This window comes from Podarcis raffonei, chromosome 7, assembly GCF_027172205.1.
Source record: "Podarcis raffonei isolate rPodRaf1 chromosome 7, rPodRaf1.pri, whole genome shotgun sequence".
NCBI lineage: Eukaryota > Metazoa > Chordata > Lepidosauria > Squamata > Lacertidae > Podarcis > Podarcis raffonei.
Window position 1 is genome coordinate 77212501 of NC_070608.1, and position 232594 is coordinate 77445094.

General features: G+C 43.7%; 3 protein-coding genes and 1 long non-coding RNA gene across 5 annotated transcripts in view; 2 read left to right on the plus strand and 2 right to left on the minus strand.

Annotated features, from left to right (window-relative positions):
- Nucleotides 1–42811, minus strand: part of FBXL7 (F-box and leucine rich repeat protein 7) — a 210583-nt gene extending 167772 nt beyond the window's left edge. The window contains exons 1-2 of the mRNA XM_053397133.1: nucleotides 42776–42811; nucleotides 22720–22775 (exon numbers count right to left, since the gene is read on the minus strand). The gene's annotated coding sequence lies outside the window, so the exon portion shown is untranslated. The remainder of the gene's footprint in view (nucleotides 1–22719; nucleotides 22776–42775) is intronic.
- Nucleotides 42812–61308: 18497 nt separating this feature from the next.
- OTULIN (OTU deubiquitinase with linear linkage specificity) lies at nucleotides 61309–84531 on the plus strand. Of its 2 annotated transcripts, XM_053397134.1 has the most exons (9): nucleotides 61309–61406; nucleotides 65016–65260; nucleotides 67557–67886; nucleotides 74703–74779; nucleotides 76884–76987; nucleotides 79942–80085; nucleotides 80556–80681; nucleotides 82883–83152; nucleotides 84284–84531. In XM_053397134.1, the coding sequence occupies exons 2-9, from the start codon at nucleotides 65058–65060 to the stop codon at nucleotides 84476–84478; spliced, it is 1449 nt and encodes a 482-aa protein (XP_053253109.1). In that variant the 5' UTR covers nucleotides 61309–61406; nucleotides 65016–65057; the 3' UTR covers nucleotides 84479–84531. The 2 variants fall into 2 exon arrangements, with proteins under 2 accessions (XP_053253109.1, XP_053253110.1); XM_053397135.1 differs by lacking the exon at nucleotides 67557–67886.
- A 12597-nt stretch (nucleotides 84532–97128) lies between these two features.
- ANKH (ANKH inorganic pyrophosphate transport regulator) lies at nucleotides 97129–223281 on the minus strand. The gene is made up of 12 exons (XM_053397131.1): nucleotides 222273–223281; nucleotides 140280–140496; nucleotides 135558–135676; nucleotides 131654–131737; nucleotides 129723–129893; nucleotides 128981–129115; nucleotides 124325–124417; nucleotides 120631–120726; nucleotides 105483–105612; nucleotides 102814–102937; nucleotides 98961–99060; nucleotides 97129–97985 (listed from the first exon to the last, which is right to left on the minus strand). The coding sequence occupies exons 1-12, from the start codon at nucleotides 222366–222368 to the stop codon at nucleotides 97872–97874; spliced, it is 1479 nt and encodes a 492-aa protein (XP_053253106.1). The 5' UTR covers nucleotides 222369–223281; the 3' UTR covers nucleotides 97129–97871.
- On the plus strand, nucleotides 180667–186551 carry LOC128417910 (uncharacterized). The gene is made up of 3 exons (XR_008331604.1): nucleotides 180667–180716; nucleotides 181972–182161; nucleotides 186345–186551. It is a non-coding gene; the product is annotated as an uncharacterized LOC128417910 (long non-coding RNA).
- Nucleotides 223282–232594: the final 9313 nt, after the last annotated feature.

Here is a 232594-nt window from a genome sequence, read left to right on the forward strand (position 1 = left end):
ATATGGCGCTGTGGTCTAAACCACTGAGCCTAGGGCTTGCTGATTGGAAGGTCGGTGGTTCGAATCCCTGCGATGGGGTGAGCTCCTGTTGCTCAGTCCCAGCTCCTGCCCACCTAGCAGTTTGAAAGCACGTCAAAGTGCAAGTAGATAAATAGGTACCGCTCCGGCGGGAAGGTAACGGCATTTCCGCGCACTGTTCTGGTTCACCAGAAGCAGCTTAGTCATGCTGGCCACATGACCTGGAAACTGTCTGCGGACAAACGCTGGCTCCCTTGGCCTATAGAGCGAGATGAGCGCCGCAACCCCAGAGTCATCCACGACTGGACCTAACGGTCAGGGGTACCTTTACCTTTATATATAGGGTGCTTACATTCTGCATGGACTAGTTGCATGGCAACATGTTCAAATGGCTTTAGATACCTATCAGGTCCATAAATTACCATCTAGCATATATTCAGCACAAAAAACAGTGACAATTTGTTGTTGACAAAGGACAGCTGGACATATAAAGGGCCCCAGTACCTTCAGTAGCTTAGGGCCTCAACAAAACTAAATCCAGCCCTGCCTGGGCATGCTAACTCATGAGAGAAACAGAGAAAGAGAAAGTTACCCCTATTCTTGGGCTGCCATTGCAGTTTTGTTGTGGTTGTTTTTATGTTTTCTTCAAAAAAAAGATCAACAATTTTTGGTCTCTCCTTAAAAAAGCTCAGCAATCTTGGTGATTTCCTTAAAAACAGCTGAATAATTTTGGGGTGTTTGGGGTGTCCTGGTTTTTACTTTTTGGAATATGGCAACCCTATGTGAGAGGGGAAATCACAAAGCAACAAAAAGACAACATATGCCAGTTTGTGCCTCTCGGAAATTCCTACACAAGCACACACACATGGAATGGTGTACGTACAAGGTAGGGATACATATTCTCAGACAGCTGGTTACGTCTGACGTACATAAAGGGGAGGAACTCTGTCCACACTGTGCATTTTACAAGCCTTTGTTTGGAAACGGTACATCTGTCCAAAGAATAATTCTGGGAAATTATGAGAATTCCACAACAGGCAAATCAGTTACAGATTCTCCTCCTTTTTCAGCCTCACTCTAGGTGGGGGTTTCTTCTCCCTCCACTCCTTCTGAACAACAACAACGACAAAAATCCAAAACCCATAAAAAGCAACGGTGGTCACATTTGTCTGTAAACCCTCCAAAATTCACAATATCTTTATTAGGCCAAACCAAAGTGTCAGAAATAGTGGCAAGTGTTAAGTTCTCCGCAACTCTTAAATAGGCAAGATTCGTGAACGTTACAGAACATTAACTTCAGGGTTAGATGCAGTTTTCCCCAAGTGATTTTATTGGACTGAACCTTATTGGAATCTTGTATGCATGCCAATAGGATGTCCCCACTTTTGTCGGAGAAGTGTTGGAGGGTATGCAATAAAGTTTTGAGAAATGAAATTGATAAGTAGTAAAGCCAGGGCTTCTTTTCAGCCAGAACCCACCAGAACTCAATCCTGGCACCTCTCTGGTGAGAGTCATTGCCATGATAAGAGAACAAGTGAGGCGTTCAGGGTGAGTTCTGGCACCTCTTTTTCTAGAAAAACAGCACTGAGTATACCTGATGGGGAAACATCACAGCATAATTCAACAAAAGCTCACCAGATTGTGACAGGTTGTAATAAAGGGCCCAATCTCTTAATGGCAGGATTTGTGCCAAAACATTGGTTGCTGCAGCATATTAATGCACTCCTGTAAAGGAGAAAATTGCTGCTTCTGTCAAACTGACTCCTACAGGCAAACTAGTAGTTGCCATTTTCTCCTTTAAAGAAAGAGGGGTGAATAAAACACAACTGAGGTTTAGCCCCAAACCTGGGCTTCCTTTCCCATGGTCACTCCCCTCTCTCCCCCCCCCCAACTTGCAAAGCCCCCGTTTGACGAAATGTGCTCAGATATTCTAAAATCTCCCAAGTATGCAACTGGGAGTATAAGAATAGCACATCAACCTTTCCGTTGCTCTGTATACAAGATGGAGCAGATCACAGCCATCATTTTGGGCTGTGAAGAAAGCAGCTGATACAATCAATGCACATTGTAAGCGCAGCAGATCTGCACAGAGCGGAAAGCGACCTTTTGTTTTCTCCTCCACAACAAGCCTGAGACATCTTCTATGCCCCGTGATTCATTGTGGGACTCACCAGAAGGGCATTCTACACATGGGGCGTGATGTAACGCCAGCCCAATTAGTATGTGTTTAACAATTTCCCATAGTTTACAAGTGCTGTAATAGAAGACTAATTTCTGGCTTAATTAAAATCAGGCTGTTGCTTCTGGACAGTATAGCAGCATTGCTTCATTCCTGGCATCCGGACGAACTTTCTCCAGTATATGCATTAAAATCACTTGCATATGTCCCCCTCCCTCCCTTATTTTGCAAATCCGTTCTAGGGTTTTTGTGACTTAAATTGACAGGGGAATTAATAAATTACGTGGGGGAGAGATGGGAGTTCACCAGTTTGCTGTTTTGCAACAATTAAGCTTCCCTAATGGAAAGCTGGCTTTCCAGTTGTATTTAATAAAACGTAAGCAGGAGGCTGAAATGAAGCAGGAAGAATGATATCTGAAAAGATACAAGGCACAGAGGGAAAGGTTGAGCTGATTTCAAGTGGCGGAAAAGCGGCCTCTTGCCCTAAGTGCCAAAAGGAAGTAATAAGGATCAGGAAGTTTAAGGTCAAAACGACACATTGCATAAAATGCATGGTTGCTGTGGAGAACAGCAGCCACCAATTTCGTTCCTTTCCCCACCCCATAACGTTCAAGACAACTAACCTATGTCTTGACATCACACCATGTGAATTGGCAGTCAAGTAAAGTATCCTGGATATCACAGTGGGGGAAGATAGAATAAAACGCATGGTTGTCCTTTTCACTGGCTCGGTGTGTAGTTCCCGCAGACTGCAATCTTACTCTTATATGCTTGGAAGAGTCTCAGTAGAATTTATCGCCAAGGAGACTGCAAGGCTGCGATCTCATTCTCACCTACCTGCGAGTAGGAAGTAAGCTCCCATTGAATCCAAGGGGCTAACTTCTGAGGAGAAGAAGTGTGCATGCACACGAAAGCTCATACCGATAACAAACTTAGTTGGTCTCTAACGTGCTACTGGAAGGAATTTTTTTATTTTGTTTCTGAGGAGAAGACATGCATAGGTTGGCACTGCTGATCTCAATTCCCTCACAAATGTTACCAGGTTTGCCAGATTCCTTAAATGTTTCCAAATATCGCTATGCCCCGGCACTGACATAGACAAAATGTAATAACTGTTGTGTAACAACTTCTTACACTGTTTAGGATGGAAGCGCAAGTGGTTGTATACTCAACCAAAACACACACACACAGAAGCCCTTTCTAACAGGAATCTACACGTACGGATGCAGGGCTGACATCCTGGAGAAAATGTCCAATTTGGAAAGCTTAATGAAAGCAATTTGTTAACAATTTCACACACCATTTGACCACAATTCTTGAATGTCACATTTTCCTGTGCGGTTCCACCCTCCCTTCCCCCCAGTAAATAGGGTGTTGCATGCTGTTTTAGCGATTCATTAATCATCTTTTCATCGCGGCAAAGTTCAATGTGGCTCTCTCAGTAGGAGAGCAAAAGAAGCACTCTGCTCTAAAGTGAGCTACGCCATGGGAAAATGAGAAGGTACACATTCAGCAGAGCAACTAATATGTTCTTCCTGAGAAATCGAGGATACTCCCTTGCGCTACGGGATGCTCCACCTATTGTGAGGCAGAGGTGAAAAGGAAGGGGCATGGAAAAATATAAGCTTTACTTATATTACAGATGAAATTAATTATGCTGAAGAAAGTCAGAGCTGCTAACAGGGATTCCATTCGGTTTCCTCTAGTAGTGCCTTAGTCTCGTCACCTTCCCAGCTGTATCTCCATATCTCAGAAGCCTCTCTTTTACTCATCACAGCAGATGGGCTCTATATCACAACCCATAGGCATTTCATCCTTTTGTAGCATTGAAAGAAGTGTCACAGACTGCTGGGATGCAAAGGAATGGTGGGAGGAACCAGCTGGGGAACCCCCCAAGGGAAGAAGGCTCAGAGCCAGAGGATTGGCAGAGTCGTGAAAATGAGTGGTCGAAGGAAGAAGGCTGGGGGGAGAAGGTGTCAGAAGCTGAAGAGGTAACAAGGTATAGTGAGCTGGGGGAGTCTGTGGCAGAGAGCAGTCCAGACTCAAAGGCAGAAGCTAAAGCAGGAGAGAAGGCAGGCCAAGAGGCAGAGATGAGGTGAAGAGGCACAGGGGTCTCCCACTCCTATTGCAACGAGCTCCCTTCCCCCTTGTTCTCCCAGAACCAGGAGAGGCATGAAGAAGGTGGAGGAGAAGTTGGCTTCATGCAGGCGCAGTCTCAAATTGCTTGGGGGAAATTTAAGCAGCTGTGGGAGGTGGGGACTTTCAGTCTCAGCAACTGCTTCATGGGAGCAAGTTCTGTCAGAAAAGAGTGTTGTTGTTGTTTAGTCATTCAGTCGTGTCCGACTCTTCATGGCTCCATGGACCAGAGCACGCCAGGCACTCCTGTCTTCCACTGCCTCCCACAGTTTGGTCAAACTCATGCTGGTAGCTTCAAGAACACTGTCCAACCATCTCGTCCTCTGTCGTCCCCTTCTCCTTGTGCCCTCAGTCTTTCCCAACATCAGGGTCTTTTCCAGGGAGTCTTCTCTTCTCATAAGGTGGCCAAAGTATTGGAGCCTCAGCTTCAGGATCTGTCCTTCCAGTGAGCACTCAGGGCTGATTTCCTTCAGAATGGATACGTTTGATCTTCTTCGGAGAAGAGTTGCTATGCTCATTAGGCCTGATACTATTGTGAAGATCCTGTTTTGGCTAATAAAGCGTTAACTCCAACTTACTTAAGTGTGATTTCCTGCTGGCTTGCTCCTGACAAAAATCGGTGAATGCTACTTTAATCCAAGCAGGAAATAATAATAGTTGAGCTGATAATCATAACAAAACATTTTCTATGACCTGGTCCTTGGTAATCCCCACTCAGAGACTGGAGTGCACTTAAGAGAATATCTCAAAGGAGAAGATTTCTCTTCTAAAACAGTAAACTGATAGATTTTATACTAAAAATGGGGGACTGATGATGTGGAAATCTGGATGCCACATACCTTGGGTGTCCACTCAGAGTCAGATGTGGTCATGTGGTTTTTGGCTGCCAAAGCCCAAACAAAGCCTTTAAGCTTTTCGATGACAAAATGATGAGTCAACAACAATAGCAGTCACTTTGTAAGCTCCCCACAGCAGTGGCTAAATGCTCTTAGCCCAGAGACGGAAAGAAGAAAAAGTACCCTATTTTTTGCTCTGTAAGACTCACTTTTTCCCTCCTAAAAAGTAAGGGGAAATGTGTGTGCGTCTTATGGAGTGAATGCAGGCTGTGCAGCTATCCCAGAAGCCAGAACAGCAAGAGGGATTGCTGCTTTCACTGTGCAGCGATCCCTCTTGCTGTTCTGGCTTCTGAGATTCAGAATATTTTTTTTCTTATTTTCCTCCTCCAAAAACTAGGTGTGTCTTGTGGTCTGGTGCGCCTTATAAAGTGAAAAATACGGTGCCGACCAGAAAGAGTGGCAGACCAAGTTGATGGAACATGCCAAAAGGGCAAGATTGATGGCAAAGATCAGAAACCAGGAAGGCCAAGTATTTGTGAAAGACTGAAATAACTTTTTGACATATCTGAGAGACCACTGTAAACAGCTAAAATCTTTGCCAGAAATACAATGACACTTGTAAAGTAACACGAACTTTGGATCTAAAGTAACATGAACTTTGGATCTGATAGATATATAATAGATAGATTACAGTAAATAATGCAGGAATAAAATTTAGAAATGGAACCCAGGGAGGGAGGGAGGTCTGAAGGTTTGAGAGAACCTTTACTCTGTTTCTGTTTTGGTTTTTTTTGGTTGGAATTTTTATGTATAATCTTTACGTAAAATTGATAAGAAAATATTTTTAAAAAAATAAAAATAAATGTTGGGTGTGAAAAGATGAGTACAAGATTGGGATTCAAAACAGCATCAGAATAAGCCTAGCCATCATGTCTATCATGGTAGGGCAAGAAAAACAGCTACTACAGATTAGACAGGCAGGCAGGCAGACTGCTAGCTAGGGATAATTGTAGTCCAAAACAGGTGGAAAATTGTTGGGATTGTAGTGTAACAACAGCTGGAGACCCAAGTTTGGGAAACCCTGCTCTAGAACGTGCCAGAGAATCTTCTGGAACAATGGCAGGTTCTGCACATTGGTGTTTTGAGGTCCACACAAAACTGCGGAAAGGGTCCCAGAGAAGCAAGTTGAATAAAAACACTAGTTTAGGATATTGCTTGATGTTACTCTGGCACAGGGCACATGAACTACCATGGACAGAGACAAGCTATGAGGGCACAAATAAATGGGAATGAACTTGTCAAAGGCTAAACTTAATAGTAGTAGTAGTAGTAGTAGTAGTAGTAATAATAATAATAATAATAATAATAATAATAATAATAATAATAATAATTATTATTATTATTATTATTATTATTATTATTTATTATTGAAAGACCTACATTGGCTCCTAGTAAGTTTCCAAGCACAATTCAAAGTGTTGGTGTTGACCTTTAAAGCCCTAAACGGCCTCAGCCCAGTATACCTGAAGAAGCGTCTCCACCCCCTTCGTTCAACCTTGACACTGAGGTCTAGCTCTGAGGGCCTTCTGGCAGCTCCCTCACTGCGAGAAGTGAGGTTACAGGGAACCAGGCAGAGGGCCTTCTCGGTAGTGGCACCCGCCCTGTGGAACGCCCGCCCATCAGATGTCAAGGAAAGAAACAACTATCCAACTTCTAGAAGACATCAAGGATGTTTTTATGACTAATGTTTCAATGTATTTTTAACCTTCTGTTGGAAGCTGCCCAGAGTGGCTGGGGTAAAAATAATGAATTATCATCATCATCATCATTTATTATTTATACCCCGCCCATCCGGCCAGGCCTCCTCAGCCACTCTGGGTGGCTCCCAACAGATTAAAAACAGAATAAAACATCAAACATTAAAAACTTCCCTAAACAGGGATGCCTTCACATGTCTTCTAAAAGTCAGGTAGTTGTTTATTTCCTTGACATCTGATGGGCGGGCGTTCTACAGGGCGGGTGCCACTACCAAGAAGGCCCTCTGCCTGGTTCCCTGTGACTTCACTTTTTGCAGCGAGGGAACCACCAGAAGGCCTTTGGAGCTGGACCTCAGTGTCTGGTCTGAACGATGGGGGTGGAGATGCTCCTTCAAGTATACAGAGCTGAGGCCGTTTAGGGCTTTAAAGGTCAGCATCAACACTTTGAATTGTGCTCGGAAATGTACTGGGAGCCAGTGTAGGTCTTTCAGGACCGGTGTTATAGGGTCTCGGCGGCCACTCCCACTTGCATTCTACAGTCTCATCGCCATGGTCCCCACTCAGACCATGACCACAGTTTTTACCCTTTCTGATTCTGGTTCTTCCTCCACCAGCTGTGAGTAATGCCCCCCACAGATTCAGGAGGGAGGAGCAGAGATGGGAGTCCTGCTTCCCCAGCCAGGGCAGCTGCATCCTGGGAGGTGAAAATAATAATAATAATAATAATAATAATAATAATAATAATAATAAAAATAAAATTTTATTTATATCCCGCCCTCCCCAGCCGAAGCCGGGCTCAGGGCGGCTAACAACAATAAAATAGTACAAAATTCTAAAATCATTCATTATAAAATTAATTCAAATCAAATTGATGGCAACCATTGGGCTAGAGATTCTGTGAAGATTGCCAAAGGAGGGAGTCAGGCTGCGCCCTGACCAAAGGCCTGGTGGGACAGCTCTGTCTTGCAGGCCCTGCGGAAAGATGTCAAGTCCCGCAGGGCCCTAGTCTCTTGTGACAGAGCGTTCCACCAGATCGGAGCCACAGCCGAAAAAGCCCTGGCTCTAGTTGAGGCTCTAACCTCTCTGTGGCCTGGCACCATCAAGATGTTTTTATTTGAAGACCGTAAGTTCCTCTGTGAGACATACCAGGAGAGGCGGTCCCATAGGTACGAGGGTCCTAGGCCGTATAGGGCTTTAAAGGTTAAAACCAGCACCTTAAGCCTGATCCTGTACTGCACCGGGTGCCAGTGCAGCTGGTATAGCACTGGATGAATGTGATCTTGCAGCGAGGACCCCGTAAGGAGTCTCGCCGCGGCATTCTGCACCCACTGGAGTTTCTGGGTCAGTCTCAACGTAGAGCGAGTTACAATAATCCAGTACACTTCCTTCTGCCTCTTCCCCCAAATTTCAGTACCCCATCACCATATCCTCCTCCTCCAACTCAACCTGCCACTTCAGTCCTGAGCCTGGTGACACCTTGGGACTCATGACACTCATCCCATCAAATATCCTGACAGTATTTCCCTTGTATTTCTTATTAACATGCGCTTCCTCCTCCCCCCCGGAACTGCAGGATCGGAGGATTCCCACCCCAGCCTAAAACAATGCTACAAATAAGCACTTATGCACTCAGACGTAACACACCCCACCCAGTGTTCCCAACAAGGGGACCACCTTGAGAGTGGATCATAACGCAGCCAGCTGAACTTATTAGGAGGGACTTTGTGTTCTCAGGAAAACACAAGGCTTTGCTCTTTTTTTGTTTCTCACGCTCCAATCGTTAAAATTTAGCACAACATTTTGCTTTTCGCAGAGGAAAAATTAAACGTTACTTCTCATTAACGTCTCAGCGTTCCTCCTCAGCTGAATCTCTCTGGATAAAGTTTGGTGGAGTTCAAAGAAAACAACATAGCTCTGCTTAAAATGTATGCAAAGAATGTGAGTGGGGGGAAAGCTACAATTTTTTTTTTTGTTTGCTTTTAATTAGAGATGGATTTCTCATCTACATTACCCCAAGCAGGGTGGGAGAAATGAAGGACAGGCCCTGAAACTGAGCAGAGTCTGCCCTTTCTGGGCCTCCTCTAGGTTTACGTAAGACTTAAAACAATGCAAAAACAGAACCCTGTTCAGAGTCTTTTCACGTCAGCTGATCTTACGAGGCATGCAAATTGTGGAAAAGATTTCAGGTCTTCCCGGTATATATTCTGCAAGCTTTCATTGCAGATGCACAAAACAGGAGAGAGACCAAGCAAGGTGTCTCGATGTTTTCAAAGCGTGTTGTTAAGCAATTTAATTTCCTTTTCCATTACTGACCAACCTAGCACACAGGTCCCAGATCTCGACATTCTTTGTTGGTTTTGGATGCTGCTCCTTCATTTCCACCCCAGTTGTGGGCCCCTGTTGCTCTGTATTGTATGTCACGAATGGCCTTGGCTAGAAAACAAAAATTGCCACTCTCAGGTGTAATTAACTTGAGCCGTCTACAGTAGCTCATAGTGGTCTAACCAGGACTGGTGTGGGTGGGAACAGCTTGCCATTGGAATTCTAGGACACAGAGTAGCTCTGCTATTTCGCTGCTGGGTTTTCCATGTGAGAATCCAGTGTGGTACAGTGGTTAGGGAATCGTGATGATAGATTGGGCAAGAGATTTTGGACATAATATAATGATGGATTATAGTTTGGTGACAGCAGTCACGAAATTAAAAGATGCCTGCTCCTTGGGAGAAAGGCGATGGCAAACCTAGACAGCATCTTAAAAAGCAGAGACATCACCTTGCCAACAAAGGTCCGTATAGTTAAAGCCATGGTTTTCCCAGTAGTGATGTATGGAAGTGAGAGCTGGACCATAAAGAAGGCTGATCGCCGAAGAATTGATGCTTTTGAATTATGGTGCTGGAGGAGACTCTTGAGAGTCCCATGGACTGCAAGAAGATCAAACCTATCCATTCTGAAGGAAATCAGCCCTGAGTGCTCACTGGAAGGACAGATCATGAAGCTGAGGCTTCAATACTTTGGCCATCTCATGAGAAGAGAAGACTCCCTGGAAAAGACCCTGATGTTGGGAAAGATGGAGGGCACAAGAAGAAGGGGACGACAGAGGACGAGATGGTTGGACAGTGTTCTTGAAGCTACAAACATGAGTCTGAACAAACTGCGGGAGGCAGTGGAATACAGGAGTGCCTGGCGTGCTCTGGTCCATGGGGTCATGAAGAGTCGGACACGACTAAACGACTAAACAACAACAACAACAACAACATAATGATGGATGATTGAGAAAGGTTGTGGAAGAAAGGGGTTACCTGCACTGTGTTAAAGAAAAACATTATGAAAATGATGTATAGATGGTAAAATTAGCAAAGATTTATCATACGAGCGATAATTTATGTTGGAAGTGTAAAGAAAAAGAAGGTACCTTTTATCATATGTGATGGACATGTCCTAAGGTAAAAGACTTCTGGGAAAAGATTTATAATGAATTGAATTTTTTTTTAAAAATATACATTTATTAAGAAACCTTTCTACTTGGAATAATAGGATTGGAATTGCCCAAAAAGGATGTTAGATTGTTTTTGTATGCCACCACTGCAGCAAGAATCTTACTGGCTAAAAATTGGAAATCACAAGAAATACCAAGAAGAATGGCAGATGAAGATGTTGGACTTTTTGGAGCTGGCTGACCTGACTGGAAGAATCTGCAATCAGACAGAAGAGGAACACCAAGAAGATTGGAAGAAATTTAAAGATTATTTAGCTAGATATTGTAATATAAGATAAGTAGAACTACTTGTAAGTACCAAACTGGCCTCATCCCATCTCTCATCCCAACCTTGTGAGTATAATATGGGAAAGGGGAGAGCCATGTAGATCACCTTAAGCTCCTTGGATGATAGACGAGATACAAAAGCAAAAAACAAAAAAAGTAGCTGCATTGAACAGAAGCTGAGAATACAGAGAATTACTTTACTTTTCTGGTTAATCACCACAACAGTTATTAACACTGGGCTTCAGTAAAGCAAATAATTTAATTGGACAGTGCTTATATGATATCGAGCGACAGAATAATTTGGCCACAATAAGGAAATTTTGTCCATAGTATGATGATTTTCCACCTAGTCGTTTTGACACTTGGGCACCCTCTTTGCAAAATTTAACAATTCCAAAATATAGGCACACTTTCACTTTCGCAGGATTGAATATACTGCCTTCGGCTGTACTTGACGGTCAATTTCCAAAAATTCCACTGGAAAAACGGTTATGTCCTTGTAGAGATGGCAGTATTGAGTCAGTGGCTCATGTACTTCTGGCTTGCACTCTTTATAAGGATTTGAGGAGTGAGGTTCTTACCCCTCTAGAGCCAGTGTGGTGTAGTGGTTAAGAGCGGTAGTCTCGTAATCTGGGGAACCGGGTTCGTGTCTCTGCTCCTCCACATGCAGCTGCTGGGTGACCTTGGGCCAGTCACACTTCTTTGAAGTCTCTCAGCCCCACTCACCTCACAGAGTGTTTGTTGTGGGGGAGGAAGGGAAAGGAGAATGTTAGCCGCTTTGAGACTCCTTAAAGGGAGTGAAAGGCGGGATATCAAATCCAAACTCTTCTTCTTCTACTTGGTTCATACTTGGTCGCTCAACCATTGCTACTGTGTCCTATCTTTTAGCTGATCATGATGATCAGGTGACAGCAAAAACTGCAAGGTTTTTAGTGGGGGCAATTAGAATAAGATCTACTATTTGATTCTTGATGTAAAACCCCCAAATGTATTTTCTATAGTTACGTTTTTACCTCCATCTTCAGGACATTTTATTTTATTGCTATGGTTAGTGGCTGATGCAAATAAAAATTCTTCTAATTCTGATTCAGATCAATGAACGTTCAACTAGAGCAAGGAATTGTTTTGGAGTCCATCGCTTATGTCAAAGATGGGGAACCTATTGCCACCCAAATGTTAATGGGTTAATTTCCATCGTGGAGGTCAGCTGATAGTTGTGGGAGCAGGAATCCATTATCTGAAAGAGCCACAGTTTCTCCCCTTCCTAACTTAAGGTGAATGGAGCTATCCACTGGTACGAGATTTCCCAACAGTCCTAGAACATCAGATTTCTGTTGCAAGTATTGCCACTTCACTGGATCATACACATACCGTATTTTTCGCTCTATAAGATGCACCAGACCATAAGACGCACCCAGTTTTTGGAGGAGGGAAACAAGAAAAAAATATTCTGAATCCCAGAAGCCAGAATAGCAAGAGGGATCACTGCGCAGCGAATGCAGCAATCCCTCTCACTGTTCTGGCTTCTGGGATAGCTGCACAACCTGCATTCGCTCCATAAGACGCATACACATTTCCCCTTACTTTTTAGGAGGGGAAAAGTGAGTCTTATAGAGCAAAAAATACGGTACTTTATATTTAATGTAGCTACAACAGGAGGAATGTAGTCTGCTTGCTTTGGATCATTTAGCTAACATTGTAGTTATGTTGTTCCTGTAGTTCATGTAGCACATGTACAAGCATATTTGGCAAAAGCTAATAACCTGAACTTTTCTGTTCATTCTTGACTCTGAGGTTGACTAAACGGAATGTTCCTCTGACAGACTAATAGCTTACCATTTGTATCTGAAACACCAGTGCCAGAAAAAAATTCAAAACACCAAGGTACTAACTATGCTCTTGTAACTGAAATCAGAACTCTACTTTTGCAAAGAAACCTGGAAAAGGGCAACTGATAGTCAACATTCAAACACAGATGTCCACATACCGCCAACAGCTACTGTAATTATAATTCAGAATTAAATAAAATATAAAGTGAAGCAGTATTATTTTGAATACAGTATAATTCTTGAAATGTTTTGGGATTCTCAAGAAAGGCAAAGCATTTCAGTGCTGCAGACAAGAGTTGCTCAAAAACTAACCAGCCAAGTTCACCCTAGGGCCAGTTTAGTGGGATTACAAAGGGCAATATAAATAATGGTTTAAGGGAACAGACCCAAAGTCTTTTTGGCTTAGCTCCTCTCCAGAAAAACCTTCTACTTCTCTTAGGCTTTTTAATGGTTGGGTTTAGTAGCTGGTTGCATATATTATTCTTGGACTTTTATAACCTTTTTATTGTACTAAGAACATAAGATGAGCCTACTGGATCTGGCCAAAGGCCCGCTGAGTCCTGCACTCTGTTCTCACGGTTGCCAACCAGATGCCCTCCGTCAGGACTTAAGGGACACCGTGACGGAAGCCAGAGCGCACGGAAACGCCGTTTACCTTCCCGCCGCAGCAGTAGCTATTTATCTACTTGCACTGGTGTGCTTTCAAACTGCTAGGTTGGCAGGAGCTGGGACAGAGCAACAGGAGCTCACCCCATTGTGGGGATTCGAACCGCCGACCTTTCGATCGGCAAGTCCAAGAGGCTCAGTATGAGAGAGGGAGAGAAACATTGTCCGCACCGTGCATTTTTTTAAAGGGCTGCTTAATCCTGTAGCGCCTGGTTGTTCTGTAGCTCGTTACCTTATTGCCAAGCTGAGTTTGATAAACTATCTGAGGATCCTTTAACTTTCCCCTGTGGGCCAAAAAACATCTTTGGCAGGGTAATCTTGAGTTGAAAGCACCTTGGAGGAAAAGGATTTTGCCTTTCTCTAGCCACCATTCTTCTAACCATTTTGTAACTAATCCAGGCTGATTGAAGCTTTAAAGATGAATGGGAACCCTTTACAAAGTATTTGAAGACGCAACAAAGCAAACTGGACTCCTTGGCTGGTTTTGAATAAACATTCACAAACTTTTTATTGATATTTATCAGCTAAATAGTTTTGAGGATCTATACAACTGTGTAACATGCAGAAAACAGCATTTTTAGAGAAATCAAAGACTGGAACTGAGGGAAGTCGGGGGTGGGGGTGGGTGGGTTCTGTGGGGGGAGGGAGGAAAAATGGGGGGAAATAAGGATGATATGTTTTTGGATAATATGTTTTGTTTTAAATTTGAATAAAAAAGTAATTAAAAAAAGCTTTTTTAAAAAAGTGCAGTGGGAAAACCACAGAGATTACTTGGTATAAGATGTAACTTGAGCCTAATGGTCTGTCTAGTCCAGCATCCAGTTATTAGAAGCCTTCCATGCTGACAAGCAGCACATGAAAGTGGTGGCCATGGAAATCAATGGAGGCCTATATATTTTATCTTCATATTGGAGGAGATGAGGTTAGGGCCAGCTTAACCATAGGCACTAGGGGTGCGGGGCACCTGGGCACTGGGCTCTCAGGGGTGCCAGGACGAGAGTCCAGGGCCAAGATTTGGAGTCTGGGGATTGAAGACCCAGGCCAGCCAACAGCTGCTGCCGAGTGGAGCAGAGCCCGTTGGAGTGCTGCAGGCTTTTCTGCTGTGGGCGCTGAGGCAGCCGGCCATCTCCGCCCTTCTGCGTGACTGAGTTGGCGGGCCATTAAGAGGCTCGCCCAGCGCATGCATGCTGCTCACATGAGGCGCACAGCTTCCCTCCCAAGCCTCTGTGGGGATTGCTCTCTTCCCTCCACCCACAGAGGCATGGGAGAGAATTGTGTGGCCTGTTGGGAAACTGTGTACATGCAGCTACTCACACAGAGTCAATTAAGGTTTGGCAGACAGCCAGAAGGCAATTTGAAGGAGTAAGTCTGCCTGGTGATAACAGAGACATGGACACAACTCCCTGATTGGTCAAGCTCTCTCAAGGGAGTGATACTTAATGGCCTACTAACTGGAATGTGTTAGTTCAGTGTTCAGAGTTCAGTAGTTCAGTTGTTCTGTGTCAGTGTAGGAGTTGTGAGTTGTGTCAGAGCTAGCAAAAGATCCGTGTTCTGTTCCTGTAAATAGTCCACTGTATATAATAAACACCTAACTACAAGTTCCTGGTTCCTGCTTCGTCTATCCTGTCAGCAGCCAAGTCGCCAATTGCTTCCGTGGATTCTGCATGTACTCTGCTAGGTCTGGCTAAGGTCCTGCAATTAGTCAGAAAGTTGCGAAACACCAAATAGGTGCTCAACAACTCTGAGCTGCCCCCCTAAAAAAAGTTCAACAACTTTGGCCTCCCCCCCCCCAAAAAAGGGGGGCTCTGGGCAGTTTTTTCCACCTCAGCGCCGCATATGCTAAAGACGGCCCTGGATGAGGTCAGCCTCTCCTCTTCCTTCCTGGTTCTGGGTCAAACCTTCTTTAAAAATCTGCAGCCTCCTCTATGGCCAGAAGATGGTGCTGGAGTACCAGAGGCTCCCATTTCAGCGGGCAGGTACTTTTATTTCTCTATGAAGCATTGCACCAAGTGTTCCCCAACATGGAAAGTGGGCTGTGGGAGGAACCAAACTATTATTTCACCTACCTATTCTGGGGGGGGGGGGGAGCTTTTTATCTTTCTTTACCTGCTGGTTGCCACTTCTCCGGGAAGTTGCTTTGATACTATTTTTTGTTGCCTAGTGGAGTATCTTCCTTATCACAATGGGATCCCAGCCAATCAGGGATCACACTGTGAATGGAATGACATCACAACTCCAAAAAGCCAATGAGATGTGATTTTCTGGCTTGCCTGTCTTTAAGGGCAAATGTAGCCAACTCAGAGTGAGGGAAACACTTCCTATATTGCATTATTCTAGATTGGGGAAAGGAAAACAGGATTGTCTTTACCTGAATGTTTGTCACATCCAGGTGGAAGGGGAGTGTAGCTGCCATGATAGCGGCTATCATGACTATCTGTAAAGCTGATATGTTTGGGGACCCTGTTTAGTAACCTTAGTAAGGCAAGTTAGAAGTAGCTCTTTGGGTTACTGCATAGAATACTTTAACAGACAAAAGTGGTTTTCTGTGAGGGATTTAGCGTTCGCTCAGGAAAATTGAATGTAACAACTCTGAACTTCTGGAAAAGAGAGGTTGAGGAAAACCCTCCCCTGTGACAATAATACAATTTGAGGTTGAAATTGTGGTACAACTCATGCTTTTCATGCTGAAGGTCCCAGGTTAAAACTCTCTTGGGAAAATGCTCAGCAGATAATGTGAAAGACTAAATCTGGGTCTAATCAAAATGGAGACCAATTATTTAGAAAGCAGAAGTACTCAGGTTTGACTAATACAACCAGTTCTTTCAGAATAGCTTCCTGAGGTTTGCAGGCAACCATTGTATGAATAACTTTGTTGAAACCTCTCGGTAACCCATATTTCCACATGTTGGGTCCCGTTCTAAAATTTAGGGGAAACAAACCAATGGTGCTTGCTCACGAGTAAGTGTGCATGAGTTTGCAGTCATAATCAGTTTCATTCTTGGTTCATTTTCTCATAAAACGCAAACAGTTGTGGTACTCAGACTACACTAATTGGCAATAATATTGCATTTCGGCAAGCCTTTGGCATCAGGTATACCTTCCCTTGCCAAACCACTGTCTTCTTTCCAAAAAGTAATCTTTCCTGATTTTCAGAGAAGATATTAGCCCAAAATAAGTAGTTGTTAGAAAATTCTTAATAAAAACCAGAGAGCAACAATATATCCAAAACATTGCAGTCCACATGCAACTCTATGCCGTTATGTTCGCATTAGCCATCAGCAGATATAAAAGAACATCTCCCTGAGGCTAAATGGTTGCAGGATGTCTTTCCTGCTATTGACAAATAATTCTAGAATACACCCAACTATATAAATCAGTGCCTGACTCTGAAGCTTTGAAGCTTTCCCAAATGAAGTGCGTGAGGCAAAAAATCAACTACTCCAAACTCGAACAAAGCAGCTTTGGAACAGGAGCCAGCAAATTTACAAGCTGAGAAACCCACTCTGGAAAATAACATTTTCTGTGCTCCTGCCCAAACCCCATTCATTTCAATGGATTGCAGCTGGAAGGAGCACCCTACAACTGGAAGCACCCAGAGTTTGGGGCATTTTATATACAGTGGTACCTCGGTTTAAGAACAGCCCTGTTTACGAACTATTTGGTATAAGAACTCTGCAAAACCGGAAGTAGCGTCCTGGTTAGCGAACTTTACCTCGGTCTAAGAACAGAAGCCGAACGGTGGAAGGGCACCGGCAGCGGGAGGCCTCATTAGGAAAAGCGCGCCTCAGTTTAAGAACAGCTTTGGTTTAAGAACAGACTTCCGGAACGGATTAAGTTTGTAAACTGAGGTACCACTGTACAGGATTTCATTGTTAGAAGAAAAATGCAACTTTTGCAAGAGTTCCCTTTTCCAGTGTGTGTGTGTGTGTGTGTGTGTGTGTGTGTACTGTGATAGGAATTTTATGGTCTTAGATATATGGTAATATTCATAACTGCACATACATAGATCAACACAGGAAGACCAACCTGGAACCATTTTGATTCCTAAACTGACCAAATGTTTTCTCTGCAAGGTCAAACTGGAAAAGTCTCCCCATTGTCTCTTTCCTCACAAATCCTGTCTTAAGGACACATTTAAGATATGAATAAGGTGTGAGCCTGTGACCTGGCCCAGGAAATAAGTATTTTACCACTACAAAAGAATGGCCAGGCTCCCCGGGAAATCCAATCAAGTAACTTGCCAGACAGGAGATAAACTGTGACAGGAGAAAAACAACATTTAAATTTCTGTGATGTAGGTGGGATGTATCTGAGGGGTGGTCTTAGGTTACACCCCTTCTGTGATGTATGTGTAATGTTTCTGGGGGTGGTCTTGATCTAGAGGATGGGAATTTCAAAACTCTTTATAAGCCCTTGCACAGCATTTTTGTGGGTGCTCCTCCTTTCCTGCGAGTGAGGGGAGCACCATGTTGCAACAGATCAATAAAGATCAAGCTTACTAGCTGCTTTGCTTCTCAATATTCTCTGGTTGGCCTCTGTTATTTTCTCCTACCAATAGGGAACCTATGTAAGGACTCTATATGGGCTCTTGGATACCCCATAAGGGAAAAGGGCATATTTTATTTACAACAGTACACACACACTTTTCATTAATTTATTTAAATAACTGATATTCCTCTTTTAAAAATTGGGATTTTTCAAATGCTGATGGCCGTGACTGTTTAGCAGAGTGAAGAGTCCAGCTTTCTGGTAGCTTCATCATAAACATGCTGGGCACATCAATATTCCTTCTGTGTTTTTGAAGAACAAATTTCTATCTCTTGAAGCTGTAGGGGAGAAACTCCTGACAACATACTTGACATTTCTCTTACCTCTCTGCACATGGGCAGAGAGTTGGTCCTCCAATGCAATTACATCGGTACCTTGGTTTTCAAACTGTTCCGGAAGTCCGTTCCAAAACCCAAGCGTTCCAAGACCAAGGCGCGCTTTCCCATAGAAAGTAATGCAAAATGGATTAATCCGTTCCAGACTTTTAAAAACAAACCCTAAAACAGCAATTTAACATGAATTTTACTACCTAACGTGACCATTGATCCATAAAGAAAGCAATAAACAATGTACTGCAGTCACACAATCAATCAACCAGTAACTGAACTGGGTTCCACACAGTCACAAAAACGATACAAAAAGAGCCGCAAAAACAAAAACGCAAAATAAATAGCAAAAGCAGACAGACCTCAGCGTAACACTCAAATCGGAAGTGTGGCACTCAAGTCAGAAGCGTAACACTCAAAGCATGTTCAGCTTTTGAAAAAAGTTAGCAAACCGGATTTGCAGTGTTTGTGTCCCAAGTTGTTTGAGTACCAAAGCGTTTGAGAACCAAGGTACCACTACGACGATTTGCTCCCTGCTGTTCTCACTACCCTCTCCACAAAATATACTGTTCCTCGTGATCATCTACTGTATCTCCCATCCCCAACCCTTCTTTCCATCACTTTGGTTGCAGCAGAACAAAACTTCCCCAAAAAAAGCCTGGAACCAGAATATGTTTTACTCATTTCTTTAAAATGTGGCTCGCTCCCTGTCACTACTCTTCTGGTTCATTCTCCAAATTCTCCACATCAGATTAACTTACTTTTAGGATGTCTTCTCAAGGAGGGCACCAAGGAGAAAGTAACTTTAGATGAAGTATACCTTGAAGATTTACCACTCTGGCAATGGAATGTTCCACCATGTGAGTTATATCTAGGTTCTTGTTTAAGTAGGACAACATTTACTCCCTACCCCTATCCTGGTGTAACTGAGAAGACAAGCAGAAAATCCTTCTTAAAATGATAGCAGATGTGCCGTCTATAGCACAAATACACTATCATGCTAGTTTCATTACGGCAGTCTCCATCGCTACCAACGAACTTTGCTGGGGCAGAATGGGAGTCAGGACAGGGTTCCCGTTTCCAATGTAAAGGAACAACTGTTTATAGAATATTTATGGTAAAAGGAGGTCAATGGAACCAAAGACATCTGTAATCTTCAGATCTAGAGTGAGATGTATACAACGGAATTATCCACGAGCAATGCAAGATCCATGAGACCAATTTGGGTTATCATTCATCCTTGATCAATTCTACTACAGCTCTCTCGGTTGATGGTTATTTTAAATGCAAAGATCAGGCAGTTTAACACACTTTTTTTTAAAAAAAAAAAAAAACTCCACTGCTGTTCCGTTAACGTGACCCTTCAAAATGTAAAGCTATAGCCAAAAATTGGAAATCGCAAGAAATACCAGCAATAGAAGATTGGCAGATGAAGATGTTGGACTTTTGGGAGCTGACCAACCTGACTGGAAGAATCCGGGACCAGAAGGAAGAGGAGACACAAGAGGATTGGAAGAAATTTAAAGAATATTTAGCTAAATGTTGTGATATAAGATAATTAGAAAATTCTTGGAAGTAACAAATAGGCTTAGGGGTAGAATAAGAATAGGTGGTAGTAAATATTAAGGATTTGAATATTAATAAAAGAGATGAGGATAGTAAACGAAAGGAGTGAATATTATTAGAAATATGAATTTGGAGGACTGCTATACAGGGTTATAATGAAATTCAGTTAGAGGGGATTTGAGGAAGTCAGTTATCAATGTAACGAGAATTAGAGATTTGAAGTAAGAATTCTGTTTTGTGTGTTTCTTTTTTTTCTCCTTGTGTGTTTTGTAATATTTTTTCTTTTCTTTTTTTCTTTCTATGTGATAAATGTGGAAACCAATAAAAAATGTAAAGCTAACTACAAGTGGCCATTGTCTCAAGTATTGGGAAATACCAACTATTGTATAGGATCAGTTATTTCTTTAGCCGCTCATCATGCTGGATGCTCAAACAGCCAGAGACTGATGGCTGTCCCAATTTTGGTTCTCAGCATCTCCAGTTAAATGGGTCTCAAGCAACAGCCTGCGAAGGAGACTTCTGCTTGAGACCTTGAAGTTTGTCAATCAGCATAGACTATACTGTACTAAATAGACCAATGAAATAGATATTTCAGAATTTTGCAGGAAGGAAAATAGATACCATGCTGCAGATTGTTTGTGCAGGAAACAGAGGGTTTATTAATGATGACAAGTGCGCATCAAATAGTAAAAAAAGAGAGGAAAGTGTAAATGAAAAAATAAAGCATATAATACTACCAACTGGGAAACTGGTGTTCTTTGTTGATTGTGTGTCCATTTTACGCAGAAACTATTAGACGCGTCTCCAAATCAGTAAAAGGAAAAAACTAATTTTAATCGTTTAACTACGTTTAATTATGTTTTTAATATTTTGTTGGGAGCCACCCAGAGTGGCTGGGGCAACACAGTCATATGAATAATAAAATTATGGTGATTATTTACACCTGATTTCATGATGTTAGGTGTGGGGTCTATGCCACCCGTCAAATCTATACATGTTAGATCAGAGGTAATCCCCACTGAGTTCGATGGGATTTGCTTCAGTTTCAAGTAAACATGCTGATAACTTGGTGAAATGATTCAGCAGAACATTTTATCTGTGCGTGGAGTGGGAAGAGATAATGATGTCTTATATACAGGATAATGTATGTACAGTGGTACCTCGGGTTAAGTACTTAATTCATTCCGGAGGTCTGTTCTTAACCTGAAACTGTTCTTAACCTGAAGCACCACTTTAGCTAATGGGGTCTCCTGCTGCTGCCGCGCCGCCGGAGCATGATTTCTGTTCTCATCCTGAAGCAAAATTCTTAACCTGAAGCACTATTTCTGGGTTAGCGGAGTCTGTAACCTGAAGCATATGTAATCTGAAGTGTATGTAACCCGAGGTACCACTGTATTATTTTTCATGGGGTAAATCAGTTAATGTACTATATACATAATGGGATTTAGATCATCATTCTATACTCATACAAGGAGGAGGCAAATGATTGAACCCATTTCTCCTCACATTACTGGGTTAATTTCATGACTTTTGGGTCAAACCGCTCTTTCTCTACACCTCTGATTAGGCTTACTCTTGAGTAGCTGCGTCTAGAATTGTGGGCACGCTGAACTAGTTTGTTGGGTGCACAGAGGCAAGAGCAAGGAAGATCTGGGACACGACAAATTAGCTCCGCATGAGACAATTACGAGAAAATTGCTCACATTAGTGCCTTCCTAGTTGGGCACTTTGATGGCAGAAAGTGAGGAGGAATTAAAGAACCTTTTAATGAGGGTGAAAGAGGAGAGCACAAAATATTCTCTGAAGCTCAACATCAAAAAAACTAAGATCATGGCCACTGGTCCCATCATCTCCTGGCAAATAGAAGGGGAAGAAATGGAGGCAGTGAGAGATTTTACTTTTTTGGGCTCCATGATCACTGCAGATGCTGACAGCAGTCACAATATTAAAAGACGCCTGCTTCTTGGGAGAAAAGCAATGACAAACCTAGACAGCATCTTAAAAAGCAGAGACATCACCTTGCTGACAAAGGTCCATATAGTTAAAGCTATGGTTTTCCCAGTAGTGATGTATGGAAGTGAGAGCTGGACCATAAAGAAGGCTGATTGCCGAAGAATTAATGCTTTTGAATTATGGTGCTGGAGGATACTCTTGAGAGTCCCATGGACTGAAACCTATCCATTCTGAAGGAAATCAGCCCTGAGTGCTCACTGGAAGGACAGATCCTGAAGCTGAGGCTCCAATACTTTGGCCACCTCATGAGAAGAGAAGACTCCCTGGAAAAGACCCTGATGTTGGGAGAGATGGAGGGCACACGGAGAAGGGGACGGCAGAGGACGAGATGGTTGGACAGTGTTCTCGAAGCTACCAGCATGAGTTTGACCAAACTGCGGGAGGCAGTGGAAGACAGAAGTGCCTGGCGTGCGCTGGTCCATGGGGTCCCGAAGAGTCGGACTAAACGATTAAACAACTAAACAACAACAAGAAGAAGTTGGGCACTTGCAGTTCACCCTCTGCGATCGCACAAACCAAAAGCCTGAAATATTGAACCAAAACATCTGTTCTTATGGGGCGGGGGCAAACTGTATAGAGGAAAAAAGGGATGTCACATTTTGCACAGCACCCGGTGCAACTTCAAAATCCCTTGTCTTCCTTTCTGAGAAACTTTACAACTGTCAGAACATATTGAAAGCAAAATGCTCCAGATTGCATCCCTCTCATTGTGTCTCCCTTTCTCACGGTACAACCGCTGGTCTACGAAATTCTACACCTTCACCCACCCACCCCCTTTTCTCCACAGTCTCCCTTCATCTGCAGTCTTTGACGTTCTCCTCAGTTCTTAAGACAATCTGTTTTGGATAGGTTTCAGTCTTCCCTACTGCTGATTCAGGCCTTCTCTCCCCACGTTCCTGTCTGCATGGATTGCAGCCCCAACATATGGGGCGGATTATGTTTTCCTTTGATTGTGTGATTTAAATCACCTTTGCTGCCCAGCAGCTTGCCACAGCTCAGCCTACAAAGGGAACTGCCTGCTGGGCTCTAAGGAGATTAGATTCTGAAAATGTTAGGCTGGGTCGATGCTGTAATAATTGTACCTTGCAAGGATGGCAGGTTGTCATCATTCAGCAGGTATACCGGGTGCGCAGCAAACCTGGGCAAGAGAAAGAATAAGATGTGAGAAGAAAAAATGCATTTTCTAAGAGATCTTCCCAGTCAGATTTACAGTTACTGGCCTATGTGTATTCATGTGTTTCTAATGGAACAGATAAAGGGCACAGAATTGCATTTCAATTCAGTAATGCAAAAGCCTGTTTTGAAGTCTGCTTTAGCTGACATTTTTCAGTAGATTCCGAGATGTTGAACGAGTGTTGCAACACGCTGTGTCTTGAAAACAGCTTGGGGAAAATGGGTTGAACCAGAACATGACAAGTCATGACTAGGTGTGGGGAGAATTTAAAGCCAATTCTTTCACACTTGGTTAAAAAAATATGACAAATGGAACATAACCAGCCTTCAAAATTCGCACTTATCTGAATTTTGTGATGCAGTCCTTCAACCAGTGTTTACCAAAAAACATGTTAGGGGCAAGTGTGCTTCAGAATAACTATATTAGTGAAAATAACATCCAAAACTGAATTATATTAGGAGAAATTACTAGCAACCATGTGTACATAGCCAGAACTGCATTAAAAATGTGTTTATTAGGAGAAATTCACACAAAAATGCTGGAGAATTTTCATGAGGATTTAAAAATAATTATAAAAACTCAAGTTGATGCAGAAATGTGGAGAGCAGAATTTAAGACTGGAAAAATGAGAAATCGAGAAATTCCATCCCTAGTTGTGACTTGGGTATACAATAGAGCATTTTCACATGAGCACTTTCAAAGCCACGGAAAAGTCAACTTTGATATGACATCAATATAGCAAACATATCTACCACACGCTCGTTTTACCTCCAACTATCCTGTGAGAAGAGAAATGGATACAGACAAAGACCACCTCAGAGCCTGCTCCAATTTGACTACCCGCCTCCCTGCAACAGCAGTCCTCTGGGAAGTATTGTAGAGGAGAGAGAAATATAGGCAAAAAACACAAAGTCTGCTCCAGTTGGATTCCCCATCCTGGACGACAACTGCCCTGTTTTTGACACATTTTTATATGTTAATATTGTTTGCTGTGGTTTCTTACAAAATGCAGTTTAATGTTTCTTTTAAGTCAGCTTGAAAGGATGTATAAAATCTTAATAAGTACATAAAAACATACATACTGTACAATAATTTTAATAAATGCATAAATAAATGATTGTCAATATATTGAATAATATTCCCATTAATTTTGTTTTGTGTTATGGGGAGCTCCCAGAAGATCTAAATCTAGAACCAGGCAGCTGGATTAAGGCTTTAATAGAATACTATTCCAGGCAACACCATCTCAACATGGCTGACCTGGTGGGTCAAACAACCTTTACCACTTTAGTCAACAATTGAGCACTCACATAGGTGGAATCTACACACATATAAAAAACGCTGGGGAAACGTTTTGAAAAATACATTGAATTTGGCATAGCTCACTGTCGCCATCTAGTGCAACATTTGTATATTGCACTTTACAGCACAGCTTTTATTTGCAGCTGTATAGCTGAGTCCATAGTGAAATGCTCTTCTATTGAAATAAAAATATTAAAAATTGCGCCCCTAGTAAGCTAGGCTAGAACCTTTCTATGTGAAGGGAATTATTTTGTATGGAGGATTATTCAATTATATGAGTAAGAAATGGTATAGCCCTGGCATATGTTAACTGCCTTGGTTTGTTGGTTTGTTGGTTTGTTTGTTTGTATTTGCTGCTGCTGTCTTCTTAATTGACCTTTGGAAAGGATGCTTCCATTTTGATTTTTTGTTCTCATAAACCAACCTGGGTGAGCAAACACTGACCTAAATTCAGTAAAAGTTAGTGAATTCAGTAAAAATTTGCACTGAAGTCTTGTTGAGATTAATGAACCTATTGGTTGTTTAGTCGTTTAGTCGTGTCCGACTCTTCGTGACCCCATGGACCAGAGCACACCAGGCACTCCTGTCTTTCACTGCCTCCCGCAGTTTGGTCAAACTCATGCTGGTAGCTTCGAGAACACTGTCCAACCATCTTGTCCTCTGTCGTCCCCTTCTCCCTGTGCCCTCCATCTTTCCCAACATCAGGGTCTTTTCCAGGGAGTCTTCTCTTCTCACGAGGTGGCCAAAGTATTGGAGCCTCAGCTTCAGGATCTGTCCTTCCAGTGAGCACTCAGGGCTGATTTCTTTAAGAATGGATAGGTTTGATCTTCTTGCAGTCCATGGGACTCTCAAGAGTCTCCTCCAGCACCATAATTCAAAAGCATCAATTCTTCAGCGATCAGCCGAATGAACCTATTTAAGCCACGCTAAACCTGTCCCATTTATTTCAATGGATTTAAGTACAACAGATGATTTTTGGATTGGGCTTCTATTTATGTCTAATAAAAGCTTCGTATACACAGAATCTGCTTCCGAAACTAGCATCTTGTCGTTCCTGAGCTAGGCCAGTCAAGCACACAGGGCTTGCCTACCTTACTTTCTCAAGCTGCCATAGTTTGTTCCAAAGGATTTTGGGATGTGAGAATACATGCTCTCCCAGTGCTTGTCTATTTCCATCTCTTCCTATCTTTAGCAAGAACGGTGTAGATGCAGGCTCAATGCCTATTGAAAAGTAGATATTATTAAGCACATCTGGTGATCGTTTACAAAACAATGTGCCTATTTGTTCAGCATGTTAATGCATTGCAACAATGCAAAGAATGTTCTAATGCATGAAAAGGAATCTACCATTTTAAACCACTGAATTGCTTCGGTCAGTAGAGAAGGAGACTCTTAATTTCAGGCTTGTGGGTTTGAGCCTCATGCTGGGCAAAAATACTCCTGCATTACAGAGGGCTGGACTAGGTGACCCTCACAGTCCCTTCCAACTGTACAATTCTATGATTCTATCATTTTGAACATAAAACACACAGAGCAGAAATACCCACTTTTTAGTTTAGCTTAAGGGTCTGAACTACAAACCAAGAAGTCCCTGATTCAAATCTTGCTTTTGCCATGAACTCAGCAGCTGGCAACTTTCTTTCCGCCTGAGGTCCCCGCCATCCATTTGCAAAATGCTGAATAAGACTCATTTTGGGGGGTTATTGTAAGCATTCCAACTAAATAATGCATATGAAGTGGTTTGTTTGATAAATAATAATAATAATAATAATATATTATTGTATCCACGTACCTACGGGACCGCCTCTCCTGGTATGCCCCACAGAGGACCTTAAGGTCCACAAATGACAACATTTTGGAGGTCCCAGGTCGCAGGGTGGTTAGATTGGTCTCAACTAGGGCCAGGGCCTTTTCAGTACTGGCCCCGACCTGGTGGAACGCTCTGTCACAAGAGACTAGGGCCCTGCGGGACTTGACATCTTTCCACAGGGCCTGCAAGACAGAACTGTTTGGTTTGGACTCAGTCTGACCCTTTTGTTTCCTTCCCCTTATGGTTTTGATCTATGGGCTACTTTTAAAATGAGGCTGCATTTTAAATTGCATTTTAACCTGTTTTTTAAATTGGGTTTTTTTCCTTTTCCTATTATGTTTTTACTGTAATTTTACTGGTGTTAGCCACCCTGAGCCTGGCTCTGGCCAGGGAGGGCGGGGTATAAATAAAAATTATTATTATTATTATTATTATTATTATTATTACCCCACCCATCTGGCTGAGCCTCCCCAGCCACTCTGGGCGGCTCCCAATCGGATATCAAAAACACAATACAGCATTAAACATAAAAAACTTCCCTGAACACTTGAAAGGGGTCTAAAAATGTTAATTAGCCATGATGACGATGATGGGATGTGGCATAGTGTAATGTCTGAATATTATTGTATTCTACACAGTTGTGAATGCTTTAACACACCTCTCAGGGATTTTTTTTAGGGTGCAGTTGGACACAAATTGCGCTGCTGATGGGGAAAGCTGATGATGTGCAGCTGAAAAAGCGGGAGGGAACTAGACATGCTAGGCATATTAAGCACTGAAATAACAGGCAATATCAGGAACAGTATGCACACCAATTATATTATGGTAGACTGTATGCAGTTCCCATAATTACACTGCCCGGTCATATTAAAATACCTCCTAATTTTGGGTCAGAATCTCTCCTATTTCGCCTTCAGGCAGCTAACGCTTCATCACCTCCTTGGAAATACCCTCAAAGTACCCCTGCTCCTGAGCCCTTGTCCTATCCTGCACTCTATGTTTCTCCTTCTACAGCCAATGCAAAACAGCTGGGCTGGAGTCCCACTCAGACAAAGGCAGGCATATTATAATGGATGTAACGACAGAGGTTTTCCGTTTCTACAGAGAGTCGGGCTCTGCTTCTACTTTTGAGCACAACGCTTGCATTTATGAGCCTCTCAACACTATGAGGTTTGGCCGAGAGCATGCATCATCATCATCATGGTCTTGGAATTTGGGGACCCTGCAATTGTTATTTTAAAAATGCTTATTGTAAGAAGTAAGGGACGCGGGTGGCGCTGTGTTCTAAACCACAGAGCCTAGGGCTTGCTGATCGGAAGGTCGGCGGTTCGAATCCCCGCGACGGGGTGAGCTCCCGTTGCTCGGTCCCTGCTCCTGCCAACCTAGCAGTTCGAAAGCACATCCAGTGCAAGTAGATAAATAGGTACCGCTCCGGCAGGAAGGTAAACGGTGTTTCTGTGCGCTGCTCTGGTTCGCCAGAAGCGGCTTAGTCATGCTGGCCACATGACCTGGAAGCTGTCTGCGGACAAACGCCGGCTCCCTTGGCCTACAGAGCGAGATGAGCGCACAACCCCAGAGTCGTCCGTGACTGGACCTAATGGTCAGGGGTCCCTTTACCTTTATTGTAAGAAACAAAGTATTATTCCACAATTATTCTACGGATGTCTTTTTATGGATTCTATATCAGCAGGTCTCTCTCTTAGGGATAACTTTACACACCTTTAAGCAGAGCCTTGTGAATGTTCGCCTGACATTTTTACTCTTTAAATCCACACTAAAAAGCATGTTTGAACCTCGCTTGTACGCCACTTGTGAATGTGAGTAACACAGGAATGACCACTCCCCGCATAAAACGGGGGGCGACCTTTGTGTGGATGCGCACAGCCCCTGGATCTGGAGCGGCTCCATCAGCATAGGCTTGGCTTTGCCTTCCCTCAGGTGGGATACCTGGAGGTCTCCGCCTACCCCAGTCAGCTGTCCAATCCCACCTGGGGGAAGCGTTGCCAAGGAGATCAGGCCAGGTAGGGGAGGGATTACCTGCCCACACAATAGAGAGAGGATCTTACCTGGGAATCCTCACTTGGCTCCAGAGCTTCTCCCACCCTACCCACCCTCAGTTAATGTCTTATTTTGCAGGTTAACTTTTCTTCACAGGTATGCGGGCGCTGCTACGTTAAGGTCGCTGTTAAAGGGCCAGAAAGGAATTTCCCTGCATTGGCAGGTTTCGCCTTTCCCGTAGCAAAACGTCACAACTTTGGCGGTATCAGGCCTTGGGCGGAATCCTTTTGTACATCTTCCTCTTTGCAACGGCGATACCAGGGTTCCCCGTTAAAGGTTTTTCTGAAGGGAGGCTTTGACCGTACGCCGAAAGATCGTCATTGCTCTCCCCTGCGGCGGCGGCGTAATGGGGGCGGCTATCTCTGCTTGAACATATGTTCTCCAGAGCCGGCCCATCCCCCCCCCACACTGGATAACCCTGAAGCTCCCTAGGTCCCCGGCTGGGGACTGGGGAGGGAGAACGCCCAATGCCTGAGCCAAGGTCTACCCACATTTGAAATTTAATAAAGTTGTGGCCAATTTAATCCCATAGCACGTTGTCTTGAGTCGTTATTCCACATGACGGGGGGGGGCTCAGGATCTGGGGACTTTGCCTGTCCACGCAAAGAGGCAAAAGGAATATCTGAGTGAAGAATCTCACAATCCCTCAGGTTTGGAATTTCATTTCCATACAGAAATTTTAAAATTTCCATCCTAGTAGAATTGCCTGTGGAAATCATGAAGCCTAAAATTATGTCTGCCTATTGAGGAGTGCTAGCGAAGATGAAAATGGGCAATTTAACACTAATACCAAATAATAAGAATGCTTCTTAAAGTGCAGCAAACCCAGTAGGCTGCTTTCCACGAAGAGCTGTCTCAAACCATAAATTAACAACAAAACCCTCTGCCAGGGATCCTTTTAGTGTTTAGACGCAATAGCTTTAGACTAAAACATGCAGGCCTTAACAATATTGGCTGACATCTACACAAAGACGTGTGTTTACTGGGCTGGTTTAAGTTGTGGGGAAAAACAGGTCTAAACTGAGTCGCATTAACGTTTTAAACTGGCATTTTGCCTTTTTAAGGATCCTGGGAAGTAGGAGAATAGTGCATTTGAGTTCTTGATCTGGCGAAGGACTCCACAGATCATTTTTAAAAATGTTTTTAGAACCCCACCAAAATGAATATTCAATGACTGTAAACCTTTTAATGGCAAGAAAATTAATGGGGAAAGGAAGGGGCAGTAATATGGTATGTGCCTTTTATCTAGCAGGCAGAGTTACCATCCTACACCACGCAGTGAGTCCCAGGAATCTTTCTTTTACTCGGAAAAGAATGCGTAGGAATTAGAAACAATGTACAACTCTTAGATTAATACTTTCAATATGAGCTAACTGTGGCTATCTGGCGTGCTTGAAGAAACGGTATTGCCCAAAACATGAGAATGTGTATATTCTCAAAATCTGAGCTACACATTCCTACGATTATACGGCTGTGTACAAACCATTATTTAAAGTGCATGGGAAACACACACAGTCCTAAAAGAATCTTGGAAACTGTTAAGTGTCATGACTTCAGGGAGGAGGAAGAGGATCCCGGCGGAGGGGGGGGGGAGCTGAGAGTGTGTCACGCAGGAACAATCTGGGGAGGGGGAAGGAGAGGTTGGTGGAGATAGTACTCACGGGGTGAAAGAGGATGATGAGGGGACAGGGGCTAGGGCACAGGAAGACAAGGAGTGGGACCCCTCGCCAGAGCCAGAGAGGCTCCCTTGACCATGAACATGGCAGGTCCTAAGACGCAGTGGCGTAGCGTGGGTTGTCAGCACCCGGGGCAAGGCAAGTAATTTGCGCACCCTAACCCGTGGATTTGCCCTAACCCCCAGATGTTGCGCCCGGTGCGGCCGGCCCCCCCTGCACCCCCCACACTACGCCACTGCTAAGACGTAGGGAACAGTGGATGGGGCATTCGAGGAAGCAGAGGGCCTGCAGCCTAGATCACTAGCTGGCCAGGTGAGCAAGGAGGCATGTGATTCATCAGCTGGGTGAAGCTGAGAGCAGGTGAGGGTTCCAGGCCACATCAAGCCCAGATGCTGCAATCAGCAGACACAGTATAGGGTTGCCATATTCCCAAAAGTGAAAATCCGGATGAGGTTGTTGACCTTTTTAACCTTTTTTTTTAACAATTTATTTGGTTTTTCAACTTGCCTCAAGTTGCTATATCAAACATAAATCATAAAAACAAGATTCCAAGGAATCTCCTGGACTTCCACCCTCCCCTTTGTGGGTCCTGTTATTAAACATTTCCTCCCGCATCTTTTATGATGCTCCAAATCCTTTGCCTCTTCCATTATGTCCAGAATTCAACCTTAAACTGCAAGTGATATTCCAATCCTACTAACGAGTTTAGCTGTTTACAATGGTCTGAAGATAAGTTATATATTTTCCCCATTCCTTATTAAAATTTGGTCTTCCTGATTTCTGACTCTTCCGGTCATTTTAGCCATTTCAGCATAGTCCATTAACTTCATCTGCCATTTTTCTCTGGTTGACCTTTGTGGGGGTCAAAGTTGTTGAACATCTCCCCCCAAAAACATAAGTCTTTGGGCTTCTTTTGGATTTTTATAGCATTTTTCTTAAAAAATAATAATGGCCAAGTTGCCACAAGTCCGGGTTTCCCCAGACATTTTGCTGATTCGGCAAAAATCTGCCCAGACACCATTTTGACAGCCCGACTCCCAGATGGGAAAACCCAGATGTATGGCAGTCCTAGTGTAAGGCATCAGAGCTGAGCTCTGGCCAACTGCCCATGTTGAGGGACCTCACCTGGGATTCTCCTTGGACCTTCATGGGTTTCTGCTTTGAGACTGACTCTGGACCGTACCCTGACTGCTGAACTCCTATCTTGGCTTACCTGGACTGACCCCGGACTGCGTTTCCTTATTTTTGGACTTGGCTTGTGTGGATTGGCTTCTGGACTTGGAACTTTTGTCTCGGCACACTGTCTGTCTGCTAGGTAGGCCAGGGGATCAGGACATTAAGGTAGGGTTGCCAGACGTCCCCAGTTCCCGGAGACAGTCCTTGGATTTGCAAATCTGTCCCCGGACAAATTCCGTCCCCGGAATGTCCCCAGATTTGCAAATCTGTCCCCGGGAAACATGGCAGCGGCAGCCTCAGCAGCCCGGAGCCAGCCTGGTAGCGCAGTTGGCTCTGGCTGGCTTCAGGAGCTGCTTGCTGCCGTCGCCACTGCCAAAGGTGAACCCAGGATGTCCGGCGGGACAGATCTCCTGCCCCCTTTGTTTAGAAAGATTGGGGGAGGCCTAGGAGTCGCGGGCAGGTGTCCATTGCCCAGGAGGGGTGCAAGGCACATGGTTTCTCTGCCAGGCAAGGTGCAAAGCCCTTCTTTCGCACCCTGCGAAACATAAATGCTCAGAGTTTTTAAAAAACTGGGCAACAGCCGCCTGCCTGTGACTCCCAAGCCTCCCCTGATCTGTCAAAACAAAGGGGGAAAGGGGTAGGAGATCAGGAAAGCCTTGGGAGTCATAGGCCAGCGGCAATCCCTTGCCCAGTTTTTTAAAAACTGCACATTTATGTTTCACAGTGTGCCAAAGAAGGGCGTTGCACCTTTATACAATATGCATGTGTGCTTGAGCCCAGGGTCTTTTGGCTCACCATCCCCACTACTGACTCCCTGTTGCTACTCAGCTTCCCCCCAAAAAAGTGTCCCCAGATTCATTGAAAAAAATCTGGTAACCATACATTAAGGGTGCTAAGAATTGTAGCTTTGTTAGGGGTAGACTACAGTTCCCAGAATTCTTTGTGGGAGCGTATGCTTTAAATGTGTGGTGTGTACATAGTGTCTGAATAACAAATCCATGCTTCAAATGCTAATTGATTCAACTCGGGGGCAAGGGGAAGGCGGTAGGAAGCATCTCCTAGATATCAATGTTCATAGCAGAAGCATGTTTAGCTATTAGCTACACCACAGCCTAGAGGGTATGTCAGGTGTTCATCTTGGTGGCTGCCAAATGATTCACCTCCATTTATATATCATTCGCTTAACAGCTTTCTCCTCACTTAAAGATAATCTGGTTTATCTTGCAAGAACAATTTTGTGCTCGTTCAGTTCGAAGAGACATACAGCTGTGTCTACATAAATCTGACAGCTGTTGCCCGCAATCAGGTTGCTTCAGTAGTTTCCTAATGACTTCATATAAATTGAGCCCTGTTAAAATGTGCGTGTGGATTATCTTCTATGGATTATCCTCTTCCGTTGCTGTTGAGCCCATGCACAGCACCTTGATCCTCAACTATAGGCACAGCCAACACCACCTTGCCTGCAATCAGAGGAGCAGGGCTTCTGGGGTTTGAGATTGTCCTCTTGGCTCTTTTGGGGAAAGAGGGGTGAACCTGAAGCTCTGGCCTCTACTGAGAAGGCAGGCATCCAAACAGATTTAGGGGAAAAAATGGAGTGGATTCTAGCTGTTATTCTGTACCCCAGGGAGAAAGACATCCCTGACCAGTGGCCATGCTGGCTAGATCTCATGGTAACCTCAGTCCAATAACATCTGGAGTGCTATGGGTTCCCAACCCCTTCTATACCCACAAGTCAGATTTACTTTTCAGTAGACATGTATGGGGTGTTAGGGGAGAGATAGTCTTCTTCTTCTTCTTTGGTGATTACTCATAGCCAAGTAAGATTGTCTTCCATAAACACGGTTCTAACATTGAGTCCATAAGTGACTGTGGAGGCCAATTCTGGATCCACACGTCCTTCCACAGTGGGGACATAGGTTTCTGGGTGGGAGTTGATTGTGGTGAGGGTTTGCCAAATGTGCCTTCCTCTTGGTGCGTTTCTCCCTTTTGTCCTGAGTTCAGGCGTCTTAGAAGCCCATGACACCTTTGGTAAAGACTGTTCTCCAACTGGAGCGCTCGCAGGCCAGTGTTTCCCAGTTGTTGGTGTTTATACTACATTTTTTTAGATTTGCCTTGAGAGAGTCTTTAAACCTCTTTTGTTGACTGCCAGCATTATGCTTTCCATTTTTAAGTTCAGAATAGAGTTGTTGCTTTGGAAGACGATTATCAGGCATCCACACAACATGACCAATCCAACGAAGTTGATGTTGAAGAAGAAGAAGAAGAGGAGGAGGAGGAGGAGGAGGAGGAGTTTGGATTTGATATCCCGCTTTATCACTACCCTAAGGAGACTCAAAGTAGCTAACAATCTCCTTTCCCTTCCTCCCCCACAACAAACACTCTGTGAGGTGAGTGAAGCTGAGAGACTTCAGAGAAGTGTGACTAGCCCAAGGTCACCCAGCAGCTGCATGTGGAGGAGTGGGGAAGCAAACCCGGTTCACCAGTTTACGAGTCCACTACACCACACTGGCTCTCACCTTTCTTTTTGGTTGTTGTTGTTTAGTCGTTTAGTCGTGTCCGACTCTTCGTGACCCCATGGACCAGAGCACACCAGGCACCTCTGTCCTCCACTACCTCCCGCAGTTTGGTCAGACTCATGCTGGTAACCTCGAAAACACTATCCAACCATCTCGTCCTCTGTCGCCCCCTTCTCCTTGAGCCCTCCATCTTTCCCAGCATCAGTGTCTTCTCCAGGGAGTCTTCTCTTCTCATGAGGTGGCCAAAGTACTGGAGCCTCAGCTTCATGATCTGTCCTTCCAGTGAGCACTCAGGGCTGATTTCCTTCAGAATGGATGCGTTTGATCTTCTTGCAGTCCATGGGACTCTCAAGAGTCTCCTCCAGCACCAAAATTCAAAAGCATCAATTCTTCGGCGATCAGCCTTCTTTATGGTCCTTCTTTTTGGTAATCAACACTTAATTTCATAAGATTTTATATGAAGAATCATCGCTTTGACACTGGTGAACTTTCCATTAGTTTGCCTGTTTTCCCAAGTGATGTGTACAATTTTTCGGAGACACCGTTGATGGAATCTTTTGAGGAGAGATAGTTCCTCTGGTGGGGGAGATGTCATGCTCCTTCTGGGGTTGTTTGTCCACCTTTGGTCCCCCACGCTGCACTCAGCTCTCACCTGTGGCTCCCAGATAAGCTGCCAGCATGTGACAGCAGCCACACCCTGGGGATGGATTCAACCTGCCAGTTAAACCAGGTGAATGTAGCCGATGGGTCTCAAGCAAACCTGTAGTGAGTTAGGGACTTCCCTTGCTGCAAAAACGGGCTCTGACAGATTGCGTGGATGAGACTAATAGTGGGTCCAACGGTGAAGAAGGTGGTTTCTGCATGTGCCGTAGAGAGAAGTGAGAGGCAGATGAGGCTCACCAAGCTGCGAAGGTCTTCCATCAAGGAGAAGGAAAACTCTGACCCTAAACCTCCACTGCCTTGCAAGAATATCTTCAGGAGAAGGAAAGGCTAAGGAGTAAATCCACACAAATCAAGAGTCCCGAAGACAGTTGGATAGCACCTTGTACGCCTCCTTCCAGCAACTCCTGCACAAACAGGTGCCAAATGTATTGCATGGCTTTCCTTTGGAGAACATCAGTGAGGCCAAGAGGGGGTCTTGTCAGTATACCTGAAGGAGTGTCTCCACCCCCATCGTTCAGCCCAGACACTGAGGTCCAGCTTCAAGGGCCTTCTGGCGGTTCCCTCACTGCAAGAAGTGAGGTTACAGGGAACCAGGCAGAGGGCCTTCTCGGTAGTGGGGCCCACCCTGTGGAACACCCTCCCACCAGGTGTCAAAGAAGAAGAAGAAGAAGAAGAAGAAGAAGAAGAAGAAGAAGAAGAAGAGGAGTTTGGATTTGATATCCCGCCTTTCACTCCCTTTAAGGAGTCTCAAAGCGGCTAACATTCTCCTTTCCCTTCCTCCCCCACAACAAACACTCTGTGAGGTGAGTGGGGCTGAGAGACTTCACAGAAGTGTGACTAGCCCAAGGTCACCCAGCAGCTGCATGTGGAGGAGCGGAGACGCGAACCCGGTTCACCAGATTACGAGACTACTGCTCTTAACCACTACACCACACCACACAAATTAACATCTGACTTTTAGAAGACATCTGAAAGCAGCCCTGTTTAGGGAAGTTTTTAATGTTTGATGTTTTATCATGTTTTTAATATTCTTTTGGGAGCCGGGCAGGGTGGCTGGGGAAACCCAGCCAGATGGGCAGGGTATAAATATGGTGGTGGTGGTGGTGGTGATGATGTCTATGTTCCTGGTGGCTGGACCACCAGGAACAGTGCAGGCAGCTGATCCATCTTAGCCAGGAACACAGCAATGCAGGTTGCAGTAAACAATGGCTTGTTTGGGTCCCTTTCCTGCTTCTCAATTTCTATACCTGCAAACCATTTTTTAGAGAGCACACCTGAGGCTGTAGTTGAACTGTGGCGTGCATCATCCCCAGCCAAGATGGGGATGGTCTGTCCAAAGCTAGTCTGACTGGCAACAACATCACAGGAGCTCGTCGGTACTAGAATGAATCACCATTGCATATGAGCAGAGTATTCTCTGACTGTTCATACTCAGTTCCCAGCGCAAACATGCATTAGGAAGAGACCATGTGTCAAATGTTATGCTTCCTCCCATTTCATGCCTTTAAGTTACAGTCACATTGAATTTTATAGCCTTATCTAGATTTATCATGATTAACTCTGCCTTTATAACGTACCATAAAAGCGAGCAGATATTGCCACTGTAAAATGTAACACTGCATTTTAAGCCAACACAAACACATAGCTAAGAGCTTTTCAAAATGTGACACTCTTGTCTCCTATAAACCTTCCCACCACATTTTGAAATACCTCAAAGCCCAACTGAGTTCCATGTTTGAAAAGCAAAGGGTGTGTTGAAATATAGTCATGGGGCTGTTGTACAATTATGGAACTTCCCTAACTAGGAATCCCTATAGGATTGCTAGAAAACTCCCTCTCTCCATTATTTTTAAAATATATATATTATATATATTTCTTCATAACACTTTTGAATTGTATAATTCACAAAGCATAAGGAATGTACTATGAGTTCCCATAACAGCGCTCACAGCGATCAGACAGGAGCCCTGGAGTGTTTTGGAATAAAACTGTTTTTGATCTCAAACTCCAGAACTGCACATGAAGCTTTCTTTTCAGTCAAATCTATTTAACCTAGTACTCTCTGGCTGGCAGGGAAGATCTTGAAGCCTCTCTCACAGACAAAGGTCCTTCACAGCCCTGCTAATAGGAATGGAAGAATCTCTCCACTACTGTTCTTTTGGCCTCTAATTTTCTCAATGTTGAATTCTATCCACATCTTGCAGCAGTCTGCAATTGCATTCTTTCTTAATCATCATGAAAATTCATCAGCATGATGAATTTTAATAAACATGTAAGTGTATGTATGTGGCTTGGGATGGATGTTTAATCTGTTAGTGAAAAATCACAATAATAAAATTAACTCCACCTGCAGAAAGAAGCTGTGCTCTTTCCATCCTGATATGGTGGTGGTTTTGCCAGCATTTCCCTTCTATTAGGACTAATGCTTCAGCACCAACTTCACTAGCTGAAAATATAAGTATTGCATTACACCAGAAAATCACTGCAACTGTTTGCCTTTTGCCATTTCTGATATTATTTTAAAAGTTTATCCTTCAGCACCAACCAGCCTCTCTCTTGTTTCATCTACAACTGCAGAGGATAAGGTTTGAACTTTGGAAAGTGAAAGACATTTGCAGTTTGGGGTGCTTCTCTGGAAATCTGATGTGAGGCAATGGATTTTGTTGGTATTACAAGTATGCTCACAGCTGCCCATGGAGGCGCAGGTCAGTTCTGTGTCCAGGGCAGCTGTGTACCAGCTCCATCTGGTACGCAGGCTGAGACCCTACCTGCCTGCAGCCTGTCTTGCCAGAGTGGTGCATGCTCTGGTTATGTCCCGCTTGGACTACTGCAATGCACTCTACGAAGGGCTACCTTCAGTGGTGACCCGGAAACTACAACTAATCCAGAATATGGCAGCTAGACTGGTGACTGGGGGCGGCCGCCGAGACCATATAACACCAGTCCTGAAAAACCTACATTGGCTTCCAGTACATTTCCGAGCACAATTCAAAGTGTTGGCGCTGACCTTTAAAGCCCTAAACGGCCTCAGTCCTGTATACCTGAAGGAGCATCTCCACCCCCATCACTCAGCCTGGACAATGAGGTCCAGCACCGAGGGTCTTCTGGTGGTTCCCTCACTGCGAGAAGTGAAGTTACAGGGATCCAGGCAGAGGGCCTTCTTGGTAGTGGCGCCGCCCTGCAATGCTATTCACAGCTAGCTGAGAGTAAACCACATTGAACTCAAGATAGAGGGCCTTCTCGGTAGTGGCGCCACCCTGTGGAACACCCTCCCATCAGATACCAAGGAAATAAACAACTATCCGATTTTTAGAAGACATCTGAAGGCAGCCCTGTTTAGGGAAGTTTTTATTGTTTGATGTTTTATCATGTTTTTAATATTCTGCTTGGAGCCACCCTGAGTGGCTGAGGAGGCCCAGCCAGTTAGGCAGGGTATAAATAAATAAATGATGATGAAACTGCTTGCATCCATCTATTCTCTATTTGTATACAGTATTTGCAAATAAACCCAAATAATACACAATGCTACCGTTTTCCAGTAGCCTACTTTCTTTTTGAACCCAACCAGAAGAAAGGCCAGAGTCTAGCAGCTGGCCACTCCATTTTAAATTGCCCCCTTCCCTGGCTTTACAGTGGTGCAACCCACATTTTAAGACACAGGTCATGCTATTGCCATGTCTAGCTAAGCCCTGAAATACCCGTTTAGCCTTTAATTCAATAACATGCTGATTAGATTAACTTTGAACTGGCTTGCTGCTTTTTGATCAACTTTGATAAACACAGAGCTCTCTTTCCTTTCACTCCTTGAGCTGCTCATCTGCCTCCAGGCTTGTTGGACCTCATTCTGCATTCCAGGAAGCAGAATTTGAAGTACAGATTCATATGTGTAATAAGCCGAGGAAAGGTTATCAGTGAATTGGAGACCTTGCAGAAATGAATGTGCATATAAATAACGATGATTTGGTAAGAAAAGGAAAAGAGACGGTTTTAGTACTGCATAACACATACAGAGCAAAGCTGATGTTTCATAGAATCATAGAATTGGAAGAGACCACAAGGGCCATCGAGTCCAACCCCCTGCCAACCCCCTGCCAAGCATGAAGGAGTGCATAAAATCTCACTACCACCAACCACTCATTCTAAAAAATTTTAAAGTCCTTTTGTTCCATGCACATGTTTTGTTTAAATTAGCACCATCTGGAAGACATCTGCAATTAAAATCTCCCCTTTCTTGATTCATGTAAGAAGCCAGACATATTGTCTATGGTTCCTAACAAAATAGTTTGTTACCTCTTTAAGCGTAGAGTCTTCCCCAAGGGAGATGTCCACACTACAGCAAGATTGAGAAATAAAAGTCCAATGGTAATTCTGGACTAAATCCACTGCTGCCTAATTTTCGCAATGAGAATAACAGAAGGCTGGAATTCAAATTGCAAGCCGAAGAATGAACAAGCTTTAAGGTGGCTAAACAGATGCAGTTTGAAAAATGAAAAGACTTTAGTGCCTTCCATCACACCAAGTAATAACAAATTAGGGCTATCTGTGTTTTGTCCTCTTGTGGCAGAACAGGATATATGTTTCCATTTCCACCCGCTGAGGGAAATTCCAGGCTGAGGTCTCAAGTTACTAGAACTCAGTGAGGAGACATCTCATGACACTTCTCGCCTTATAAATCAACTACCTACACTTCCTTCTAGCACCACTAGGAGGCAGGAACAAGCCTCTGATTAAGCTCTCTTAATAATTTAGCCACCCCTCTTTTTCAAGCTCATCTGCACCGCACCTGAAAATCCACATTTTCTGTTTTGGATCTGGCTTGTGGGTTCACAGGTCCCACTTTGTACATAAACAGCAAAAGTTTCGAAACCTGGAGTTAAGACTACAATAACCTTATGTGTTGCAGTCTTTGGTGGATCTAAACACGGGGGGGGGGGAACCACGCTATAAATAAATCAGAAATTAGATCATTGTAGGGAAATTTTTAATGTTTGATGGATTACTGTATTTTAATATTTTGTTGGAAGCTGCCCAGAGTGTTGGAAGCCCAGCTAGATGGACAGGGTATTATTATTATTATTATTATCATTATTATTATTATTATTATCATTATTATTATTATTATTATTATTAACAAAAGAAAAAAATCTCTATGGAAAACTGCATTTTAAAATTTCCTGCTCTCTGGTGCCATCTGGTGTTACATGTTTATAGCGCATTCAAATTGCTGTTTCTTTACTAATGTAGCTGAGTCCTTTATCTTGGTATTTCTATGCTCCTTTCACCCTTGGACCTTTGTCTCCTTCCACCCAGAAATAAACAGACTGGTTTCATGCACTGGTTTCCCAAACCTCATGGGGCTTCACACAGTGGCAACAGGTGCTTGTGAACCCTGTTGGCTTCCTTCTCTCCCTTGTGTAGATTTCTCTCCATCCATTCTCTCATTCCTGTGGGGAAGTGTTTCATTCCACAGAATATATTTCTGTAAAGCGTGTTCTCCTTCATGGAGAGCACGTGTTGCGGTGGGGGCCGCCAGGACACTCCAAAGTTGTGGGGCGGGCTAATTGATTGTTGGCCACTGATGTGATTGGGCTTCCCTTGTCACTGGGAAGAAGTTAATGTTGCCATTTGTTGATTGACAGCCAGAAATGCTAAAACTCCTTGCACGAGGCTAGGGCTTCCTCTTTTCGCCAATGCATCGGATTGCCCCTCCCCCCCTCCCTAGAATTAGGGTTGTTCACTTTGACCTTGCTATGCCTGTCATGGGGTCGTCTGCTCTTGGGGCAGGGGCCCGGTAGGAATTTTGTCCATCTGGCAGATTGGCTGGGCCAGTTGGTTTTTTGCCTACTGCATAGCAAATTGTCACAACTTGTAAGGTTGCGGTTAGGCATTGGTTTATGGTTTGGTTGGTTGAGGGGCATGGATTGGCTGTGCCTGCCCCTCTAATGCTGCTGCTGCAAGGGATTCCGTTTAAGGAATCGGGGGCTAACTATTGCTTGTCCACCCTCTCAAGGGGGCTTGGGTCACTGCAAGAGCTCCTGGCTGCATTTGGGGAGGGCTGAGGGCAGGTTCCCTGCTCCGTCGCTAGCCCCAAGTGTATTCCCCTTTTCTGACTTTCGCAGGCGTGCGGAATGTCAGACTGTCCCCCATGGTGGGAGCAGATAGTCACAACCAATGCCTAAGCAACCACTCACATATTTGTATTTTAATAAAGTTGTGGCCAAAATTACGCCGAAAACCTTAAACAAAAATATTGGTGTGATTGTGAGTTATTGGGGTGGCCCTGGGGACCTCGACACGCAAAGTGTTTCATTCCACAGAATATATTTCTGTAAATATATAAAAGGCTGTGCTATGGATAATGGTGGCAAAAGTTAAGGGGGGGAACCTCTCTTGTTAAATTTAATTCTAACCACTGATTACCCATTAAGCCTAAAAGATTAGCCAATGTCGGCTGCCAGCATAATGATCTCTGTGACCTCGCTATGACTTCAGGAGGTAGAGGCATTAGTTCAGATTTACGTCAAGTTGTAAAGTGGACAGGATTACGGCCTTCTATTAACATTGTGAAGAAATTAACTTTTAATTGAGGCAAGTTAGGAGTCTAGACTGACTGAGCAGCGCACCCTTGGCCCTTGGAAATGGACTTTTAATCAGCAATTTCCTCCAGCGCCAAATCAGTGCTGGTGTTTACGATGCAGGGGAACCCCAGCTCATGATAGAGCGGAGCAGGCAGGCAAGGGGTTGGGAAAGTAAAATGTACCACTTAGAAACAGCGTTTACTTCCACGGATGGAAATCGTTCCAACTGAAAAGCCATTAAAAACTTTTGTAAGGCAAGCAGGGCTGTGCCAGCAGCTTGTTATGTTATGGGTGGCAAAAGAAACCCCCCAACAACCTGCCAATCAAGGTTCACGAGCAAAAAAGGAGTTGCTTTGCACAAAACAGCCTGGCGTCACAACATGCAGGCGAAAACGTTCCTCATCGACCAGGCCTTTGGCCGATTAATATTCTACAGCCTTTTAAATGTGTCTGTAGGAAGGAGGGAGTTATTGTTTTGCTGTTTTGTTTTTAACTATTTACTTGCTTTTATCCTGTATTGAATTCTGTGAACCGCCCTGAGATCTTATGACAAAGGGTGGTGTTATGTACTGAGTTGAATAGGATCCAAAATGCAGCAGTCTGATTGGTCCCAGAACAATAGGATCCAAAATGCAGCAGTCTGATTGGTCCTAGAACAATGCAGCCGTATGATTGCTCTGCAGGAGCCACCCAGTCCAGCTCCAGATGGAAGTGAATCCACAACCTGATTGGCCTACAGGAGAATTCCGGAATTAGCCAATCACGTGCAGCCCATTGTGTAAATAATGTATATAAAGCAGATACTTTGAGGGGACTTTCATTCCTCCTCACCACTATGAGCTGAATAAAGAGCATGAAATCCACTCTCGACTGAGTATATTTCAGGTGGTATAGAAATCAAACAAATAAATAAAATAAACAAATCTGGAAGATTTGAGGTGCCCTCAGTCCTTCCTAAAGCTGCCTTAGACTTCTTATTTCCCATTTCTTGCCTCAGGAATCAGATGAAGAGCCTTCATGGGGCAGAGTGAGGGAGAAATTTCTGGTGCAACAGTGGGATATCAGCTCCACCCAAGGCATAACAGCAACAACCAGGGGAAAGATAGACATAATAGTTTACAAGGACAGGAGAAACGCCACAGACAGAATATTTGCCACACACAGAAAGAACAAGGTTACAGTCTGAGTACCTCACTTGTAGTTTTATAAATCATTCAATGTGTCAACACGAATAGAAGTTATTAATACAGTGGTACCTCAGGTTAAGTACTTAATTCATTCCGGAGGTCCGTTCTTAAACTGAAACTGTTCTTAACCTGAAGCACCACTTTAGCTAATGGGGCCTCCTGCTGCCGCCGCGCCACCGGAGCACAATTTCTGTTCTCATCCTGAAGCAAAGTTCTTAACCTGAAGCACTTTTTCTGGGTTAGCGGAGTCTTTAACTTGAAGCGTATGTAACCTGAAGCATATGTAATCTGAGGTACCACTGTATTGCAGTTGTTGTATAATGGCATTATTGTTAAGTTGTGGGCGAACATATCAGACGACACAGCGATTCTTCAAACAGCTCTTCTTTATTCTGAGGCCAGAACTGAACTGAGCTGAAGGGCTCAGTCAGCCTGCTTATATAGATCTCCAGTACCTTGTTACTGTAACAGTTTTCTAAACTATCCAATCACTGAACGTCACTTTCGATCCTTCATTTGCATACAAACTATCCAATCACTGAACGTCACTTTCGATCCTTCATTTGCATAACTATCTACAGTATCCCCCTGCTGGCCCAGGGTGAGAACTTCAGTACATAACAATTATGATGATGACCGGAATGTAATTGAAATGAATAAGATTTTGGAACGCAGAAACAAAGCAAATCATCAACCATCAATTCTAGCCCACTTTATCTAAATTATATAACTCAGTATTTGAACAATTGGTATTAGTAATTGTATTGTAAATTGGTATTGCTATAATGAAGCATTTATTGGATTGTAATTGAAAACTAATATTAAATTATTATCAAAAATAAAAATGGAAGGCCCTTTATATGCCAATACTTGTCTGCATCATCAGATCCAAGAAGCCCTCCTACATTTCTGTTTCTCCCCAAGCTCCGTGTTATGTTAAAGGTCATAAAACAATTCCATCCCTATCCCTTCGGCTCTGACCAATGGTCATCTCTTACCTGGTGGTGGACGTTATGACTAGCAGTTTCCTCCATGGCTGCGGTTACAGATTATGGCGGCAGACCTCTGTGAATTCAGCCACAACTCAGCAAGTCCTGTTTTCAAAGTGAGCCTAAAGGGCTCTGCAGCCTCCTTTCTGTTTTCTGCTCGTCCTCATGGAGACCAGAACTCTCGCATTGTGATGTAAGAGGCAGGGCAAGCAATGCTAGACCGAAAAGGCCTTTTTTAAGGGAAAGAATATTCTGCTACCTGCCTAAGGTTTCAGATCTACAATGAACAATAAGCAAATATTATGAGTCCCCAATGGTTGTTGGGGTTTTTTTTGCGCTGGTGATTTTTGGTGTACCATATTTTCCGCTCCATAAAACAACTTGACCATAAGATGCACCTAGTTTTTAGAGGAGGAAAACAAGAAAAAAATTATTCTGAATGAAACAGTGGATGTATGATTTTTTTTTATTTTTTTTAATTAAATATTTATTAGCATTTTCAAGAAACAAACAAGAACAAAAAATAAACAGAACAAAAGAAAAATACAAAAATACATAACAAAATTAAACAACAAAAGAAAAATAGAAAAAAACACATAAAGTTACTAATACTTATTGTTCTTAACCTTATTTCTCAGACCTCCTCACACCTCCCCTTCTTGTATTCCAATTTAAATTGTCAGTTCAGCAAGTCCTTAACTTATTTCTTTACCTTAACTTATACATTTATTCTAACATACCATTTTTTACTTTGCTTCTTTTTTCCATTTCCTCCATTTATTTTTAACAATCTTATTTTCAATTAATTTAAAGAAGAAGAAACCAATTTTACCTTGTTAAAAACACACATCAATACTTATACCTCATTAGTTGTTCTTAAGCCTTTTTCCTAAAGTCGACCAAAATTTCCCTTCCACGATTTACCCAATTTCCTTACCACTAATTAAAAATAAAAAAAAGAAAACAAATTATCCTTATGTGCCCTTTGGATTCCCAACCTCCACCCACCCTTTTCCCGGTTCCAGTCCCCGACCAATGTCCATCAGTCTTTATGTTATTTATTTAGCCTGGAGACCTCACATCTGAGGCCCTTTTATCTCTCTCAGTTCCTTTCTGCCGGTCTCTTTGATGGTCCTTAATGTTAAACCCCAAGTCTCGGAGGGGCTCCGGCCCAGCAGAATCCTTGTTGCTTCCAGCCAGTCTTCCATACTTAAAAGCAAAGCCTGTGGGGGGCTCCAACTCTTGTTTCAAATTTCTTACAGATCCAGATGTCCCCAAGGCTCCAGCTTTCACCTTCCGCAGATTTGTAATCCTCAGGTCTTCAGATCTCCTCCAAGGGAGATCTCTCCATTTTCCAGGCTCCCATTCAGACCAGGCTTTCCACATCCAATTTTTATTGTCCTTTTTTATCATCATGTCAGGCCTCATATTGTAACTCTCCTTCAACTCCTGCACATCTCCTGCTTCTCCTTCATTTTCTTCAAAAACAGCACCTTGCTCCATCATTTCTGCACTTTCAGTTTCATTTATTTGTTCAGTTAAGTAGGCTTCCTGTTTCAAGTCCTTATCAGGCTCAAAACTGTTGTTTACTGTCCAGTGTAGTAGTGATACCTTTGTAGACATAACATTGTATTCATCTTTCAAGTTTCCCAAGAGAGCGAGTGTTCTGTCCAGTTCTGCTTGGAATTTACGTACTCCAGTCATTTTTGTAATGTAGTATCCCTATTACCCCTCTAGGGGGATTTTAGTTCCTTAATGTTCCTTTCAGCTCAAAATCAAAAGTCCAGTTATTTTGTATCAGCCCTCATTGTTTTCAACAAAGTTGTACCAAGTGAACCAGCAAAAACAGCAGAAACAATGTTCTCTTTTTCCAGTTGGCAACTAGCTGACTAGCAGCTCTCTTGACAGCTGTCAAAGTCTTCCATACAACAGACTTTCTCTTGGGGCGTTCCCGGGTCTCGGGGGTGTGTGAAATTCCAGTCCCCAAATTCTTTTTATCCTCCAGTAAATCCTTATAGTGTCAAAACCGTGAAATCAAGATCTTTTCACTAAAAAACAGGTTCTCTCGACCTTAGTTGCCCAGTCCTTTGCTTTAAATTGTTTACAAAGAGGGGGGGTGACTTCCTTTTTAGCCCCTTCCCGCTTGTTCCAGATCCAAAATTAAAATTTTTTAACGTTCCAATCTCCGTATTACTCACAGGTTTATATTTTAGAGTCCAGTCGGTCTTGAAAGAAGTTGGCGCTCTCTGTCAATGGCTTGCGGCTTCACTCCGTAGGCGAGGGAGTACTCTCAGCACCACGCCTCACCCTGCCTCCGTTCCGAAGCCTTTAAAAAGGCTCCGTCGCGGATTGGGGGGGCGCAAATGGTGCCCGCCGAGTCTCTGTGTTCACAGGCATCCGCGCCTGTGATTTTAAGGGTCCCCGCTTCGCCGCAGCGGCCAGACCCAGACGCTACGGAGCCGATTCCCTCCGGAGCTCGGAGGGAATCCGCCATTAAACAATGGCGCCAACCCGGAAGTCCGAAACAGTGGATGTATGATTTTTGTGGTTCATGCTATGGCCACAGACATGTGATCTGATGGTGAATTTGGGGTGATCCAGTGCAAAAATCCTGAGGATCCATGTGGATCCGTGCTTTATAACCACATTTTTGCGGCATTGCAGCCCCACGCAACAGCGGGTGTGTGATATTTTTGGTGCAGGCTGTAGCCATGGACATGCTATGTGATCTGATGGTGAATTTGGGGGTGACCCAATGTAAAAATCCTGAGGAACCATGGGCTTTTACCTCCCCCCTCCCAGGCAGCCTCCGCTAGCGTCCCGATCCCACCGACCAGCTATTTCCTTTCAACACTCCCTTCCCTCTTGTTTGCCTTAGTGTCTTAGCTGGAGCAGTTTTTTGCTCCTCCTTTTCTTCTAATTTCTCTCCTTATTGCTTTAGTCTTCCTGTTTCCCCCCTTTGCAAGTTTGCTGTCTTTACCTCCCCCCTCCCAGGCAGCCTCCTTTATCTCTAGCGTCCCTTATCTCTCTCCCCGATCGGCAAACGATCAGCGGCTTTGTTTCAACACCCACTTCCCTCTTTCAAAAAAAAAGAGAAAAAGCATGATCTGCTTTTTGCCCCTGGGAAATTTGGCTCCAGGAACCACTCATTCGCTCCATAAGATGCACAGACATTTCCCCTTACTTTTTAGGAAGAAAAAAGTGTGTCTTATAGAGCGAAAAATACGGTATATTTTGAACCGCACTAACTTAGTGGCAATTGCTGTTACAGTAAGCCGTTGTTAATGTCAGTTTGTCTTACACAACTCGGAGTAAAAAGTTAAGAGCAACAATATTTTGTTTCTGATCTCCCTTAGTAAGCAAGTTGGCTTCTTCCTCGGACAGATGTTATCATCCCTGGTGTGACTTAAATGGTAAATCTATCCATAAAATCAATTTGACGTATTTTGCCAAGTGGATCGCTCCCTGCCCGACCCCAACTGTCTGGGTTTTACTGAAAAAGAAAGAGGGAAAGAGACTACTTTTATGGCAATAGCTGAATGGTGAGTGGTTCCTAGACTCAACAACTAACAGGATTTCTATAAATGGAAAAGTTACATTCACTAACATGGCAGGAACATCCAGGGGGGAAAAAGGGCAAAAGGAAAGCATGTGAAGCAAACAAAAGAGGGATAGCTCAGAGAGCTGGAATTACGGTACCAAAGCAGACAAAAGTGAAGCAAATGGTAAAAAAGAAAAAGCAGTTGACCAAGGTAGAAAATATATGAATATATCCAAGCTATGAGGTATAGATCAACCATAAATATTGCCTCGAACTATCTGCTATGGAACTCTTAGAAACAATGTTAATGGCACCTATCAAACAAAGATTTTCCATAGCATAGTGGTTAAGAGTTGATCATGCGCTGGGAAGTCTTGGGTTCAAATCTTTTGCTGCCTTAGGCAAGTAAGCCACACTACCTCAGAGCCTGTGCACATCAGCGCCTGCACACACGAGTCACACCAATGTTTCCCTCTTGCATTAGTGCTTTATGGGTCTCTGTGCTGTTCTCCCATTCCTTCAATAAATACTTACTTGAATTGTGCCAGGTAAAACCACAGGGAATCGGCACAGATACCAAGAAATGGCACAATGTGCTTCGGCTAGCTTGCCATAATCTACACCCGTCGAAGCTTCCAAAGGGTTTCCACAGGCAGGGCTCCCCAAAGTATTAATCGTGGCCTACATTGCTGGGTTTTTATGAGCATTACTAATATAATTTTGGCCACTTTGAGCATAGGGAAAGTGCTATCTGGCACAACGGGGCACGGTGATGGAAGCTAGAGTGCATGGAAATCCTCTTTACCTTCCCACCGCAGCGGTACCTATTTATCTACTTGTGCTGGTGTGCTTCCAAACTGCTAGGTTGGCAGGAGCTGGAACAGAGCAATGGGAGCTCGTCCCGTCGCAGGGATTCGAACCGCCATCCTTCTGATCGGCAAGCCCAAGAGGCTCAGCAGTTTAGACCACAGCACCACCCACGTCAGCTTCCTAGTAACTAATATTCAGAAGCTTTACCGCCTCTGGCTGTGAAGTAAGAGCATAGTCATGATGGCTAGAAGACCCAGACAGCTGTAGCCTCCATGAATTTGTCTAATCCTCTTTTGGGACCATCTATGTTGGTGATCATCACTACCTCCCACTGAAGCAAGTTCCAAAGTTCAGCTATGCAGTGTGTGGAGAATTACTTTCTTTGATATGTCCTTTGATATGTTCAGGTCCAGTATACCTGGAGGAGCGTCTCCACCCCCATTGTTCTGCCCGGACACTGAGGTCCAGCGCCGAGGGCCTTCTGGCGGTTCCCTCGCTGTGAGAAGCCAAGTCACAGTGAACCAGGCAGAGGGCCTTCTCGGTAGTGGCACCCGCCCTGTGGAACACCCTCCCACCAGATGTCAAAGAGAAAAACAACTACCAAACTTCGAAGACATCTGAAGGCAGCCCTGTTAAGGAAAGCTTTTAATGTTTAATAGGTTATTGTATTTTAGTGTCCTGTTGGAAGCCGCTCAGAGTGACTGGGAAAACCCAGCCAGATGGACGGGGTATAAATAATAAATTTTATTATTATTATTATTACCTGAATCTTTCAACATTCAGCTTCAAAAGACGTCCACAGGTATTAGCGCTTGAGAGAGGTAAGAAAACGTTTCTCAATCCAATTTATTCACACCGTGACATTTTAAAAAAATAAACTTCCATTATGCTGCCTCCTTGGGCTCTGTGCTGGTCCCAGGGGATTACCGTGTGGCATGGTCCAAGTCCAGTCTGAGGTCAAGGGTGTGGTATGGAGGCTGTCCATCACGGCTGAAGCTGGGTCCAAGGCAGGGAGTCGGGTGAGGTCAGGAACTCTGGCAGAAGAGCAGGACAGGGTGCCAGCTGGACCAGGTTACCAACAATGTTGCTCCCACAACCTGGGACTGGGCTGGCTGGCTTTTATCTGCCCTGAGGCATAGGGCAGTCCTGGTCCACAGGTGACTCGCCTCTCCTGGCCTGGAGGTGAGCACTACTCCTGCGAGAACTTAGTTCCCTCCGCCTCACTGCCCTGAGCCTCTGCAGCTCAGGAGAGGCTGGAGGGTTACCAGACCCAGAGGCAACCTCACCTTCCCCTGACGGGGCTGAGAGTGGAGCACCTGCAGGCAATGGGTCCTCCACCACGTCCGGAGCCAGAGCAGATTCAGCTGATGTCTGCTCCTGAGGATCCAGCACAGGTGAGGACCCTTCAGGCTCAAGACCCAGCCCTGGCTCAGCTGGTCCTGGAGGCAGGGACTCCTGTGCAGGCTGGGATTCCTCAGGTTCAGCCTCTGATTCCGATTCCCAGGCCATCACAGGCTCATCCACACTGACCTTCCCTCTGCTCTTTCCAGGAACGGTTCACACACTTTAAAGCTCTGTATTCAAGTACCCTTTTTTGCTCCTGAGCTTTCCCCACAAAACCCGCTCTTTAAACCTCAATCAGAGCCAATGGAAACTCACTTAAAATCCAAATTGACGTTTGCTCCGGTTGAGTGCTAAAGAGTGGGTTTTTGAGGGGAAAGTTCTAAGGCAAAACATAGAAATAAATGCTTGGACACAGAGCTTTTAAGCACAGACCTGTGCCTGGAAAGAGTGTGGCAAAAAATATGTGTGGATAAGCCCTTTAAATTAAATGTAAATCTTTTACATCTCCAAAATTCATCATTAAACTACAGCGGAACCTCGGTTGTCAAATGTAATCTGTTCTGGAAGACCATTTGAACTCCAAAACGTTCGACAACCAAGGTGCAATTGCCAGTGGGCAAAATCCATTGAAAAAATGGAGAAATGCACTCTGGAAGCTTTCACTTCCGGGTTGTCAGCATTCAAAAGCCGAAACGTTCGAGTTCTGAAGCATTCGACAACCGAGGTTCCGCTGTACAAGTGTTATTCCAATTCTACTAACAATTTTAGCTGTTTACAATGGTTTTTAAGACAAATAATAATTTTTCCCCATTCCTTATTAAAATTTTGGCCTTCCTGATTTCTGATTCTTCCGGTCACTTTAGCCATCTCGGCATAATCCATCAACTTAACCTGCCATTCTTCTCTGGTAGGGACTTTATCTTCTAGGAAGAAGAAGAAGAAGAAGAAGAAGAAGAAGAAGAAGAGGAGGAGGAGGAGGAGTTTGGATTTGATATCCCGCTTTATCACTACCCAAAGGCGTCTCAAAGCGGCTAACATTCTCCTTTCCCTTCCTCCCCCACAACAAACACTCTGTGAGGTGAGTGGGGCTGAGAGACTTCAGAGAAGTGTGACTAGCCCAAGGTCACCCAGCAGCTGCATGTGGAGGAGCGGAGACGCGAACCCGGTTCACCAGATTACGAGTCTACCGCTCTTAACCACTACACCACACTGGCTCTCCAAGAGGATAAACAGAACTGCCTCACCAGCCCAGTGCTCACCACATGGAGCCTGGACAGGTGACACATCCCTTGGTTGGCGAATCCCACCCCCCACCCCGTTGGCAAGGCAGCCTTTCAATGAGAGGGCTGGGGACATGGCGGTGAGGCCAGGCTTGGCTCTGCTGCCCAATGACCCTCAGCGGGGTTCCCTGCATTCACGGCACCCTCAAAATTGTGTGCCCAGGGCTATGGCCACCCTGCTACACCCCTGCGTGTCTAATTTCATGTAACCCCCCAAGATGGAGTGTCAAAGAGAGAGATGCAGTAGCAATCCCACAGTGTGACTGACTCCACCACCATTGCTTGCAGACCCCAATTGTCCCTTCATAGAAAAAAGGCTTCCCCTCTCTTTTTTAGGGGATTCATCCCTTCAAAGGCAGTAATTGTGAGATGTTAAGGAAACAAAATAATGTGTGAACAAGGTGCAGAAGTATGTATTTATTTGAGGGGAGGGCAGCACTTAGGAGGAAACGCAAGACCGTGGCCAGAATTTCTTGGCAATGAAACTGAGGAGACTGTTAATTATAACTTGCTTTTGCTGGAGGAAATTGCTAAAAAATTAAGATCGATGTGCACTTTGAAAGCTCCAGGACCATGCGGAATAGGCTTCTGGCAAGTCTAAAAATAGGCTTCAGAGGAGTAAAAAGGAAAACCATTTTCCATCTAAGTGAGGCAAGTTTGCTGAGCGTCCAGCAAATATTGGACAATGAAAAAGGGACAGAGTTAAATAGTTTTAACTCTAGATACATCTTAAAATAACAAGGATAAGCATTGGCTTACAGCAGAGCACATTAGGTCATGGTAAGGTGACCAAAGGGCTTAGATGACCTTTGGGCTTATTTCCCCAGTGGTAGCCAATGGAGTTTCCTCCAGATGGACTACAAATCTCATCATCCATTGACCATGCTAACTGAGGCTGATGTGAGTTGTAGTCCCTTATACCAGAGATAGTCAATGAAAAGCTTCTTTTGCTTTTTAAAGAAAACAAGTGTTTTATCACTCACAATCTGCGGTCTGAGCAAAATACTAATAGCAAATATCTCACACCACTAGCAGTTGAAAGCTACCTCGATAATGAACAAAAATTGGGTTATTAACAACTCAAAATGCTTCCTAACTGGCGGTGATAGCGTTTCACTATGGTTAGTAGGAGAACTAACATCTCCATAGATGTGATCATTTTTTTGTACAAATGCTAAAGTAAGAGATAGATCTGATTAACGCTTTCTGTAGATAGCCAGATTCATAGAGATAATATATAGGCTCTGATTCATTAAGATTGGCTCAAAGAGAGATATGGGAACAAAGGCATTTCTCATGGTTAGTCTTCAATCGAGTTCTTTAAAGGAAACTTACTTAGTGGAATGATATGTGTTTGCTATGAGACATGCTTCATGCACAATGCAAGACAAATCAGGCTTGCAAATAAGTAGCCCCACTGCAAGAAACAGCCGCCAGTCCTGTCTTGCTGGTGTTTCGCTTTACAGGTAGGTAGGCGTGTTGCTCTGCTGTAGTCGAAACAAAATAAAAAAATTCCTTCCAGTAGCACCTTTGTTGTTGTTGTTGTTGTTTAGTTGTTTAGTCGTGTCCGACTCTTCGTGACTCCATGGACCAGAGCACGCCAGGCACTCCTGTCTTCCACTGCCTCCCACAGTTTGGTCAAACTCATGCTGGTAGCTTCGACAATGCTATCCAACCATCTAGTCCTCTGTCATCCCCTTCTCCTTGTGCCCTCCATCTTTCCCAACATCAGGGTCTTTTCCAGGGAGTCTTCTCTTCTCATGAGGTGGCCAAAGTATTGGAGCCTCAGCTTCACGATCTGTCCTTCCAGTGAGCACTCAGGGCTGATTTCCTTCAGAATGAAAGTAGCACCTTAGAGACCAACTAAGTTTGTTATTGGTATGAGCTTTCGTGTGCATGCCCACTTCTTCAGGGCAAAAAGTGGGAAGGGTTGGGACGTGGCTCCAAAGCATTCTGCTGCCTGAAGTGAAGGACAAAATGGCGCCTCCTTCATTCCATGTATACAAGTCAACCAGGCTGGCTGAATCTTACTTCAACATTAGTGAATGGACAGCATCTTCCATTGCCCTCGAGAGCAAGTAGACTAGCTTAGGGAGCGTACAACGGGGTGTGTGGCCAACACTGCTCTGTCCACTTCCTGCCACTCAGAATCTTTCACCTGAGGCAGCTGCCTCACTTTGCCTAATGGTAGGGCCCCAACATCCTTGCTCCACTTCAGGACCTCCCAAGTTGAGCGAGAAGTTCTCAATGTATGTTCTAAGCACATTCAGCTTAGTGCATTTAGAATCTTTGTGCAGTATATGAAGAGAACCTAAGAACAGATCAGGAAGTTGTCAATTTCCCTAGATAGTATTCTGGAGAAATGTATACACAGACTTCACAATTGGATTCTGCTGCCTTCAAAAGGTCCCATGAAGAATCCCATGAAGCCGAACTTGTCAAAATAAGGATTTAGGCAGCAGCAAGACAACCTTCCCAAAGCCATTCAAAGGTATGGGACAATATTTTGCCCCCCTCCTTCCCCACAGATACTGCGGGTAGGCTCCAGAATAATCCATGCAACGGCTTTCAGACAGATCTGCAACAGCTTCCACTGAGCAAAAGAAGAAGAAGAAAAAGAACTTTAGCTTGGAACTTTCCCAAAAGAAACAGCACAGCCTACTAAAATTTTATTTCCAATATTCCCTGGTGGAATTCACCGAGCCTGCACAAGCTTTTGGCAAAACGACACTGCAGTGAAGTTTTTTTTGTTGTTTTACTTTAAAGCAATCAGCATCCTGGAGTTAGCTCTTTTAAAAACATAATGGGAGCAGGTAATAAGTTTTGGATGTTTTCTGAATGCTTCTTCAAATGGCAACCACGCTTAATAGGACAGAACGTTTTTAAAATGCAACGCCAGTGTCGAAATGCACAGGATCTGGGGTGGTGATAAGTATTTCTTTATTTCATTGATATCCCACCTTTTCACCCCAAGATGGCGTAGATGGTTCTCCCCACAACAACCCTGTGAGGTAGGTTAGGCTGAGAAGCAGTGACTGGCCCAAGGCCACCCAGTGACCTTGGGCCAGTGTGGTGTAGAGAGCCACTGGAGAGCCAGTGTGGTGTAGTAGTTAAAAGCGGTAGACTGGTAATCTGGTGAACCGGGTTCGCTTCCCCGCTCCTCCACATGCAGCTGCTGGGGGACCTTGGGCTAGTCACACTTCTTTGAAGTCTCTCAGCCTCTCTCACCTCACAGAGTGTTTGTTGTGGGGGAGGAAGGGAAAGGAGAATGTTAGCCGCTTTGAGACTCCTTCGCGTAGTGATAAAGCGGGATATCAAATCCAAAACTCTTCGCTTCATGGCTGAGTAGGGATTTGAACCCTGGTCTCTCAGATCCTACTCTTAACCTTTTAACCACTGTGCCACAGAAAGAAGCATGTGGATGTAAAGGGGTGGGAAAACTTTTTCAGCCCGATGGCTCTTCCCCCCCCCCCCATGGCCAGAAGTCAAAGTAAATACAGCAACAGTTGTGACTCTTGCTAGTTAGACTTTCCCTGTGAGCTTTGCTTTTTAAAAGTCCCTGAGAGACACCATTCCCTTTTCCCCACTATAACCATTGTGGGTATAGTGGGGATCTATTATTTTTTTAAAATTTTAATAGTTTTCACAAAATTATAAATGAAACAAACAAATAAACAAACTTAAATCATAACCTTATTAAAATTACACTTATTAACATTGTTAAGTGACTTCCTCGCTTCCCCTTGGTTGAATTTCAATGCATATCCTTTTAACGGTTTTCCAAATCAAAGTTCTTTTAAAATTTAACTTAAACATTAACATCCTTAAATCTTTTCATTTTAAGATTAAACATATTAATTCATCACTTACCGTATTTTTTGCTCTATAAGACTCACTTTTTCCCTCCTAAAAAGTAAGGGGAAATGTGTGTGCATCTTATGGAGTGAATGCAGGCTGCGCAGCTATCCCAGAAGCCAGAACAGCAAGAGGGATTGCTGCTTTCACTGCGCAGCGATCCCTCTTGCTGTTCTGGCTTCTGAGATTCAGAATATTTTTTTTCTTGTTTTCCTCCTCGAAAAACTAGGTGCGTCTTGTGGTCTGGTGCGTCTTATTAAGCGAATAATACGGTAACTTATATAAAATCCTAAGCCAATTAAGTATCTGCAAGCTGTTTCCAGTTAATTTAACTTTACATATTTAACTAAATAGTCATTAAATTTTGTCCATTCTTCCTGATATTTCTCCTCTTTCTGGTCGCAAACTCTTCCGGTTAGGTTGGCTAGCTCCGAAAACTCCATCATCTTCATCTGCCATTCTTCCACCATAGGTAATTCTTGCGTTTTCCACTTTTTAGCTAGTAAAATTCAAGCAGCAGTTGTGGCATACAAAAATAATTTAACATTTTTCTTGGGCAATTCCAAACCTACTATTCCAAGAAGAATGGCCTCTGGTTTCTTTATAAATGTATATTTTAACATTTTTTTCAATTCATTATAAATCTTTTCCCAGAAGTCTTTCACCTTGGGGCAAGTCCACCACATGTGATAAAAAGTACCTTCCTTTTCTTTACATTTCCAACATAAATTATCGGTTATGCTATATCTTTGCTAATTTAACAGGAGTCAAATACCATCAATACATCATTTTCATTATATTTTCCTTTAGCAGTGTACATGCAGTGAACTTAACCCCCTTTTTCCACAATCTTTCCCAATCCTCAAACATTATGTTATGTCCTACATCCCTTGCCCAGTCTATCATTACTGATTTAACTTGTTCGTCTTTTGTATGCCACTCCAACAATAATTTGTACATTTTAGACAAGTTTTTACCTTTAGTATCCAACAACTCCGTCTCCAACTTAGATTTTTCAGGGGTATAGTGGGAAATTTTAAATGATGGCTTATTTGTTTGATTTTGCCTTAGGTCTCACAATGCAGAATGAATCAGGTGTGACCTTGTTGGATAATTCAGCATGCTCTTCCTAAAGTCTTGCCTGTTTCTCATCCATCTCTCAGTCTCAAAATATCCTACCTACATTTTATAAACCCATACAACACATTGACAGCTACAACCATATAACAAACAAACAAACCCAGTATTTAGTGACATCTTGTGGCAAAACCAGGCAATAAAACACATCCCGCTTTCACTCATCTCTCTTGGAACAGCAGAACAGTGGCTTGTAGCTCATCTTTAAAGCTTAAGGTAAAAGTTACACACAAACGATGAGAAAATGTGAGAAAATGTAGTATAAACACTGACAACTGGGAAACACTGGCCTACGAGCGCTCCAATTGGAGAACAGCCTTTACCAAAGGTGCCATGGGCTTTGAAGATGCTCAAACTCAGGATGAAAGGGAGAAACGTGCTAAGAGGAAGGCACATTTGGCAAACCTTCACTGTGATCAACTCCCGCCCGGAAACCTATGTCCCCACTGTGGAAGGACGTGTGGATCCAGAATTGGCCTCCACAGTCACTTATGAACTCACTGTTCAAACTGTGTTTACAGAAGACAATCTTACTTGGCTACGAGTGATCGCCAAAGAAGAAATTGTCCCAGAATACTCATTTGGTTCCATGTATCTGATACGACGTTCCATGCGCAAGGATACAGCACCACTGTGGAAAAACCTATTGAGGTGTGGTATATTGATTCATGAAGCAGATAGATAAAATTACACAAAGGTTTCAGCAAGAGGTATTGCAGTGTTACATGTTTCCAAATACACTACAGTGGTACCTCGGGTTAAGTACTTAATTCGTTCCGGAGGTCCGTTCTTAACCTGAAACTGTTCTTAACCTGAAGCACCACTTTAGCTAATGGGGCCTCCTACTGCCGCTGCGCCGCCGGAGCACGATTTCTGTTCTCATCCTGAAGCAAAGAGGTATCACTGTATATGAAAGCAAGCACATTGAGAACATTCTTTGGAACCCGAACATCTGCAGGAGCTTCCTGCAGCCAATCGGAAGCAGTGCCTTCGTTTCATAACGTTTTGGAAGTCAAACGGACTTCCAGAACAGATTCCGTTCCACTTCTGAGGTACCACTGTATTTTCTCACTAAGCCTTGAAAACAACACCTAAAGCAGGTATTATAATCCCCATATGGAAGCTAAGACTGAAAGACAGTGGTTTGCCTAAGGCCTACAGTGCAATCCTATGCATAGCTACCCAGAAGTAATACCAATAATAATAAAACAACAATAATAATTTCATTTATACCCCACCCATCTGGCTAGGTTTCCCCAACCACTCTGGGTGGCTTACAGCACATTAAAAATGGCAAAACATTAGACATTAAAAATCTCCTGATACAGGGTTGCCTTCAGATGTCTTCTAAAAGTCAGATAGTTGTTTATTTCCTTGACATCTGAAGGGAGGGCGTTCCGCAGGGTGGGCGCCACTACCGAGAAGGCCCTCTGCCTTGAGTTCAATGTGGTTTACTCTCAGCTAGCTGTGAATAACATTGCAGATGCTGTGAGGCTGAGTTTTACCTTGCCAATCACTCTTACACATGAAGTGATGGAGAAACACTTGCCATATTTCTCTCCACCACAAGCCTGTAGACGTAGAAACCCAACGCTGGCCAGGAATAGTCTTTGTAGTGATAAATGGAATAAAATCTTAGATGCAAATTGGAAGAGTGGACTCAGAAAGTTCTTACGAGGTCACCTTGTGGTGACATTTATGAAGGAGGACACCAGGCAATTCGATGAGTTCAGATTATGAATGAATACTGCAGTACTAAACTCCCTCCAGGGAAAAGCTTATTTTAAAACACATAATAAGACAATCATGTTTGCTCAGTCTTGCTTTCCCCATGATATTATGTGAAAGTAATTTAGAAAGAATCACAGCGGTTGTCTAGACATATACCGGTGGGTTCTCTCAAGATGGAATTTAATTAAATTGAATTTCTTGGAAGAGGAAATCTCTGTTTGACTCTGGGTTGTTATTAAAGATGTGGCTTGGAGAAGAGCATGGGCTTTGTGTGAGGATCTCCATTTTTGAAATCTGATAGTCAAAAAAAGAGGACAAAGACCACCTGGAGAATACAACTCTTGTGTTACCATTTCCAGTGTTTATACTTTAATTGCAAAAGGGGGGCTTAAACAGTATTGTTTCCCGTGTTTGATAGCAGAGGACAATGAAATTTAGGGTGTGCATCTGGAATTTCCATATTGATGGTCTGAATCCCAACAACTTTCCATTTCAATAGTACATTCATAGAATCACAGAATTGGAAGGGACCCAAGGGTCATCTAGTCCAACCCCCCCAATGCAGGCATCTCGGCTAAAGCATCCATGACAGATGGCCATCCATCCTCTGCTTAAAAACCTCCAAGGAAAGGCGAAAGATTTATACGATCTGAGGAGAAGTCAGAGTTATGATACACTGGGCCAAGGTTTTTGGGTACAACATACAGTTAAAAGATTGGGGAAAACTTTGGAAAGAAGGGATAAAATTTACAGCATGCAATGCCTTAAAAGAGAATGTGATGAAAATGATGTATAGATGGTATATTACACCAGTGAAATTAGCTAAAATGTATGAAACAAGTAATAAATGTTGGAAATGTAAAGAAAAGGAAGGATCATTTTATCACATGTGGTGGGAATGTAAGAAAGTGAAAAGCTTCTGGGAAATGATATATAATGAGATGAAAAAGATGTTGAAGTATACATTTATTTAAAAATACCAGAAGCATTTTTACTTGGCACTGTAAGTGAGGACATTAACAGACAGGACAATAAACTGTTTTTATATGCAACAATGGCAGCAAGAGTATTGTTGGAACAGAAATGGAAACAAGAAGAACTACCGACAAAAGAAGAATGGCTGACGAAATTAATGGACTATGCAGAATTTGATAAGATGACAGGAAGGATTCGAAACCTGCTGGATCAGAGATTCTCAGAGGACTGGAGTAAATATATGAATTATTTGAAAAGCAATTGTAATCAACAGATTACGATAGTAGGACTGCAAGAAGTTTTGTAAGGAGGATTATGCAAAATATTGCAGAGAAAACTATGATAAGGATTATTAGTGAAGGAGTATTAAATGTAATACTGAAAATAACGAAATGCAGATTAAGTGATAAAGACTGAAAAATCTTCAGATGCAGTTGATGGAAGTCCAAAATATTGTATAAGATAAGAAAGTATGTTATATGATTTTTGGAAATTATTGGTAAAAATCAATTTTAAAAGTTTTTTATAAAAAAAACCTCCAAGGAAAGAGCGTCCACAACCTCCCAGGGGAGACCTTTCCACTGTTGAACTGCTGTTATTGTCAGAAACCTCTTCCTGATGTTTAGTCAGAATCTCCTTTCTTGTAACTTGAAACCATTGGTTCGAGTCCTACCCTTCGGAGCAGTACAAAACAAGCTCGCTCCATCTTCCATGTGACAGCCCTTGAAATATTTGAGGATGGCTATCATATCTCTTCTGTGTCTCCTCTTTCCCAGTCTAAACAAACCCAGCTCCTTCAACCTTTCCTCCTAAGGCCTGGTTTCCATTCAGCTGTTTTATACCTGAATCATTGGGTTTTTGACATGCAAGATAAACATAAATAGACTTCCTAAATACAGTGGTACCTTGGGTTAAGAACTTAATTTGTTCCGGAGGTCTGTTCTTAACCTGAAACTGTTCTTAACCTGAGGTACTACTTTAGCTAATGGGGCCTCCCGCTGCCACCGCCGCACGATTTCTGTTCTCATCCTGAAGCAAAGTTCTTATACAATATACAATATTAATGAATGGTGAATAATAATAATAATAATAATAATAATAATAATAATAATAATAATAATTATTATTATTATTACCTCACTGTGTTACCCACCCTTCACCATAAGCGTTCCCATCCAGGTTACAGCAATTTGAAAATAGGTAAAGGTCAAGGGACCCCTGACCATTAGGTCCAGTTGTGACCGACTCTGGGGTTGTGGCGCTCATCTTGCTTTATTGGCCAAGGGAGCCGGCATACAGCTTCCGGGTCATGTGGCCAGCATGACTAAGCCACTTCTGGCGAACCAGAGCAGCGCATGGAAACGCCGTTTACCTTCCTGCCGGAGCGGTACCTATTTATCTACTTGCACTTTGACGTGCTTTTGAACTGCTAGGTTGGCAGGAGCAGGGACCGAGCAACGGGAGCTCACCCCATCGCGGGGATTCGAACCGCCGACCTTCTGATCGGCAAGTCCTAGGCTCTGTGTTTTAACCCACAGTGCCACCTGCGTCCCTAAATTTAGCCTTATCCTCCGTCAATTTGTCTAATCCTCTTCTAAAGCCATCCAAGTTGGTGGCCCTCACTTGTGGAAGTGAATTCCATTGTTTAACTGCGCACTATCTTCTGTCTGTCCTGAATCTTCCAACATTCAGCTTCAGTGTCATGAGCGAGGGGGAAAAATTATCTCTAGCCACTTTCTCCATACCACGCATAGAGAGAAGCAGCTTGAGTCCTGTGTGATCTGGCTGTTTGGCAGGGGAAGGGGAACACAGAGCAGGACTGGATCAACGCTTATTGCGGAGTTTTCTCCTGCACAGCTGATGGGCAGAAATGCAAGCTTTTTCTTCCTCCACTTTCAATTTGGCGACATATGGGGGGGGGTTATTGGGTTGTTGTTTTTATTATGTATTTTGTGGTTCTATAAAAGGTGACGGTAAAGGGACCCCTGACCATTAGGTCCAGTCGTGACCAACTCTGGGGTTGCGGCGCTCATCTCGCTTTATTGGCCGAGGGAGCCGGCGTACAGCTTCCAGGTCATGTGGCCAGCATGACTAAGCCGCTTCTGGCGAACTAGAGCAGGGCACGGAAACGCCATTTACCTTCCCACTGGAGCGGTACCTATTCATCTACTTGCACTTTGTGATTTCGAACTGCTAGGTTGGCAGGAGCAGGGACCGAGCAACGGGAGCTCACCCCGTCGCGGGGATTCAAACCGCCAACCTTCTGATTGGGAAGTCCTAGGCTCTGTGGTTTAACCCATCTTGTGGTTCTATATCTTGATTTTATTCTGTGAACCGCCCCGAGACCTGAGTATAGGACGGTATATAAAGTCTAACAACAGCAACAACATGCCTGTCTTCTGTACTAGACTGGGAGTTGTGTACTTCACATCTATCTGCTTTCACAGTTTCCCGTTGAGGTTGAGGTGTGTGTGTTTGGCTGCCATTTTCCGAACCTTTCCTAACTACAATATCCATTGCGTCAACGCTCTTAACAGCCCTACTGTGGGTAGAGAGGGCTGAGAAAACACTTCTCCCCTGCAAGTCGCAAGCCTTCCTCTCAAGATCTGTGCCCTGCCCCAGATATTATGGGGTTTTTCCCCCTGCCACGAGCGACCAGCCTGACTGCATACCAGGCGCCACAGGTTTTATTGGGCCTTTTGCGCAAGCCGGGTGGCGGCTCAGGGTGCACCCGCTTCCTACAGAAGTCCTGGTGCTTGCAAAGAGGACCCTCCAGGGACAAGGTAGCTTGCAACATGCTGAAATGTCAGGTTATTTAAGGGACACCTTTGCGCTTGTTTGTTTCTTGTCCCAACTGAAGCGTGCGTAAGACTGCAGCCTCGCTGCAATATCCCTGCTATGGAAGGGGTCCTGCCCGCTCGGAAAGAAAATAACTATTTGCCAAAACACGCCGTTGCAAGCAGGCGCGGCGCCCCTGATGCAGCCGTCTCTCTCCCTCTGCAGGTATAAAATAAAATAAAAATAGATAATAATAAAATAAAACAACGCGGCTAACTAAGGACCTCCATCGCTTCTGCAAAAGTAGCGAGGAGAGCAAACCCCAAAGACACAGGGAGCGGCCATCTTAGGAAAGGGCAGAGGCCACCCCCTTCCCTTCCTCTCGCAAAGCATTGTGGGAGGGCTATTAATTGTGGCTCTGGCGCTTAAGGCCAAGGGGCGGGTGCGGGGAGAAGTAGTGGGAAGAAGCACCAAAGAGGTACGAAAAGTAGAGAACAGCAACCGGTGCTGCCTGAGATGGAACTTCTTGGTTCGTTTAAATTTAATTATTATTATTACTATTACTACTATTATTATTACTACTACTACTATTATTATCACTATTATTATTACTATTATTACTATTATTATTTTATTGTTACACATTTGTTCATTTATTCATACCCCGCATTTTCCCCTGGCGTAATACACACACACATATTATATACATTATATATACAGTAATGTAATATTAAGACCTTATTCATGGAAGGCAATCTTACTCGGCTACGAGCGACCGCCGAAGAAGCAGATATAAAATATATCATATATACAATTCTATATAATAGAACACAGCATGTTGATCTATAGTAATACAACTTTTTAAAAAATAAGCAATATGGTATAAAATAATACATTCATTCTACACGATATAATAATACATATGCCATTGTTATCTGCATCCGACTGTCTCAGGAGACCATGAAGGGGGTGAAGTCAATCCGTTCGAGATTTATAGTTTTTATCAATGCAATGCAATGCAACCCGGAACTTGGCTTCGTAGGTGTACCCGGAAGTTAGCTCGGCACGTGTGAGTCTGTAGGTTGTAAGTTTATAGAGGAAACGCGGAAGCAAAGGGAAGTAGATAGATATAGATATATATTTAAAGTAGAGCCGGACATTGAATGATGAAACCACTGCTGCTACCGAGGTAATTTCAAATCTTATGATTATGGTTATTCTTATTATTTCCGCTGCGCCCTGCAAAAGGCGAGAGATCCGATTGCCCCGCCCCGCGCCTTGCGCCCGATCCTGTCCGCGCGCATCTGCCCGGAAATTTCCAAAGGGCTGCTGGGCGGAAAGCGCAGCGCCGCCGCCGCCGCCCCAGTAGAACCCCGGCCAGGCTCTCTTGCCTCTTCCAGGGGCTCCCTCTCCCGACACGCGGCTGCTGGGCTGGGCTTGATTCCGCCGAGGCTTACTCCCGAGTAAAACCACAAAGGAGAAGCGTGCCTGATCAGGATTGCAGACCGCCCCAGCCCCGAACTCGCTTTCCTGGAAGCAACCCCCGCTGGGTTCGCTTAGGATTGCAGACCTTTCCCAAGTGTCCCTAATTTTCCAGGGACGTCCCTAATTTAGAGAAGCCGTCCCGGTTTCTGATTTGATCCCAGTTAAGATCAGAGCTTTTTCCACCCCCTAGAAAAAGGGGGTGCAGGAACTCCCACCGCCGCTTTTGGGGACGGACAACCCTAAGTCGCTGAGCTTCTTTCAAAAGGATGTCAAAGTGGTTGGGCTATTTTTAGAGAGCCATCAAAGTGGTTGGACTGTTTTTTAGGGAGCCATCAAAGGGGTTGGGCTATTTTTTAGGGAGCCATCAAAGTGGTTGGGCTATTTTTTTAGGGAGCCATCAAAGGGGTTGGGCTATTTTTTAGGGAGCCATCAAAGGGATTGAGCTATTTTTTAGGGAGCCATCAAAGGGGTTGGGCTATTTTTAGGGAGCCATCAAAGGGGTTGGGCTATTTTTAGGGAGCCATCAAAGTGGTTGGGCTATTTTTTAGGGAGCCATCAAAGTGGTTGGGCTATTTTTTAGGGAGCCATCAAAGGGGTTGGGCTATTTTTTAGGGAGCCATCAAAGGGATTGAGCTATTTTTTAGGGAGCCATCAAAGGGGTTGGGCTATTTTTAGGGAGCCATCAAAGGGGTTGGGCTATTTTTAGGGAGCCATCAAAGGGGTTGGGCTATGTTTTAGGGAGCCATCAAAGGGGTTGGGCTATTTTTTAGGGAGCCATCAAAGGGGTTGGGCTATTTTTTAGGGAGCCATCAAAGGGGTTGGGCTATTTTTTAGGGAGCCATCAAAGGGGTTGGGCTATTTTTTACGGAGCCACCAAAATGGTTGGGCTTTTTTTAGGGATCCGCCAAAAACACACGTCTCGTCACACCTCCCTTATAGAGCTTCCTTCGGAAGAGAAAAGAATCACTGAAAAAAGCGTACGACATGCGAACTCCCGATCCATCCAAATCTCCCCACCCAGAAAACGCGCCGCTTGCCCGCAGCACCGGTATGATTATGGGCACAGAGAGGACAGGTGATGGAACCCTCAGGGCAGGTTCCGGAACAAAGTCCCGGAGTGTTCCGGCTGAAAAAAAGCCCTGCTTAGGATGTCCTTATTTTCATTGGAGAAATGTTGGAGGGTATGGAGTTATCCATGGGACACGGGTGGCGCTGTGGGTTAAACCACTGAGCCTAGGACTTGCCGATCAGAAGGTTGGCGGTTCGAATCCCCGCGGCGGGGTGAGCTCCCTTTGCTCCTGCCAACCTAGCAGTTCAAAAGCACATCAAAGTGTAAGTAGATAAATAGGTACCACTCTGGTGGGAAGGTAAACGGCGTTTCCGTGCGCTGCTCTGGTTCGCCAGAAAGCGGCTTAGTCATGCTGGCCACATGACCTGGAAGCTGTACGCCGGCTCCCTCGGCCAATAAAGCGAGATGAGCACCGCAACCCCAGAGTCGGCCACGACTGGACCTAATGGTCAGGGGTCCCTTTACCTTTATGGAGTTATCTGACCCCCTCCAAGCCTTCTGAAGGCAATCTTGCATAGGGAAGTGTTTTTTTAAAAATGTTTAATTATGTTTTTACATACGTTGGAAGCTGCCCAGAGTGGCTGGGGCAACCCAGTAAGATGTGCGGGGTATGCAGTGGTGCTTGGCAAGACGAAATTAATTCGTTACGCGAGTTTTGTCATCTTGCGATTTTTTTCGTCTTGCGAAGCACGGTGTCGGGAAAGTTTTGGAAAAGCTTCAAAAATCACCAAAGTCTTTAAAAACCTCAAAAAAGGCTACCACACCGCGTGCCATGAGTTGCTCCTCGAAGTCAAGTCGCAACTGTATTAACGGTGTTAAGAAAAAGGAAACAAACTTGCAAGACGTTTCTGTCTTGCGAAGCAAGCCCATAGGGAAAATCGTCTTGCGAAGCAGCTCAAAAAACAAAAAACCCTTTCGTCTATCGAGTTTTTTGACTTGTGAGACATTCGTCTTGCGAGGTACCACTGTAAATCCAGTGGTACCTCTGGTTACGTACTTAATTCGTTCCAGAGGTCCGTTCCTAACCTGAAATTGTTCTTAACCTGAGGTACCACTTTAGCTAATGGGGCCTCCCGCTGCTGCCGCACGATTTCTGTTCTCATCCTGAAGCAAAGTTCTTAACCTGAGGTACTATTTCTGGGTTACCGGAGTCTGTAACCTGAAGCGTATGTAACCCGAGGTACCACTGTAGTCAAATTATTATAGAATGGGAAGCGTCCCTATTTTCATCGGAGAAATGTTGGAGTGTATGGGGTTGTGTTGCCCCCTCCAAGTCTATCCTTTGAGACAGTGGCAAATGCTGTGGCTTGTAACGCAAGGCGTGATCATAGAATTGTAGAGTTGGAAGGGATCCCCTGAGTCATCTAGTCCAACCCCCAGCTGTGCAGGAATCTTTTTGCCCAAATTGGGGCTCGAACCCATTACCCTGAGAGTATCATGCTCTACCGGCTGAGCTACCTGGGAAACTGATCCTTGCTTGCTCCCAGCATTGCAATGATGATGATGATGATGATGATGATGATTACTACTACTACTACTACAAACTCCCCTAGCCCTTGTTTACACTCATTTTTTAAAAAGCAAACTGTTAAAGGGACTACCTTTTACAATAATTTATTATTATTATTTTAATGGTTGCCATCAATTGGATTTTAATTAATTTTTATAATGAAATGTTTTTAGAATGTTGCACTATTTTATTGTTATTATTATTATTATTATTATTATTACCTAGGATTTCTCAAAATTCCTTCCTCCTGATGGATCTCTCTTTTTTCCAATTTTTTTAATTGGTTTTCCAAATTTATAACAAACATAAACAACAAAAAAGAAAAACATTACAGTATAAAAAAAGAAGCAAACAGACAGACAGACAAACATTTATCCTAACTGTTATAATCCCACTTTTGTTACCATTGTTATATGACTTCCTCAGATCCCCCTAGCTGAGTTTCCATATAACTCATTGCAGCAGTTTTCCAATACTGTTTTCAAATAAAATTAACTTGGTCAATTAACATCTTTCTTTCTTTTCATATTTACTTCTATCCATAGTGTTATGCAATTTAACATACTTAACTCCTAGGCCAATCTGGTACTCACAAGTAATTCTACTTATATTATCTTAGCATATTTAACTAAATAATCCTTAAATTTCTTCCATTCATCTTGGTACTCCTCCACTTTCTGGTTGCGGATTTTGATGGATCTCTCTCTCTTTTCCTGATTCCCCTTCCTCTAAAGCGGTGGTTTGCAACTTCAAAGAGGCTTTTCTGCCCTGCAGAGATGAGCGCAGATAAGGACGGACAGCTTTGCAGGCCTCCGGATGGGAGAAAGACTGTCCTCGCTGCTGCTGAGGGACATGAAAACAAACCGACTGGGCCAAAACCAGTTCCGGAAAGGCAGGTTAGCACCAGCCCCGGCATTGCAACTCTTACAGACAATACTAAGCGATTTAAGCTAAGTAGCAGCCAGGCCACCCAAGAAAGGTAAGCGCTTTCGTTAACCACGGATTAATAGGGTTTAAAAATAAAGCCGAGGATTTGCTTATGTTTCTGTTTCATCAATTCGATTTGTGTGTTACCTCTTTGGGTAACATCTAAGCTGCATTATTTGTCATAGTAAAAGGTGGTAAGATTCAGAGATGAGAAATACACATATCCGTTCCCTTTGCCAGCTGCCCCTACACACACACACACACACAGAGGAACATTTTGAATAGTTCACATACAAGCTTCGTAGTTGAATTCCTTCCCCTCCTCTCTGTAAAATGCCGGTGCAGAGAGAATAAAGTCCTGTTTGTCTGACTGGCTCCCGCAAACACACATGCACTTCATAAATAGCGAAACTGCAAATAATCTTGATTATTTGATTTCTGGTTGTGTTGCACTCAGGAAGAGTAAATTATTCTGCTTTGTGTATGATCAATTTCCTATTAAAAAAATCACTTGTGCGCATGCCGTCTGTTTTGCTGTGCATAGGCAAGATGTGAGACATTGTTCTGATGGTCTTTTGTAATTAAATTAGCACATAGATCAGCCTCATTACATACAATTACATGCATGTTCGGAGAAACACCAATTCCTACACAGGAGTGCTTATTTCACCATATATAAAATATTGGGAAGGAGCTACAGTTGTCAGCATTCCCTAGGAATAATAATTTATAATAATAATAATGTATTATTTATACCCTGCCCATCTGGCTGAGTTTCCCCAGCCACTCTGGGCGGCTTCCAATCAAGTGTTAAGAACAATACAGCACTAAATATTAAAAACTTCCCTAAACAGGGCTGCCTTCAGATGTCTTTTAAAGATAAGATAGCTGCTTATTTCCTTCACATCTGAAGGGAGGGCGTTCCACAGGGCAGGCGCCACTACCAAAAAGGCCCTCTGTCTGGTTCCCTGTAACCTCACTTCTCGCAATGAGGGAACTGCCAGAAGGCCCTCGGCGATGGATCTCAGTGTCCGGGCTGAATGATGGGGGTGGAGACGCTCCTTCAGGTATACAGGACCGAGGTCGTTTAGGGCTTTAAAGGTCAGCACCAACACTTTGAATTGTGCTCAGAAATGTACTGGGAGCCAATGCAGATCTCTCAGGACCGGTGTTATGTGGTCCCGGCGGCCACTCCCAGTCACAAGTCTAGCTGCCGCATTCTGGATTAATTGCAGTTTCCGGGTCACCTTCAAAGGTAGCCCCACGTAGAGCGCATTGCAGTAGTCCAAGCAGGAGATAACTAGAGCATGCACCACTCTGGCAAGACAGTCCGTAGGCAGGTAGGGTCTCAGTCTGCGTACCAGGTGGAGCTGGTAGACAGCCGCCCTGGACACAGAAGTAACCAACGCCTCCATGGACAACTGTGAGTCCAAAGAGAGATTTACTGCTAAACCACTGTGCCAATTGTAGCTCTGTTAGGTAAATAGGGGTCTCCTAACGACTTTCAGGACATTGTTAAAACTACAGCTCCCAGGAGAGCAGGGCAATTAAAAGTGGTATGATAATGGCTTTAAATGTACCATGCAGATGCAGCCATTGTTCCCTTGACTGTTGATTAACTTTCAAGGAGAGATGTTGCAAAGTTGTTTTGTAGGCACAGAGAGAATGTGAACATTTGAGGAGGCTGGTAAAATTGCTAGGATCAATTAATTAAAAAATATGGGGTGAGTGGAGGTTTGGTTTCTAAAATACTGAGATTATTGGCTGGGCGCTTTCTGTAAAAATGTGATCAGCACGCTTATTGTGCAAGGACAATTCTCATGCAGCCAAGACTGGTTGCAAATCCCTCTTGGGTTTATGCTCAATGGCAAGCTTGGGTTTTCTGCTCTGTAACTTGCGAAGAAACAGCTCTTCCTGGAATATTGAAGATGCCCATTTTCTTTGCTTCAGGAAGCAAACTTCTACCACTTGCAGTTAGTGAGTTAATTTTGAATATGCCGAAAGATAAGAGAAAGGGGAATATATGTGAAAAACAAGCCCACATTAATTACGGTTTACATTGTCTGGTTTTTTTACTTTAAGGGGCTGATACAAATGTGTATTGATTTCATCATAAGAATATTGCAGACTAAATGCAATGTCTACATCTGGTCAGAAACCTGGGAATTAAGACCACATGCAAGTTCAGTTAATCATGTGAAATGATGCTATGCAAATTAGGCTTGCTCGATCCATTATTCAGACACCCCACCCCATGTTGCTTCGTGTCTCATTTGGACTATTTGAACTGTGTAAGAGTGAATAAGCTTTTAAGCCTCACAGAGGCTTTTCATATATTTCTCTCATAGCCCTGGGATGTCACAGCCAATGGCGAGGAAGGCAACTGGTCCTTCCGTTACCGCAGAAGAGAAGCGGAAAAAAAGTATTTTTGGTATACAGTTTTCTAAAAACAAAAAGGAAAAATGCACTCCTCATGACAAAATGTCTTCCATAAGTTCAAGCATGAGCTACAAAGGGAGCCCTGCGTTGACCGTCAAAGAAGATGGCGACAATTGCACAAAGAGGACCCAGACAGAGGTCTCAAAACTATCTCGACCCCACCAAGATAATTCTCACAGAAGTAAAGAAAACCTACCTGCCTCGCTCATCACTTCCCCAATGGAATCGTCTGTAGACTAGTGAGTTTTTGTCATTAAAGTTTTGCTGAAGAAGCCTTTTCAGACCTGTGACTTTACCATATTTTTCCAGATGCTAAATAGGTCATAGAAGTTATTTTATTGGAAGAATGAGCAAGTTTCCATGTGCGATGGGTTCATTCTTCAGACAAATGCAAAACGTGGTCCTTGCAAACTGTGTTTTGCGAATAGAAAGTTTGCTTGGAAAAACATGGGCTTTTCCCTTCCTTCTGTAGCACAGATCTTCTCTTTTGCATGGTCTGCCTTAACTACCCTTTGATATTTACTTCTGCGCCCGCACTAACCGTGGTTAAGGCTAACCCGGTTGCTGCTTTAATCTAGAATTGCTAGGCCATTTCAAGCTTTGCTTTCAAATCCTGATCACAATTTAAACCTCAGTTCATCGGTTCTTTCAAAGTGTTTCTTTGTATTGGGGGACCAATGGGTAAAACCATTTATTTTCAGCAAATCTTCCTGTTTGGTGTGTTGATACTGATTTCACCTTGCAATCACCATGGTAAGTGTTCTGGTGCCTGTAGAAAATAAGTAACTGCAGGATGAAGAAGCCAGCCTGAAATTCTGTTTTGATCCTTTGTTTGGGAGATAAGGCGTTCTGATTACCCAGCCTCTATTTCTAGGCCAAACCTTACAAGCCTATGTACAAAACCTCTCAAATGTTCCTAGTAAAAGATGAAAGTGCTATATTAAAATGTAAAACAACTAAAAGGGGGCTTAAGTATTTTCCATTGTTTGGTGGCCAATATTACCGCAGATGTTAGAAATCTGATGTAACGAAAACTTCTGCCCATGTAGAATCCAGTCAGGCATTTGAGATGCTAAATAGGTATTGCTCCGGTGAGGAAAGTTAAAGGCGTTTCCATGCGCTGCTCTGGTTTCAACAGAAGCGGCTTAGTCATGCTGGCCACATGACCCGGAAAAACTGCCTGCGGACAAACGTCAGCTTCCTCAGCCAGTAAAGCAAGATGAATGCCGCAACCCCAGAGCCGTTCGTGACTGGACTGAACTGTCAGGGGTCCTTTATGTGAATAGCAAACAGAGTAACCATTTGAGCAGAAGCAGTTCAAGTGTAGACTTGCCAAGCTAAATATTGTCCAGTCACAAAAACAATAGCAAGTTTCCTCATACCCCCAAATGGATTGTTAATACCCCTCACTGAAGAAATGTACAAAAATTAAGCTTCGCACCCCTAAAATGGCACAACCTCATACCCCAGGCAGAACAATTGGCAGCTTTTTAGAGCAATGTTGTACCCATTTCGCTTCCAGGGTGTGGAAAGACGAAGGGGTCGAGCCCTATGTGCAGGAAGCTGGCGAAAAGCAAGCTGGTGTAAGTTAAAGCCAGCATAAAGTTACACAACTCTAGTTCCATTCAGCAGTGGAGCAGAGGAGCTGCTACTTGTCTGCCTACGCCTGGCAGAGAGGGAAACAAGCCTTTAAAATAAGGTGGTGCCTTGGTTCTCAAACTTAATCCGTTCCGGAAGTCCGTTCCAAAACCAAAGCGCTCCAAAACCAAGGCACGCTTTCCCATAGAAAGTAATGCAAAATGGATTACAGTGGTACCTTGGCTTACATATGCTTCAGGTTACATACGCTTCAGGTTACACACTCCGCTAACCCAAAAATAGTGCTTCAGGTTAAAAACTTTGCTTCAGGATGAGAACAGAAATCGTGCTCCAGCGGCGCGACAACAGCAGGAGGCCCCATTAGCTAAAGTGGTGCTTCAGGTTAAGAACAGTTTCAGGTTAAGAATGGACCTCCGGAACGAATTAAGTACTTAACCTGAGGTAGCACTGTAATCCATTCCAAACTTTTAAAAATAACCCTTAAAACAGCAATTTAACATGAATTTTACTATTTTAACGAGACCATTGATCCATAAAATGAAAGCAATAAACAATGTACTGCAGTCACACAATCAGTAGCTGAACTGGGTACCACACAGTCACAAAAACAAAACAAAAAAGCCACAAAAACGCAAAATAAGTAGCAAAAGCAGACAGTCCTCAGTGTAACACTCAAATCGGAAGCGTAACATTCAAAACAGAGTATGTTCAGCTTCCGAAAAATGTTCGCGAACCAAAACATTTACTTCTGGGTTTGCAGTGTTTGGGTTCCAAGTTGTTTCAGTACCAATCATTTGAGAAACAAGATACCACTGTACTGCGTTGCTGGCTTAATTTATGCTAGGTTGCCAGGACATATGACTGAGTTTGAACGGGTTTGGGATCCAGCCTAAGTCCCTTCTCTCTTTAAGATCCACTGAACCTGGCTCAGGAAGGATGGGGGAGATGCTCTGTAGTTACAGCTGAGCCGAGGATGGGAAATGGAGATCCGCTGGATCCATTCATCCCAATGGATCTAGTTCCCATGGAAATTGCCCCCGTACTTGGCAGCTTGTCCAGAGCTTTGAAACAAACCAGATGAGGCATCCAAACTTCTGACAAAAGCAAAACTTCTGGCAGCAAAAGCCTTCTTTCGTTGAAAGGAGAGGTGTTGTTTTAGAGGCCAAGGCTGTTGGACAAATAAGCCACATACCAGGACCTAAAAGCTACCTTTGTTTTTCAAGTCTCTGTCCGTCACGGATTGCTGTCTTCTCCTGCCCAGTAGGATGATTTAGCATGCATTTTGATGGCGATGATGTACCTGCTCCTCCAGCTCCCTCGCTGCTTGCTCGCCCGGCCACAGTAAGTACTTCTGAGATTAATTTTGGGGTTAGATTCATTTGATAGCAACCTCTTTCTGGTGTTGAGACACTCTCCTTCAGAACAGCCACCACCTGAATTAGCCAAACTGTCGGGTTGGATCCAGAGTCGCAGAAGCAAAAGAAAATCCCGCGGTGGCATGATTCTCTGGAGTGTTGCACAAGCCCCAGGAGCTACAAATTCCAGATGGGCTTAGCACAAGTATAGACCAGAGATTGCAGAAGCTAGTGGATGCACATTGTTGTTGTTGTTGTTTAGTCGTGTCCGACTCTTCGTGACCCCATGGACCAGAGCACGCCAGGCACTCCTGTCTTCCACTGCCTCCCGCAGTTTGGTCAGACTCATGTTTGTGGCTTCGAGAACACTGTCCAACCATCTCGTCCTCTGTCGTCCCCTTCTCCTTGTGCCCTCCATCTTTCCCAACATCAGGGTCTTTTCCAGGCAGTCTTCTCTTCTCATGAGGTGGCCAAAGTATTGGAGCCTCAGCTTCACGATCTTTCCTTCCAGTGAGCACTCAGGGCTGATTTTCTTCAGAATGGAGAGGTTTGATCTTCTTGCAGTCCATGGGACTCTCAAGAGTCTCCTCCAGCACCATAATTCAAAAGCATCAATTCTTCGGCGATCAGCCTTCTTTATGGTCCAGCTCTCGCTTCCATACATTACTACTGGGAAAACCATAGCTTTAACTATACGGATGCACATTGCTAGTTCTCTTTTCTTGTGTTAAGTTGGAAAAACTCTTTCTGCTCAAAGAAAATGGCTCCTGGAAGATCTGCTCTAGATCTAACCCAGGCTTCCTCAAACTTGGTCCTCCAGATGTTTTTGAGACTACAATTCCCATCATCCCTGACCACTGGTCCCGCTAGCTAGGGATCATGGGAGTTGTAGGCCAAAAACATCTGGAGAGCCAAGATTGAGGAAGCCAGATCTATTGTATTACTTCTTAATTTATATCCCACTTTTATTTATTTTATTCCATTCCATCGCAACTATTCAACCTCCCAAATTTTCAACACCTCTTGCTATGGTTTGACCCCTTTCCATTTTAACAGTACATATTCTACAAACACACCTTCTCCTCAAAATTATTTCTCCGGCATAATTCCCCGTCTTACCTTAATGGCTCATGTTAATTTATCATTAATAGCTACAGTGAGGGGGGGAAAGTATTTGTTCCTCTGCTAAATTTGCCCGTTTGCCCCCTGACGAAGATAGGGGATCAAATACTTATTTCACTCATTATAATGCACATCAATCTCTGACTTTTGTCTTCTGGGTTTCCGGGGGTTTTCCTGTTGTTATTCTGTCTCTCACAGCTACAATAAACCTACCATTAAAATTATGGACTGGCCATTTCTTCGTCAGAGGACAAACAGGCAAATTTAGCAGGGGATCAAATTCAACAACCTTACCTAAAATAGCTCAACAACTTATGTGTCCGAATTTTTACTTTTTGAAATATGGCGACTCTAACTATTGTCTCCAATTTCAATTTCAATTCAGCCACCTAAAAGCCTGAATAAACATGAGTGTTTTTGAATTCCTCCTGAAAGTTAATAATGGTGGAGACAGATGTGTCTCACTTGGGGGACATTCCACAACTTTAGGCGGGTACCTGAGTCTCTTGGGATGCGGGCCATAATGTGTCCTAGATGTGATGCCCTTGATGTGATGTAACCTTATGCTGATTGCCTTCAAATTAAGCCCCATATGAATTCAGAAGGATGTTACTCCCAAGTATCTGAACACAAGATTGCTGTTTTACATGTGTGGATTTGTTTTTTTGTTTTAATGTAGCAGAAGCTTTGTTAGACTGCTTTTTGAATATAATGTGATTTTTTTTATTTCCCTTCTTTTATGATTCCAAAGGTTTTGCCATCACCAACAAAATGCATTCTAAATCTGGGAGGCAACAATCTGATACTGTTAGAGATCTTAAGATCTTAAGAAAAGGTGTGTCTTCATTATTACTTGCTTTTGACTTTTTTTGGAGTATTTGCAACTTGTAAAGTTTTTTCTTTTCTTTTTTACTGTTACTCAAATGAATGTACAGTCGACGCCCATTTGGTTGACTCCAACCAAGTCATTGTGTGAGCAGGTAGAATCGCATGAGCACTGAGGTCCAGCTCCGAGGGCCTTCTGGCAGTTCCCTCACTGCGAGAAGCGAGGGAACAGGGAACACTTTCCACCCTGTGGAACGCCCTCCCATCAGTTGTCAAGGAAATAAGTAATTATGTAAACTTTAGAAGACATCTGAGGGCAGCCCTGTACAGTCATATCTTGGTTCTCGAATGGCTTAGTTGACGAACAAATCAGCTCCCAAACATCGCAAACCCAGAAGTAAGTTTGCGAATGTTTTTCAGAAGCCGGAGGTCCGACGCAGCTTCCGTTTGACTGCAGGAAGCTCCTGCACCAACTGGAAGCTGCGCCTTGGTTTTCAAACAGTTTTGGGAGTTGAGCAGACTCCCAGAATGGATTCAGTTCGAGAACCAAGGTACGACTGTACAGTGGTGCCTCGCAAGACGAAATTAATTCGTTCCGCAAGTTTTTTCTTCTTGCGAGTTTTTCGTCTTGCGAAGCACGGTTTCCCATAGGAATGCATTAAAAATCAATTAATGCGTTCCTATGGAGACCGCTTGCCAGGCTGGCGGTGCGGAGAAGGGCTTTTCTCCCCACCGCAAGCCTTCAGGACAGGTACGGGAACAGAGGGGAAGGCGCACAGCGCTTCTCCTCTGTTCCCGGGGCTTGCGGTGGGAGGAGGGTTTTTCCTCCCCACCGCCAACATTCAGAACAGCATTCTGAATGTTGGCAGTGGGAAGGAAAACCCTCCTCCCACCGCAAGTCTTCAGGACAGCCTTCCGAAGGCTGGCGGCGGGAGGAGGTCTCTCCGCCCTACCGCCTGCCTTCGGAGGAGGTCCGAGGACAGTGGGGAAGACGCACTGCGCTTCCCCGCTGTCCCGGAGATTTCCCTATGGGCTTTCGTCTTGCGAAGGAAGCCCATAGGGAAATTCGTTTTGCGAAGCGCCTCCAAAACGGAAAACCCTTTCGTCTAGCGGGTTTTCCGTCTTGCGAGGCGTTCGTCTTGCGGGGCACCACTGTATAGGGAAGCTGCGCAGGGTGGCTGGGGCTAACAAAATTATTAAGGAAACTCCTGACCCTCCACACCCAAATCTCCTCCAGAGGCTTGAAGGAACAGAGTTTGTCTTCTTCTTTTTTGCGGGAAGACACTCAGGGGGAGGATGAGAGGGGAGGCAAGAGTTCTGTTGTGCTTGCAGATATTGTCCTTCTCATACGACGACTTCGTTGGATACAACCCACAATCGCTGAAAACAACCTTGTTTCTTATTAATAGCTATTTACTCCAGGATTGGGAAATCTTTTTCAGCCCAAGGTCGACACTGGCTTTTAGGGAGTCTCCTGGGGGCAGTATGATGGCGGTGGGCGGGGCCAGAACCAAAAGTGGGCGGAGCAACAGAGGCAACTCCGCACTTTACCCGAAATTCTGCATTCCACCCACACAAAATCCAGGGTTTTCTATACTGTACTTCCGGTCAAGATGGCGGCAGGCTAGGCAGTCAGCTCCAGAGCTCCACAAATTTTAACTGAGTTTTAAATGATTTTATCTCGTTTTAACTCGCTTTAGACCAAGTATTTTATTTTTCTTAATCACAACTGTTTCTTTTAACTTGGAGCTTGAGAGCAGAAGAATGTTGAGCTGTGAGCAGAGAAAGTGCCGGATGAGTCAGCGCTTTGCAGATAAGGAACAATAGACGACACCATTAATCTTGAAAGCCTGTGACTCCCACAGCAAAGGAGCTCAACAAATTGGTTTTAATTACTCCGTACTTTACCCAAAATTCTGCATTCCACCCACACAAAATCCAGGGTTTTCTATACTGTACTTGCCTCTCCTCATTTATGCAACCGAGAGCCATGATCATAATTCTAGAATGGTGGTGCCAAGGGCCAATTAGTGAGGTCTTAAAGGCCGCATCCTGTCCCTGGGCCAAAGGTTCCCCACTCCGGAGTTAACTCAAAGAAATGTCTACGGATTAGCCCTTTGCCATTATGTGAAGTGTGTATTGATGTTGTTGCAGCGAGGAGGACATGTACCGTGATGCGGAAGAAATAGAGAGAGAAAAAGTATTGCTTGTGTGTGGGACAGGCTCCTCAGGTACATTTCAGCGCTACGCATATAGAGCATGATGTATTAGTTGAATTCTGTGTAAAGTAGAGGTGAGCAGACTCTCTGTGAGCGTTGCCCTCAGGGGAGCTTCCTGCCACCTGCCAACCCCAGAGGAAATAACAGAACCTATAGCATCAGGACTTGGGGGGCAGTGGGACCGGAGCCTTGACTGCCCCCACCTTAACGCCCTGCAGCAAAATGAGTTGTAAAGTTTCACCCCAAACACACCCTCATTCCCAGCGATAGTCTATTGCTGCCTTCTAGAGTAGGATTGGGTGATATATCAATATATCACCCAGTAACGGTTTGAACATGCATATCGTGATACAGTGGAACCTCGGTTTTCGAGCGTCTCGGAAGCCGAACACCGAAAACCCAGAAGTGAATGGTTCCGTTTTTGAATGCGCCTCAGAAGTCAAACGGCTTCTGAGGCAAGTTTCTCCATTTTCTCCATCGAAATTGCCACCCCCCTGTTGCGCCTCGGTTGTCGAATGTTTCAGAAGTCGAACCGTCTTCCGGAACGGATTACATTCGACCACGGAGGTTCCACTGTATCGGTTTCATAGCTTTTGATCTGGCAATATATCGCAAATCATGTTGTGTGTTAGGGCTGGGCGATATTTCATCTAAAACCAGTTTGAAGTCCATATCATGATATTGGTTTCATAATTTTTGACCTGCCAATCTATTACAAATCGTGATGTGTGCGTGTGTGCACGCGCTATGCAAAACATCACAATGTGGGGAAAACTGTGAATCCAGCCTCTGCATAGCTCCATCCTTTTTTCAGACATTGTGATATATCACTATATATTGCAATGTTTAGCTGCTGATTCAGGCGGATAGCCGTGTTGACCTGTCATAGTCATAATAAATAACAAGATGAAAGATGAAAAAGATCATTTTTAATAATTCCAGTGGCACCTTGAAGATCAACAATGGGATGGTTAAACAAGATATGTTCAAAAATACAATAATAGTTTTGACTCCGTGCTAGCATTCGAGTGATAAAGGAACTAAAAGGAGGTGGACAACAATTAAGGATTTATTATGTTTTCAGAATGTATTGAAAAAATTATAGAGAGAGGTTTATTGTTTTGTGTACATTCAAATGTACGATAAAATATATGCAAAGGGACTTGACAGGAAGTCAAAGTTGAAGAAAAGATTTTGGAAGATAAAAGGGAAAAAAATATTTACTTTCATTATTATTTTGTGTTCGGGTGTGGGTGTCTGCACATATGTTTGTTTTTGTATGCAATGTTTGGGAGGAAAAAGACGGTAAATAACAAATAACAAACTAAATATTGATGTATGTAATTTTTATTTCTTCATTATATTTAGTGGTAGTATGAAAATTTTTTTTAAAAAGTAAAAGCTTTCAAGGTATGAGGTTTCATATGTAATACACACTTCCTCTCCTCTGATTAAGTCTGTATTACACACGAAAGCTCATACCTTGAAAGCTTATATTTAGTTGATCTTTAAGGTGCCTCTGGAATTACTAAAAATGATTTTTTTCATATTTCATCTTTTTATTTATTATGATAATGTTTAGCTGGTGATACATCACGATGTTGAAAACCAGATATCGCAGAAAGACTGCAATTAGCCTTTCCACGCAATCCCAACAAAGCTAGGCATGTAAAGCCAGGCTTTATGTTGGAGGAAGCAAATATTAGACCAGAATATCCTAAAAGGGACAAGAGCAGTGTGGGTGGGCAGTCCTTCATCTCAACTTATTTATTTTCAAGGAAGATTTCCCTGCAAGTCTTGCCCCACACCCCACTATTCCTGCACCCACCTGTGAGACACTCCTTTTGCTCGTCAGAAATAAGTGTGAGCTCTTTAGAGAAGACTTGATTAAATGTCAAAATGGAATAGATTGAAGAAATTTAAGTAGTTTGTACCGAAGCTGATAATCTTCCTGAGTGCCCTTCACCCAGGCTCAGGGGTCTTGCAGCCAAAGAGGCCTGCAATTTCCATAAATGTATATACAGATTGGCTTTTTTTTCTGTAATGCAGAAGAGAACTGTGCTTCTTTTGACTTTCCCCCACTAAAATGGATTCTCTTTTCCTAATTGCAATTCAGATTTTCCAGAAAATAAGCTAAGTGTTGAACCAGAAGTCGGCATCATGGATTATTGTCAAAAAGAATGGAGAGGAACCACCTCGCAGGCCAAATGTATAAGGAAGGTCTGATCTCATTTTCTTGCAATAGTGCATAGGCTTGTGTACAACAAAATCCCACCTGGTAGCAGGGTGGATTTGATTTAAAATCACTAAGTCAGTAAGACTTGATTTAAATCATCTTTTTACAGAAAGACTCATTCTTACTGGTGTAACCTTAATATTTACAATCAGATGAGGGTTTCATTTTTGGAATCATAAATTTTCAGAGTAGTTTTTACAGTTATATCAGAAATTACTGATTTGGTTATACAGTGGTACCTCAGGTTACAGACGCTTCAGGTTACAGACGCTTCATGTTACAGACTCCGCTAACCCAGAAATAGTACCTCGGGTTAAGAACTTGCTTCAGGATGAGAACAGAAATTGTGCGGTGGCGGTGCAGTGGCAGTGGGAGGCCCCATTAGCTAAAGTGGTACCTCAGGTTAGGAACAGTTTCAGGTTAAGAACAGACCTCCAGAACGAATTAAGTTCTTAACCCGAGGTACCACTGTACCGTTAGAAATACATAGACAAGTAATTATGAAATTATTGTGAGGTTTAATAAGTTAACTGTTTATATTTGGACGACTTTTCTGCTGTACTTTATTGGAAGGAGAAAAACAATCATTTCCTTAATAACAATTTAAACAACTTATTTAACTAAAACAATAACATTATAGCACGTGTATCCATGTTTGTTAACTGATGCAGCTAATTTTTTTTAAAAAACTTACACTGAGTTTTAGCACACATGAAAAACTTAAAACAAATCCTTATTTCCTGATGAATAGCCTTTTGACTATAATGTAACTTAAACAGAAAACTATCTTTAGAAAGATTTTTCCTCCAAAAGCATTTTATCTTAAAAATCTGATTTTAATTAAAAATAAATAAATCTGTTTTTTGTTTTGTTTGTTTTTTAAATCATTGATTTTTTTATCCACCCTGCCTGGAAGTAGACTCACTGACTACAGCAGATGTAAATTAGTTATAACTAAAGCCTATTGATTTTGATGGCCTACTCAAAGTATGGTTTGGTTGGCTACAACTCATAACTTTTTAAAATAAGTAAAGAAATGGATATATCCTTTAGGTGTTGTATTTCGCTTAAATATCCAATACCTAGACATTGATGTTTAGAATAGTTTCATTCTATATATTTTTATTTACTTAAAATATTTATAGGTTGCCTTTCTGAGCAGAATTCTCAAGGCTGTTTATTCAAATAATAGCTACTACCACTTGAACAGTAAAAAATTCCAATTTAATCACGTTATTAATGAATAGAACAATAGTACATATTGAGCCTGGAAATGAAGCCACCAGCCAAAAGCAGCACTGTAGTGAGACAGAATATAATCTGGGAGTAAGCTGCTGGAAACTAATAATAATAATAATAAATAAATAATTATACTCCACCCATCTGACTGGGTTGCCCCAACTGCTCTGGGCGGCTTCCAACATATATAAAAGCATAATAAAACATCTAACATCCCTAAACAGGGTTGCCTTCAGATGTCTTCTAAAAGTTGTATAGTTATTTATCTCCTTGGCATCTGATGTGAGGGTGTTCCACAGGGTGGGCACCACTACTGAGAAGGCCCTCTGTCTGGTTCCCCGTAGCTTCACTTCTTGTAGTGAGGAAACTGCCATTCTTCAAGGCTTTCTGAAAATCTTAAGCATGTTAACTTCATGGAAGTCAACTAGAAGTGAGTTCCACAGTCCTGTGGCGACAAATGCCATCTCCCTCTTGCCCACAAAATTCACTGATACTGGTGCTTTGCCAAACAAGAAGGGCCTCCATTAAGAAGCAGGCCAGTTGTTTGCGGATGCAGGTGGTCCTTCAAATAAATCTGACCCATGCTGTTTTGGGCTTTCCCATTTGGACAATAGGGCCATGATCTCAAACGCTGGACAAGTTAAGCTTCGGCGCCAAATTCAAAAGGAAGAACTGGGAACGCACTTCTTGAATTTGGCATCTTTTTCCTCTCCCCCTCTCTGCTTGAAAGATTAAAGCCAGCATGTTTCAGTGACCTCATTCTGAACCATTGTGTGTTTCTGGGCCATCTTTAAAGGCAGCCCCATGTAGATCACATTGTAGTAGACCGTCTCGCCAGAGTGGTACATGCTCTGGTTATCTCTCGCTTGGACTACTGCAATGCTCTCTACGTGGGGCTACCTTTGAAGGTGACCCGGAAACTACACCTAATCCAGAATGCGGCAGCTAGACTGGTGACTGGGAGCGGCAGCCGAGACCATATAACACCGGTCTTGAAAGACCTACACTGGCTCCCAGTATGTTTCCGAGCACAATTCAAAGTGTTGCTGCTGACCTTTAAAGCCCTAAATGGCCTCGGTCCAGTATACCTGAAGGAGCATCTCCACCTCCATCGTTCTGCCCGGACACTGAGGTCCAGCACCGAGGGCCTTCTGGCGGTTCCCTCGCTACGAGAAGCCAAGTTACAGGGAACCAGGCAGAGGGCCTTCTTGGTAGTGGCACCCGCTCTATGGAACGCCCTCCCACCAGATGTCAAAGAGAAAAACAACTACCAAACTTTTAGAAGACATCTAAAGGCAGCCCTGTTTAGGGAAGCTTTTAATGTTTAATAGGTTATTGTATTTTAGTGTTCTGTTGGAAGCCGCCCAGAGTGGCTGGGGAAACCCAGCCAGATGGGCGGGGTATAAATAATAAATTATTATTGTTGTTGTTGTTGTTGTTGTTGTTGTTGTTGCTGTAGTAGTAGTAGTCATGCCTAAATGCAATGAGGGCATGGGTTACTGTGGCCTGATCTCTCCAGATAGAGTCACAGTATGTGCTTTGTCATCTGAGGGACTGCTACCCCATTGAGATTTCAAATTCTTGAGTGATGCTTCTATAAACCAGGCCTCATTTTGGGCTCCTGCACGTGAAGTTTTTGATTTATTTTTTGTTTGTTTGGGTGTGTGCATCTAATAGTAGTTTTTTGTTCTTTGTACAGGGCTACGAAGCAGTTTCACAGAAATTTATTTCGATAAGGAGAGTGCGAGGGGATAACTATTGTGCCGTCAGAGCGACGCTGTTTCAAGCCCTTAGCCAGGCTGTTCAGCTTCCTGCCTGGCTGAAGAGAGAGGACATGATGTTGGTAGGTCGCCAACTTCCAGCACATCTCTTGATAGAACAAAACAATGGTAGCTTTTGCTTAGCAGGTATTTGTATAGGCTTGTTCGCCTGCCACAAATTATTTTTTAACTAATACCTGTGTATTCAGAGGAGAAAACACAAAAGCAAAAGGCACACGATACAAGTTTTCTTTCTCATTGTGCAGTATTCTAAAGCAGTGTTTCCCAACCTTGGGCCTCCAGCTGTTTTTGGACTACAACTCCCATCATCCCTAGCTAGCAAGACCAGTGGTCAGGGATGATGGGAATTGTAGTTCAAAAACAGCTGGAGGCCCAAGGTTGGGAAACACTGTTCTAAAGTACCCATTCTGGTCAAAGAACCTTTGGCCAGCAGAAATTAGATGCTCTGATTAAATAAAAACATATCACTAGATAATGAGTTGCCTTGTCGAATTTCTGGTAAAGACTAACTTTTATCTTCTGAAAATTGTAGCTCCCAGAGAAACTGATGGAGAAATACGGCTGGATCGCGCAATGGCAGCTCAGGCAAAAATGGACCAGCAAAGTTGAAAACTTGGTGGATGAAATTAAAGACTGTTTAATGCTACTAAAAAGCAAGGTTTGACAAATTCTGCATTCTTAGCTCACCTTACTGTCAGTTCCACATTTCTAACTATTTTAAAACAAGCAATTGGGAGATTGGAATTAGCTGGGGACTAGATGGCAGTCCAATGATCAAGGCGGCAATTTCTGCATGTGCTGCAGAGGGAAGGACAGTCATGGCCAAACATGGCCATCCAGATGTTTTGGGACTACAACTCCCATCATCACTAGCTAACAGGACCAGTGGTCAGGGACGATGGGAATTGTAGTCCCAAAACAGCTGGAGGGCCAAGTTTGGCCATGCCTGATCCTAGGAGAAGGGAAACTCTGATCCTAAACCTCCTCTGCCTTGTGAGATATCTTCCGGAGAAGAGAAGGCTAAGGAGTAAACCTTACACCAGCCTTTCTCAACCTGTGGGTCCCCAGATGTTGTTGAACTACAACTCCCATCACCCCTAGGTAGCAGGGCCAGAGCTCAGGGATGATGGGAGTTGTAGTCCAACAGCATCTGGGGACCCACAGGTTGAAAAAGGCTGCCTTACACAAAGCCAGAGTGGAGTCCCTAAGATGGCTGGATAGCGCCTTGTTTTTGTGGTTTTTTTATTATTATTACTCCAGCATCTCATGCAGCCAAGCTGGTGCCAAACGTATTGTTCTGCTTTCCTTTGGACCACATCAGCAGGGCCGAGAGGGGTGGGGCGGTCTTGTTGCCTGGGCAGCCCAGGACCTCCCTACACACTGCCCAGGTTTGAGCCCTGGGGAGATCACGCAGCAGTTTGGCTTCACCGGCGGAGACACACTCCGTTGTCTCTTTGATTAAAACAACAGACGGCAGTTTTAATCACACCACTTCAGCAAGAATCAGTCCACACACTGAAACAGATTTCTCTGGGCAAATTACCCTTCCAGATCCTTTCCGGTGTTCACATGTTTGATGGGGGGAAAGATCGTTCTGGTGCCATGTTGGTACAATACTTATTGTAATTCTTGTTACTGGTTGCTGTTTAATAGATATTTTGCTCAGTAGTCATTAATGCTATGTTGGTGCAATGTTACTTATTATCTAATAGTGGCACTTTCTTTATGAATTTGATTTGCTCAGTCTAGTGCTTTAGTTTATTTCAGCTGAAATTTAATTTCATGTAGCTATTACTGTACCTGGTTTCGCACTCGGACTTGTTTGTGGAAGCGTGATGTGCAATTATGAAATCAAGGTTTTGAAATTAAGCCCTTGTCTTTTAACTCACCAATCAATCAAATAATCTAAGTCTTAAATGTTTATAGATTACCAACACCACAGTATAGATACTCTTATGAGATGCTAGCAGCACTTTGCTACTTGGCGTTGCTTGTGAATTCTAAGAAGCCCCAAAATCATGGCAGTTTTGGAAGGTTCAGCCTTCCCTCTTGATTCAAAATGGTGTTCAGTCGTTTCCAAGTATCTATAGCTCCTTGATCTTCAGAACTGTCATGCAAAATTTGGGAACGCTATCTTAAGAGGTGTCCAAATGCATAGTGAAAAAACAACTTTCCAAAATATTGAGTAGAAGAATGAAGGAAGTTTGAGAACCTACAGTTGATTGGAGCCACTCTAATTCTTCCCCCGCCCCCAGTAATCATTTATATTTTCTCTTTCATTCCCTGCTACACTAATACATCACAACCAAATGAAACCCCCTGGCCTGCAACCTCACCAATTTAATGTCGCCCTTTATGGATAAAAGGGACGCGGGTGGCGCTGTGGGTTAAACTTGCCGATCGGAAGGTCGGTGGTTCGAATCCCCTTGACGGGGCGAGCTCCCGTTGCTTGGTCCCTGCTCCTGCCAACCTAGCGGTTCGAAAGTACGTCAAAGTGCAAGTAGATAAATAGGTACTGCTCCGGCAGGAAGGTAAACGGTGATTCCGTGCGCTGCTCTGGTTCGCCAGAAGCGGCTTAGCCATGCTGGCCACATGACCCGGAAGCTATACACCGGCTCCCTTGGCCAATAAAGCGAGATGAGCGCTGCAACCCCAGAGTCGGCCACGACTGGACCTAATGGTCAGGGGTCCCTTTACCTTTACCTTTATGGATAAAAGCTTTCACGGATGGTTTTAGAGATCTGAATCCATGCTGGCCAGAAGGGATACTGTTTGCATTCTTTAGCGTTGTTCACACTGGACTTTTATTTCTTGCTGTTATTCTTGCAATTCCATTCATTCGTGTGTTTGCCTTTACAGTGGAAACATATGAGTGAAATGAAAGCCCTCGCCGAGAGGCAAGTGGCTTGCGATGAGCTTTTCAGAAGTGAGGAGGATGAATACAAACTCTACGAAGCTGTGAAATTTCTCATGCTCAATACGGCGATCCATTTGTACGAAGACAACGAGAAGGGGAAGGAGGTCCCCGTTTTCGCCTGGCTTCTCTTTGCCCGGGATACATCCAGCAATCCTTCCCAGCTGATGGAAAACCACTTGAATCAACTCGGTCACACGGGAGGCCTTGAACAAGTAAGTTCCTCACGTTCAACTGAAACGGAATCTAACATTTGTTCCCTGCTGTTCATTAGGAGCAGGGGAAGCAGATGTTGGTTTGGTGCAGTCCAGAACTCAACCTTTATAGGCCGAAGCAGGACCTGCCAAGCAAAGTAGCAGGGAATCTCAAGAGAATCTCAAGTCTACAATTCTGACTTTGATGTTTCTCCTAATGCATAACCGAAATCTGTGGTCTTGCAATTTCCAGTCTCCTTTGGGCGTTCTCCTTAAGCAGAGGTTGGCCGGCTATCGGTCAGGGATGCTGAAGGTTGCATCCTGCACTGAGAAGTGGGAATTGGACCAGAAGACCTCCAAGGTCCTTGCCAACTGCATTGATCACTGAAAAAACAAATCCAGTGCTTACACTGGCATTTCCCTCTGAGTATATAACTACAGGTGAAACTCGAAAAATTAGAATATCATAATATTCATCAGCTACAATTATAACAAATTACGCCATAATCATCACAATTGTAACAAATAAAGGCTTGACATATCTCGCTTTGCATGTCATGAGTCTATCTCATATATTAAAGGTAAAGGGGCCCCTGACCATTAGGTCCAGTAGTGGCCGACTCTGGGGTTGCGGCGCTCATCTTGCTTTATTGGCCGAGGGAGCCGGCGTACAGCTTCCGGGTCATGTGGCCAGCATGACTAAGCCGCTTCTGGCAAACCAGAGCAGCACATGGAAATGACATTTACCTTCCCGCCAGAGCGGTACCTATTTATCTACTTGCACTTTGACGTGCTTTTGAACTGCTAGGTTGGCAGGAGCAGGGACTGAACAACAGGAGCTCATCTCGTCGTGGGGATTCGAACCGCCGACCTTCTGATCGGCAAGTCCTAGCCTCTGTGGTTTAACCCACAGCGCCACCTGCGTCCCAGAATACATGTCCAGAATACATTTGGCCAAATCGGTTGTTTGTCTTTTTAAATAATGCACACAATTTTTTTTCACTTTCTCCCCTCGATACCTAGGTGGAGATGTTTCTCCTGGCTTACGCCCGTCCCAGAATACATGTCCAGAATACATTTGGCCAAATCGGTTGTTTGTCTTTTTAAATAATGCACGCAATTTTTTTTTCACTTTCTCCCCTCGATACCTAGGTGGAGATGTTTCTCCTGGCTTACGCCCTGCAACACACCATCCAGGTCTATCGACTCTATAAGTACAACACAGATGAATTCATCACCCTTTACCCCAACGACCCAGAAGAGGCCTGGCCAATTGTAACCCTTATAACTGAAGATGACAGACATTATAATATTCCTGCTCGAGTGTGCGAAGAGACTAGTTTGTAAAAAAACAAAAAAGAAAACAGGTGCGTAAATGGAATAAACAACTTAAAAGCAAATCTTCTTAGTTTCCGGTTTATTTTTTTCCCCAGCAAAGGCAGTTAAATTTTCAACACTTTGGTGCAAACTTCTGAAATTAAAATCCTAATACAATGTACAGTGGTACTTCAGGTTAAGTACTTAATTCGTTCCGGAGGTCCGTTCTTAACCTGAAACTGTTCTTAACCTGAAGCACCACTTTAGCTAATGGGGCCTCCTGCTGCTGCCGCGCCGCCGGAGCACAATTTCTGTTCTCATCCTGAAGCAAAGTTCTTAACCTGAAGCACTATTTCTGGGTTAGCGGAGTCTGTAACCTGAAGCGTCTGTAACTTGAAGCGTATGTAACCCGAGGTACCACTGTAGTTCCAAGTATTTTTGTTTCACTAATAGGCAAAAATAGTTTGTCCTGTCTATTGGATAAATTTCTTTAAAAGGTTAATTTTTAACCAAGATGCAGCCATTCTCTTCCATGGGAAGCGATGATGCCCACTTCAAATGCAAGACGTGTTGATTTCCGAAACAGTATTTGCCATACGAATCAAGACACCGAAAGAATCAACTCTGAACTCATGTTTGCAATATTTGTGACCAAGCCCAGGAGATCCAAGTACAGAAGCAGTTTCTGCCCAGAGATGCTCCTACTGGATCTGCAGGCACATTGTGTGTATCAATCTGCACACGTCTCAAGACAGCATCCCTATTTGCACTAATAATAATAATAATCATGATTTTATTATTTAATACCTCGCCCATCTGGCTGGGTTGCCCCAGCCACTGTAGGTGTGGCTTATGAATTGGCATTTGCAATGCAGATGAGAATACACATCTCCAAGCCACTTTTCCCAAGCAATGGACGCGTTGCTGCGTGTAACCATGTATGTGGAGTGGAGCCATTATGTGCAGCTTAAGAGGTTGGTTGAAACATTGGTATGTTTTTCGTCCACAGGACACAGCTGCTGCGGTGACCTTAAGAGCTTCTAGGAGAAATGCAACAGGAAGCTTATCGCTGATTACTCTTAATCCTCTTCAGGGTTATTTTAACCCCCACGTTTGCAGGCACGGAAAGGCTAAGAGAGAGAGACCAGAGCTGCCCTGTTTTTACTGAACAATAATTATACATACTATATCAACCTTCTGAGAAAAATACAAAACATTAAACAAAGCCACAAAGACTTGCAAACTACCCAGCCTAAAATGAACTTATAATGTCCGGTTTCAATAGATTTTCCAAATGCTTAACTCAGTCTAAGCAAATCAGTCTCTTAAGCTTAAGCCAAGAAAGAGTATTCTCTATAAGATTGAATATCAATACAGTGGTGCCCCGCAAGACGAATGCCTCGCAAGACGAAAAACCCGCTAGACGAAAGGGTTTTCCGTTTTTGAGTTGCTTCGCAAGACGATTTTCCCTATGGGCTTGCTTCGGAAGACGGAAACGTATTGCGAGCCTTGCGATTTTTTTCGCTCCCCCCCCCTTTTTCTAAGCCGCTAATAGCCTTTTAGCCGCTAATCCGCTAAGCCTTTAATAGCCGCTAAACCGCTAATAGCGCTAATCCGCTAATAGGGTTGCTTCACGAAACAAAAAAAACGCTAGACGAAGAGACTCGCGGAACGGATTATTTTCGTCTTGCGAGGCACCACTGTATACGACTTTGAGATTAGACCACTGAAGAAGCCCGGAAAACTACCTTGGAAGTGTGCTACCTGCAAGCCCCAGTAAAAGGCGAACAGCGGCCTCTTGATTACTTGGACTGCCAGGGTGAAACAGGTGCAAAATGCCGGCACCCTGTCGTCTACAACTTCATTGCCTACAATTTTATTAACATCTATCTCCAACTCTACTAGCATCTCTTGGTATTGCGAATATCACCGATCTTAACCTTTTGTTGGTATCTTCATGAACTTATCTAAAAGACCGAGTTAAGCATTTGAAAAATCTATTGAAACCAGACATTATAAGTTCATTTTAGGCTGGGTAGTTCGCAAGTCTTGGTGGCTTTGTTTAATGTTTTGTATTTTTCTCAGAAGACCCTCGGCACTGGACCTCAGTGTCCGGGCAGAACCATGGGGGCTTGGTAATCTGCCTGGACTTGGGGGGACTCAGTCCCTTGGGATGCTGGGCAGCAAAAGCCACCCCCCCCCATTTTTTATATCATAATCCAAAAAGTTAAATATCTGAATTTTGATGTAGACTTTAATCATTTCATTAAGCTGAAGGAGAGGGAGAGAAGATTACAAGGAGTCTCCACAGAATCTGATGACTCTTCAAGGTTTTTAAACAAAAGTTGGGTGGTCATCTGTCATGTATGATTTAGTTTAGTTTCCTGCACCGCCGAGGGTTGGACTAGATGACCCTCGGTGTCCCTTCCAACTCTACAATCCTATCTCATAAATGGTGGCATAGTTTTCACTTTATAATGCAATAGACTCATCGGACAGATGTGTACGTAACTCAGTTATCAGCTACTGGAGTTTTGGTATGTTCATCGTGACTGTGTTAATGGAAACGCTTTCTCTCTGAAAGTGTCTCCTTCCATAACAGTAAATTTTACTGAATTTGGGGGCTGGTTGATGTAAAGCCAAAGCCTTTCTTCATGTCACCCTTGCTATTTAATGTGACAAAGTAGTAATCCTGATTCATATCCCACTGATTTAAGATGGTGCAGCTGTTGCTAGGGTTGCTCCATATATCACAAGCCAAGAGAACATAAGTCTGTGGCTGGTCGTGGACCTTAGTTGTTGAATAGCGTGGCGAGATTGAAAGCAGATCTCTTTTTCCCCCTGAAAAGGCCATTATCAAAGCAATCTTACTTCTACCATTAGTGCTGGCTTGTTCATGATAGATGGGCAGCGAATGCGTTTCTGGTTTAATTGCTGTAGTACAGAAGCGTGAATTTATTGTACTCTGTCGTTCCCCTTCTTTATAGGGAAAAATTATACGCAGAGAAGTGTTGGTTGCTGAAAGAGGAACAAGAATTGTAATTCCAGTTAACCATGAGATGGAACAATTGCATTTGATGCTCGGTTCTACCAATATTTCCCTCATGCGTGCATGTTAAAAACAAATACTTTAACTCCACCATTGTCTAAATAAATAAAAATGAAAAAATTGTCCAGCTAAGATAGTTTTCTCCCACTATATAGAAGGGTCTGGTGACTTCTGTTTCAGTATATCTGAAGAAGTGTGCATGCACATGAAAGCTTATACCCAGAACTAACTTACCTGGTCTCTAAGGTGCTACTGGACAATTTTTAATTTTTATTTCTTTATTTCGTCTGCGTCAGACCAACACGGTAACCTACCTGAATCCACCATTGTCTGTATGCTTGCAGAATGAAGGCTGTCAACCACAATTCCCTCAAGGGGAGGCAAACTCAGCCCTCCAGATGTTTTGAGACTACAGTTCCCATCATCCCTGACCACTGGTCCTGTTAGCTAGGGATGATGGGAGTTGTAGGCCAAAAACATCTGGAGGGCCAGGCTCATGGGTATTGTATTTTCTAAGCCTAGCAAGTACTGGCTTTAGCAAAGCTATGTGTTTGTGACTGTATATGTGTGGACTTTGCTAGCAACTTGGGAGGAGAGACCACTTGGAGCAGGATACGAATCTCTAGATTTTAAACGGAGCACTTTACAATAAGGCAGAATGTGGGTTAAATTTACTTCCCCTTGAGACTTGAAGCTTAATTTAAAATTACTTAATATGTATTATCTCCAACATTTCTCTTCCAAGGCTTGAGATAGCTAAGCCACCAAAGTGTTTAAAAGCTGACTAAACCGACCCCAACTAAATGGTCCAGTCGTTAAAAGGTGGCTAAGGCGTGATCTCTGCATTTGCCAATATAAAATAGGCCTTTATAAATCCGCATTACAGTGGTACCTCGGGTTACATACACTTCAGGTTGCAGACTCCGCTAACCCAGAAATAGTGCTTCAGGTTAAGAACTTTGCTTCAGGATGAGAACAAAAATCATGCTCCGGCGGCACGGCAGCAGCAGGAGGCCCCATTAGCTAAAGTGGTGCTTCAGGTTAAGAACAGTTTCAGGTTAAGTACAGACCTCCGGAACGAATTAAGTACTTAACCTGAGGTACCACTGTACTCTGCAACTTCTAGCACGGCTTGGTTGGAGCAACAGCTAAGGTAAATGGCACCTTTGAACTGGGGCACAGCGACTCTACTGAGAACCCCCTGCTTTGCCTGAATTTATGCAAGAGGACGTCTTAGTATATCGGCATAGCTTTCAAGCAGAGTGCGGCCTGGTCTTCAAAGCAACGAACCACTGACAATTTGACATTCAGGCCCCTTTTTTGGCTAGGTGGGCGAAATGTTAAAGCAGTGTGTGCTTTCATCTAGTCATCTGAATAACAAGTCATCCCGAAGCAGCGCCTCTGCCTTAAGGCCCGATGAAATCTTGACAGATTGCGCCTTCGTTTCTCTGCGTAGGTCTTGAAATATTTATTGTGACAGTCACCACTGAACTAAAATGTCACGTTGAACGTATACTGACCCCTATGTAGAGGCCTATTTATTATTTAGAGGCTTTTAGCCATTTCTGCCCTGGATAATAGATTCTTTTTATATATATAAAAAAACATAACTTTAAGGACAGCAAAAATATTTCACAAAAGTCACACACTGACACTCTGAAAATAACCTTCGCTCCCTCACAGGGCTTTGAGAGCACAACCAAATTAGACCATGTCTTCCAACTGAGTCTCATCGGTTGAATTAATATAAAATGAGTTGTAACTCGGCTATGACCCTTTATTAGTGACTGGCCTTTTAAAAGATATTAAAATGCAAACACTGGACAATGGGCTGCATACTTGAGGCACTATTAACTTGAAACTTAATAAATCAGATCTGAAGCAACCTTTTCCTCCCAATTTGAATAAGAGCGCCCCTCACCGAATGGTGATACATCCATACATCTTGCAACGAAATGAAAAATTCATTGCTTTACAGCTTCAAAGGTGTTTTTGAGTTATTTTGCCTTTCCGAAGCCATCTTTCATGCTATCCATTACTAGCTGTCTTATCACCAACCATTGCAATTTTCCCTTCCAGAAATCTTAATTGCTTCTTATTTCTAATTCTTAAAGAAAGGCTTTGATCGGTGGGTGGAAAAATGCGTCCAATTGTCAAGATCCTCAGGGGACAGTCGCCTTTTAAAAACATGCACCTTCTGTCCTCAACTATTGAACTAAACGGTTGTGCTGATGGCATACTCGGATCACATAGATGCAGATTTATTGTTTAGAAGCTTTTAGTGTTTTCTGTCCCGAGTCAATAAGAATTTGGGGGTTTCTTTCCCCCTCACTGCTTGTGGCCTATTTCTGACAGGTTGCAAGTAAGGTTCGATTCAAGTGCAGGCAGGAAAAACTCATTGAGGCGGCAAATATAGAATCAGGATTTGAAAACTAAAAACACCTACCCAGAGAAAAGATCCTTAAAAGTTCTTAAATCACTGCATGGATCGACGTTTATTCAAGAACTACATTTTTATTTTTGTCATGAGGAAAGCCATCGAATGCCAAAAAAAGGACCTTTCAGGTAAATTCCTGCACGGCAAGTGAAGTAACAGAAGACAGAACATAAACCTATCTGTGACATGAAACAAACCACCCTTTAAATATTATGATGGAGGTGGAGAAATCATTCTGAAGCAATCTTTTATATCTATTTATTTGAGAGTTAGAATATCTGTAGAAGTAGCTGCATGTGACTTTCCCCTCCAATGTCTTGTGCGTTTATTTCTTCACTTCTGAAAATGGTGGATGCTGGTAAGTTTCTGAGAATGAATATGTTGTAAGCCATGTGTCGGGGGTCGTTCATTTATTCTCCCTCTTAATTTTCAGGTCAATTCCTCAGGTGATGGTGCAGTAAACTTTCTGCTTGCCCGTAATAAGCCTCATGGGAACTGCACTTCAGGTCTAAGGGCAGATACATAGCACGAAGCAAACATGGGGTACCCAACTAAAATGGGGGCCATTTGCAGGGGTATTTAGAAGACCAGAGGTGAGGGAACAATCCTGCCCTGCTCCTTTCCATTCTACTTGCAAATGCCATTCTCAGCCATGAATTTATTGTGGTTTTCCCCTTCAAAGCTGGGCTCCATAACTGGAAGCGAAACACCAGCAGATGTTTGGGTGGGTGTCAAAAGGGGAGCCTTGGCCAACACACAAAATCCTTCTCAAAATACCTTCCTTGCCTTTGTATTCACATACATACATGATGGGCAGAACAATGTCCCTGCACATCAATGGATGTCCATCTTGGGAGTTCAGAAGACTCAAGGTACTCAAGCACATCTCTGCAGGGACGGAGACCAACAAAAGAGATGACTTTGACAAATGCATTGCGACTTTTCAGGATTCACCATGTGAGAGCAGGTTCCTATGCTTCTCCAAAACATTTCATGATGGCCAAAAGGAGATAGATAGATAGATAGATAGATAGATTCTTTATTGTCATTACACACGTGCAACATTGCACAAGTGCAACGAAATTGGATGCCATCCCTTAAAAACAACAAAAGCAAAACAACAACAACAACCAACAAACCACATTCCAGCCACACCCACACCCATCAATCTCCCAGGTCACACTATCGAGTTACAGCATTCAAAAGGGCCACAGCTCTCGGGTAAAAACTGTTTTTCAGTCTATTTGTCCTTGACTTGATGTTTCTATATCTCCTGCCAGAAGGCAGTAGTGCAAACAGACTGTATCCCGGGTGAGATGAATCCTGCAGGATGTTGTTTGCTTTCCTAAGACAACGGGAACCGTACAATTCTTCCAAAGATGGGAGAGGTTGACCAATAATCCTTTGTGCTGTGGTTATGACCCTCTGGAGCACCTTCCTCTCCCTAGCTGTACAACTGGAGAACCAAGCACAAATACAGTATGTAAGAATGCTCTCTATGGAGCCTCGGTAGAAGGACACCAGCAGTCTCTCACTCAGATTGTTCTTCTTTAAAAGTCTGAGGAAATAAATTCTCTGCTGGGCCTTCTTCACCAGAGCAGTGGTATTTGCGCTCCAAGTCATGCCCTGATCGATAGTTACTCCCAAAAACCTGAATTCCGCCACCCTCTCCACCCGTTCCCCATTGATATACAAGGGCTGAATGTCCGCCTTTTTTTTCCTGTAATCCACCACTAATTCCTTGGTCTTAGCCGTATTAAGAGCCAGATTGTTCTCTCCACACCAAACACAGAGCCGCTCCACCTCGTCCCGATAGGCGGACTCATCCCCTCCTGAAATGAGCCCTACCACCGTAGTGTCATCAGCAAACTTGATGATTTTGTTGCTGGAATAGGTGGCTGTACAGTCATACGTATAGAGAGCATAGAGCAGGGGACTCAACACACAACCCTGTGGTGAGCCGGTGTTAAGGCTAAGGGCTGTGGACATATGTGACCCTACTCTAACCCTCTGAGAACGTTCTGACAAAAAATCCAAAACCCAGAGACAGGTGGAGTTGGAGAGTCCAATCGCCTCTAGCTTGGACACCAGTCTATGGGGGAGGATAGTGTTAAAAGCTGAGCTAAAGTCCACAAACAGCAGCCTCACATAACTCCCCGGCTGCTCCAGATGGGACAGAGCAGCATGGAGAGTAGTGGTGATAGCGTCCTCTGTGGATCTATTTGCCCTGTATGCAAACTGGTAGTTGTCAAAAGTTGATGGAAGACAGGAAATAATATGACGGCGCATCAGTTTCTCAAAACACTTCATGATGATTGGAGTCAGTGCAACTGGTCTGTAGTCGTTCAAACTACTGATTGTGGATTTTTTAGGCAGAGGGACAATAGTTGACGACTTCAGGCAGGGTGGGACAATAGACTGGTGTAAGGACTTGTTGAAGATCTTAGTAAAGACCCTCGCCAGCTGATCCGCACAGCCCTTCAACACCTTTCCAGTGATGCCATCAGGTCCAGCCGCCTTCCTCGGATTCACCATCCTCAATACCTTTCTCACCTCATGCTCCTCTACCGTGAATGAGGGGCCCCTATGGGCTGGTGGCTGTAATACCGGCGTCTCAGGTGGCTCCTTCTCGAAGCGAGCAAAGAAGAGGTTAAGCTCCTCCGCCAGCAAAGGGTCACCGTCGACAGCACCAAGGTTAGGTTTGTAGTTGGTAATGTGCTGAATCCCCTGCCACATCTGTCTTGTGTTGTTGCTCCTTAAATTGTCCTCAATCCTCAGCCTATAATCCCGTTTTGCCTGTCGAATACCCCTCTTCAAGTTTGCTCTTGCCACACTGTAAAGCTGCACCTCGCCTGACCTGAAAGCCCTGTTCCTTTCCCGCAACAGGCCCTGGACCTCTCTATTCATCCAGGGTTTCTGATTGGGATAAAACCGGATGGATTTGTTTACTGTGACAGTGTCTGTGCAGTGATTGATATAGCACAGAACTGCCGCCGTGTGCTCCTCCAGGTCTGAACGATCGAAAATATCCCAATTAGTTCTCTCAAAACAGTCCTGCAGCTGGTGAATAGCACCTTCAGGCCAGATTTTAACAGATTTTAATATTGTGGGAGCCCGTTTCCTGAGTGGGATATATGCTGGTACCAGGAACAAAGACATATGGTCGGACTGGCCCAAGTGTGGCAGCTGTAAAGCCCTATAGCCGTGATTTACATTCGAATAAACTTTATCTAGTGTCTTGTCCCCTCTTGTGGGACATTTCACATGCTGATAGAGCGTTGGGAGCACTGTTTTAAGTTCTACATGGTTGAAGTCTCCCGCAATGATGTGCACAGCTTCAGGATACTTGTCTTGCTGGCTGCTGATAAGGCTCTGCAGGCATCCCAAAGCCAAGTTGGCATTGGCATCTGGTGGCACGTACACACCAGTTAACATAACAGCTGTAAACTCCCTAGGGAGATAGGCTGGTCTACATTTAACAGCCACATATTCCAAATCCGGTGAACAGTGACTGCCCACAGTCTTAGAATTATTGGACCAGCATTTGTTCACATATACGCACAGCCCCCCTCCTCTGGTTTTTCCGAAGTCCATGCCTCGGTCATGACGATGTACCACCCAGCCTTCCAACTGAATAGCTGTGTCTGGTATGGACGGTTGAAGCCATGTCTCAATGACAAATAAAACGCAGCAATCTTTTACAAGGCTGTTCTTTGCTGCCTGCAACCTCAATTCATCCATCTTGTTGGCAAGAGATCTCACATTGGCAAGAAATATGCTGGGGAGTGGTGGTTTAGATGGACTCCTCTGTAATCTTACCAGGACGCCAGCCCGACAACCCCGCCTTTGCCTCCTGTCTCTACGCCGCCTTCGCCTCCTCCCTGGAGGCATAGTAATCCATGGAGAGCCCGGCGGCCTGGCTACTCCCACCGGAACGTTATCTGGGCGAAAATAATCAGCTCTTACAGCTCGTTCACACTGTAACCCGACCTTCAGAAGTTCCTGCCTGCTGTAAATCTTTCTTGCCCGGTCAGACATACTCGGACCAAGCAAAAATAATAAAAGTAATAAAAACAAAACAAAACGCTAAGGGAGAGCACTAAGCCGCAGCGTCTATGCGCGCCGCCATCTTGAGCAAGGAGCAACAGCCGGAAAACGGCGGAAGCATGACCAATCTGTTTGAGATCTGACTTCCCAGCTTCACCTGCTCATTAACTTACAAAGCCACAAACTGTAATTTATCCTTAAGTTCCTTCCTCTGTATTCTGCTACTGAGATATACTAAGTCTCTGAGCAATCTGCAAACCAGCTTTCGTTGAGTTGGGCTCTTGTCCCATCAAACTGCTACACATTTTCAAAAATAAAACAATTGTGTACAGTTGTACCTTGGACGGAATCCATTCCGGAAGTCTCTTCGACTTCCAAAATGTTTGGAAACCAAAGTGTGGCTTCTGATTGGCTGCAGGAAACTCCTGCAGCCAATTGGAAGCCCCATCGGATGTTCAAGTTCCAAATAACATTTGAAAACCGGAACACTCACTTCCGGGTTTGCGGTGTTCAGGAGCCAATATGTTTGAGTACCAAGGCGTTCGGAATCCAAGGTACAACTTTACAGTACTACCTATGTCTGCTAGTAATGTTTGAAGGATACTTCTATTACAGATTGACTGGAATTAAATTTTGAACCAATGAAGTTCAGCCATGAACGGGAGATGTGAGGCCCAACTAGAATAGTAGAAACAAACAATGGCCTTTTCAAAAAGGATCAAGGGCAATTTTAAAAGCAATGTGTGTCTTTGGCATGGCCACATCATATGTATTGTTCTCTGTTTTACAACAATGTGTAGAAATAAAATACTAATAAGGGCCTTGAGCTAGAAAATGCTTATATGTCAATCAATAGCACAGACATAATGGTTTGCAGAGTAGAAGTTGAAGGGTTGAACTGCAGGGATTTCATAACTTCACAAACATTTGGCTTTTGAGTTCAGAGAAAGGTACACATCCCCTAGTTGAACCTACACCAGGCCAGAACACGAATAACCTACTGAAAAATAGAAGCAACACATGATTTGCAAGCCACATGTTGCTCAATATAAGTTGTCAAACTGGTGTACTTTGAGCTGTACTTGTTATAGTCAATGGTATTTTCTTTCTTTCTTGGAATTAAGGACCTTTTCCTTAAATATGACTGCATTTGAAGTTACAGTCTCAGGTAAAAAAAAAAATCTTAAATATTCCAGCCACACAGATAATTAAAAAGTTGCCATTTAGCCAAACATCTAGCTAAATAAGTATTTCAGCACTGAAATATTAGATCTTTAATATTTATCCGGCTCTAGACCCAAATAAATAATATTACAGCATACATTTGTTAACGATATCAGAGGGACTGCCACAAGAAATATACTCTTCTCGTTTTATTTCCAAAGAGATGCAAATTTTGAGTCTGATCATGCTAGAGAAATCAGTATTGTCCTGGCCGAGAAAAATCGGTAACATTTGCCAACATTTGTGTGAGTGCTTACAGACACGCACACAGACATATGATACATACATGAGCCTCATGTATGTGAAGACAGAATATAAACTACGAAGTATTGATTTTTATCCAGTATATTTTCATGGCAAGCAAAAATAACCTGTTGTTGAACAGCACTGTCATCATTCATCAGCAAACTATTTCAGTTGAGACACTCTGAAGAGTGGCAGGCTAGGATTATTTTCCATTTCACACAGGAAGGTGCTGAGGAATCCCATTAATTCTGCACACACCTCTCTTGCCATTGGTTCAGCAACTGAAGGCTGGCTGGTGATCTCTTCAGGCTGGCTGGCTCAATCTCTGGGGTCTCCAAGTTGTTGATCCATATTCCCAAACAGGTTTGTAGAATTCTTGCTGGTTGTGAAAGTGACCCTGACATCTTTATTGCGTTTGCACATGTGTGTTTGTGTGCACGTGCCAAACCGAATTATCCATTTTGCAGAAAAGCAACATTTACCAAAAAAAGTACACTTCTTAATGGTTAAGTTTCAGCACACAATCAAACTTCGCTTTGCATTAGAATTTTTTTCTCTTTTTTTTACTGAGCTTTGGAAAAATAAGAAACATGTTGCAGCCTAAAATAAATTACACAATAATGTACAATATATATATTTATACACATTCATATGTATATATACACATATATTGATAAAGGATCGCAATTGTAAGATTTCATCTGTTCTAAGCTACCTGCCCCCATCCTAAATCTAGAAAATGGCTTTGAGCACAATTAAATAAAGTCATTTTACTGCTCTACACCTTATAGAAAAATATAATTTGGCTAAAGAAACCTTGAAATGGGACATTTCAAGACATTTCCTCTCGGATTATGATTACATCATGTCATGTGGTCAAAAGTAAGTTCCTAGACGGGCACCTGGGAGACCCACTTTGCCCTGTCTACGCATGCACACACCTGCTAGGAAAGTGTTGGCGTTTCCGATTCAACACCCAGAAACGCAGGAAGGTCCCAAGGAGAACAGGTACATTCCCCACCACATTTCCGCACCAACAGCAGGAAGCTGGTTGCATAAATCTGATATCCTTTGCTGGTTCTACAGTCAGCCCTGCCACACGAAGGCTGAAATTCTGGGCTTTTGTGACCTGTATTTGTGACGGATCAAGCATAAGCTCATTCAGTCACCAGAGCGCGGCCCATGTAGACATTCCCAGCCCAACCAGATTAATGGGTGACAGATGAAATACTAATTCCTTTGGCCAGAGACACCGAACACAGCATTTCAAAATGCCTGCCTTCTTTCAATGCAGTAGGCTTTTTTCCACGCAGTGCTGGTAAAACGTTGGAAGCGACAACCCTATACAGAGTTACCTCCGTTAAAGGGATATGCCATGATATTCTCTGTATATGTTAGCATGTGTATATTGTTTTGAATAGACAGTACAAACAGCCATATTTTCAAAACACTGGATTACAACTTTGGTTTCTAAGTATTGGCTGTGGGTTATTTCCCCCCCTTTGCCATTTTTCGTCACCTTCCTTTTGGGAAACAATTGCTTGCCTCAAACCTTAAACAACAGTATCCTGCACACCAAATGGAAGCCAAAGTCTTGTGAAGAAAGGATTTTAGACTGGACACTAATATTCTATATAAAGCGTCTGATTTAAATGTCCATAGTTGATTTTTTTAAAAAAAAAAACACAGTTATAAGGTTAGTGTAGCACAGATAACAACTGAGAAACCAGAGAACAGAAAGATTATTTTGCATCTTATCATAAACTCTAAACAAAAGTCTTGTCCTGTGTTTATCATGGTCTATTTAATGTATGCCACCTATCATTTTCTTGAACCCCCGGCCTCAGAATTCTGCTTTGCAGCGGTATACAACAGATTACACGGAACAGTGAGAAAACCATAGTGAAGAACCCACCGTGGTACAGGTCAATAGATCAAAGTCATTTTCAAGCAAATAAAATAAAGCTAACGATGTGTGTCTCCCCCGTCCCAAAGGCTGCATTTCAAACCTTCCATTATTATTATTATTATTATTATTTTAAAAAGGAAGTGTGTGGGAAGCACTGGCAGAGGCAGAAAGGACGGCAGCAGAATCCACGAATAAGCCGACTTTGGTTGACAAATGGAGACCGTCAAAAGAAGGGAGATCCCAGCTACCGTGTAGCGGCCACGTTCTCTTGAGTTTGCATGTGGTGAGAGAAGAATTTCAGTCAAAGGGAGAGGGAAGGGAAGCAGAGACTGTTCCTTTCAGTCCCTCATCCATGCCTGCATACTCGGTATGCTAGGGAATTCGTTATCAGAAACCTTTGGAATCAAGGCCTCTTTATTACAAAGAAACAATGAAGTATGCGAGAGAGAGAGAAACAGAGAGAGAAATACGCTTCCAGTTGTCCCTGCAGAGAACAGTCACCTGTCATTTGCTATTTGTTCTCTCTCATTTCGACAATGTCCGTCATTTCCTCTGTGTGAGGCATGTCAGTCATGGCAGAGTCCTCGCCTTCTGTTGCCGTCTCATTGTCGTTCCTCTTCTTTTTCTAGTGGGGAGAGACAAGAGCGTTGTGGGAAGGTGGCCTTGCCAGTCTGCTTGGCTTTTAAAATCAAGGGAACCAAATAATCCCCAAGTGCTCAGGCCTAATTCTCACTGGAAACTACTCATGATGTTAATCAAGCGGGAGTCCCCCCAATCGTGCCCTTTTCCTATCCTCCACAAAACAGGATCCTAGGCTGCAGTCACCAATAAGAGGCTGACTTTGGGCTCAGTGGGGAAATGTAGACTGAAAACAAGATTCCCCCCCCCCCCCGCTAAGGCATCATAGCTTACTGTTGGGAAGTTGCTTCAGTTAACAAAAGAAAATGTGGTGGAAGTGTGCCATTAACATCACATATAGTTTGAGCTGCAGTCTATACCTGGAAAGGCTTATATTGTTCAGTGCTGCGTCATCCCCTCACTTTTTTAAAAAGAAGAATTGTAAAGGACAAAACCATGTGTGCACTCATAGCAGCACAAAGATCTCTGTATGTCAGTTTACAGTTTCTCAAATTTGGGTTCCCAGTTGTTGTTGGACTACAACTCCCATCATCCGTAGTGAGCAGGACCAGTGGTCAGGGAAGATGGTATTTGTAGTCCAACAAGAGCTGGAGACCCAAGTTTGAGGAACACTGGCTGACAGTGTGGCAGCACTTCTTGGGATGCCCACATGGCTATGCGAAATCAAGTAGTCACATGGGCTTTCCAGGAAGTTCTGATGAACTCGAATCTGCTTTGTTTATACAATGTTGAAAGAGGAAAACAAGGTTCCACGGCTACCTAATGCAGTACAATAAGTTAAGTGGTCCACCCCAATCTGTTGAAAATAGGGAAACAGAACATCCAAACTGTGTTTCAAGGGCATGTTCAGTTCCCTCCATCTCAAGCTAATTTCAAATACGGTCATCTCAGCAAGAGCTAGGACACAAGTTTCCTATTCCTGCTCTGCGGAAGCAATCACTCTGCGACAGTAATTTCTTACCTGTTTCTGATAGACGTAACAAGCTGCTATTGCAACCATGGTAGATTCTCCTACAAAGCCCGCCAGAAGTGATCCTACTCCCAAGGTGGCTCCATGAACCCTAATCGCACGAGAAGAAGAAAAAATACACCAACTTTCATTATCATCTCTCTCACATATATACTTAATCCATGGTCACTGTGCTACTATAAGGAAGGGTAGAATTAAAATGATAAAGGATAGGCATTACAGACATTTTAAACACAGTTGTCTCTTGCAGTGTAAGAGGCTAACAATAGCTGCCTTGTCGCCTGTAACAATTCCTTCCTCTTAGTCATTGGCTCCAGTGGCACAGAATGTTGACTGGTAGCTGTCAACCTGCAACTATAACCATCGCTAGCTACTGCACAAAGCTGAAACAAGGGCATGGCAGGGAGAAAAGACTTACACTAGACATAAAGACAGGAGAGGCTATGTGCCAATGATGTCCGTGTGGCTTCAGAGTTAAGCAGGAAAGGGCTTCAGCTAGGAAGGGAGCTTGAATTGCAACAAGCAGCACAGGTAAGTTCGGGAACCTGAGTGGCTGAAGGGGCAGAATAGGCAGCAAAAGAGGAGCGGGGACTTGAAGAAACGAGGGACATGGAGAAGAGGAACCAAGGCAGGGGTAATACACATCTCACACAGTGATCAGAAGATTTGCATGGTACTGGAGGAAAAGAGATGGGGGAGAAGGGGCTCAGCCTTTGGGCTAAAGCCAAGGAACATCAAGAAAAAAGACGCAGAGGGGACGAGGCTGAATTTCACGACTGCATTGCTTTGAAATGATCGTACAATACCTTGGCAGCTGCAGCTAGGCGAATGATGATTTTTATTATTTAGTAACCAAAAAAGAGAATCAATTTTGCAGCAAAAGCATGCCTTCAAACAGGCCAGTGTTCCAGCTAAAGTGCAAGGTAGGTGTTAATAATCTTTTTCTGACATTTAAAGTAATCCTGTCAAGAGTTTCCTAGAAAGCCCAAATCATCGTACTACAGCTACGGAACACACTTTAAATTCTGTTGTGGATCACCCTGGGATCTTCGGATGAAGGGTGGTATACAAATTTAATGAAGAATAATAATAAATTGTTAGAAAATGGAAATGAAGCTGTTTTCTCTTATGCAAAACACGGATGTTAGCTTCGTTTTCTCTAATATGAAAAGCAGATCCTTTCAGCAAACATATCACAGACAGCAGAGCAAAGCGCTGGTATTAAAATCAACTCATTAACAATGCCGTCCTCTGTAGTGGTGATCTCCTCATCCTGCAAAAATAGGTTGGTTTTTTTTAAAAAAAAGGTAAAGGACCCCTGGACAGTTAAGTCCAGTCAAAGGTGACTATGGGGTTGCGGTACTCATCTCGCTTTCAGACCGAGGGAGCCAGCGTTTGTTCACAGACAGCTTTCCAGGTCATGTGGCCAGCATGACTCAACTGCTTCTGGCACAACGGAACATCGTGACGGTAACAAGAGCACACGGAAACACTGTTTACCTTCCCGCCACAGCTGTACCCATTTATCTACTTGCACTGGCATGCTTTCGGACTGCTAGGTTGGCAGGAGCTGGGACAGAGCAACGGGAGTTCACCCCGTCATGGGGATTCAAACTGCCAATCTTCTGATCAACAAGGCCAAGTGGCTCAGTGGTTTAGACCACAGTGCCACCCACGTCCCGTTGCCCGCACAAATAGCATGCAGGTGAATAGAAGAAGGAAATTATGGACACAGGGCAAGATATGCATATTCTCTGAAGAACCATCAGGGCACTGTCATGTTGTCAGCTGAAGAATCTTGCAGGCCCATGTTCCAGATTCATTCTCCCTGCTGTCAAGAGAGTACAAGCAAAAACAACTAATGGTGCCCCCTCCATAGAGCAAAATGGTTGGGGCTGATATTTCTGTGCATGGATACATTCACCATGATACACCAAGTCCGGGCCATGAAATGAAATCTTTGAATGAGAGGGAAAGTCTCTTTGAAGAAGAAGAAAATAAATTCCAGGTGAACTTGAGGACAGGCTATATAGCTCAATAGAAGAGAACATATTTTCCACGCATCTCCCGTTCAAAGGATCAGTTGCAGGTGATGAGAAACCCCACTCTCTGCCAAGAGAGACCTTGGAAAAATCACCATCGGCCAGAACAGATAATGGCAGGCGAGGTGGACAAAGAGAGCTGCCTGACCTGGTATGAGGCAGTTTTCTGTTGATAGCCTTTGAATGAGAGCTGAGAAGGAAAGGCTAAAAGAAGAAGGGGCAAGGCAAGAGAGGCAGAGCTGACCCTGGAAACCAGACTCAGGTGAACTGATCAGCCGATAGCTTTGTGGAAACAACTGGGAATAGTGCCAACTGCAAAGGACTGGATTGGATGGAAGGCTGCAGCTACCAGTTTTTAGGCCCGTAGCTGAACAGTGGTTCATTTCAGTGGTGTAGCAAACAAATGGTTTTCCACAATTTTTTTAAATTTTCTATATAAATATTACATACATGTCAAAAAAGAGTACAGTTATACAAATAATACGTTACCAAATAATAAAAAGCTACTTATAAGAAGAAAAAATACAGAAAATAAGAAAATGATACATACTGAAAAGAAAAAGGGGGAAGGGGAATAAAGAGAAATAAAATAAAAAAGTCAAAAGGAAAATAGAAAAATAGAAAAAGTTGACTTCCTTTGACCACTATACCATTTATATGATCTCATATCTTTAGTTGTCTGTAAATGTTTTGCATTAATGGAGAGACTATTTGTTTACCTGTGGAATTTTTAGTCAGGCTGAGCCAATTATAATTTTGGGAACCGACTGGTTGGTTTCTTGCTATTTCTGTTAATTTTGCCAGTTCGATGTATTCACTTAATTTTAATAACCATTCTTCTTTTGTTGGGTTTATGTTGCTTTTGCAATATTTCGCAATCACTATCCTGGCGGGCATTATTGCATACAGAGAAAATCTTTTATTATCTTTTGGAATGTCTGTTGTGAATAAACCTAATAAGAATAGTTCTGGGGTTATTTTTGTAAAGGTGTATCTTAATGGTGCCAACTGCAAAGGACTGGATTGGGTGGAAGGCTGCAGCTACCAGTTTTTAGGCCCGTGGCTGAACAGTGGTTCATTTCGGTGGTGTAGCAAAATTTATGTAGAGCAGAAGTTTAGGTTTAGTTATAGTATAATAGAATAATATAGAATGCTGCACCACACAGACGAGGATGCGTAGAAAGATAAAGGGCCAACTGCCATGTTAGATATCTCATTAATGAATAAATTCAGAGATGATGGCACTGGTAGCTCTTCTGGACAAATTGGCATCTGTGTGCATTGCAACAGAACTGCAGCAATCTCTTTTTTTAAAAAAATATTCAGTTTTTCAGTTTAAAGTTTTACAGTCAATTATCCAACAACCAACAAAAAAACCAGATTCCAAAGAATCTCCTGGACTTCCCTCCTCCCTTTTGTTAACCATTTCCTCCTGTATCTTTTATAATAACCCAAATCTTTTACATCTCCATTATATCCAAAATTCAACATTAAACTACAAGCGTTATTCCAATCCTACTAATGATTTTATCAGTTTACAATGGTTTTTAAGATAAATTATAAATTTTCCCCATCCCAGATTAAAATTTTGGTCTTCCTGATTTATGATTCCCCTGGTTATTTTCGCCATTTCAGCATAATCCATCAATTTCACCTGCCATTCTTCTACCTACCAGTGCAGCAATTTCATGTGGGTGGATAATACTGTGGTTTTATTTTATGCATGGGACATTTCGTGGGCCTCTTATGTTTTGGGTGATGTGCTATCCAGATGCTGAAAAAAAAGAACCAGATGAACTTACCCCAAGTAAGGCAACACAATCAGACTGGTGATGAGGACAATGATCCGCAGTACCGAGCTGGGGGCCAGCACAAAAGTCTTTTTTAACGTCATCAGCCATCCTGTCAAATGTGCTCTTACTGTGACTGTAAAAAGAACGTGGGAAGAACAATCAGATACTGGCAGGGAGAGCTTGGCTGCGCATCCTGCCTGTAGCAGAGTGCATTCTGACTCTCTCTGGAAAAACCATTTGGTCTCCAGTGGCCAGTAGCAGCTGGTGAGGTGGCAGAGGTACAGCACCATCGCTCCCCTGGCTTTCTAACACAGTTAGAAGGGGTAAGGCACAGGAACCACAGTCCAGTGGGGTCCATGGTTGCGGAGCCAATCCAATGCATTGCACTGGCCTAAGCTCTCAATGCTACCACCTGCAGCCCTCAGAGTTCATTTGCTGACAAGTTCATGACAATATCCGTAGTTTGCATGATAGAAATTCAAGCTCCCCATGGGCTGCTATTAAAAGCTGCAGATATTCCATGCAATTAAACCACCAACATTTCAGATATGAGGACAGCAGGTACGCAATTAAAAGATGCCACTTAATAATCACAGTCCTGCCTGTGAGAAGTATAATGGGTGGGGAAAGCCCTGCTGGACAAAACAATTAGAATGCAGTGGTACCTCGGGTTACAAATGCTTCAGGTTACAGACTCCGGTAACCCAGAAATAGTACCTTAGGTTAAGAACTTTACTTTAGGATGAGAACAGAAATTGTGTGACGGCTGTGCAGCGGCAGCAGGAGGCCCCATTAGCTAAAGTGGTATCTCAGGTTAAGAATGGTTTCAGGTTAAGAACAGACCTCCGGAACGAATTAAGTTCTTAACCCGAGGTACCACTGCACTCTCACTTGCTGATAAAAAACTGAACATTTTGTTTTTACTTCTATTCATTTTATATCTGTACATAGAAAACAAAAACATGAGAAAGGTTCTAGCCAAAAATCTCTAGATTTTGACGTGCGTGAAACCCAATAATAATAATAATAATAATAATAATAATAATAATAATCCACTCTGGGCGGCTCCCAATCAAATGTTAAAAACAATACAGCATTAAATATTAAAAACTTCCCTAAACAGGGCTGCCTTAAGATGTTTTTTTAAAGACAGGATAGCTGCTTATTTCCTTCACATCTGAAGGGAGGGTGTTCCACAGGGCGGGTGCCACTACCGAGAAGGCCCTCTGTCTGGTTCCCTGTAACTTGCCTTCTCGCAGTGAGGGAACTGCCAGAAGGCCCTCGGCGCTGGATCTCAGTGTCCGGGCAGAACAATGGGGGTGGAGACGCTCCTTCAGGTATACAGGACCAGAATGCATTCAACGATGCAATTGCCCACCTGTGGCCAGAACAACGGCGGAGCATATGCCCATGCAGTCTGGGGAGGGGGCGCCCCCCCCAAAGGGGTGTGGGGTGCAGAAGGCACCCATCTACGCGCCACAGTTCAGTGTAGGGGGGGGAAGGTGCCACCCACTCTAAGCTACCAGGTCAGACCAGACCCGATGACAGAGATGCTGCGGCCGAGAAGAGCTGCCCTCTGCCGCCGGATCAGAAGAGCTGCTGCCACCATATCAGGCTCTTCTCAAAATTGCACCCAAGGCCACGGCCCCCACAGCACTCCCCACGCTACGCCTCTGGGCCAGAACAATGCAGAGAGGATTGCCACTTTCTCTGCTGTTTCCATTAACCAGGCCCTGGTGCTGCCTCTTGGTGACATTGCACTAAAGGTGAAGGTAAAGGTACACCAGACTGTTAGGTCCAGTCGCAAACGACTCTGGGGTTGCAGCGCTCCACTCGCTTTACAAGCCAAGGGAGCCAACATTTGTCAGCAGACAGTTTTCCGGGTCATGTGGCCAGCATGACTAAGCTGCTTCTGGCGAACCAGAGCAGCGCATGGAAACGCCGTTTACCTTCCCGCCTGAGCGCTACCTATTTATCATTGGCTCCCAGTACGTTTCCGAGCACAATTCAAAGTGTTGGTGCTGACCTTTAAAGCCCTAAACGGCCTTGGTCCAGTATATCTGAAGGAACGTCTCCACCCCCATCATTCTACCCGGACACTGAGGTCCAGCACCGAGGGCCTTCTGGCAGTTCCCTCACTGCAAGAAGCCAAGTTACAGGGAACCAGGCAGAGGGCCTTCTCGGTAGTGGCGCCCTCCCTGTGGAACGCCCTCCCACCAGATGTCAAAGAGAACAACTACCAGACTTTTAGAAGACATCTGAAGGCAGCCCTATTTAGGGAAGCTTTTAATGTTTGATGTATTAATGTACTGTAAAATACAGTATTTTAATATTTTTTTGGAAGCCGCCCAGAGTGGCTGGGGAAGCCCAGCCAGATGGGCGGGGTATAAATATTATTATTATTATTATCTACTTGCACTTTGACATGCTTTCAAACTGCTAGGTTGGCAGGAGCTGGGACCAAACAATCCCCGTTGCGGGGATTCGAACCGCCAACATTCTGATCGGTTTAGACCACAGCGCCACCAGCACTACGTATATATATAAAAAGCACCCAGCCTCCACTGATATAAATTATGGTGCTAGAATCAATTTAGTTGAACCAAGGAAATGAAAATGCACGGGATTAATGTATAATCTGATGGATGGTTCCCTCCCTCCCTTCCCTTCTTCCGTACCTGGAACTGGGAAGAAGGAGAAGATACGAAGTGGAATGACACAGAGCTCCGCAAAGGCAAAATCCACTCCAATGATATCAACCAGAATCCTCTCAGACACGTTTGGAGTCCAGAACATCACAAAACAGAGCTGGGGGAAGAGAACCAGAAAAAAAAGGTTAAACATTTGACATCGTCCCATACTCTCAATTCTAAACGCATTTGGAAATGGTCCCTCATTTCCCCCTTGGTTTTTATTATATGTTCACTGCACTTTGGGGTGGGCTATTAGGAATGATTTTAGTGCCTTCTCATCGAAGAGTACACACTCAAAGAAAAAACATTTTCAGATTTCTTAAGGTACCGTATTTTTCGATCTATAAGACGCACCAGACCACAAGACGCACCTAGTTTTTGGAGGAGGAAAACAAGAAAAAAAATATTCTGAACCTCAGAAGTCAGTACAGCAAGAGGGATCGCTGCACAGTGAAAGCAGCAATCCCTCTTGCTGTTCTGGCTTCTGGAATAACTGCACAGCCTGCATTCACTCCATAAGACGCACACACATTTTCCCTTACTTTTTAGGAGGAAAAAAGTGAGTCTTATAGAGCAAAAAATATGGTACTTTACTCTCTCTGCAGAATTCAGTCATGTGTGTGTGTGTCTGTGTCTGTGTCTGTGTCTGTGTCTCTGTGTGTGTAATTTTGGGGCTGTTTTGCACAATAAGTGAAATTTGGCCAGCAACAATTAGTTGTGCACTAAACTGCCTTGGCCAATCCCACTAGAAAGAGCCCAATGCCTGGCGATTATAAATGAAGCAACAGTGGGAAAGCACCAGTGCAATTAATAAGTCTTGTGAAAACACAGAAGGAAAAAAAATATATGGAGATAAGGAGATATCTAGCTATCTATCTCAAACTGTACTCGGCAGATGAAAGGATACGTGGCTGTTTAACACGATGAGAATCAATCAACTAGGGACTGAGGACTTTGAGAGTTTAAGATCAGAATGTTGAAAATATGAGAACAAGAAGAAGAAAGCAGAAAATATAACTGTGTGAGATGATTGCTTCAGAGGTCCAGAACATGGGAAGTCCATCTGAAATTTAATAATTAATAATTTGGAATGTAATTTGGTGTTGTTTTTTCTTGATTTGGATTATGATTGGATTGGATTTGTTATTAATTGGATGTTTTTAATGGAAAACTAATAAAAACTATTTTTTTAAAAAAGTGTTGTGAAAATACAGGGTCGGGTCCAGCATTGCTGTTCTGCTAGTGCAGCAGATTTCCATGTGTACAACAGAACTTTCCCCTCCTCTCTGCACATTTGCTCCAGAGAGCTGGAGGACCGTTCAAGGGAGAGGAGGAGAAGGGGAAATCCAGATGCACGATTTGAACTCTGCACCTGCAGCACAAGGTACAACCCGTGGAGTTTGCTTATTACATTTGGATCTCCCTCTTCCTCCAAGGAAGTCAGGGAAGTCCTGGGTGGATTGGATTTAAATCAAATCAGTTCAAACCACGATTTAAATCATGATTTAAATCACCAGTAAGATTTGATTTAAATCTTTTTTAAAAACAGAAAGACTCATTCCTGCTGGTATAACCTTAATATTTACAACCGGGTGAAGGTTTCATTTCTGGAAGAATAAATTTTCAGTGTGGTTTTTACAGTTATATCAAAAATTACTGATTTGGTTATACTATTAGAAATACATTTTGACAAACAATTATGGAATTATTGTGAGGTTTAATAAGTTAACTGTTTATATTTGGGCAACTTTTCTGCTTTATTGGAAGGAGAAAAACAATCATTTCCTTAATAACAATTTAAACAATTTATTTAACTAAAACAATAACATTATAGCATATGTATCCATGTTTGTTAACTGATGGGGATAAACAATTAAAAAAAAACCCTGAATTTTAGCACACATGAAAAACTTAAATCCTTATTTCCTGATGAATAGCCTTTGGACTATAGCATAACTTAAATAGAAAACTAGAAAGATTTTTCCTCCAAAAGCATTTTATTTTAAAAATCCAATTTAAATTTTAAAAAATCCGATTTAAATTTAAAAAACCGATTTTTTTAAAATCATTGATTTTTATCCACTCTTAGAAGACTACACCACCCCTCTAAAGTAAATTGAAGTCTGAGAGATGCCAGTTCAAGGTCACTCAGTGAGCCTGAAGACTAAGAGGGGATTTCAGTCCAAATTTCTATTCACCAGGACCATAGGAAGTGCTAAGTTGTGGGTGAACATATCAGATGACACAGCGATTCTTCAAACAGCTCTTGTTTATTCACAGGCCAGAACAGAACTGAGCTGAAGGGTTCAGTCAGCCTGCTTATATAGAGGTCCACTACAACGCAACAGTAACCACTTTCTGTAACTATCCAATCACTGAACGTCACTTTCAATCCCTTATTTGCATATGTGGACCTGAGTGAAAACTATCTACAGTATTCCCCTGCTGGCCCAGGGTGAGAACTTTAGTACATAACAGGAAGCTGCCTTACTGAGTCAGACCATTGTTATATCTAGTTCAGTAGTGCCTGCTACACTGACTGGCAGCTGCTCTCCAGGGTTTCAAGCAGAGGGGCTCAGGGATCTTCTCCTCTTACTGTTGGTCACAGCTCTTCCCAACCACAGAAGTCAGTTCTGCCTATATACTGTATTGGCCTGAACATAAGCATCACTCTCCCTCCCCCCAATTCCGACCGTGAAAAGTTGAAGTGTGGCTTATATTCACAACCTTATGGTATGCAGCCAGAAGCGTGGGGCAAACAGCACCAGGAGCGCAGCAAAGAGGCGCCCACCCCACCCATGTAGCCAGGAGTAGCAAGGAATGGAGCAGCTTATATAGTCATACCTCGGGTTACAGACACTTCAGGTTGCATTTTTTCGGGTTACGGACCGCCGAAACCCAGAAGTACCAGAACGGGTTACTTCCAGGTTTCGGCGGTCGCACATGCGCAGAAGCGCCAAATTGCAACCCACACGTGCGCAGATGCAAGTTGCGAACGTGCATCCCGCATGGATCACGTTCGCAACCCAAGCGTCCACTGTATTCAGATATTTTTCTCTCTTCCCCCTACCAATTTTAAACGTGCGGCTTATATTCAGGTGCAGTTTATATTCAGGCCAATACGGTAGATTTGCCTGTTCTTAGCCACTTTACACAATGAAGGTGTTATGTACTGAAGTTCTCACCCTGGGCCAGCAGGGGGATACTGTAGATAGTTATGCAAATGAAGGGTCGAAAGTGACGTTCAGTGATTGGATAGTTTTAGAAAGTTGCTACAGTAACGTTGTACTGGAGCTCTATATAAGCAGGCTGACTAAGCCCTTCAGCTCAGTTCTGTTCTGGCCTGTGAATAAACAAGAGCTGTTTGAAGAATCGCTGTGTCGTCTGATATGTTCACCCACAACTTAACAGAAGGAATATCCATAAATCATCATAATTTATTATTTATAACCCGCCCATCCAGCTGGCTTTCCCTTCTCTGCCACGGCCATCATTATCTCGCAATTCCAGTGAAGTTAGCGTACTTTTTTTCTTCTTACTGGGACGGGCAACTCGAGACCTTAAAGGTGACCTTGCTTTTGAAAATGGAGATGTGCGAGTCGAGCACATCGTTTTCTAATTAAAACCTTCTTTTGAAATGGCAACTATTTTATTACGGTGAAAATGTACACAGCTATGAAGGATTAAAGTGAGTTCAAGGCTTTGTAAAAGCTCTCCTTTTTTCTTTTTCTGTTTTACTGCTCTTGATTCTTGGAAGTGATTTATCTGCTTTCATGGCTGAAGAGAAGACATTTACAAGATTGGATTTGGGTGCCGGGGAAGCAATGTCACACTTGAATTTAAAGATTAGTATATTATTGTGAGAATTAAGAAAGGCTTGCTTGCCCTGACAAGACAAGTTTTCTTATGAAGGCACTATTCCCTGCATGAATAAAGAGATCCATTTGCATCCCTAAAGGGAACATTCCCCCCTCTTTTTGTAAAGTATTGTATTCTTCTCATTTACCATCTGAATGTGTTTGGGAATGACAAACCATCAGTGAATTTAAACTTGTTTCAAGGGCTCACACGCCCAGCAAAGATTTATATCTAAATTATTTCAACATGATTTGGTAAATTAGATTTAAATAGCTGCCAACTTCTTGCATGGGATAAAAATGTCAGCTACTCTCTTCGGTACAAACACAGCTCTCAAAGTGGTCCCTTGTTCCTTCCTCATATAAGCACAATGGATAACTTTCCTCATTGCATTATGCATGCAATATGAAGGAAAATATATACTCTCTCCTGTATTTGCAAAGTTTATTCTAAACACAGGCAATAATTTAAAAAAATGCTGTTAGAATACCTAAAAAGAAATATTTCGCACAGTTTAACTGCGGCTCCTTTTATACCAAGCAAACTCGGGAGAATTGGCCATAAAACTCTAAAGCAGAGAGTTTAGGAACATTAGCAGACATAAATGGGATTGTGGACATCTTCTAGATATGTCAATTGCCTGGCAGAAGAGGACTTAAAAGGTAGTTTGCCTCAAACACGTCCTCCAATTTCTGGTTCAGAGATTGAGGGCCAAACATGTTATCCGTGCTGTCTTAAAAGCCACATTCAGAAATATAATAGCCACGCAGGTCCTCAAATTGAATCCGGTACAAAGAGAGGGATTAAACTTTTCCCTCCGTGCCTTTTTCAATAAAGCACTCATTAATTCGTTCAGCTTCAAAAAGGCAGGGGACAGGACAAGATAGGGCTGATCAACTTGCTTCCATCTCCAAAGAGTGAACCTGATCAGATATAAAAACGCACCCGGCACTTTCATGAACAAAGAACAGAATATGCAGAACTGGGAAAACCTGGAGATGCTAAGAGGTGCAGAAGCTCAGGGGCAAACGGTCCGGCACACAAACCTGCCGTGCCAATGTGTACACCTAGATCAAACGGAGTGTCACAAAGATCTCCAGCAGATATTGTTCTGCCTGGTCCTGTTTCTTTCTAATAATAGCTCTTCAGGATCAGAATGAGGAAGGAACATAGGAAGCCACCTGTTACAGGGGCAGCCCTCTGACTCATCTAGCTCAGTATTATGTGCAGTGACAATTCAGGATTTTAGGTAGAATGTCTACCTAGCCCTACCCAGAGATGCTGCTCCCGTATGCATGCAGATCAAGACATCTGCCACTGACCTACAGACCTTTCCCCCTAAGTCAGTGGTGGCAAACCTATGGGGCTTAAGAGAGAAAGGAACTGAATGTAGAGAAAAAGCACTGAGTTCTACCATAAAATTATAGATCAACAGCAAGATAACTTAATGAAGAATGTAATGCAATAACTTTCATGAAGGATTATTTATTACAACAGCAGTCATAAAGAAGAAATGTGAAACACACAGAAAAAATGAGATTTGCAGGTGAAATTGCCGTGTTGGCACTTTGCGATAAAGAAGTGGGTTTTGGGTTGGAGTTTGGGTATTCGGATCTCTAAAAAGTTCGCCATCGTTGCCCTAAGTTATCTTTTTTTTAAACCCACCAGCTTCCTAGAGCACTGTGTGGGGCTCTCAGTAGCCATGATCCAAAGCCATGATCCATGCGGATGAAGGAGCTGAAGGAAAACCACAGCTTGCCTCCTCATCTTTGACAGATGCAGTAGTAGAAATCCCAGGGGGGGATCCAACTATTTATTTGCAAAGGGCCTTTGCACATATCCCCTTCTAGTGCCTCCCTTCTCCATCCCAATACTAATCTGTGCTTTTCCTCTTTATCCCACATCCAGGAGGGAGGGAAAACCCCCTTACTACCCAACTGCTTTCCTCCCCCCTTTGTTTAGATGTCAGGAGGAATGAGAAGCAAGAGGAAATGGATCTGTGTGTCTTTTATAGAACATCAGCTTTCTAATAATGATGCAGAACTTCATTTGCCCCTTAATGGGCCACTCTTTGTATTTGGTTTACTGAGCAACAAAACGGGCAACTTGGCTCCAGGCTGCATCTGCAGAAAATGCAGGGCAGGAGAAATGCAAATGAAGACCAAATTAACCTGCGTACACAAAGCCACTTTCCCCCTGCAGCTTTAAGCAAATTCTATGAGAACAGTAGTTAAAACTGGCAAAGGGTGCACAACTCCATGGCCAGTCAGATGAACCCAGTGAAATAAATACAGTGGTACCTCAGGTTAAGTACTTAATTTGTTCTGGAGGTTCGTTCTTAACCTGAAACTGTTCTTAACCTGAAGCACCACTTTAGCTAATAGGGCCTCCTGCTGCCGCCGTGCCGCCGGAGCACGATTTCTGTTCTCATCCTGAAGCAAAGTTCTTAACACGAGGTATTATTTCTGCGTTAGCGGAGTCTGTAACCTGAAGCGTCTGTAACCTGAAGCGTATGTAACCCAAGGTACCACTGTACTGGTTAACCCTCTGCAATACAGTGGTACCTCAGGTTACATACACTTCAGGTTACAGACTCCGCTAACCCAGAAATAGTACCTCGGGTTAAGAACTCTACCTCAGGATGAGAACAGGAATCATGCGCGGGCAACAGCAGGAGGCCCCATTAGCTAAAGTGGTGCTTCAGGTTAAGAACAGTTTCAGGTTAAGAACGGACCTCCAGAATGAGTTAAGTACTTAACCCGAGGTACCACTGTATTTGTTAAGAAGCATGCCACTAATAGGACTGAACTGATAATGTGTGGCAATGCAAATCAGCTGGGCTCCAAGACACATTCGGTACAAAAGCAAAGCAATGCCAAGCAACTACTCTGCAAGCTTTCCTGTGGACATACGGCAGGGACCTGCCACTGCAGATGGAAAATGGAGGTTGCCTGAACCCTCTTTTCTTCATTTAGCAGGTGTCTGGAAATTATCCAAAAAGCTTTTACGTAGCAATGTGCTAAATTGAGAGGTGGGCTCACAGAAAGCACCAAGCGTTGACACCAAAAAGCAATGTGCATCTATTAGCCAAGCAGCAGAAGGAAGCAGAAAAGAAGATCATAGAATCATAGAATCATAGAATCATAGAATCATAGAGTTGGAAGAGACCACAAGGGCCATCGAGTCCAACCCCCTGCCAAGCAGGAAACACCATCAGAGCACTCCTGACATATGGTTGTCAAGCCTCTGCTTAAAGACCTCCAAAGAAGGAGACTCCACCACACTCCTTGGCAGCAAATTCCACTGTCGAACAGCTCTTACTGTCAGGAAGTTCTTCCTAATGTTTAGGTGGAATCTTCTTTCTTGTAGTTTGGATCCATTGCTCCGTGTCCGCTTCTCTGGAGCAGCAGAAAACAACCTTTCTCCCTCCTCTATGTGACATCCTTTTATATATTTGAACATGGCTATCATATCACCCCTTAACCTCCTCTTCTCCAGGCTAAACATGCCCAGCTCCCTTAGCCGTTCCTCATAAGGCATCGTTTCCAGGCCTTTGACCATTTTGGTTGCCCTCCTCTGGACACGTTCCAGTTTGTCAATGTCCTTCTTGAACTGTGGTGCCCAGAACTGGACACAGTACTCCAGGTGAGGTCTGACCAGAGCAGAATACAGTGGCACTATTACTTCCCTTGATCTAGATGCTATACTCCTATTGATGCAGCCCAGAATTGCATTGGCTTTTTTAGCTGCCGCATCACACTGTTGGCTCATGTCAAGTTTGTGGTCAACCAAGACTCCTAGATCCTTTTCACATGTAGTGCTCTCAAGCCAGGTGTCACCCATCTTGTATTTGTGCCTCTCATTTTTTTTGCCCAAGTGCAATACTTTACATTTCTCCCTGTTAAAATTCATCTTGTTTGTTTTGGCCCAGTTCTCTAATCTGTCAAGGTCGTTTTGAAGTGTGATCCTGTCCTCTGGGGTGTTAGCCACCCCTCCCAGTTTGGTGTCATCTGCAAATTTGATCAGGATGCCCTTGAGTCCATCATCCAAGTCGTTGATAAAGATGTTGAATAAGACCGGGCCCAAGACAGAACCCTGTGGCACCCCACTAGTCACTCTTCTCCAGGATGAAGAGGAACCATTGATGAGCACCCTTTGGGTTCGGTCAGTCAGCCAGTTACAAATCCACTGAGTGGTAGCATAGTCAAGACCGCATTTTACAGTGAAGATGTCACAGTGAAGGAGATATCCATATCTGCCGCTATTTACTAGGGGCAGTCCCTATTTCCCTGTCCTTGTTCTGGGGTACCTTTAACAAAAGGGAAAAGATAAAGGAGCCCTGGACAGTTCAGTCAAAGGCGACTTTAGGGTTACGGTGCCCGTCTCGCGTTCAGGCCAAGGGAGTCGGCGTTTGTCTGCAGACAGCTTTCTGAAGGAGCGTCTCCAAACCCATTGTTCTGCCCGGACACTGAGGTCCAGCGCCGAGGGCCTTCTGGCGGTTCCCTCATTGCGAGAAGCTAAGCTACAGGGAACCAGGCAGAGGGTCTTCCCGGTAGTGGCGCCCGCCCTATGGAACGCCCTCCCATCAGATGTCAAAGAGATAAACAACTACCTAACATTTAGAAGACATCTGAAGGCATCCCTGTTCAGGGAAGTTTTTAATGTGTGACATTTTAATGTATTTTTAATTTTTGTTGGAAGCCACCCAGAATGGCTGGGGAAATCCAACCAGATGGGCGGGGTACAAATAATAAATTATTATTATTAGTAGTAGTATTAGTATTAGTATTAGTATTTCTGGGTCATGAGGTCAGCATGACTAAACCGCTCTGGTGTAACGGGACACCGCGATGGAAACGAGAGCGCACAGAAACGCCATTTACCTTCCCGCCACAGCAGTACCTATTGATCTACTTGCGCTGGTGTGCTTTCGAACTGCTTGGTTGGGACAGAGCAACAGGAGCTCACCCCGTGGCAGGGATTCCAACCGCCGACCTTCTGATCAGCAAGCCCAAGAGGCTCAGTAGTTTAGACCACAGCGCCACCCACGTTCCTCTTTAACAAAAATGCTGGTTTGCACTCAAGTGCAGTCAAGGGAGCTGCCCTCCCTCCCATCTCCTAAAAGGGGTTGAATGTGCTTGAATTGCGCCTGTTGGACATGTCTGCATGTCGCACTAAGCCAAGGGTCCCATGGAGGTACAGCTGCTTTGCTTCTTAGGTTTAGCACAGCATGGTAAGCTAAGGCAAGAGATACCATTTGAACCTGGGATGGTGGTCAAAGTCTCTCCTCCTTAACCATGTTCTATAGCCAAGGTTTGTCCTGTGGTTACAGGGTTCCTGGGTTTGGATACTGCTAAGTCAAACCTTTTGAATTTGAATTATGGTGCTGGAGGAGACTCTTGAGAGTCCCATGGACTGCAAGAAGATCAAACCTCTCTATTCTTAAGGAAATCAGCCATGAGTGCTCACTAGAAGGACAGATTGTGAAGCTGAGGCTCCAATACTTTGGCCACCTCATGAGAAGAGAAGACTCCCTGGAAAAGACCCTGATGTTGGGAAAGATGGAGGGCACAAGGAGAAGGGGACGAAAGAGGACGAGATGGTTGGATAGTGTTCTCGAAGCTACCAACATGAGTTTGAACAAACTGCGGGAGGCAGTGGAAGACAGAAGTGCCTGGCGTGTTCTGGTCCATGGGGTCACGAAGAGTCAGACACGACTAAATGACTAAACAACAACAACAAGTCAAACCTTGGCTTAGCTGCCATGCTAACAAACAAAAAAAGCCCATAGAGAAGGAGAGCTCTTCTCCAGGAGCCATCAGGTTTGCACAGCCACAATAAACCATACTCTGGCTTACCACGCCCTGCAAATGGGTGGCCCACACTACAATAAAACGATCAAAGGTTGTTTTCTGCTGCTCCAGAGAAGCAGACATGGAGCAATGGATCCAAACTACAAGAAAGAAGATTCCACCTAAACATTAGGAAGAACTTCCTGACAGTAAGAGCTGTTCGACAGTGGAATTTGCTGCCAAGGAGTGTGGTGGAGTCTCCTTCTTTGGAGGTCTTTAAGCAGAGGCTTGACAACCATATGTCAGGAGTGCTCTGATTGTGTTTCCTGCTTGGCAGGGGGTTGGACTCGATGGCCCTTGTGGTCTCTTCCAACTCTATGATTCGATGATTCTATGATCAGAACAGACATATGAACTCCAATGTTTTTGAAAACGCTGGCAGCGTTAAGATAAATTCAATGGTGTAAATAAGTCCTGGTGGATGTAATAATGGAAAACTGATTGGTATAGTTTTTGTAAAATAGGAAGAGATATGTAAAATGAGCCATGGAAAGAGAAGGAGGGAGGTCATTGGTATCTTAAATATGTTTATCTGAAATTGTAAAACAGAAAATTTAATTACAAATCATATTTAAAAATCATCATCATATTAAAAAAGAACTATAATGTTTAAAAAGTTTGGTGGGAGATAAATTATTATGTATACCAGAATTTCACTGTCTTCATCCCTTAAATATTAGAAGATATTGATTTCTTATTAAATATATGAATTATGTGACTAACCATGTCTGGAAGCTAGATTGCTCTGTGTGGGAGAAATTTGCTCCTCCGGTGGTTAGAAGCAACAGAAGCAGGATGTTTATGTGTGTTTGAGTGTGCCGACACTTAGGTGGCAAAGGCAGCATTTATTCTGAGAGTCCCAGCATTTAGAACAATGAATCAAGGTTAGCTATCCTTATTTACAGACAAGAAGATTCTCTCTCTTCCTGCTTCCTCCCTGCAAGCAATCAGCATTCAAATTCCCAAGGGCTCTGAATAGATCAATTCCTGTGTTTTCACATCTTAGCAAGTGCTGTAGAGTCACCCCATTTTATCCATTGAGCTTTGTATAGCCTGAAGATGCTGGAAATTAAACCCAAGAAATGGAGGAAGTGAGAGATTTTACTTTCTTGGGCTCCATGATCACTGCAGATGGTGACAGCAGCCACGAAATTAAAAGACGCCTGATCCTTGGGAGAAAGGCGATGGCAAACCTAGACAGCATCTTAGAAAGTAGAGACATCACCTTGCCAACAAAGGTCTGTATAGTTAAAGCTATGGTTTTCCCAGTAGTGATGTATGGGAGTGAGAGCTGGACCATAAAGAAGGCTGATCGCTGAAGAATTGATGCTTTTGAATTATGGTGCTGGAGGAGACTCTTGAGAGTCCCATGGACTGCAAGAAGAACAAACCTCTCCATTCTTAAGGAAATCAGCCCTGAGTGCTCACTGGAAGGACAGATCCTGAAGCTGAGGCTCCAATATTTTGGCCACCTCATGAGAAGAGAAGACTCCCTGGAAAAGACCCTGATGTTGGGAAAGATGGAGGGTACAAGGAGAAGGGGACAACAGAGGACTAGATGGTTGGACAGTGTTCTCGAAGCTACCAGCATGAGTCTGACCAAACTGCGGGAGGCAGCGGAAGACAGAAGTGTCTGGCGTGCTCTGGTCCATGGGGTCACGAAGTGTCGGACACGACTAAACAACTAAACAACAACAACACCACTGAAAAACAAATCTCAGGATACGACCCTGAGTTAAGAAGTTTAAACTTCCAGCAATTTCAGCTTGAGAGTTTAGCATGTCTTTAAATCTATCCCTACTGATTTTTATTTTTATTTTGCAACAGTTGATAAATATGAAAAAAGGGGCCCTCGGAGTGATTTAAGTAGTGAATCCTCGCTATAAATACTTGCTTGTTTAGACAATGTAATTGTTCTAAGAGTGTGGCAGTATAACTCAAATCTCTTATTTAAAGACATCGTCTGAACCCTTTTCAGGGCCATTAATCTTCTTCCTTGATTTGAACAACTATGGTTCAGCTTGGCTTCTGAAAAAAACAGTTTGCTCAGGATAAGTTGGTGCTTGTTCTTAATCAAGAGTCTCATTAATCTGATTAATTAGACGGGCCCTTCACTCATCCTTAAGTCTCGACAGCTGTTCCTTATCTGCTTGAGGTCTTTACAGCCCTGAAATGAAACTCCTTGCGTAAGAAACCCTTCTCATAAGACATATGTGAATGCCTTGACTTCTTAGCGCGAAGCAATATCGCTAATTATGGCTTCAGTACTGCAGAAGTGCTAAGAACCCCATCTTTACCTCTCCTGGGAAACTTGATGAATTGATGGAGCTGAACAGAGTGCTTATATTTCCCAAGCTCTGCTTTTCACAGCACTGTTTGTTTCAGTCCAAGCCAGGGCAGCACACTATAGTCCTGGTCCCCAGTCAAACTACCCTCCCACAATCTCAATTTTGGAGTAATCGGCAAGGATTTTCTTCAGTATTTTGAAGTAATCAGCTGATAGTTTGGAAAGTTACATGCTTCTTCCCTGTGCTGTTTTGGGGAATGAAGTCCATGTTTCGAGATGGACCCCTCTTTGAAAGGGACTTCAAATTCTTTTTTCTTTTCACTTTTATAAATCATTCAGCCTTTGCAGTGACAGCGAAAGGTGTCAAACGCTCATGACTTATACTCAAAGTTCCAGTTAGCCAGTCAATTATGCCCCCCGCTAACAGGATATTTTGTAAGCTATACGAAACGCAACAAGGGCATTCTAGTGTTCTCTCTCCCCATAGAGACTAAGCATGCCAAGTCCTCATTTGACTGTTTCTGCTTAGGGGGTTGTTGTTTTTAATGTGCTTTTTGCAAACCTTGGAGTCCTCCTGAGCACGTCATTGCTTGCCCCCTCCCCAAACTTCTTTCTTACTGGTTACAATCCTGTCAGAACACTCCAACAGAGTTCACTATTAGGAGTGCTATGGCAAGTTTCTTCACATGATTGCTAAATGCTCCACCTCCCAGTCAAGATTTGTGGTGGCATGCAGGGCCGTATTTAGGTTTTATGAGGCCCTAAGCTACTGAAGGGACGCAGGTGGCACTGTGGGTTAAACCACAGAGCCTAGGACTTGCTGATCAGAAGGTCGGCGGTTTGAATCCCCGCGACGGGGTGAGCTCCCGTTGCTCGGTCCCTGCTCCTGCCAACCTAGCAGTTCGAAAGCACGTCAAAGTGCAAGTAGATAAATAGGTATCGCTCCGGCAGGAAGGTAAACGGCGTTTCCGTGCGCTGCTGTGGTTCGCCAGAAGTGGCTTAGTCATGCTGGCCACATGACCCGGAAGCTGTACGCCGGCTCCCTCGGTCAATAAAGCGAGATGAGCATCGCAATCCCAGAGTCGGTCACGACTGGACCTAATGGTCAGGGGTCCCTTTACCTTTACCTAAGCTACTGAAGGTAATGGGGCCCTGTATATGTCCAGCTGTCCAAATTGTTGCTGTTTTTTTGTGTTGAATATATGCTATATGGTAATTTATGGACCTAATAGGTATCTAAAGCCATTTGCATCTAACAAAATATGTATTTTATCAAAGTAATTGTTGAACTGAAATACAATTAAGAAGTATCTTAATAGTGAAATAATTATTAAGCTCTAACTGTATGTAGGTTTTATTTTATTTGTTTTTTTATCTTATATTTTGGAAATGTTCATCCAGTTGTTGTTTTTCCCTTTAAACTTTTTTGGGGCCCCCAAGAGAGCGGGGCCCTTAGCTATAGCTTGTTTAGCTTATACGTAAATCCGGCACTGGTGGCATGAGAGAGCGGGGGGAAATGCAGACATAGCCACTGCCCAGGAATTTATTCCTTATTTTTAAAATCTGTATACTGCCCTTCATCCAAAGATCTCAGGGCGCGTCACAGCATGAAAATACAAGATAAAAACACAAAAGACATAATAAAAACAAGAAGAAAAGGCAAAAATGGAACAATAACACCCCCAAGCACATTTAAATGGATATAGGATGTTGATCAGCCAAAGGCCTGGTTGAGAAGGAATGTTTTCTCCTGGCGCCTAAAGCTGTATAATGAAAGTGCTAGGCGAGAGCATTCCACAAATGGGGAGCCACTGCAGAAAAGGCCCTTCTTGTGTTGACACCCTCCAGACCTCTTGTGGAGGAGGCACACGAAGAAGGGCCTCAGATGATGATTGTGGGGTCTAGGTAGATTCATATGGGGAGAGGCGGTGCTCCACCCAACTCTTGTTTTGTGTGCCACACATTATGGACCACAGGCCTACGAAGGACAGCCTAGAGGGGCCAACCAGAGGACTATGGGAAGCCTGCAGCAGGACATAAGCAGTCAACAGCCAGCAGGCATGGCCTCTGCATCTTGTTGCAGGAAATTCCTCTCTCTGGGGCAGGAAAATTGCCGCCACAACCAAAACCGGGCTTTCAAAGAGGAGCTGTTTCTATCTGTACTGGTTTCTTCCAGGCATGTCCAGCTCCCTCGTTGACACCCAGAAAATATGCTCTCCCCTCTGCAAACGCCGTCAGGTGACTCCACAGTGAGCAAGAACAAACACAGAGGTGAGTAATGATCCAGACCAAGTCAGCAGATAATCGTCAAGTGATTCAGCTCCGTCGCTGAAAGTCCTTACGCAACCACCTTTTCTAGCGCCGGGAGAGCAAAGAATGTGCGGCGGCTGCCAGCGCGAAACCCGAACTATAGTACCGCTCCTGTCCACATGTTAACACCCTTTGCTTTTAAGGAGTTGACTTACTCCAGACCCAGGACAAAGCAATCCCTATTGTTTGCGAGCGCTCACAATAATATTGAGGAGTTTGTAAGTGTTTTTCAGTGCTCTAAGTGCTTTGCACAGATGATCTCCATAATCTTTACGACCGCTCTTTAAAGGAGGGTCAGCATTACTGTTTCCACAAATGCAGAGTAGGCTGTGGCAAGGAGATGATGGCATGCCAAAGGCTACTCAGTGAGTGCAGGCTTGAGGTGAAATGTGATCTTTGTTGCTCATAGTTCGCACTTAGCCTCTACGTTATACTTAACGCCAGATGCACACACAATTTCTCTCTCACACACATTGGTGGAAATGAATATTTTGCTATTTTCCCCAGTGAAAGGCCCGTTTCAGCACCACAAAGTGATGAACCCAAAGCTCGGTGCCCGTGCTTCAAAGCCCAATATTTCATTTCACTTCAGCCAGGGTGATACAATGGTTAGGATGCTGGATCAGGAGGGACCTGGGTTCAAATCCTGCTAAGGCTATGAACCAGCCTTGCCAACCTCACAGGTTTGTTGTGAGGGCAAAACTGGGGGGTGGAGGGAAAGAGGATAATGTGTGCCGATCTGAGCTCTTGGGAGGGAGAGTGGGATAAAAAAAAAGCATTAATACATAAATCAAAAGGAACAGTCATGCGATGATTGATGCCTTACCGTTAAAGACAGGGCCATGCAGACAAAGGTGAACTTCTTGATATGAGTTGCTGTGACGGTGCTGCTGGTATTCACCAATTTATTGCTGGGGTTATTCTAGGGTGAAAAGGGAGAGAAAAACAGGCATTAGCCTTCTAGACAAGCGGCAAAAAGCAGCAATGAGGCTGCAATCTGAAACCCACTTTCATGCGGCTAAGCTCTATTGATTTCAGTGGGGTTTACTTCTGTACAAGCATGCAGAGGGTTGTGGTGTGAATCGTAGAAAACAGCTGGTTTCCTGGAGCATCAGCTTTTCCTAGGCAATAAACTAGGAACATCTCATTAGCTGGCTTTTGCTTACAGAATGAATAACGTGGTCCCCAAATGCTATTGTGTTCGTAGCATGAAGGAGCGGAGGAAAAACCTGGCTGAAATTCTGATTATTGCAGATACCAGCCATAATCCAGTGATGTTGCTCTGTAGGTACTGGCAGAGCTCTACAATTACTGGGAATTGAAATGAAAGGCATCTTATATGCTTGCATTTGCCATTGTCCACACTGAGGAACCTACACACATGCAGGTCTCTGGATTTCAGCTGTGGGCTGCATCACAGGCATTTGGCAAGCGACAAGCAAATGAGATTTGCATTTTAGATATTAAAGTGCAAGCTTGGGTTTTTGCAGTGCCATAAACAATAATACAGACCCAGTAGACTTGTGGTTTGGTTGGTCGTAGTCAAATGGGCGCAGCTTCAAAACAGGATTTTTACAAGGGACGGCAGGATATATTTCCATGTCAACAACCACAGTGCAGATTGGCTCAGAGTTCATTAACCTGCCCTGTTTGTCCAAAATTTGAACTTCCTAGCTCTTAAAGGGAGTTTACACAAGCAATCCTTGTGGTCTGAAGCAGGAAGATGCTACTGCAGATGCTGATCACACTGCAAGCTAGTTTTTTTTCCTTTTCTGTTTAAATAAATATATTGCTCCAGGAATACAGCTTGGTACAAGCTGATCCAAATCACTCTGGCAGCTCCTGAGTCATTACACCCCCAATTAGCAAAGGAAGCAACCTACAGAAACAGCCCCGAACACCTGGTTCCTTTTCACTCTAATGATCTGTACACAAGTTAAGGGATTCAATGTTCTCTCCTGCCCAGAGATTCCACGTATCGCTATGCAAACATCAAACCCCGTCTCCCTCCCCAGAGCCCACCCTCAATCCACATGTGCAGATGTAGTTTCCGTAAACAGCAAAAAGCAGAATGTAGCTGAAGTCGTGGAATCTTCAACAGGATCTGTCAATGAAGAACTACAGCTAAAAGGCACAGAAGGAGTAAGAAATTTCAAGTGTGCTACTGAAATCTTCCTTACTCACCGCTTCCTCGTTCTTTTCATCCAAACAATGAGTCTCATAGATTAGGAAAAAAGAGGGACCAATGGGTATATAAAGGCTGCATACACAGCATACGTTGAAAAGCACATTGTTTTCCCCAAATAATCTTCTCAGCGCCCTTATCTAACTATAGCTCCCAGGGTCCTTTGCAGGAATATGCGAACCCTTTGCTTTAAATGTATGCTCTGGGCCCTGTGAGAAACTTCCTTATTGTTTTTTTTTTTAAAGATATTTATTAAATTTTCCAATTTTTTATACAAACAAAAAAAGAACAAAGAGATTTTAAAAAAAACATATAGTTCATAAAACATACTTTTCAATAACAAATTTCTCTCACCTCCTCATACCTCCCCTTCTTGTATTCCATTTAAAATTATTTGTTCAGCAAATCCTTAACTTAAAGCATTACAGCTTATAATATCACCTTATTTTCCAAACCCTTTTTCCCCCATCCATGTTCCTTTATATCATTACAGCTAGAAACCACTCAATTTCAATCCAACACCATTCAACTTTCCTTAATTTTACAATATTTCTGTAAATAGTCCTTAATTTTTTTCCAATCTTCTTCTGCCGACTCTTCTCCCTGGTCACGGATTCTGCTCGTCATTTCTGCCAATCCCATACAGTCGATCAGTTTCATCTGCCATTCTTCCAGAGTGGGTAGATCTTGCGTCTTCCAGTACTTTGCAATGAGTATTCTTGCTGCTGTTGTAGCATACATGAAAAAAGTTCTGTCCTTCTTTGGCACCACTTGGCCGGCCATGCCCAAGAGAAAGGCCTCTGGTTTCTTCAAGAAGGTATATTTAAATACCTTTTTCAATTCATTATATATCATTTCCCAGAAAGCCTTGAGAAACTTCCTTCTTGAAAGTTGGCTTTCTGACCCTTAAGCAACCATGGGCATGTTCCTTGCCGATGCCCAAGGAACACAACAGGGGAATCTCAATCGCTCATGGCTGGCTTATGTAAGTAGAGGTGTTAGCATTCAGGGACATACTGGGGGTAGGGAGGCAGGGAGTGATGCATGCCAATCAGGCCATTAAGGACGAAGGAAACAATTTGGAGCTGGAGAGCAAGGAGTTGAAGGACCACCTTCCAACCTGTTCTTCATCCAAACTTCTGCCAGGTTGAGACTAACTCAATGTTTTTGGGGCTTCCCATGCACAATGGGACACTGGTGCTCCTGATGACATCAAAGAAGATCCTGGGGCATATTCTTAATTAGCACAGGGAACCGGCAGTGCTAAAATTCGATTCTGGAGGGGTTGGCTCCTAGCATAAACTGGGTGTGTGTCCTGAAATGCCCCACAATTATCAGAAGCTTCTGGAGTTGTACTTTCAGAGAAAGGTAAAGGTAAAAGTAAAGGAACCCGGGATAGTTAAGTCCCGTCAAAGGCGGCTATGGGGTTGCGGCACTCATCTCGCTTTCAGGCCGAGGGAGCCGGCATTTGTCCACAGACAGCTTTCCAGGTCATGTGGCCAGCATGACTAAACCGCTTCTGACGCAACGGGACACTGTGACAGAAATCAGAGCGCACAGAAATGCCGTTTACCTTCCCACCGCAGCGGTACCTATTGATCTACTTGCACTGGCGTGCTTTTGAACTGCTGGTTTAGCAGGAGCTGGACAAAGCAACGGGAGCTCACCCCATTGCGGGGATTTGAACCACCAACCTTCTGATCGGCAAGCCCAAGAGCCTCAGTGATTTAGACCACAGCGCCACCCGCGTCCCCACCTTCAGAGCACACATCCAGGGGCTTTCACATCCAGGTAATCTTTTGGTGCCTCGTGCAAGGCCAAAATTTGGTGCCCCCAAATGGATCTTCTCAATTATGGATCTTCTGAATTTTGTACCCCCTCAACTCTGCCTGCACTGCCCTACATCCTGCGCTGACACATGCAAGTAGCATTAGTTTGGAGTTGCACGCTGCTCCCAGCATGGGGCTGTCCCCGGAATTGTGCTTTCCAACTCCCAATGGCCAACAATTCCCTGTGATAATTCTCCCTGCAGAAAGAAACCAGCTGGAGGACTTCATCTCCTGGCCATTACAGAAATCCAATAGGCCTAAGAGATGGAGATGCCGAACTTACAGATAGACAGATGGGTAAAACTCATCAACAGTATTTTATAGAATCGAAGAAGTGTAGCGTTGCACAGCGTAACAGCAACAACAAAACTACCTTGAAGTTTCCTAGAATCTAGGAATCTGACTCATTTTCTATATGCTTCACACGCTTATAAAACTGACACTTGGCAAGGATGCATCTGAAAGAGAGGCAAAGGGTTTGCTCTCATCAAAGAAAACAAGCTCACCTTGTCAAAAGCAGGATAAACAGCTCGAATTTCTGTCAACCAGCCATATGGCATGTGCCCTACTGGATATGTAGCTGTCAGAATTGCCACCGCCTATAGCAGAGGAGAGGGGAGAGAGAACATTACAGGTCAAATCTTTGGAAAAACTCGTAAGGGTTGCCTCTCGCTCAAGATTCACATAATCCTATGAGTTACACCAGTAACATTTTAGATGGTCAAGCAAGAAAATGGTTCCTGCACAGTAGAGATTAAAAAAAAAGTAGCTTATGAACACACATACACTCGTGTTTCTTCTTTATTTTATTGTTCCCTTTCCATGATAAAATAATAATGGTCTTGTTGTGCCATCTTAAGACTGAATGAAATATAAAGCATTTCCTTTGTATGTTAATAAATGCTAATAGAGACGGTTGGTTGTTTTTTTAAAAAAAGGAATAGGGTGAGCTCTCCTCAGTATTATATTTAGATATTAATCCTAAAACCAGAAAAGGAGGGAAACAATTTAAGACCATTTTTAGCTCAGCTCTCTGCCTTCACCAAGATTACTTGGTTAACCATGGTTAGCTTCAAACCAAAATTTGCAGCCAGCATCATTAAACGGCTTGCAAAGCCCGGTTAAAGCTATTTGTTTGTTTAAAACACTTCTTTACCGCCCTTCATTGAAGCTGGTTCCAGGTGGTTTACACAACTGTGGCCACAGAAATGAAAATGTGCAATTAAAAACAAAAGCAAGTAGAGCCCTGTTCAGATGTGAGGGGTGGGTGTGGCTGAGGGTGAGTTAAATATGCGAGAAAGGGCGGGGAGAGGGGGCTGTTAGCTCCGCCTCCTCTGGCACATCACTATCCCTGACTTTAAAGTCCTCCACGAATTTGAGGATGGAGTTCTGAAGCAGGAAGAAGCAATCTCATCCAATATGGGGTGCTACGCAGTTAGGTCTGTAAAGTGCAGAGGAACCATTCCCAAATATGGAGCCCCTGCTTCAAACCTGTCCTCAAACTCTAAAACATAGCTGTCAACTTTTCCCTTTTCTTGCAAGGAATCCTATTCAGCATAAGGGAATTTCCCTTAAAAAAGGGAAAAGTTGACAGCTATGCTCTAAAAGTGATAATGGTCTTGAATATGAGGGGGCACAGCCTAGCGGTATGGCCACACTGCCCCATACCTGCTTGCTTAAAGGGACCCCTGAAAGTTAAGTCCAGTTATGAACGACTCTGGGGTTGCGGCGCTCATCTCACTTTACAGGCCGAGGGAGCCGGTGTTTGTCCGCACTGCAGTTTTTCCGGGTCATGTGGCCCGCATGACTAAGCCGCTTCTGGTGCAACTGAACACTGACACCAGAGCAGCGCAGGGAAATGCCATTTACCTTCCCGCCAGAGTGGTACTTATTCATCTACTTGCACTTTTTTATGTGCTTTCGAACTGCTAGGTTGGCAGGAGCAGGGACCGAGCAACGGGAGCTCACCCCGTTGTGGGGATTTGAACCGCCGACCTTTCGATCGGCAAGCCCAAGGCTCAGTGGTTTAGACCACAGCGCTACCCGCTTCCCACCTGGTTGCTTACACACAAGCAAAAAGAGCGCTTGCATTGTGCTTAGCAGAGATAATCAACAAAATCTAATTGTTTTACAATTGCGTTTGCGGTATAATCATGTCTGGCATCTGGCGGCATCTGAGAAAGCAACACACAATTTAGAAGTCTCAAAAGGATCTGAAGACCCAGACCATTACTACCCCGTTAGGTGGGAGTTTATTGCTTATGCTACTGCAAATGATCTGCAAAGATCTTTGCCTATAAGCAGAGCATGAAACTGGGACCTCATCACTAGGATTTATTTAAAAAACACACTCCTCTATTGATGCTGTTGCACTGTTAATACCAGATGAGTGGCTTTGTAATGTGACACTGAAAACAATTATTCTTTGATGAATTCTCCCCAATTGGATGTGTTGCTATGCTCCTGTTTGTTTTATAATTCAATAAATAAAGAATTATTTTTAAATGCCCAGAACTTAAAAGCTTGAGAAAATAGGAAAGAGTTTTGCCTGCTGCTCAAGAGATAGCCGTGTTGGCACTAGGAGACAAACCATATTTATGAATTATGGTTCATAGCACAAATACTGTTGCAGAGCGAACACTGAACAGTGGCTAGCATCAAAAAATGAGGGGGATTTGCACAGAATTATGCTCAGGGAAACAGGGACGCGGGTGGCGCTGTGGGTAAAAGCCTCAGCGCCTAGGGCTTGCCGATCGAAAGGTCGGCGGTTCGAATCCCCGCGGCGGGGTGCGCTCCCGCTGCTCGGTCCCAGCGCCTGCCAACCTAGCAGTTCGAAAGCACCCCCGGGTGCAAGTAGATAAATAGGGACCGCTTACCGGCGGGAAGGTAAATGGCATTCCGTGTGCTGCGCTGGCTCGCCAGATGCAGCTTGTCACGCTGGCCACGTGACCCGGAAGTGTCTTCGGACAGCGCTGGCCCCCGGCCTATAGAGTGAGATGGCCGCTCAACCCTAGAGTCTGGCAAGACTGGCCCGTATGGGCAGGGGTACCTTTACCTTCACCTTTATGCTCAGGGAGAATGAGCTCATGGCATATTTCCAATTTTCTAACCATGGTTAGAAGATTACATCTGTACTTGGCCAAATCTAAGCCAAATACAGCACCTGACCAAAAAATCCAGGAACAAAGTAAAACATGCACACTCATTATTTTTCATAGAGTTCCTTCTTTTCTCATCCAGCCAAAATCAAGGGCTACTGGCAGCGCCATGTACAGAAATTTGCAGTACACTCAGCTTGTGTGCTGGCAGGCTTATCCGATTGCTGGCTCTGCCAGCGCTTTCTCTTTCAGTAGTGATGCTTTCAGAAACGGAAGCGAAAAGAACAAATGGACAATAGGCACCAATGAAGTCAGCTATCAGCTGATAGATAATATGAGAAGTATTTGCTTTCGAGTGAATGCATTCTTTGCACTTAGCAACTGAAACCACGTTAAAGTGGTATGCTTAAAATATTAATCGCACAAACATTTCGGGCAGTAACCGGGAAATGTGCAATTAAGTATTTCCAGGTGCTTGAACTCCGAAGTTCAACTACATGATACAATTCTATATACTTCCTCTTATTCTACTTTAAATCACAAGCAGAAATATACACAAAAAGATCGTCACCTTAATGTTTATTAAGTTGTCAGGAATATAATCTTATAATAAGGGTGGTGCATATTCGGTGATTCTGCAAGTGTGTGGAATTTAGCAGTGAGGGGAAATATACTAAGAATCTGAGCTTTTTTTAAAAAAAAAAAATCTTTCCAGCTCACACGGGCTGCAATGATAGGTTTCCAAACATCTGGGCAATATCTGGTAAAATCTTACCCCCTCCCCTGCATGTACACTCTGCAATATGTGAGCCACTGAAGTATGGTACGGTTATATTCATTCATTCGTTTGTTTGTAAAGTGCCTAAAATTACTATATGCAGTATAAAAGAGTCAACATGATACAGGCACCTTGCTCACAGCTTGGCCACATGGGAGGGACCAATAATATTGACTTGCCTGCAGAATTAACACCTTCAGGGATTTTCGTTTTTCATAAAAGAGTCCTGTGCAATTAACCCAGCCCATGTAGTCGTGCTATTCCCATTTATGCCCATGGGATTGTGCCATATTGAAGAAGCGCCAGTGGTTTAGGGTATGCATACAGAGAGGTCTCAGAATTTGGGGAGGAGGGTTTTTGTAACATTTTTGGCCAGGTATTACATCTAAATGTTCCTTGCACAAGCTGAAAGGCACTTGCACTAGAGGAGAGTATGCTTTTTCCCTCCACTAACAGTCCGCCATATTTTGAAATATGTCATTCCTGAACGTCACTATACCCTTAGAACCAGCAACACAGATGGCATTGGGTGATGCGGCAGGAAGCAGAAGACGACAGTTCCGTAAGTGCAACACCACTCACAGTTCTCTGAATCTCGCCCAATAACGTTGCTCACACAAGAGATGAGTCGGTGAGGAATCAGACTCTAAATGAGTGTCTTTGTTTTGCTTTCTGAGTTACCAAATACTCTGTTGAAGATCTGAGAAACCGGGGGAAAACAGTAATGGTCGGCTAATGGCCAAAACAAATATGGACAGAACTCTGTTTCTCTCTTCCTTCATGTTTTAAAATAATAATAAAAAAATCAGACTCAAATGGCAGTAGTGGGCAGGACAGAAGAATGAGGTTTCCTTTTTTCTATCCATGGGGAAAGAGATATGGGGTCCGTGTATTTTGTGAGGTGAAAAATGTCTGGAGGGGGAAGGGCTGAGCAGCCGCGATCCACTTTCACTTCCTCCACTCAGGACGGCAGTTGGCTGAGGCTGCTTACGTTTCTAAAAGTAAAAATGCTGAGGAAAAATAATATAGAAGTCCATGTAGCAGCTAGTTTGGCCCTTAAGTCGTGACAGCAGTGAAAGAAAATGCTATAGTTTCAGAAGCAGTTGGGAAAGATGCTCAGACTTAGGGGAAAAAACTTCACGTAAATGCCTGCAGGTTTCTTGAATACCCTGGGGAAGTTGACATTTAACAACAGCAGAATGAATTCCTAAAGAACCAGGAAAACAGAGGCAACTGGAGAGGGAACTGGGTCTTCTACTTTTCTGAATAAATACAAGGACTCTTACCTCTGTAGCTGCAGAGCTGCCACCCAGATCTCGGGATACGAAGAGGTTGACGATTGGCCTGCTGATTCTCTGAGTAGCCAAAATTAACGCCAAAGGCCACCAGAAACTGAGCATCTTTTTTATTGTAGCATCTCCCTGCGGTTAAAATGAGAAAATGCAGTCCTTGTGAACGACAGCACCTGAATGCAGCCAACAGAATAGCTAAAGAATCTCCTTTTCAAATGTTGGGTATGGTATGTGCAAGCAGAAAGAAGAGCAAGGAAACACATAAACATGCATATATCACCAGCCAGTAAGTTAAAAAGAAGATATAGATTTTAGACTACTGTATTTTTCGCTCCATAAGACGCAAGTATATGCGGGCAGATGAGCAAGTAGTTTAAAGTACCGTATTTTTTGATCTATAAGACTCACTTTTTCCCTCCTAAAAAGTAAGGGGAAATGTGTGTGCGTCTTATGGGGTGAATGCAGGCTGCGCAGCTATCCCAGAAGCCAGAACAGCAAGAGGGATTGCTGCCTTCACTGCGCAGCAATCCCTCTTGCTGTTCTGGCTTCTGAGATTCAGAATATTTTTTTCTTGTTTTCCTCCTCCAAAAACTAGGTTTTTGGTCTTGTGGTCTGGTGCGTCTTATAGAGCGAAAAATACGGTAAATAGGGCCAATGATTTCTTTCGTTCTGTTTTGCAATCCTGGTGTACTGAATGTAATCATATAGGAAGATCGACAAATGCATCAAAACATACCCCCATCTCTGGCCCGCTACTGTCCGGAATAATATCATGTATGTTTCTGTAGTAGCCCAGGCATAAGGTGGTACATCGGACAAGGGCTCCCATGTACAATGACAAGATAGGGATGAGGAGGGGCTCTCTGCACTCCAAATGACTGTGGAGCAAAATGGCTACGAAAACAACCTGTCAAGAGAAAGGGAAAGAAAGGCTGGTTATGAAAACAAGATTCTGAATTCTGATGTGAAAACTAAATAGATTTGGACACAGTCATAGTATTCAGAACATAATGCAATTCTTTATTATTATTCAGAGGTCTTTGCTGGAAATGCAAGCTCAATTCTGGAAATTCTCTGGTCCTCTAATTTCAAGAAACTACTTATTTTGATTTTCTATTATAAATATGTAAGAGAAGCTTCTGAGTCTGTTCCCCGCCCTCAATAAACTTGTCTGAAAAAGCCAACGATTTCATTAATTTGAGAGGAAGCTATGAAGACAATAACGTTTTCTTTAGATGTTAGGAGCTTATTCATCAAGGGCTATGGGTATGGCTAGAAGGCCCGAGATTACTATTATTTAAAAGAAATGTAGAGATAAAGGGTATTATATGCAGTATGAGGGAGAAAATGAATGGAATTCTTGAACTATATGTTCCAACGAAGTATATAATACATGTCATCTAGTAGCATGCATCACTTAAAAAATACTACCCAGAGAAATCAAATGACAAACGCAGAGAAATCTAATAGCAAAAAGCTAAATAGTGAATGCCTTTATACCATTAGGCTGATTTAATGTCAAAAATCAAGGAACGACAGGGGCGATATTCAACAAAGTCATACTTAGAGCAGGCCCAATGAAATCAATGAACTTAAAATCTCAATGGATCTACTTCAAGTAGGACTTTCTGAAAGAGAACTCACACCAACATTTTTAAGGAATTCCCATTTCCTAATGCTGTTACTTGCGCTTTTAGCACTAAAGGATGCTTCTACAACATCTACTTTACTGCATGAAAGTTGACAGAGAAAATTTATCTGTTGTGACTTTTCTATCCAAAAGCAATTGTGTGAACTGGCTCAGAGGGAAAGGAAGAACGCCAAAGTATAGCATAAGCACAAAGACAGTCAAAATTGGATTTAATAACATCTATTCCGCAGCTGTCTAATGCACAGCAGATTAATTCATAGTGGCTATAATGACATGAGCAGGAAGTAGATTAGCTAGATCCAGCTATTCAGCAACACAATAATAATTATTATCAGAAAAAATGTACCACTATATTATCGAGAAATGCGACCCAACTCGCAATAATTGAGATGATTTAACATGTCTTTAGTGTCAACACTTCAGTCCCCATGTCAGCAAGCAGAACTATTTCCACTCCATTTCAAAAGGGTCCTATATCAATATATAGATAGATAGATAGATAATCTTGCAAAGACTGTTCTAAGCACGGTGATCGTACAAATTTGGCATGGCTCTTTCTGCAACAGAAATAGCCGTTACAGAAAGGTAGCCTTGTTGGTCTGCCATAGTCAAAACAAAAAAATTTTTTCCTTCCAGTAGCACCTTAAAGACCAACTAAGTTAGTTCTGGGTATGAGCTTTCGTGTGCATGCACACTTCTTCAGATACCAATGGACTTCCATTTCATGCGGCTCAATGTGGTGCCTTCCATAGTTCCAGTTACAGAAAGTTAGCCGTGTTGGTCTGGCATAGTCAAAACAAAAAAATTTTTCCCTTCCAGTAGCACCTTAAAGACCAACTAAGTTAGTTCTTGGTATGAGCTTTCGTGTGCATGCACACTTCTTCAGATACACAGATTTCGTGTGCATGCACACGAAAGCTCATACCAAGAACTAACTTAGTTGGTCTTTAAGGTGCTACTGGAAGGAAAAAAAATTTTTGTTTTGAGAAATAGCCGTGACATAAATAAATCCTTACCTGAGCAATGACGTCTGAAATGGAGGCACATCCAACCAGGAAACTGTATTTGTGTTTCAGAAGAATACCTGCGTGGGTCCAAGCCTGAAGAGGACAGAAGAGTGGGTGAGATCCAGTTTAGCACAAACTCAAGCAATGGGTCTCCTCCTGCTTCGCCTTCCCCCTGCAACTCCTGCCTCACCCTCCAAACCTGCTCCAGAAGGTTGAGGGGCTCTCTGAAGAAGCAGACCGTATGGAGAATAAGAGAAACTGGAAATATCATTGGGCAAGACCAGGCAGACATTTGCCTGGTCTGGACATCATGAAAAGCTGAACTATGGCTTAAGTTTCTGGGCTCCATTCAAAGTGCTGGCGCTGACTTATAAAGTCTTACACAGGACCTCAGTACCTTAAGGACTGCCTCTCCCCATTCAAACCGACCTTGTCATCCGAGGCCCTTCTCTACGTCCCAAATCCCTGAGAGGTTCCGAGGGTGACAACATGAGAACGGGCCTTTTCTGTGGTGGCTCCCCTCCTGTGAAATGCTGTCCCTGGAGAGGCTCGCCTGGCGCCATCATTACATATCTTTAGGGATCAGGCGAAAACATTCCTCTTTACCCAGGCCTCCAGCCGTTAAATAATCTATGGCTTGATAAATTTGCGGCAGAGGTTGTTATTATTATGATTGTTTTATTATCATGCTGTGTATTATTGTGTTGTGTATTATGTTTTTACTATTAAAGGTAAAGGGACGCCTGACCATTACGCCCAGTCGTGACCGACTCTGGGGTTGCGGCGCTCATCTTGCTTTATTGGCCGAGGGAGCCGGCGTACAGCTTCTGGGTCATGTGGCCAGCATGACTAAGTTGCTTCTGGTGAACCAGAGCGGCGCACGGAAACACCGTTTACCTTCCCGCCGGAGCGGTACCTACTTATCTACTTGCAATGGGAGCTCACCCCGTTGCGGGGATTCGAACCGCCAACCTTCTGATCGGCAAGTCCTAGGCTCTGTGGTTTAGACCACAGTGCCACCTGCGTCCCTTTAGGTTTTTACTATTATGCTGTGTAAATTAGGTTCTTAATGTTGCACACTGCCCTGGGATCTTTGGTTAAAGGGTGGTATAAAAAGAAAGAAAGAAAGAAAGAAAGAAAGAAAGAAAGAAAGAAAGAAAGAAGATGATAGATGATGATAGATAGATAGATAGATAGATAGATAGATAGATAGATAGAGATAGATAGATAGATAGATAGATAGATGATAGATAGATAGATAGATGATAGATAGCATAAGAGCTGCCAGAGGAGTTCACATCCACTTTTCTCCCTTCTGCTTTTCTCTTCCCTAGTCCTTTGTTCTGCCATGCTAAACTAATAAAAGATGTCATGGGATAGATCCCCACAGTCCTGCATTGGAGGGTTGGACCAGATGAGCCATGGAGTCCCTACTAATTCTATGATTCTATGACTCTTAAGATTTGGCTTAGAGTGCAATCCAGACCAGGGCTTCTGGTTAAAATCTCTCCTTGCTAACCTTGGTTACAGCTTGCTTGCTATGAGCGAGGAGATAGCTTAACCACAAACCCTATTTTGGACAGCAGGCTAAGTTAAACCTTGGCTTGGCTTAGTAAGGCATGCCATGGCAAAGCCAGTTGTGAAATCTATGCGCATAGACTTCAATGAAGCCAAAACCCTGATCACACAGGGTTTTGGCTCCTATGGAGCACGTATGTTTCCCCGGCTCGGACTTCCACGTCTGATGTGCAGCCGGATGCTGTTCCTTTGTGGGCAAAAGGCCTTCATGCTCACAGGTGCAGTTAAAAGATCACAAATATACGACGTTGCACAAAGGGGGAACATGATGACAAAGGATTGCCAACAAGGGGTTGAGATGAAAAAGTGTGCGTATGCAAAAGGGAAATCTGAAACAGTTACAATAAAGATTATAAAAATAGCAGTTGGAAACAACAAAACCAGGTCAGGTGAAAAGGCTGGGAGGGAGGAATAGATGTGTTTTGACTAACTGCTTTAATCCCAAAACTGAACTAGCTGAGATTTCAGCAGTCGTTTGCATTTGGAGGTTTTGAATTTGCTTTTTCCTTTCTGAGGAATAAACTACTGTATCTCTTTTTTTAAAAATAGAATGTATCTTTTAAAAAACCATTAAGTATCTTGCTAACCGCTCACACCTAATAACCACTTGCCAAAGAAGTGACAGAAAATGTATTTATTTTTCTAAAATATTTAGACATGAAATTGAGACTGCATAGTCAGAGGCGCAGTTCAGATATCACACTAAACCATAGTTTAAAATGTGTTGATCGTGGTGCTCAAAAGTTCCTCCCCTGCTTCTACCGCCGCCATGCCACAGACTAAACAAGCCACAGTCTGGCTTGATGTGCCATCGAAACCTGAGCTCATGGCTTGCTTCCTAGAAACAAATCATGAGCGGTAAACCAAGGACAAACTTTGACTACTGTTCATGGTTGGCTTGGAGAGAAACAAACCACAAGCCTGGGTTTGAATGACACAGCAAGCCAGACTCCAGCTTGTTTTGTCTGTGGGTAAGGAGCGCCAGGAGAACTTTTGAGCAGCCTGCAACCAGTGTTAGAAACTCAGATCTATAAGCTAGGCGCCAAAAGGCTCATTAAACCAGGGTCACAGTCGCCAAAACGGAATGCCTAGTTGCCATTTTGGGGCCAGACAGCTCGAAAGTCAGATTTTTCGGTGTGAATTCTTGGTTCCTGAAGTTCATTCCGATTGTGCAGATAAACAGATACAATTCTACAGGGTTGGCATCCAGGCACCTTTACTTGCTCTCAAACGGCCAATAGCCAGGTGCAAAATGCGCCTGGGACATTTTGGGTGTCTGTGTGGATGTGTGTAATAAGTTTTGATGGATGTAACAATGGATTACTGAATGGTTTAGTTGATGCAAAATATGCAGGGATGTATGGTATGCAAAATGAACAATGGAAGGAGAAGGGTGTGTGTGTGTGTGTGTGTGTGTGTGTGTGTGTGTTCTAATTATGTTTCAAAATATTCATTTAAACAACCTTAAATCAATTACATCCCTGCATATTTTACTTCAACTAAACCATTCAGCAATCCATTGTTACATCCATCAAAATTTATTTACAGCATTGAATTGATCTTAATACTACCAGCGTTTTTAAATAAACACAATTTTCAATACACATTTTTCAATCTTCTTTAAACGTACATTCTTCTTGTTCTTTTATTCTATAGGTTAAATCTGCAAGCTGAGTGTATTCCATCAGTTGCCATTTCTCTTTGGTTGGGACCTCGCTCGTTTTCCATTTTGGGGCTAACAAAACACAGGTCGCAGTAGCGGCATGCATAAATAGTCTTTTTTGACACCTGGGAATTTCCCTCTGAATTATCCCCAACAAAAAGGACTCTGCTTTTGGGGGAAAGAGACTTATAAAACATTTTTTTCAATTCATTAATTATCATTTCCCAATATCCTTTTACCCTTTTACAAGCCCACCACATATGATAAAACATAGCCTCAGCCGCATTACATGCCCCTGGGACATTTTGAACGCATGCTGCTCGTTTACATTAAACAACAACAACAACAATAATAATAATTACTTATTACTTATTATTTATACCCCGCCCATCTGGCTGGGTCCCCCCAGCCACTCTGGGCGGCTTCCAACAAAACACTAAAATACAATAACCTATAATAATAACCAATAATAAAATACAGGATTTGTTTTAAACTATGGTTTAATGTGATGTGCAAACCAGGCGTCTAGAAACCGCAAAACCTATGAATCAGAGGTCAGCAAAGTGCTTATATCGGTCCACTACTAGGACAAAACAGGGAACAAGCTAAGGGAGGGGCTGGCATCCATTGTGCCACTCCGAGTGAGAATAGTAAACTAAATTGTAGACTCACCATGGCATCCATGAACGGGAAGGCTGCCAGATACAGGAAGGCCTTGCGTGTTTTGCTTCCCACAGATTCATCCACATGGTGCAACTTGTTAATTATGTAGTACCCCAAATCACTGTATGCTGCAAAAATAAATATAATCATTTTTTTAAAAAAATCACGTACCTAACGCACCCAGGTCTGTTTTGGGCGGTTCAGGATAAAGAGGGAGAAAGGAGGAGCGGGGAGGAACACCTAACACCACCATCTTGATGGGCTGCCGTCGTAAGCCAATTCAACGATGATTCTTCCAAGTGTACTTAAACCAACTTGCTTTAAATCACATCAGCTTCTTCTAGACTAAGGCCGAAATCCTAACCCCACTTACCCGAGTGTAACCCCCGCTAAATTCAACAGGGTTTAACAGTGCAATCCTTACAATATCTACTCAGAAGTAAGACAGCCTCCTGTGGCAAAATGGGTCCATGCATCTGGCTGTTAACCAGGTTTGAGCCCATCCAGGGACAGCTGTGAGCAGGATTCCTGCACTGCAAGGGGTTGGACTAGATGACCCTCCAGGTCCCTTCCAACTCAATAATTCTATGATTCTGTGTCATAACCTAGCAAAATTAAATGAGGTCGCATTAATACTTTTGTTCTACTTTACGCTTCCCAACCCCTTTCAGCCTCTCTTAATCTAGTGTTCTCTCCCTCTCCCTCCGTCTCTCCCTCTCTCTCTCTCTCTCTCTCTCTCTCTCTCACACACACACACACACACACACACACACACACTTATTAGAAACCTTGCTTGCTTCAGTCTGTACAAAAAACCATCACTCTTTCTCCACCCTCAGCTCCCAAATCTGGCCTCCCATCTAGCTCCAGGGTAATTAAAATCACCAAACTAGGATTAAAATGTACCTAACAAGCAGTAAGAGGGACACGGGTGGCGCTGTGGGTTAAACCACAGAACCTAGGGCTTGCCGATCAGAAGGTCGGCGGTTCGAATCCCCGCAACGGGGTGAGCTCCCGTTGCTCGGTCCCAGCTCCTGCCCACCTAGCAGTTTGAAAGCACGTCAAGTGCAAGTAGATAAATAGGTACAGCTCCGGCGGGAAGGTGTTTCCGTGCGCTGCTCTGGTTTGCCAGAAGCGGCTTAGTCATGCTGGCCACATGACCCGGAAGCTGTATGCCGGCTCACTCGGCCAATAAAGCGAGATGAGCGCCGCAACCCCAGAGTTGGCCACGACTGGACCTAATAGTCAGGGGTCCCTTGACCTTTACCTAACAAGCAATAGTCTGCAGGTCAATGTATTTTTCAATATGTTGCTATGCACTGGGAAATTTTAGAAGTATTTAATGGATACCAAAGCTCACATAAGCCCTGCACTATAATGTAGAAAGTTACCATAATATACTGTACACATTTTTAAAACACACACACACACCTTTTCCTAGGAAACACTGGCAACTGCTGACAAGCACCATGAAGGAGGATAAATTGTGACTCAGTCGGTGAGTCAGAAACCATTACCTGGGATTGTTATGTTGCTACTAGTACCGTCTTCTAGGTGACTGTTTGCCAAGTTCCATCACAAACCCCTCCTACTCCTCTGGTGTTTTCCATGGAGTGCCCTGGGGCCAGCTCTTTCACTTTGTGCTATGAGGGAGGCAGAGGCTGTCCCTTCTTGAATCCACTGGCACGCCTAGAGGACTTGGGGAAGTTAGGTAGCAGGAACTTTCTCTCGTTTTTTGGTGGTTTTTTTGCCAGAATTTGCAAGCACAGCACGCAAAAGTGAGCAAATTACTCATTTCGTGCTACGGGAGCGACAAGATGAATTGCACATCCCGGCAAAAATGAGAAACAGCTCGCTCCGTCCTTCCCCAAATCCTCTGGAACTGAGGGGAGGGAAGGAATAGCTTACTTAAGTTGTACACTAAAAAAAGACCTCCAAAGTTGCAAAAGCGATTATCCCAGCTTCCAAGATCCTTCAAATCCTGCTGCACGGGAGAGGCTGGCAGCTTCTCTAAATTCTCAATATATGCCAAAAGACTTTTGGGAGCGAGCAATCAAATATAATGGTTGCCTAATACAGCCAACTAAAATCTATGGACGCCTGACCGTTGCAATATAAAATCATTAGCTGTGAATACTCCCTCTGAAGTATTTGAAAATAGCAGCTTTATGAGAGCCGACTTCATTTGTGAGCAGGAACGTTCTTATGTGTGGTATCCAAACAACAAATGGTTTGCAAGATTGGCTGCGAAAACCTCTTTTCCTTTTAGTATCTCAGACCACAGTGCGAAGTTGAGGCTCTCACTAAAAGATCAATTACAGAGTAACAAAGTCAGCAGAGTACAAAAATATGGACTGGATGCCTCTGAGAAAATACAGTGAAAAGTCCAAGTGGATAAATCTACATGGTCTGAATAACCAGCACACCTGGAGCAGGGGGACACACCTGGGTTTACTTTGTTACACCAGGTCAAAATCCTTCATTCTAAAACTGTCTCAGTGGTGGGTCCAATTCACACATTACTGCAGCATTATGGGTGTTGCTATTCTTATGCTGGTATTTTCGCCATAGTTTAATTATCACACTATTCCCATTCAACATCTGATCATCAAATCTAAGCAAAAGTCTTGGAAGTTTGTCAAGATTTATTTTGTTCGTAAAGCGCATTTGTGAGCTGGAAGAAAAAGAGGTCCCAGCCTGAGACTTGGAGGATTACATTTAATACCATTACATCATCAAAAGAAAGTCTTCCTTGAATAGGCTATTATTATTTACTTTCAAAGACGTTATCAGGTAACTGAACATTGGCCAAATATACTGCCAGATGGCAAGTGATTCTGGAGAGAGCCTGCATTTTCTAGCCACGCTGTAAATAAACAGATGAAAACCTCTAAAATTGAAAGCTAGCACATCACAGCTGCTCACAGCCTCAGGGCTTCAATAGCTAATGGTTCTTGAATTCATCTAATTTGAGGAAATATATTGTGTCCAGAGGCATGTTAGTGCCTCATTAAACTCACTGTAACTCTTGTAACTTTAAGGCTGCAATGCAACACCCATGTGCCTGGGAATAAGTCCTACTGAACTCAGTAGGATTTACTTCTGAGAAGGGATATATAGGATTGCACTGTAAGATACATTAATGCAAGACAGTGCGATGTTCGGAGATGTGAAAAGCACCTACTGCTTTTCCCTGAGTTACTTAGCACCGATAATACACTCTACTGTGCCATGCAGGGCCTTACATTTGAGAACACTATCATTATGCTAAGACAAGGCTTACAGCGAGGAGAAAGTATTAGTATACTCATTTTAATCATAAGTTAAGTGGCTTGCATCATTCCGAAAAGAGGATAAAGACAGAGAATCCCATTGTGCACAACTTCATCTAGCCTGCAGTGAATTTATTTGTTTTAAACATTTCCATCCCACCTATTTTCTCTGAAGACAGCTAACAAGAAGCAACAAAAACAGAACATAATCCCTTAAAAGCCCCAATATATATTCAAATTAAGAGGCTAACAATATTCAACCTGTTTCAACAGACGCCGGCAGCACAAAAACAGCACAGCATAGCTTTTATAACCAATGAAAATGACATAACTACCGTACTTTTCGCTCCATAAGGCGCACATGACCATAAGGTGCACCTACTTTTGGGGGTGGGATTAAAAAAAAAATGCTGCTCTTGGGGGCTTTTGCGGGAGGTGGGGGAAGTGAGAGAGCCTCACTCTGTCCCTTCCCTCACCTTCCGCAAAAGCCAGGGATAGCCGCGCAAAGCCTCCCCAGGGCAGCGGGATGAAGGCTCTCCGTTGCCCTGCGGAGGCTTCGCAGGCTACCCCAGAGCTGCTCAGGAGCTTATCGGGGCTGGCGGGGGAAGCCCGGGTTCCCCCCCCCCCAGCCCCAGGGACCACACATTCGCTCCATAACACGCACAGACATTTCCCCTTAGATTTTAAGAGGGAAAAAGTGCAGTCTTATGGAGCGAAAAATACGGTAAGCAAAGGCCTTTTTTAAAAGGCTAGGTCTGCAGAATCAGGGTTGTAAATTGAACCAGGAGCCTTCACAGGTAGAGGAAGTTCATTGCTTAAAGCCATTCACCCTCAGACTTGTGGGGGACTCTTACCTAGGTAAAAATGATGTAGTGGCCGGGAACGAGCTCCCGCACATTTGTATGAATCATAAGCACTTAAGAACAGCTCTGCTGCACCAGGCCAGTGGCCCATTCAAATCCAGCATCTTGTTCTTACAGCATCCAACCAGATGCCATGGAAATCCTTCGTGCCATTGGTGGGTGGGAACAGGTGCAAATGTGGTCAGGGCAGATATAAAAGTGGAAAGAGCGTTGCATAGGAGGCTACATTGCAGATCCGCAAAAAACAGAGGTTTCGAGAAACACACACACCAACAAGACACATTCCCCTGTAGCAAGGCTACCCTGGGGAATGTGGAACAGGTTTGGTGAGCGTTGTGGCCTGGTTGTAGGTGGGGAGCGCATGTCCTAGGGAAGACCCACAGAGAGGGGGCTGGAGGGCAGGAATCAATCCCTAAACATAGGGTTCCCCACTCCTAGTCGAGGCAGAGAAGTCTAGCCACAAAACGTCTCCCCGGTTCCTTCAAGAAATATGCACATAAGCAGACCAGGTTTTAGGATGTAGAGGAGAAATGGATTAACCAGTCGTATAAGCAAAAAATAGTATTGTTCCCTCAGCAAATGGAATGAAAGCTTACCTATTAAGGTGTGAAACACAGCGGCCACAGCACCAGCTACAACCATACACAACACTGCTTTGGTTCTGTCTCTCTTGCTGTTGACAAAAACCAGCCCCACGTTCTTGAAGTCGCTCATTGGGCCCGTGAAGAACTTCATGAGGGAGTAGGCCAACCCATAGCTGGCCAGCATCTCCACAGCATCTTCCTTAACAGCTGCGATACCTCTGTTCAAGGCCTGAAGGGAAAGCAAAGCAAATGAGATACAAAGGTTTAAGATGTGCCAAGTCAACTCCAGACAACAGAACGTGATAGCCAAATTATCTTCCTAGAGAATCACGAACAGACAGCAACAAATCAGATCCAATACAGTAACTGGGATAAAAAGCTCTGTTGATGGGGGTTTGTTGAAAGAGGGATGTCTTCAGCAGGCACCGAGAAGATGACAGAAAAAGTGGGAGGGTGTTCCAAAGGATGGGGGCCACCACACTAAAGGCCTGATTTCAAAATGGTTCAAAACAGATCTCCAGACAGGATGGTATCTGTGAGATCCCCTCTCCTGTGCAACACAATGACTGGTTGACTATGTAGGGGATGAGATGATATTTTAAGGTATCCTGGTCCCAAGCTGTATAAGGCTTCGTTCACCAATTCCATCGCTTTGAACCTAGCCGAGTAACTGATAGGCAGCTGGTGCAATTCTTTCAGTGCGGGTGTAACTGGTGGTGCTATTTTGCTCTGGTGAGCATTTGATTCCCAAATTTTCAGCTAGCTACAGCTTCTGGGTTAGCCTCAGGGGAGTCCCACACCGAGTGAGCTTTAGCTGTTGACATATATAGATTGCACTTTTGAAGGGATGTACATTCCCATGTGGCACTACTAAGATCTGACTAAAGCTAAATTAGGACCCAAACATTTGCACATACTACATAACACCCAGATTCATACTATCCTATCAAGTGGTCAACCTTTCTCTGTGGCAAAAGTCAAATGCCCAGAACCTTTTATTTGTTTGCCCCCCTTAACCATGCTTTGAACATTTTCCTGCTCAACAAAATCGATGAGGATTAATATAAGGCAGGTACACTGCATCTGTGCTGTGTATCGATTTCTATCTTGTGCTAATCTCCCCCCACATTTTAACTAATTGCTTTAATTGTTCAAATACATTAAACTTTGACTTCACCTCCAAAGGCACATTCCTCCATTGTCTCCTGAGTAATGTTTTATTCTATTCTATTTGTTTTATTCTATTTGTAAACATAAAGCAAGGATATAAAATAAATGATCATTTAATCATTTGGCCACTAATGAATGGATACTATGAGTTTTTCTTCCCAAGAAAGAAGTATTTAGGCTGTAAACCTATTTTCACTTGCTTGCAAGTCCTATTGAACTCAAGGGGGCTTATTTCTGTATAGGGTTTCCTGCCAACCTAGCAGTTCGAAAGCACGTCAAAGTGCAAGTAGATAAATAGGTACCTCTCCAGCGGGAAGGTAAACGGCGTTTCCGTGTGCTGCTCTGGTTCGCCAGAAGCAGCTTAGTCATGGTGGCCATATGACCCGGAAGCTGTCTGCGGACAAACGCCAGCTCCCTCGACCTAAAGAGCGAGATGAGCGCGCAACCCCAGAGTCGGTCACGACTGGACCTAATGGTCAGGGGTCCTTTACCTTTATGTATAGGGTTGCACCGTGACAGCACTTTTTCTGCTCTGTGTCCTAACATTCCTCTTGACATTTACTAACAAAGCTGTGTATCTTTGTACACTCACTTTACTGGGACATTTATTCCCATCCTGTCGGCAATTTGATTCCGTTTCAAAGCATACATGCAGAGAAATGGGATTTTATCACCAACAGGATGGCAGCCTGACACTATATCCAAGATAGTCCTTTCAGTTTCCAATTGCCTAAGTAGAAGAATGATTTAAGACGTCTACAGCGGAGAGCATCTCAGGAAAATTACCATCTAATAACTATGTTTTTGCCAACAGCCACAGGAGCAGTGTCACCGTACAGAGAAGGAGAAAACCCATGACGTAATGGAAGAAAGAAGCAAGCACAATTTGGCGGTGACTGTACAAAGGAGCACTCCAGCAGAGACAGCGCTTCTTTCACCTCTGGCTGCCCTGATTTTCCAGAAAAAAGTTAGCCTGCAAGCTTAAGGCATGCAGCAACTTCAAAGAAGGCAGGGGAAAGTCAGAGTATCTTTTCTACTAGGAAGCGCTAAAAAGTACCGTATTTTTCCATGTATAAGACGAGGGTTTTTTTGACCCCAAAATGAGGTTATAAATTTTGGGGTGTCTTATACACAGGTGGCAGGGACCCGGGTGGCACTGTGGGTTAAACCACAGAGCCTAGGACTTGCTGAACAGAAGGTCGGCGGTTCGAATCCCCGCAACGGGGTGAGCTCCCATTGCTCGGTCCCTGCTCCTGCCAACCTTGGAGTTCAAAAGCACGTCAAAGTGCAAGTAGATAAATAGGTACCGCTCCGGTGGGAAAGTAAACGGCATTTCTGTGCGCTGCTCTGGTTCGCCAGAAGCGGCTTAGTCATGCTGGCCACATGACCCGGAAGCTGGCCACATGACCCGGCCAATAAAGCGAGATGAGCACCGCAACCCCAGAGTCGGCCACGAGTGGACCTAATGGTCAGGGGTCCCTTTACCTTACTATACACAGGTAGTGCCACGGTGGGACAGGCGAATGGTTTTAGTCAGAAGCCGGAGACTGTCAGCAGCGATTGGGCAGGTGATTGGTGGCTGCGGCAAGGGCTGCTGTCTATTGGCTGCCGCTGCGGCAATCGGGAGGGCGTTTGGCAGTTGATGGCGGCGAGCGAGCAGACGATAGGTGGTCTTGTTGACGCAGGCAGTTGTGTGCGGTGGTTCGCCAGGTGAGTGATTCCCCCCCCCCAAAAAAAAATAGGTCAACAACTCTGGGCAACCCCCCCCCCCCAAAGCTCAACAACTCTGGGCAATCTCACCCCCCAAAAAAACCACTTTAACATGTCTTGGCAATCTCCCCCCATTTTCTAAATTTAGTGTCCCCAAAAATAGGGGGCGTGTTACACACAGAAAAATACAGTACTTACAGAAAAGGTACAGGGGGTAGGGAGATATGACTGAGGTTCAGAAAATTACAGGTGGTGGGTACAGACAAATCTATCTATTTTTTTGAGTGTGGGTCCATTTTATTCATAAATGTGCTCTATCCAAGTTTCTGTATTAATCCGTGGGCATTTTTTTTCCTCCAAAAGAATTCCTACCTAAATTCTTTCTTAAATACATATTTTATCTCCATGTATGCATTTCAAAAAGCATCTCATCCTAAAGTATGCATTTTAATGCTTTTTGTTACTTTTCTGAGCCGACAACTGTATTGCCAAATTTGGAGAAACATAAACCCTGAAGGGTAATTATGTTCTGATGAGTCTGGGAGGTGTATCAAGTAAATTTGCAAGTGAAGTCATATTCCTTGAGCGTCCATGGACAGTTGAGTTGAGTCACTTTGCAAAAAAAACCCCTAACTTATGGAATTCACTGCTACAGCAGGTGTCAATGGGCCACTACCATAAATGGATTTAAAAATGGTTGCTAGCCACGTTGGCTAAACAGAACCACCCTGTTCAGAGGTAGCATACAAGCCTTGGTTATAAGCTCCCCAGAATTATCTGTGTAACTGCAGGGAATCAGTGTACTGCTCTAGATGAATTCTTGGTCTGGTCTGCCAGAGCTCTTCTTTTGCTAAGAACTCATAGTGAGAGAACGTCTCACTCCAGTTGTTCCACTAAGAAGGAATAGCTGACGGGTTGAATCACTGGAGAGCTGGCACTGTAAAAACAATGACATCATGCCAAGGGTGGCATCCCCATAGATGACCACCGCAAAAAAAAGGGGGAGGGAAGGGGTGGAAAGCTCTTCTGTGAAGGTTGGTTGTCGAGCTTAATTAACTCCCTCCAGACAAACCAAATGTTTTGACTAATTGGCTCAGCCTTTCCCTTTTTTAAGGCCAAAGAAGAAAAGCTAATAAATCCGGGTGCTCAAACGTTCACTGGTAATGCTTTCAGGCTATAAAAATCAGTGGCAATATCAGAAACTCAAATATGTAAGCTAGGCGCCAAATGGCTCCTTAAAACATGGTTACAGTCGCCAAAACGGAATGTCTAGTTGCTACCGTATTTTTCGGTCTATAAGACGCACCAGACCACAAGACGCACCTAGTTTTTGGAGGAGGAAAAAAAAATTATGAATCTCAGAAGCCAGAACAGCAAGAGGGATCACTGCGCAGTGAAAGCAGCAATCCCTTTTGCTGTTCTGGCTTCTGTGAAAGCTGTGCAGCCTGCATTCGCTCCATAAGACGCACACACATTTTCCCTTACTTTTTAGGAAGGGAAAAGTGAGTCTTATAGAGCAAAAAATACGGTATTTTGTGGCAAGATGGCCCTAAAGTTTTATTTTTCAAATGATGGACTTACTATGATTGATTCTCAGTTAAAAATCTGGCTAGTTCAGGGGACAACCTTGAGCTAGGTTACGAGCTTTGAGAAGTTAAAGAAGAAAGGTTCGGCCTGTTTTTACCTCTTTTTCTTAATGGGAATATGGACCATTCATAACGCAGAGATAGCCTTCACAACTGTTCAGTGCTCCTGCTCAGGCTGCATGGAAAAAGCATTTGGGTTCCTGAAATTCATTCTGATTGTCTCACAAGTGGCTGATAGCCAGGTGCTAAATGAGCCTGGCACCTGGCTAATTTCGAACACTGATTTGGTGCTCCCCAAATTTTTGATACCTGGGTAGGTATCTAAGTAACTCTTAGAAGCCACATGTACACTCACAAATACACATACAATGGACGCTCGGGTTGCAAACGTGATCCGTGCAGGAGGTACGTTTGCAACCCGCAGCACCACGTCTGTGCACACGCAGGTCGCGATTCAGCACATGCACAAAGCGCGATTTAGTGCTTCTGCACATGTGCGAGTGCTGAAACCCGGAAGTAGCCCGTTCCGGTACTTGCAACCTGAAAACACGCAACCTGAAGCGTCTGTAACCCGAGGTATGACTGTACAAGCAGAACCCTCACAAAAAAATATACAGTTAATGCGCTTTGTAGCTCCAGAATACCCCGGTTGAATGTTGCTTCCGGCGTCCCACCTTCCTCTTTTCTGTATTCAGTCAGTTTTCAGGTTAGGACCATGGTTTAATCAGGGCCCAGATCAGAGCAAGCAGGACTAGTTAGATGCTGCTTAAAACCTGCCCCACCTCCGGAAGCCCTGCATTCTGCAAGTACTAGAGCAGTTGGACGGAATGAAACGAATGACAGCAATAAAAGAAAATTCAACCCTGAGCAATCTCTGTGGGTCAAAGTGACTTCTATGCTGTCGCAAAGACTACACAGGAAACAGTACATTGTAAACACCTTGGGCAAATATAAGTTGTCTTCTTTTTTTTGATGTTGCGCTTCAGACCATATTTTGCAACACATACAGATACCCATCTTCAAAATGTCTCAGATGATGGAAGGATCTGGTCAAATTGCTTTTCTTACCTATCTTATGCTCCCAACAACCCTGTGAGGCAGGTTAGGCTGTGGGAGAGCAAGCAGCACATTGTCATCTAGTTTGAGACTCCGACCCCTACACCACACAAACTCTTAGGAGCAAATGTGCCCATAATTCACAACCTCGCCGATTAAAATTAGCCCCACGGTTTAGTTCACCTATTAATTAAAAAGATAATAATAAAGCAATGCTTAGTCCCCCCCCTCCTTTTCACTTCTTAGTTTTTCTACACACGGTCACGAAAAACAAGTGTGAGTACCCAGATTGAGTTTTGCAAAATAATTCAATGACACAGGTTAAAGAAACTGAACAGTTATTGTCTGGGAAGAGTGCCCAGCCAGCCAACCAGCCAGCCGGAGAATACTTGTGTGCCAGGAAGAATTTATGTGACAAACATCTTCCTCCGCGATTGCCCAAAATAAAATATTATCCCAATGCAATGAGTAAGTTTGAAGAACATCCTTTGATCCAAAGCATAATAAAATGGAAGAGAGCTTATTTATGACAAGTCTAGTTTTCTGTAGCAAAAAAAGGTGAAGAGCCTTAAACCAGCATGATGGAGAACTAGAAATGTTTACCCTTTCCAGGAAGACCCGAGGAGATGCAGTAGAGCAGGGGTCAGCAACCTTTTTCAGCAGGGGGCCGGTCCACTGTCCCTCAGACCTTGTGGGGGGCCGGACTATATTTTGAAGGAAAAAATGAACGAATTCCTATGCCCCACAAATAACCCAGAGACGCATTTTAAATAAAAGCACACGTTCTACTCATGTAAAAACACGCTGATTCCCGGACTATCCGCGGGCCGGATTGAGAAGGCGATTGGGCCGCATCTGGCCCCCAGGCCTTAGGTTACCTACCCCTGCTGTAGAGCAACCCTGCCTAATATGGTACCATCTAGAGCAGTGGTTCTCAACCTGTGGGTCCCCAGATGTTGTTGGACTACAACTCCCATCATCCCTGAGCTCTGGCCTTGCTAGCTATGGGTGATTGGAGTTGTAGTTCAACAACATCTGGGGACCCACAGGTTGAGAAAGGCTGCTCTAGAGGTTGTTGGACCCCATCAGCTCCAGAAAACATGGGCAAAGATGATAGGAGTTGTAGCCCAACAACACCCGGATAGAACCAAGTTTGGGGAAGGGTGCTACAGAAGAATTGTCTACATTTTCCTTAAGATTCAGCGCTCTGGGGAATCATCTTGCCCTGGTGCATGTATAAGAAGCTACCTTACATTAGGTCAGATAATTTATCCAGTATTTATCACCATAGTCTCGGCCAGTGGCCTTCAGTGTCATCTGCTACCTGACCCTTCTTAACTGGAGATTGATTGAATCAGCAATTGAATCTGGGACCTTCTGCATGCACAAGCCCTGAATTGTGGTCTTTCACTACAGAAGATATCCCTGCATGGTGTAAGCGTTGGTTACAGCTGCATCACAAGGCAGATATTGGTGCAGAAGTTTTTAACAGCTTCTACTGCACCTGCATTGGAATTGGGGTTGCTGCACTGGTGTGTTGACTCCACTATTGGGACGCAGGTGGCGCTGTGGTCTAAACCACTGAGCCTCTTGGGTTTGCCAATCAGGTGGGCAGTTTGAATCCCCGCAACAGGGTGAGCTCCCGTTGCTCTGTCCCAGCTCCTGCCAATCTAGCAGTTCAAAAACTCACCAGTGCAAGTAGATAAATAGGCACTGCTGCGACAGGAAGGTAAACAGCGTTTCTGTGCGCTCTGGTTTCCATCACGGTGTTCCATTGCGCCAGAAGCGGTTTAGTCATGCTGGCCGCATGACCCGGAAAGCTCTCTGTGGACAAATGCCGGCTCACTCGGCCTGAAAGTGAGATGAGCACCGCAGCCCCATAGTTACCTTTGACTGGACTTAGCCGTCCAGGGGTCCTTTGCCTTTTACTTGACTCCACTCAAATGTGGCCTTTCAGGAGACACAGTCTGACCAAAACACCGCAATCCTATGTGAAATGTCTATGAACTAACTTTGTCAAAGATGCTACCGGGCTACCTTATACAACAGCAACTCAAAGTAGGAGTTAAACTTTGGTTCATTATCATTGTGGGGGGAAATGTTCCAGCTAACAGAACCATCACTAGTTGATTAATGAACTCCCAAGAAAGAATATAAGAATCATTCTGTGGGACCAGGCAAAAGCCCCATCTAGTCCAGCATCTTTTGGTATCGTTGATAATCTTCTCACTGTTCCTAGGGTCTCTTGAACCTCCTTCATGGTCCCAGGTACGTCTAGTCTGCAGCTGGCGAAATAAGCTCTCTCACATGTCCTAACTTACTGGGAAAATAAGCTCCCTCAAATGTCCTAAATTATTAGGAAATAAAATAATTCCCATAGAATGAATTTCCCTTGTGAAAAGAGGATGCACAGTGTTAACGGTTATTTAACTAAAAATCCTAGAACATGTTTACAAGCTCTGAAATTCTTTGCTAGTCTATCGTGAAGCCACCTCGTATTTTTAAGACTATTTTTAATCACCCACGATCACTTTTCTGTATACTTTTTCTAGCAGACGTCTCAAGTTTATTAAACCTCCAGACTATTGCTGAACTTTAGAAACCTTTTTCCAACCGAGTACACTACACCCACGGACTAGGCTGTGGTTTTTATGAAAGAGCAATAATATTATAAATAAAGTCTCAAATGGAGACAACAGGTGCCTTATAGCTGAACTGGAAGCTTAATGACACAACCAGGATAGTCAACCAGAAGAAGCCCAGGGAGTAGAACGACAAACTACATTGTGTGGGTGTCTATGTTCCTTCCTCCATTGTAAACTCTTCTACCAACACCCAAGACCAAGCTGCCCAGATGTCTTCTGTGGACAACTGGAGAGAGGAGAAATCAAGTGACAGATCAGGATGGATGCCACGATTTGTAGAAATCAGATGCAATAGTTCATCTTATTGAATAATAAGTAATAATATTAATATACAGAGCATGTCTCTTGTGTAACAAAAGATTCTTATTGTGCAAACTGCTGGAAAGGGGTCATTGCGCTTGGGAACAGATCAGCCCTGCACAACTCATCTCCCACCAAGCTAAACAGAGCCCACCAGCTATGTACGACAGTGTTTTTCAAAGTGGTGGGCTACAGTCTGGTGCCAGTTCGTGAGCCGATGGCTACCAGACCGTGGCAACTCCACCATAACCTAGCTTGGGTGGTACACTTCAGGGACCAAATATGGTACTGTTCCCTTGCACATGGGAGGGGGGAAATTGCTGGTTCGCCACATCAGATAGTTTGAGAAGCACTGGTGTATGACACCCCAGTAGATGAACCTACTGTTTTCGATGCCTACTTAGGGTTGCCATATGAACTCTTTTTCCAGGACTCATCCTCTTTTTCATGGGTACTTAAATGAGTGTTGTCATAGCAATCCATAGTTAAAAGTAGAAGTTGGCAAATGTGTCCTCTTTTTTGCTCTTCAGAATATGGCAACCCTATCTAGAACTACAAAAACGACAGGAGTGCCAAACTCCAGGCCACAGGGTTGGTAGGTACTCTGCATATCTTTCCACAGAACATTTCCCTCATTAGGTTCTGTTTCCTGTTGTCAAAAGCAAACATGATATTGATCTTTGCCTCCTTGAGAAGAAGCTCTTCCCATTTTCTCTCCTTCAAAGCAAACACTCTCTCTTTTTTTTAATCTAAAAGGAAGGACTGGTGAAAAGTTGGCTCAGACATACAATTCTATCTTCACAAAATATATGGACAGACACCACGTGTAATATTTATTATGGGTAAAGGTAAGGTAAAGGGACCCCTGACCATTAGGTCCAGTCGTGACCGACTCTGGGGTTGCAGCGCTCATCTCGCTTTATTGGCCGAGGGAGCAGACGTACAGCTTCCAGGTCATGCGGCCAGCATGACCAAGCCGCTTCTGGTGAACCAGAGCAGCACACGGAAACGCCGTTTACCTTCCCGCCAGAGCAGTACCTATTTATCTACTTGCACTTTGACGTGCTTTCGAACTGCTAGGTTGGCAGGAGTTGGGTAGAGTTCCTTAAATAGGAATGCTCCATTAAAAGCAATATATTGGGAGGCAGAACCCCCATGTACAAAAGGTATTCAGACTAATCAGTTACCAGAGGACTGTATCTTCCAACTCTCAACTAACCTTGTTCTAAATCTTTATAACTGGATATACCGATGCGATCATCTGACATGGCTGCAAGAGCAATTAGCCAATCTCCTTAACTGGCTCAGCAATATATCTTGGTCTAACTATATTATTAAAACTGCTCTTAGAGATTGATTTTCCTCCACTTCTGACTCACTAGCAATGCTCCGGTGTTTTCCCTGAGACACTTCTGTGGCCTTTGATTTTTGTTTAGCTAGTGTAGGAAAAAGCAGAAAAGCAGCAGTTTGTCCACTACTGGTTGTACAAAGAAGTTTTGTTAAGAGTGAGAGACTGTGGAGCCGCAAGATTAGTTCATGTCTTAATATTTGTGAGCAAGGGATTAGAGGTCGCAAATTCCCCAGCTCATCGTTTCCAAGTGCTCAAAGCATCAACTGCATCAAAACAGACAGAGACAATAAATTATCCTTTCAGGTTTTTTTGTTTTGCTTTCCCCTCTGCTTCTAAGCTTTCACCCTGCATATATATATATTTCATCACATCAGGCTGAAAAACACAGGATTTTTTAAGAGGGCAAGAGGTTGCACAAAATGTGTCTGTGGATGGGCAATTTATAAGCGAACCGAGGAAAGGCCACAGATTGCCAACCAAGTATGAGTTTTCCTGCAAAAAGTCCCATGTTCAGTTCCTGGCATCTCCAGATAGTCTCCTGACTAAAATCTTGGGAGAGGCACTGCCTGTCAGTGTAGAGCAGCCTTCTCCAACCTGATGTCTTCCTAATGTTCTGGAGAACAATTCCTTACAGTCTGAGCCAAAAGGGCCAACAGTCTGGAATGGTCGGAGCTGTGCTCCAAAACATCTGGAAGACAGCGGGTTGGGAAAAGCTGGTGCAGGCATCATTGGCCTAGGTCAGGGGTGTCCAACCAGTAGATTGCGATCTACCGATAGATCCCCGGCTGATCCTGGTAGATTGTGGGATGCTTACCGTGTACAAAAATTTATGGAGAAAGGGCTAAAAAATTCTGTGCAATCCTCCCCCAAAAAACTATGGGAACTTCCCTCCTAAAAAAAAGATCAACAACTGGGCAATCCACCCACCCCACGCATGCTCCTCCTTCCCTCCAATGACAATGGGTAGATCTCTGCCAGTTTTTTTATACTGGGAGTAGATCACAGTCTCTTGGGCGTTGGACATGCCTGGTCTAGGTCAGTGGTTCTCCAAGAGCGCGGCGCACCACGCTGCAGGAGAGGACGGCAAGCGTGGCAGGAAGATTCAAGGGCAATCAAAGAAACATCTAAACATTTCAGCGTGGTACAAGCAACTCCCAATTTCTGTGGGGGTTGCGTTCCAGGCCATTGTGTGCATCTCGCCCCACCACACCACCCCCTTTTCCAGCCGTCAAGCGTGTGAAATGCCAATGTTTTATTCCATTGGTTCATGCACTAAGAACGAGGCGCCATGAAAAAGAAGCACTGCTTGATCGCTGGGTAACTGCCATAAAACTGCTCTTTGAGGAAATGTGAGGGAAATGGGGGAAAGGACAGCAATAAATTTGTGTGCTTGTTTTATCTATGGAACTGTCCATGCAAAGGCCTCGCGTTCTTGAGTTAAGGAGGAAGGACCAGGGGAAAGAGAGAAAAGGAAGAGAACATTAAGAGGTGCTCAGACTTGCAAGCGCTACACCTGGTTTCTCTTAAGACACAATATTTATCATTGCATAGCTCTATGTACGCAGCTGTACGCTCTCCATGGTGTGAAGAACCTTCAATAAGAGATATGAATACTGTTCCCTGGCACATAGTAGTTTCCCTGCAAGGTTGTGGTCTTGAATATATGGAAGGACAGGGGGGGGGGGATAGGCAGTACCAGTTGTATTCCACGTGGTTCTGTGCTGCAGGATTTGCTTCCAATCACACAGGGGGGGGCCACCCGATTTTGCCAATGACCTATTTAATGCAGCCAGCTCTAGAGGATCCCCCAAACGCCAGAAGCAGCTTTCAGACAAGTTGTGCTGGGCAGTGTGAATCAACAAAAATGGGTGTCTTGTGCAACCGGAAGTGTTTCTTGCGAGTGCGAAGACACAATTGGATAAAGCCAAAGGTGTGTTTGCGTGCTCTCTTTTGCAAATTTCTACCCCAAAATTGCATTTATCATAATGCACAATATAAGACTGCTCACTAACAAATGGAAACAAGCCAAACTCATTTGGAAATCTAAGCACAATGCAAAATGGTTTTCCTGACAATATATATTTGCTAGGATGATGAAACCGGAGTTTGCAGTCTACCTGTCTAATCCTTCTCGGCAATCTAATTCCATAAATCAAACAGGAAATTAAGCCTCTCTATGCCGCACTCAGTGTAAATATTTCATTCATTCATGAGGGGTACAGGTTGACCTGAACTATCTATTCCACACGGCTAAAGGATGTTGCATGACTGGTTTAATAAGCAAACATCTAGCAAGTAGCACAATAATTGCGTCCGATAGCTGACACTGAAATGTCAGCTTTTCAGCTTCTGAATTGTATGTTCTATGCACCAATTTAGTACACTGTCCCTGTGAGTTCTTTATTCAAACTCTCACACACTTTTAGCAGAAATGCATGATTAAAACTATACAGTGGTACCTCGGGTTACATACGCTTCAGGTTACATACTCCGCTAACCCAGAAATATTACCTCGGGTTAGGAACTTTGCTTCAGGGTGAGAACAGAAATCGTGCTCTGGCGGCGCGGCGACAGCAGGAGGCCCCATTAGCTAAAGTGGTCTTCAGGTTAAGAACAGTTTCAGGTTAAGAACAGACCTCCAGAATGAATTAAGTTCTTAACCCGAGGTACCACTGTACTGCAACAAATCTTCAAACATCCAGAGATATTGCCCTGCAAGATTTTCTTTTAGACCGTAAATCAAAACTAAGAGGAAAGCCTTAAACTAAGCATTTATGGAGTCTAAAGAACACATTGATGGAACACAGACTGTAGTTATGAATAATGGTTTCTATTTCCGCCAAGAGAATGTGCAGAGAGCACAACTATTAAATGACAACTAATATTCTAAATATTAGTTTAATTCTAATCCTGTCACTCTAGTAATAAACTCAGATTGCAATCTTCACCACATTTAACTGAAAGAAGGCCCTACAAAGCATAGTAGGACTTACTTCAGAGTAGGGATGGAGGGGAAATTAAATCCAAGTTGCATTTAAAGCCGCCAGCTATCAAATACTTTTTGAAACACTATGAGAAGTGAAAAACAGCCATCGTTCAAAATTTGCACATATCCAAATTTTGCACTCCAGTTCTCCAAGCAAACAGTTTATAAAAATGCATATTTTAAGAGAAACCGTGCACTCAAAGTAACATGCAAAATGCATTACATCAGCAAAAATATATTGAAAAATTGTGTATGTTAGTCAAAACCGAACACAAAAACTGTGTTTAGTAGGAGAAAAATCAAACAAATGCTGGAGAATTTTCATGAGGATCTTTTTTAAAATAATAATAATCACAAATTACTGCAGAAAGGCAGCAAACTGAATTTAACACTGGAAAAAAGAGAGACTGAGATAACTGAAACTGACAGATCCTTCCATCCCTACTTAATACAGGCATGGTACTGGGTTGCCTGAATGATGTGTTATCCTCATGATAACCCTGTGAAACAGACTTCGTCAAGAGATAATGACTTGCCTAAGGCTACAAAGAGAGCTTAATAGTGCTCTTAATAGAGAGCATGGATACAATTACTTGTGTCCTTTTTCTGGGTCAGGCCTCCAAATCTATACACATACACACCACCAAGAACTACTACTAAATTCAGACCTTTCCTGGAACTACTATTGAACTCTCGCTATTCAGATACACTGCTATAGCCTGCTGTATGTTTTCAGCTGTTGCCTCGTTCTATTCTGTTGGAAGTTACCCAGAGTGGCTGGGGCAATAAATTGTTGTTGTTTTATTTTTTATTTTAGTGGTTTATGGCATGAAGAATGCATTACTTGTATTTGCATTACTGTCTCGCCAGAGTGGTGCATGCTCTAGTTATCTCCCGCTTGGACTACTGCAATGCACTCTACGTGGGGCTACCTTTGAAGGTGACTCGGAAACTACAACTAATCCAGAATGCGGCAGCTAGACTGGTGACTGGGGGCGGCCGCCGAGACCATATAACACCGGTCTTGAAAGACCTACATTGGCTCCCAGTACGTTTCCGAGCACAATTCAAAGTGTTGGTGCTGACCTTTAAAGCCCTAAACGGCCTCGGTCCAGTATACCTGAAGGAGCGTCTCCACCCCCATCATTCTGCCCGGACGCTGAGGTCCAGCCCTGAGGGCCTTCTGGCGGTTCCCTCATTGCGAGAAGCAAAGCTACAGGGAACCAGGCAGAGGGCCTTCTCGGTAGTGGCGCCCGCCCTGTGGAACGCCCTCCCACCAGATGTCAAAGCAATAAACAACTACCTGACATTCAGAAGACATCTTAAGGCAGCCCTGTTCAGGGAAGTTTTTAACGTGTGATATTTTACTGTATTTTTGGTTTTTATGGAAGCCGCCCGGAGTGGCTGGGGAGGCCCAGCCAGATGGGCAGGGTATAAATAATAAATTGTTGTTGTTGTTGTTGTTGTTGTTGTTGTGCCACTTTGCTGTCTTCACTAACCCTCTGAGAAAACTGCCATCCATTTGGCTTTTCATCTGCCATTTTATCAACACCCTTAGTAACCATTCCACACGGAAAATAAAATATTCCATGGTGTAGCATTATTCTAATACGTGTAACAATCGTACACCATCTTTAGTGCCTATTTTGTGCCCAGGGCAAGTGCCCAAGTTTGACAACTTGAAGAAAGCAAGGGAAGAGGACCCACCGTGGGAAGAGATGGCAACTGCTTTGGCAACAACTTATTAGGAAATTTCCTTTTAGGAAAAGGCTCTCAAAAGGAACTCTGTAATTAACGACAGGTCTGCCACAGCTTAAGTAAAACATTTAAATCATGGATTTGTCCCATAAGTACCTCTTCCTAGTGCTATTTTTCTGGGAAATGGAAGTACCAAAACTCACCATGATCGATCGTCTCCTGTGTTCTTTTATAATGGCCTGAGAGGAGCCAGAACTGAGTACCGGTGAGTTCCTGCTGGGGGGAACCCTGCCTCTTCTTGTATCATAACCACCATCTTAACCATGTGCTCAACTTTCCACTGATGGACCTGTTGGAAGCTGAACCTAGCTTCAATGATAATCCAAGGAATACGAAGTATTGGCTTCGTAGTACTTAAGAAAGCACTTAATTGCCTCCATTATGATTTGATACTATGGCATGCCAAACAAAATAATTACATTTGTGCTTATACATCAATGTGAAGCCCGCACAGTTTATTCAGGGTGCTGACACACAGTTAAAGTCAACATCCTGAATAAACTGCACACCATAAGCTCTGCTGCCCAAAAGGAAGCGTGGCTTTGTTTCTCCTTTACTAACAGACTTCTAAATATTAGCAGGATTCAAAACGGTTCACGAGATGTGTAATAAAAAGGATATTGTATTATCTCTAAGGCCCTTTGATCACCAACTGCGGGTTTGCAATAAGCTGATTAAAAAACAGTCTAGTTTAAACATAGCCGGGGTGCTTTTATCGAAGTGTTGACAATACTGCCTGTCATCGTGATTAAGCTTTAACTTGAAAGCGCATCTGCAACAAACTACCCTCCATTAAAATAAACAAGGGCAGCTGCATTGTGAAGGCTGTTTTGCGTATATTGCTACTCCAATTTCAGACAGCACTGGCAAGTAGACCCAGGAACAAACTTGGAACATTCTGCGAGAAATTACAAGTTTAGCTTGCAGTCTCTGCATCCTTCCTAGGGAAGCTCTGACCTGCTCTTTGTCGCTGCGTCAGGCCAGTAACATCCATCAAATTTCCTTACTAAGCTCTGAATGACTGCTTTGAAACAAGGAGCTGCTGATATCTATGCCCATCTATGTTAATGTATTTTGAACAACTGAATAATGTTTTGCATAAGACAGCATCGTGAAGCTTCAGAGGAAGTGAAGAAACAAGGTGTAATGTCAGAGAAAAGGGGGAGGACCACACCAGTAGTTAAGGGAAATGAACATTTCACAGCATGCCAGGCACTCCTGTCTTCCACTGCCTCCTGCAGTTTGGTCAAACTCATACTGGTAGCTTCGAGAACACTGTCCAACCATCTCATCCTCTGTCATCCCCTTCTTGTGCCCTCAATCTTTCCCAACATCAGGGTCTTTTCCAAGGAGTCTTCTCTTCTCATGAGGTGGCCAAAGTATTGGAGCCTCAGCTTCAGGATCTGTCCTTCCAGTGAGCACTCAGGGCTGATTTCCTTCAGAATGGATAGGTTTGATCTTCTTGCAGTCCATGGGACTCTCAAGAGTCTCCTCCAGCACCATAATTCAAAAGCATCCATTCTTCGGCGATCAGCTTTCTTTATGGTCCAGCTCTCACTTCCATATATCACTACTGGGAAAACCATAGCTTTAACTAAACATACATTTGTCTCTGCTTTTTAAGATGCCATCTAGGTTTGTCATTGCTTTTTCTCCCAAGAAGCAGGAGTCTTTTAATTTTGCGACTGCTGTCACCATCTGCAGTGATCATGGAGCCCAAGAAAGTAAAATCCCTCACTGCCTCCATTTCTTCCCCTTCTGTTTGCCAGGAGGTGATGGGGCCAGTGGTCATGATCTTAGTAGTTCACTTCTACAAAACATTTATTAAAGTCAATTCTATTTAATCTCTAGGATTTTCTTAATGACATTGCTTCAAACTTCCTGTATAATTGTTGGGTTTCCACGTACTGCATTTGTCTTTTAGAGTAAGACTAGCACCTGAGGTGTTATTAAGTTGTGACACCCCATCGCCCCAAACGCAGTCCCCAGACAAGGTACGGCAGGCTCAATAAACCATCCGTCTTCTTATCTCGGACTACAAAAACAGGAGAACCGCCTAGCAGCTGAGTGTTATGCAGGCCTGATCTACATGTCGGAACTTGATTGCAGTTGTAAGACACAAAGAGAGAGACAATGGAGTGCACTTCTGGGGGTGGTCAAACTGCTGTGTTGGCACCACTGAAAGTGACCTCTCTGGGGCGTAAGCCTAAGCAGTGTGTATGGAGGTTCTGGGCTGCACAGACAAGACACACACACCCCACTTAGCCTCACTGTTGTGGTCCAAAGGAAAGTAGAGCAATACGTCTGGCACCAGCTTGGCTGCAGGAGCTGCTATAAGGAGGTACCATCCAACTGTCTTAGAGTTGGGTGTCCAATCCAGATTTATTCCTCATCCTTTTCTTCTCTCGAAGATGTCCCACAAGGGAGTTTTAGGATCAAAACAAAATTTTAAAAAATCCTTCCAGTAGCACCTTAAAGGTAAAGGGACCCCTGATCATTAAGTCCAGTTGCGGACGGCTCTGGGGTTGCGGTGCTCATCTCGCTCTACTGGCAGAGGGAGCCGACGTTTGTCCGCAAACAGATTCTGGGTCATGCGGCCAAAATATATGGATAGACACCAGGTGTAATATTTATTATGGGTAAAGGTAAAGGGACCCCTGACCATTAGGTCCAGTCGTGACCGACCCTGGGGTTGCGGCACTCATCTCGCTTTATTGGCCGAGGGAGCCAGCGTACAGCTTCCAGGTCATGTGGTCAGTATGACTAAGCTGCTTCTGGCGAACCAGAGCAGTGCGCAGAAACGCCGTTTACCTTCCGGCTGGAGCGGTACCTATTTATCTACTTGCACTTTGACGTGCTTTCGAACTGCTAGGTGGGTAGGAGCTGGGACCGAACAATGGGAGCTCGCCCCGTTGTGGGGCTTCGAACCGCCAACCTGATCGGCAAGCTCTGTGGTTTAGACCACTGTGCCACCCGTGTACAAAGAAGTATCTGAAGAAAAGCTCATACGAATAACAAACTTAGTTGGTCTCTAAGGTGCTACTGGAAGGAATGTTTTTATTTTGTTTCGACTACAGCACACCAACACGGCTACCTACCTGTTTTAGGATCAAAGTTTTCCTTCTCCTAGACAGGCTACCTTTCCAGGCTGGCAAGTCCCATCAGCCCCTTATTTCCCTCTACAGCACACACAGAAACTGCCTTTTGATCATTGGGCCCACTATTAGTCTCTTCTGCTCAATCCACCAGATTCGCATGCAGTGGAAGGCCCTAACTCACTGAGGGTTTGAGACCCACTGGCTACCCTCACCTGGCTTAGTCAGCCAGTCGAAGCCGTTCTCGTGGCGTGGCTGCTGTTGCATTCTTATACTTTCTGGGAGTCACACCTGAGAGCTGAGTGCAGGATGGGGACCAAAAGTGGACAAACTACCCCAGAAAGTGCATGACATGTCCCGTACCAAAGCCACTACCCCTCCCCTAAAGGTAAAGGTAAAGGTACCCCTGCCCATGCGGGCCAGTCTTGACAGACTCTGGGGTTGTGCGCCCATCTCATTTAAGAGGCCAAGGGCCAGCGCTGTCCGGAGACACTTCTGGGTCACGTGGCCAGCGTGACATCGCTGCTCTGGTGAGCCAGAGCTGCACACGGAAACGCCGTTTACCTTCCCGCTTGTAAGCGGTCCCTATTTATCTACTTGCACCCAGGGGTGCTTTCGAACTGCTAGGTTGGCAGGCACTGGGACCAAGCAATGGGAGCGCACCCCGCCGCGGGGATTCGAATCGCCGACCTTTCGATCGGCAAGCCCTAGGCGCTGAGGCTTTTACCCACAGTGCCACCCGCGTCCCTACCCCTCCCCTAACACCCCACTAAGAGTGTATTGATGGCCCACCTTCATATAAGGTTGTTCTATATGTGCCATCAAATGCAAACCCACTCTTCTGACTGAAATGTAACATGGCAAAAGTTGCATCGCCACATGAACTGCATGCTGCCCATGGCCAATACGTCACAGTCACGATTTAGAAGATTTATAGGTAGCCACCATAATGTAAAAAGTTGTTTTAATCCTCCCCAACCGTCTGTCCAGAGCAAGCTGACGCATCTGAACCAGAAATCCAAAAATAATAGCTTATGGAGACAACGCAGCTGGTACCGTTTAATTATGTTGTTAAGGCATCATCTCAGCAGAACGTCTTGAAATAGTATCTCTCGCTCTCCCCAGCAATTAATATTTAAAGAACCTCAACTACAAATACAATTAATAAATTCCAGGTTAGTCATTTGCAATGTACCGGTGCCACAGCGGGACAGAAAGGATCACACTGGGGCACGTCTGGAAACATAAATGGGCTGTGAACATTGAAGATAAATCCAGTTAAAATGAGAATGTGGGGAATGTCAGCTGGAACATTGTTTGCACCTGTATTAAATATTACTTCCATGTCAACAACTTGGACAGCATTTCAGTCCCTGGTAACACAACTGTACTGGATAACAAAATAAGTCATCCGGAATGATGTACAATGCAATTTAAGCATGTCTAGGAACAAGGTAATAATTTGTTCTGCTCTTTTTTTCTTTCCTATTTCACAAGAGTTATATGCTTCTTGATTGTAATAAAAGCTCAAAGCAGTTGACAAAAATAAAATTAGCAGTAAAAAACAACAACCAAGTATGTAAACATACAAAAACAATGGTTGCGTTTTTATTGGGAACAGAGTCCTGGAGGTGGAAGAGGTTACAGGTTTTTTAACTGTAGCTGATGTCCTTAAGGTGTTCATCAGTGAAACCCCGCAAGCATATGCCCAATAGTTAAAGATGAGCAGCTTCGTAGTCAGTCTCTCTGCAAGCACAGTTTTGGGAAAGATGCAGGGGTTGCACAACTGCAGAGACCCCTATTCAAAAAACATCAGTTACAGGTACGCAACCCATTTTTTGTGTGTGGTCTCTGAAGAATCACACATGGCTGGCGTATGTACCAGGAGGGGGGGGTGCAGGTATCCCTTGGAAAACAAATTGCAGAGATCAGCCTTGCCAAATGCATGTCAGCCCTTGCCCATTTGCTGGTATTTGCATAATATTTATGATGGGGAATACATGGCCTGTCCAGGTACAACTCTGCACCTGTAAAGGGACCCCTGACCATTAGGTCCAGTCGTGACCGACTCTGGGGTTGCGGCGCTCATCTCGCTTTATTGGCCGAGGGAGCCAGCGTACAGCTTCCGTGTCATGTGGCCAGCATGACTAAGCCGCTTCTGGCGAACCAGAGCAGCGCACGGAGACACGTTTACCTTCCCGCTGGAGCGGTACCTATTTATCTACTTGCACTCGGACGTGCTTTCAAACTGCTAAGTTGGCAGGAGCAGGGACCGAGCAACAGGAGCTCACCCCGTTGCGGGGATTCGAACCGCTGACCTTCTGATCGGCAAGCCCTAGGCTCTGTGGTTTAACCCACAGCGCCACCTGCGTCCCTCTGCACCTGTAGGTAATGGCTATATGCCTCTAGAAAAAGCAGGTGATACTGCTAGCCCCCAACAGAATGATTCTCAACTCCAGATTGAATGGGTTGCTTAACAGCAAGACACCAAAATAATATTTTGAGAAGAAAACCCTTGTTATCCTTCTTGAAGCAGGCAAATTAATTGTTCTCATACAATTTTTCCTTCGTAGAGTTGTAGAGTCGGAAGGGACTACAAGGGTCAACTAGTCTAACCCTCTGCAATGCAGGAATCTTTTGCCCAATGTGGGGCTGGAACCCATAACATTGAGATTAAGAGTCTAACGACTGGGCTGTCCCATTGCAGAGTCTTGTGAAAGCGAAGGGCAAGTCTGAGTGCACATCTGGAGTTTGCAAGGTTTTTTCCTTTATTGTTTGGTAGATCAGGAAAGAAAGGCATGAGGGGACACACACATACACATGAAAGATGAAAGCCAGACCCCACCTGCCAGAGAAAAGCAGAATCAGGCTATGCTATGACCTTGCCTCCGTTCATATAAAGAAGTGGGTTGTTACAAAGAGCACACAGTTAACAGGCCTGCCAAGCTGTTGTACTTTCCGTGCAGAAAAACGAGATGGCACAGATCAGACGACAGAAGGCCAGAGGTATGTATGCAAGCTTAGAGAGGACCAAGGATAAATCCCAGTCTCGCATTTTGCAGTTTGATGGGTACAAGTCAGAGAGGCCCTTAAAAATTGCTCTACTATGTGGTGAAGAAGAAAAAGCAACTGAAAGGCAGAAACTGCTGCCACATCAACATGTAATGAAGAAATAAGTGTTCTAAGTGAAAGGGGGTCAAAATGATACTGGTTGGAATCAAGGACAAAAGCTTTCCTTACATCAAGGACAAAAGCTTTCCTGATAAAATGCTTTCTGGTGGTGAGGAGAACTGATGAAGAGATTTGGAAACCCCTTTTAGTGTTGGATACTCCTTTTTTTTGTCACCACAGGGTTGTCTTCTCGTACCAAACAATTCGTCAGCACCCAAGGACAGATCCTCAACTCAAGACCATAGAAAGCGAAGTGGTGTTAGTCCACCATTTTGTTTCCTAAGGGTATGGGGGTGTTAAATGGGAATATAGAAAGTGTTCAAAACTCCCATTGTTCTAGGCATGTTTTGCAACAGGGAATTTCATTAGTGCGAGCAGTTTCTAAGCTCTGGGCGCAGTACTGAGCCTAAGATTTCTAATTAAAACTGCCACTGATGGGGAAAAAGGAGGAACTTTTTCTGCCTCCCCACTTTCAGCCACTCTCTGAAGACTGGAGAATACTAAGAATATTAGGGGGACGAGCAGGGGAACCATGGCTTTGTGTTGGTTTTTTTGCAGTCTTCAGATGAGGACTAGACCATGTGAAAAATGAACATAGGATTTTTAGCAGAAGTTCATTCATTTTCAGCTTTAAATTCTGGTTATAAATAAAGTGTGCCTTGCCATTCTGTTGCGGCACCCATAACCTAGATTTAAGGTGCCATTTAGCTCCTAGCTTTCATATCTCAGTTTCTAATGCTGAATTTAGGGAGGTGTGGGCAGTTCCCCCATACAGGGTGCCAAGCCAAGAGGGCGAAAAATTGAGAAGATCCATTTGGGAGCGCCAAATTTTGGCTTCGCACAGGGCACCATATTACTAAAGATAGCCAAGTCCGCTCCTATGCACACACAGGCTAATATCTGCTCTCAAGGAGAGGGTGTATGAAGACAAGCTCTCTAACTTCAATACAGTGGTACCTTGGGTTACAGATGCTTTAGGTTACAGACGCTTCAGGTTACAGACTCTGCTAACCCAGAAATAGTACCTTGGGTTAAGAACTTTGCTTCAGGATTAGAACAGAAATGGCGCAGTGGCAGTGGAAGTCCCCATTAGCTAAAGCGGTGCTTCAGGTTAAGAACAGTTTCAGGTTAAGAACGGACCTCCAGAACGAATTAAGTTCTTAACCCGAGGTACCACTGTATGTTCCTGGAGTTGGCTCTCTGCGGGTAAAGGATCCTTATGTGCAACAAGAATTTATGAAGAAGAAAAGTGACGCGCAAAAAAAGCATATTGAAAGACATGAGAGGTATTGACTGGCAAATGCTACAGTAGGAATGTGCAAAACCTATCCATTTCTTCATATATCCCTACATTACACAAGGCATTGCATGTTGGGGGCACATCTGCAAACACAGATATAGCTTTTGCGATATATCTCCTAAACATGTTGGCGAATGCATTGGGCTTAATTGCATGCCATGCTTCCCATTCAAAAGCAGTCATCTCTCTCTAGGCAATGCAATGGAGATCTGAATCATATTTGAACACCACAGACTTCACTGCACATCTTGCGCATAACTGTTAGCCACTGTGTGCATATTATCTGCAACCGGCTTCATGGGGTAGCACGTTCCCCTCTGGAAAGCACAGACATGTCTCTATAACACTGATGATTCATTGTTCTGCATTACACATCTTATACATCCAGTCACCTGTTCAGCCACAGGAAATGTGCAACTCTCTCATCAAAACATTAAATTATGGTTATTTGAAGCATCCCTAAACACAGACGAGGTAAGAGTTGTTTGGGTTTTAGTCCTGGGCACATATCTTTGCTATTTCAAATCTTGGCATTATTCTTCTAATGATCTATACTTGATAATTAAAGAAGGAAAGGAAGAAGCAAGGGGGGAAAGCCCATAGCCTAGTAGTACATGTGGAAAAGAATCTAGGACCACAAGCTTAACATGAGTCAACACTGTGATGCAACAGCAGCAGCAAAAAACGAAAAGAAAAAAAGCAAATGTTATTCTAGGCTACATCAACAGAAGTATAGTGTTCAGATCAAGGGAAGTAATAGTACCACTCTGTTCTGCCTTGGTCAGACCACACCTAGAATACCATGTCCAGTTCTGGGCACCACAATTTAAGAAGGAAGTTGACATGCTGGAATTTGTACAGACGAGGGCAACTAAGATGATCAAGGGTCTAGAGGCCAAGCCTTATGAGGAACGGTTGAAGGAGCTGGGTATGTTTAGCCTGGAAAAGAGGAGACTGAGAGGAGATATGATAGCCATCCTCAAATATCTCAAGGGCTGTCACATAGAAGATGATGAAGGCTTGTTTTCTCCCACTCCAGAAAGAAGGTAGGACTCGAACCAATGGCTTCAAACCCCAAGAAAGGAGATTCCGACTAAACATCAGGAAAATCTTTCCAACAGTAAGAGCTGTTTGACACTGGAACAGTCTCCCTTGTGAGGTTTAGGACTCTCCTTCCTTGGAGGTTTTTAAGCAGAGGTTGTGTGGCCATCTGTCGTGGATGCTTTAGCTGAGTTTTCTGCATTGCAGGAGGTTGGACCCTTCCAACTCTATAATTCTATGAGTCTATAGCCTGTAGATTGGATTTGATATCCCGCTTTATCACTACCCGAAGGAGTCTCAAAGCGGCTAACATTCTCCTTTCCCTTCCTCCCCCACAACAAACACTCCGTGAGGTGAGTGGGGCTGAGAGACTTCAGAGAAGTGTGACTGGCCCAAGGTCACCCAGCAGCTGCATGTGGAGGAGCGGGGAAGCGAACCGGGTTCACCAGATTACGAGTCCACCGCTCTTAACCACTACACCACACTGGCTCCTGTTAAACTGCGTATCACTGTTATGCAGCGTATCACAAGTCTTCTATTCTGTTTGCCTAGAAAACAAGGAAGGCAAGGAAGTCAATCTTACCAAGCATCATGGAACTCCACCAAGTCAGTGGGATGCAAGACTGCTGCTTTCAGCTAACAGCAGTCCCAGTATTCTGTGGTTCTTTTTGAACCACACCATGTGGGTGGGTTCCTGGAATTAATACTCAAACTGCATTCTGATACATTACATACTTCACCCACAAAAGGAGCAGGCCATTAAACTTGTGCAACTGAGGAATAAGGCACAACAACAACAACTAAGGTGCCTGTGTTGGGAAATGTTATAACTTCAGAATCACAGAAAATCAAAGAGGGATACATTCATTCTAAAGCAAACTGGCTTCTTTCTCCCCAGGAAGGAAGACAGCTTAGCTACTCCTTTATTTTATTCCTATTATTTCTCCTAAGCACAATTTTCACAGAGAATGAAGACTGTTCTAACGCCTGCCTTTTTGGCCTGTCCCCACACCTCTTCAGTACCTCTTAGGTACAAGATTCCTGTCAGAGGGATTTTTCACCCTGCACCATCTGGTAACCACAGACTGCCCTGTAAACCCACTGTTCCTCTCTTTCGGGAAATAATCTATTCCTATAAATCAGCAGGGTCAAGGAGTACAACATGCTGCAGCCCTGAGAGCAACATGGGTCCCCGTCTCCCTGAAAGTCATGGTTTTCAAATTCTCTTTTTATAGATGTTTATCTGTCTGTCTTTATCCACACTATGGTTAGGCCTTCCTCCTTTCCTTTTTTGGTTTGCAAGGTCTTACCGCCTACACACTGGCTGGCATTGAGGCAGGCTTTTGGACGAAGCCCATTAGGAACGGGAAAGGTCTTAATTACATGGCTTCCTTACCGACAGAACAGGAGACATGTGTCTACCATCCAGCTACTGTCATGTGCTCTCACTCTCCCTTTCCCTTCTGTTATGCATGCTAACTATGGCTGTTTACAACTCGTTCTACTGCATAATTGAAGTTCTTTCTGCTTTATCGTGCCAATAACCTGTGTGTGAATAATGCTATTACTTTAACGTCAAGTAATCATTGCTTACCCTAACGGCACGTTTATCCTTATGAAGAAGATATTGCATCCCAATCTGTTTACTGTAAAGCGCCACAATTATACCACCTGTCCATGGCTGTGTTACAAAAGATGTGTGTTGAGATCTATCTTCTTCTGGGAAACAAGCACAGAATCATAGAATTGTAGGGCTGGAAGGGATCCCCAAGGGTTCTCTAGTCCAACCCACAGCAATGAAGGAATCTCAACTAGATCATACGTTGACAGGTGACCATCCCACCGCTGCTTGGAAACCTCCAAGGAAGGAAAGTCCACTACCTTTCGAGGGAGTCCGCTGCACTGTCAAAAAGTTCTTAATAAATGATTACAAGTAAGCTCCTTGGAGTAGGGAGTAGCAACAACATGGGCAATATACTTGAAAGTGTGTGTAGGGAGAATTTGAATCCTTGTGACCCTTGTGTGTGGGGTGAATAATAAAAGAATTGGCTGGGTGTATAGATTGAAAACACAGGGCTGAACTTACTCTCCAGCAGGAAAGAGCCCCCAGGTAGCAGAGTGTAAGCTCATCAAAGTTTAGCAGCTGTATATTATGTTGTTGTTGTTGTTGGAATTTATATACCACTTTATACCTGGAGGTCTCAGGGCAGTTCACAGAAAAGGCTGTTGGAGGTTTTTATCCTGTACAGGTCTCACCTCCTTCTACCCAGCTTGCAATGAACAGACCACATACTGATAGGTAAGTTAAAAATGCTTTACTTACAGATTCAAAGGCAGAGATTCATGAATTTATCCAAGCAGCAAGGAGGACATAGGCAGAATACTCTTGGGGAGAAACTACAGAAAGATAGCTTCAAACGCACGCCCTGAGCTTGCTTAAGACACATTCTCCCTGGTAGGTTACCTCCCTCATCAGAGAAGTAGTGGGAGTGACCTAGATGAGTCTAAGAATCTAACTCTGTGTTCTTAACCCCTTCACGCACTAACTAGAACTCACACATAGTTCTATTTCCCACAGAAAGATTTTAAACAGGTCGGGGAAGGCTGGTGCAAAGTAGGGGTAATAGACAGGTGTTGTTGGGACTCACAGCTCTTGTCAGTGCAGTCAGCGTGGCCTGTGATCAGGAATGACAGGAGTTGCAGAGTCCTGCAACATATCAGAACTGTCGCACTGGCTGCTCTTTGTGTGAAGCTACAAACTTATCTTTTCTCTTCAAATTACTTCTTTAAAAGAGGTTTTTTAAAAGAAGAAAAAAGAAAAATATGTACCATTCATATTCCTTTGGCATTAGACACCTTCTGCCTTGATAAGAAGTAGGACAGGGTTAAATATAGTAAACACCAGGGGTGAAGGGAACAAGACAGCGAGGAATCATACTTTTGCAGTGCGCATGACGACTCTTTTCCATCATGTGCCTCAACTCATCTGGCTAGTCACCTGTTACAATTATAGCACTGACTCCTAAGGTTTCAGGACAAAGGGATAGACTCGGAGATCTCCTGAAGCGTCTAAATAATAAGAGCAATTACTCCTCAGTGTTTATTTATAGCTACTTTAAATGTAACTGAAGGCACATATGGAAGAAATCACTATTAGAGATGGCTGTCAAGGTATGAGGCTATATGAAATTACTGAACAATACCCCAATATACTTATCAGGAAAACAACCTCGGGTCTCTGAAGTACTCTCAAAGGGGATTTCAGGCAATATCTTTGGAGGAAATTAAATTCTGACTGCGAAGCACTGCCAGACAGTCTGTTTGCAAAACCTCCTTATCTGGGATCAACTAGACAAATGCGGTGTTCTGCCAATGAAGAAGGAACGTTTTCCCGAGTTGCTTAAAGGTCACCTAGCACTTGTTTGGAAATTACAGCTGGAACAGAATAAATCCTGGGTGTCGCTGCAGAATAATAATAATACTGAAGTGTTTATATGGCATCCTTTCCTGACTGTTTGAAACACTTCGCAACCGTTATCTTGTCGGAGGTCTCACAGCCACCCTGTGAGGCAGGAGAATGTTATTATCTCCATACTGCAAATGTGAGACTGAACACGAAGGCTAACTTAAGGCTAGTTAGGAAGTTTGTGGAACAAGTGAGGGGGTTTTTTGTTCCAGGGCCTTCCCAGTTCAGAGTTTGGTCTTCTGGCCACAATACTAAACTGGCTCTTATGCTCTCATCTCATCAACACCACCATTGCAGGCTCTGTTGCCTCACAAGGTAATGTGGCAATGTGGCAAGGGTCATGCTATTTAATATATACAGTGGTACCTCAGGTTACAGACGCTTCAGGTTACAGACTCCACTAACCCAGAAATATTACCTCAGGTTAAGAACTTTGCTTCAGGATGAGAACAAAAATCATGCTCTGGCGGCGCGGCAGCAGCAGCAGGAGGCTCCATTAGCTAAAGTGGTGTTCAGGTTAAGAACAGTTTCAGGTTAAGAACAGACATCCGGAACGAATTAAGTTCTTAAACCGAGGTACCACCGTATAGCTATTTTTATATATCACAATTGATTACATTTATATTCCACCTTTATCTTCCAAGGGTCTCAAGGTGGTATGTATCGTTCTCCTCCCCATGTCACCCTCAGAAGAACCCTCTGAGTTGGGTTGGGCTTAGAGAAGGTCACCCAGTGAGCTTCATGACTGAATGGAGATTCGAACCCTGCTGTCCCAGGTCCTAGTCCAACACTCTAACCCAGGGGTCATCAAACATTTTCAGCAGGGGGCCAGTCCACTGTCCCTCAGACCATGTGGGGGGCCGGACTATATTTTTTGAGAGGAAATGGCTGAATTCCTATGCCCCACAAATAACCCAGAGATGCATTTGAAATAAAAGCACACATTCTACTCATGTAAAAACACGCTGATTCCCGGACCATCCACGGGCCGGATTTAGAAGGCGATTGGGCCGGATCCAGCCCCCGGGCCTTAGTTTGCCTACCCATGCTCTAACCATGTAGTTACAGGGCATTTTTTTTCCAGCCGGAACTCAGTTCCAGCACCTTTTGGGTGGGTGCCATTGCTATTCTAAGAGAACAAGGAAGGTGATCTGCTGGGGACCGCAATACCTCAAAGATTGTCCTTCTCCATATGAACAGACCCAGACTCTACAATCAACATCTTTGGCCCTCCTTCGTGTGACCCCTCCATGAGACACCAAGAGGATGGCAACACAAGAACAGGCCTTTTCTGCAGTGGCTCCCTGTTTGTGAAACCAGGGAGGTTCATCTGCCACCTTCACTATACACCTTTAGGTGCCAGACAAAAGCGTTCCTCTTCAACCAGGCCTATATTAGGCTTCCTCAATCTCGTCCCTCTAGATGTTTTTGAGACTACAATTCCCATCATCCCTGACCACTGGTCCTGCTAGCTAGGGATCATGGGAGTTGTAGGCAAAAAACATCTGGAGGGCCGCAGCTGAGGAAGCCTGTCCTATATCCTTTTAAAAGCATTGGGGCAGGTGGTTTATTGCTTTGTTTTGTTCTTGTTTTTCATTATTTATTTTACATTTTTATCTTGTATTTTCATGCTGTGAACTGCCCTGAGGTCCCTGGATGAAGGGTGGTATACAACCTGATAAAAAATAATAATTACTTATTAATACTGAAGTCTTCATGCAGGTGCGTTGTTTTCCACAACGGACTTAAATTTGCTGTGCTGAAAATAGCTTGCTGCAGCTTCTGCCCTTCTGTGGTGGCTGATCCTGCAGCCAAAGTTAAGATATATTCCTGGGAATATGGGTGTGGGAAGATATCCTGACTGCTATTTGTCATCAAATGTAGCCAGAGAACAGGTGCAAACTTGTTTGAGAAATCAGCCTGGGTTACTTTTGGATGCCGAGACACTAACTCAATTAAATCCATCTGTGTTTCCTAGAACATCATGTCCCCCCAGTTATCACCCCTTTTTTAAGACTCTTGTATCCATGGCAACAAAGCCAGCAAGGATAAGAGCTATAATACATCTCACCGTCAACAGGATATTGACCACAGAGCCACAGTTACTGTCTAGAACTGCACTTTCTGTTGTCATTGTTGTTTACACAGTTCAAAGGCTTGTTCGGGATTGCTTTCTCAAAAGATCAGGTCTTCCCCATGCAAGAATCTCTGGGTGATTCAGCTACATGATCTTCCATAACAATAGGTATGGTAACAATAGGAAGCAAGCAGGTGGGTCGTGACAAACATATGACATTTTTGGCTCTTGATACCTGCTAAAGGAGACCTAACTGGCAACTTCCTTGCTTTTTATTAGGCAGTTGGTTAAGGCTATTACTCAGAGTTTTTAGAGATGTCAGTTGGTTTTCTTTCTGCATTCTGCTGCTTTACTCTTGTTTCAGCGAGACACATTTATTTTATGAGATTGCAAGCTGCAATGAATTCAGACTGGCATAGGGTGGTGCACACATTTTGAAAATGATCATCTTAATACGAGGAGCCTTTGCAGTAAATCTGAGACTCCATCCCCCTCTGCAAACTTCATCCAATTTCCATCCAAGGTCACTTATTTGAAAATGGAAAAGATAAGCATAAGAGCTCCCAATTATCTGTGGGTTCTTTGCTTTCGGCTTACTGCATTGTCTGATGAGCCTAGGGTTGGAGCAATTAAATCAGGGTAGTTAGTTAAGAATTTGTCAGATTTGGAGTCTGTTGCTCCCGAGATCTTCCCATAAACACGAATGCCTTTAAATAAATGACTCAGAAACTGCATATTCCTTTAAGTTTTTGGTGCCCTGTTCCTTACATAAAAGTCACATCATTACTGAAATATCTGTTCAAAGCAGCACATTGAAGAGTGTTTTTCAGATACACTTGCCAATTCCACCAGCTAAAATCTTGATTAGTTGTTATGTGCAAATGGTCCCATTATTTTGGCTAGGTTTTAAGTGCACACAGCTCCATAGCATATGGCAACCACTGGTTGCTTTCACAGTTCTATATATGCAGTCTTCAAAATCCACATTGCCAAACATTAAAATAGAAGTGAGTGGTGGTGGTGTTTTTTGAGGCGGGGGGTGTATTTAAAATTAAAAAAAAATTAAAAATGGTCCAAACAGTTATAAATTGGCAAGATAGCAACCCCAGTCATCCTATATACTTAACAAGCAATGGGAGTTGAATGGGCCACTCTCTTTTGAAGACTGAAGGAGTGGAGGATCAAACTGAAAAACAAAATCAATCATTTTGTTTGGACTTGTGAGTAATCGCCACTGAAGCCAGCTTTTCCACAAAGGATGCTCTCTTGGTTTGTGTGGCCAGGATGTTTTGCCACCGACACGAAGGTGGAGTTAAATAAGAATTTGTTCTGAGGCTTTTGTGGTACATTAATGTGTTTTCTAATTTTAAACCTTTTTTTTTTTTTTTTGCCGGGCAAAATGCTTCAGTTCCTCTAGACGCAGGCAGTTGTACTTTTCTGTTGTTTATGCCAACTCAACCCAGACGAAAAGGATGCCTTCTTGTAAGAGTCTCTCATTGGCCTTAAACTTGGAGGAAGTTGTGAATCAAAGCAATTCTGGCTTTGCTCCTTCCAGATGCTTCTATATGTACATATTATGAAGACTACGGGACTACTAAAGCTACAGTGAAAATGTTTCTGGCTTTATCTGTGGGATCGGATAGGGCCTTGATTTTAAATACTTCATTTTTAACGAGAAGTTTAATGGAGCACAACTTTGCAGAAATGTGCTCTTTTCTGGCGAGTCCTAGCAAAGGCAAATTCAAGCCAGGAACTTTCAACATGTGGGACCCAATCCAACCTGAAGGAGCGTCTCCACCCCCATTATTCTACCCGGACACTGAGGTCCAGCACCGAGGGCCTTCTGGCGGTTCCCTCACTGCGAGAAGCCAAGTTACAGGGAACCAGGCAGAGGGCTTTCTCGGTAGTGGCACCTGCCCTGTGGAAGGCCCTCCCACCAGATGTCAAAGAGAACAACAACTACCAGACATCTGAAGGCAGACCTGTTTACTTAGCATGAGCAGTTGAGTCCACAGAGCTGTATTGCTGATAGGCAGGTACTCAGACCATAGAGAATGTATTTGGTAGAGAAGGCTCTGTGTGATGTCATTTCCCCTCTTCTCTTCCTTTGACCAGCTAACACTTGCTCCACCTCTAGGCACAAGCCAAAGTATAAGTAAACGTAAGTATTTTGCCTGCATAGTTTTTACTGCTGCCATTGCTGTGAACCAATGCATGATTATAAATAAAGTAAATCTTACTTTTAAATTTACTTTACAAGTTGCTGCCTGATTCTTTGTTAAGCAGGGTCAAGATGGAGAGAGCCAGCTTTTATCATAGCTTGGACACTGTCTGATTTCTTTGCTTTTAATTCTGCTGCCAAGGATAGGATTTGAAACTGTTCAGCACATGGGTGCCGGGAGCTTGCTTCCAGATGCGCCCTGCTTAATGAGCATTCAACCCAATTTGTTTTCACAAAGCTTGTGCAGAGGTTTATGGCATCCACTCCTGAACTGAGTATTCACCCTAATTTGTTTGCATTGAGGTTGTACAATTTCCCGTCACTCTTCCAGCATCCCACACTTTCTAACGCATCTCCCCATCACTTTCCTTACTGCAAAAGTCTGTTTTGCTTTTTTTAAAAGTGGGTTTGTTGAGCCTACGCACATTTACTGATATGGGTGTTGATCCTACGTGCAAAACAGCGAAGTCTGAAGGCAACCCAGGCCCTTTCTCTCTGCACCACCTGACGACTCAAAGAGTGAGTGAGCTATTGGCTCAGTATTTGCTATGTGGAAGATAGTGGCTACAGCAGAGTACAGGGGAATGCCTATTGCACCCAGGGGAGAAGCAAGGACTGTTCCTTGCTTCCTACCCCATCATAAGAACAAGATCATCACTGATGGTAGTTTATGAAGTGGGCATCAAGCAATGAGACAATCATGCATACAATATGGGGCAAAAAATATGGGAGTCTTTCAAAACAACTTATTTTTCCTAAATAAAACTTTTCATTCGAAATATGAATTCTGAAATAGAGACATTTCAACAGCATGCCCATAGAAGCTGAAACAGACACTGGGGTGAGGGAAGAATCTCAAGTATCTGGAGGGGTGCCGAGTGGTACTGCTCCTTGATTAAGGCCTGGGCTGTCTGAATCCACTTTTAAAAAGAAAAGAAAAAACTTTTGTACCCTGCCTTACGACTTATTAAGCTTCTGGAGCAAACTGTTCTGTCGTTGCCACATTCTCCATAGATGTAAAGAGACAAAGCCATCCTACATCAATTTTCTGACAACCAACACAGTAAATAAAACCCACAGTCAAGAGGTAATCCATGAACCACTTTTACAGACTCTCCATTACAATCTTGATGGTTTTAAGTGTTCGAAGACATTTTTAAATTATCACAAATGCCCTAGCAGGTCAGGAAATGAATATTTTTCGCCTGAAGCTTTCAGTATATAATCTGCCTTGTGCTTCATGTCTGAAGTACTGCTGCGTTAAACCACAGTCTTAATTTGCCCTCTGCTGCTTCTCCCTTCTTTGTGTCGCTATAGCAACAGGAAGTCTGGAGGAGAAAAACGGGAATATGTTGCTGTTGTGTAGGTTATCTACTCCTTTTTTTTTTCTCTTCCAAAGAAATTTGCTCAGGAAGACCTATCAGGCTGATATGACAAATCTGAAACATGACATACTCCTGTTCCTTTTCAGAGCACTCAGATATTTTTGATCCCCCAAACATGTTGCTCTTCATCTAGGAAACATATTTTTGGCACCAACTGCCCAGAGGATCAAGAAAGCATCCACAGACAAACTGAAGAGACATTTAACTTCTTATAAAGGATGCCTTCATATCCCACAACCCCGCACCAAGCAAGGTCCATAAACAGCTTAGCCAATGCAAGAAGGAAAACAAGACAATCACATTTCATTTGGGTGTGTGGGGATAATCTAAATTGTAGAATTGTGGCAGAATGGAGAAATGAGATCCAGCTCCGAGGGCCTTCCGGTGGTTCCCTCACTGCGAGAAGTGAGGTTACAGGGAACCAGGCAAAGGGCCTTCTTGGCAGTGGCACCCGCCCTGTGGAACCAAGTGTTAGAAACTGAGATCTGAAGGCTTAGAGCTTGATGGCACCTTAAGCCGAGGTTATGGTCTCAACAATGGAATGTCAAGGCACGCTTTTTTATATAACAAGAATACAAAGCTGAAAATGAACGAACTTCAGGTAAAATATTGTGTTCATTTTTCACATGGTCCAGTCCTTTCCCTGCCCAACCCCCTAATATTCTTAAGAGGGTCTCTTCTCCAGTCTTCAGAGAGCAGCTAGAAGTGGGGAGGCAGAAAAAGGACCTCCTTTCCTTCCACTCTGCAGTTTTAATCTGAAATCTTAGGCGGAGTACTGCGCCCAGAGCTCAGAAACTGCTTGTGGTAATGAGATTCCCTGTCGCAAAATGCGCCTAGAACAATGGGAGTTTTGAACCATGTGTGGAACAACCTCCCAGTGTGGTGTAGTGGTTAAGAGCAGTAGTCTCATAATCTGGGGAACCGGGTTCGCTTCCCCGCTCCTCCACATGCAGCTGCTGGGTGACCTTGGGCCAGTCACACTTCTCTGAAGTCTCTTAGCCCCACTCACCTCACAGAGTGTTTGTTGTGGGGGAGGAAGGGAAAGGAGAATGTTAGCCGCTTTGAGACTCCTTCAGGTAGTGATAAAGCGGGATATCAAATCCAAACTCTCCCATCCGATGTCAAGGAAATAAACAACTATCTGACTTTTAGAAGACATCTGAAGGCAGCTCTGTATATGGGCTAAACAGCACAATTGCCTCTGCCCCCCTCTCTGGCAGAGGTCTTGTGGTATATCTTAGGGCCCAATAGTGCATGACTTGAGAGCTATGTGAATAGGATTCTCATGCATTAAAAAAAACACCCCCGATTAGCACAATTTCAGACCTGAACCACTGCACCATTTCCCCCCAGCAAAAACTGTCCATCCATCACCCACCCCATCAGAAGCTGCTGTTTGCCCCTTTCTTCAGATCTCTTATGTGTAAGCAATTACACGTTCTGGATGCATTTTCTTTTCCTAGGTAACCTATTTTAAGGTGGGGTGGTTGCGAAGAGGAGGCGTTCAGAAACAGTCTTTTCTACTACCATGAAGCTTCAAGCAAACAGTAACCTGTGACAGTTTTCTCCACTCACGTCCCGACAATGTTGCTCCAGGCCAAAGTTAATGCGTTATTCTAAGGGCATAGTGCCCAGTTCATGCAACTGTAAGTCAGGGCCGGGGAAGAGAGTGACGCAGCAAAGCAAAACAAAAAACGAGGCATGATGGATGGAGCCAAGCCTACACAGTGACGGAAATAACTTTTTATATCACAGAAAATAATCACCTCTCCCACACAAGCTGCTTGCTGAGAAAGCACAAAGACTGAGAAACAGTTGTGGCATCTTGGGGTGGGGTGGGGGGTCAAGAACGGTTTTGTAGGTGTGGGTGTTTTGAAGCCTTCCCAGCAGCTCAACCTTTTAGGGGAAGGCCTCAATGACCCCTGTATTAAGCTGTATTGATATGCTGATCTGGTTTTTTGAAAACTGCTTATGCTTGAGATTGGGGGGTGGGTGGGGAGAGGACAAGACTGGGAAAACATTACTAACGGAGATTGCAAGAATATTCTTGCACGTTCAGGTACATGTGATGAGAACATGGACGTTCACGCAAGAATGGGGAACTGAAACTGCAAGTTTATGGGGCAAAGTGAACACGTGGGGGCATTACTCAGAGTAGGCCACTGGTTTTCTTGGGCGAAGTAGAGGACGGAAGAAGACAGGAGATGAGTCAGCCTTTCAGGCGGACAGAAAATGAGGAACAACCAGTTTCAAGGGTCTCTGCAAAAATGAGAAGATTTGGGGTCTGTGGTCAATCAAATGATGAAGGGTAGCATCATGACTTATGTAGGCCCCAAGAAGGTGGTGCTGACAAAATTTAGGGTATAAGAAAAGGTGGCTCATATAGGAACTGGGTCTCCGAAAAAATTTAAGGACTATTTACAGAAATATTGTAAAATTAAGGAATGTTGAATGATGTTGGATTGAAATTGAGTGGTTTCTAGCTGTAATGATATAAAGGAACATGGATGAAAAAAAGGGTTTGGATAGAAAATAAGGTGATATTATAAGCTGTAATGCTTTAAGTTAAGGATTTGCTGAACAAATAATTTAAAAGGGAATACAAGAAGGGGAGGTATGAGGAGGTCAGAGAAATATGTTACTGGAAAGATTGTATTATTAACTATATGTCTTTTTTATTTTATTTTTTGTTTGTTTTTTGTTTGTATAAAAAATTGAAAATCTTAATAAATATCTTTTAAAAAAACAAACATATAGGAACTGGGTCTCCATTCCTTGTCAGAAGTGAGGTCCCATTGATCAAGAAAGATATCCGATGGTCTATTGAGTATGTCTGATTAACTGTTTGCACCTTTACTGTTCTAGGGAATAATCTTCCATAGATACAGATATGGATATGGTTCTTTTAATGTATTCACAATGTCTCCTGGTCTTGTCCTAATAGCTGGCATACCCCTCACAATTCTGCGGAACAAAGAAGGACTATTCAGTCAGAAGATTAAATCAGGGCCATCTCCTTCAGAGAAATTGGGTACATCTGAATTTATTTTCCTTCACTGTGGTTTTCCAGGTTGGGAGTGATGCAGCGGTGCATTCTTGCTGCTGTGTTTCTGTGCTCATGTGAAACAGCAGCAACCATGCTGCGACTCTGACCTAGTACAGTCGTACCTTGGTTCTCAAACGTAACCCGTTCCGGAAGTCCATTCGACTTCCAAAGCGGTCGAAAACCAAGGTGCAGCATCTGATTGCCTGCCGGATCTTTCTGCACTCCAGCAGAAGCAGCATAGGACATTCAGCTTCCATAAAACATTTGAAAACCGGAACACTTACTTCTGAATTTTCGGCGTTTGGGAGCAAAAATGTACAAGTGCCAAGGCGTTTGAGAACCAAGGTACGACTGTAGTTAGCTGTGGAAGTGGTAAACCTGTATCTGAGCTGTAACATTTTGTACTGGCAACTCCGTGTCTGAAAATTCCACCCTGCTAGATATCAAGAAGATGAGCTTCTTTTTCTCCCCGATGCACTAATTTTCTCTGTGTGAAAATTCCTTTTTCATGAGAACCCCCACGTGCAGGATGAAATGGCACAGGCCTGACAACCCCAGCAAGGGCACAACTAAATGAGATGTGAGGATGAAAATCTCCCAGGGCTTTACTTAAAAAAGAGAAAGTTAAAAGCAACTATGGGGAGAAGGAAGACCAAAATCATAGCACAACTACTGCACTGGAAAAGTGGAAGGTTAACTTTTTCTCCCTGAGCAGTTTCCCCCCCAATTGAACTTATCCCTGGTAAGAAAATATGCAGGTAGCTATCTATATGGCACTTTCGCGCAGAAAATAGCAGCTCTGAGAATGGGCAATTTAAATGATGAGCACTGAATTTGGGCTGCCTCAGAGCACATTCCCAGAGATGTATTGATGGTGTAAAATTTGATCATTTAGTGCACATCCAACATCCAACTCCTGCCCAGAATTATCATGCTGATTCCCCCGTAACAAACCCACAATCTACACCAAAGATGTATCGGCTGTAAATGCGCCAATTACAGAATTAATTTATGAATTAACGATCGGTCTAGATGCACAGCTGTGTTGCTAGCTGAACTCTACCCTGCAAAGAGGCAGGGTAGATGTTGGTATCAGTGCAGAGGTTAATATAGGCTGACCCACCGAACCATGAATTATGTGTGGGAGCTGGAAATCACTCATGGCCGAAGAAAGTAAAGGGTCAATAACAGCTGAGCATCAGCTGATCAGTTGTCAGAGCAGGAAGGGGGGGTCAAGGAGGAATAAAGCAATTCACACTTGGCCTGCTAAGTGTCAGAGACATATAAATAAAGCCCTTCCGAAAATAGCAAATTGGAAAGGGCTTTTATTCTGGGGAAAGCTAGAGTCAAGATCTTTGCAGTACCCATCCTCTCTAATTTCGTATTAATTCACTGCCCCTTACACACTTTATCCCAATTCATTCCAGCTATTCATTTGTTGTGTGTTTCTGTGCAATATACTTATTTTCATATTTGCCACCAGGGTGGAAAAATAAATAGATCTCATGGCTTGTGATGCACAACTCTGCTTTACAGTGCAATCCACAGGACAGGTCGGTGGTAGAAGAGTTTGGATTTGATATCCCGCTTTATCACTACCCAAAGGAGCCTCAAAGCAGCTAACATTCTCCTTTCCCTTCCTCCCCCACAACAAACACTCTGTGAGGTGAGTGGGGCTGAGAGACTTCAGAGAAGTGTGACTAGCCCAAGGTCACCCAGCAGCTGCATGTGGAGGAGCAGAGACGCGAACCCGGTCCCCCAGATTATGAGTCCACCGCTCTTAACCACTACACCACACTGGCTCTCTGGTAAGAACAGATGCCCATCTGAAGTGGTACAATATCAAAGAAGGACTCCACCTGGCGATTTTCCAGAAGGAGTATGTTGATGCTGAGCATTTATGAGGGTGGTCATCTCATAGGTATGTGGCGCCCACGTGAATGACAGGCAGGATTCCAAGAATTCTTACAGGAGGCTATGGAATGCAGCAAAGTCCATCAGCGACCAAGCCAAGGAAAGCAATCAGAAGGTAGACATTATTGCACCAGCTTTAGAACTGACGTTTTGATTCCAGGATATTCCTATAATGCCCCTTTCGTTGTCCTCTCCCGCTCAAAGCAGCTGGTGCCCTTATCAAACACTGTTAATAAGCATCCCAGGAACTACTTCTACACTTAACAACATTACGTCAGGCGGCAAAATTAAATTAACTTAACAACAGAGCAACGGATTAAGCATTTTCTGCGAGCGACAGAGCTAACACTAATGGGAACTGACACTGCGGATGTCTGTGTCGCTGGCCAAGGTGTCAGATGTTACTGGAAAGCAAAGTAATAATAGGCAGTGTGGAGCAGCAGTAAGATCAGGGGTGACTGAAATATCTCTCCCATCAACCTCAGCAATCATGACCAAAGGCTACTGGGAGTTGTAGCTCGGCACCCTGAGAGTTTGACTTTGGAGACCCTCGGGTAAATGACTGGTTTGTTTTCAGCCAAGTTCTACTCAAGAGTAGATCAGGGTGTTTTTTCCCCCACTCGGAACTTGCTGGAACTCAGTTCTGGCACCTTTCAGGTGGGCGCCATTGGCATTGTAAGAAAACAAGAGAGGCGTTTATAGCGAGTTCCAGACCCTCTTTTTCTAGGAAAACAGCACCGTAGACCCACTGAAATAAATGAACCTAAGTCAGTCATGACTCATGTCCATTAATTTCAATGAGTCTACTTCAAGTAGGAGTACCTAGAATCATAGAATCATAGAGTTGGAAGAGACCACAAGGGCCATCGAGTCCAACCCCCTGCCAAGCAGGAAACACCATCAGAGCACTCCTGACATATGGTTGTCAAGCCTCTGCTTAAAGACCTCCAAAGGAGGAGACTCCACCACACTCCTTGGCAGCAAATTCCACTGTCGAACAGCTCTTACTGTCAGGAAGTTCTTCCTAATGTTTAGGTGGAATCTTCTTTCTTGTAGTTTGGAACCATTGCTCCGTGTCCGCTTCTCTGGAGCAGCAGAAAACAACCTTTCTCCCTCCTCTATGTGACATCCTTTTATATATTTGAACATGGCTATCATATCACCCCTTAATCTCCTCTTCTCCAGGCTAAACATGCCCAGCTCCCTTAGCCGTTCCTCATAATAGTCCTGCTGGCCACATGACCCGGAAGCTGTAGGCCGGCTCCCTCGGCCAATAAAGTGAGATGCGCACCGCAACCCCAGAGTCGATCACGACTGGACCTAATGGTCAGAGGTCCCTTTACCTTATGTATATATATTTGTATTTTAATTCAATAAGATGATTTTTAAAAAGAAAAAGAAAAAAGAAAGCTGTGGCCTATAATTGCTAAACAATGGTTGGAAAACCTACCTCACAGGGTGGTTGTGAAGAGAAAAGGGAGAGTGGGCTACAAATGCCACTCTGAGGACATGTCGGATAAAAAAATGTATTTTGAAAATGCACAGGTGGACACTAGCAGTCACATCTGTCTATTGACTTAAAAAAGGCATGGGGTTTCTTCCCTCTCTAAAGGACTCTATGGAAATGAAATGTAAGATTCAATAAGAAGCCTCTGCACATCACATAATTCACTAATGGAATTTGCTGCCACAAGACAGGACTAGAAAAAGATCAGACACATTAATGGATGCCTATCAACAACAATTACCTAAATGCGAAGTCCATGTTCAGAGGCATCCGAATACCAGATGATGAGGAGAAAGAAGTGAAGGCTATTAACTTCATGTTCCTCTTGTGTATCCCATGCTTGTTTGGCTGCTTTGGCTGGACTGGATAAGGCTGAACTGGAGTATCGTATTTTTCCGTGTATAACACGCCCCCTATTTTGGGGGTCCCAAAATTCAGAAAATGGGGGGAAATTGCCCAGAGTTGTTGAACTTTTTTTTCCAATTTTTAAAATTGATTTTCCAAAAAAAAATTAAACAAACATAAATCTCAACTGTATTTAAACCAATCTTAGTAACATTGTTAAGTGACTTCCTCAAAACCCCCTAGTTGAATTTCAGTGTATATCATTATAACAATTTTCCAAAACCAATTTTCTCATAAAATTAACTTGATCACTTAACATCTTTCTTTCTTTCTATTTTAACTTTAAATATATTAATCTCTAACATTACATATTTAAATCCTAAGCCTATCTGGTATTTGCAAGCTTTTCCAATTAAATTATCTTAACATATTTAACTAAATAGTCTTTGAATTTCATCCATCAGAGTTGTTGGACTTTTTGGGGGGAGAATTGCTCTCAGAGTTGTGGAGTTTTTTTGGGTGGAGAACAATGAAAATTGCTCACCAGCCTGATCAATGGACGCATTGCGGAAGCCACAAATTCTCTGCCCACAGCAGCTGCCAAACACCCACCCATTGGCCACAGCAACAGCCAATCAAAAGCAGCACTTGTCACAGACACCAATCAACAGCGCAATCACTGCTGGCAATCTGCTGCTCACAGCAGGAACCAATCCCCCGTCACCACTATATGCTATCCATGTATAAGACGACCCACAATTTTTGAGATGATTTTAGCTGACAAAAAGCTTGTCTTATACACGGAAATGTACGGTATGTCTTTGGTAAAGATATGGCATAATTGGATAAAAACTGTAGTCATGCATGTTCCTATCTACCAATGTACAGAGAAGTGGACATTAATTTAAATGCCCCAATATGTGAAGGGAAATTGATCAAAACTGACATCCATAGAAGTTTCATAGAGAACATATGTCCCGCAACCATTATTTTTGCTGCAGCTAGACCAGGCATTGGTTGTGCTCATAAACTCTGCAAGGAGACTTGCATCATCAAATACTTGGCGACACTCTCTGGACATGCACTGGAGAATTGCAAAGGATCGTGGTTCCCACACACTCTGGACAGAGGCTGGATGGTCATCTGTCATGGATGCTTTAATTGGGCTTCCTGCATTGCAAGGGGTTGGACTAGATGACCCTTGGTATCCCTTCCAATGGTATGATTCTACGGAACACTCTTCCAACAGAAATTCAGGAGGTGCTGGAATCTCTTATATGCCGCCAAGCTTATGTGGGCAATTCAGTCATCAATCTCAGGTTTTATTTTACACGTGGTCTTATTGTATAAAGGAATGGTTGCTGTCTGCCAAAGAAAGACAGAACATTCTTTATGTACGCAACAACAGCAGCAAGAATACTTCTCGCCAAGTATTGGAAGACACAAGATCTACCCACCGTGGAAGAGTGGCAGATGCAAGTGATTGACTACATGGAGATGGCAGAAATGACCGGCAGAATCCGTGACCAGGGAGAAGAATTGATGGAACAGGACTGGAAAAAGTTTAAGGACTATTTACAAAAATATTGTAAAATGTTTGAGTGTTAACATGATGTGGGAAGGGAAGGTAACAGGGCATGTGGGATTTGGTTAAAAGTGATATGAAAAGAAGAATTTTAAAAAGGAGAAGGGGGATATGAACAGAATAATATTATGTCATAGTATATAAGGTGGAGTAATGGGCTAAGATAAGGGAAATTTGAGACATAATAACTGGAAATATATAATTATAAGCAAGGTTTGAAAAAGGGTTAGAACTTGCTGAATTTGATGGAACAAAGAGGAACACAAAAAAGAGAGATGTGAGGAGGTCAGGACAGAGGGATTTGGAATTTTGAAATTTAAAAGTGGACTTTTCTTTTTTCTTCTTTTTCTTTCTTTGTTAAGTGTGTATTTTTTCTTGTTTTTCTGTTCTTTGTTTTTTGTTTGGGCTTTATCTGATTGATTGATTGATTTGAAATGATGACCTTTTTGTTTTGTAAAATCTCAATAAACATTTATTTTTTTTAAAAAAAGGAATGGTTGCTGTCAACTGCTTTGATATACCGGTACTTTTATAAACAAACAAATAAAAGCATAATGTAAGTGAAAGGCGCACCTTTTAACATTTCCTTGCCCCCATCCAGTCCATCATGGCTTCCAAACACCATTTAATTCCTGGTCTTCCTTGCCTAATTTAGGTGAAACAGAGAGCTGGAGCTCTCACTCCAAATCTCCTTTTGGTGCTTTTGGATAAATGTGAAAAAGCATGGGGGACAACACAGCACTCTGCTGGACGCAACTGAACAACGCCCCCAACCCCAGATGCTGAGCAATAGTTTTGCTAAAATCATACCTGTACTTAATTTAAATCAATTTATCAGGTCGAAATGGTTTATTTATGGTGTGGGGGAAGAGTATTATTCCTCCTGAAACAGATAAACTGACATCATTTGTCTAAACCAATGAACAAAATATTTCATGGTAACTACCTTATCCAATGTCATCTCTTGAAATGCATCACTTTCCACGCAGAGAAAAATGAGCCATATGGTGAAGCACAGATGATGAGTAACGACGGTCGGGTAGCAAAACAAAAAACAAAGTATCCTGTGACTGCAAGATGGCATGGTTGCCAATAATCTGCATTTAAAATTAGTAAAGGCGGAGAAAAATATTCTGCACGTATTTTTCTATTCTTCATAAACGATAGATCGACTAAAAGGTATGCGGAAGAAGCATTTGGAAGAATGATGTAACCATTTAGTCAAATCGCCTTATCTGTAAATTCATTTCAAAAATTGACAGGGGTTATTTATTCTCAATATATGGAAAATACACAGTAATGGCTCATCTTGAGAGCCAGTAAGGACAGTGTTGTTAATTGGTTTCCAGTTCTTCATTCTGAATAAAGATCAGTACTGGGGCTGTGGAGATGTTTCAAGAATTTGTGGGTACAGTGGTACCTCGGGTTAAGTACTTAATTCGTTCCGGAGGTCCATACTTAACCTGAAACTGTTCTTAACCTGAAGCACCACTTTAGCTAATGGGGCCTCCTGCTGCCGCCGCACCGCCGGAGCATGATTTCTGTTCTCATCCTGAAGCAAAGTTCTTAACCTGAAGCACTATTTCTGGGTTAGTGGAGTCTGTAACCTGAAGCGTATGTAACCTGAGGTACCACTGTATTTTGATAAGCATGAATTAATACGCAATTCGCATAAGTGACACGTTAATATCACACTTTTAGCAGAAATTGTTAAAACATGTTTTCAAAACACTCGACTCTTTATTGTTAAACTCCTTAACGAATATTTCAATGCTTCAAAGCACATACATTTGAGTGTTAGCCAAGCGCAAAAAAATGGCACTCAGACTTTTGGAGGTGCTAGCAAATGGAAAAACTTGTGGTGAAAAATGCGCCTGGCCCCCTGCTAATTTCGAACCCTGCCAATATGGCAATGTATATAACTCTACTGGAACATCTGAGAACAGAGGATCCAGTCACCAGGGTTTCACGTTCCCTTCTCGTAGTGTCCCTCTCTGGATTGTAGACATATTTAATATTCAACAAGAAGGCCTTATGTGGTTGACTTGGTTCATACGATACGATACGATATCTTTATTGTCGTTGTCCCTTGCGGAACAATGAAATTGAAAACTACATAAAACTACATAAAACTACCACAAAACTACATAAAACATTCAAAAACCCCTAAAAACTCTAAAACCCCATTTTAAAAAACACTATACTACAGAGACCCCTTATGCTGCGTTTAGAACCAGAATTGCATTAGCGTAGAAACTGTTTTTCAGGCGGTTAGTCCTGGCCTTTATAACCCTATACCTTCTTCCAGAAGGCAGAAGCTGAAAGAGATCATTTCGGGGGTGCGTACTATCATGTGCTATCTCTGCCGCTTTCTTATGGCACCTGGCAGCATAGATTTGATCTAAGGTGGGAAGAGTGCACCCAATAATTCTCTCTGCAGTCTTTAAAACCCTGGATAGCACTGTTTTTTCCCTGGCCGTGCAGCTCCCAAACCACACGCACAGACCATAAGTTAGCACGCTCTCCACAGTGCAATGGTAGAATGCCTTCATCACCATCCACATAACAAAAACCTATTTCTTAGGTCACAGAAGACAAGCTTTCTTGAGAGGATAGCTGTTGTGATCAATAGTACAGCAGAAACCCAAGTGACCTCTCGCCTATAGAATCCCTCAGTGAAGGAGCCAGCCAAGCAAAATACAACAAACTCCTGGGGAAGAAAGGAAGTGGTTTTGCAGAAATGTTACTTTAGGGTTGCGGCAGGCATGTTTAATTTTATTCCCAGGCATTTGACGTCAAAGGGTGGGAAAGACGTAACACCGGGGGTGGTGGGATAGGTGTTTAAACCAAACCCCAAAGCTATCGCATATGTGGCATGCAGCATCACTTGCCGAGAGGTTTGTTTGTTTTTACTCATGAGAGTTACAAAAGAGCTTTGCTTGTTCAGTAAAGCGGCTGTAGTGGCGAAAAGGTTAACGGTTCAAACTGTTGACAGCAAAGCATCAATGAGGAGATGTTCATGAAAACAACCAATATCTGAAGTACAGACAGATAGAAGATCTACATTTTTTTAAAAAGACTTTAAAGAAGAATGGGAGCTTTTTACAAATTACTTAAAAAAACAACAAAATGAATTGGAGTCCTTGGCAGGTTTTGAATAAACATACACAAAGTTTTTTTATTGTTAACATAATAGACAGATAATTTAAGGATCTTTACAATTCTACAATATGCAGAGAATAACAGGTGTTGAAAAATCAGAGAGAGGAGCTGAGGGAAGTTTTGGGGGGAGGGAGGGAGGGTTTTTCTTGGGGAGGGGGGAGGGAGAAAAAATGGGGAAGAATGAAGATGATGTGTTTTGATAATTTTCTATGTTGAAATTCTTAATAAAAATTATATATATATATATAAAAACTAACACAGGGCTTATGCATCATAAGCCCTGTGTTAGTTTCTCCCCCCCCCTAGTAACTTCAGTGTATTAGAATGACTACTATATAACCAGGGCTATCTTACCCATAGGCGCTAGGGGTGTGGGGCACCTGGGCACCGGGCTCTCAGGGGCACCAGGCCAAGAGTCCGGGGCCCAAAAGTTTAGTCCGGGGCGGCTCTGCGCCCTGAGTTTGGGGGCAACCAAGTCAGCAAGATGCTGAGGAAGGTGGCTGGCTCCATCCTCCTGTGCGCCTGAGACTGGGCAACTGGGGGGGGGCAGATTGTTGCACCCTGGCGCTACATATGCTTAAGACAACCCTGTATATAGCCATAAATTAATGCCTCCAAAGCACATTGAGAGGCTTGGTAGGAGCAAAATTGTACTGGTAACTCAACTGAACAATCACTGTATTTTGTAATTGGTTTGATTTTATATTTTTTTACTAGCTCATTTGCATTAATAAATTCATACAGAAGGCCTGGAAGAGGGAGAGAAGTAGCTGTTTTCTTGATTTAGGAAGATGTCCTTGCCAGCTCACCACAGGTGGCCATTTATAAGCTTGATTGAAAGCAACAATGAATAAACACTAGGAATGGGGAGCTTCAGAATGGGAGGGGCAAAATATGGTCCCCAGTCCTCTCTGTCCGGCCCTCTGAACTCTCCCCAAGCCACACCTATCGCTGGGCCTGCTACATTTACTCCAGCTGGTTTTGCCTTGTTGAAATGTGTCCTTGTGATGACTCTTGCTTGCCTGGACGGATGAAGGGAGATGTGCAAGTGTGTGTGTGTGTGTATGTGTGTGTGCCCACAAACTTTTGGCTTTCATGCAGCTGGAATGTAGACTACTGTACAAAGGTACAAGTTGTATTCATTCCTCCACCAACCTTGACCTCTGGCATACAGGTCCAGAAAGGCAATGCAGGATGAATTCCCTGCATTATACCTGACATAGCTCATTCTTCCTCACTTAAAATCAATCAATCCTGTCAGAAGATATGGACAAACAAACAGATAACATACCAGGCACACCCTGAAAATCCATTACTTTCAACCCATATTTTAAGAGCCAATGTTTCCAGTCCATAGTTTCACAAGTGCCATGAGTTTTGTACAGAGCACATGATTTTCCCAACACTACAAGGTTAGGGGGCAGTTCATCACACAAAATGAACCTCTGAGTCGCTCTGGTATACCTATAACCCAGTTTCCCTAGCATTTAGGATTAGTTTAGAAACCCTGAAAACTACCATATTTTTCGCCCTATAGGATGCACTTTTCCCTTCAAAAATGAAGGGAAAATGTGTGTGCGTCCTATGGGGCGAATGCAGGCTTCAGGAAGCTATCCGCAAGCCTTGGGAGCCTGGCGCGACTTCCTGCCGGGCTCCCAAGGCTTGCAGACAGCAGCCTGCAGCCCGAAACCCGGGGAGTGCAGCGGAGCACGCCCCGGGCTTCGGGCAGCTCTCCGAAAGTCTTGGGAGCCCGGCGTGACTTCCCACCGGGCTCCCTAGGCTTGCGGACAGCAGCCTGCATCCCGAAGCCTGGGGCGCGCAGCGGAGCGTGCCCCGGGCTTCAGGCAGGTATCCGCAAGCCTGGAGAAACCAGCGCAACTTCCCGCTGGGCTCCCTAGGCTTGCGGATAGCAGCCTGTTCTGGGGGCTGGGGTCGGGGGAAGCTCGGGCTTCCCCCGTCCCAGCCCCACGCCTGGGGGAGAAATAATTTTTTCCCCTCCCCCCCCCCGAAAAAAAACTAGGTGCGCCCTATAGGGTGAAAAATACAGTACTACAGCCAACCTTAGCATTTGTACGGCAACTTTGCCTATTTGACTAATCCACAGTAATTGAACAGAATTTGAATGGAAGGAATTAATACTGCCATTTCTTACAGTAAGGTGCACACAGTTTGTGCTTTTCTGTTTGTTTTCCATTTTTAGAATATCAGCATGGGCGCAGTCATCTCTAAAGAACGCACCACACAATACTGGGAACATTTAAGCGATTAAGACACCCTATGTGAAAACAACATACTGCACACCTGGTTGTAATGAGACGAAACCTTACCCTATGTCCCCCTGTTGCACTGTGTCAGCAAAAGTCAATGATATGAGAGGTGTGCGTGGAATAAACAGTCCGTGCGAGAACATCAGGACATGATGTATTTTGTTACGCGTACAGAGTGGAGGTGCAATAATTCAACAAGGGATGCTGGAACTACTGCACGATCCACATTTCTGCTAGTTTGTATTTTCACCCTTCTCATATCTTGTTCCGCTGCAGTTAAACTAAGATACCTATGACAGTATATTCAGCTTGTGCATATGTATTCCCAGTGCCGGATTTTCATATAAGCAAAACAAGCTATAGCTTACAGCCCCACTCTCTTGGGGGCCCCCAAAAAAATTAAATGGAAAAAAACTGGATGTACATTTCCAAAATAGAATATAAAAAACAAATAAAATAAAACCTTCATACAGCAACAGTGTTTTGCGTTGTGTAGGCTCCTATGATGTAAGTAATGGGACTTACCTGCTAGCCTGCTCCCTAAAACATCACTGGTTTGCTCATTTCTATATACAGTTGTACCTCAGGTTAAGAACTTAATTTGTTCCGGAGGTCCGTTCTTAACCTGAAAGTGTTCTTAACCTGAAGCACCACTTTAGCTAATGGGGCCTCCTGCTGCCGCCGCACCGCTGGAGCACAATTTCTGTTCACATCCTGAAGCAAAGTTCTTAACCCGAGGTACTATTTCTGGGTTAGCAGAGTCTGTAACCTGAAGCGTATGTAACCTGAGGTGTATGTAACCCGAGGTACCACTGTATAGGGTACCTACATTCTGCATGGACTGGTGACATGGCAACATGTGCAAATGGCTTTAGATACCTATTAGGTCCATAAATTACCATATAATCAACACAAAAAACAGAGTCAATTTGTTGTTGACAAAGGACTGCTGGGCATATAAAGGGCCCCAATACCTTCACTAGTTTAGGGCCTCATCAGACCTAAATCCGGCCCTGTGTATTCCTGCAGAATGCAGGCAGAAACCTTGTACAGAACGCTCCCTCTTTCTTAGCTGTGCATTACTACTTTAGAGCTGCAGGGACTCCCATTAGATTTGCCAGCTTCACTGCCCTTCATAAATTGTATCTGCTGGGTCATTTGTGCACTGTTTACTTTCTTCATATTAATCTTCCTTCCGGGACATGCTACAAAGTGTATTTTTCAGTGCTGAGTCACTTGCCTTTGTATTTCCTTGCAAAACAACAAATCTGGTTAGGATTAATGGCACATCAAACGATACTGAGGGCTGATACTCAACTTCGGACCGAAAGACATTAGAGAATCACAACAGTGGCTCCGGGATTGGAGAAGATTTGCAAACATCTGCTTGGGATGGATGCCAAACACATTTCGTAAGACCAAGTCTGATCTCTTGGCCTCGCTTTGGACTCCTATGCTGGCTGCGTTCGGACATGTAAGATTCCCAGGTTCACACATTCTACTCTCCCCTCCCCTGGTGAGGCTATGAGAAGGAGCTGAGAATTACAGCTTCCAGTTCTGTTTTGGATTAACCTCGGTTTAGGGAGTCATCTGAACCATACTGTGGCTATTCTTAACCATGGTGTGTTGTAACGAATCAGCTTCATAAACCATGGTTTGAAGCGTGTTTGTTCCAACAAACTCCAGTTAAGATTAGTATGCTTAAACTGGTTAATCCAAAAGAGGGGGAAATTTCCAAATTCCTCCTCGTGGCAGCAAGAAGGGGGGTTGGGGGTTGGATGAAAATCTGAGACTAACCGCAGCTCATTCTCACGATTCAGCACTACATCTAAATAAGGTTTATTTGTCTGAAACACAGCTCAGTTATTTAGGGGGCAACTGCGCTTTCACTAGGGCTTCGCATTTTAGATTCACGTTTCTATTATATTCCTTTAGAAATATATTTTTTTTCATGTGGGCCTCACTTCAGCCTCTCCCCTCTCCTCCACCAATTCTACTACACTCAGCCACAAGCAAGTCTGCTGTTCCTTTATAGCAGGGGTCAGCAAACGTTTTCAGCAGGGGGCCGGTCCACTGTCCCTCAGACCTTGTGGGGGGCCGGAATATATTTTGGGGAAAAAATATGAATGAATTCCTATGCCCCACAAATAGCCCAGAGATGCATTTTAAATAAAAGGACACATTCTACTCATGCAAAAACATGCTGATTCCCGGACTGTCCACAGGCCAGATTGAGAAGGCGATTGGGCCGGATCCTGCCCACAGGCCTTTGCCTACCCATGCTTTATAGCATTAATTGTCCCTTGTTGCCTCTTAAGCAAAGAACTTTTGATGAACCATTACCTAGTGCTACCTTTCTGCAATGAAATCCTTCGTCAATACTGTGCTCCCATACAAGGAAAATAGCTACTGCAACCTGACACAGCCTGACCCAAGGCAGATTTCATTAAATCTTTTTTATATGACCATAATAATTTACTGCTTAAGGACCAACTAATCTTTTTCATGTCTGCAGCTAGAAATATATTAACACAATATGGGAAAACAGCTACTAACTTAACTCTAGGCATGGAGGGATACATTTCTCCATAGGAGCTACGTTCCAGTGTCTAATAAAGTATCTCAGAGCACTAAGCCACAAAAAGCCAAAGATAATTCTGTAACTGTATGGTGCATTTTGTATTCAGTACAGGAGGGAGCTTTGGCAATCCCAACCACCATTGAACCCAATGTGCTTTGACTATATGCGATTTTGGCTTCCGGCGCTATCCCCAGAACGTAACCCCAGCAGAATCTTCAGAAACTGAAAAATAAAGTTAAAAAAATATATTCACTTATTTTATGAAGCCTCTCTTGACATCTTTTCCTGGAAGCTCCTTATATCAGGGCCGGTTTTATTGTGTCACCCTGTACAGCAGAACTTTCCAAACTTCTCATGTTGGTGACACACTTTTTAGACATGCATCATTTCGCAACACAGTAATTCAATTTTACTAGCAAACCAGAGGTTCCATTGACCCCTTTCCAGCTCTGGGAGGAGCATGGGGAGTGCTCGTGCGACACACCAACACAACGCAGCCGACACACTAACGTGTTGTGACACACCATTTTGAAAGATGTGCTGTACAGTGTGAGGTGCACTGTTGACATGGGGGGGGGGGGAATGTGCACCTAGTGAAATTCTGTAGTCTATACAAACTATTACAGGAGCCCGGTCTTTTGAGTATAACTAACTACTACATTTATGGTATAGAACTGTCTACATAATTCACCAAATATCTTTAATGCTTTTGGCTATATCATCATCCAACCCACCTCAGCCACCTTGAACATCAACGTGCCAACAGTACAATGTGGTTCCACTGAAATTCAAAACTGTGCTAGAACACTGACTCTAAAAGTCAAATCACTTTATGGACTTTGAGGCATGCTGTTTTCTTTCTAGTTCTCAACCTGTGGTAGCATAGCCCAGTAAATAATAATAATAATAATAATAATAATAATAATAATAATAATAATTATTATTATTATTATTATTATTATTATTATTATTATTATTATTTCACATCCAGCTAGTATTTTTGAGGGGGGGAATCAAACTTGCCTTATTTTGCCTGTCTGTTAAGATCTTGAATCAAAGATCTAGACTTTTTTATTTAAACATTTCCAAAACGACAATATATAAATGGCCACCACTTTTATGAGCTTGGATAAATGTATCACATTATCAAAATACACCAGCAAAACACATTCATCACGTGCCGCTTCCAATAATCGCAACACTCCAACCACACAAATAATGTTTGACTGGGTTGCAATTTCTGGAGTTGGAACCAAAAAGTTCTTAAATCTGTTTGGAATAATGTGTGCCACTGGAACTTAATTGAGAAGTAATACAATGGCTTTATTTGTTTGGTGTCTTAAAGGATTAGCACTTTGTCACAAAGGGCAAGTCATCCTTAACCTGGAAATGTTCCTTATATACATTTTTTCCATTGTTTGGTATGTTCAGTACTTGGATTTGAGTAGCAAAATTAAGACAGGCTTGCTTTCTCTTGCCATTAGTCTCTGACGTCAGCGCTTCATTTCCAGTATGTTTACTAGCATAGAAAGGCATCTGCTCCCATCTTTAATCGCCCAGAATGGGCAATAAAGCACTAAAGTTATATAAGCAATTTAATAATTAACAGTAGTAGTAATCATCAGCAGATTTTCTACCCATTGGTGTGTCTCTTCTGTTGGAATACCAGGCTTGAAATTATCTCGGCCAGCACAGAAAATGTCAAGGCACATTAATGTTATTTCTGATCGCCGAAGAATTGATGCTTTTGGATTACGGTGCTGGAGGAGACTCTTGAGAGTCCCATGGACTGCAAGAAGATCAAACCTATCCATTCTGAAGGAAATCAGCCCTGAGTGCTCACTGGAAGGACAGATCCTGAAGCTGAGGCTCCAATATTTGGCCACCTCATGAGAAGAGAAGATAAAGACCCTGATGTTGGGAAAGATGGAGGGCACAAGGAGAAGGGGATGACAGAGGATGAGATGGTTGGACAGTGTTCTCGAAGCTACCAGCATGAGTTTGACCAAACTACGGGAGGCAGTGGAAGACAAGAGTGCCTGGCGTGCTCTGGTCCATGGGTCACGAAGAGTCGGACACGACTAAACAACAACATCAACTGAGACTGCTTCCAAAGCCATCCTGAAACTGAGATTGGCTACTCAAGATCACACAGTACCATTAGCTACCCTAAGTGCAGCATCTGAAACAATTCAAAAGGCTTGGCTCGTGAGCGAACATCTCACCTCTCCTGGCTGCCTCCCTGACTTCATCCCACATTGTTCATGAGAGCCCTTTGACCCCTCCAGAGAGATTTTTTAGGAGGGGAGGGAGGTGCAAGAGGCTGCATGGGGCAGGGAAGGAAATAAACTTTAGTTCCATGAACATTCTTAACTTGTGTTATAGGAATTCCAAGGTGTTTCTCTCTCTCTCTCTCTCTCACACACACACACGCACACACACACACACATTAATATAATATAATATAATATGTTCATAAATGTTCATAAATGTACAAGGCAAACACATACATTAAGTATATAAACCATGTGTCTGAAATAGTACAGGAGAACAATCCTGAAGCCATTTTGACTCTCCCAAACTGACCTCAAATATTTCTTTGCAAGGAGGAAGGAAATGGGAAAAGCTTTCCAATTATCATTGGTCTGAGGGGCTTACACCTCCCTGGAAATACAGTCTGGCAAGTATCTGTTAAGCTGAGCACACTATCAATATGCGTTAGAGATTCAGGAACTAAGTATTTACCATCTCAAAGGAATGGGCCAGGCTACCCAGAAAAGGCAATCACATAAGGCATTATCAGGTACCCTGGCAGACAGAACACACTCAAATTTCTGCTGGGGACCACCTCCTGTGTATGATGTTTTTCTTGGGGGGGGGGTCTTGAGCTACAGGGGAAGTGATTTCAAATGTCTATACAGTGGGCCCTCCGGATACGAACTTAATTCGTTCCGGGGGTCCGTATGTACCTCGAAAACTCAGCATCTAAGAGGCACCGCTTCTGCGCATGCACACGGCATGATAGAATGTTTCTGTGCGTACGGCAAAACTGAAGGTAACGTAACCTGAGGATCCACTGTATAAGAGCTTGGACACCATTGTTCTGGGTTCCTCCTCCATCCTGCACGGGGCGGGGGGGCACCCTGTTGCAACAGTTTAATAAAGATCAGGCTTACTAACTGCTTTGCTTCTCAATATTCTCTGGTTGGCCTCTGTTATTCTCTCCTACCGATAGAAAACCTACATAATAAGGACTTTATACGGGCTCCTGGATACCCCATAAGGGATAAAGGAGCGGTTTTTTTCTTCTAACACTTGTATTAGCATCCAAGCCAGTATCATTATGTGCACTCCCTTCTTCCTCTCCCTAACCCAGCCTTCTCCCCAAGTATGCAACTTCCACAGATTTTAACATATTAATCTTCCACATTCTAAACAAAAGGGTGGAAAGCTGCTTTGGTTTTAGAGGTGATTCCAATGCATTTTAAAATGCATTCTCCCCCCCCCCCCCACAAGACTCTTTAAAGCTTTCCCTGAGGATTCTTGTTTTGCGAGGACAATGGAGTTGATTTGAGGTTTTGGGTTCTTAGGTTATTACACTACTTTGCAATTCCCTCCCGGCCAATGCGTGCACCCAAGTGTTAAATGTGTTGTGACATGCCACCTGAAGCGACAAAAGAATATTTACTTGGCTGAATTAACACATTGTACTTCAGTGGAAGAAAATAGCCACATCTTACAGAAAATCTAAACGTGACACAATCAAATTCCATCAGAAAGCATTGATGGATATTAGTGATCAAAGTGATTCTGTTTCCAATGCCTGAAAATTTTATATTTCTATGATGCATAGCTTTTTTACTCAGGTAAATATTCTTTTCTACTGTGGTCCCTAGGATAGAAATCCATCTTAGCAGAATTTGCCTGCTACTTTCCCCCCTATTCCTGGAAATATCCAAAGCAGACCTATCCTACAAAACTGTTGTAAGGGGTACAAAATAAACATTTCATACTGCTATAGCTTGGGATTGTTTTTATCATGTTGCCATGTTTGTTCATGCTGTTGGTTTTATGGTGGATTGAATTGAGTTGATTATGAGTTGTTTTAATATTTGCAAATTTTTGGATTGTTAGCTGCTTTGGGGGGACTACTTTTTCTTTCTTAAAGGAGAGTGCAAACCATTTAAATAAATAAATTAAATGATACCTTCTATGTTCTCCAAACATTTATGTTCCCCAGTTTGCTCATGTCAAACTTCTATCATGCAAGAATGACAGAAAGGCAGGTAGTAGATACCCAGAGCAAAGCATCAAAATTGCTGCAGAACATACTCGCAGGCTTCAGGTTCACCGGTATTCCCAAACTGTGAACATTTGTGCACACAACGCTTTGTGAGTTCCCCTCCCCACACTTCACAAGAAATTCTACGCTGTCAGTTGAGTCTTTGGGCTTTGTTGTTGCTGCTTCCTGACCAAGAATCTCTAAAAACATCATTTTAGCCTAATCTTCTCTATTCTCTCTAACTGTTGTGTAACCTTCCCTTATGAAAACTTTCATGAAACGAAGTGATTTGTTTTCAAACTGCTTTACGTTTGCTCACTGCCAGTTAATAACTCCGGCTAGACTTTGTTTCTTTGTGTTGTGGTTCTTAACTGTATACCATTCGGCAATATCAAACATGGCGAATAAATTCAAACAAACATGGGAAACAATTCAAACAAACACAAGCCCCTCTTAAGTCTCACTTTTTTGCAGTAAGTTCAACTCTCTTCTCTCCTGAAATCAGACTTCAAAGCATGTTGAATTTTGGTTAGATACCTGGTCGGTGCTCTACACAAATACTAGCTATAGTTTTATGACCTGGCTCTGGCAAGATCACACACCTTTGCCTGTCCTCCCAGATTACAAAAACAAATTAGGGTAATAGAAGGCTATGCATTAAACGTAAATAACAACACAAGTACAATGAGAAGAATTGGAAGTCTTATTTAGAAATTCAATGATGCAATATAATAATGCAAATTCTTGTTTTGTATGTGTGTGTGTTTTCCTCTTTCTGTTTTTTGTCTTGATCTTTTCTTTTTTTATCTTTATGTATGTATATATATATATATTGGAACGTGGGTGGGTGGCGCTGTGGGTTAAACCACAGAGCCTTGGACTTGCCAATCAGAAGGTCAGCGGTTCGAATCCCCGCGACGAGGTGAGCTCCCGTTGCTCAGTCCCTGCTCCTGCCAACCTAGCAGTTCGAAAGCACATCAAAGTGCAAGTAGATAAATAGGTACTGCTCCAGCGGGAAGGTAAACGGCGTTTCCATGTGCTGCTCTGGTTCACCAGAAGCGGCTTAGTCATGCTGGCCACATGACCTGGAAGCTGTATGCCCACTCCCTCGGCCAATAAAGCGAGATGAGCGCCGCAACCCCAGAGTCGGTCACGACTGGACCTAATGGTCAGGGGTCCCTTTACCTTATGTATATATATTTGTATTTTAATTCAATAAAGATGATTTAAGAAAAAAGAAAAGAAAGCTGTGGCCTATAATTGCTAAACAATGGTTGGAAAAGATTGAGTCTACGCTATTTGCCACTGGGATGTGAATTTTGAGAAATGAAAGCAGAAACACTGATTTCATTACTATCTGTGCTGAGTTGAATTGCTTCATTGAGAATATGTACTACACAGAACCACTGCCACCACTGAAGATTACACACTGGGGTCATGTGTGAACCAAGCCCTAAGTCTGCCTTTCTTCCACAGGTTCAGAAACCCTTTCAAAGAAGCCATTCTCAAATGCAGAAAACATTTAATGACACGTTTAAGCCAGGGAGTTGCTGTGCATGTGAAGTTTAGCAATATGCCTGCTTAATTGTATGTTTTCCTGACAGGCAACCTGGCTGGTGGCCGAAGGCAAACACTGTGTGGAAACTGCTCCTGCCTTGAACTGTCCTATATTTCTTCTGCGCAATCAGCAGCCTTACTCACTGGCATATTCTACGTGCTTTTGCTGTATTTTGCATCTCAACATAATAGGCCCTTTGTTCTGAAAATACTGGAAATATGATGACTACAGTGTTAGATGTTTTTTAAAAAAGGAAAAACTCTGCAGAGTTTGAGCCGCTCAACTTTGTGACTCCTTTCCAATTCCAAGATATCCTTTTCTCTTCTTTGTATTTCCCCCGTCCTCTTTTTCAGTGAAAAGCTTTACTCTTTAGTTTAGGTGTGGACACCGCACCTTTCCCTCTTATCTCACCCACGCAATTCTCGAAGAGAGGGAAAAACACTATTGAGGAGAGTAATTGGAGTACCTCATGTTCTGTTCCTGTTGGGTATTTGGAGCCACTTCAGCAAAGGCAATCGTTTGTCAGATGAAGACTTAAATGGAGGGGTTTTCTGCCGCTGCAAAGATATACAATGCATTGTCTGGATGCAGACCTATTTATTTTTCCTTTGGAGTTATTTTGATAAAATTCAGGGCCTTGGACCACCAGCAGTAACTGAAGGCTACAAACCAAAAGCTCCTATATGAAGTGCAGCTGCTATTTCTGCGCTATACATCTAACCACCTATTTGTTGTTCCTTTGACAAGATTCACCATAATATTTCCACTCAAGTTCTACAAAGGAGGTTTGCAAACACATGAGTGTACTTGGCGGTGGAAAAGGTGTTAGAAGAGGAGTCTTCTTGGAGGTGAAGTCTCTACACCTATTGCTTGGGTTCCTGGATAGTTATCAAACACCCACACACCCAAGAGAGCAGAGGAACACTCAGGAAGGATCTTCAAAGATGATGGTGAAGTACCCGGATAGCCATCTCCTCAGGAGGAAGGTGAAGCTCATGAAAGCAACTGCTTGGGTCAGGGCTTGGCTGAGAAGCCAGAAGGGAGGGAGCCTATATAAGCTCTCAGTCTAAACTGAGCAACTGCTGAAGCAACAGTTCCCTTGAAGCTCCAATGCTTGGCCTTTCCTAAACCTGGTAACAGATGAAGTGTCACAACAAATCATCTGAAGGAGCGTCTCCACCCACATCGTTCAGCCTCCTGAGGTCCAGCTCCAAGGGCTTTCTGGTGGTTCCCTCACTGCGAGAAGTGAGGTTAAAGGGAACCAGGCAGAGGGCCTTCTTGGTAGTGGCGCCCACCCTTTCGAATGCCCTACAGTCATACCTCATGTTACATCCGCTTCATGTTACGTGCTTTCAGGTTACGTCCCGCGGCGACCCGGAAGTACCGGAAAGGGTTACTTCCGGGTCACCGCGGAGCGCAACCCAAAAACACTCAACCTGAAGTAAGTTTAACCCGAGGTATGACTGTATACCCATTTTTTAATGGTTTGAATGATTTCCAATGCAGTACTGCATGGAAAGCTCTGCTAAAAATCCAAACAGACTAGATCTGCCGCACTTTTTTTTTTGACACACAAACTACGTGACAAGGATAACTGTGACTTTAAGGATGAATGGGAGCCTTTTACGAAATATTTGAAGGAACAATACGAACTGGACTCTTTGGCAGGTTTTGAATAAACATGCACAAAATCTTTGTTGGTAATATATAGACAGATAAATTGAGGGTCTTTACAACTCTATAACATGCAGATAAAAATATATGTTGAGAATCCAGAGATAGGAGCTGAGGGAAGTCGGAGGGTGGGTATATGTTTGGGGGGGAGGGGTTGGTGGGAAAATAATGTGGATGATGTCTTTTTGTTAAAATTATTGTGTTGAAATTCTTAATAAAAAATATTTATTAAAAAAAGAAAGATCTACTGCACATTTTGGGTACATAAATCTGGCTGCTCTCACCAGAAAAGTACTATCGCTTGCTCGCTCGCAGTAACAAAAATAACCAGCGGTGATCCTGATAGCAGCGCAAGTGAAGAAAAACGTAAAAGGTACCGTATTTTTTGCCCTATAAGACTCACTTTTTCTCTCCTAAAAAGTAAGGAGAAATGTGTGTGTGTCTTATGGAGTGAATGCAGGCTGCGCAGCTATCCCAGAAGCCAGAACAGCAAGAGGGATTACTGCTTTCACTGTGCAGCGATCCCTCTTGCTGTTCTGGCTTCTGGGATTCAGAATATTTTTCCCCTTGTTTTCCTCCTCCAAAAACTAGGTGCGTCTTGTAGTCTGGTGCGTCTTATAGAGCGAAAAATACGGTACTTTGCGCAGAAGACTTTTCTAGGCCAGGATCAATGGCAAAACAAACACCGAAGCCTGTCTTTGATACACAATTAGCACGTGAAGCTGAATAGATAAGCCTGCACGTGATACAAGGGATTCAAGGGCGCTGTTCTTTGTCTTTCCCCTGCGGCACTGGGCTCTTCAAACATTCAGAAAATAAACCCTTTCCCTATCAATTTTGGCCCGCTCTCATCAGCCCCCTTGCAGCCTTCCAGGAACCCCCTTGCCTTCTGCCCCCACCCATTCCTTCCATAAACTCTCAACAGTAGTCTATTTGTTTATCAGGTCCACCATCAGCAGCAAGGGCAGCCCTGCTCAAGCAAGGAGCTGGCCTTCCCCAGCTCTGGGTGAGAGAACAATATGCAGCTGTGAAAACTGAACCAGCTACATGGGGAGGGGGGGCATTTTCCATTATAACATAAATGTTGTTTTTATATGGTTCCCACATGAACAAATACTAATAAAACCTTTCAGGACTGTGATGGGTTTCAAAAACAAAATACAAATTCCCTACTACTTTGGGCCCGCAAAACTGGTCAGTTGAAGCCAAAACTCATATTTCTGGTTCACTATGTTTTTGCAGGCAGGACAAAAATTGTGGCCAATGAGGGGTGGACCCAAAGTTTGTGAAGGAGCATCTCCACCCCCATCGTTCTGCCCGGACACTGAGGTCCAGCTTTGAGTGCCTTCTGGCGGTTCCCTCACTGCGATAAGTGACGCTACAAGGAACCAGGCAGAGGGCTTTCTCACTCAGTGGTAGCAAACGCCCTCCCACCATATGTCAAGGAGATGAGTAACTATGCAACCTTTTGAAGATATCTGAAGGCAGCCCTGTATACAAAGCGTTTGAATGTTTAATTATATATTTTTATATATTGGCAGCCGCCCAGAGTGGCTGGGGCAAGCCAGTCAGATGGGCGGGGTACAAATAATAAATTGTTTCGTTGCTATTATTCATAATTTTGTATGCATGCCACTTTTGCACGAAAACAAATTGTGCTCAAAGTGGCTTACAAGAAAGAAAACAGGAAGAACAATTTCATAACAGCATAATAGCCAATATAGCATCATACAAAAAACACCACAGTACAGTATTTTATAATACTAATAATAATAATAATAATAATAATATTTTATTATTTATACCCTGCCCATCTGGCTGGGTTTCCCCAGCCACTCTATCAATATAACAAGATTACACTAACAAGGGAACACCTTCTGGCAATAGCAAAAACAACAAGGGAGCTTGTCAGCTTTACCTTGGTCCTAAGAAACACCTCCCAGTCCCTCTCCTACAATGTAGTTGTGGAAGACTTTACAGTAACAGTAGGATATCAAGCTTTTTCGCTGTTTCAGTCAACAGATGGCAAGCCATGCAAACAAGGTAGAAAACAAGGCCTTTTCCTTCGGCAACAAGAAGCACCAAATAACCAAGACTTGTCCAAATGTATCGCCCTTGTTTTCCCCTCAGCTCTGGCATCGGGTTCACCGCTGAACAGAGCAAAAACGGTCCTGCTCCAAAAATTGCTCTCTTGCATCAACATTCCTTTGACTTAGGGATAACAAACATAGGGGTGGCCCTTGATAATATGCTGCCCTGATAATATGCCACCCATTATCCGTACAAATATAAGGGAAGAAGGCCGTCTCCATTTTGCTCAATGGTGCAATTACATTGTGGTTGAAAGAGGAGAAATGGTGGACACCTTGTGGTTTAATTCTGACCGATGCTGACAAGCAACGTCATTAACTCAGTTAACCTCTAGTGCATCAGCTGATGCTACAATCGTAAGGCTGCAAAAAACAACAACCACCACCTTGTAGGAATCACACAGGATCTCACAAAATGTTCAACGCCCATAAAACAGCTTTTGTTGAATGGGGCTGTAAACGGACAAAGCCGTTCTAATAAATAAAAGTGCAATCCAGCAACAGCTTAATGGTAGAAATGCCATCACCAATGGGAAACGGACTGCATTCACTGAATAACATTTATCCCTTAGGAGATTTTTAAGGGGCAATGCCTGACATAAGAGGCCAGAGAATTCTTACCATTGTATATTAATACAGATAATCTATCCATCACTATTTTGGGGGGAAAGTGGTTTTTTAATTAAAAACCAACAACACATTGATGGCCTCCTTTGGAATGATGCATATGTCACAAACATACAACCTCCTGACAGTAATGTCCCTATGTACATGCTGAACTTGTTCCAAAAACAACTGAAAAGGATGAAGGAAACAGAATCATTTTCCTGCCAAAACTGACGGGGTTGGCTCTGTGAGGTCATAATGCTGGCAAACAAATTCCACTTTTGCTTTATAAGGATGCCTAGTGGAGCTGTCCAGCCCAGTTGTCTAACAAAAATGACATGGTAAAGGAGAGAATAGGGCAAACCACAACCTAAGAGAGATGGTTTAAATCAGGGGTAGGCAACCTAAGGCCGGGGGCCAGATCCGTCCCAATCCGGCCTGCGGCCGGTCCAGGAATCAGCGTGTTTTTACATGAGTAGAATGTGTCCTTTTAGTTAAAATGCATCTCTGGGTTATTTGTGGGGCATAGGAATTTGTTGGGTTTTTTTTCCAAAATATAGTCTGGCCCACCATGAGGTCTGAGGGACAGTGGGCGCCACTATGGAGAAGGCCCTCTGCCTGGTTCCCTGTAACCTCACTTCTCACAGTGAGGGAACCGCCAGAAGGCCCTCAGAGCTGGATCTCAAGTGTCCAGGCTGAATGATGGGGGTGGAGACGCTCCTTCAGGTATGTAGGGCCAAAGCAGTTTAGGCTTCCACTGCTTACTTGATTTGATTAAAAAGGAAGAGATTAGCAGGGGGTTGGGGAGTGGATCAGGTTTGGAGAGACAGCAAGTCTCTCCTGGATAAGAAAAGATTGAGAGGAGATATGATAGCCACCTTCAGATATCTCAAGGGCTGTCACATGGCAAATGATGCAAGCTTGTTTTCTACTGCTCTGGAAGATAGGACCCAAACCAATGGCTTTGAGTTACCAGAAAGGAGATTCCGACTAAACACCAGGAAGAACATTCTTACAGTGGAAGCTCTTTGACAGTGGAGCAGACTCTCATGAGAGCTGGTGGTCTTTCCTTCCTTGAAGGTTTTCAAGCGATCTATCATGGATGCTTTAGCTGAGATTCCTGCATAGCAGGGGATTGGACCACATAACCCTAGGGACTCTACAATTTGCATGATTCATCCAGTGAAATCCTTCAGACAACCCACATAGAACCTACTTGAGTTGACACAGTATGCTGTTTTCATGCATTCTCCAGAAACATTATAGTAAAGGTAAAGGGACCCCTGGCCATTAGGTCCAGTCATGGCCGAACCTGGGGTTGCGGTGCTCATCTCACTTTATTGGCCGAGGGAGCCAGTGTACAGCTTCCGGGTCATGTGGCCAGCATGACTAAGCCGCTTCTGGCGAACCAGAGCAGCGCACGGAAACGCCATTTACCTTCCCGCTGGAGCGGTACCTATTTATCTACTTGTACTGGTGTGCTTTCGAACTGCTAGGTTGGCAGGAGCAGGGACCGAGCAACGGGAGCTCACCCCGTCGCGGGGATTCGAACCACCGACCTTCTGATCGGCAAGTCCTAGGCTCTGTGGTTTAACCCACAGTGCCACCCGCGTCCCTGTCCACAAACATTATAGCCCTCCCAAAAAAACCCCAACAGCGGTAAGTGTTTTCTAAAATATTTTCTAGAATACACACATATGTACAAATAAATTTATTCCTTGTCTCAAAATGCACAAAAAAGGTTGTGAATGCCAACCAAGTGCCTGATAAAACTCTCCCTGCAGAAGTCCTACTGTCTAGAAAGAGAGCTGGTTTGTAAAATAAACATCTTCATAGGTCTGCACAACCTTTCCTCAATGATCTTTTTTAAGAGCATGTTACAATGCTGGAACTGAGCCTAACCAACAGACCGTTGTCAATATCTCACAAACCTCTTTAGAGAGAGGGGGGAAAACAACCCTGCAAATATAGAAAAGTCGTCATGCTTTAGTAGCTGGAAAGAAAAGGCCTGGAGAAAAAGCTTGCAAACTCAGTGCTTATAAAGACTATACTCTCATCATTTGTTCATTTAAGGTCACCCTTTTCACGGTGGGGAAGAACTGAAGTGTATCCACACAACAGGTTATGCAAGAGAAATTCCCACGTTTGTAATCTAATTGCACTCACTGAGCACCTAAAAGCCGGCTAATGAAAGTATGCAATCGCTAAAAGCATTACATTTTATTCTGGGATAGCGCTTCAATATATTCCACAACCCATTTTCTAAATTCCAGTGTAGGGATCAACCAGTATATTAAATAATGAATGCGTACTTGTTTCTCATCTCTCAAGGCTTAGCAGATAATTCATTTTGCAAACACTCAAAGCACATGAGTTTTGCACCATAAGAAAATGAGAGGCACTTCTGCAAAATGTTCAGTGCTGTGTTGAGACTGCTGTGTGGGTCATAACTATTGGTTATTGTTACTGCAGGTGGAGAACAGCACTGTATTCTGTGCCTTCTGTGCCCCCTGACCCCATATGACTCCGTTCCTTCTGGTCATTTTTTGTTAAAAATGTCTCTGGAAGCTAGGTGCTCCCTGTACTGTATAATGCTAGTTCAGTAGCACTAATCCAGAGGTTTCAATATGGCAAATCTCACTTTGTGATTATTATTTTTAACAGCACTCTTTTACTAGAATGTGGGACAAGACAGCCGAGGCTTTGTGAAAGTGGAAGGGAACAGCTGCAACTCAGTGAACACAGCTGCCCTACAATTTCCCCAATTATTGACAAACAGTTTAAGATATCATTTTGTAGCCCCAAATGCAGCCAAACAGTGTGACAAGCCTCCAGATACATGTGTCCCTAGTCTGACAACGAGGGTATGGGGTACTTCTGGTAGGGGACAGATCATGCTCCTTCTGGAGTAGTTTGTCCACTTGTACTCAGCTCTCACCTGTGGCTCCTTGAAGCTGTCAGCATGTGACAGCATCCATACCCCAGGAAACGGCTTTGACTGACCGACTAAACCAGGTGAGGGTAGCCAATAGATCTCAAACCATTGATGAGTTAGGGACTTCCCCTGCATGCAACACAGGCTCTGGCAAATTGAGCAGACAAGACCAATAGTGGATCCGACGGTCAAGAAGGCAGTTTCTGCCCGTGCGGTTGAGGGAAGTTAGCGGCAGATGGGGCTAGTCAACCTGGGAAGCTGGCCCACCTAGATCAGGGGTCAGCAGGAGGTCGGTTCACTGTCCCTCAGACCTTGTGGGGGACAGGACTATATTTTGAAGAAAATAATGTCCGAATTCCTATGCCCCACAAATAGCCCAGAGATGCATTTTAAATAAAAGGACATGTTCTACTCATGTAAAAACATGCTGATTCCTGGACCGTCTGCAGGCCGGATTTATAATAATAATAATAATAATAATAATAAATTTTATTTATATCCCGCCCTCCCCAGCCGAAGCCGGGCTCAGGGCGGCTAACAACAATAAAACAATACAAAAGTACAACACAAACAACACTCTAAAATCATTCATTATAAAATTAATTAAATTCAAGCCACTGGCCACCATTGGGCCAGAGCTCCGCGAAGATTGCCGAGGGAGGGAGTCAGGCTGTGCCCTGGCCAAAGGCCTGGCGGAACAGCTCTGTCTTGCAGGCCCTGTGGAAAGATGTCAAGTCCCGCAGGGCCCTAGTCTCTTGTGACAGAGTGTTCCACCAGGTTGGAGCCACAGCCGAAAAAGCCCTGGCTCTAGTTGAGGCCAGCCTAACTTCTCTGTGGCCTGGGACCTTCAAGATGTTTTTATTTGAAGACCGTAAGTTTCTCTGTGGGGCATACCAGGAGAGGCGGTCCTGTAGGTACGAGAAGGTGATTGGGCCAGATCTGGCCCCCGGGCCTTAGTTTGCCATGACCTAGATGAAGGAAAACTCTGATCCCCAACCTCCACTGCACCTTGAGGCTATACCCATTTGTAAGAAAGGCTTTAGGAGTAAACCCCGAAGAAAAGTATGTCCCCGCTGCTTTGCGGGACACCTGTGGGTGAAGGAAAGGCTGAGGAGTAAACGCTACACAAATCCAGAGTGGAGTTTCTAAGACAGTTGATGGCATCATGTAAGCCTCCTTCCGGCAACTCCTGCAGCCAAGCTGGTGCCAAATGTATTGCTTTGCTTTCTTGGGTCACATCAGCGAGGCCGAGAGGGGGGTCTTATCATCTAGGCAGGATAACAACCCCATACACACTGCCCAGGCTTGTGCCCTGGAAAAGTAACTTCAGTGCTGCTAACATAGCAAAAACAACACAGGATGCAGCAGTTATGGGTTACCAGTCTCTGCAGCCACAACAGGCACTGTGCTTCTCCAGCAGTTGGACCAGAGGAGTACTCCACCGTCTCTGAGACATTGGGTGGTCTGCATTAAGATAAGGGGGTCGCTAGCTGTTCAGGCCCCATAGATAGGCACCTCCAGGATTATAACTGAAAGAATAAAGGTCAGCTTAAAAGGGAAACCTTGGCCGACAGCTCTGCAAGACCCCAAGATAATATCTGAAATTTCACTCGTTTTAGTTGGCCGGGATTCAGAGAGCTATAAATAACGCAGTCGGTTAGCATCAATCCCCATGCGTTCAGCTTCTGAAAGGAAGGCTAAAGATCAAAGGCTCCAAAAAACTGTTGAAACAACTTGTTATGCTAAATATGTTAGAGATAAAAAACAGCAACAACATCTAGATAGGAGGCTAAGTGCATTAGAAGTATGAAGAGGCCCAGCCAGCCGTGACTATACATACAGCAGTTGTTTTTCCCCTAGTGGCTTCCCTTACCAATAAGATGTTGGCAGCAGCTGGAATGATGGAGCAAGCAAATAACCGAGGTGAATGAGATAGGGAATGCAGTGCATGTGTACACACAAACACACACACACGGATGGAATCAAATGTTTCCCAGGCAGCTTCTGCTCTTTAGACCTTGCCCGCCCCTTCTCCTCTGCAAGCTGGCATTACAAGGCAAGATTTGCAACCAGGAAGCAGGTGACAGAAGCTGTCTTGTCCTGCAGGATGACCTACTGCTTTTCTCCTAGGTGGGGTTGCAGGAAACAATGGTCTGGATCCCTTGCCAGGTGGGCCATGGGAGAGCAACGGGAGAGCAAAGTTGCGGCCAGAAAAGGATGAAGTATCCTTCGTCCTGCTCCCTTTTCCACATAGTTCCTTTCCCTGATGCTACTTTGCAGAGAAGCAGCAGCGGCGAGTTTAAAAAGGAGAACCAGCTGCGTAACATGCACTTCTATCCAAGGATTACATACATCTGCAATTAGACGTATTAGATATCTCTGCCAGGCTCCTTCTTACCACAAACTGATTCCCTTCAGTGGTTTGCCTGCTCCCTACTTTTAGCTGTTCCCAGCAACATGCTGATAAGGAAAGCATCTAGGAAAACTAATAATACGCAGTTCTAACCTGTGGAACAAGCCTTTTGAAGCAAAAAACAAAACAAAACAGGCAATGTGAGCAGATCAAACTGGCAAACAAGCAAAAGTAACTCACACCACACACATGATTCTTGTATGCAATTTACTGTCCTAAGATGTGCTGATGACCACTAGCTCACATGGCTTTAGGAAAGGGATTAAGGAAATTCTTGGAGAACTGGTCTATCAATGGCTATTGGGAATGAAGGTGACTCACAAAAAAAGAATCTCCAGATTCAGAGACAGCACTGTACTGAATAGCAGTTGCTGGAGAACCACCAGGAAAGGACGACGACTTTTGTCATCCACTGTGTATGCTCTTCCAAGGAACGCTTTGGCGGACAACAGGATGATGCACTAGATCAGGGGTCAGCAAAGTTTTTCAGCAGGGGGCCCGGTCCACTGTCCCTCAGACTTTGTGGGGGGCTGGTCTTTATTGGGGGGGGAGATGAACGAATTCCTATACCCCAAAAATAACCCAGAGATGCATTTTAAATAAAAGGACACATTCTACTCATGTAAAAACACGCTGATTCCCAGACTGTCCGTGGGCTGGATTTAGAAGGCGATTGGGCTGGATGCACTAGATAGACCTTTAGTCCAATTCAGCAGAGTTCTTCTTAGTCAACAATCTGGCTGTGCAAACAGATCCATAGCTAGACAACATGCTTACAGAGCCTTCCAGTTGCTCTATTCCAGGGCTGGTTGGGGAATGCTTGGCAAACCCTTTCAGTAATCAAGCCATCCTCTTTCATACACCACTGGAACTCTGTATTAATAAGATGAAACCATACCACAACACACACACAGTCCCCGTCAAGCACCTGAATTAATCCAGTCAAAGTAAGAGTCAAAAGAAGAAGGAAAATGGAGTGGTTTCCAAGGAGGAAACCTACAGGTATGGGCTCCCAACATCCATCAAAATACGTAAATTGCAATCTTCCATGGTGACTTCACAAAAGCTGGCCCAGGGCCTGGTGATAATGGTGGGCAATCCAACTAAGTGCCACTCTGAATATATTTTGCTTCTGTAGAATCCATTGTGTGTTATGGTAATCTGAGCACCATTCATTCATTAGCATTTATATACTGATGAATATTCCTGTAAAGAGGTGTGTGTGAATCTGAACTTATGATATGGTTTATCTCTGTAGTTCATGGCATTAATAATAGAATCATAGAATCATAGAGTTGGAAGAGACCACAAGGGCCATCGAGTCCAACCCCCTGCCAAGCAGGAAATAAGGTTGGCATAATTCCAATATGACAGAAGACCCTCCATGATGAGCTTTGGTGACCCTGGAACAGTCCTGATTCCTGCCTCCTCCTGAAAGGCATGCAGGCATATCCAGAGTTCACCCATATCTGACCTGAAGATTAACACATGCAAATTTAGTTGCCACATACAGTTTACTCAACTTCTCAATGGGAGCCATCAGCACAATGGCCAAGTGATCTGAATGCAGATAGCAGACACAGACGGTCAGATAACGACGCACTATCAAAGTCTTTCACCCTTTTGTTAAACTAACAGGATGGCCAGTTTTCAGTCATTTTCTCACTAGGATGGGCAAGGTGAGAAATGGGCAGGAGATAAAGAGAGGAATTTCTCATCTCAAAACCCCTCCTGTCCCTACTAGGAAGCATTAGCTAAGAATATTATTTAAACCCCATGCTTTCTGGTAGTTATACTTTCCTTCTCCCTTCTCCTAACTTCTAGTGTTGGGTTATAGCAAAATTCTCATGCCCACATTTCTACAGGCCTTTTAAAATAGTTAGGGAATCTTTTAATATTTAATCACGGTGTGTATGTATTGTAGAATTTGCTACCTCATCAAATTGTAACTTTGCTGTCCCAAGCAGCATTTATATACATATTATTGAAGCAGAATTTACACATATTCTGACACTCCTATTTCATACAATAAACTAAGCTTTCTTTGCTCCTCTCTGTGAGAGAACTCCTTGTGGGCATAAGGTTACGGGTTAACACGTTCATAACAAGCGTCAGCAAAAGATCCTAAACTTTTAAGCAGTGTGTTGATGCACATACATGAATGCTGGCTGCACACAGGTGAGTCCAGGCACACACCTGTAACCCTTTTAAAAGTCTCTAAACAAATTCCTGTTGCAATGGCACTAACAACTGGAAAGAGGAACTATTAGTGCTGCAAGCCTCTCTGTGAACCAACACTGCTAAAAAAAGATCAGGGGTGCTGATGTCCTGCAGAAATATCCCACAAGAAAACACAACTCTTTAATTACAAAGTACACCATTAAGTACAGTAGTGTGATTCTGTAGGACATTGTGAGGGACGGAATCTAGAAGTGTTTTCCTGTATTTCTGGTAGCATACTGTACTAGCAACAGCTGGCAAACACACTTCTTTTATTTATAGCAACTCTTGTATATCAGTAGACATCTCGAGGGCAGAACTTAGATGTCAAGAGGAGAAAACCCTGTGTTTCCCTCAGAATGTGGGTGTTACGGGTCTTGCATATCACTTGCAGGGGAGAAGTGATGATATGCAGAGAAGGGGGGTGCGTTATTAACCACTCACCAATTCTATACTGCAAATGCCCAAGCAGGCAGTTCTAAATTGTTTCCCCCTCTATCCGGCTCCAAAATCAGGTGTGGGACCGGGTGGGAGAAATACAGTTGCAGTTGCTGGATAGCAGGCATCTGCAAAGAAGAATCAGTGTGCATGTACAAGGGGCCACACATTTGCCGATAATAATGTTTAATTCCATCCCAAGTCCTTTGGGATGGCTGAAACATTGGACTGTGTCCAATGTTTCCCTTCAGAGAGTGGAAGTAGTCCTGTTTGTGGCAAGGTCAGTGCTAATTGAAGAGAGGAGGCAATTTATGCAAATGCCCTTCCCCTCAGCTGCTCTGGGGGGGCAGTCCTCTGAACATTACCCCTACACACTCTTTTGGAGGGGGGGTCCAGATAAAATGACTTCCTCCCTTCTCTTAGCAGAGGCCTCCATGCTGAATCAAAATCACTTCAACCAACAGAAGGGCAGCTCCACACACAAACCTTTATCAATGGAACGTCAGCAGTTTTCATAAATACCAATTAAACTGGTGAGTCAAGACAACAGAAATAGTTGTGGCGATAAGCCATAGGGATTAGGGGATTTTTGGAACAGCAGTTATTACACTTCATGCGAGGTTTGAAAGGCCTACTTGGCCTTCACAATAGTCCCTGAAAGGACAGTTCCCTGATAATTCTCATGCTATGCAGCTTCTGTGGCTCAGAATTTTCTACATATGAGCCATGGTGCAGAATACAAAGGTTTGCCTAGCGCTTTTTCCCATATCCTAAATTAGGTCTGCAAGGGACGTGGGTGGCGCTGTGGGTTAAACCACAGAGCCTAGGACTTGCCGATCAGAAGGTCGGCGGTTCTAATCCACGCAACGGGGTGAGCTCCGTTGCTCGGTCCCTGCTCCTGCCAACCTAGCAGTTCAAAAGCACGTCAAAGTGCCAGTAGATAAATAGGTACCGCTCCGGCAGGAAGGTAAACGGCGTTTCCGTGCACTGCTCTGGTTCGCCAGAAGCGGCTTAGTCATGCTGGCCACATGACCCGAAACTGTACGCCGGCTCCCTTGGCCAATAAAGTGAGATGAGCGCCGCAACCCCAGAGTCGGTCACGACTGCACCTAACGGTCAGGGGTCCCTTTACCTTTAAATCAGGTCTGCACTAAAAGTGGCCATCTATTGCCAGACCAAAGGACTTAAGAAGTCACAGTCCTGGGCCAGCTGACATGAATATGGGCAAGTCATAGAATAAATAGCTGAGCTCCCTGTGTTTCATAAGGCACAAATAGCGCTGCTGGGTGAGACTGGGGGTCATCTAGGCCATGGGCAGGCAAACTAAGGCCTGGATCCGGCCCAATCGCCTTCTAAATCCGGCCCACAAATGGTTTGGGAATCAGCATGTTTTTACATGAGTAGAATGTGTGCTTTTATTTAAAATGCATCTCTGGGTTATTTGTGGGGCATAGGAATTCATTTATTTCCTCCCCCCAAAAAAATATAATCTGGCCCCCCACAAGGTCTGAGGGACAGTGGACCGGCCCCCTCCTGAAAAAGTTTGCTGACCCCTGTTCTGGGCCAACCAGATCCTTCTGGGAAACTTTTAAACGGAACATGAACAGAACAACCCACTTCTAGTCACCTTCAAAGGAATACTGCCCTAGAACACTGAGGTTCCATTTAGCCATTATGGGTAATGGGTATAGATAGTCTAATCCTTTATTTAATGCCATCTAAATGAACTGTGAGCAAACACACACACCCCTAATGACAGTTTCCACCTCCATATTCAATTTATTGCTCCAATTTATTGCTATCTGGCCCAGATATCTGGCCCAGGGCATTCACCTTGGGCGTGTGTTTAAAGAGACAACTCCCATCACCCATTAGAATCAGCTAAACTGGGTGGGGCTGATGGGACTTAGAATCATAGAATTGGAAGGGATCCCAAGGGTCATCTAGTCTAACCCACTGCAATGCAAGGATCTCAACTAAATTAGCATGACTTGTTATCCAACAGCATATGGAGGGCACCATGTTGGGTAGGCCCAGAATATTATTACAGAAAAAGCACCTAATTAGAGATTGCAGGAAAAGGGGTTCCTCTAGAACCTTTGGTTAGAGCAGGCACCCCCAACCTGCGGCCCTCCAGATGTTTCGGCCTACAACTCCCATGATCCCTAGCTAACAGGACCAGTGGTCAGGGATGATGGGAGTTGTAGTCTCAAAACACCTGGAAGGCCGAAGGTTGGGGATGCCTGAGTTAGAGGCCAGAACCATTAAGTTCTGCCCTTAAGTGCAGTGGGGGTTACTCCTCACAAATTGCCAGACAGGGGCCTTGAACTTCACAGAATCACAGAACTGTAGAGTTGGGAGGGACCACAAGGATCATCTAGTCCAACCCTCTGCATTGCAGGAATCTTTTTTGCCCAATGTGGGACTCAAACCCACAACCCTGAGATTAAGCATCTTGTGCTCTACCAATTGAGCTATCCCAGGTGAGCCACAGCATGGCAGATAGGGGGCTTTGAGCCTTTGCCCCGTGCTATGGTTGTAATCCAGATGAGGACCCCCATGCACTGGGAGAAAGAAAGACAGACTGCAATTCAAATTGCAGGTGTTGGGGGTTGTCTGATCTGAATCAGGACTGAAGTGGGGACAAAGGGTTAAGTTTACAGCATCCTACCACTGCTGCCGAAGAATTGATGCTTTTGAATTATGGTGCTAGAGGAGACTCCTGAGAGTCCCATGGACTGCAAGAAGATCAAACGTATCCATTCTGAAGGAAATCAGCCCTGCGTGCTCACTGGAAGGACAGATCCTGAAGCTGAGACTCCAGTACTTTGGCCACCTCATGAGAAGAGAAGACTCCCTGGAAAAGACCCTGATGTTGGGAAAGATGGAGGGCACAAGGAGAAGGGGACGACAGAGGACAAGATGGTTGGACAGTGTTCTTGAAGCCACCAGCATGAGTTTGACCAAACTGCGGGAGGCAGTGGAAGACAGGAGTGCCTGGCGTGCTCTGGTCCATGGGGTCACAAAGAGTTGGACACGACTAAACGACTAAACAACAACAACAGCAACACTGGTGCCCATTCTATAGTACAGATCAAGGACCACACCCCAGCCATTTGTGGGGTGAACACCCTGCATTCATTGGGAGAACTCCATGCAGTTAAGTTCATGCTGGGTTGTGCTCTCACAGCTAAACTAAAAAAATCACAAGGAGACAGCGCCTAATCTAGAAAAAAACGAGAGAAAAGATGAACTCCACAAGAACTCCTGGTGTCCCCAGTAGTTCAGCTCAGTTTACATGACACAGTCTCTCTTTTTCCCCCTATCCATGGCCTAATTTAGATTGCCACCCATCTGCGTTATCAGAAGACATAGCAACAGAATGTAACGTTACAAGCGGCCCGAAAGAAACGTAATCTAGTGACCTAGTTGCACATTAACAAAAAGTCCCATTTCACTATTTCAAAGGATAAGATGGCAAGGAACACAGAGCTCCTCGGAGGATTGCAATGAGAAACTGCAGAGTTCGTTACCTTGTTCCGAGAGACAAAGAAACAGCTCTAAGGAAGCCACAGGAAATGTTAAAAAATATCAATAAAGCTCCGCAAGTGACCTTAATTATAACAAAACAAAACATCATTTCTGCCGGCAGTGACTTCGATTTGCGAAAGGTTGAGGCACACTGCATGAAACCTGGACACATGTTTCAAATTCTGAAATACGTGCTTTTAGATAAGTGTTAAAAAACTGCCCACCTTCAGAGGAGTCAATCCCCTGTGGCTCTATTGAGTAACTAATCTAGGCATGCCTCTTGATTTATAGGAGGCAAGTCCAGAACACTGACTCACACAGAGATACAAGAGTCTCCTCCATGTCTGCGCATAGAAAACTGAAATCTGGTGCTGAAATCCGACAGGACCCCTCCTCAGCGGCAATACAAGGTTTGCAAAATGCTCTCCCCGGTGGAGTGTGTTTGTTTCCCTTATTAACAACATACAGGAGGAATTTTAAAACATTAAATAATTAGCCGGAAGAGAATATGGTTGTTTTTAAGTGTGTTTTTATTTTAATTGTATTTGTTTTTTTGCCACTCTGGGCTCACCTGAAAGGAAGGGCAGGATAGAAATTTAAATAACAACAACCACAACCATACCCAAGCAGAGGCTGTTTGTAAGGATCCAGAACAACAAATAATGTTAGGATACTATCAGTTCACAAGCCTTATATTACTGCAAGGGAAGAACGGTGCTTTTACAACAGTTCAAAATTAGGAAATTACTGGATTAGAGGAATCTGTAAGGCACCATACAGAACCCTGGTGTGTGGGGGGGGGTTTGGCAGGGGATATTAAATTATGACTATTAAGCCACTCCTAATGTCATGTTATAAAATTCAAGTTAATGCTCCGCCACCAGAACACTTTACAATTCTAATTACTACTTTGTATTATACAGAATGCACATTAACATGTCCAATTACACCTGCATCCTATAAATCTACTGAGAGAAGAAGGGACACTAAGATGTTTCCTCCCACAAATGTGGGAAGGGGAGGGGAGGAACCAGACAAGGAAACGTTCATTAAAAAATTATGCGTAAGGTTTCTTAATAAAATTGTAATAACAACATCCTTGTATGCTGTTTTTGTCCAAATGTTTGTGAGGGTGTTTCTGCTATGGGGCATCGATTAACCAAATTCACTATATAACTGAGGGGCGACATTTCTCTTATCCTGAGCCGAATCATCAGTGGTGTCAAACTAGCCAGAAAACCCCATCAAATAAAAAAGTTTTTATTTATTTCTTGTTTAAAAAAATAAATATATTTGAATTTTTCAGTTTTAAAAAAGGTAAAGGTACCCCTGCCCGTACGGGCCAGTCGTGTCCGACTCTAGGGTTGCGCGCCCATCTCGCTTAACAGGCCGGGGGCCAGCGCTGTCCGAAGGCACTTCCGGGTCACGTGGCCAGCGTGACGAAGCTGCTCTGGCGAGCCTGCACCAGCGCAGCACACGGAAACGCCGTTTACCTTCCCGCTATAAAGCGGTCCCTATTTATCTACTTGCACTTAAGAGTGCTTTCGAACTGCTAGGTGGGCAGGAGCTGGGACCGAACGACGGGAGCTCACCCCGCCGACCATACGATCGGCAAGTCCTAGGCGCTGAGGTTTTACCCACAGCGCCACCTGTGTACATACACCAATTTTTTATTTTAAAAAATCCACCGCTTTTGGGGGATCTTTATGTTATGATTTCCCCCTCTTCTTTATAACTCCAATAAAAAGTTTTCTATCCCACCTATTCCACGTCGTTAATAATTTCTTTTTGAGATATACACACCCGTCAACATGCATGGACATGCGCCAAGAAACAAGCACACACATATACACAGGCGCAGAGTTGCGCCCGACACTGGGGAGGGCGGGCTGACGTCATGCACAATCTGTGCCTGTATGTGACGTCATGCGCATTGTGTGTGTGAGTACTGTGTTATAAGAATTCTAAGGTCTCAAATACAGAATATTCATAAATGCACACATATCTAAATATATGAACCACACATCTGAAATAGTATGGGAGAGCAATCCTGAAGCTATTCTCACTCTCCAAACGAGCTCAAATATTCCTCTGCTGTAAGGGAGGCAAATGGGGAAAAGCCTTCCCATTGTCTTTTTGCTTGCAAATCCTGTCTTATGGGCATATTTGTGTATGAATAGGCTGAGCCTATGATCTGGACTCAGGAACTAAAGTATTAACCATTACAAAAGAACGGCCAGGCTGCCCAGGTAATGTAATCAGCGACCATTATCAGGCATCCTGGCAGACAGGATTTCTGCCATAGACCACCTCCCTTCTGTGATGTTTGTATGATTGGGGGAGAGGGTATGGGGAGGCGTGTCTTCGACTACAAGGTGGGCAATTTCAAAAGTCTATATAAGCGCATGCGCACCATTGTTCAGGGTTCTCCTCCTTCCTGGGTGTGGGGAGTGGGGACCATGTTGCAACAGTTCCTTGAATAAAGAGCACACTTACTAGCCACTTTGCTTCTCAATAAACTTTGGTTGGCCTGTTATTTTCTCCTACCGATAGGGAACCTACTTAAGGACTCTATACGGGCTCTTGGATACCCCATAAGGGAAAGGAAGCAGTTTTTCTTATAACTGTTATAGGCTGCAATCCTGTACAGTGGTACCTCTGGATGCAAATGGGATCCGTTCCGGAGCCCCGTTCGCATCCAGAAGCGAACGCAACCCGCGTCCACGCATCGCCGCTTCTGCGCATGACGTCATTTTGACCGTCTGCAGAATGCGCAAGCGGCGAAACCCGGAAGTAACACGCTCCGTTACTTCCGGGTCGCCACAGCATGCAACCAGAAAATACTTATCCCGAAGGTACTTCAACCCGAGCTATGACTGTACAGCCATACCTTGTGTTGCGTCTTTTCAGCTTGCGAATGCAGCAAACCCGGAAGTGTATACTTCTGGGTTTCGCCACACATGTGTGCGCAGAAGCGTTCTGCGCGCTTTGTACATGCACAGAAGTGCTCTATTGCGCTCCAGACTTGAGCAGAAGCGCCACTCTAGTTGCGGACTTTTCTGGGTGCAAACAGCACGCCAGAAGAGATTGTGTCCGCAGCTAGAGGTACCACTGTATATACTTGCCTGAGAGCAACTCCCCGTGGGACTTGGCACTTTATACAAGAGGGAGACCATTTTGTGCCCCTCAGAAATGGCGAGTGACCTCCAATGTGAGGGTCCATTTGGACCCCGGAGAAAGCAGAATAGGGAGGGCTAAAGTGCGCTCTGCTGATGCACGCGGGGGCCAGGAACAGAAGGCCCCGCGCAAAATGGTTGCCGCCCGCACCCTTGAGGCATAAATCCCTGTTTTGCGAAGGAATCGAACGAGTGGCAAAGCACTTGTGATCCGAATGTTTCCACAGGAAAGACAGCAACCAGATTAGTAGTGGGAAGCCAGAAGGAAACCTCAATCAGCCAAATAATACCTCACTATAATAATATAATAATAATTTATTATTTGTACCTCGCCCATCTGACTGGGTTTCTCCAGCCACTCTGGGCAGCTTCCAACAAAATATTAAAAATACAACAAAACATCAAACATTAAAAACTTCCCTAAACAGCGCTGCCTTCAGATGTCTTCTCAAAGTCAGATAGTCACTAAACCCAACAGCCATTTAAAAACCAAACAAGTGGCCATTTTACCCATGGCTGTTTGGAGTAAATCTGAAAGCGACCGTCCCTGTGTAGAATCATAAGCAATAAACAGGCCAGATGCAATCATTTGATACATTTTCACTTACTTTGCCCTGTCAGGGAGTCAGGCAGATTTTCATGGTGGCTGCTCCATCTCTCAAGTCCCTTTCAAAATATCCGCTCATTCTGTCACATTCTCCACTCTCCTTATTCAGAAAAACTGGAAAACTAAGCAATCTGACCTAACAAAACGTTCAGCTGTCTTCCACTGCAGCTAAGCCAACAATATTTCTCTGAAAAGCTCACATTTCTCGGTGTTCAGTTATGTATGAGCCAAATACTAATATTTCAGCTACTGCTGGATTCATTCCAGTGCACCTTCTTGAGAATTATTCCAAACTGGCACAACGCAAGTGGAATAAGGTCATTTTACAGTTATTTGAAATTATTTCCATGTTTCCTTTTACACTGAAAGGTTTGTAGGCTTCAACTTTTTCTTCTGGGATGTTGAATGTTACATCATTGCAATATACCCATGTCATCACAATATGCTGATGTCATCACAATAGAAAATTGTGGCACACTCTCTCTCACAAACACACACAACCCCAAGTGTGCTTTCTGTACAGTTAAAATCCTCTCTTTGTTAAATCAACATCTGGCAGTGTAGCCTTTTTAATCCATGGGTAGGAATAATTGTTGCACCTGAGCAGAGACAAAAGGAGCCAAACAACACCAGGGGGTTAATCCAGAGAAAGAGTGTTTTATTCTGCCATCCGGAGGGGCAGAGGCACCTGTGTGATTCAGTTCACAAAAGACAGGCCGCACCGAAAACATTTTACAAGCAGGTTTTATCCTTTTTTCAAACCCCTTTTTTCCTCTCCCCCTTCACAGATTCTTACATAGAAATGTTGCTTTTCGTTCTCTGACTCTGTTCCCGGAAGTATGTTGCAAATCAATGTACCAGGACAATATTATCTTGGATCTGGGAAGCGAAAAGCGTATGCCGAGGCCTGGCTGGGGGGGGGGATTCACAAACAGTTTTTTAGGGCTTTCTGGGGTAACCCTAACTGTACCCCTTCAGCAGGGGAAAGGATACAGAAGTTTTCAAGTTAACAGATAATCCTTCCGCATCCAAAATGAAAAAAAGCTGAATTCAGTTACATGCTAAGGTAAGAAACTTTTGTAGCCTGGTTCTAACCACATTTATTTAGAAGCAAGCCTCAAATAATGTAAACAGGCCTTGCTTCCAAAGTAACCCTTCTTAAGTCTCTGCCCTTAATCGGTTTAAGTTGAAAAGTTACCAGCCATTATTTTAAAGTAGGCATACCAAAATTTAATACTATATATACTATTTTTTTTAAAAAAATTATCTGACATAAGTCAGTAGAGCATGAGACTTCAGGGGGTCATGGGTCTGGACCCCACATTGGTCAAAAGATGCCTGCCTTTAATGTTTGATGTTTTATCGTGTTTTTAATATACTGTTGGGAGCCACCCAGAGTGGCTGGGGAACCCAGCCAGATGGGCGGGGTATAAATAATAAATTATTATTAAATTATTATTATTATTATAGATGAACCCCGTGGTCCCTTCTAATGCTACAGTTCTATGATTCTGTGATTCACACACTGTCATGTCCAAAACTAATAGGAGAGGATTATTTTGAGCCTTCTTCCTTGGGCCTTTTGCCATTTTGAATACTCTTATTATTGCCAAACATCTCCCCACCCCACTATCCCTCCTCAAATGTGTCATTTATTTACATGGTCTATAGCAGTGGTGTCCAAGCTTTTTTCAAAGAGGGCCAGATTTGATGAAGTGAAGGGCTGTGGGGGCCGACCAAAGGGCCAACCAAAGTTATTGACCTTTTTTTAGGATTGAAGTTGTTGTTGAGCTTTTTTTAGGATTGATGTCGTTGAGCTTCTTTTAGGGTTGGAGTTGTTGAGTTTCTTTTAGGATTGAAGTTGTTGAGGTGTTTTTTTTTAGGATTTTACCCCAGGAAATAAACTGGATTAAATGGACCAGCAGGCCGGATTAGTAGGCCCCTGAAATGGAATTTGGACATGCCTGGTCTATAGCAATACCTGCCATTTTGAGGCAGCTGCTTAGGCCTCATAATTCTGATAGGGCCTTACTGTTGCCGACTCTCAAATGGGGCACCTATGGGCCTCCTATTTAGCTTCCCTAAAATGCTGTGAAAGGCCCAACATAGAGCCACCACCCATTATGGCTGCCTGGGACACCCCTGTATAGTGGACAGGTGCCCCTCAAGCCGATCCTATTTATTCAGGACGGATCAGTGCCAAAACTCTAGAGTCAACTGAATAACCAGACCTCAGATTTCTAAACATGCAACCACCAGTGAGACTATAGTCACAACTCAGTATCACGAGGCTTCTTGTTGTTGTTCCTGGCCCATGACAGTAAAAATAAAAATAAAAATGTGTGTATGTGCTTTCTACTATGGTAGGTAGTGACAATGGGCATTTACCATATCAGACACTCAGATGAGAAAATAGGCCTTGAGAATCTGGGGTGGGTGGGAATACGCAAGTTTGTTTTTATTTCAGGGATTATTTAGAAGCGCATTCCCCACAAGGGCGCACAAGATAGCTCAGTTGGTTAGAGTGTGGCGCAGATAATGCCAAGGTTGCAAGTTTGATCCCTGTAAGGGGAAGCTACATATTCCTGCATTGTACAAGGTTGAACTAAAGGATTCTCAAGGTCTCTTCCAACAGAGACCCCCGGGTATAGGCTGGTATATACGGTAAATTCAATAAATAATAATAATAACTATGATTCTATGAAAAGCAGCTAGCTCATATAGCTGGCTAGCTATCATACAATGGCCTTGTTTATTTTTACTCTGTTAAATAAGGCACAGTACAATGGTATAGTAGGCTTAAATTCTAGCACTTACAAGTATCTGGCTGCCACCACTGGCAACATAAAACTGAATTAGGTGGACGTTGCTCTGCAAAGCGATTCTTGTAAGAAGTGACTGATAACCCAGGAGTGTGGGTTGGTCACACTCTGAGCCAATTATGCCTAATTCATTTGCAATAATAATAACTCTACAATTCTATGATTCTATAAAAAGTAGCTAGCTCATATAGCTGGCTAGCTATCACACAATGGCCTTGTTTATTTTACTCCGTTAAATAAGTCACAGTACAATGGTGTAGTAGACTTAAATTCTACCGAAGGAATTCCTAATATAGAGTAATTCTGCCTAAGTAAGAATACTACCAAATCACAGGTAGAGGCACTGGTTGCCAACACTGTCCTTACATGTGTCGGTATTTGAGAAAGTATAGCACAAACATTATTTGGTTGCACTTGCACATACTATGCTACTCTCAACACATCAAAACTACTGCCCCAATTGTTATAACCACCTCCAATAGGCCTGCAGCACTTGCAGTCCCAGGTATGTGTTTGACAGTATTATAAATTAGCCAGGTGCTGGGTGCATTTTGTGACTGGCGTGGGTCCAACTGCAGCTACCTGGAGATCTACGGATGTCAGGTTTGCAACCGGGGAAAGCAAGATGTTACTTAAGAGAAGGAGGGTCTGAAATATTCTCCTTGAAGCTTGAATTTGTTTTATTCCAGATTGCTTTATTTGATGGTTTAAATGGGTTGTGAACCATTCTGAAATTTGTTCTTTAAAATATAAAGCGGTGTAGAAATGATATGAATGATAGTAAATAATAATAATAATAATAATAAACTCCATTGCAAAAGAAAAACAGCACCTAGACATTACATTGTGGCGACCGTAAACTAGGTTTAAGGTGCCATTTGGGGGTTAATAGATAGCTGAGTTTCTAACACTTGTTTTTTATATGCTGTAGCCAAAAAGAACTGTAGTTCAACACACAACTATGAAATTTATTGGCAATTGCTGCCAGTTTAGGTGGCTTTAAACAAAGGGCTATCAGGCCCGCCCCGCCCCCATAGCTACACAGAACAGAGGCAATATACCTCCAAATACAGTGGTACCTTGGGTTACAGACACTTCAGGTTACAGACTCCGGTAACTCAGAAATAGTACCTCAGGTTAAGAACTTTGCTTCAGGATGAGAAGAGAAATCACGCTGCCGCCGCATGGCAGCAGCAGGAAGCCCCATTAGCTAAAGTGGTGTCTCAGGTTGAGAACAGTTTCAGGTTAAGAACGGACCTCCAGAATGAATTAAGTTCTTAACCCGAGGTACCACTGTACAGTCATACCTCGGGTGGCGAATGCTGCGGGTTGCGCATTTTTGGGTTACGGCCCACGCTGAACCCGGAAGTACCAGGACGGGTTACTTCCGGGTTCCTGCATGCGCAGAAACACTAAATCGCGCTTTGCACATGCACAGAAGCGCTGAATTGCGCAGGTTGCGAACGTGCCTCCCGTACGGATCACGTTCGCAACCCGAGGTATGACTGTACTAGATACTGAGGACAAAGAACAATGACCCAGTACTTAGCACTTACAAGTATCTGGCTGCCACCACTGGCAACATAAAACTGAATTAGGTGGACCTTGCTCTGCAAAGCAAGAATCGACTGATAACTCACATTAACTCAAAGTGGTCACACTTTGAGCCAATTATGCCTAATTCATTTGCAACGCTTTCAGAAGTGCAGATGGGGCTGGCTATGGCTTCCTAGTTAGCTCTGCTTCAGTAAATTTGCAAGAAACCAGAAGGCACTAAAAGGTTATGAATTAAAAAAAAACCAGTGATATTTTCTCTCTTGATTGGGAGATTTTGATATTTTTATTTTTTTGGTTGTTCTTATAGAATAAACCCAGTTGGAATATACTGATATTTTTACTGGATCCCCATCTGTTGCGAGTATTGTTGGAAAGGACCTTTTCGCCAAGCAGAATGGGAAAAGGGATTAAGAACAGAGTAGGCACAGAAGACAAATGCTTCTCCACCCTTCTCTTGAGATTCACATAACAAAATTCAACCAATTGCTCACTTGGATCTGACAATGGTACTTTGGGGAGCAACAAGCTTAAAAGCAAACCTTGGATTGTTGGGTCACTGTAACAGTCTCCCAGGTACCCCAGTAAGATGTTATGGTTGAAGTGGAATTGTTATATGAGGCCATTATCTACCTAATAGATTTAGAAGAGTAAATTTGTACTGTACTTTTCTAACTTTGCATGCCTTGCTTCCCTTTCAAGCATCTTTATTATGTTCAGTTGGGGAGGCAGAGAATGAGATAAATGATTATTCAAGTCTACAAACAGTAAAAATAGGTTTGTGTGTGTTCTGTATAATAACAGCCGGCTGAAAGTCTTAAGTGTAAGAAGCCACATGTAAAAACCATATACATATCACATTGCTTTTCCAGCCCAGCCCATAATCCCCATTAACTCCCACTATGATGCTATGAAGAGTGTCCTGTAGTCAAAGATACATCTTCTTCCTTCTCCAAGAAAACTCAAGAACAGTTAACACAAATTAGTTACACATCAGCACCCTATAACTACCATTTTGCAACCATGCTTTCCATTTTCAATGCATCCTTAAAAAGGAAGGGAAGCAGTTTCTCATTCATACTGCGTACTGTTGAGTACAATCCTTTCCTGAGAGTAAGCCCCATTGAATTCAACAGAGCTTGCTTCTGAGTATATCTATATAGAATTGCTCTGTGAGATGATGAACTCAGAAGGGCAGAAGCTGGCTTGGATGAACTGATAAGGAGTCATCACTGGGTGACTTAATGTGGAGTACAATCTTGTGCTCTTAAGTATGTGATGAAGGGCTCCCTCCTCAGTGGCTCAGAAGGAAGCATGGGGAAGTACAAGTCACACCTTTAACACACATGCATTCTGGGGGATTCTGTTTCCCTTCACTTTTTTGAATGAATCAGCAGTTGAAAACATGAGCTACCTAGGAGGTGCATCAACCTTTGTTCTCTAGCATTTGCTAATCACTTACACAAAGTTTCGTGCAGCCCAAAGAGTACTTTACACTGCCTAATGAGTGATGCTGCCCTGGTCAACTGAGCAGTAACACAAAAGGACAAACACTCTGCCTCTCATCAACACAGCAGTATCAAATAATGCAAATATCAAGCTCAAAGTTAGCACTCTGGCACTTAAAAAAATAAGGGCTATTTTACACATGGCACAGCAACTAACCTGGGTTTGCAAAAGTGTATACATGCGGCAAAAAGCAAGACACAGTCCTAGCACTCTAATGAAGATGCTGGATATGAATTTCTTTAAACACCTGTTCACCACATTCATGCTTTACATTTTTTGGTGTATATTAAAAATATATATAGTAGTATACCTTTTAAAAAACCACTATAGTATGTGAAGCATCTCTGGTGGGTACAAACACCTGGAAATTACCGGGGCTTCCCAGCTCTCCCACTGTGATTACTTCATTGACCTAAGAGAGTGTTCATGGTGGTAAACTGAGCAAGCAGACATATACAGCTGAAATGCACACAGTTGTTTACTGCAGAAAACTACCAGAAAACCATTTCTCTAACTTATCCTGCAACTAAAGAATAACAGGTCCGGCTAATGCTAATACTATAGGATTAAAACAATAGGCTTTCAAAGTCTACTCTGTAGAAAACAACGTTTACACAAGTCCTAACAAGCAAGGCCTCACTTCTAAGCAGAAGCGTTTGGCAGCATGATCCCTTTCCAGCTCTCCTCCCCACCCCCCCAATGCACTCTCTCTCTCCTAATGCTATTATTACACAGCATCTTCAGTCATCCAAGGGCAGCTTAAGTCAAGCAAGCAGAGCTGACACCTTCCCACCACTGGCTCATTGGTGGCTGAAGGGGTTAGAGCATCACCTGGTTTTCTGTGCAGGGAGGGGGGAGACCATGAGTAGGGAAAAATAATATGGATGCCTGCAAAAAAGTTTAGCACCTTCAGTCCTCACCCACAACCACAACTCCCCAGGAGGAGGGGGAAATCAGCAATTAAGGGCAGGCTCATTTGGGATTACTGTGAGACTTGCTTCCGAGTAAACATACACAAGCTTGAGCTGTGAGCAAATGAATTTCTAAATGTTTCTGCAAAACAAGGTGCGTGCAACACCCATAATCACCACCTCCAGCCTGAGCATCATTTAGCACTAATAAACAATGGACCTGACATCCGCCCAGATTGCAGAAACTCAGCCGAGGTGTCCTATTAAATGTATGTAAGCGTAGCCAGTACTTAGTGGCATTCCAAATTACAGAATTCTTCGGTGAGCAGCTTTTCAGGCCTTTGCTGCATCCCCAGTAACACTGGTGCCTGGAGCATCCCCTGTAACATTGATGCCTAAGAGCCTGGAGAATGAAAAGCACATACATTGGATAACAGCAAAAGCCCCTTCCTGCAAGACGCAGGAAGATGAATGGCTGTTTTGCATTTCCAATCGTGGCCTGAATCAGCCCCCAAAGCAGGTCGGCTGTGCCTTCCTCAGAGTGTTATATCACCCCGCTCCCTCTGGTTGCTTTTTTGCATTGCACACCCCCTCCAGCCCATCCCTACAATCCATCCCCCCCGCCCCGCGCCTGGCCTCTGTTCCTTGCATGTTCTGGAAAAGGAAAGCCGGCTGGCTTCTGACATTCAAACATCCAGGCAGCGCTTTGTTGCTCTCCGCCAGAGCTTCTGGGCTCCCAAGGAAAAGGAGTGCGCAGCGCGTTTTGTCATCACTCAGCATTAGGGAGCCTAAAAATAGACCGGGCAAAAGCACCGTAGCAACCTTGCAGGCGATTTGCATCGCCCAGCGACGGCTTCCTTTCCCCGGGAGGACGCAGGAAAGAGTTGCAAATAAAAATAAATCCATAAACTAAAAAAAGAATGGGCGGCTATCTGGCCGCGGGTGGCCTCTTACCTGCTCCCCGAAGTCGATGGCTATGTTGGTGATGCCCAAAGGGACCAAGAAGCGGATCAGGGGCCAGTAGTTAGTGAGCGCCGGAAATTTCACCATAGTCCCAGCTGCCCGGTGACCCCAAACACATCTGCCGCAGCGGGGAGGCTGCAAGGTGGGAAGGCGGTGAAGACGAAGGCAGGAAGGGAGAAGCCAGGCGCTTCTTTACGGAAGAGCCTTGTGGCTTTGCCGGCAGAGAAGGCGATGGTGCGCCCAGGCGGAGGCAACGGCAGCAAGTGAGCGCAGCAGCTCCTCTCGCGTCCGCCTCCCTGCTGGTCTGGTGCGCCGGGTGTCTGTGCTGCTCCCTTTAGCAAGAAATCCCAAAGACCAAGTCCATCCCTGTCGCCGCCGCTGCTGCCGCCGCTGCCCTCCTCCCACACAATGGTGATCCGCTGCTGGTGGAAAAAAAAAGAGGAGGGACGCCGGCACCAGCACCATCGCCGCCAGAAATTTCTCTGGGCACTTTTTCCATTATCAAGAACCCGGAGGGCAAAAAAACAAACAGGCGCGCGTAATTGCGCCGCGCTTTTGCGCCTCGCCTTGGTTTAGGCTAGCCGGCTGCAGGAAGAGGATGGGAGCCGCGGGGAGGGCGGCAAGGAAAACAAACCACCACCACCCATCACCGGCGCACAGATCAGACAGGATCTACCCGGCTGCCTCTCGTCCTCCTACACCACCACCTCCTCTCCTTCCTCCGCCTCTTCTTTCCCCCGGGTGAGCGGTGGGGAGGGGAGCGGCTGAGTTTGCTTGCTGCTGCTGCTGCTGGCGGCCAAGGAAGAACCGTAAAGCAGGCTAGAGGAGAGGCCGTTCAACACGCGCGCACAAGCAGGCCCTGCTCTTTTGAAATTAAAAAAAAAATTAAATGTTATTTGGGTTGCTGCTCTGCCAGTGCTCCATAAGCACGTGGCCTTCTTTGGCACAGGCTCGTTGCTTATCTTTTCTCTCTCTTTCTCTCCCCTCCCTCCTCTTTCCCCTAAAGAGGAAAAGTAAAGAGAAAGAGAGGCTTTATTTAGCTGCTGCTGCTCCTCCTATCGCCGGAGCCCGGGCACAGCATCAGCCTCCGGCTTGCAGGCTGCCTTGCGCGCTGCAGAGATGAGCGTAGGCCAAACAATGCCCCAGGAGCGCGAAAGAGGGTTAAAGAGCGCGCCTTCGCAGGATCGGGACCAGCGTTTGTATTGCCAGCAAAAGCAGGCAAGCCAAATGTATCTATAGAAGGTCATAAGGAGGGCCGGAAAGCAACCCTTCTGCGTTTTGTTCCCAAGAGCAGTTAGTGGCCTTCACAATGTCTTATAATAGAGAAAGACTCTACTCCCTTAGGAACATTGTGTCTCAGAAAGGATTGTGTTGTTACAATTATTGTGAAAAATCACCATCTCAAACCAAAAACATTTGTAATACCAGTTGTGCACAGTGTTTCCAAAGGACCAACCTTAAGGGTTTGTTTAAATATATTTATTATCATTATTTATTAAATTTGTATACCGTCTTTCATCCATAGATCTCTAGGCAGTTCACAACATAAAAATACAAGATAAAAAAGCACAAAATGCATAATAAAAACATAAATACGGACAAAACAAACCAATAACCCATCTCTCCCATATATATATTTATCATGGAGTTTCTCTTCAGTTTTGTTAAATGGGACAGAAAGTGAGTAAGAGAGGTTTTAAAATGGTATCATATCGGAAAAACATTGTGGCTATTTTCTGGAGCAGAATTACACATATTGTTCTATGCACACAGGGAGCATTTGGTGGGCAGGAGCTGAGCCATAAAGGATGCATTTTAATCTACTATATTGTAACATTTTAATCACCACCACACCAAAATATATTTCTTCGTCTAAGATGTTGGGGATACTGCCAGAACTACATTTGAGCTAGGTATCATCAGGTCCAGAACTCAGCTCTAAACTATTTAAAGTAGGGGATACATGTATACGGTTAGTAACTGCATCTAGCAGTGTATTCTTATACATCTGTCTACTTAGAAGTATACTGCATTGAGTTCTGTAACACTCCAAATAAGCATATATTGCAGCCTAGGGGTGCAATTCTGTGCACACTTAGTAAGTTCCATTGAATGCAGTAGGTCTTACTGCAGACTAAAAGGATTGGCGGTTGTATCAATCCCAGTGTTTGAAGTGGGATTCGGTCAGCGGTTCAAATCTCCGTGACAGAGTGAGCTCCCATTGCTCTGTCCCAGCTCCTGCCAACCTGTTGTTGTTTAGTCGTTTAGTTGTGTCCGACTCTTCGTGACCCCATGGACCAGAGCACGCCAGGCACTCCTGTCTTCCACTGCCTCCCGCAGTTTGGTCAAACTCATGTTGGTAGCTTCGAGAACACTGTCCAACCATCTCGTCCTCCGTCGTCCCCTTCTCCTTTGCCCTCAGTCTTTCCCAACATCAGGGTCTTTCCCAGGGAGTCTTCTCTTCTCTTGAGGTGGCCAAAGTATTGGATCTTCAGCTTCAGGATCCATCCTTCCAGTGAGCACTCATGGCTGATTTCCTTCAGAATGGATAGGTTTGATCTTCTTGCAGTCCATGGGACTCTCAAGAGTCTCCTCCAGCACCATAATTCAAAAGCATCAATTCTTTGGTGATCAGCCTTCTTTATGGTCCAGCTCTCACTTCCATACGTCAACTACTGGGAAAACCATAGCTTTAATTGTACGGACCTTTGTCGGCAAGGTGATGTCTCTGCTTTTTAAGATGCTGTCTAGGTTTGTCATTGCTTTTCTCCCAAGAAGTAGGCGTCTTTTAATTTTGTGGCTGCTGTCATCATCTGCAGTGATCATGGAGCCCAAGAAAGTAAAATCTCTCACTGCCTCCATTTCTTCCCCTTCTATTTGCCAGGAGGTGATGGGACCAGTGGCCATGATCTTAGTCTTTTTGATGTTGAGCTTCAAACCCTATTTTGCACTCTCCTCTTTCACCCTCATTAAAAGGTTCTTTAATTCCTCCTCACTTTCTGCCATCAAGGTTGTGTCATCTGCATATCTGAGGTTGTTGATATTTCTTCCAGCAATCTTAATTCCAGCTTGGGATTCATTCAGCCCAGCCTTTCGCATGATGAATTCTGCAAATAAGTTAAATAAGCAGGGAGACAATATACAGCCTTGTCGTACTCCTTTCCCAATTTTGAGCCAATCAGTTGTTCCGTATCCAGTTCTAACTGTAGCTTCTTGTCCCACATAGAGATTTCTCAGGAGACAGATGCCAACCTAGCAGTTTGAAAACATGCCAGTGCAAGTAGATAAATAGGTACCACTGCAGTGGGAAGGTAAACGTCATTTCCGTGCGCTCTGGCACTCGTCACGGTGTCCCGTTGCATCAGAAGCAGTTTAGTCATGCTGGCCACTTGATCCAGAAAGCTGTCTGTGGACAAACACCAGCTCACTCGGCCTGAAAATGAGATGAGCGCCACAACCCCATAGTCGCCTTTGACTGGACTTAACCGTCCAGGGGTCCTTTACCCCTTTTTAATGTCCTGGGTGGGGAATCACATTGTCCTTCACCTTGGACAGCAATATATCTTTGAGCAAGAGGCCTAAATGGATCTCACTTCAAGGCAAGGCTTCTGTTTAAAGGTATGTTGGAATATGCAATCTAACCTCTGAACAAATGATTTGAAGGTACATCTGTATGCAGCCTAAGCTCTGAACAAATCTTTAAATGGGCAATTTTCATTGCAGAAGTAGGTCAATATTGGACTTGCGATTTCTAGTCCAATAAAACTTTTTCATCATTTGGAAAGGAATCCCTGGCTAACAATAATTGTTTTTTAAACAATTATTTTTTATTTTTAAAAAAACACCAATGTGGACATGCACTGTCCTTGCTGAAAAGGCATGCCTTCTCTGCAGTTTGCATGTGTGTGTGTACGTGCATGCACTATTCCTTTATTTCTTTAAAGCATTTTTTACCACACCCTTCAGCTGAAAAAGGTTCCCAGGACATCTTTCAAAGAGCAATAAGTTGACTTGCAATCTAAAAGATATGACACAAAAGGAAAAGGAATCAGGATGGGAGAAAGTAAATACTAGCACTAGTTCTTCGTTACAAGATGACACTTCTGGCCTCAAAGGCAAATAAACTCGCTATCATGGGCTGCTTGCAGTTCAAAAAGAAGCTGTGGATGGCCTCCAATAAGTAATCTTGCATCATGACCTTCTGTTCGTTACAGGGCCGTTGGTTCCAGCGGCCTCTGTAGAGAGACGGGAAGGAGGGTGGGCAAAGGAGACTAGCCGAGCTGGCAAAAGCTGCAGCAAGTACATATCCTCTAACATTTCTCAGGGGAAAATAGGGACGTCCTATACAGTGGTACCTCTGGTTACGTACTTAATTCATTCTGGAGGTCTGTTCTTAACCTGAAACTGTTCTTAACCCGAAGCACCACTTTAGCTAATGGGGCCTCCCGCTGCTGCCGCGCCGCCGGAGCACGATTTGTGTTCTCATCCTGAAGCAAAGTTCTTAACCTGAAGCACTATTTCTGGGTTAGCGGAGTCTGTAACCTGAAGCGTATGTAACCTGAAGTGTATGTAACCCGAGGTACCACTGTACCACTGAAATCATCATCATTGCTTTTTTTTTCAGCCAGAACTTGCTAGAATTCAGTTCTGGCACCTCTCAAGTGGGTGCCATTGCCATTATAAAAGAATGAGGGAGGTGTTCATATGAGTTCTGGCACTTCTTTCGCTAGAAAAATAGCAAGAATAATTATAACCCACCTATCTGACTGGGTTATCCAGGCCACTCTGGGCAGCTTCCAACATATATAAAAACACGATAAAACATGAAACATTTAAAAACCTCCCTATACAGGGCTGCCTTCTAAAGGTTGCGTAGTTACTTCTCTCCTTGGCTCAGGGGTTGCATAACTCCATACCCTCCAACATTTCTCCAATGAAAATAGGGATGTCCTAAGGAAAAGCGGGACATTCCAGGATCAAATCAGAAACTGGGATGGCTTCTGTCAATCCGCAACTGTACCTGGAAAATAGGAACAGTTGGAGGGTCGCAAGTGGATATGGCAAATACAGCAGTTCACCCTGCTATCTGCTGTTGCTTCTCTTCCTCCCAGCCCGGCAGCCGATTCCAATAATTTAGCATTCTTTTCTCATTTAAAAATAATATCTTCTGTTCTACTGGTTTTATTCAATCACAGATTGATGTAGATTTAATTACCTAATTGATTAACAATGTACTCTTGTGCGTGTTTACTCAGAAGTCCGTCCAACTGAGCTCAGCAGGGCTTACTCCCTAGTAAACAACTTTAGGATTGCTCTGATGGAAAATCAACTCAGGTTTCAGTAACCAAGTGACAGCGCCAGTTAATATTTGTTCTCCTTTCACGTTGTGAGGAAGACAGGAAGAGAAGGGAAGCTTCCTACCAAAATGAGGCAGAGTGAAGTGGCCACCTCAGCCTGAAGGTGTGCTGTCAGAGAATAGAGAATATGTTGTAAACAAAAATTGCTCTTTTCCCTTATGGGGTATCCAAGAGCCCATATAGAGTCCTTACATAGGTTCCCTATTGGTAGGAGAGAATAACAGAGGCCAACCAGAGAATATTGAGAAGTAAAGCAGCTAGTAGGCTTGATCTTTATTGATCTGTTGCAACAGGGTGCTCCCCTCACCTGCAGGAGAGAGGAGGAACCCAGAAAAATGGCACACAAGGCCTTATAAAGACTTTTGAAACTGCCATCCTGTAGATCAAGACCACCCCTAGAAACATCATATATACATCACAGAAGGGGTGTAACCTAAGACCACCCCTCAGATACATCATACCTACATCACAGAAAAGGCGGTCTAAACAGAAATTTGAATGTTGTTTTTCTCCTGTCGTTGTTTATCTCCTGTCTGGCAGGTTACTTGATTGGATTGCCTGGGAAGCCTGGCCAGTCTTTTGTAATGATAAATACTTAGGTAGTTCCTGGGCCAGGTCACAGGCTCACACCTTATTCATATCTTAAATGTGCCCTTAAGACAGGATTTGTGAGAAGACAATGGGAGGTTTCCCACTTTGACCTTGCATAGAAAACATTTGCTCAGTTTAGGAATCAAAATGGTTCCAGGTCGGTCTTCCTGTGCTGATCTATGTACGTGCTTGGTTGGTACGCTTATGAACATTACAATATATCTAAGACCTCAAAATTCCTACCACAAATACAGCTACAAAAATTGTCCTGTGCCCCCAAACCAACCTGCTACGTTCTCGGGCAAAGGAGGATGCTGTCCCAATGTTGATGTGAGAGTCCAAACAGCACACACACTGGAAAAGGGCTGCCATCTTGTCTTTCGCCTCAGGCAGCAAAAGGTCTTGATCCAGCCTTGATTTCAAATCCACAAATAGTGAGGAATAGTGAGGAAAATCCCAGCTTTGCCCTTGATGGCTCTTTCCAACAGTTTCAGCTTCGAGGCACAGATATCTTTTCAAATTCATTGTTGCTGCATTTAGTCAACATGTGTTTGAAGGACAGGACCTTATAATGCAAGAAAGAACCAGTGTTCCCAATCCCCTGTTCCTGCAGAAAACGCTAATGCAGTGGGAAGCAGGCAAAGCATTTGCACATCAAGGGCATGTGTCTTAACCATTTTCTAACGGGACGCGGGTGACGCTGTGGTCTAAACCACAGAGCTTAGGACTTGCCAATCAGAAGGTCAGCAGTTCGAATCCCCACGACGGGGTGAGCTCCCATTGCTCAGTCCCAGCTCCTGCCCACCTAGCAGTTTGAAAGCACATCAAAGCGCAAGTAGATAAATAGGTACCGCTCTGGTGGGAAGATAAACGGCGTTTCTGTGCGCTGCTCTGGTTTGCCAGAAGCAGTTTAGCATGCTGGCCACATGACCCGGAAGCTGTACGCCGGCTCCCTCGGCCAATAAAGTGAGATGAGTGCCGCAACCCCAAAATCGTCCCCAACTGGACCTAATGGTCAGGGGTCCTTTTACCTTTAACTTAAGCTACCAGTTCTCCCCTGCACACATCCCCACTTGTTAATGTGTTTGTTTTCCTCTAGAGGGGCTCAGAAACAAACAGACCAAAATAAGCCCAGCAGAACTGGTTAACAAGCTGTGGGATTTGTAGAGGGAATTCTGTGAGCACAGGAGGAGTTAAAAATTAAAAAAATCCCACCTGCCAGTCCTCTCCTATAGCAGTTCCTGCTCCCATATTCCTGTCATTAAGCATGCTTTTGAGAACATTTAAGTGTACCCAGAGTATGTCATAAAGGACATTTATATCTAAATATGTAATATGCTAAGGGACGTGGGTGGCACTGTGGTCTAAACCACAGAGCCTAGGGATTGCCGATCGGAAGGTTGGCGGTTCGAATCCCCGCAACAGAGTGAGCTCCTATTGCTCTGTCCCAGCTCCTGCCAAGCTAGCAGTTTGAAAGCACATCAAAATGCAAGTAGATAAATAGGTACTGCTGTGGCGGGAAGGTAAACAGCATTTCCACGTGCTCTGGTTTCCATCACAGTGTTCTGTTGCGCCAGAAGCAGTTTAGTCATGCTGGCCACATGACCCAGAAAGCTGTCTGTGGACAAATGCTGGCTCCCTTGGCCTGAAAGCGAGATGAGCGCCACATCTCAGAGTCACCTTTGACTAGATTTAACCATCCAGGGGTCCTTTACCTTTAAAACAAAAAAACCAGGCAGCATTCTGTAGCTATGGTATGGCCAGCAGGGCTAATGGTCCATGGAGATTAGGATCCTCTTTTTCCACAGTAAAAAGAGGATAACATGTTACATTTATTTGTATGGAGCTCAAAGACAAGGACAGTTGCAAAACCAAATACAGCTGATATTTGCATTTCCGTGTTGTCATTAGTCAGTGTTCCAGACCTTGTTTGTTATAATGTAGATAAGGTTGTCCTATTGTAAAACCCTCTACACTGGAAGCTGAAAAGTCTTATCTAAAGAATGAACATCTTGGAGTAAAAAAAAAAAAAAAGAATTCAGGAACCTTCTAAAGAAATAGAGATTTCCTAATGAAAGAAATCTTTTGCTTTTTTTATCCATTTGGTTCTACTCTTAATGGTAAAATTGTGACAATATTAATTACAAACATAACAAATATATTGAGAATGAGACCCATTTAAATAAATGGACCACATTAGTTGCAGATAGCTTAAAGGTGCAATCCTGTGCACACTTACATTTGAGTAAATCTCACCAAACACTTTGGGAGTTGCATTTTAATAAACATGGATAGGAATGCACTGGAGAGCTCATTATTTTTAAGGATACGTATGTGCAGTTAAATATCTTCAACTTGTTTGTCACAAGACAAAAGACTTTTCAACTCTCAGAGAGGACACTTACCTGTTTTCCTATTGGTACACACATTGAATTCTATTTGACCAAAGTGAAATCAATTTCACTTTCAACGTTCCTCTTCAAGCAAATCATCTGAGGATATTCAAAAGAATTAAAAAGTTTATCAATAAGACTGGAAAAATTATCAGGATGTTCCAGTGTCACCACCTGTCATTGAATAATACCTAAAGCAAACTTGAATTTGGGAAGTCTCAATGGGCTCACAAAATTTATTGTGTGTTTTGCAGAGCCCTTGATATGCAGAAATAATTGCTGTGTCGGCCTACGGTTAAAAACAATACACTTCAAAATGGCGAATAAACTATATTTCAATCATCCCTGGCTTTGAGAAATCACTGATGCCAAATAAATGACTTGCTAAGTCAAAAGAAGAAACAAAATGTTCTATCTATGGTGCCACAAGGATTTGTATATGGAACTGTGTTGTCTGAGTCAAGGCTTTCCTTCAAGATAATTTTGCAGTTTATGAACAACCACAGAAACTCAGGCTTGTAAACAAGGGTGTTCATATTGTTATGCTCTTTTAGAGCCTCAGATTAACAAGGGTGGAATTCATGGTTAAATTAAATGCTTCCTTTCTAAGGCCAAGCTATCCTCCAAACCTGTTTGGGTGGCCAGCTTTGTGAGCTATAGAGGGTTTCCAACAAGTTGTCCGGAAATCTCTGTGTATGTCTCACCTTCTGAAATACGGCCTGCCGCCATATTTCCTGCCAAATCCTTCTTTAATCATGGGAACTTTGGGAACAGCCTCCCAAAAGTGCAGAAAACATTTGTGGCAGAGGGACAGTATCTAAAAAAGTAACTTCTTTACGAAATAAAAATGGGTGGTTTCCTAAGAGGACTGAAAATGAGTACAATGTCCCACATCCTCTGAAAATTCTGTCCTAGCTACGAAAACAGCTTTGCCGTAGAATATAGAAAAGTGGAGCGGAACCCCCCCTCCAATGACTTAATGATGTCTACCTGAGATTGCAGAAACTGGGTCAAGGAGGAATCACTTGCCAGCCAGCAATAAGAGGCTGGAGAGCTGGGTGGACGTTGCAGAAAACAAAATCAGGGACTTCCCTCTGCTGCCTGAAGTAAACAGCAAACATTGCACTTTAACTCATAAGCGGGGCAATTTGTCAAGAGTGTACTTTAACATCTATTTCCATAGACCACAAAGCAATCTGGTATGCCAGGTTCTGAAAGATGACTTCATTTTGCATCCTAATCTCTATAAGCCATCAACACACAGCAAAGGTTGCTTCCTTGCTGCCACCATAATCCTATTTCCCATATTGGTGTTTCAAGAACCACAATACCCAAATGGGAGCTAGGCTCAACTGTTTTTATCCACCTGCTTTGTACTTTTGCTAGACCTTGTCATCAGCAAGTGAAGATTGACAAATTTTGTAAACGTCCAAAAATTCCCCTTTTAACATCAGTAGAGATAGGTTGTCTGGTTGGCCTGTTGACTATTTTCTTCCTCCAGTGCTATAATCAGGCATAAGGCAACATGTGGCAATTGCCTCAGGCGGCAAGATCCACAGAGGCAGTAGATCCCAACATAGATCCATAATCCCCCCCCCGCCCTTGTTCCCAATTTAGATATTCACTCACGCCTTCTTCTTTGGTGGGGAGGCGAGTGCCATTTGGTGGTTTGCCTCAGGCACCAAAATTCTTGGGCCAGCCTTAACTGCAATGGAGATGATATATCTGCAGAAAACAAAACAAAACCAAAACTCAAAGCATACCGGAATCTTAATTCATACCTGAGAAAAACTATGGAGTAAAACTGCATTTTTTTAAAACAACAACAACAGTAACACCCCAACTTCCAACATGGAATGTGATTGGGTTTTATTGGTAAAAGCCAGTGATAGGAATGCAGATTAATTTTGAGAGAACTGTTAATTGCTTCACGATACTTTCTTCAAACATTATTTTCATATGTTGTTGTTGT

What these genes read in the sequence shown, in the direction of transcription:
- OTULIN (XM_053397134.1), top strand. Translation starts at nt 65,058, where the DNA reads ATGAGCGCAGATAAGGACGGACAGCTTTGCAGGCCTCCGGATGGGAGA. An exon ending in ATGGAATCGTCTGTAGACTA is followed by an intron (nt 67,887 to 74,702) that starts GTGAGTTTTTGT and finishes ATGTTGTTGCAG; the next exon opens with CGAGGAGGACATGTACCGTG. An exon ending in TAATGCTACTAAAAAGCAAG is followed by an intron (nt 80,682 to 82,882) that starts GTTTGACAAATT and finishes TTGCCTTTACAG; the next exon opens with TGGAAACATATGAGTGAAAT.
- ANKH (XM_053397131.1), bottom strand. Translation starts at nt 222,368, where the DNA reads ATGGTGAAATTTCCGGCGCTCACTAACTACTGGCCCCTGATCCGCTTC. An exon ending in TGTGTTTCACACCTTAATAG is followed by an intron (nt 135,677 to 140,279) that starts GTAAGCTTTCAT and finishes TTATTTTTGCAG; the next exon opens with CATACAGTGATTTGGGGTAC. An exon ending in TTTATCCTGCTTTTGACAAG is followed by an intron (nt 120,727 to 124,324) that starts GTGAGCTTGTTT and finishes TTTTCACCCTAG; the next exon opens with AATAACCCCAGCAATAAATT.